Genomic DNA, 288,358 nt, shown 5'->3' with positions numbered 1-288,358 from the left:
TCTCTGCATATTGACACAGTCACTGTATTTCACTTCTGTGTCATTGCTATTCTGCAGCTGCCAAAAATATCAAAGTTAATTTAGCTATTTTACATGAGAAAGTGAAAGTAAAATTGAAGACAAACAGAGTTGCATTATGAGGGAAATAATTTTATTCAGTGAGTGAATGAAGGGAAAGAGTGACAACAGCTTCATTGCTTTAATTTATGCTTTTTGAGCTATATCCATCTGGGAACTTTGCCCTCAATAGAGGCAGCTTCAAGGTGGTAAAAAGGGGGATGTTACTGCTCTCCATAGTTGAGAAATCATATATCTGTTTCCTTTGAAGGGGTGTCGAGATCTATTTTTAGAAATCATGGTAGAAATATTATCTTTTATATATACTTCAGAATTGCAAAAGTTAAACTTTATATAGACTGTTGTCGTGATACTTGCTGTTCACTTGTTTAATTCTACCTTAGGTATTCCTGTAGTTTCTAACCAGAGCAGAATAGTTAAGGAAAACTTGAGAGAAAAACATTCAAGTTTTATTTACTTTTGGAGTTGCTGCACTAAAAAAAGATCTGTGTTTATTTTCAAAGTTAAAAAAAATTAATGCGTAAGTTGCTTACAGCAGTATTTTACTCACAGTTTTTAGCTGGGTTGATCTGTCAGGGAGGTGACTGTCAAATGGAAAAATAAAGTCAGGAATGAAACCATCTTATTTGCAGCGTGAGGGCATTTGAAATGTTTTTGCTAAAACATGATTCTAACTAGAAATGGCATTTATTAATAGCCAAAAGGATTTTGGCCAATATCTAGTTGTATTTCATAGACATCTGGAGTGATCACAGCAATGAAAGAGCCTCAACTGAGGAACCCCGAGGTTGTTAACTTGCAGCACTGGCAGAACATTGGTCAGAAATTTAATTCTTCATATGGGCATCTCTATTAGAAAAATGTTCAATGTTTTGCTGCAGATGTATAAGCTAATGGCTTGAGTGGGCAGAAGGAATCATTGTGATTATCTGTTCTGAACCTCTTGGGATTATTTCTGTTTTATGCTGAGTGAGTGTGCCTCATAAGATACACAAACAGTCTTGGGAGAATAAGGTAAAAATACTAATCACTAGGCTATGGAGAATGCATCTGCATGATATTTAGCACAAATACAAGCTCTTTCTACCTGTTTGACAAAGCAGTCACATAATTGCAATTAGTGCAGTTCTGAGGTTAAGCTGGTAGTAGTGGTAACAGTGAAAGACAAAAAAGGTACTTCTAGGTGACTGAAGCAGGTTGATTAGAAATTGTATGATGAATGTAGAATTAAACAGTACCTCAGCTCCCTTGAGGGAATTCAGGGTTCCAGACAACATCCTGGCACTATGAGTGCTGCAAAGTTGCATTCTTTTTACCGATACATAGATGAGTGATTAACTTAAAAAAACCACCAAAACCTATTATTTAAAAACAAGTATTTTAAATTTTACCTGCTTGTCTTGTCTTGGTTTTTTACATTTCTGTCTCAGGTGGTCTTCTTTTTGGGGTCCAGTCTATTAATTACTCATTCTAATCCATGTTGGGTTTTTTGCTTTGGATAAAAATGTTTTTTCCCCACAGGCTAAGATTGATTGACAGCTCTCTCATCTTTAAATATTTCAAGTGTTACAGCCACTTTTGCTTTGTACAGTCACATGCTGTGCTGTAAATACATCATATACATAATACTAATATATGTGACTGCTTTACCAGATAATTCTTTGCTTTGCCTAAGTGACTTAAGCAAAATTCATCGTATTAAGTATTAAATCTATATTATTTTTTGGCAGTGCATTTTGGAGTTTACTGCATCTGTAGAGATATCTGTCTTAAAAAAATTTAATATTCTACCTCTCTATTAACACACTCAGTGTTTGAAGACTGCCTCAAAAGTCATGAATTATGTATCACATCTGACTGCTGCTTGCCTGTGCCAGATTAGAAAAGAATGTTTTTCATCTTATTTGAGCACTTATAACTGGAGAACTAAATGAATGCAAAATTTGACACTTAATTTTGTTTCAAAAATGCAACCACTTATTTCTAAGACCAAAAGAAGTATATAGGGATATTTCTCCCAGTGTACTGTTCCAAACTCGAACAGTTATGACTTACAGGATTTCCTGAGCCTTTTAACTACATGTCAGAGTTTTTCTTCCATGAATTTGTCCAACTGATCTTTAAGCATTTATGTTTTTGATGTCCTTAACATTCTGTAGTAACAAATTCTACAGTTTAACCTTTGTAGTATGAAAAATTACTTCCTAGTGTTTTTTTTTAAATGCTTTGAGTGGTGATACAGTTTGATACTCCCTTAAATTACAATTAAAGTAAGATTTTGTAGGAAAAAAACTGTCACAGAAACGTTAAAGGACAAATAATGTGGCATATATCTTACTTAGCTGTTATTGGGGGTGAATTGTCAAGGAGACAGCTTTCATCAGAGCACTGTCCAAACTTTTTACTATTGTGAGCTGCTTGGATATTAGATTTAAGACCACTTTGATCATATTATAGTAAGGGTATTTCCTGTATATATGACGTTTCACAATCATTCCCCAGTCTCTGCTTTTTCTTCTTTTAAGAAAATTAAATAGAAAGCTTCTTTTTACATGACTTACTTATATTTGTCTTGTGAGAGAAAATGTGGTCAGATGTGGGAGTTGAAATTTCACCAGTGAATCATTGCTTTAGGGTGATCTTCATCAAGGCTTGTTGATTTCAATTACTTACACTTTTAAAACATTTTTAAATTTACATCTAAATATCCTTTAGTTTGTTCATTTCTTCTTCTGAAAGATGTGTTCCTACTACCTTGTTATTAAACTTTATATGTATGAAAAATTGGGTCAGAATACTTTTTATTCACCCTTTTAAATGAAAGGGTGAAAACAGCCTTTGAAAACTTCCAATTTCTAATTTATCCCTACATACTTCAGCTATTATCTTGTACTGTCCCCTAGCAATGTGTCATTGCTTTCAGTTTTGTGTGACTCTTTTTTGATTTTCAGAGCATTAACAAGCTTCTGAAATAACCATTTTAGTCTTATAGTATACTTCCTGTTTTTATTGGTTCGTTGATTAATTCACTATTATTTTTAATGTTATCTCTTTTAACTGCAAATTTGATGGACCCTTTTCTCCCCTTTAGATTTCATTCTCATAAAAACATATTCCTTGAATTTGTTGAAGACTTTTTTGAGTGTGGTCTGAATGGTAAACCAGGAATTTTTAAAAATTTTTAATAATGTATGTTAAAGCCAGTGTTATGGTTTTGGGGGACTGGCTTTTGGGTTTTGAATTCTGAGAATTGGTAGTACCATGGTATACTACTATCTAATAACACAAAACTCTCTGATATGAGGTGCTGTTATAGTTTGCTTTCTTCAGCAGTTTTGTTCTACTTGTATACATTCATTCTGCTATGAGTGTTCCAGTTTGAAACAAACCGTTTACTAAACAGATTGCCTGCCATAGATCTCTGGAAAAAGTTGCTGATAGAGTAATGGAAACAACTTGTTTTATAATTCTTTTATCATTATATCACATAATTTACTAAAATGGTAGCACTTACTTTGCCAAGGCAGAAATAAAGAAAAGATGTTAAATGACCTACCAAATATTACAGAGAGAATATAGGTCACATATGTCACAACAACTACTTGTTTGCATGTCCCCACTTACACCTGAATGTAGATCTGCAAAGGAGGGAAAGCATATTGTCTACTCTGAAAACACTGATGTAAAAATCAAAAGGAGAATAGACAGAGACCAATGTTTTTCAACTTTTCCAGAATTAGTTTGACCCATGGAGATCACACTGTCAGCAACAGAATTTGTATTTGGAACAGCTGTGCGTGAAGCACCAGATGTCATGTGCCAGATGTGTCTCTGAAAATTGCAGCCCATCATAGATACTCTTTTAATTAGGGAAACAATAAAACTGTCATGAATATGTTAATAGTTTTACAGAAAAAAAATGGGGGATGCCTTCAGCTTGTAAATCCATATGCATTTCACCACCCATTTCCTGAGGGTCTTTCAATATTCCTACAGACCCATCTAGTACTAAATCTAGATAATGTCTGCTGACTGGTACTCCTTATTTACAAAACAAATACAAATGCTCTTGAAATATCCTCCAGAGAAGCTGCTTATACATGAGATATAGTGTGCAATTTTTTTTCTAAAAACATCTATAGTCAGTAAAATGTTCATATAATTATCTTTCTGAATAAGTAGACTAATAAATTCCTAGTTAATGTACAGATCAAATGTCTAACTGATCATTTTGTAGCCATGAGAATTTTAAGAAAGACAGCCTTCAGCTCTCTTTTTCCGATAGGAAAATAAAATTGAAGGAATTACACATTTGCATGCATGTCTATGTCCTGCTCTAACAGCAGTCCACCCAGCTAACTGTTGAGAAACAAACATTGCTTTGTCACAATGGTTTGAAAATAGTAACTGGCGATAATGATCCTGGCTGGAAAAGTATTATATATTAAGCGGTTAGTGATCCACCTAACAGTGAACCCGAGTGAGCCCAGGCCTGTGCTGTGCTGTGCTGCACGGACGCCCTGGCTGCAGGATGAAGGCAGCCGGCTCACTGGAACGGAGGAGCCTGCAGGCAGCACCTAAAACAGTGTGGCAAGAAATTCTCATGTGAATGTCCTTCCAGTTTGGATAGGTAATCCATGTCCCACCTCAGTCTACCCCAAGTATTAACTTACCTCTGGAAATATAAAGTTGGGAAAGGAAAATTTGTGCTATGTTTGGCTGTTAATAATGTGCTTGAAATGGACACAGGGATGTATAGAGCTGAAGTGAGGAGCCCCACATGAGCGGAGGGCACAGCAGTGCCTGGCAGCCCTTGGGCAGCAAACGCTGGGTCAGTTATGGTATAATATAGACGGGGTGAAAGGTACCAGTACCGTGAGCAAACTATTTACAGTAAATTGCAAGGGCAGATAAATTTGAAACAGTAAATACTGGTTTTGCACAGCGCTGAATGATTTAGAGATAAATTTTCAGTCTAGAAAGAGATGAGGGAAATACAATCACAATTTTGCAATGTGATCCTGTCTGGAAATCCCATACAAATGATGTACTTTAGATTTATTGAGTTATGTGTGGATGACAACCATGTGGTGAAACTGTTCTAAGATGATGTGCATGTGATTATTCCAAATGAGGCTAAAATGAGACTATATTCAATATCATAGAATCATTTAGATTGGAAAATACCTTTAAGATCATCTAGTCCAACTGTTATATAAAAAAGTAACAGTCTTATGAAAAGAATGGCTGTTTAACAGTTAATGTAATGTACTGTAATATGGTTTCAGTAAGGTTACCCACTTTTTAGGCGTAATTCCATGTTAATATTCTTCAGAGGACAAAAATCTTTCTTCATTTTCATGTGACGCTGTCATCAGCCTTTGACTTCCAAGCAGTTCTGAAGATATGAAGGAAGAACAAAGTAAGTAGCTTAACATTTACCTTATGATAATTATGACATTTATTTCCAAAATGAAGTTACTTAACATAGAGGGGCAAAGGGGATTACAGTTCTACTGGAGTGTAAGCACTCAGCATAAATCCCAAACTGTGATAACTAACTGCATTTACATTTCTAGTTGTTATCTTTATAAATGCTGTTGAGATCAAGACATAGAGACAATTAAAACAGTGAACCCTCTGGGCTAACGAGTCAGACTGAAAGCTGGGATATTCATCCTTGAATAAATAACACCCAGTTAAGTGTATGCCATGCCAGGTAGGGACAGTAAATACCTAAACACCAGTCAGTCAATCACTAACAGAGAAGACATGTCCAAGGAAAATTTTTACTTGTATGCAGAGGAGCTTGGTACTATTTTTTACCTTAGCATATATCAATATTATGAAGAGGCAGTTACAAGATATCGTTCCGCTCCCATTAAACTTGGTGTGACAGAACGTATGGTTTTCAGGACTTTCCAGCTCTCTCAAGGGAAAATATTTTTTTCTTCACTGTTAATGTAGATGAACCCTTAATGCTTTTGTAAAACTTATCTGATCCAAAAATATTTCATGCATGAAAAGTCAAGCTTAAAACGGAACTGTTTAACTATAGAAGGATTTGGCATCTCTGAAATAGATCTCTGTACTTATGATCAGAAAATGTATAGTGTTCAGATAAAATAGGCTCCATCTTAAAAGGTCTGCTCCAAGTGCATAGTCTGAGTTTTGATGAGTTCGAAGCCTGCTGGGCTAGCTTTCTGAATTATACAGAGATTAAAAGTTTCAACACAGGCTGCTGATTCTGCTTCTCTACTTCCACAGAGTTCAGCAAATCAGCAGAGCCGAACATGAGCTCCAGTCCTGCAGAGCTCCTGATCACTCAATCTGCAGTGTTCAGCTGCTCAGCAAGACTCTTCTCACTGCAATGTTGCTGCATTCCCAGATTTTGCAGGTCTGGATTGCTATAGAATTAGATCATTGCAGTGTGATTAGCTCTTTCATCAGTCTCAGAGATGACACATGACTTTTTGCGCAAGAATTTCTAGGTAAAGGAAGCATGGATATTCTTGTTTTGATTGGATTGTAGCAAAAATGTAGCCTATCTGCATTTCCTGCACAATAAGCCCAATTCTAGCTTTAAAATGAGACACGTAAAGGTAAGCAATTATCTACATAACAATGATGGATCAATACCATCAGTAAATGGAGTTCATTAGGTGTTTTTGAGATTTAGAAATGAGAAATTATATTGGCACAGCTAGCAGCTGTAATTTTTATTTACATGTATTGAGTTTTGTTTATTGGTAAAAGAAAGTTTATTTTGAGAAAAATTTATAAAAGGAAAATTACTTGGGTTTAATTAAATAAAAACTCATAGATATAGGGAGTCTAAATGCTTCCAAATACTCTTAAAATCTTTGCATTTCTAACCATAAGTTTGAAACAAAGATTGCAGGGTCAGATCGACAAGCAATGAAAGTCTGACTTGGAATGGCCAATGAGGTGCTCCATTCCTCCCTGCTATGTAGGCAGCTCAGTTTCTCAACAGCCAGATCCTGAAACAGCAATGTTCATAGCACAAGATTTTAAAGTAACCATAATCACTCCCATAGTTTAGGAGATGCAGCTGTAAGATGATCTGTGCAACTGGTAAAGGATGGGCAGATGACAGTACTACCCTTGTAAGCAGTCTTAACCCGGGACACCCCTGGTTACAAGTCAGCATCCAAAGTGACAGGTTTATACAGTGGTTGTTCAGTAGCATAAATAAATTAACTGAACGGTATTATATATTTCTTGTAAATGGGAACTGTCACACCTGGTGTGCTAACAGGAGCCCTAAACTAATGGAAACCTGTAGGGAGGGAAGACAAGTTTAGAGAAAGAACACCCTAAATGCATGCCACCTTTATTATTGGTACACCATGTATGGTCTCTTGGGAAAACTAAAATGCAAGCTAGGAGTTAATAAAATGTGTGTATAGTGAATACTTCCAATACTATATTATTTATAAAGTTTTTGGTAGACTTGAAGATATTAGTGAATTGTAGGAAGGGACCTTAAGCTGGGAAGACACAGTAATGAAGGAATACAAGCAGGCAGGGCTGCTGCCTGGAATTGAGACACCTGCATTTGCACTACCTGTGTCAGTGCTCAGAGTCAAGCACAGGCACCTTTGTTTCAGTATTGGTGTAAGTCAGGAACTTTGGTTCCCAAAGCTAACATTTATCAGAAAAAAAACCCAAACAAGAACCACAAGGACAGTAGCAACCACTCACCTGTTCTAAGGAGAACCAGTTATTTCCTTCATTTATCGTGTGAATAAAGAGGAAGATGAAACAGTCAAGTTTTGCGGGTTGAGCAAGATGACATAAATGATTAAGTCTTGTTTTAGACTAGATAAGTGTTTTCTTGGTAGGAAATATGATAGTTCAGAAAAATGACTGCTGTGGAATCATAACATTGTATCTGCATCTCTCTAATGCTAGTTAGATGGTGTAAACTTTTGAGGACTTTTAATTTGCCATTGAGTATAACAGCAACAATCATAATAAAAACTGATACCCTTTTCAAAGATGATCTGGTAGGATCAGTTAGGTATATGCCTACAGACAAAAAGTGTGAAGGCATGCCAATCTTCACACAGGCCCAGGCAACACAGCAAGAAACATCCTGTGTCACCTGTACTCCCAAACTTACCTTGGGTGGAAGAAGCTCAGTGATTTTTTTTTTTACACCATTTTGTTTGTATTCATTTTGTCTATAAAAGCAAAGGACACAAGTTTCTGTTAGTGAAGTAAAGGCTTGAGTTCTCAATTGCAAAGCTAGAAACTCAGTTACAGGTAAAAATGTTTTTAAATGAAATCATAAAAAGACTCCCTGCTATCAAGACTATGTTCTACCTGCAACTAATTTAACAAGAGAAGTGAAATCCACTAGGCCAGCTACATGGTATTCTACCATGTAGTGACCTTTTCTCAGGACAGTTCTGCCAGGCTTAGATGCTAACTCTACGTGTCTGCTATAATGCTTCTCACTAAGGCTTACTGTTTCCTAAAAGGTCAACTTCCTCTTATAACAAAGAAGAGTTAAAGCTCATTGTAGTAATTTTGTTCATTGAAATATAGAGAGAAACAAAAATGTAAGGTTAGTTATTTGGGAGATGGTGTATTTCACTGGATGAAAACACTTGCTATTTTTAATGCTGTGGTGGGTTGACCCAGGCTGGGGGCCAGGTGCCCCCCAAAGCTGCTCTATCACTGCCCTCCTCAGCTGGGCAGGGGAAAGAAAATATAACGAAAGGCTCCTGGGTCGACATCAGGACAGGGAGAGATCACTCACCAATTACTGTCACAGGCAAAACGGCTTAACTTGGGGAAATTAATTTAACTTATAACCAATCAAATCAGAGTAGAGTAATGAGAAATAAAACCAAATGTTAAAACATATTCCCCCCACCCCTCCCTTCTTCCCAGGCTTAGCTTTACTCCCAGTTTTCTTTACCTCCTCCCCTGCAGCAGCACAGGGGGACGGGGAATGGGGGTTGTGGTCAGTTCATCACACGTTGTCTCTGCCGCTCTTTACTTCTTAGGGGGAGGACTCCTCACACTCTGCCCCTGCTCCAGCATGGGGACCCTCCCACAGGGTGCAGTGCTCCACCAACTTCTCCAACGTGAGTCCTTCCCACGGGCTGCAGTTCTTCACCAACTGCTCCAGCATGGGCTGCCCACAGGGTCACAGCCTCCTTTGGACATCCACCTGCTCTGGCATGGGGTCCTCTACGGGCTGCAGAGGAATCTCTGCTCGCTCATCATCCTCCATGGGCTGCAGGGGGACAACCTGCTTCACCATGGTCTTCTCCAGGGGCTGCAGGGGGATCTCTGCTGCAGCGCCTGGAGCACCTCCTCCCCCTCCTTCTGCACTGACCTGGGTGTCTGCAGGGCTGTTTCTCTCACATCTTCTCACTCCTCTCTCTGGCTGCAAAATGCTGTTGGGTTGGGTTTTTCCCCCTTCTTAAATATGTTACCCCAGAGGCGCTACCACTGTCTCTGATTGGCTCAGCCTTGGCCAGCAGCGGGTCCGTCTTGGAGCCGGCTGGCATTGGCTCTATGGGACATAGGGAAGACTTCTAGAAACTTCTCGCAGAAGCCACCCCTGTAGCACCCCCCCATCCTCCCCCTCCCCCCCCCCCTCCGCAAATCCTTGCCACGCAAACCCAGTGCAAATGCTTTGCTAAAATGTGTTTTGGAAATTCATGACCAAGGAATTTGCCGATAGCTTTCTAGCTTATTTTTTCAGTTAGCACGCTATGTCAGAAAATTTAACACCTATAAAATCACATTTTTAACACTATCACAAAATCGGTTTAGCAATTTGTAAAAGAAATATAACTTGTCTTTCTAACATTCGTCTTACAAAAATTAAAAAACTGCAAATGGGCGATCTAATCATTGAATACTTTCAAAAATCTGCAGCACATATTAAGATCTTTCTAACTAGAATATATACAAATAACTGATCTGTGAGATATCCTTAACCAGATGTATGTGCCAAGGCTTACAAATTTAAATATACTCAAGATTCTCAAATTCTTTTGGTAAGTGAGGAAAAATGTTACACAACCCTCAAAATCAGGTTACACTTACCTGTACTATACTTTAACGTATTTTTCAGTTTGTGAGCTGGGCAACTAAATGGAAGCAAAAGTTTGTATTCATTTTACCGTACTTTGTAACAGAGCAATTGACAAAGTTAATGTAAGTACTATCATCTGCAAATGATACTTACTGTCAACAATCAAACACTTGATTGCAGTCCTCTTTTTTATTCTTAGTTTTGCCAAAGCATTTTCATTTCTGTCTTGAAAATAACAGAGCAGGCATTGGGATATTTCTTTTTCAACCACACAAGTAACAAATTACTATTCAAATCAATTTGTTGTTTTGATAGCTCAAATCGTCAGTGATCACATGTAAATACCTGTTTTTTCTGCCCAAGTCGCTAATTGTTTCAGCTGTTTTATCAGCTGAAAAAGGAACTAATGTATTAATGTCAATACTTAAATGTATAGCAGATTGGAAAACACCACTACTTTATCTGTGGTTACAATTGAGTGATATTCATGATGACTGTTAGACATTTGATGGCAGTTCCTGCAGAAGGGAAGATGAAACCAAACATTATACTTGACTGATGTAGTTTGAGAGTTTTGTCACTGGAATTCACAGGTCTGGCTTACACCTTAATTTTATGCTGGTGTAAAATTTCGCTAGGAGTGTATTTTCCTACCGGTAATAGGGAGCAGGCACACATTGTGTCTGCAAAGAGCAATGTTAGTGAAGAAGATCGCTGCCCATCAGCCTCTCCCAGTGTAGTTCCATCTGTCAGAACTGCTGGGTGAACTACTCGTGTTTCCCAACCTGTTCCTAGTAACCACCACTTAGGCAAACCTGCAGGCAGAGCAGAGGCAGGGAGGTGACACATTGGTGGGGGCAAGGCAGTATGCAAGTTCTGGGAAAAACAGTCCGACTGCAACCTTAGTGTTACAAGTGCTGATAGGGACACCATTATGCCAGCACCCGCAAGCGTCCGCTGCTAAAGCCCGGATTAACATGAGCATGTAACAGTAAATTAAGAAGACTAAGGCACAAATTGAATTTCAGTGTGTTGCAGGGGCTGAAAAAATCTGGAAAGTAAAGTAAACTCATGTAGAGAGGGGCTACAAATGAAAATACAGTTCGGCAATATAATGAAGGGGAAAGGAAATAATGAAGCAGAGAAGGCTGAAGCGTTCAGCTATCTCTTTTGCTTCTCTTTTCACAGAAAGGCAGTTAGAGTTTATTTATGATCACTGCCTCAGCAAAACCTAGTTTTAACTAAGGGCTCAAGAACTGCCAAGAAAATTGAAGAAAAGCCTTGAAATAATACAGATGTAAGTTATCTTTATTCCAGTCAGCACTCTGTAAACCTCAGCAATTATTTTCAAGATCTCTTCAAAGAAAAAGGAAGGGTAGGAGAAAGGCAACTGTGATACTTATCTATAAAAAAGGCAAGTGGAAGGGACAACGTGAAGAGTTGCAGAGCAGACCCACTTGATACTGATTCTTGGGAAGATACGGGAACGAATTATATGTGACTATTTCAAAGCATTTGGATAATAAAACAATAAGACAGAGCCTGCATGGATATATCAAGAACAAATCATGTCAAATCAACTGAATTTCATTCTTGACAGAGTGATAATTATAGCAGACAAAGTGGGAAACAGCGGTTATATCTATTACCTTTTATGAAAATCAGTGCTGCTGTTGCCTTTGACATTTTGTAAAGCAAACTTGTAAAACATGTTCAAGATTAAATTACTAGTGCATTTATATATATATACCACTGGTTGAAAGGCTGCTCTCAGAAATTAGTGGTCAATGAGCTGCTGTTAGAGAGAAAGAGAATTTCAGGCTGGGTCGACAGGTTACTGTCCCAAATCCTTTGCTTAACAGTATTTCCATTCATAGCTGAATACATACTGTATTTGTGCAGTTTCCAGATAACACCATGATAGGTAAGGTTGCCATCACTCTGAGGGGCAATATCAGAATTCAGACTTGAAAAAATTTTTTGCATAGAAAAACTGAATGCCATTTTTTCTTATTTAGTTCAAGCATTAGGCTGAAAACCACCAAACCTCTCTGCCAGTAGTAGGGCAGCTGTTCAGAAAGTTGCAGTTTAAATAAATTAACAACTGTTATTATCATTTGCATGAATCCTTATTTTATAAGCACAGACAGTAAATTGCTTTCTGACCCCGGGACACATCTATGCTGATCCTTTCCTTTTACAATATAAAACGCTGGGGACATGGGTGCAGATGAGGTTTTACTATGTTTCAGAGAAGGCCCAAATGATAATGAAATTAAAAGGCTGTCAGTTGCATGCAGCTGGTATTTTTTAGTATTTCCCATTGTTGATATCACCTATAACATTGTAAGTGAAAGCAAGAGCAGAAAACTAAGGAAAAATTGTAAGTTTAAAAGCAGACCTAGAGAATGTAGTTCATAGTAAGGTCATTCCTTCTGTCTCGAGGGAGCAAGTCCCTTTGCTTTTATCTCACCTTTTTGTTGTTTTGTTTTGGTTTAGTTTTTTTCCTCAAAATAAGCCCTGTAAAATGGATTTAAATGTTGCATCCAGCATTCATGAACAAAAAGGTATGAAAAAATTGCTTGATATTTTTTCACAATTATTTGTTTTCTGAGATGTCAAAAGAGCCCACAAACTAAAGCAGGACCTCTTTTAATATGAAAGTTAACACATTAGGTGCTTTTCCCCTCAGTACTTTACATGTGTGCTGAATTTACTTTAAAAAACAAAACTAAAACAGAAGTAGTAATATATATTGGATTTTTTGACAAGGACAAACTCAGTCAAAAGCTCAAAGGTTAGCCATACCTTTCCAAAATCACCCTGGTTTAATATATGAACCCAATGGGATATAGAGGAAACTGTTGGATAATGATTCAAGTGGCTTAAGAAATGTGATTTCTTTTTATTTTTACCTGTAGGGAATAGATGGAAGAGAATGGCAGCACACTGGGGAGAAAAATTACCATCTTCACAAGGTGGCATCAGTAGCAGCAGAGTCAGGACCTCGTTTTCTTCATTTGCTGCTGTTAAAATATCTAGGGATTTTGCAAGGGTTGATTTGCTTTTCCGAAAGAAAGTTTTATGGTCAGTCACGCATTTTGTTCTCTAAGCTACTACTGCTTTTGTACAGAAATATATTGAAGTTGTAGATAGTCCACGCACATGACAGAAAAATAGAATATCTGGTAGTAAGTTCTCTGTTGGGTTTTTTTTTTTCTTCTTTTTTTCGATTTTTAACTTCTGTTCAGCTTTCTTGGTGGTACTGTCGGCATATTAACATGCCTTTAAGCTCACATCTTGCCTTCTCAGTGTATTGCTTTGTTGGTGTATTTTGTTTTTTCCAAACTTCTCCACCTTTTCTTTTCCTTTGGGACTTTTTTTTTTTTATTATTTAAGGATAAACTACCTTATAACTGAGTTGGAACAAAGCACTCCAGAAAACCAAAAAGGTGACTGAACCATTCTATCTATCCTAAGCTGAGGATTGTGGGGACACAGGTCCCAATTATTCTGAGAAAGGGCATTTTGATTGTGTATTTGCTACCTGTAGTCTCAAGACTCAAAGAACCACTCCTGCCATGTGAGCAGAGCTGAAAATTTTAGCAGCCTTGGGGGAAGGTGAATAGGAGGCTATGCAATACACGGAAATCAAACTAAGCCCAGGCCTGCATGAGGATCTTTTTTTTCAGTATGACCAAAGAGAAAGCACTCCTCTCTGGAGCCAGACATCACAGCTCTTCCTCCTGTGACTGACATCAAATAAACTCAGTTTATTTGTGCCTCTTAATGAGGCTTGTTTGGATGGGTCAAAGAAGAAACCGCATAGCCTGAATTAGATGCAAAGGGAAAGTGGAGCTGTGTGCAATCGTATATGCTGACTGAGCCACAAAAGGCAGTCCCATGTGGGATGCACATCTATACTGAACAGAATCGCAGTCCTATAGTAACACAGGAATCTAGATCAGAGCACGCCTCCCGAGTCAAACTTCCTTTCTGGCTCTTCTCTGTTTCACTCTCTGCCCCAAAAATGCCATTCAAAAGAAAAGAAAAGAGCTGTTGCCAGGCAACCTCTTGCCATATCTTGAAGTTAATTTTTCATATGGGTGCTAGATGCTGATGTCTGGATGGACGTATTCGGCACAAGATACTTCTTGAATTGTTCATGAAAAAAGAATAATCATACCTTTCCTAATTATATAGGCACTAGATAGGGATCAGACTTATTAATTATTGACTGCCTTTCCAATCAACTTTTTCATTAATCTTCATAGAATGTGAGTTTAAAGTGTAACAAATGAAATAAACTTTGTACTAATATGAGATCAGGTAACCATCCTGCTGAATAATTAGAGAAGGAGAACAGCATTATAACTGAGATTCTTCACTGCAATCTTCAGTCCTCCTGCTGTTTGACTGTTGACTCATCCATACTTAAGTAAGCTTACAAGTATTTCCCTTGAAATGCACATTTTAAACCAAATAGTTATTATAGTGCTATGGCTTTATTTCTTAACCTAAATTTTGCATTTTAGCTCAATAATTTGTTGTAGCAGAGCTCCCTGCTTCCAGATGGAAATAGCAACTAATCCGTGTAATTTCATTTTAATCTTAATAATGAGGAGTGGAGGGAAAAAAAAAATAGGGAAGTCTAATTGATCACCCAGGGAGAAGGAGACTTCATTTCCTTTTTCCTAATTAAGTAAAGTAATAATGGATGAGTTAAACATGTCTATAGTGGAGATGGTCCTATCATCAGTGCAATGTCAGTATAAAATGAATGTTTTTCTTCAGTTTAATTGCAAAATTGTGATGAGCACAGGAAGCATTTATTAAAAACCATATTAGATTGATCAGATTTAAAATGGCATGTTTATAAGTAGTCTTTCATTTCACATTTATATTTTGGTTTTGAAGGTGAAAACTGATAATGACTATTATGATCTTTTAACCAAATCTTCAGATTATAGGTAAAATATACTGGAAAAGTATTCCTCTGAGAATGCCACAGCAGTTAGATGCATGGATATTCCATTCTATTAATATTTCTATTCTGGAAGCTGAAATGGGGAAAAAAGATCAGAAATATCACTGCATTGCCATAAACCACCTACTTTTGTCATTGGTAATCTATTATGCTTTTGTTACTGGTTAAGACCCTGTGTGAGGAATGAAATGGATATTTAACAAGTCAGGAAGGAAAAAAATTGCAAAGTTTTGTGAATTTAAGGAAGAACACTTAAACTTCTCTTTTTTTTTCCTCATATAGGCAGCAATGAGGTGGCAAAAATAAATAACGACCTGTTTTGAACAGCATTAAATTGTAAGCCAATTCTCTTTGTCACTTGCTCATTCTCCTGTGATTACCTAGACTTGTATTCCTGGATATAGTGGCACATTTTCAGCAAGGAAAGTGGAAGGTAAGTTCTTCAGGCACCTACGTAGGACAGTGTAGCCTTTAGCCTGGTGACCAGCCACCAGTTTAAAATACAGCAGCATGAGACGGGTTTAGCTAATATTAGCTAATATTATAGAAGAACAGATTCTGCTCCCGGGTGCTACTCCTTTAACACTTGCCCCAACACTAATTAGATCTCCATAAGCTGATTTAATTCATCGACATGGTAGAAATTACTATAGGAAAAGGAGGATGTGTGTGTTTTGGTTTTATGGTGTTGCTGTGTCACTCAGCTAAGGCATTTGTGTGAAGGGTCTGGCAAGAGCCAGAGCAGATAAAAAAGCATGGACAAGACCATGTGGCAGGCAGAGAGAAAAGAAAGGGAGATGGGTGTCAGAGGAAATTTCACCTGCAAGTGGCATCTGGACTTTTATAAAACCACAGGCAAAAAACCAGGATGGTTTTGATTTGCCTTGCGCTCTGGGGGGCCGCAAAGCCAGACCTCCTGCTTTCTGCGTAGCTCCTTTACTAGTTAACCTATTGCACAATAGGTGACAGACGTCCTCTACCTCTTCTCTGTCTGTACACAGATGGTGCTGTGATCTAGGCATGCCAGCCCGCTCAGGCTCTGCAGGGCACCCAGCTGTGGTGATACCTTCCCATGGGGCAAGGCTTGGGCTCAGTTAGAGAACAGGTGCCTAGATGATTGGGTGAGGCAGTGGTACCTGTGGAGCTGTATTTGAGAATTTTAAATGCATATAGGGGTGGGGATATCTTTTGCCAGGAAAATTAAATTTAGGGAGGATACTGAAGAGACTGAGCCATCTCCCAGTGATTGCAGGAGTCTTAGGAATGCATTCTTATCAAATGGATCACTGTACATTTATCAAGTAGATTATTAAGCAGTACTGTTTAGTCATAAATAAATTCTAAATTAAGCATTTCAGCTAATTTCTTATCTCAGTAATTCCTGTGTTCAATCAAATATGAATAAAAACTTCAGAGCACTGAAATATTTATGCACTGTTCTGTTTCATACACTGTATTTAACAGTTTAGGAAAAAGAATAGTAAAACAAATATATGCTGCATGATAAAATAGTAATTAAATTTAGATACAATTAGAGAATATTTAACACTTTTAAATCCCTATTACCATGTATTGCCAATACTTGGAGTGACACCATGTTCCAGTGTGTCCAGTAACATGATCTTAAAATATGAACTTCATCTTCAGCAGGTATTAAGCAACTTGAAAATAGCTTAAGCAGCTGCTTGTGTTGCACATCCATGTTGCTAGCACCAGTGAAACTGAACAGGAAATATTTGTAATGGTTTCTTTTGTTGCCTCTGTCTCTCTTCACGTCTTTTTCCATCTGGTATAGAAAGCCCAGCCATCTTTTAAATTCTGTATATTTGCAAGCATTTTTATTCACCTTTAATCTTCACCTATATTGTGATCTGATCTTCAGTTATCCCAGTATCCAATGAACTGGTACACACGCAAACATACTTTGCACACTTTCTAGAGGCACGTGTATTTCCCTTATCTGCAGGACACGCAGCCTCCAATTGTCGCAGCAGAGAAATTGGAGTGGTATCTAGCTTTGGCTGGCATTAGTAATGAATTTCTGCTTCTTTCTGCAACTGACATTGCAATCCACTGATCCAAAGAACACATGCTTTTTTAGCTCTTTAGGGGTAACACTGGTGAAGTATACAACTAGAAAGGATTGAAAAATATATAGCAAACTGCTTTAATTCTAAAGCTCAATACCTCTGAAAATCAGGTCTCAGTCACCACATTCTGATATATCTTAATGTGTTTTGTTATAGGCACTCCCAACTGCAGCACCCAACCTATTTCTCCTAAGGCTATCATTAGAGCCATAACAAGGGTAGGATATGTGGAAGCCTAACATAGGTGCAGCTATATTTGATGAGGATCTGCACCTCATTTGTTTTGTGAAGAGGGCTATGTTCAGATAACCTCAATCCCACCAAAGTGGCGGGACTTACTGTTTCTTAGTGGCCAGCTGCCTTGCAAGCTGGTCAATAAGAATCAATGGAAAACAACAGAGGAGCATAAGTGAAATTGTTACCCACAATATGATGTTAGTAATGCAAAGATCATGGTTGTATAATATTTTGCTTCAAATATTGTAGGGGTGGATATCTGGATCAAACCAGAAGATCTTATAATCATTTGGTGTAGATATACCAATCTCCATAATAAAGCACCTTTTTTTTTTTTTCCAAGTTAACCTCTGGAGTTTAGCAGTTTTCCATGTGATTGTTTGCAAATTCACTTGTATTACAATACTCTAGTTTTATTTGATGTAAACTGTATTCTTGGCAGCTCCTCCACAGAAGTTCCACTTTGAAAAAAGCAGATGTGCAAAACATAAAATGAACACATCTGTGTGTGCTTAATAGTTTTCTTTAATCTTGTAACAACTAGCACAGAAAGATACAGGGAGGAATTAAAAAATGTTATACATATCTTTTTTTGTGTGTAAATCTGTCGAAACTTCCAATTCAAAGGTTTTATTTTAAGCAATGGGAGTTGGAGAAGAAAGATTTGCAGCTTAAAGGAAAAGAACAAAGTCTCTTCAAGGGGACTGGCACTAGAAAACACGGTATATTGAAATGCTATCACAGCCATGCATAACTTCACAGATGAGATGCGCACAAACATCTGCTGCTGGATTTATTAATGTGTCAGTAATGGGAGATGTTTTAAAACAGAAATATGATAGCCTTACAATGAACTTGGAAACTCCAGATGTTAGTGACACAAGCAACGGAAACTCAGCAGAAGCAGCGCATTTTCAGGAGCTGCCCTGTCTTTTCAGCTGTATCCCTGCAGTGGTGGTGACAGATGCGGAGTCTTTGCAGGAACTCTATCAGGCTACTACAGAAATCTTCATGATGAGAAGGAATCATCCTTCCTCTTCCACTAAAAGGACAGAGATATCCTGTCCTGCACCTCTCCAGTTGGTCCCTTTTTCTCTGGCGATATACATCTAGAGTCCATCAGCTAGGTGTATTGGCAGTGCTGTGTACCCCAAAAAAGTAGTATTTCCCAGGACACAACAGTATTTACCAGGACTGAACAGGCAGTGTTGCAAAGGAATCACACTCTCTTTTTAGCATTGATATGAACACGATTGTCCAAGAAAGAACTGGAGCTTTCAGTGTTTAGTTACTGTGTTAAAAATACTAAAAATGAAATATGTAGACAAGTACAAATGAAGAAATGGAATATTTAAGAGAGTCCTCCCTTGGTCAGCAAGATATATTGTGTATTTCCCCTTTAAGGAATGAAAATGCAGGTTCCATTTTGTGCCTGCCTTTTTCTTGTTCAAAGCGCTTTAACTTCTTCCCTCTTACCATTCAATTTAATTCACCATCTGTTCACCCAGGACTTAGTATTTTCAGCTGAGATATCAAAAGGAAGACCACATTAATCAAACATTAGTACTTTTGAAGCAAGTAAGATATAGAAGAAACAGATATATAAATCATGAAACGTAATTGCTTATCACATTTTTCTTCAGTGCTGCCTGTACGAATGCATGTGCTTCACAGGTTGCTACATTATCCTGAGGTTTAAGGACTCAGGCTGCAGAGACCGGTGAATTAGATTTTCTGCATGACATTAAGAGGACTCAGGTGTAACTCCTGTTTACAGCTAGTAAGCTGAAACCAGAATTAGTGCTGTGTCAGCACCTTTGCAACAAATCAAAGTAAGGTTACTAAATACACACAGGGAATAGCAAAATAAGATCAGAAAAGGCATCATTAAAAGTCAAGCTGTCAAACAAAAAAATGGCTATCTGTGAAAGTGTTGAGACAACAGAGCCAATTATTGTCAAAAAAGGGCATTGTAAAATAAATCAATAGATCAGAATAGGTAAAGAACGAGAAATACTAAACTGCAGTTAAAAGAGACAGATCATCGCTTCATGAGCAATTAACACAAGGATAATTTATCCGACTTCTTTGTTTTCTTGTCACCAAGCAATTCGGAATATTTTTCTGTAAAATGTCCAGCCTCAGTATTTTTATCATATAGGTTTTTCTTTTAATGGATTTCTGTAACCAGTTTTCTAAAGTTTTATCTAGTTTTAACTTAAATTTAATATAATTTCTTTTGCCAGCATATTTTCTCTTTATACAAGACGTTCCTCCTTTTTTCTGGGACACTGCCAACCTTTCTTGCTGAAGGTGGTGTTCTCTCTAATATTGCAGATAGATGCGTATTCATACTGCAGAGCAAAAGTCACCTGTCTGAAGGACTTTGTCCAAGGATCACAAAACCAGCAAATAAAGTCCTGGCGAGCAATCAGAGTTAGGTGGTATATTCAAGATCTTTCCTCAGATATTTTAAAAGCCCCATAATATGTCAGGATTGTGGTGTGAAAAGAGGCTATGTTGTATAGAAGAGTTTTTGTTGTGTACAGAGGATGTATAGAGAAAATATCGTCTGCAGTCCAACCTGCCTGTATTTACACTGAAATAGATTTGAAATTTCTGAAGAATTGCAGTTTCACTTATCTTTATACAGCTTTCAACATCTGCCAGACTTGGCCATGTGAGAAGCTGCTTTTCCCGTTCATGTCATCCTGAGCGCCCTTCATGCCCTGAACCTGATTCTATTTCTTTTGAGTTTTGCTGCTGCATCCATTAAGCTTTGTATGAATTTATGTGCCACGCTCAGCTCTCACCGGCTCAGGTGGAGAGGTCGGGACAGAAAAAGGTTGTTTGACTCTAGGCAGTGGTGCTTCTATATTTACCCACTAAAAACTTCTAAGTACTGTCCTTGAAAAGAGCAGGCTTTCCTGTCTTTTGTCAAAAGCTTATGATCTCTAGGATCTCAGTCTGATTTCATGTGTACCACAGCTCAGTTAATTATAGTGGACTTGCTCAAGATTTATGTTGCTGTAGGAGAATGATCAGTTTTGATGTCTGTTATCAGGACTGATCTTAGGTATTCCACCCATTGCAAACACAGTTCTAGGAAACAAATTTAATGCGTTGGGCTTGCTGTTAGGTCGTTACAGTCTCCTGGCATTTAGGAAATAGATGGAATTTGAGAGTTTATTTCAACATATTGTTGTTTCCACAATAAACCCTTTAGTTTCTAGGGTCTAACTGGAGTTCATGGCTCACTGGATGTGCTGGCTGCCCAAATATTTGCCATTTATTCACATCCTGCCTTATCAGAAAATTATAGCTCTTTCTCAACTCATACCTGCCAACCAACAACTTCAAACTGTGCATTTTTTAGAACAAATTGAAAGGTGTGTCATGCGCACAGGATCTTCAAGGATCCCTTATGGCAGCATTACTTTGACACCACATTTAAATTTTGCACTGGTTAATGCAGAAAGAAGCGTAAAAGATATGCAGTAGTTTCCTTGCATGAGAACCCAGGGCTCCTCAACCAAAGCTGGGCTGTGTAGAAACCTCAGTCACGCAGAGGTCTCTTCTGGGCTGAGGCTCTTTGCAACATGACAAAATGTAATGTGACAGATTCATGTCTATGGGATATGTTGGTTATGAAGGGAGATGTGTAATAATTTTATGTCTTCAGAGACAAAGTGTAAGCCATTTGAAATTGCAAAAAAATTGGTTTTGTTCTGGCGCAGTCAAAACCAGTCTTACTCAGACCAGAAGAAGCTGCGAATCCCGCAGACCACTTATTCATTTGGCACTCATCAAGAGGTTAATTTATTAAAAAAAGGCTACTCTCACTAGTTGCTAGGTAACAGCATAGTTACTTCAGGCTTCAGTTACTTCAGGCAAATTAATTTTTCTGATGATATATGCCGGTAACTGTTTATCTTGCTGCTAGAGCCAGCTTATAGGAGGAGTTTTTATGAAACTCCTAATAATGGAATTAGTTTTATTTGCCTAGTTTACTCATATAATTTTGACACTAATGTAATTTGCAGTGTTAATAAAAAGCTCATTTTCATAACTTACCCTGCATGCAAATATAGTTTTCCACTATTACACCTTAGAATAAACACCTGCAGTTTTAAATTATAATTGCTGTGAAAGCTGAAGCTTTAAATTTCTTGCCTCTTCCTCATGTTAAATTTATATGTAAAATTGGGTCAATGTGTTCTCCAATTGGCTTTCTAGCCAGGGGAAGTAAAGAAAATAAGGAAGAAAGTTACGAGGAAAATTGAGTGGCAAAGAGAGAAAGCATAGCTGTCGTCTATAGATTTCATTTACTTTGCAGTAGAAATCGCACCAGGGCACAGGATTGAACGCTTCATGCTAGGGTCCTTTTTCCTAACAAGTTGTGCAGAATGGATTTTCACTAAGGTCAAAGGACCGCTAAGGAAGATGTGCAGGCCCATCCTCACGGACCTCATAAAAACAAAATTCTGTCATGCCGCATTTTCTAACTGTATGGAATTTGGCATATTTCATCCTATCTGTATTTATAATGTCCTTTGAATCTTCTCATGCTCATAATATCTATAATTGTGCATTATAGGAGTGAGAGGAAATAATGTCCAATTTGTGGGCTCAGCCATAAATTTTCGTATCTCTGAAGAGATAAAACTACTGCCCTGCTTATATTGAGACAATCTTCCTGCCCTGCAAGCTCATGTTTTGTTGTGCCGTGTAATGTAAATTAGTGAGTTCCTACTGTGTCACCGGATTAATTCTTCCTGGAAAAGAAAAATAACTGGCATAAAATACTAAAAACAGTTTCACTGAAATTTGGTGCTGTGTAGATTCCTTAATATTTTGTATATTATTGGTACGAACTAGTGCTTTGTGGGGAAAAAAAAGCCTGTCAGTTTTGCTTGTGTGCAAATTATTGCCTCTCTTGCAATAGAAATCTCATTCTCTAAGAAGAGCTGCTGTCAACTCAAACAAAACATTTTTCTATGAACAGACACTGTTTGCGAAACAGTAGGTTACCGTATTACCATCAATGACAGCGAGGAGCAGTTCTAGAAGGGGTCTGAGGCTCTGGCGCTGCTAATAGAAGGTTATTTCTGCCTCATGCAGGCTGTGATGGCTCTTCAGATGTGTTCCTGTGCAGCTGGTATCCGACTAGGGGATGAATCGAGGTAACATATATGTTATGTGTTGAGGCTGCAAATAAGATTGTGCTGAGATTAGAGATTCAATAAAAGGGTAGTCTGCAACAAGGTTATCATATGATGTGCATCAGTCTGGGGTATGATTGTAATGGAGTAATTAATCTTTAAGAATTTGCATCGAACGAAGGAGAAAAATTACTGTAACTAGGAAGAGGGTATATTCAAATATCTTTTGTCAGTTTGGATAGAGACAAACATTTCACTCAAAGAGAAGACACCTGAATTAATTTTATCCCACAAGTGTGTACAGGAAAGAAGGAAAAAACAACCCCCAAGCTATTGAATAGTAATAGCAGTAAAAGGGCTTTTAAATGAAACGTTGTATTAGATTAATCTTACCGTAGCTAGCAACTAGGTCATGTTGAAAGAATTATTCTACCGGCAAAAGCTGTTTCCTGATTTAAGATTAAACTGGCAGGAAAGCTCAGTAGGTCAGTAGGATACCCTGAGGGGGAATGTTGACCGTCCAAAATGTTAATGGTCAACCTGATTTCCTAGAATCTGTGAAGAATAAATTTCAAGGGGTAGTACTTGAGAAAAATCTGAAAACTACAAGTGACCAGAAGAATGACTTCTAAGTACATTTTAACTTATGGAAAATACTAATTTATTGTTAGAGTTTAATGGCAGTGCACTTCATTTCTCCACCCCTAGACAAACAAGCTGGAAAACTTTTAAATGGAAATAAAGGTGCCTTATTTAAAAGCTGATTGTAAACTGTAGTTTTTGTTCTGTGGGAATTCCATGGTTTGAAAATTCAGTTTCGTCTCAACTGAACAAAGTCCAAGCTTTTAATTTTCAGTTAAGATCTCATTTTTATACAAATTCTTAAAAAAAAAAAATAATCAGAATGTTCTGGGTTGATGTAAGACCAACATTTCATTCTGCATTTGATTTTTTTGTTTTATAACAATCTGCATATTTGGCGATGTTGGTAGACTAGTGTTTTCTGAGGAGAAACATGAATCATTGTAAATACACTGACTTTACAAGTAATTGTTTGTCTAATAAACACTATATTTGCATAACCTGCAAAATACAGTTGGACAAGTTCCTTTCGTTTTTCTATCAGCTGCTGCACTGGCGGTTTTATTCAAAGTACAAAAGACTGGGTCATGAGGTAAAAGGCAAGAAACTGGCAGATGTTCAATGTATCACCTTTTCTTTATGAAATTCCTTATCATCATTCCTCATCACAGCAGATTACATAAGGGACTCAGTTATTCTACTTAAAAAACCTCTGCCATTATCAAGAACTGTTATTAAAGGCACTTATTTATGTGCTCTTTCTATATTACTTGTTCATCTTTCCCTGATCACCTCTTTATCTTCCTGTTCCTCATGTTGATTACCATATGTTTTAATTTTTTAACATTAAAAAATTTAATTAAAAAAAATTAAAAATTAAAACATATTGTGAGAAACGTGAGCTGAAGTTGACAGGAGACCAGAGTATAACATGATTCATGAACTGTAGCCTTTTAATATTGCTGATCTCTGTGCGCCAGAGATTACTGCTGTGAGCAGCATGAGAAGTAATACATTAGTAAGAAGCGTGGCGACCTTTTTCTGCAGAGCTCTGTAACCTGTCATAGCCCGTCAGATCAATCTCAAGAGACACGTGTATTTCTTCCTAAAAATAAGTCTCCTCCAGTGCTATCTTACTTTAAACACCTAAGAGTTCTCCTCCCATTTTCCCAATAGTATTTTAATTGGAATCTTTGCCTTTGACACTTTGTCCTTTATTTTCTTACCTGATCAGTGGCATATGTTTCCTAATGCTAAGAATGGCACTCCTTGCATCCAAAATTAGAGTAAGGCTTACCATTATCGTAAAAATAAGAAAAGGCATTGGTTGAGTCAGGGAATTTGCTAATGGATACGAAAGCATTGACCACAGGAGCTTTGCTTAGAGTTTGATCCTGGCTGGTTAATAGCCACATGTCTTTGGCATCTGTCAACTGCACATTGCCTGTGGGAAATTAATTGGAAATCTCATTCCCATTCACACTGAAGTTCAGCTTCTGGCTTTCTACATTAATGAATGATTCTTAAAACTGGCACTGTTGTGGGCCATAAAGCCATAGAAATGCAGGGATAGACTCCTTGCTGCTCCCAAACATCTCCCCATGCCTGAAATTGCTTATATCTCATTGATACTGTGGCTGGTTCTGTGTCAGTTCCAGCCCTACACCCAGCATACTCTTGATTCTACTGCACAAAAATACAGGGTCATATCCAGAACTGGGTCAAAACAAAGACCATCCAGTAACCCATCTCAGACAGTGCCCATTTGCAGGTAATTTAGGAAATTGTATAGTAATATTGAAAGTATGTAGTATTGAAATAAGGAGTATCTGGCAATCAGTGATTGAGGAACTTGCTGAACTAGAGGTTGAATCCTATCCGTTGTGTTTAATACCCACTCTTGATTTGCCTGCTGTTGATTTTTCCAATCCCATTCCTAGTCTGACTGCTTGGTATTTGAGGATGATTAATTCCTAGTCTTAGCTGTGTGTTATGTTCCTTTTACTTGTTTTAAGCTTGCTGCCTGATAACTTCATTACATGCCCGCTGTGCTTAAACTACGGCAAACAGTAAGCAACTATCTCCTGTTCAGCTTCCACTTGCTGCCTTTTCCACTTTTCCAAGACTAAAGGGTCTTGGTCTACTTGGATTAACCTCATATAGAAACATCAAGCTGTTCCTCTCCTCTAATTATCCCTGTTACCAAATACTCTATCTTTTGTACTTCCTCTACATGCTTTAGATCTGCATGTAATGCTCAAAATGTGTGAACAGCAGAGTTTATACAGTGATATAATGATATTTTCCAATTTAGCCTCTACTCCTTTCTTAACATTCCCTAGTTACTTGTCCTTTAGCATCCTACGTGTCTTTATAAGCACAACTGAACATGGTGCTGACATTTTCAGAGAACAATGATTCCAAATTCTCTTTACCCAGATGTTGTGATTTGGAGCCCATTACTGGGTATTTGTAATTATATTTGGCTTTCCCAGGAGATTGGCACTGAATTTCACTTAACAATTTATTACCTAGTCACCCAGCTTTAGATTAGACTATCCTGAATAGTTTAGTATTATCAGCAAATTTCCTTGCGTTTGTATTTAACCTCTTTTTCTAATAATTTCGGGGATTTTTTTTGACAACTTAGTCACCTGTGCTCGATGCTGAGGATCCTGTTCATAATTTGCTTTCATTATGAAACTTTTACACTTATAACTGAGGTAATAATCATAGAAAATGCAGGAAAACAATCAGATTGTTTTTATGCTGTTTGAATGATTTCTGCTTGAGCCACTCCCTTTCTACTTAAAAGAAGGAATCTAGCTCTCTAGAGTTGCTAGCTTAGTGTTTTTACAGCATACTAAATTCATACATGTAGAAACAAAAATAGCTTTGAAAATTTTCTTTATGCTTATTATCTGGAATAAAAATACTGAAGGAAGGAGCAGGTACAAAGGAGATGCCTGCAGCATTTTTATAATGAATGACATTGCAGCAATGCCACTACAGCATATCAGACTTATTTATGGATTTGCAGCTATCTTTTCATGTTAGATAGAAGAGAATCATCTAAGTATGGGGAGTTTGTTCTTCACTTCCTGAGTCAGATGCAAATGAAATGCATGCAACTCACCCCAAATAGACTTTTTTAAAAAGTCCTTTTGATGTTCTCTTGTTATGAATGAAAAAGTATATTATTATGACCACGATGTACTTATAGCAACACTGATGTTTAAGGTACTGTCTGTTTTTCTGAATGGATTTTTAAAAAGTTTTAAATGAGAAACCTCAGGCAAAATAAAACAGGGTTAACTTGGTAAGATCCTTCACACTTCAAAGACAGAAACAGCAATCTTTCAAATTAATTTCTTAACCAAGCTGAAGAAGGTATTCTAGATGACTGGCAATAATTGAGCTTCATTCTACGCAAGTAAAGGTAAGAACACAGGGCTGAATTAGGCTTTTTGTTTGTTTGCTTGCTTGTTTGTTTGTTTGTTTGTTTTTTAAAACACCCCCCACCCCCCATCTTTCTGAATGTGATGATTCTATTGATGGAAACAGTAAAGGGAGAGACTTCTATAATGAAAATTGTTTTGGATTTTCAAAATCCAGTGAACAGTAATGCAACTCAACAGCATTTTACAAGAGAATGGATAAATGAAAAGTAATGTCAGTTTGAGAAAATCAAATGTTATATTTTTAGGAGGAAACTTTTCTGAGGAAATTGAACAGAGATGATGCAAATTGCTTTTGCCTGTGGACTTAAAATTCTCGTTGCTTGGGTCTGACCAATAGGAAGTATTTCTCTACTTCTGTTTAGAACTTTATCACACTCTAATATAGAGCTATTAAAGAAGATGCCCTTTAGTATGTCCTAATCATTAAAGGTGCTGAGATCTTGTAACTCTCTGTGAATCAGCAGATTACAGATGCTGTTTGCCACATTTGTCTTTATACGCAGTCAGTGCAAGACAACCACGCATATACTGTGCCTATTAGAAATTTTTACCTGTATCTATACATGGCATTTTCTAAAAAGGTATGGAGATGAGTTGTCCAGCTGGTCTAGAGAAGGCTAGAGAGTTTTTATTGTTCTAGAAGTGCAGCTACGTAAAGTAAGGTAATAAGATCAGCTATTTTTTATTGTAACAGGTGTTGAACACCACAAATTGCTGTACAAGGGAACTGCCAAGTTCCAAAAGAGTATTAAGTTTGTAGGATGCTTTCTTTTTTTTTTTTTTTAACACTCACTTCAAATACTACTGTTTCTTTTACAGTGTAGGATGTATCCCAATGTCATAGTTAATTAGGAACGTACAAGATAGGCCCCCAAAAATGGAGGTAAACAAACTTATTGCTGGCTTTCTCTTCACATTCCTTACAGTTGAGTTGTTCTTAAACAGCAACACTTCAAAAAGTATCTGCGTTATTTGGGACCTGAACTCCTTTTATAAATAGATGTATAAACAGAGATACGAAGGAGGCTGACTCTCACTAGATTTAAACTTCTAGACCTACTGCGCTCTTGAAATGGAGACATCTGTTTTATGTAACATGGATACTTAGGAAAATTCCACTTGTGATCTTTCAGAGAATGCCTTTTTCTCTTTGGCTCACAGTAATCTCCATGTAGAATAAGACTTGAGAAATTGTCCACGAGGAATGTCACAAAAAATTAAATTGTATACTTGCTGTGTGTTTGATAAGCTAGAGAGAGGCTGTAGATGAATATGGTCTGTATCAAACAGGAGTTAGTGATTAGGAAAGTGCTTGTAACCCATTGTGTGTGGTTATTGAATAATTTGGTTTGGCTTTAAAACTGGAGACTACTTTGACAATCTATTTGAGAGTGCCCTGCTAGCTCTTTATTTCTTGAAGTATTGGCTTAAAACATCTAGAATAGTAATTAATGCCAGTGTTGGTGAAGCAATTTGAGCTGCAGATCTTTGCAAACATGCTATTTCACTTGACAGCGCTGTATTACTATGGTAACTACCAGTTGCACACGTTTTACAGAAATGTTTGCTCACTGTGGCCAATGCTGCTCTGATGTGGTCTAGAAAGCACTGAACATGGCACTGACACAGTGGAAAGACAGTAGCTGCAGAGTGAGGTTTCTTAGCTCTCCCAGGATCATCAGCTTTGGAAAGCGGACCTTCATTTCACCTTTAGACTACGTTTTATAGCAAATACTAAGAGGAATCTTTAAAACTGTACACATCAAATAAGCTGTGGAAATCAGTACTTTGGGAGAAATTTGGGGAGAATAAAGATGTTTTAGCAACAGTTGGGCTGGTCGCTTTGATAGCAGAAATAGTTGGTGGTTGCCAGACCAGATGGACACCTTCAGATCCATAGAGAAAAGGGAAACTTACAAGATCAATTTGTTACATCCCACCATGGCAAATGCTGATGCCTGTGCTTATGCTGAAGCAAGTGACCCAACACAAATTATGTGTATGTGCTGCATCCACAGCATTGAGGCTGCAGATAGTGTATTTTATTCAGAGAGGGAGGATTGAAAAGTGAGTTTTCTAGAACTGTTTAAGAAGAAGCAATATTGTTGTTTTGTACTATATGTGAGTATGGGAAAAAAACTGATTGCAAAGTAAATAATTTTGATTTAACCCTAGTAAATATATTTGTAAGATTTAATTTTAATATTTTTAATGAAATTCTTACTTAAATATAGATTTATTATTAGAGGGAGGCATGAAAAACAGTTTACATATGGATCTTACTTTTTTTCTTAAAGAAAAAGATTTGAAATAGTATCTCAAATGACTAACAAATCCTGAAAGGGTTGAGAAACAGGCACATATTCAGTAGCTATGCCATTTGATATGACTAACAAGATCTAGTCATTTCAAATAGAATTATTAAAAGTTGTTTAAAAATTTAATTTATAATAAAAATTGGGCAGGGGCAAAACTTTATGTGTTGTTGCTGAAAGGGTGCCTTTCTCAACCTTAGCTGCTAGAAAAAGCAAAATAAGGCCTAAACAAACAACTAATAGTATTGGTCCTAAACACTGTCTTGAAGTCTACCAGTTCCACGCTCTGACGCTGAAGAAAGAATACAAATGAGCTGCATAAATAAGGTATAAGCTTGTTTAATTTACAATGAAATGAAAGTGGGAAGGACACTGGAGGATGGGTTTAGAAATCAAAATGATTTTGACAAATAAAATAATTAGGATGGCATTCAGAAGGAACAAGGGCAAGGTAGATAAGTGTTATCACTGCTAAAAAATGAGGAAAGGCAGCAGTCCTTCAAAAAGGAAATTGGAGAAAACTGGACTAAAAGATAAACTTTGGTTAAAAAAAAAAAAGAAAAAAGAAAAAAAGCAATGCTGTTGTGAGAAAGCAAAACAAAATGTGTGTATGTGAGAATAGTAATGGGTGATAAATACGGCAGGTCAAGCAGTTTGCCACTGAGGCAGTCTGCCCCTGCACACACAGAAATTATGAACACAGACTCAAGTGTGCATCACAAAGTTGTTGGCCACACAGCCTGGAGCCCTGGGAACCCAGAGAACGCACACGCTAGAGATCTAGGCACAACCAGAACCATCTCCTTTAAGTTAACAAGTCTATAAAGTGTTCACAGTTTCATTGTTCAGTCAATTTGCAATTTTCCAGTTCTTCATTTGCATGTGGTATTGCCTTCACATGGCTCCCTAGAGCCTTCTCTTCTCCAGACTGAACAACCCCAACTCTCTCAGCCTGTCCTCATAGGAGAGGTGCTCCAGCCCTCTGATCATCTTTGTGGCCCTCCTATGGACCCGCTCCAACCGCTCCCTCTCCCTCTTATGTTGGGGGCCCCAAAGCTGGATGCAGTACTCCAGGTGGGATCTCACAAGAGCAGAGTGGAGAGGGAGAATCACCTCCTTTGACCTGCTGGTCACACTTCTTTTGAACCCTTGACATGGTTGGCTTTCTGGGCTGTGAGTGCACACTGCTGGCTCATGTTGAGCTTCTAATCAATCAACACCCCCAAGTCCTTCTCCTCAGGGCTGTTCTCAATCCATTCTCTGCCCAGCCTGTAGTTGTGTTTGTGATTGCCCTGACCTTGCCTGATTAACCTTGCACTTGTCTTTGTTGAATTTCATGCAGTTCACATGGGACCACCTCTCAAGCCGTCAAGGTCCCTCTGGATGGCAGCACCAGTCCCAATATTGACCCTTGAGGAATGCCACTCATTATTGATCTCCACTTGGACATCGAGCTGATGACTGCAGTTCTTTGAATGCAACCATCCAACCAATTGCTTATCCACCAAGTGGACTATCTGTCAAATCCATATGTCTCCCATTTAGAGAAAAGGATGTCATGCTGGAGAGCGTCAAATGCTTTGCACAACTCCAGGTAGATGACATCAGTTGCTCTTCCCTTCTCTACCAATGCTGTAACCATGTTGCAGAACAACCGAATTTGTCAAGCATGATTTGCCCTTAGTGAAGCTATGTTGGCTGTCACCAATCACCTCCTTATCTTCCATGTGCCTGAGAATAGTCTCCAGGAGGGTCTGCTCCATAATCTTGCCGGGCACGGAGGTGAGACTCATCGGCCTGTAGTTCCCTGGGTCTTCCTTTTTTCCCTTCTTAAAAATGGGGGTTATGTTTCCCCTTTTCCGGCCAGTGGGAACTTCACTGGACTGCCACCACTTGTCAAATGTGATGGCGAGTGGCTTAGACACTTCATCTGACATTTCCCTCAGGACCCATGGATGCATCTCATCATGTCCCATGGACTTGTGCATCTTCAGGTTCCTTAGGTGGTCTTGAACGTGACCTTCTGCAGTGGGAGGTTCTGCATTCTCCCAGTCCCTGCCTTTGCCTTCTGTGACCTGGGCCATGTGGCTCGAGCCGTTGCTGGTGAAGACTGAGGCAAAAAAATCATTGAATACCTCAGCCTTCTCGATAGTTAGCTCCAGAGGCAGAGGTTTGTGCAATGGACTAAGAGCTTCCATAAGTGCTACTGAGCTCTGTGGATTATCAGCAGGATACCACTGAGTTTATTAGTATTTGTGAAGTGGCTGGATACTGTTGCAAGGGACCTCATAGAAAAGCCCGTAACAATTGCTTTGAAGGAAGGGCTTTACAATTAGCAGAAAACCACCCTAAGGTCTATAACTTAATCTTCTGACAGGGAGTAGAGAAAATAGCAATTTATTGAATGTTGCCCTTTCTATATGTTGACTCAGGCATGGGCTCTGCAGAAACAAAGCAGATGTAACTAAAGGCTGTCGCAGACTGCATATACGAACTAACCTTAATTCCGGCATCTTCTGACATTAAAAAATTTCCGGCCTGAATAATACAGAGACAGGGCTAACTCAAGGCAGACATCAGGGACAACAGACTGCTGGGAGAAACAAGGTTGCCTTACCTTTTTGGCCTATGCTGCACACCAGGAAAGCTAAACTGTCTCTGTGTTGCTGCTGCTGAGGAAGCAGCAGTGTGTGGCAATAGCTACCCCTGGGTCACAGCTGGCTGCTCCAGCTGGCGCAGCACCCATCAGCCCATTTCCTTGGCAGCCAGAGAGGAGCAAGCCTGGCTGCCTGCTGTCCTGCCGAACAGCTCCCTCCTGCTTCCCATAGCAGGCACATCAAAGATCTCACTGGTCTCTTGCCCCAGATCTTCTGTTTTGCCCACAGTGTGGGCAAATGGAGGAGCACTGGGTTTCAGCTTTGATGTCCAGCTCCTCCTAATCTTTTCTGGTACTGACAAATAGCCAAAGCCCAGTCATGTGGAAGTATCAGAGCACAGCCATGTTTGAAACATGTTGAGGTTGAGTAGAATGAACTCCTTCGCCTTCACTGCACCCAAGCTGCAGAAGCACCAGTACAACCACCTGCAACTGCTACCATAGCTCAAGGGTTATCTGTGCAGCTGCTTGTGCTGCCGTTCCCCCCACCCCCACCAATTAATCAGAGGATTTGCAAGTTCAGGCTTGTTTGACCCTGGTGAAAGTCTTATAGAAGAGCCAGGTTATGTGGGAATGTGGAGAAAGAGTACTTAAGAGAGAAAGGACAAATGGTAGAGCAAAGGAAACTCTCAGAGAAAAGAGATAAGGCTGTAGGAAGAGAGGTTAAGCTTGGTGGGAGGCAAGGGAACAGAGAAAGAAAAACACAGCTATTGAGTTATGAAGTAAAAAATAACCTCATATACAGACATATTCAGCAGCCTCCTCTGAATCAGTTAACTCATTAACTCAGTCAGAAGAACAACTCTGGGCTTCTTTACACCATACATACATGCCTGGATGATAACACCTCTGCAGCTTGGGTGCCATGCACAGTGAGCCTCAGAACCTGCTCTGCAGATTACGCCTGACACACCTGTTCGTAAACAGAGCAAGATGTGGTGAGGATTGTGGGGTGTCAAGGTATTATTTTACATCATGCAAAAGGCATGAAAGCTGTTTCTGTTCCCTCAGCCTTGGGATGCCTTTATGGGATGACATAATAATTAAAAAAATAATAACCTGGATTAAGTGGCTATAAACTTCTTTTATTCAGTTCATTTTTCAATCTGTAATAAGATTCCTCATGAATGGCTGGAAATAAGTTAGGCAGATCCTACCAGATCTATTCCAGGTAGAAGATCTGCTCTTGCACTTGAAATCTACGTGTAAGGAAACATTTTTGATTTAGATTAAAAGAAAAAAAAAGTAGGATCAGGTTTCTGTGCATTCTATGGTACTTCTTATATAAAATAGCCGAATGTCTTTTCCTTTACAGACACTGTAGTTTGCTATGTGAGCTCTACTCCTGCTAATCCATTTGAAGTGAAAACACATCACAACCTACTGTTTGTGTTCATTTTATTGAAGTAAATGCAGCAGTCCAATATAATTTCATGTGCCCCTGCAGCTAATGAGGAAAGGTGATATAAATGGTGTATTACAAAGACCACTGTGTTACACTCTACTGTATTGAATGCTTCATCTTTGCTTTTTCAACACTTATTTTCAAAGGTGTCTGAATGTTTCCTTGCTGAGGAATAGTCAAGGTAGTTCAAAGGGGAATCCATGTAACAAAAATATGCCTCTAGCATTTGTAAAATTATTAGCATAATGAATTTCCTGTTATGCTTTGCTCAAAGAATTAGCAGCACATGAAATACCAGAATATTTTGGCCATTATGTGTCATAATGTAACAAACTTTTTGCAGTCTTTTGTATAGGTCATAAAATATAAATTATGAATGTTGATTTTTGTGCCAGAGGTTACATATAACACAGTGAAGCCAGACTTATATGGGAAACCCAGACAACTCACTGTCATTGCAAGCTTTTGCTTGCTCATGTTGAGCTTCTAATGTGAAGTCCTTCATGTGGCAGAGGACTTTAAACCTTTGAAAAATCAAAAGAGAGATTAAGGCTTCCTTACTGATGTGTTCCTTACTTACATTGGTCCCTGTCTGATTTTTCTACAAACTCCAAAGGGTGATATGGTGATATATTCCTACCAACCTAGAAGTCCATCCTTTTCAGCTCCTAAGAATCTGCCTTTTACTCCATGATGAGCCAAGACTGCTCTGAATAAACTAAAAACTGGCCTTAAAGACCACCGCCATGTCTGCATTCTGCTTCAGAAACAAGCAAATGCAGTGCCCTTATTTGTGTCCTATATTGTTTGGGCTTCTGGGATATTGGCATTATTTTATACATGTTCTCTGATTACTCCATTGGGCACAGCTTTAAGTATATGACAACCCTTCCCATATAACATTGTCGTTGTCATCCTGCCATCTTTTATCTGCTGAGTCTCTGGATGTCTTTGATCATTCTCTGTGATTGCCAATTTTTATTTTCATAATGATTGCCCTGTGGATGAGCCAAGGAGCTCCTGGGCAAAGTCAAACAAAAAAAGGAAGCCTACAGAGGGTGCAAGCAAGGGTAGGTAGCCTGGGAGGAATACAGAGAAACTGTCCAAGCAGCCAGGGAGCAGGTTAGGAAAGCCAAAGCCCTGGTAGAAATTAGTCTGGCCAGGGATAAGGACAACAAGAAAAGCTTCTGTAGGTATGTTAGTGAGAAAAGGAGGATGAGGGAAAATGGGGGGCCCCTCCGGAATGAAACAGGTGACCTGGTTACCCAGGATATGGAGAAGGCTGAGGTACTCAATGGCTTCTTTGCCTCAGTCTTCACTGGCAAATGCTTGAGCCGCACTGCCCAGGTTGCAGAAGGCAGGGACTGGGAGAATGAAGAACCACCCACTGTAGGAGAAGATCAGGTTCAAGAATATCTAAGGAACCTGAAGGTGCACAAGTCCATGGGACCTGAGGAGTTGCATCCATGGGTCTTGAGGGAACTGGCAGATGAAGTGGCCAGGCCACTCGCCATCATATTTGAGAAGTCCTGGCAGTCTGGCGAAGTTCCCGCTGACTGGAAGAGGGGGAACATAACCCCCATTTTTAAGAAGGGAAAAAAGGAAGACCCAGGAAACCACAGGCTGGTCAGTCTCACCTCTGTGCCTGGCAAGATCATGGAGCAGACCCTCCTGGAGACTATGCTCAGGCACATGGAAGATAAGGAGGTGATTGGTGACAGCCAACATAGCTTCACTAAGGGCAAATCGTGCCTGACAAACTTGGTGGCCTTCTATGATGAGGTTACAGCGTCGGTGGATAAGGGAAGGGCAACTGATGTCATCTACCTGGACTTGTGCAAGGCATTTGACACTGTCCCACATGACATCCTTGTCTCTCAATTGGAGAGACATGGATTTGATGGGTGGACCACTTGGTGGATAAGGAATTGGCTGGATGGTCGCAAAGAGTTGTGGTCAACAGCTCAATGTCCAAGCAGAGATCAGTGATGAGTGGCATTCCCCAGGGGTCGGTACTGGGACTGGCACTGTTTAACATCTTTGTCAGCGCCATGGACAGTGGGATCGAGTGCACCCTCAGCAAGGCTGCTGACGACACCAAGCTGTGTGGTGGGGTCAACATGCTGGAGGGAAGGGATGCCATCCAGAGGGACCTTGACAGGCTTGAGAGGTGGGCCCGTGTGAACCACATGAAGTTCAACAAGGCCAAGTGCAAGGTTCTGTATGTGGGTCGGCGCAATCCCAAGCACAACTACAGGCTGGGCGAGGAATGGATTGAAAGCAGCCCCAAGGAGAAGGACTTGGGGGTGTTGATTGATGAGAAGCTCAACATGAGCCTGCAGTGTGCGCTTGCAGCCCAGAAAGCCAACCGTGTCCTGGGCTGCAACAAAAACAGCGTGGCCAGCAGGTCGAGGGAGGTGATCCTGCCCCTCTACTCCGCTCTTGTGAGACCCCACCTGGAGTACTGTGTCCGGCTCTGGGGGCCCCAGTACAGGAGAGACATGGAGCTGTTGGAGCGAGTCCAGAGGAGGGCCACGAAGCTGATCAGAGGGCTGGAGCACCTCTCCTATGAGGACAGGCTGAGAGAGTTGGGTTGTTCAGCCTGGAGAAAAGAAGGCTCCGGGGAGACCTTGTTGGGGCCTTCCAGTACCTGAAGGGGCCTACAGGAAAGCTGGAGAGGGACTGTTTATCAGGGAGTGTAGTGACAGGACAAGGGGTAATGGGTTTAAGCTGAAGGAGGGGAGATTTAGATGAGATGTTAGGAAGAAATTCTTTACTGTGAGGGTGGTGAGACACTGGAACAGGTTGCCCAGAGACGTTGTGGATGCCCCATGCCTGGAAGTGTTCAAGGCCAGGTTGGATGGGGCTTTGGGCAATGTGGTCTAGTGGAGGGTGTCCCTGCCTGTGGCAGGGGGGTTGGAACTAGATGATCTTTGAGGTCCCTTCCAACCCAAAGCATTCTATGATTGTATGATTCTATGATTTTTTTTTGGAGTAGCACAAATGTGACAATTTGCACAAACCAAAGAGAAAGTCTCTGTCCTCAGGAGTTCATAGTACAAGCTATTTGTTACTTGCTCCCTGAAAAACGGAGAAAAACATACATCACAGTCTTAGTCTTCAATGTATCAATATTTTTTCCTGTAAAAGGAAATCCTTGTATTTGTTAATTGTCAAAAACCATTATCAACTGAAGATCCACAATGGTCCTGGATAACAGACTAGTTTCTATTTTGATTACAGGTGATTCCAATATATTATTGGTCTGTGGTTCCTTTACATTAACACTATTACAACATAAGAGCTGTAGAGTTTCTGTAATTGATCACATATCAGATCTGCTATCTGATCTTCCCCAGGCACTATAAGAGTTGGCACAAAGACCCTGTCTGTTTTCCATGTTCTCTTGGCACAAGCTGAATTGAGGATACCCTTGGGAATGGGAATATGGAGAGATGTCCCCCCATGTTTTTGCCAGGATGCTGCTAGGTCTTTTTAAAAATGCACAAAGGTAGCATAAAACTACCTCTGAACACCTACCTCTGACCACCTCTTGCATGCATATTCTCTTAAACTTTGAAACTAGTAGTGGGTGTGTATTTATGTTTGTGGGAGCCTGAAGAAGAGAAACAGAAGGAAGATGTGACAAGAGAGAGAAAACGGAAACTTTCAGGCATTCTTCTGTATTGCACTGTAATTAAGACCTTATTCTTTCTACTTTTAAACTGTGGTACCTGTATTTTAAAATAAACTTTCCTTTCTGTATGAATTGATAAAGTAGTCTCAGATAGATGAAGAAGATTGAGCTGAGGATGTCTGGCCTGGATTGGTTTTCTTTGGAGGCTAGGCTATCGGTTCTTGGCCATTTCAAGAGGTGTAAGTGTAGGGATAAGATATGTATATATGTTTTGCATATGTATGGACATAGTGGTTTGCTTTCATCTCCACAGACTTCCTCTTTTCTTGCCATTTTTATGATTTATCTCATTGGAACAATTCTGGGATATTTCATTTCAGAAGTCATACTGTCCTCTCCTTCAAAATTCCTGCTTTCCACAGTACTGCAGAGAGAGAAATGCCCTTTAGCTAGGTAACTTTGGTGCTTCTCTGTTTCAAGATTCCTTTGAGGCATCAATGTCATTATTTAAGAATTCATTGAATAAAATATCATGGCCTTCTGGGCACATAATGTCCTCTCAATTTATTACTAACGAGGTCAAGGAAATCTTGACAAGACTGCCGTGAACTTCATGGCGCATGCTTTGAATGCCATCTAGTGGTGTTACGATTTATGCAGCTCCAGCAGTGCTAAAGGAGAAGTGAGCGATTTCTCACGCTACAATCTGTCCTTGTGATCCATAGCCGCAAGGCAGGAATACCTGTGATGAACTGAAACAAATACAGTGTGATGGGTTGTTAGTATTAGAGGAAGAAGATTAAATGGCCCTGGGACCACTAGGAATGAAACTTGTCCTGACGGTTGTTTATTCAGTTCTTACAAGTATTCAAGTGTCTCTTGCAGAAATATTAATGGTTATTAAATTTGCCACAATGGTTTGCAGAAATCATTACACAGCCTATTTTCTCTTCTCCCTGTACTTTACAGTGCACATACAATATCCATCTTTCTTACTAATCTGCAAAATGTAATAGTTCACAGAAATTGGAATGAATCACCATCATCTGTGTGGTTTTATTTACGATGGGCAAACCTATACATTTGATTTGCACAGCTGCAAAAGACAGATTATTCTCCCCTTAATCTTTGCACTGGCTATCAAGATTTGGTATCAGGACAAAGCAGAGTATGACATCTTTGGGATTGCTAGTTTTTGCTGCCTTGATCCTTCTCTCCTATAAATGAGTGAAACTCAATCTGCAGAAAGCGAGTGCAGCCCTAACCCCTCTTCAGCCGTTCCAGTCTGCACTGGCTGAGAACAGTTGCCCACCTGTAAAGAGTGATTGCCTGACTGTTCATCAAAGGCTACCAAACCTGTGTGGCACAGACTCCATGCCATGCAGAGCATTCTAACTAGCAAGCAGGACAGAGAGTTCTGGCCTCTCTTGGAGCTCTGCTCTGACCTGTCTTCCCACCCTGATCCTTACCTCAGCTCTAAGCTCTTGTTCCTGCTCTTGTGTCTTGTCCCTGTTGTCCCATATATGATTAGGCTACCGACTAGGCTGCTTAACCTTGCTCAGATCTTGGCCCAGGTACCAAAATGTGCTACACTGGATCCTGGGCTGGCATGCTTTTGACTGTTTCTGGCGTCAGTCTGCCCTGAACATGATGTTTCTTTTCTACATCTGTTGGCTTGTTCACTGATGTAGTGATGTGAGGAAGGAAGTGCAGATGGTGACAAATGATGGCATCATTACGCAGCTACTGTGAAACAGGTCATCACTTTTACCCTAGTGCTTCTCTGAGCTTTTGTCCTTTAATACTGAATTATCCTCTCCTCCTATCTGCTATATTTAACAAAGGATGGGGATTGCCTTCTCTACCACCATTTACTATGTATTTCTATGAAGCAATTTACAAGATCTTAAAATAGATTGGGAATTCTGTATTATGTTCTTGAGCTTCTGAAAGAGAATTACAACAAAGACTAGTATGCACCTAAACTTCAATGTGAAAGGCATGATTTTACTTTGAACATCTCAACCAGGTTTAGTTTGACTAGATCAAATATAAACGATGAGTTTATAGTCCACGGATATTTAGGCTTTGTCTTCATGAGAGAAGTCTTTCGATGACGTATTCAAATAGAATAGAACAGAATAGAATAGACTATTTCGGTTGGAAGAGATCTATAATGACCATCTAGTCCAATTGCCTGACCACTTCAGGGCTGACCCAAAGTTAAAGCATGTTGTTAAGGGCATTGTCCAAATGCCACCTAAACACTGTCAGACTTGTGGCATCGACCACCTCTCTAGGAAGCCTGTTCCAGCATTTGACCACCCCCTCAGTTAAAGAAACACTTCCTAATGTCCAGTTTGAACCTCCTCCAGCACAGCTTTGAACCATTGCCACATGTCCTATCACTGGATCCCAGGGAGAAGAGCTCAGCACCTCCCTCTCCACTTCCCTCCTCAGGAAGCTGTAGAGAGCAATGAGGTCACCCCTCAGCCTCCTCTCTTCCAAACTAGACAAACCCAAAGTCCTCAGCTGCTCCTCACAGGACATGCCCTCCAGCCCTTCCACCATCTGTGTTGCTGTCTGGATGCACTGAAGGACCTTCACATCCTTCTTAAATGGTGGGACCCAGAACTGCACACAACACTCAAGGTCAGGCCTCACCATCACTAAATATAGCGGGACAATCCCCTCCTTTGACCGGCTGGCTAGGCCATGTTTCCTGCCCCCCAGGATGGGGTTTGCCCTCTTGGCTGGCAGGGCACACTGCTGGCTCATAGTCAGCTGCTGTCGACCTGCACCCCCAGATCCCTTTCTGCAGGGCTGCTCTCCAGCCACTCCTCTCCCCATTTATACTTGTGCCCGGTGTTACTCTGTCCTAGGTGCAGAGTCTGGCATTTGGACTCGTTAAATTTCATTCCATTAATCACTGCCCAATGCTCCAATCTATCTAGATCCCTCTGCAAGGCCTCTTGTCCCTTCAGAGAGTCAAAAGCACCTTCCCAAAAATTATTCTGTGAATTGCTTTGTCAGTACTTCTTTTTTCCCAAAATGAAACATCGTTTTCTGTCTGTGATTTATCCACTAAAATCTTATCAGACCAAAATAAGACATTGCAGTAAGGATGGACAATATTGCAGATTCTAATTGATCCAAACCTTATATCCTTATTCAAAAACACTACCTTATTTCAAGTATACCATACAAATCCATATGTACCACATAAACTCATGTGTAACACATAAATCGACTGGACAAATTAGATCTATTCTAAATATTTCAAGGTTGCTCATCTACATTTATGGAGCTACTGGAGACAGTCCTGTGAAGTGCCACCAAGATGGTGAAGGGACTGGAGCATGTCTCACATGAGGACAGGCTGAGAGAGCTGGGACTGTTCAGCCTGGAGAACAGAAGGCTCAGGGGGATCTGATATGAGCAACTGTAAGGGCAGAGTAGTGAGAAGGGGAAAATTATTGAACAAAAGAAAATGCCTGCCAGCCTGTGATCTGTGATCCTGAGAATGAGGCCTTGGAACCAAAAATACCCTTGAAAAGTGCAGCTGGCCTCTTTGAAGTACAGCTTCCAGAGAACAGAAACCAGAGACATCCTGAGATACCATCAATAAGTGCAACAAGCCAAAGAAAATGTAACAGCAACTTATGATCTGAAAAGTAGAAACAGTCTAGAAAAATAAAATTGGTCTGAAAGAACAGAAAACAGCATACTCTATTGGTTGTTTAAGGTGAAAAATTGAAATTAACAGCATCTATCGCCTACTTGAATTGGTGGTGTCCTACACCCTTTTACGTATCTATGATATAAAAAGGATTTAATTTTTATTTAGAATGGAGCCTCTTCTTCAGAGAACTTCTTGTGCTGCATGTACTTTTCCTTTGCTAAAAAAGTTGAATTCCTCATGAACTTTCTATGAGATCTTGGACTCTCACTGGGGCGCCTGGCTGACTCCAGATTCTGTGATACAAATCATCTTTGAAGTGGGACTCTGCCTGTTTATCTTATTCATCCTCCTTTTGGCCTAGTTTTGGGCTTGATTTGATTTGTCCTTCCATCTCTGGGATGACTGGTTCCCCCTCTGGGATCAGTTTTTCCTTTCATTTGGGATGGCTTAGACCCTTCCAAAATCTGTCATATTCACTTGATATCGTTACATGTAAGTCATTTGTCATAATTGTATCTGCTGCTATACTTTTGATAAGTTCCTTCACTAATGATAATTTTGTAGTAACCTGTAATAGTATATACCTACTTGGCTGTTGCTGTTATTGGTTGTTGTATACAATTGGTTTGCTGCTATTGTTAACTGCTGCCATACTATTAATGGATACTATATTATTGATTGCTGGTAGTAATTTGTAATAGCTTGATACATTTTTTTCCCTTGTTAATCATAGTGGTGATTTTTTTTAATTTGTGGTAACCTGTAGTAAAGCAGAGAAATTTAGATGCTAAAAGCCTCTGCGTCCTTGTGTATCATGGAATCCTATGAATCCATGGTTGTGATTTCTACATAGCCGCAGGCTGTGCAACCCTTCAGGTTATTGTGACAGGATCTTACTAATGTATATAAGGGAGGATGCAAAGAGGACAGAGCCAGGCTCTTTTCACTGGCGCCCAGAGACAGGACCAGAGGCACTCTTAGAATCATAGAACAGTTTGGGTTGGAAGGTACTCAAAGATCATCTAGTTCCAACCCCCTGCCACAGGCAGGGACACCCTCCACTAGACCACGTTGCCCAAAGCCTCATCCAACCTGGCCTTGAACACTGCCAGGCATGGGGCATCCACAACCTCTCTGGGCAACCTCTTCCAGTACCTCACCACCCTCACAGTAAAGAATTTCTTCCTAACATCTCATCTAAATCGACCCTCCTTCAGCTTAAACCCATTACCCCTTGTCCTGTCACTACACTCCCTGATAAACAGTCCCTCTCCAGCTTTCCTGTAGGCCCCTTCAGGTACTGGAAGGCCGCAATTAGGTCTCCCCGGAGCCTTCTTTTCTCCAGGCTGAACAACCCAACTCTCTCAGCCTGTCCTCATAGGAGAGGTGCTCCAGCCCTCTGATCAGCTCCGTGGCCCTCCTCTGGACTCGCTCCAACAGCTCCATGTCTCTCCTGTACTGGGGCCCCCAGAGCTGGACGCGGTACTCCAGGTGGGGTCTCACAAGAGCGGAGTAGAGGGGCAGGATCACCTCCCTCGACCTGCTGGTCATGCCTCTTTTGATGCAGCCCAGGACACGGTTGGCTTTCTGGGCTGCAAGCGCACATTGCCGGCTCATGCTGAGCTTCTCATCAATCAACACCCCCAAGTCCTTCTCCTCAGGGCTGCTTTCAATCCATTCTCTGCCCAACCTATAGTTGTGCTTAGGATTGTGCCAACCCATGTGCAGGACCTTTCAAGCTGTTCAAGGTCCCTCTGGATGGCATCCCTTCCCTCCAGCATGTCGACTGCACCACACAGCTTGGTATCATTGGCAAACTTGCTGAGGGTGCACTTGATCCTGCTGTCCATGTCGCCAACAAAGATGTTAAACAGCGCTGGTCCCAGTACTGACCCCTAAGGAGTGTCACATGTCACTGACCTCCACTTGGACATTGCGTTGTTGACCACAACTCTTTGAGTGCGACCATCCAGCCAATTCCTTATCCACTGAGCGGTCCATCCGTCAAATCCATGTCTCTCCAATGAGCAATGGGCACAGACTGAAACACAAGAGGTTCCCTCTCAAAATCAGGAAATGCTTTTTCTCTGTGAGGGTGATGGAGCACTGGCACAGGTTGCCCAGGGAGCTGGTGGGTCTCCATCCTTGGAGACAGGCAAATGTCATGTAGAAATGGTCCTGGGCAGCTGTCTCTATGTTGCTCTGCTGGAGCAGGGAGGATCCTGCCGACCTCAACTCTTCTGGCTCTCTGTAATTGTGTGATATTTTGAAAAAATGGTCTTTTCCCCAAATAGTTATTTTTCTTCAGTATTGAAAGCTGAAGACAGCAGACTTGTTTGTGGTAACAGAACAGAATGAGTGAAATGATATGAAACTCACCAACTTTCTTTAGTGATTGAGCTTAATCAGGAGCACATACAAAACCAGAACAAATTTAATGGAAACTTAATCTAGAAAAAATCATATTTTCAGTGACACACTGTGGGGTTAACATGACAAGCAAAGGAAAAAATCTCTTTAAATCAGATTTTTGTCTTGGTAATGTCCCTTTAGTTGGACACAACGGTGGGGGAAAACATTGGCTCCTTGTCAGTTTGGCAAGTAACTCAGCTGTGACAGATCATCTTGACTTCAACCTGATGTTTGGCTGCAATGACCAATATTAATCAACTTCCAATTAATGCCTCTTTGTCTACCACAAAACAAATAGCACCAGTAGTTGGAGCTAACACTCGTCTGACTAGTTTTGCTTGTAAGGATTGTCAGCAAGCACTGAATAAAATTCATTGAGCTGGCAGTACATGGAAAACTGAATAGACTTGGTCTCATAATTTAACAGGTGACACCAACCCCCCCAACTCCACCCCCCCCCGTGCCCAAGCTGTCTGATAACTCTAGGCATTAAATATTAGCTCGTGTATTTATTTGGAGACATATTCCAGCTTTTGTGGAAAAGGAGAAAAATACATAATTCCTTGTTGTTTTCTAATGGCATGAAGTGTGGTGGCATACTCCTCATTTTTATTATAGTGGTATAGTTGGGTGCTATATAAGAACTGAGAACAAGATGTGGAGTGTCAGAACGTTTCATTAGACATGCTATAAATGCCATCAGAAAGCTATTGTCATGAAATCTGCTTCCAGAATTACTAACATATTTTACTGACATTTACCATTCAGTCGTCTTCTTCTGCACTTCTGACTTTGGTGATGTCTTTGGATATCTTTCAAGATGCTTAAAAGCTTTTTGCAAGAAATTTTATTACCATGAATCGCCATGAATATTTGTATGATAAGTTTTTGGTGGCACAAAGTACCTGATAATCCAGTAGTGTTTGCATCCTTTCTGGTTTTGTTAATTTTATGCACCCATATTTTGGTGTATCTAGAAACAAAAGCATAGGAAAACATTGGCATCATCATACCCAAAACTGAGACTTTGGTTTTCATTGTAGATGTACAGCTTAACCATTATGGAATATAAAAATGGACTGTTCTTCTGCAAAGAGAAGTAGCAGTATAATAAATTAGGACTGTGGGTCACACTCCTGATACTCTAGTACAAAGTAGTTATCTGACAGCTGTCTTTAAATGATTCACTTGGAAGTGATTAGACCAGAGCCACAGCTGTCTGACTGTTCTTCTGTCATCAGGAAGCTTTACTCTTCTCATGTTCTCATCAAACCAATGTCATTGCCAGGAGCAAATGAAAAAAAATGCCCAGTTCTTAAGCAAAGAGATATAATTGACAATGTGGGTCCTATGACACAGCAAAATAGATGGGTATGAGTTGTATTTGCTGAAGGCTGAGGTCCCTGAGAAGAACAGTCATGTCCTTACTCCCAAGTGGTTTCTCTCAACAGCATTGGCAAAGCTCTTAAATACGCTGCTTTGTCGTTGGCTAGGCTGACTCAATTCACATGTCCGACCCTCGCTCTGTAGTCTAATTAATCTCCTAGAAGATAATTTCTAGACAGTTAGGGCACAAGTTATATAATGTATATGAATTACATACATCTTGTGCTCTTCCCCAAGACCCTAGATTATACACAACAAAACAGGAACGTATTATTCTGTCTTTGAGTAAGATGATAAATTAAGATGTTTGGTTTCTCATTTTTATTGTACAGACAGAGATTGGTTCACACACAATCTCCCTACCACTTCTTCCATGTTGAAGGAAACAAAATTCAAGGCTGAATTCCAGATCTATAAACATGCTCTCCTCAGGTAAAAATCCCACTGATGTTATCCCTGTGGGCCTGTGGGCCTAGGAATCTAAATATTATCATCGGACATGCATAGGATTTTTTTGCTACATGAAAACAACAGTAAAACTAAAAATAATGGAACAACAAATATCAGGAATGAATTTCAGCACACTGAGTTTTAACTATTTCTGGGTTTGATAATTTCAGATTTGAAATCTGCCTTTTAAAAAACATGGTTTAATATATGTATCCTTCTAAAGTTCTGGGCCAAATATGTTCACTAGTATTTTAATCACAGGCAGTTTTTATGGAGGAGATGAGGAGGAATGGCATGTCAAAAGGCAATAACCAACTTGTTTACACATAAGAGACTGGCATTTGAGATGCAATTCCTACTCTTCCACTGACTCAGCATAGCTCCCTGGTGAAATTACTGTCTATACCTCAGTTTTCTCAGCTATAGAAAAAGCATAGTGACCTTTGTCCATCTCACTTGCTCCTCTTTGTGAGGATCAGTCATTTTTATGTTTTCACAGTGCTTTGAAATACTGAAATACTAAATTTTAATGTTTTATATTCCTTTAATGATTGTTTTAACAATGTTTGTTATTGTTATAAGTAGATGTTAAAGATTCTTATCACAGAGGATCAGAAATTGCTCTCCTTCGATTTGCTATTATAATGGGAAATAATGGATATTTAAGGAAAAAAACTTGAAGGCAAATTAGTACACAGCAGATGCTGGTTTTGGAGGTAGTGGTAACCGATGCTGGATGTGGGAAACAAATGGTCCAGTGGGAAACTCATCCTCTGAAGAAGACAACTGTTTTTATGGGCCATGGCTCAAGGACTTTGCCATGTAAATTAATCAGTTAATCACTCTTTCAGCTCTTAATTTACACAAGTTGCTGGAGAGGGAAGAAGAACAATAGTTACCTTGCTGCTCCTAGGATCTTTTCTATCAGCTGATTAACAACACAGGAAAAAGGAGAGCCTCTTTTTCAAATGGCATATGAAAAACCAAACCTAGTGATTCTTTTTCTAGGCTGCTGATGAAAGAACAGTCCCAGGAGACTGCTGAAAAAGGACATCCTTTGTTTAGAAATTATATTTGTTTGCAAGTAATTTTAATGTGCCCAGTTCAGATAAAGCAATGTGTGGGAGAGTGACCTGGAACAATAAGTCCCGCCCCAAGGTGACATAGCAAAACACACTTTCACTGAATCTGCCTTAAGAGGAGGAAGAAGCATAGGAATAGAAATGGCCATTGTTCCTAACTCACTGTTCTGCTACTGACACTGTATCATAACATAACCCTCTGCAAAGTGAATAACTACTGTCCTAACTGTTGTAAGGTATGGAGCCCATACTGCCTTTCAGAAGACTGAGTAATGAAATACCAAGAGCAGGAGTTCATGCAAGATCAGCCGTGGGCATTAGAAATGGCTTTATATGTTACAAACCAGTTCCACAGATAAAGAGCCATCAGCTTCTCTGGCCATGAGTTTAAACCCTGAACTCATTATGCTGGGACCTGATAAGCAGTCATCAGCTTATTTAAAACCAACCTTCACAGGATGGATTGTGGCATTAGGCTGTCTTCAAGGATCGTGTCTTCTGGCTGGCTCTCATCTTGATTGTAGTGGTCCTGCCAATGCATCCAGCCCTTGATGAAGGGAAAACCAAAATGATTCTTCATTCAAGTGAGCTGTTATGAGCAAGCTGATACCATGGAGGAACATCCTGGAAAACAACTTGCATGGAGGAACTTTTCTAAGCATTGTTCCCAATAAGCTGGAGATCCTGACTAACCAGTAATCAAACTCTTGACAAGGTTAATAATTCAATTACAACTGAATAACTTCTCAGTATTCTTTTACCGAGTATGCATGCCTCTGCCTATGAAGGAATATATAGGATAATCCCACAAATGCTGTGGCTAACTCTGTAGGTGTTTGAATAATCTCAAAACCCTGCAACTGTTCAGTTGCTCAGCTTTCCTCTAAGAACTTAAAGCTCACGCTGTCATAGAAGGTAAAATGAAAGCTCACACTTTTAGTGAGGTTTCTTCGTGAATACAGAAAAATTATTAATGTTGTAGGAGGCTTGTCGAAAAGGCATCAGGCATACCTGTGTTGAAGAAGCTCTTGAAGTGAATGCTCTGTGGTTGGAGAACCCTGGTATGTTCAAACACTCATGCAAACTAACATGGTGCCTGATTTGGTGGCTGTCTTGTGCATGATGCAAACAATATTCTGCCTTGATGGCTGTCATTTACTTGTGTGGGAGTATAAAGCTAGGTAGTCTCCATCCTTTGAGGATTTAAAAAACAGGCTGAATAATGCCCTGAGGCAACCATGTCTAGCCTCATAGCTGATTGTTCTTTGAGCATGAGTTTGACCTAGAAACCTCCTGAGACGCCTTCCAAGCTTATCCTTTAATATCATGATCCTAAGGTTTCACTTTGACATCAGCTGAATTATCATCAGTTCTGTGGTGGGTCAACCTTGACTGAGTGCCAGATGCCCACCCAGCTGCTCTTTCACTTCCCCCCCCCCCCCCAACTGGACAGGTGCAGAAAATAAGATGAAAAGCTCGTAGGTCAAGATAAGGACCCAATTACTGTCATGGGCAAAACAGACTTGCCTTGGGGAAAATTGATTTAATTCATTGTCAATTTAAAATAGAGTAGGATGGTGAGAAACAAAGACAAAACCTAAAAGACCTCCTCCACCTTCTTCCCAGGCTCAACTCCTCTCCTGCACTACCAGCTCTTCTACCTCCTTCTCCCCACAGCCCCCAGCAGTGCAGGGGGATAAGGAATGGGGGCTGGGGTGAGCCCATAACAGTTCCTCTCTGCTGCTCCTTCCTCCTCACACTCTTCCCTTGCTCCAGTGCGGGGTTCCTCCCACGGGGTACAGTCCCTCTGGAACAGACTGCTCCAGCGTGGGTCCCCCACGGGGTCACAAGTTCTGCCAGCAAACCTGCTCCTGCGTTGGCTCCTCTCCATGGGCCACACCTCCTCAATAGGCTGCAGCTTCCTTCAGGGCATCTCCACCTCCTGCAGCTTAAGGTCCTCCATGGGCTACTACAGTGTTGATGTCTGTCCTGCTGTGGTCCTCCATGGGCTGCAGGGGAATCTCTGCTCCTGTGTTTGGAGCACCTCCTCCTCCTCCTTCTTCACTGACTTTGGTGTCTGCAGGGCTGTTTCTCAGATTTTTCCTAGTCCTCCCTCACAGCTGCTGTGCAGCATTTTTTCCCTTTCTTAAAAATTTTATTATGGAGTCACCACCATCCTGGCTGAGGGGCTCAGCTGTGCCCTGCAGTGGGTCTGTTGGAGCTGGCTGGAACTGCCTGTGTGTGGGTCAGACCCATCTTCTTCCCACACAGGCCACCCCCGCAGTCCCCTCCCGCCAGCACCTGGTCACCTGCACCCAGTAAAAGTTCTGCTCCACAGTATTCTAAACTTGGGTTCTCCAAGGCCAGAAGGATTACAGAGGAAGGAAGAAGAGGCAGGCGAGTTTCTTAAATTTGTTCCTAAAATGGGATTCTGTTCCTGAAACTTCATGCTGATACCAAGCTGAATTGTGTCATACTTTCTTTCAAATCTTTGACGCAGTAGACGAAAAAATCACTTTAGAAGACCTAATTATTATTCTGAAAAGGTCAAAATTGTTTCAACCAGATCTCTGCCACTCCTTACACCTTTACAAAAAAACATGAAGAACTGGTAATTATTGGTATGCAGTCAATATTGTCGTCTTGGTTTTCTGTACACCTTGTTGTGGTTTAACCCCAGCCAGCAACTAAGCCCCACACAGCCACTTGCTCACTCCCCCCCTCCCTCCCATCCCCCAATGGGATGGAGGAGAGAATTGGAATGGTAGAAGTGAGAAAATGCATGGCTTGAGATAAAGACAGTTTAATAGGTAAAGCAAAAGCCATGTGCACAAGCAAAACAAAGCAAGGAATTCATTCCCCACTTCCCACCGGCAGGCAGGTGTTCAGCCATCTCCAGGAAAGCAGGGCTCCAGCACGCATAACGGTGACTTAGGAAGACAAATGCCATCACTCCGAACGCCGCTGCTCCCCCTCCTTCCTCTTCCCTCAGCTCCTTATATGCTAAGCATGACGTCATATGGTATAGAATATTCCTTTGGTCAGCTGGGGTCAGCTGTCCTGGCTGTGTCCCGTCCCAACTCCTTGTGCAGCCCCAGCCTCCTCACTGGTGGGGTGGTGTGAGGAGCAGAAAAGGCCTTGGCTCTGTGTGAGCACTGCTCAGCAGTAACAAAAACATCTCTGTGTTACCAACACCGTTTTCAGCACAAATCCAAAACACAGCCCCATACCAGCTGCTATGAAGAAAATTAACTCTATCCCAGCCAAATCCAGCACATACATCTATAAAGACAGCAGTATAAATAAAAGACTTTTACTTAGTTGTTAATGATCTGTTAATCAATTTTGATGGTATAGGCAGAAGGAAACAGAAGTACAACATACTTAGGCTTGAGTTTTAGTTGGTAAACTTAGTAACTTTACAGTCTGTGCAAACACATGTCTATAAACATGCAAGGAATGATGTGGAACTGGGCTATAAGCATCAGTTGGGCTAACAGACTTTAAGATTTAAATAAGCAACCATTCAAAATGGTATTTCCGGTATGCTTTTCTGGCAATGAAGTAAGATGCTAGGATTCCAGACCCTATCGAAACAGCATGAAAATGACATACAATGGATGCTGTGTTGGGTTTGTGTGGCAAGGTTTTGGTAGCGGGGGGGCTACAGGGGTGGCTTCTGTGAGAAGCTGCTAGAAGCTTCCCCTGTGTCTGACAGAGCCAATGCCAGCCGGCTCTAAGACAGACCCGCTGATGGCCAAGGCCAAGCCAATCAGCGCCTCTGTGATAACATATTTAAGAAGGAAAAAAAAAAAACCAGTTAGAGAGAGCTTTTGCAGCCGGAGAGAGGAGTGAGAAGATGTAAGAAACTCTGCAGACACCAAGGTCAGTGCAGATGGAGGGGGAGGAGGTGCTCCAGGCGCCGGAGCAGAGATCCCCCTGCAGCCCGTGGTGAAGACCATGGTGAAGCAGGCTGTTCCCCTGCAGCCCATGGAGGAAGGATGAGGGGGTGTAGAGATTCCACCTGCAGCCCGTGGAGGACCCCACGCTGGAGCAGGTGGAGGCACCTGAAGGAGGCTGCGGCCCATGGGAAGCCCACACTGGAGCAAGCTCCTGGCAGGACTTGTGGCCCCATGGAGAGGGGAGCCCAGGCCAGAGCAGGTTTGCTGGCAGGACTTGTGACCCTGTGGGGGACCCCATGCTGGAGCAGTTTGCTCCTGAAGGTCTGCACCCCGTGAGAGGGACTCCATGCTGGAGCAGGGGAACGATGAGAGGAGTCCTCCCCCTGAGGATGAAGAAGCGGCAGAAACAACATGTGATGAACTGACCGTAACCCCCACTCCTTGTCCCCCCGTGCCGCTGAGGGGGGGAAGGTTGAAGTCAGGAGCGAAGTTGAGCCCGGGAAGATGGGAGGGGTGGGGGGAGGTGTTTAAGACTTGATTTTATTTCTCATTCCTCTACTCTGTTTTGCCTAGTAATAAATCAGATGAATTCCCTCTCTAAGTTCGGTCTGTTTCGCTCGTGACAACAATTAGTGAGTGATCTCTCCCTGTCCTTATCTCGACCTACAAGCGTTTCGTTATACCTTTTCTCCCCTGTTTAGTGAATGAGAGGAGTGATAGAGTGGCTCTGGTGGGCACCTGGCCTCCAGCCAGGGTCAACCCACCACAACACACAAGCAAATTAAGAATTCATTGTGATCATTCAGCAAGGGAAATGTTATTGGTGAACTTGGTATTATTGAATATGGAAGACTATCAGGTAGTAAAGAGTAAGCTTTTTTGTAGAAGTATTAGTAGGGAAGGAATGGTTTAATCTCATTAATCTTCTCTTCACAGATGTTGTGTACAGAGCTCTTACAACCTTGGAGCACTACTCTATCAATCCCTGGCAATCTGTGCTATTCTGTAATGTGGTGGGTTTGAAAACATGCATATATTAGAATAGTAATACATTTTACATGTTGCGTTACCCAACAAACATTCCTACTTTTGTGTCCTAGAAAATATATGAATGTCTATGCTGCAGTCAATTTGTATATAATATATATAGTGTTCTGTGCATAGAGGTGTACACTTTAACGTTGAGATATTCAAGGTCATCTACCAACATGTAATGTAGGATGCATTGTTCTCCAAGACTGACAAAATCCATTTTTATTTTCAAGGTATAGAAACATATTTTGCTTTATCAGCAATTGCTTCATTTTGTACATTCAGCTGTGGAAGAAAAAGCCTTGCAAATGCCAAAAAGGCTTTATGTGATCAATTAGTATACACTGTGCTGTTTAACCCATGCGGTTAGAAGGAGTTACAGTGAGACACATCACTAGCTCCCTGCTTGAAACACAAAAAGCACATGTTTAAAAATTGTGTTATGTCATGTAGCAAAGTAAGGAGCCAGGCGAAGAGAGCAGACTGTGAGGAGCACAGGAGGGCTGTGGAAGCAGATAATGGAGAGGAACACCCATCATGCATAGACCGCACTCCAGTTGCCTTCAAGGCAAAATGTTGCATTGGAGAATAAGACCTGTGCAAGCAGCATTTGCACTTCAATTCCATCAAAGTTGTTTACATTTTCATGTCCTAGCCTGATCTTGTTTTTCTGTCCTTGTTTGGCTGGCCCAGCTCCTACAGAAGCATCTCCCACTTAGAGCATTTTTACTACACTTTCATCCCCTTTCTGTTTCTCTGTTTATATGCTTTTTTCCTCCACTCTTCTTCCTTTTGTTTCTCTCTTCTCTGAGATCCTTCTCATTGTTTCTTTTATTTTCCTAGCTTTCACCTCTGTATTGTATACTTACTTTGCAGTGCCTGTCATCCCAAAAATGAACAGATTAGTTTGATTGTCGTCCTCCCCTTTCTCTTGCACTTTCCTTGTATTTTCCTCTCTCCTCCCCTATACTGGAAATCAAGCTTCTTTTTCAGCCAGCTGAATGTTAGCATGGCCAAGTAATTCCAACTCAAAAGTGGGGTGGCAAGAAGTTAGACTGTTAGCTATACAGTGTGATGAAGAAGAGTAAGTATTACTGTACTCTTAAAAGCCATGTCAGACTTACACTATGATAATATGAAATGCAGCAGTACCAGGACTTTAAAAATGCTGTGAATATCTTATTTACCTCATCCAGTTTCTTAAATAACTTTAGAGGCTGAGAAATTTGTTTCTGAAGGCAAGCTGAGTTCTTTAATTTCTTGTTTATTAAGGGACTTCCTGTCCCATGCAGTTCTCATTTACTTTTTTTATGTTTTAAGGAAAAAACCAAAGGCTATCAAATGATGCACACACGGACATGTCAGTCAGGCATAACTACACTTACAAACAAACTGCCAGAAGAAGGACAAACTTTCCAGATCTTCCTGTTGTTCAGCCTGACTTGATAATTCCAGAAAATACACTTTATCAGAGTGTGTTTCTGAGCTCTGCAGCAAGAAATGTTCCCCATGTTCAAGGGGATGTGATAAACAGGAAATCAGCTAGGCAGTTTAGTGGTCCAGTCTGACTTTGAACTGGAGCAATCCCTCCGCAGGCTCAGCATCACTCAGATTCAGTGACTGGTGTAGAAGGTCGAGGTAACCCTTCCCATCCTCTGACTGCAGGAAGGAAACTTAAAAGGAACTCACAGCAGGCTACACGTGACATGCTTCAGTCTGTATTTTCACTTAGCAAGTATCTGAGTCTACAAGATACATGACCAGCTGGTTATTTCCTTGATCAGTTGCAGGGAGCTGCTGAAATCCTTTTCCTTATGAAATCAACATAGATAAGCATAGTCACTGAAGAAAAGACTTATTTCTTGCAATTACCTACAGCATCCCATCACCATCCCATCTCATCATAGCTGATGATAGATTATGTTCTCCAGAGAATGACTGCATTTTCTGCATTCAAGCTACAGCTAAAAAGGACTGCTTTTCCAAGAAGGACAATCCTTTGTACAAACTGTGTTAGAAAATATATAGGTTTTCAGATGATCCAAAACTTGAAATCTCACTGCATACTACAGCTGATATTATTTTAGTATAGATCTCACAATATTGGAAATCAGGTTAGCTATATGAGAATGGCAGCTTTAATTTGGAAACTGTATTTAAGGTTAGCATTGAATATCTCAGTCGTGAATGTGGCTGTAATATCCAGACATCAGAAGACAAACCAAATAAAGATCTAATACCTGTAAAAAAATTAGGACCTGACTTTTTTAAAATTAAGGTTCACAGTGATGAGTTTAATAAACTTTGTAACAGTAGTCACTAGCTTTCTCTATCAGAGCTTACTACACATCTTGTCTACATAAACACATTTTATGGGGGGAGACACTCCCTGTTAAAATGTTCATCTTAATTGGCATCTGTGTCACTTTAACTAGGTCTTGACTGGTTGCCTCCCTGAACTAGCTTGGAGTTCTGGCTGGGGGAATCCTCTCAGTCTGTTTGGCTTGCCTAAGCCATTGCTTAGGTTTAGTGTGTCTCTGGGTTTATTTCCATGGTGTGTGGAGGTCTAATGACCCTCTGGGAAACAGAACTGGGGATCTCTTGGCAATGATGCCCCCCAAAACTTGCATTCATAAAGTGGGGGAGAGGAAAAGAAGAGATGATAGTTACAGACAAGCATGGTTTCTGTTGTGTTTGGACAGCGTGGGGCTCAAACAACAGCAGATGGACTGCTTACCTGAGTTCCTTGTAATTTGCCAGTCAGCATGGCCAGCCTGTCTTTGGGATAAAAGATACTTCACCAATTCTATTCAGAACAACTGCCTTTTACAAGAATATGAGATTATATCTAGTGCCTTGGAACAGGCATAGCACCAGCTCCCTGGGCATGAAGGCTTTGGTACATCATTGCTCATTGTCTTACCCCAAAGATAGACTTCTGAAGCTCCTCTAATGTGGTAGGAAAGAGTGCAGTAGTTTCAAGACAATAATCTTCTCATTTCTGTGCTTGAGTAAGGATCTACTCAGCCCTGTTTTACTAAGAAAGGTGAGTTTATCCATTAGGTAGTATTCTTTGAAAAAGATATGCTTTTCTCCACAGGAAGCTCACCTCCTAAATGTCCACAGATCATCATACTCTCTATTTTTCTGCCAGTTGGGGCCACAAGACACCAATACAAATTGTCAGAACATGACTTAAAGTCCTGATGAGAATGTATTTTTTTTGCTCTTGGTAAGTTTAGTTGTTACATCTTGCCACCCAATTATCTTTACTATTAAAACATATTTAAGTTTGCCAAGGGAGCTGAGCATAAGCAAAATAAAACAGGATCATCTGGTTCTTCTTTGCATAGGGGTAACTTGTCAAAATCTTGACAGAGACTCTAAAACCACATCACACACAAAATTAGGTTCAATAAACAGTAGCTAAAGACAGATTTTTTTCTTGCTTTCATGGAATTATATAGATTTTACAGTTTCTTGTTTTAGCTCTATAGTTTACAATAAATATTCTGAAAGCTTTATTTTATATTTTTGGGTGGAGGAAGTATATTTAATTTCATGTTTTCTTTATTAAAAAGTCTGAAAGTGAGAGATGCTTATGATTTCTTTAATTATTAAGTATGTGTTTGCAGTGCTGCAATCTTCTAGGGTCTTGTTAAACAAGCAAACAAAAAGAACAACGGATTTTTACTCATTGACATGTCAATCCAGAGGTCTTCAAGGTGTTTATTGCTGTAGAAGTACCAATAAATTTAATTAGCTGTTCAAGTGTACTTTGGGGGCTTTTAAGTTTTTTTTCTCCCCTGATTATCACTGAGTTATAGATCTGAATATTGGTCTTAATTTAACATTTCTCATATTTAAATGGTCTTGACTGGCATGTCTTACTTTAAGGGCTCTCTAAGTGTATTGCAGAGAGTATAATGTCAAGTCACTACATTTTTTGGAGGAAATACAAAACTGATTGTTACTGTGCAGTGGATGCATATGTGTGCGATGTGTAATAGTAACACAGGGTCTGGAGAAATCATTAGATGATAGCATCCATGAGTGTGTTTTAAGTAAAACCTTTATTAGTGAAGTAAGAAATGTGAATTCATGCACATTTGTAACTCACTCAAACTTCAGCCTCCGAATGCTGTAAAATGCTACGTGGAAATGATTCTTGTTCCATTGCCTGCTTTGGTCCTCTTTTTGGGTGGAAAAGGCACAACTAAGTATAGGTCTCAATAGCATGTTGAACATCTGGAGAACCTCACTGCAGACATCCGAGGGCAGTGATGTATGGGCAGGTGGGAACATGGGCAGTGCCGTGCTGCTGCAGGAGTTGTACTTCATTTTTCCTGTAAACACCCCAGACTCTACCAGATTAAACCTGTTGAACAGTATTTTTGGTAGGATTTTTTTTCTTTAACGTAAGATGCATTCAGGGTTGTACATACAGTCCAGAGGGTATGTGTTGTTGCTTTCTGTTTTCATTTTAAACCTCTTGCATTAGGTCTCAGCGCTGTTCTCTGCTCACTGTGTGAGTGGGGAGCTGAGTCCAGGAGATTTGTCTTTATATAAGGAGGAAGATGAAGAGGTTGCTCTGCGGCTTGCTTTAACTTTTCACTTGTCCTCTGGAAGCACTGGATAAGATATAGAAATTGCATCTCTACAGATCAGTAAGTAACAGTGATAGGTAAGTGATAGTCATAATGGCTAAAGCAGGTCATCACACCTCTTACTACATGTTCAACTACCATCAGCAAACATTTGCCGGCAAAACTGTGTAAAAATTAGTGAGAAACCAGATATGCTAACCTCTTCCCTTTGGGCAGTTAGTCTCATTGCTGATATGTTAGTATATAGATGTAGGTCACTTCATATATAGAAATCCTTGTGCTTAGTGTCTTGTTTATACGACCACATTAAATATACTTGATTACAGCTAAAATGGAACATTTTAATGAAGGTGTACTGAATCGTCGTGGCTGCAGTGAATTGCACTGGGTACCTCATCACACAGGCAATGGACAAAAATGCCTTTATGCCCCATTCCTGTACTTACATGCTTGAATTAAACATGTCCATAAGTGTTTGTGTGATGAGAGCTTATGTCAGCAAATTTTCCTTTGCGGTGCTTGACCTGTGTTTTTTCTTGTAGGGAGAAGTAAAAAGGAGCTCAGTTTCCTAATGGATTAGGAAAACAGATGACTATCTTATGTTTCTCACAAGTTGTGAGCTGGCGAGATACTTGAAATACTGAGGCAGGGCTGATCTTATGTAGTATGGACCTCCAAGCAAAGCTTGGGCCCTACATTTTTGCACCTATAAATAATAGTTGTTTTGCTTTCCTGAGCTCCTCGGGGCTCATACTGGTTCATAGCATAGATGCCATCCCCTCTTCCCCTGCCTTCCTGGCTAATTTCTCATTTTTTCAGTCCAGGACCCCCTCCCAGGTTTTTACCTCAATAGTAGGTTCTGGTACTGCTGCTGAATCAGCAGCTAGCTGTTGGCAGTAGCTGGTTAGGAAATAAGTTCATATGTTAATGGCCCTGTGCTTCAAACACTGGGATCAGCTGAACATGAGTGCATATTTTATATATTCCCCGTGGACCAATCAGCTAATGTGCAGTAGCATGAAATGGATCTTCAGAAACAGAAGATATGAAATAATTCACTTGGACTGCTTATAACCCAGACTAGTCTTGATTTAAACTGCTCAGCTGTGGGATTGTGATGTAGCTATATAAGCCATTTTAAAATGATAATTAAAGGTTTTAAAACAGGTTTTGAGTTCACTGAGCCCTCCCTCTCACTTGATTAATCAGTGATTTATACATATATAATGACTTTAACTGACTTAGGGGGTAATTTATGTCATGATGTGCATGATATATGGATTTAAACAGACTAAAGAGAGGGAAAAAAGAACCATCTGTTGTCTAGAAAACCGTCCGCTGTCAGAAGGATTCAAGAACCGTGTTTGAAAAATGTGTTTAGAAAACCAGGAATAAATTTATCTAAATTTTTTGTACTGTCTGGATGACATTCTCATCAGGTATATGTTGCCCAACAACAAAGGTTAGGAACTTGAATTTTTAAGCTTTTACAAGACTTCATATTCCGTAAGTTGTTCAAAGCCTGTATTTTTTATGAAAATATATAACATCTTTTGTCCTGATTTTCACAGTGATCATGGAACACTGTTTTTCCAGCTACTGGATGGATACAGAAATCCTAACACCCCACTGCCCAAGCTTACACACTACCTGGACCAAACAAGAAAATGGAAGTGACATTTCCTGGGAGTAGCAGGGTTTTATTTAGGGCAGGCGGTTAAAAGCAGAGGTATCAATCTCCATGCCTACGCACCTAGTAGAGTTTGTCAAGTGAGAAATCTCCTTGTGCCCCTCTCTTATGCAATATGAGCAAGTTAGCTATCATAAGAAAAACATTTATGCATATTCTTAAATTTGCACATGCAAACTTTGTATGATCTTCAATAGAACGACTCATGCATGCAAAATCAAGCAAATGCACAGGCACTTGTGGGATCAGGGCTTAACTTTCTGCCTGAGGGGGAAAACTCATAGAATATAGATATGTGCAGCAATTAAAATACAAAGGTGGACTGGTGTGTGCTCCAGAAACGACAGCAACTGGAAAGGCAGTTGCAAGTTCTTTTATGTTCTTTCTTTTTTTTTTTTTTTTTGGTACTACAGGGTTGTTGGTTTTTAAACTAAATATATCTGTAGCAAGCTCAGTATTTAACAGCATGCTGGAAGAGACATTTCATGCCAAGGCTACTTTTAAAGTCACCCTCTCCTGGACCCTCAGCGGTGTCTCCTGAAGCCCTTCCCCGCGAAGTACGGAGACAAAACTCGGTCCCCGACCTGACACCCTTCGGGGAGCACCGCCGACCCAGCCCGCCGCCGGTCCACGGGGCAGCGCGGCCCCGGCGCCCCCTACGGCCGGCAGCCCAGCAGGGGTCAGTGCTGCCGCGGCGTGCGGGGCCGTGGCCGCCGGGGGGGGGGCGGGGAGCAGCGGTGGCAGGAGCCGGAGAGCCCGAGGGGGCAGACCGGGGACCAAGACCGGGACCTGGACCTGGACCGGGACCATCGCCCCCGCCCCACCGCCGGCAACCGCAACCGGCACAGCTGAGCCGCCGGAGGGGGCAGCGAGGGTCCGGCTTCCGGACCTGGGATGCCGGTGGTGTACTGTGACATGGGGAGCGGTGCCGCGGGCCGGTTCGCGTGCTGCGCTGGTACTGGTGCCGGCGGGCGGGGCGGGCGGGAGCGGAGGAGCCAGCCCATGGGCGGCGGCGGCTCCTCGGCCGGGCAGGTGCCGTTTGCCGGCCTCCGTCTCAAAGCCGCCCCGGTCCGCCGCCCGCCCGCCCCGCGGAAGCCCTGCGCAGCTGACAGCAGGAGGCGGCCGGCGGCTGCCCGGCGGCTGGGTCGCTCCCGGCGCCGCTCCCCCCGATCCCTCCGCCCCCGCCGGGGGAGGAGGTGAGCGGCTGCCGGCGCCCTCCCTACATGGCCGCGGGCAGCCGAAGGACGCCAGCCCCGCGCCCGCCGGGCACCGCAGCCGCCCCGCTCCACTAACAGGGTCCGCGGCTGGAGGTAACGTGCTCGTCGGGCGGAGACCCCCCACCCGACCGCGGCGGCGGAGAGGGCTCCCCCGCCGCCCGGTCCTCCACACAAAGAGGAGGCGCGGAAACGTGCGCGGACGGGGCGGGGGACAGGGCGGGTGGGGTGGGCGGCTCGGTACCTCCCCGGGGCGGCAGCAGCGGGGGAGCCGTCGTGACAGCCAGCCGCGGGCGAGGGCTGCGCCCTGGGCTCCTTCCTAAAAAGCCGCCGGTCTCTTTCCTCTCCCTTTCCCACAGGGAGCGCACGACGCCCCCGGTAGAGGCTCTTCCGCGGGATGGCGGCGGCGGCGGAGGGCCGTCCCGTGGGGCTGGGCGCTGCGCCCTAGCAGCTGCCGGCCTCCAGCCGCTGCGGCGGGGCGCGGACCCGGGCGCGGACCCGGGCGCGGCCCAGCCCCGGCTGCGCCTTAGCCCCTCTCCGCCGCCGCTCGGGGCTCTGCCCGCCTCCCCGGCCCGTCCCCGGCCATCGCAGCAGGCATGGGCTGTTTCTGCGCGGTCCCAGAGGAATTTTACTGCGAAGTTCTGCTCCTGGACGAGTCCAAGCTGACCCTGACCACCCAGCAGCAAGGCATCAAGGTAAGGGCGGCCGGCGGGGTTGCGGGATGCGCTGGAGGAGAACCCCCGGGCCGGGCTCCGCGCCGTGCGGTGCGGCTGCCCGGCGGCGTCCGTCTCCTCACCGCGTGTCGGTAGCCGGGAACGGAGCGGCGGTAGGAAAAAGGGTTTTTGGGGTCCCGCGGGAGGAGAAGAAAATAATTTCGTAACTTTCGTTGCGGTCGCGCAAGGGACAGATGAATGAGGAAGACGCGTGCCGGTGGGGTAGACGTGGCTTTGGGGACTTGACTTTGAGATACTCGTTTAAATGAGCAGGTGCCGATCACTCGGGACAGTCGGCACAAGTATTTTTTTGTACATGCTACCAGAAAAAAAAAAAGGAAAAGGCTGCTGTGTACACGGGCTGTTGAGCACCAGTGTTGAGTCACTCCCCTCTGCTTCTGCCTTTGGCCGCTGCTCCCTGCCGTGCCCTTCCCTGGAGCTGCTCGCCTCTCCGGGGAAAAGGCCGCTGGCATCGGGGCAGAGCCGGGCGCCGCCCCCCGGCCACCGGGGGCGGCAGACCAGCAGCTCCCCCGCGGAGGGGTGAAGGTCTAGCCTCCGCTCCAGCCCTGTGGCCAGTAGCCTGGTCGGTGGGAAAAGCGCTTGCCCTGCTGCAGCACGCTCGGCGCGGATGAGGTCTTCAAAGTAGTCATCTGCCAAACGTTAATGAGCCCTGACAGAGTATATGAAAACTGAGATTTTTTTCTGAAGGCCCTTAACTTGGTCCTGTTTGGTTAAGCCTGATGACAGCAAGTGGCATGTTTCAGACGCTTGAAGCTGCCGTTCAGAAAGCCGGGGACTTGAATTTATTAGCAACATAAGAACATGGTTTCAGTGTTGGATCAGAAAAAAAGAAAAAGAAAGAAATCAGTTCTTCTAAAACTTATTCTTGGAAAGGGCTAATCTATTTTACCTAAAAGTCTGCATGCCTGTATGTTTCAGCTTGAATAATTAAAGTTTGGTGAAGCAACTGGGAAAAGGAAAACCCAAAGCAAGGGAGAGGGAGTCTGAATTTAACAATATAATTTTAACTATAATCTGTGGCACTACCAGCTCTACATGTATTGAGAACTATCAAGCTTTGCTGAATCAACTGCCTGCAAATAGGCTCATAAATCCATGCTTAGCACAGAGGAGTAAGCAAATCAGTGTGACGCTGGAATTCAGTACCTATGTAGGGTCTTTGAAGTCTAACTTTAGACACTTCTGAAAAACTTACCTTTATCTGTGCACATGTGGGTACGTATGCTATGCATGCATATTGCCTTGTAAATGTGCAGTCGCAGAAGAACTATATTAAAAGAATAATCCACAGAGATAGTCCTACTTCATGGTTAGCTTCATGAATCCAGACCCTGAAAGGTGACAGGTTTGTGCAGCATCTAATAAAAATTAATGTCCCATGGGAAAGAAAGGGTCTGAAGATGTAACTTCTTTATAAGAATGTGTGACTTACAGTGTTGGGAACCATCTAATTTAGGATGAGGGTGTGGTTTCCTGCCATTCTTAGCGTGATCTGAATGTGGCATGACGCTAAAGATTTCACCCCTTCCACCTGCTCCTTCTCTATCTTGAATCTAGCCATGGAGCAGTCACAGGGTCAGTTGGAACAGTGTGTGGATCTGAGAGAAAAGTAGTGGTTTGTTAACATTTTGGGGTAGGCACTGACACTTCACAGCAGGGAACTTTAGGGAGAGGAGAATCTCTCTCTCTTTTTGCAGCAGTCTGTTTGTTTTGGGTTTTTTTTAAGATTAAATTTGTATAATGTGAAACCACACCCCAGCACTGTAGCTCCATGAACCTTTGAAAACCTACAGAGAGGAACTGCAATAGCTCTGCCCTAGTCAATGGTTTCCACCATTGTTTTTTCCCTTGCCTTTGTACTTGCACAAGTGTTTGTGCAGCTGCATCTGAAGAGCAGCGCATGTCCAACTACTGGTTTTCCTTTTGCTAGGTTAGTCTTCAAATGGGTCAGTGCCCTGATATGCTTCGCAGCTGGAGGAGGGCAGAGCTGGGTCTTTCAGCTGAGTGCTGGCTTATGTCATTTTAAACTGCTCAGAGGGCATTTGTGTTGTTTTTATTCTCCAGGTTTCAACTGAAGTTATATCATTATTTCTTAGTGAAACAGAACTTAAAATATGTCATGTTCTGTCATTCAGCACTTTAACCTTGGAATATGAATGTTTTGCTTTAATTCTTTTGTTAGCATGTACACATCTAAAAATGCAGAGTCTCATATTTGTTTTTATAGAATTTCATCTTTGGCACTGAGGTATAGATTATAAATGTTCTTATCTATTTTATTTTAAAACAAAGATTTCCTTAGAACTTCGGATTCTGTATGTGATCTTTTGTCTTCACACTTTTATTGGGTTCACAGCTACACACGAAACATGTTTTTAGGTACTCTTTCACAAATCTTGAACAAGGTATTACAAAAGCAGAGATTTTAGGTGGTTATACAAGCAACTTTGTTCCCTTCTTTTTCCACAAGTAGATGCATATCTGCTAGAAATAAAACCCACAACTTAATAGCTATTTACTGTCTATCTACTTGATATTAGTGGATTTAGTCTTATTTGCTTTGGAAGGTGGAAGACTGAGCTCTGTGACTGTAGGAGTTCTAGGCAAATTTGTTTCTTCAGTGAATCTGGAATAAAGCCATGAAGTAAATACTTGTTTCTGAACTGATGCAGAGTTTTGAAGATGCATTGCTTAGTTTGCATGGTAGTTATTTCTGGCTTGCTATGCTATATGCAGCAAAATATGTAATTTTTGAATTACTGTTTTTATTAACACATTCTTGGTACTACAGTGGGCTTTAAGTTGTACTTCAGATTAAAACAGTGAGCAGAGGTGGCAGAAGACTAAGACTTTGAGTGCAATTTAGAGATATGTGTCTCTCTGGATTTCAGAGAGCTTGTTAGAGAAAGGAAAGGATTGTTTTTTTCTGGCTCCTAGTGGGGAAGCTGAGGTGCAAAGATGTCAAGTGACTTTTCCAAGCTTGTGCAACAGGTCAACATCAGAGCCAGGAATAAAGTTCCCAGTGCTCTAGGCTGGTAGCAGCTGACCAGTCCGCCGTGGGCCATGCTGTCTGGAGGGGTTTATGATGATCTCTTCCTTGTAGTTGCTCAAACTGACTTTTGCTTCTCATAGTTTGTTTCTGTTTTCCCACTGTTACCAGTGCTGTTCTTCCTTTCTATCTTCATGGTTTAAGGTCAGAACACTGTTGTGTGAAAATGTGGAAGCTGGCTCTCCAGCCTTCAGGTTTACAGCAGGCTGGTTAAAGGTAGGTAATCAGGAAAGGCCATCAAATGCATCATAATCTCAATTTTTATGTTTCATTATTAACTGTGAGAAATATTTTGGAGAGTACATGTTTTGAGATAATAAAGCAATGGCAGTTGTTAGTCCAAACAATTTTGGATTAAAAAAGACTATTCACTGGGTCTGGTACAGTTTGCCTAATCAAGGTATATGGTCTCAGATTGGGGCAGCTTTTCCTCTAAAAAGGATGTTCAAGATGCCAATTAAGAAATAGGCTTTTAGCAGACTTTTGCCACAAATGTGATAAGAATCAGCTGTTAACTGTAAAACAATCGCTTTTCCAGGATTGTTACTTTGACTCATCTTCACATAGATTAAACAATAACTTAGGCATTGTCGTGGTACGGTACTACCTTCTAATTAGGTATAGCTTATTTGCTGATGTCACAAGACATGCCAATAGTGTTTTGACATGATACCTGACTGATGGGTTATGGGCATTACATATTTTGACTCTGTTAAGAACTGGAGTAATTGTCCTCGCGGAAAGAGATTGGTGTGCCTTGTTGCACAGACTTGTTATTGGAGATCACCTCTGTGTGCTCTTAGAAATGACTGCTATGAAGTCTATTTGTGATTAGCTGTTTCAGAAAGAACAGTCATCCTGTAATGTGTATGTAACAGGAATTTAACAACCTTTTTACTTACCTTTCTTGAAAATATAATTTGAGGTAAATGTTTGTTTCCTTTTTCCTGAAGAACTTAAAAATATTATGAAACATCTCTGGTTTATGTTTGTATCTCTTTGATTGGAATAAAGTTCTTCAAAAAAAATCAGCTACTGCTCCAGTGAACAAGCTTGCTAATTAGTCTTAAGGCATCTGGTCATTGCACTTTTGAAGTATTCCTTGAAATTCCTCTCTGAGTGCTATTTTTGTGCTAAGTCCTATTTATTTTGACATGCGTGATGGGCCAACAGCAAAGTTTCATTATAATAGAAGTGATGCATAGGATAGATATGCTAATTCTTCCTGGAAGACTCCGTTTACAGTGTGTGTTCTGTAGCATTATTTTATTAGGTAGTACCATCTAATAGTGATACTCTAGCCACCATACCAGTTACCTGCTATGTTAAGGTGTTGGTACTTCTGTGACACAGAAAGCTGTCTGGCCCTCCATACAGAGATGCATTTCATGGTTGGTAAGCTACCCTTACAGGTCAAATCTCTGTCTCCAAAGAAACTGTGTGTTTTTTATCTGGCAAATAAGCAGACAGATCTTTCTTCGTGATGATTTACTGAGAATTTAACAAAATGAGATCCAACAATCTAAATGCAGGCTTGTGTATCTCAACATGATTTAAAAAATAAACAAAAAGCCACACACACAAAAATATCTGAAGTAGTGAGTGACTGAGGTTAGGAACTGTGTTAAATGACTTGATACATAAAAAATATGAGTGGGTTCATCAGAATATGACATATGTTGTTAAGAAACTTACAGAATAATTGACAATATGGTTTAGTGTGATACATAGAAATAGAAATAGCTAAATACACAATTTCTTAGAAAGTTTTCTGGGGGTTATTCTGACATTATTCTTTTTTCACTCCCCAGTAAAGGTGGTGGGTGGTTTTGGTTTTTTTTGGGGGGGGTGATGGTGTTTGGGTTTTTTGTGGGTTTTTGTTTTTTTTTTAATCTGAGCAGTTCAAAATGTGCCAGGCTTCATGCCTTCAAAATTTACTATATACAGAAAATGTGGGGTGCACTTTCAGATTAACCTAATTTAGCTCTAGGGACTCCAAGGAGTCAATATGGGAATGGTATGCTCCTGTTTTTTTCCCTGGTGAAAATGCTTAATGAATGCACATGTCAGCAGGAAATACAGCTCTATGAATAGAAAGATCTTACATTTTGTTAATTATTCTAATTGAGAGTTGACATTAAAAGTCAAATTGGTAGTAATTTGCTGAGTGAATATGGAATGTGTTTTTTTAATAGTGACTTCCGTTGTTTTATACTTCTACATTTTTAAAAAAGGAAAGCATCTTACTGTGGGAAATTTTCTCAATTATGCAGGTATACTATTTCAGAAATCCTAAAAATCTTTTTAATGGTAGATTGCAGTTGCTTTCTACCTACGGTGATTTGCTTACCACCTACAGTAATTACTAATATGTAATATCAAAATTCAAGCATATTAAAGCATGTTCTTTACTTTTCCCTGTTTGGTATTGATTAATAGATACTTTCAAGGCCGATTCTTCTAGATATTCAGAATATTGTTTTGAAAAGAATAGTTGATAAAAAGTGAATTGGCTAAAAGGACAGAATCTTGAAATACAGCTTTTTTTTTTTTTAAACACTGAAAACAGTATTTAGAAAAAAAGATACCATTCTAAGTCTTGTTGGCAACCTCATAATTTATTTTCTTTACAAAGCTACAGTTTTCTGTTATGCGTACATATTTTGCACAGCAGCAGGGAAACTAAGTAGATAATATTGTCAAGCTCCAAGTGTAAATAAGTATGTTTTCTTTAATGTTGTAGATGCAAGACATCTAAGGATTGTTTGTAACAAAAGGAACAAAAAAAATTTAACAAAAATGTGAATTAATGATACTCCATAGCATTTCCATATTAGAAAGATGCTGTTCTTTCTTAAATTTCTATTATGGGTATAAAATAGTCATCTGATGGCACACTGAGTACAAGATGGTGCATGTGGAATTGTTCACTCTTTCGGTCCTCTAGAAATGGACTGAAATAGTGCACAATTCTAGTTAAAAAAGAATGAAAGTAACAAAAGGGCTCATGAACCTTGCTGTTAGCTACTTCTCAAAATTACTGTCACATATTTGAAATAGATTACTAATTTCACCAGTACCTTTACAGATGAGACCAGCAATTTTGAATACCCCAGGGGATAACCATAAAATAAATGAACATTGAGACACTTTATTTTCCCTAGGTACACTTAACTAAATTAATGAAACCAGCATGACAGCAAGAAGGAAATCCATTAACTTTTAAATGAACTTACCTCTTAGTCGACCTGAGGTTTGAGCAATAATATTGTCAGAGGGGTCTGTTTTGCTGGTTTCAATGAGCAATAATTTCTTAATATAACCAGGGCAAACGTAAGCTGTGTGAGGTGGCCTTTTTATTAAGCGCTTTTGGATTTCTGTAACTTGGACTGAGCATTTCTTACATTAGAGTATTTAGTATAGTTAAATACCATCTGGTGATACTTTATTCATTTTAGTTTATTAAAGTTCTTAGTTTATTAAAATTTAACTGCAGAATCGCAACCCTTCCCCTTAGGAAAGAAAACTGACAAAAATTTCCATGTAATGTGAGGGGAACTCTTGAAGAGACTGAATAATTTGAATGGTGCTTCAGAAAGAGAATTTCATTAAGAAGCTATAATTTTATGTCACTTCACACTACAAAATATCTGTTGCCAAGATGGTGTTGAACATGTATGAGAAAAGGAGAATGGTCATGTTGCATCATTACTAATATCCATATTTGTGGTAGAAAGACGAGAGATTACGGATGCATTCTCCTTTCTTCATTCTTGTCAATTTTTTTTTTTATTTTATCTAAATTCTTATTTTCCTCAAGAGGATTTCATTTTTGTAATGATAGAGCAGTTTTATTAGCTGCATTTTACTCAGAAGTGAGATCTTTGCAAGTGAATATTCATGTTTCAGTATCTGGGTAGAATTTTGCAGTCTGCATTTTTAGGTACACATTTTAGATACTCTCTTTTTGACCAGATCTTGTGCTTGCTACATACCAGTTTAATTTCATAGTTTAAAATGAAGACTGTAATTTCAGTATTGATGGTGCTTTTGTTCCCACTTCTTTCTTTGCATCCTCTGTTGGGGGTGGTTGAACACTGTAGGCACTAATGTCAAAGGGACGTGCTTGGGGTCAAGCCATGGTATTATTTAGAAGTGGAAAGCCAACAGAAACATTGCAAAATGAGAACTCTGCTGCTTTTGTTTTGCTGCAGCATTAAGAGGGGAACCTGCCTGTTTTGCCAAGTGGGAAATGTGCTTTTTTAATCTCTGATAGAAGGCTGTATTGCTTGGTTTGTGACCATAAATACTGGGGTTTTTTAAAGCTAAAATTTCAATATCACCTTAAACATACCATACCTTGTTTTGCTTGTTACCCCACTGGTCAGAAGTAGACTGTGCTTAGTGACTCTGGGAGGCAGGTGCTTACCTATAAGAAAATGGGTTCGGTGTGAGGTATATAAGGGAACACAGGCAGCAGTAATCACACAGCCAGTGGATTTGCACTCTTTATTTGAGGAAAGGAAAAGAAAAACAGTAGTACTGGGGAGGTTAGAAATTGAGAGAGAGAGAAAAACATTTGGGAATATGAGTGAGAGAGGAAAATAAATGCAGTGGTGAACTTTCCAGAGCTGGAAAAAAGACACCTCAGTAGTTGCTTTGAATTGACAGTACAAATCATCATTATTGAAAATAACAACTAGAATTTAAAATACTCACAAAGGGATTTTTTTATCATTCTTCATGCTAATCTTTAGTAAGTTGAATGCATCATTAACCTATAGTACCAGGAGTGTTATATTAAAGCTTGGTTGTTAGAAGTCTCAGAGGCTTGTATGGATTCATTTTAAACAAACCCTTCTTTCTCACTGAATGTTTTTATTCTGTCTTGGTGTTATGTGAGGGAAGAGCATACAAGTGGCAAACCCTCCCTCCTACAGGTATTTGTACCAGTTATGTTTAGTAAGGGGAATCCTTTACAATCTGTGAAATCCAACTGCTGCTTCCACCTACACTTAAAATATATAATGAAGTCATTATAGTCATGGATAAGTTACTAATGTGGAGGAAAAAGTGGACTATATTTTGTATGGTTCATGTACTTATTTATTTGTCAGTTTTTACCTTTTAAACTTTGCAGGGTTACAGATGGCTTTCTATAAGCCAGACAAGAAGACACTCTGTCTTCCCGTAGTTCTTGAAGTTTTGGGTATGTGGGTAAAATCTGTATGTGGTTGAGTGAGCCAGTTTGATAATAAGTGGCTCAGCACTTTACTGTCTTTCCTGTGTTCTCAGGAAAATGAGAACTGAATGCACTGAGGGATAAATTCTTTGGCTGTGTGAGACAGAATGCCTTTTAGCAATGGAAAAGGAGGATCTTTTATATCTCAATTGCATGAAAAGTATTTGGAAGGCAGAAAATGGCAGTTTCCCTATGTAATTAGTGGTAAAATTTGGCATGGCTACTAATGTATGTAAGCACATGCTTTAACACTTTGCAGAACCAAGGGCAGTTGAGCATCTTGCAGGACTGAGCCAGAAGAAAGATCATCCAGATAAAAAACATGGGACCTAGTTCTTGTTTTCCACATACTATAATGCACTGTAAGTTCTCATTTGTCTTAGAATAGGCTATTTGTAGTGTCACCAAAAATATTTTCTATCTACAGTAATATCCACTTCTTATTTGTTAAATATCAAAGATCTAGTTTATTATTAATCTTTTAAATAAATTAAATATGGAAAAATTACAGTTCTGGTTTTGGTTCATCAGTTTTATTCAGATTCACAGTGTCACAGTGTAAAAAATTGCAACAAACTTCTTTTGTATTTGGTGGATGAATGGTGGCTAGAAGGAATGTAATGGGGTTTAGTTCTTTTTCCCCTCAGAATACGAGAACAAGAGTTGCCTTTATAAGGGGCTACATTCACAACCATAAGGGAAAATACACTTTTTTTTTTAATGCCATGCATGAGTACCACAGGAAACTCATGAAACTAGCTACTCAGAATTAAAAAAAAATGAGGAAGAACACTTAGGTGAGTAATGAGGAGTGAGTTCAGCACTGACTTAAAGCAAATGGTTAGATAATGGTTAGATATTCCTTCTGAAAAGAAGTAACCTCTGAATATTGGTATGACTCGTAATATGAAAGCAGACTCTCCACATCTTCCTACCAAGGGCATCTTAAACTGTCCTCAAAAGTAGCTGGTGTTGGCCTATACCAGAGACAGAAGAACACCGTGTTAGGCCTTGCCTCTGCTCTAATTCTGTTTAAATGGTGTTATCTATTTGCCTAAGGTATAAAAGATGGCTGTTGTTTATAAAGTAGTGTAATCTTCTCATCAAGGCTGTTGAAGGGAAAGGAAGTCACGTGTCAGAACCAAATGGGACTGGAAAGCCATGACTGCTACTACTTTTTCAGTTTTTGTTCATGCTGAGGAACCGTCAGATTCTCGTTTCTTGTGGTTTTCTGTGGCCATGTCTGTACTACCTGGGAAGACAATATAAGGGAGTTCAAGGAGCCCACTGCATCCTGGGCTGTGTGGTGCAGCTGGCCACATCTGCGCTGTGTTGCGCACAGCCTAGACCTCCCCCTTTGGGAGTCCTTTGAAGTCTGTTTGATGCTGACAGACAATCTTTTGTCTGTATGGTTGGCTTGTTTATTCAATATGCCAGAATAAAGGAAGGTGAGTCTCAGACTATCATAATTCTGATTGTCATAGCATGACTGTAAGGGGTGAGTGATATATATTGGGGTGCTTTGAAGGCACATGCATTGCTGGGTAATGTTGAAGGCTGGCTTGAATGACTGAAGCCAAACTGTTTATATTGGGGACCATGCAGCAAATTATCCTGACAACTATGTCTGGATCTCCATTCACAGGAAATTAGGACACTTTATAAGGGGTCATGGGAGAACGGTAGCCTGAATTCAGTAGTGGTGATCAGGAGAAAAAGGCCCTGGGCAAATGAAGGAGAGATGCAAATTGACAGCATGGTTACGCTTGCAAAAAACTTTGCTCGTATCGCTGTTTCCTCTGCGAAAGAAAGGAAGAAAGCCACAAGACCTTGTAGTGGAACCTTTTGAAGAGGTGTGTGAATGTCCTGACTTGCCCTCAGCTTTTTAGGTTTAAATTTCATTGGCTGCTTTGGGTAGGGGAAAAGAGAGTGGGCTTGAAGGTGTTTTAATATTTTCAGGAGGGAATAAAGCTCTTAAGTTCAAAAGATCAAATGTTTTGCCTCTGTTTTGAAGTGGTCAGATTCTTCAGCCATATTCTTCCCCTTATTTTTTTTTTCTCTCTAAATGTCCCTAAGCAGGACCTAGATGTTCCAAAACACGTGACCATATGCCTTTTTTTCCTATATATAATATTTAAGTTGTCTGAACAGTTTTCTTTTCAGTGTGTACATTCTTCACCTGAAACATAGCAAGCTCTAAAGCTGTGGGATCATACTTGGAAACAAAAGCTTTTGGTGTCCTTCAAAGGTATCACATTCACATTTGTTCTGGATTATTTTGAGTAGTCTTTTGTTCTTCTGTGTTAAGGCTTGACAAACTATAGTGCCTTTAAAATCAAAAGGCATTTTTAAAACTAAAACCAAACTTACTCCAAAAAATGGAGTGTATTCTCTGCTCTCCCAATGCTCCAAATAGGTATGGATGAGATTTACTATTAAGAAAATGCTCTTGGCCTTGTGATTCCTTCAGCTGTTTCTCCAGTGTCCCTGGGCTGTTCCCACAAAAGCCAGTTCTCTTCCTCAGGCAGTGATTTGGTAATAATATTTCTTTTTCTTGTGAAAGCAACAGTGAGTTACCAAAGCCTTTCCCTGATTTGGTAATACTTGAAATTGTGGACCTGGTTTCAATTCCAATGAAGACAGTAGCTGTTTTGGTGTACTTTCACACCAACTTCAAGAGGAGCCAAATTGGACCCTTTTTTTTTTGTTTGTTTTTTGTGAGCAGGCTCAATTAGTTAATGATGACGCTGAAAATGAAATATGTTGGATCTTGTATGAAGATGTTAGATGTTTTTCACATCTTTCTACCTTTTAAATAAAAGTTAAACTTTTTCTTAGTCATCCTTGGCCTTTCACCAGCATTGAAATCTTGAGTCTGTTTAGAGCATGAAAGCTGTGTTTGTTGCTTTCATGACTGAATCTTTATTCCATGATCTTAGATCTGTTTTTTTCTCTTCTCCCACTTTCCTGAAAGAAATCTGCTGTAGAAGCATGTTTCACAAACTGTGTCCTGAAGCCTTTGTTCAAAGACAAACTGCCATGGTTGTTTACGATGTCTGCTGCCTTGTGAACAGATGAACAAAACTCAGCATGGATGTTCAGAAAAATAATAGGTTTATTTTTGATATTGCATGCGTTTCTGTACAGAAATTGGAGGGATCTTGTCATGATGAAGTTAAGTTTGGGGAGAAGAATCTATAAAATGTCAAAAGGAAAGAAATTCCTCACTACTTCCTTTCTTTTGTTGTAAATCTTTCTTTGTAGTGATTTGTCCCATTTGTGTTTTTGTAAGAGCTCAAAATTTTTACTGTGGCATGGAGAAACTCCAGAAGGCAGAAGTCCTGCGGGAAAGCATGCTTCTGACTAGCATACTTTGTTGAGAGAAGGTTGGATTGGGAGGGAATTAAACCACCTGTGTTGAGTTCACTGCAAATGAATGAAACTCAGCTTTTTGTTATAGATGTGATTTTTTTTTCCTGTTACATAGTCTGTATCTGAGCCCATGACGTTTGCTATTTTCTTGATTTTTTTTTTTAAATTTAAATTTTTTTTTTGTCCATGAGTATTATGTAGGTCAGGGTCAAAGCTTTGCAATAGGGCAGCATACAGAAATGCTTTTCTTGCTGTGTGTGACATACACGTAGTGTGCTTATGGAACCCTCCCTTCAAGAATATTAATCCAGAACTTTTGATAAGCAAATAACGCACCCACAGAAACTTCAAAATTAAAAGGGTGAGTGAAATTTTCTTCAGTATTATTTAATCCTACCATGTGTCTTCTCTTGATGATGATTCAAAACAACTAGATTTTTATACTCCTGCTCGACTGAAATTTAAGCATGCACTTGAAAAGTTACAAAAGTACAAGTCACTATTCATTACTGCATTCACCTGTCTTTCAAAGTTATATAAAGCTATGCCCATCTCCATGCTCAACTTGAGGTGATTTTACTGTGTGTGTTTGTATCTAATCCACCGGTGGATTGATGTAGTTCTATTGAAATTGGTGGAGTTCCTTCTGCCTTTGCCTACAGTGGATTAAGGTTCTTCATCTTAGTATGCATTTTTTTCCTACATAAATCTCACCACATAGAGCAGATGGACTTAGTATTATTATCTGTAGGATGAAGGACATCTAACAGGCTGCTCCTTATTATCTAGTTTCTCAATCTTGCTCTGATTCATATTCCTTTTCTTGCATACAGAAGGAATATGGGATAAGAAAAATCACTTGAACTGTAGAAAAGTAGTGTAATTGAATTTCGAGCATGGGTTTCTGAGTGTACAAAAAATGAAGCGAAAGAATGTACTCAAGCAGTAAATTATGGGAGCCAGCAAAGCGTATAGTGCCTTTAAAAAGCAGGTGTTTGCTACGAAGTTCACCCTGCATACAAATGTGCTTGCATTTTGAGTCAGTTAGGAACAGTTACAGGGGAACAGGAAACCTGACTGGCCTGATACAGCCTTTTTCTATTCAGTACAGGCTTGTGAAAAGGAAAAAAAATCATAATGCAGGGAAAAGCATGATTCTTCTTAGCTCTTTTAAGTCTGAAGCAGGAGGGGGAGACCAGAAGAACGATTTAAAGGAAATTGCAGTAGTGATTGTTTTAAGTATACACAAAGGAAGCCTTGCGCTCTGTCAGGAGCACTAGCCATTTTCAATGTGGAAGAAGGGACCGAACATTTAATTAAACGATGCCTTTGACTCTATTAGTTTATGCTCCAGCATTCATGATACATGTAGATTTGGGTTATTTTTCAAGTGTGCAGCTGTTTCCTCCTGCACAAAGTTGGGGCTGGAATTTTTGTAGAGGGGTCCATTGTTTTAGCCGTGCTAGCACTTGAGCACACCGATAAAACATGAAAGTACTCTGCAAACAGCCCAGGCAGAGGCAGGCCCTGCCCCAGAGAGATCTCCGTCTAGGGCTGCAGCAGCACACGAATGAGCAAATAGACAGTGTGGGAGGGGAGCTGGTTAGGGTGGAGAAGGAAAGAGGCCAAGCTGTCAGTTCAGGGAATATTGTCTCTAGGCGGTAGAATAGCTGTTTAGTCTGGGGTTGTTGCTCTGGTAGTATAAATTTGCAGCATTCTGCTGTGAGTAAATTGCACCAGGCGTCTGCCCCAGATTGTAACTGCATACTGTGGGTAGCTCTGGACTGATGCGTATCCAGTTTTTGCATAGCTGTCACGATTTTAGTTAAGGGTGTTCTGTTTTCATCACAAAAAAAAAATTCTAAAGGTAAACCAGCACAGAAACAGTTTATACCAATACAAATAGTTGTTCTAGTTCCCTAGCTTAAACTTTCCTTAAGTGAGAAAGATAATAGGTTAGCATTAGCAGCTCAACACCCTTGCCTGGGGCACGCTGGGACGGAGGTACACTGTGGTTCCAGGAGCAGCGTGAATGGAAGAAAGTTTCTAGGCAAGCCTGAAGGTTTTAAGCATCTCTAACGCAAAGCTGCAAAGGTAGCTCATCTGCCAAAGGTCTAGCAGGTAATTCCACAGTAAGTGCTGACCTTTTCAAAGCACAGAACCTGCAATCTATCAAACCCATTTGATCAACCCATCTGCCCTGCCAGCCATCAAACCCCCAAATATTAAGATTTTCTCTGCATGCAAAATTTGCTTTTCTGATTAACTAGATGTGCTTTCAAGGGGAAAAAAAATCCCATAGTCTTTTTGGCTACACATCACGATAGTGCTCACGTTATATAGGCTACTCAGTTGTGGGAAACGGGATATGTTGGAGAAGGTTAAAACACCTTGAAACATATATATATATATATCTCCTTCTATGCTAAGGATTAGAGCAGAAGAAATATTTTGGTGAAATAACAGGCTTGTTTGAACCCTGGTGGAACAGATCATTTTTGTGATTGTTTTTCTTAATCTATTTCATTTAGATAGAAGACTGGATCTGCTTAAAAGAATTTTTTTTGTATTTTGAACAAAGGTTTGTTCTGGTTTTGGGCTCTTCCTTCAACTGGGGATTATATCCTCCAGCGACACTCGATTAAGCCAATGTAAGTCAAGCCAGTGGTTAGGCTTTAGTCAGCTCACACACATTCTGCTACAGGAGAAAAAAATTATACTACCCTCTGTTTGGATTATCTCAAATGTGTCAGCTATAATGTATCAAAGCAAACAAAATTCAAATCAAACCAGAAAAAATTATGCATACGAAAAAGAAGAAATTGGAAGGATCTGATCTTAGTGAGGAAGATCCTGTTGGTGTCAATGGGGACTACCCTGTATCACATAATCATAGGCAGGATTGGAATTGTACAGAGAACACGGGCGTGATACTTATTTTCAAAAACATTCAGGTGCTTGCATAAGAGTCTTTCAAAAGTCTTTTCTAAAGATTGTGCTTGGCACTCAGGTAATTCTGAAAAACTGTCTCAAGGCCTGAATTACCCGTTACAGAGTAAATATCAGTACAACAGTATCACTTAAATCGAGGTGCCTTTATGATGCTTGGTGTATGAGAGCTGGACCCCTGAGCTGAAACTGGGAAGCAGCATCTTAGTGTTAGGAGTTGACATTTTTTTACTTAACAAGAGAAAAGGAAGATAGAGGATTTTATGCTGCTGTGTCTGTATTTTTAATAAACAAACAATCCCAGATAATTAAATGTGGATTTAACAGTTTTAAGGAACAGCTGCTGCTGACACAAAGAAATGTTTGCCTCTAAGCACTACTGTAATTCTTCACATAGGGACATATTAAAACTGTATTTCAAAAGGAAGATTTGACTGTCACGGAGTCATTTATGTGGTGACATAGAGCTGAAAGTTCTGTGATTCAGGTAAGTGTGTTACCCTATCTAAAATTAAGTTCTCCAGTGGGACTACAGTATCGAAATCTTTTACTTGCATGCAGTATTTGTGGAGTCTGCTGATTCTTACCAGTTTCTGTTCAAAAGTTTCGGTACATGATCAGGGTGGTAAGTGTTCAGCTCTGGTAGCTATCCACATGCATGAGTAGCAAATATTTAGTAATTTGGTTTAGTTTAGATTGCAATAAGAGGATTTAGTTGCATTACCTTTCATTTGCTGTTGGCTAAAAGCCTGCACAGATTGTGGTAGTGGTAGTTCAGCTTACATAGATATCGTCAAGGGTCTCTGATTTCTCTGGAAGGCTTCAAATCTGCAGTGATAGTCTGATTCTTATGGTGGATTTCACTTAGGTGTTTTCATCAGTGCAATGTGTTGGAATTTCTTTCTTGCTCTCATTTAAAATAATTTAAACTTTCTGTTGTCATGGTTGCAGAGAGGAACTCAAAAGCATGAACCCTGCTGAGTCCTAAAACCAGTAAGCCTGCATATTTCTGTGAGGAAGCGCAGAATTAAAGCAAGTGTTAGGAATCCTCTTTTTTTTTTTTTTTTTTCCATGAAGGTAAAGTCATCATTTCTCAATGGCTAGGATTGCTTCTGTAGAGCAATAGGAGTAGAAGGGAATTAGATGAATAGGATATATAGTCAATTTATAGTGAATTGCATTATATGAGGGCATGGTCACAAATACGTGGTTCATTCTTTACGGGTTCTTTTCGCCTGATCTGTTTTTGAAAACCTCAACTAAAGGGGCCTCCCAGGAGCTCAGCTGCAGTCCTTTGTTACTCTTCTAGTTAGAAAGCTTTCCCTGACATCTACCCAGGGACACTTTTGTTTTCAGTTAAGCTACTTTCATTTTTCCTAACTTTAGTGGGTCTGTGCATAGACTACATTTGATCCTTAACCTTTTTTAACATGCTTTTTTATAGTATTTTAGGAGGCTCGATGCTAGGAAATGCTGGAAGCTTTGACTTTGGGCAGGGACAGGCACTCAGGCAATTGCCTGGCACCCAAGATGAGGGAGGTTATGAATATATGGGGCATTAGGTTGTACACAAATGTCTTCCACTATCATCTCTTATTCATGTACTTAGGGAAAACATCCGGACTGGTTTGCTTTAGCTGCTTCTCTCCTGCCCAATGTTTTTGTGTACCCCTATGAAACTTCATCATTGTTTCTGCAGTGGGTCCTCACTGAAATCCTGCTTTGAAGTTCGCTTTTGATTTCAGTTTTTCTTGAATGGTCCTTCTTGTTCTATTATTTCCTTCCTGGATGATAAGCAGAGAGAACTAATTAGTCTAAACAAACTTCTTAGTCTCCCCACACCTTCTTTCATTTGTTTTTTTCCTAGTCTGGTGAGAGGGAGACAGAGGCCTCCCAGCAAGTAGATGACAGCATGTATCTTGCACTGTCAATGATACAAAAGCAAAAAACTTTAAGCAGTAATTTCATCCATGGGTAGAAGGTTGTGCATGGATTCCCTTTCTCACTGTGTGCAGCAAATCAACTAATGTTGTTAGCATGTTTTAAGCAGCATGTACTGCTATGCTTCTGTATGGATACTCTTATTTGAGAGGTTGAGCAGCAGTGGTCCTTAGGCTGCTGCCTCTAAGGGTTACTGTTCTTCTGTGTTTTTCTGAGAGTCTCCATGCAGAGAGGACTTAACCTTGTGACTCTGCAAAAGCTTTCGCAGCTTCTCCCTCCCTTGCTCCAAACCACAACACACTTTATGATTGCGCATCGTTATCTCTGTGCTTTCACGTGTGCTGTCCCTGGAGCTATTAGCTTGGCAGAATGTTGCCCGTTCCAAGGCAGCTTTAAACTGAGCTAGGCTGGGCTCCAGCAGAAATCCAGAAGATGTGATATGAAACAATCTTCTGAAGAAGATGATGAGGAGATTGAAAGCTGCTAAGATTGGTCTGCTGGCCAAAGCCTTGAGATGCTATGTAAATGCTTCTGCCAGTCTAACGCCCTTAGGAGGATCTGGACTTCAAGTCTTTGCACTTAAGAAAGGGGGAAATTATATTTCCTCTCCCTCCCCTCCCCCCATCTTGTTTCATTATTTTGACTTTAAGTTTTGGGAGTAAGGACTAGTAGATGTATTTTTTACAATCCCTACCACAGGGATCTACCATATTTGGCTGTCTCTTTGTGTCTTATCTCTGTAAATGATGATGCTAGTAATAGAGCAGAAGGGGCAAGTGATGTGAGGGGAAATAAGCACTGTGGTGCAAAACAGCTCCTTTTTATTTTAATTAAAATTGATCTTATCAGATGTAAGTCCTTCTACCAGATACAAATTCTCATACAGTTCATTCTTAGAAGATCTGAGAGGACCTTGAAGACTGGAAATGTGTTCAGGCAAAAATCTGGGGTTTTACTTAACCTCAAAGAACAGGGGTTGACTTAAAACAAACCCACAAAACAGAAGCAGAGCAAAAAAATATGCAAACAAACCTCAGCACCAGCTCTGCCAACTTCCTGACCCCTCTCCCCTTAAAAAAATGCCTGCAGCCATAGACAGATTTATTTCTCTCTGCAGACTTAATTTTTAAGTTTGTTGGCTTGGTTTCATGCATCTGATTTTTGACATCTCCATCATACTGTTGCATCCAGTGCCCCTTCCTGTTTCTAAAAGGTTGCATGAATTCACTTTCCAAAGGTAAAACTCGTGATTTTAGAAAGATTTTGGAAAACTCATGATTTCTAGAAGAGCGCTCTGCTTTCAGGAAGTTCCTCAAAGTGAACTCATGGCTTCCACAGGCAGAGCTACTTGAAATTCTGAATAGCAGGCTTTTGCAATTCCGAATTCTCAGGCTTTGAAGGACCTGAATGTGTCATGGCTTCTTATTAGGCAGGTCTCATCTTTTGTATTTGAAAAGTTCTCCAGTGTCTTTGTGGTCATGTTGTTCTTCTGACAGTGTAACATTAGGCTGAATCTGTAAATAGTATTAACCATCTTTCTTGCCAACTGCATTTCTCTCTCTCCAGGCGAGAAAATTACAGAAGCAGAAAAAGGGCATTGAACCAATATTTTCTAGTGTTGTTTCAGTTTGGGTTCAGTTTTACTGAAGTTCTGTAGAACTTAAGAATAACAGTTTGTGTTTGTCTCTTACTTGATTCTTGGCTTGCTGAGATGCTTGTCTTCAGGGACAGCCTGTTTTGAGTTACCTACTTGATGGATCTTCTGGGGATGAGGAGTACCTACCTTCATTCTCAGCACTCGCATTGCAGTTGAATTTTTATCATCTGGCCCCTTCTTTTATGATCCAAAAATCCTGAGTGCAGCGAAAATAGAAATGACATGGCAAAGGTAATATTCCCTTCCATTCATGCTTCTTCCCACCTAGACTTGCTAGTATTTGTATCTGCGGCAGCAGAGGTGGGAAGGACAGGAGGTATGCTACAAAGACCTTTGTAAAACTATTAATGCTCGACCAAATTGAGAGGAAAAATGTTTTTGATTAAGAGACTAAGTGTTCCTTGAACTCTATCCTAATTACAGCTGCGTGTTTCTCCTCTCCTGGCTTGGCCCAGCCCTATCTAAGGTAGCCTGAGGTCTACTTTAATTTACTCCAGTTGGCTGTGATTCCCGAGGAGTTGCATGCCACCTGGCTACGGCTAGAACAGGGCTTATCCCAGCCACTCCCTTTCCCCACCCTGCAAAGGCGCTGTGGGCAGGAGTGTGTGGGTGCTGGATCTCCTGGATCACAGCCCGCCAGGTCGCCCCGAAGCAGGGAGCCCCCACTGGGGAACTTGCCAAGAGTTTCCACTTGGAGATGTTTGAGGTGCAGAGGACCAAATGCTGGCTGACCTCCTTCAGATACTCCCATGTCCCCATGATGAAAAGTTTGAATGCTACTATCCAAAGCACTGTAATTTTAAAGATCAGCATGACGACCTCTGCACTGGAGTCAGTGTGTCTTGTCAGGGACTTTCTCTGCTTAAAACTTCTTTGAACAACACTGTGGTGTTTAAGTCAAAGGTGCTAATATTTTGTCTCTGAAGCCTTTGCAAAAATGTTACCTGCACAAGCAAAATAGGAATATTCCAGAGAGAAGTTAGTTACCTTAGTTAATTTACAAAATATGAGTTTATTGTTCATCTTGCTGAAAAGAGTTTTATCATGCTGTTTCACTTAACTGAGTGCATATGAATAGTAAATGCAATAAATAATTACAGAATACAGTATTACACAATAAAGTCAAATCATACTTCATTCAACCTGTGAACTGGGTTTTTTCCCCACTTCTCTCAATCAGAAATACTTTAGTAAATGCTGTTAAATCTATTCTTCTGCCTTCACCACCTTATATAAGGCCATGTTTTGGGAGTCATTATTAAAAATGTTTATGCTGAAGTGTAGGAATTGATTTCTTGTCTATGGTTTTTTAGAGCTACTGTTTCTTTAAAGAAAAAAAAGGCACCTCCACTGATGATATGCTATCACCAGTACTGCTTCCAGTGTTACCTTCCTGCTTTATGTATTTATTAAACTTCATAATTCATATCTAGGCCCAGTATTGACTTATGTCTTTGTTGATAGCAGAATTAATGCAACCACACTTATAATATATTAGGAATTGGGATGCCATTACAAGAGTTTACAAAAATAAAGTGCCGTGCCAGTGCATTGTACCAGTTCTAAGAAAAATGTTTTTTGATACATGGGGAAATGTTCTCTGCAGCTTACTTAATAGGCTCATCATTCTAGAAGATAAATCTTAAAATGTGTTTTGCTATAATGTTATCACAAAAGCAGAACAAAGGATGGTTTCTTCTTTTGCGCATCTTAACCTTTTCCTTTTATTCCAACTTCATGTTGCAGTAGCCTGCTGTCAGCAAGAGAAAGTTTCAGTTTACCATTCAGCAGATTAATTAATGGTGAAAAAAATTCATGATCTTTCTGGTTTACAGAACATGGGCTGGTTTAAGATTATAGTGAACTACAATATTTTAAGCTGTGTAACTGGAAATATGAAACTTTGAGTAAATATTGATTGTGAAATTGAATTTTCTGGATTTTTGAGCATCTGGGTGTGTTCTGTGCAGCTTACCTGTAGAGTTTTTTAACTGATTTGGTCTTACTGAGTAGCTATTGAAAATATTACCCTGAAATTGAATAAAAAAATACACAGTATAAAAATGCCTTTCAAAACCATTTCTTGCCTTTTGTGTGATAGGAGATGTGATGAAAACATGGGGGGAAAAGATCCATAATCTCAAAAAGTTTAATAATTATGGTCATCAAACAAATCCATTACATAACAGTTTTGACTGTATCTTTATTTTATACTATAGTGTCAGTTTTTTCATAAAGTTATTTTTCATTATTTACCCAGAACTTTACTTTTCATCAGTAAATTTGCCATGGATTAATAGTATAGTGTCAAAATGGAGAAATTATGCTGATGTTCTTTTGGTAAAGTGAAATAATTGTTTTAATTGGTAATATATCAAAGTTCCGTGCTTGACTCTGCAGTATTTGGCAAAAAAAGGTATAATATACACATTTTCTGAGTTTATGAAAGCATTGAGCTTTCATACAAAACAGACTCAAACATTTTACCATCATGCATAAAATTATTGAATTGTGTGTCCCTGTTTCTTTAATATTGCTTCCTTTGATCTGGCATGTTCAGTACTTTGCTTGTTGGGCAGTTTAGAGTGGAGTTACCATAAAGTGTTGGCAGTTTGTAATTAAGTTTAGGATTCATGTTGGAAGTTCAGTTATGTTAGATAATTTTTTTCTTATTTTACATTTTGAGGAATTAGTATCCTGCAAGTCCAGCTCTAGCTTTGGTAGTGTTATTCCCAAGTCAAATGTGTTAGTGGTACCAATTCTTGGTAGATGAACAAGTGGAGGACTAATATATATATGTGTGTGTGTGTGTATTATACATATATGTGTGTATATATATAAAAAACATATATAAAAGAGTATATAACATACATAAAAGTATAAATGTACTTTATACTCTATCTATCTATCTATCTATCTATCTATCTATCTAAAAAGTAATTGAAAGGCCAGAGCTCTTTTCCAGGAGACTAGTGGCTGAAGAGAGCAGTGTGCTGAAAAACTCCTGATCTGCTGTAGCTCATGTGCCATTCCTAAAAGTCTGGGAATGGTTTTTGAACCCTTTGTGAAGTAAGAAAGGTGCTCAGTATTTTCATGTGAGTTAGTTGGTGGTGGGATGAAAGTTACAGATCTGTTGTCCGTGTAAAATGTGATATTAGTCATCTTCACTGACTAGGCTGTTGTAAATTTGAAGAATTGGAATTGTATCTTTATATACGTAGCTTAGTTAAATGTGGCACTCAGCACTGTGACAACCAAGTGAGTTACCAAAAAAACCCCACCCCCCGCAACTTCTGGCTTTATTCCCCACCACTGTATTGTGTGCATGAGAGCATGTTTGTGAATATCGCTTTGCATTTTTTTTTTCCTCGTATATTTAGCGATCTAGGTTAGATGCACAATTGTTTTGTCAATGGAAATTTTCCCACTGATTTCAAAAGGCTTAAAAGTCAGACTGTTGTCACTTTCTCCTTTGTTGAAAAAGACCTTTGATAACCTTGATGGGGGTCAGGAAAAAATGTGTGCGTGTGTGTGTGTGTGTGTTTATGTGTAATTTTCTCAAAAGAAATCCGAAGAACTCTGTATTACATAAATGTTGTTCTAACAGAACTAGAATTGGTGGAAAAAGCTTCAGAGCATCAGTATTCACTGGGATCTTTTGATTTTAGATGCAGTTGTGCACATATGCGTTGCATAAAGATTGCTTCATGTGTTAATCATCTTTGTCAAGAGACAAATTTAACATGTAAAACCAATATTTACATAAAAAAGCATGATTTAATATAATATTATGTGACTGCATGATCTCAAATTTTGAGCCATTTAAATCCTAAAAGTAGTGTTTCTTCACATTTTCCAGTATCTTCTTCAAAAAAACATAAGGCCAGGATTTTCAGGTACAGTTTTCAAATGTTAGTGGCATATTTGGTATCTTATATAGCTTTGTAGATTTTCCCTGACTGTGCATTAAACTTGTAAGCTATGGAATTTGTAAATGTTCCAGAATAGTTTTTTTGTATGGTTTATGTTATTTGTATATGTTTTATCTAGGATTTTTTTTATCAGTTTCTTCTCCAATTTTTTTTCTTTGCAGCTTTTCTTTTCCAGTTCAGCTACTGACTGTTTTAAAGTATTGTTAATCAGACTCTTCCGATTGCTTGCATTGGATACTAGAGATTATTCTAGTTGTATAGTATTAACATTGAGATGCATTTCTGGGTATTTCTGCCTATGACATGGAAAAACAAGGTATCAGGGAAATCAGGTCAGTGGAGACAGAATTGCTTGCGCCAGTGGCAAAACCTTCACAATAGCAGGGAGCATGAAATCTCCCTGGAAGCAAAGAGCTCATTTGTTTTTGGTTTTCTGAACGATGTTTACAATGCTTTGCCTGAGCAGGCCAGGTATGTTTTTGTACTTGCTTTGTGTGCAGCGGTGTGTTCTGAGTAGAAGTGGGGCCAGACTGGGAAGCCTTTGGATATGATCTGAATCTTCCCAAAGTTTCTGTTAGTATAATGTTTAGAAGTGGGTTTATAGCTGTTGTCTGGATTTTAAATAGTTTGGAGGTTTGTGAAGAAAATAGCAGTATTACAGTTCCTCGTTCATGACAGGTTTTGTGGAGCATCACTGTGGAAGTAATCTGTCTTGACATGACTGCAGGGTGCCAGTCTTGGCTTGATAAAGTCAGGTATGCTTCTGATGGTGTCACAAACAAATACAGCCTTGGCCAGTTTTAAAAGTGAGTAAACAACAAATCTGAACAGCACATCTGGGTCTGTTTCAGAGAATTTTGTAGGTTATGCATGTGGTTACCAACACGTTTAGTAACTTTCTGGCAGAGCAATTACATTTTTTTCTTCATCCTTACATGGGTAAGCAGGGGCTGCCAAAAAGCCTCTGTTTCTAGATCACTTCTCACAAATTATCCTGTCCTGTATTCTATTTGTGAAACACTAAACCAGCTTATCCTTTCACCTGTGTAATAGCAGCAAGCCATGGAGAAGGTGGAGACTGGAGAAGTCATGGGATTTTTGCCTCGTAGGTGGTAAATAGTATGATGGGAATATAAATGCAATGCAGGCAGTGTGCTTTATATTTCATCTGAATGGGAGTGTTCTGTAATTAGACTTAGATGCAGTACCCAAGGGGAAGTAAAAATTATGCTTTTAAAACCTGTTATGGATAAACTGCACAATAATGAGATGCCTGACAGGCTTTTTTCTGTGCTTTTCCTTGTGCAGTGCACCTTGGTTGCTGCTTGGTTTCTATTTCATCCCCGCTCTCTTCTCACCTTTCTTCCTTCATTCTGTTTTTATTAAGTGTTGTGAGTGTATGCGTTTTTCTTTCTGTTTCCTTGGTTGCTTGCATACGCTCATTACGTATGGTCCTTCTCACCGTGTTGTGTATGTTATGTGATGGTTCTGCAGAGCCCACAATTCCACAACTGGAATCTCACAACAGTGTGAGAGAAAGAGCACGGGGCACCGGGGTCGTGCAAAGCTCATGTGCTGCTGCTTCCTGAAGGCACACGTTTGCACTGCTGCCTCTGTTAGGCAGGGTAAGGCAGAGCCGAACAAGGTGCTTGGTATTTCACATACGGCACGGTGTTTGCAGTGGGAAGAAAGAAGGAGCCGTGCTACTTCTCCCTCTGCCTCTTTCTGCTCTTCTGCTCTGCCTCTGTTCAATGCATCTGTGGGTTTCTCCTTCCTGATTGCAGCTCCAGGGACACCCATCCTTCCAGTTCTTTCAGGTTTGTAGCAGGAATAAAAAAGACTTGCTTTAAGAAATCAGACTGCGGGGTTGAAATCTTTACTTTGTTGCCCAACTGCGTTGAAAGTAGACCTCAGCTGCTATGTGTGGTGTTGCTTATCAGTATATGAGGCCTAATGCATGACTGCGTTTGGTACAGCTTGAGACCTTTTGGTCTCAGGCACGTGGCTTTCAAGCAAGAGGCAAATTTTGTAAGGTCTTTTTCTCATTCACTCAGCCAGAGAGATCCCACAAAAGGGAACCCTTCATTTTAATCTTTTCAAAATGCATCCATGTCTGTTATTAAACTTCACATAAAAAGAGTCATCAGTAAGACAGGGTTGGTTGAAAACAGGCTCATACTGGGTGCATTGCTGCCATTGCTAGGGCTTCCCAGCTGAGCGTGGCTTCCCTGCCAGGCGTGTGCATGTGAGTTGTGTAGCCATGCCTGTATCTGCAGGGTGAAGGAGGGAGGGTTGTTTTGTTGCTTAGCTGTCTTCAGAATTGTTTGGAAGGAGCTTAAAGTTGGTTGCAATTAACAAAGCCATCCCTTTTATTATATCCAATTAGCATTTGTACAATCAGTTTCCACCATTTTTAAAAACAAAACCCATTTTCCTCCTAGTTCACTTCTTTTTGAGGAGGGGAACTGAAGGGTGTTTTTTAAGTATCAATTATCTATTTTTGGTGTAGATCAAATCAGTTACGGAAAGTTAAGTTGCATATGTGTCTTGCATATGTAAGTCAGTGTGACACTTTAAATGCTCAGAGTACTTTGTGTCCAACTTACAAAGATAACTGTGAATATGGGATTTGTGGGGTCTAGTATTACATAGTTGGATAAATGTGAGTGAAATACAGAAACCTGACAAAAGAGGGTGAAGTCCGAAGAGACCTGCTCAGAAATAGCTTCTGTTTATTTCATCTAAAGAATTTAGTAATTCTTTATGTTCTTAAAAAAGCATCATCCATAAGAAGAAAATATAATGTGGGGGTTTTATGGCAGATTGTGTTAAATTGAAGTGAAAAACCTCCATTACTGGAGGAAAAGGATTCTGTTTCTGCTTTAAGTGCTAATTTCAATGCAGCTTCAAATCTGGAGCAATCATTATATAAAACTATCCATACTTTAGCTCATTGTTGCTGGCTTATGTAGATCCAAACCAGCAGAGCCAGATCTGACAGAACAGCCTGTCTGCTGAAAGAACCCCAAGAAAGCTAAGTGCCTAAAGATTGGCACTCATCTTTTTTCAGACAAAATGCATTAGAATTTACCTTTATACCTGAAATGAATTGATTGTTTTCCTGAGCTGCTGTCACATTTGTTCGATTATTTTACCTTTCATATAATGAAACCTAGACCCTCAGGATATCTACTGACATAGCAATTGCAATGGAATATAGAAGTAATTTTCCCAGCCCTTTCACATTGTTCCTGCTTGTTTGGGAGCACATTTTATCCATCAGCATTTGAATGCAGTATTGCTTTCTAGCTATAAACAAAATGTGAAGAAATCCTAAAGACTAGTGAAGGGATGTAGTCTGCTGGAAGTAGAGAATGATATCTGGTATTGAGGTGGGAGAGAGGGATGAAGTGACCTAGTGTATTTATTGAGTAATCATCCATATTCTTTGTATGATATTATGTAATACAGCTATGACATAAAGCACAATGAGTAGTCTATGTTTCATGTAAAGTTTAGCTTAACCTTTGTCCTGGTTTCAGCTGGGATAGAGTTACTTTTCTTCCTAGCAGCTGGTTAGTGCTGTGATTTGGATTTAGGATGAGAATAATGTTGATAACACACTGATGTTTTAGTTGTTGCCAAGCAGTGAAGGACTCTTCAGCTTCTCATACTGCCCTGCCAACGAAAATGTGGGGAAGAACCAAGAAGCTGGCAGGAGACACAGCCAGGACAGCTGACCCCAACTGGCCACAGGGATATTCCATACCATATGGCGTCATGCTTAGTATATAACTGGGTGTGAGCTAGGAGGTGACATGGCTCAGGAACTAAGTGGGCATCAGCTCCAGGTGGTGAGCAATTGTGTTGTGCATCACTTGTTTTGTATGTTGTTACTATTATTATTGATATTAATTTTCTGTCCTATTAAACTGTCTTTATCTCAACCCACGAGTTTTACCTTTTTCTTTTTGATGTTCTCCCCAATCCCATTGGGGGAGGGGAGTGAGCTAACAGCTGTGTGGTTGTTTTAGCTGCCGCCGAGTTAAACCATGACAGCCTCTCTCAGGAGGAGACTCAAAGAAGTTTTTGTAGGCTCTGCTGCTACCTGATGCAGTGTGAAAATCTGAGCCTCAGCAAAGCCAATGCTTTGATCTAGGGGAAGTAGAGTTTTCCCAGCCAGTAGTGCCTTTTCACCCCTTCTGGACAGGAAAAAGAAATGAACTTGTCCACCACAGAAGTCTTTAGCTTGAGGATTGCACCCCTCCCCCCTTCATGGTACATAATTTGTTGATTCACTTTCATGGTAATGTGCCTCTGCATCCTTAGCATTGCTATTGAGGAGGATTATGGAGGGTTTGACTGGCAATGAGCCCTTCTGCTCCCCCCCAGGAAAGGGGCATTAGGAATGAGTAGTGATGTAAGATGTCCATAGCGAGTGAAATAGGGCTTAATCTAGAAGAAAGAGAACTGTTGAGGTTTGCTTTGCTTAATGATGTGTTTGACAGAGCATGTGTATATCCATTATTTCTCCCCTTCCCTCTGTCCTTTTCCAGTTCTACTCTTGTTCTTCAATGCACCTTCACCCACATAAACTCATTTGATACCCATGTCTTCCCCTACTATGAGCAAATAAAGCTTCACGTAAACATGTGTAAGCTGAGTGTAGCAGGGGAGAAGCCGGCGTGGGTTGCAGCATGGCACTGGGTAGGAGCGGAGGGTTCAGGAGTGTCTGCTGGGTTCTGCTGTCAGTGGAGAGGTGGGAGAAGATGCAGGGATGTGGGCAAGGGTAAATGTGTGCAAGGGGAGTGGTAAGAAAGAGGTGAAGGGAATTAATACCGAGTGCATGGTGAAAGCCACTTATCTTGGTATGTGTGGAGTGTGATACCTGCTGATAGAAAACGTACCCTGGGAAATACCCTCAAACAAAGAATGTTTTGCAGCTCGGTGTAGTTGTTGTCCATTAGCAGAACAAGAAGTCAGGAGGTTTATTGTTACTGGTGCTGGCAACTGGTTAGGCGGATGAATGCAGCTGGCAGTGCTCTAAGGAAATTGGAAAGATGAACGTGTGAGTCGAGTATCCGGGCTTTGGAATACGCATGCTTCTGATGTAATTGTAGACAGCCACATGTCCTTCACCGGAGCTGTGATTAGTAACTACAGTAAGTACATTCTTCATTTTAGGGTGACATCCTGTTAGCAGTCCTGACCCAGAAACGGTTCTGTCTTCATTAGTTAGTGATAATTTAAATATATGCAGTACTGCCTCTCGAGTAATTTGTGCTCAATTTTTAAAAAGGCAGTGATGAGAATTTAAGGTTTCAAATTAAGAATTACCATATCACCTGTTCGGTTGTTCAACATGTTTATCATCATCACTGTTAATTTTTTTTTTTTTTAATACTTAAGGTAAATTTGTGTAGATATCTTTTACCCATTTCACCTTACTCTGTTTCTTGTTAAAAAGCCATCTGTCAGCTGTCTTCCTTGCACTGATACTGGGAGGCCCTGACCAAGTCACCCCTTTAATCTCTTTCTGATAGACCGAATATTTAAAGTTTCTTTCACCCCTTTCTAAATGACAAGCTTTTCAGAGCTTCTCTCTTTTTTCAAACCCTGGTCTGAGCCATTGTTAGTTTCTTGAAGTATGGATGCAAAGAATTAGCTATATTTCTTCAGTTATATGAAAGTGTTGCCACCTTTATACCCAGATGCTTTTCTGTTCATAGGGCTGTTGTATTCTCCTCTGCCCCCACTTAATAACTGCATCACTGTGATCTCGCATTCACTTGCTTATTCGTGGTGATGCCCAAGTCCCATTCAGAGCGGCAGCTTTTCAGAACACAAACCTTACTTCATAAAATTGGCATAATTGTTATAGATGATCTTGCCCTCTGCAGTTGTTTAGAATGCATGCTTTCAGAAGAGCCTGTCTGATCAAGTTTGGTTTTTTTTTTGTTTTTTTTTTTTAAATAACTGGCTTGTCTCATTATTCATCACTTTAGTAGTTTTTGGAATGTCTACAAATTTTACTAGGGTAGTTTTGTATTATCTTACAGGTTGTAGATAAACTGTTGCAAAACTGTGCCTGAAACTGGCAGACAATTCTCTACTAAGAACTGTATTTTGGGATTTATAATTAGAGCCATTTTTATTCAATTTAATTACTAGTTTGTGTTGGTTTTTTTTTATTTTTTATTTTATCATACTACTTTTTAACAGTGACTAGGGTAGATTTGCTTCTTAAAATTGCTAGAGGTCTCCACTACAGTCTTGCAGTTATAACAGGCTCCTAATTTTGAGTGCATGTGGGAAAAAAACAGATCCCTATCATAATGCCCATTTATTTTATGCAAAGGAAATTGCCGATTTTTATTATTTTTTCTCCCTGACTGTGGTTAATTATATTGGGGAAGGAAATGTTCTATATGAAATTTCTGGTGCTAGAGCTGAAATGTTATGAAACCTCTAAACAAAGCTCTTCCCCGCCTGTCATCCTCCAGAATCACATCATTATTGATCCGTATTATCAGACTCCCAAGGTCTTATTCTGTCATCTACTTACACAATTGTATTGGGTTTACAGGGCAAGGTTTTTGTAGCAGGGGTCTGCAGGGGTGGCCTCTGTGAGGGGAGGAGGGGAAAACTGGAAAGGAAGGAGCAGGAGAGAGGAGCTATTGTGGACTGATCAAAACCCCTATTCCCCATCCCTCTGCACTGCTTGGGGAGGGGAGGAGGTAGAGGAGGAAATAGAAATGAAGTGAATTTGAGCCTGAGAAGAAGAGGAGGAAGGTGTTTTAAGTTTTGTCTTTATTTCTCATCATCCTACTCTTATTTTTAATTAGCAATAAATTAAATCACTGTTCCCCAAGTTGAGTCTGTTTTGCCCATGACAGTACCTGATGATCTCTGTTCATACCTTGACGCATGAGCTTGTGATCTTGTATTCTGCCTCAGTCCAGCTGAGGAGGGGGAGTGAGAGAGCAGCTGGGTGGGCATTTAGCAGCCAGCCAAGCCAACCCACCATAATAATGAAGATTTTTAACAAAAAATGTTAGAAGTCTTGTTTCCTTGAATTAGAACAATAATATATTATAAAGGGTTATGATAATGCTGGTCATATCCATGAATAACATTATTGGATAAATGGAAATATATAAAAAAAATTAAGTCAGACATGTCCTTGGCAATAGTCATGGTGGACGACTGCTCTTCCTCCCCAGTTCTGGCACTAAGTTGATGCATTTTGTTTTATTTTACCACTGTATGTAGTTCAAAAATCCTTTATTGTCTTTCAAAAATGAACAAATTATAAGAACTATTTATGCCTATTTTAATAATCTTTAATTTTATTTTGTTGCTTTTAATGCATTTTCAAATACAAATGACCTTAGTCTGGGTGCAGAAGGAATAGCTTTTTTGACGCTTTTGATAATTTAATTTTTTAGGGTTTTATATGGCATTATATAGTTGGTGTAAAATAACTACTTTTTTATGTTTTTTAGTATTGGTGCATTATAATATTATTCTTCCCTTAATGGAAATTAAAAAGATAATTGAAGAAAGGAGGAAAACATGCCAACGTTTATTATTCATGGAAGGTCTTTGTAATCGTTTCTTACTGCAAGCTCCAGTCAGTGGGTTTTGGAACAGCATGTGAGAAATTAACGCTGATAATGAATTACTGATAGTTTATTTTAGAATGTGACCAACATAAAATTTTTAAAGCTCTGAAGAGAGAGCATGGTGAATTAATATATGGATTCAGTGCCTTGTAAGGTATATTTTGTATTTATCTACTAACATCTTGAACATTGACATACCTGCTTTATTAAGGGGGACTTTCTTTTTGAGTTTTTGCTTTCTTCTTTAATTCTGTGCCCCACATAGGCTTACTTCTTCACTATAACTATTTATAGTATTTAAATTAACAGGCACAGATGAGTCATGGTGGGCTGTAAAGAGTACATCCCCTGTCTGCTTCATTAGTCTGTCCATAGAAGCATGTAGGATTTTTTTCCAGTTATTAAATGTCATAGTAGTTGTGGGAACATGCAAGTCGCCCATTCAGCGGTGTACCCTTGTCTTCTATTGAAGCTTTTCCTAGTACAATCAAATTTTTCAGTGGGCTTAAGAGTAAAGTGTGTATGTTGAGATCTGTTCTGTCACCAAAGTGTTACTAATAACCTACAGTGAAAAAGACTACTTTTATTATTACTGTATGGATAGAGAATAGTAAGCATAAAGCATCTTTCCACCAGGTTTGTGACACACGCACTTGTGAAACTCATTTGTTTTGTGCTCCACAGAGCAATATGTTTTCTTTTTGTGTTGTCTTTAACTAATGCCGTGTGTATCATGTCTCAGAGCAGAGATTCTATTTTCAAATGCACTTCTAGAGACCGAGTTAGCAGAATGAGACCTGGTATTGTGGCTTTGGTTTCATACAGAGTCAAGATTTTGTTTCTGTTTAAAGTATTGTCCTAAAGCCAGCAAATTAGGAATGAAATTCGATTGGTGTTTACAGAATGCTTATCTTTTTCTCAAAGAAACTGAAAATCTAATTGAAATACATGTTAACTGGATCCTGGAACCTGCTGTTGTGTCTTTTTCATTTCAGAGACATAAAATGGCCTAAGATTGATTCAGTTGTCCTTCTGGATGGATGATGTGAACACTGGCTGAAGTCTAACTTGCCAAATTTTACATGCTAATCATGAGAATTGCTCTTTCTGTGCTTGTAACAAACTCCTCTACTGGGATGCTGGCATCCCACATGTTAGCAGCTCTATGACTTCCCATGCCAGAGGGAACTGGCAGACACACTGGTGCCTGGCCGCGGCCTTCTCAAGCTTGCAACAGGTTTGCTGCATATTCCTCAGCTTCAAGGTGGCTCTGTGGCCTGCCAGTAGCTGATTTGGATGGAGGACTGTGCATCCTGACATGCCACCGAGATGTGTCTGTCTCATAGACGTTGTGGGCTGAATTTCAAAGAATTCAGGAGCTCTGAATGAGACAATAGCGTCTGAATAGTTAGGTGTGTTATCATACAGGTGAATGAGCCAACAATGTTAATAGTCCTTGTTAACGCCAGTTTTCTGTATTCTTAAACTGGATCATTTAAAACATTTGGAACTAAGTTCTCATGTTTAAAAAGTATTCCTTTTGTGGAACCTGCCCATGGAAAATGGTGTGATTTGAGCTAACAGACAACCTTCTGCTCCACAGCTTAATTTGTGGATTGAGACCTGATTCAGCTCTCCTGTTTTATAGAGGAATTGGACTGATGCCTAATGCAACAGCTTTAAATCAAGATTTGCTGGCATATCTGTGTGGGGTCCAATTATCTCAATATTCCTTTACAAAACAGTGCCTGGGGCTGCAGTACCACAGATTTGGGCTGAAATTTTGACTTAATTTATTTTCCTTCTAACAGCTTTATAAAGATAAGAAAATGAAGGACCAGTAAGATAAATATCTTCTCTTCTGCATTATTAACATAAATGTCTTACACGCTAGTTGATTGCACCTATTTAAACCCATGTACAGGTGTAACCTGATGAAGGCATCAGTTAGATAGCTGCCTATATAGCAGAGATTATGAAATAGCATTTAATTTGGATCATGAAATTACACAAGCTTAGAATGTTTTCTTACATTTTTCTGTATAAAATAGTAAATGAAGAAATATTAGAAATGTTGCCTGAAAGACGTATAAGTATAAAGTTTTAAGGAGAACACTGGCTTGAAAGAAACTTTTCTTTTAAATGTTAAACTTACACAGTTGTGATGGTACCTAGCACATTATTAGCTGAGGCAGGACTTTAAAATTACCTTGCTTGTTACAACTAAGAAACATATCCTGCCTTTAGAACAATCATCATTTAACAAATTTGAGCTCAAAAAATTTTAAAATAATTAAATGACACACAAGTCTTGTTTTGAAGATTACTTCTGAAGTGTGAGGATTCTCTACGGTCTGCCTGAGTTTTGCAGGCAGATAGCACATGTTTCTCCCTTATGGAAAAAAAAAAAAAGAGGAAAAGGAAAAATTCAGATGAAGATAATTGGAATTTGGTATTCCACTTAGTATTTTTCACGTATTGTCTTTCTCATTTCTATGTATAAATGAGGAATGAAGTATAATCTTAGCCTTAAGAAGAAAAATTGATGTATCCACAGATCTAGCTGTGAAATGCTTTAGCTATAAAGTAAGAAAACTGTCTATGTCTTTTAATAAAAGGTACATGTAAGAGAGATGTTTTTCTTTATCAATAGAATGTTTCCAAAACATAGCAAATTTGGATCTATGACGTAGATGGCAGAAATTACAGCATTAACAGCTACAGTTCAGTGCTAAGTTCTGACATATCTAGTGTCTACAGTGGCATGGATCTTTTTTAATTTTTGCCAGTTCATGAGCAGTAATTACTGAAGAGTGAAAGATTGATTTCCAGTTTCTGTTGGGACTGGTTTGCTTTCCTCATTTAGTCAGTGTAAGCAAATTCAGTGTTGCATTGCCTTTCCCAGAGGAAAGTCAAAGCATTGTTCTGTTACAATAGAGGTGATTATAGCTAGCCCTGTTTAAGCTGTCCAAACAGTTTTCTCTTTTCAACAGTAATAGTTCACAGTAGTATGTAAAGCTAAGTCGGTTGCATAAAAAACATGAAAGACAAAAGTAAATGTAAGAATTGCAAAGTTAGTCATCTATGTTATAATTAATGCTAAGCTATCAGATCATACTGTGCTTGAAATGGCTTCTGTGTGGGTCACTGAGATGCTTGTGCCATTGTTTCAAAGTGGACTTGCTGGCAGTACAGTAATTTATTGAAAGCAGGCTGCTTGAACTAAGAGACTTCTGTTAATAATTATTTAAAGGAACTCATGACAATTATTGCTGGCCTAGAGTTTTCTAACTATTCTCTTTAGAAACTCCTCAGAGGTAACATTTCTGGAAATTGTGCTAAAGGTAAATAGAGATTAATGGTATGATTGACTTTATGTATAACCTATCTTTGGTTTGTTTGCTTTTAAAGTTAAGCAGACTTGCTGGTTAACACTAGAATATTTCACTGTAGTTAAGAGTTGTAGTTAATGTCTAGAGCTTTGGATAACTTTTTTGAACTCCTGCTTTCTTTTTATATAAATATAAGCAATATAAAAATGAACATAAAATATTTTTGAGGTGGTAGTCTTTATGAGTGTGTGCACTGTGAATTAATCATATGCTATCACAGTTTAATAAAAATATTTTTCAGTTTGTGTATTTATACCCTCAAAATATGTTTTCAAAGTTAAAGTGACTAGCATTTGGCTAAACAATATTTTATTGTCTTGAAACAGTAAGTGTACTGGTTTTAAACTTTTCAGTAAAAAAGTACTGATAATGCCAGTTGACCAGACCACTTTCCAGTGGTGGTTTTTTTTTTTTCAGTGTTTACAGTGACATCCATTATATACATTTCTTGTAATATTTTGTGGCTGAAGAAGAGGTTTCTTACAACATCCCTTAAAGTCAGGGATAGGGGCATCCTTACCCCAAACTACTATTTCCATTAATTCATGTTCAAGTCTAATTTCAGCCAAATGCAAGTAAAGTGATGCAGCATTACTCTCTTCTGTAGATTGTGTCATGTATGGCTGTTAAGTTATGCGATAGGCTCATTTAAATGGGAACGAACCTCTGCAGGTCATGTAGTCTAGCTGCCTTCCACGTTAGACCAGATTGCTCAGGACCTTTCCCAGATAAGCTTTGACTATCTCTAATGGCAGAGGCTCCATAACTTGTGGGCAGCCTGTTCCTGCAGTTGCTCACTCTCCAGTAAGGAATTTCCCTTACTGCATCTTGTGATCATTTCCTCTTCTTACTGTGCATCTTTGATGAGAGTCTGGCTCTGTTGTTTCTTACTGCAACTACATCCTCCCTTGACTTCTTCTCTGCAATGTAGACAAACACGTTCTCCTAGACACTTGTTGTATGTTCACGTGCTGCAGCTCCCTAGCCACCTTTGTGGCCCTCTGCAGAACTTCATTCCATTTTATCTTTGTACAGGACTTGGGTGACTTGCTGCCATTTCCTTTTGTTTCTAACCTACCAGGGATCTTTGTTTAATTTATAACTGTAAGACTGCAAACATTTCTTTCTTTTACATTAACACTAGTGTAGTATGAGAGAAGCTTCAAGTTGAGTGGAAAACTCAAAAGGCGTGCTGGGTTCCCATTGGTGTGGTAATCTGTGTGGCGGGAGTACCAGAACACTTCAGCTGAATATCAAAAAGGTGGTGAGTTGTACCTTTGCTGAAGCTGCGTTGGACCATCTGGTAAACCGCAACTTGGGGTGTTCATGACAAGTGCTAGTGGTGCTGTGTTTAATTAATACGTCTTTGTCCTCTGTACCCCATTTATTTCTGCTTAGTGATGTTCCAGCTGTAACAGAAAGGTACTGTTTTGGTCTGTAAGAGCATATCCTTGCAATTTTGTCTGGTTGAATTTAATCTCATTTCTATTGATCCTGTTCTCCAGGTAGTTTTCTTTCTGTAAGGTGCGTCTATCGTCTTCCTTTGTACCTCTTAATTTTAGACTGGCATTTATATTAACTGCAGAAATGCAAAAAATGGTAAGTAATCTATGTTCTACCTTCAGCCTTAGAGGAACTTGTTTTGGTAATGTTCCTTTAAAAAATGAAAAATCTCGTGTCATTTTTCTTTAGCCACCCTGTGTGTTTTACAGTTCTTCTACTAAACTGTACTTTATCCAATTTAATTAATAACGTCTCATGTGATACTAAACCAGATATTTTACTGAGCTCAGACTGGTGAGACGTACTGTGTTTTCTGTTCTTGAGAATCACTTGTCAGCAATGAAGGGTGGTTCCTTAGCATATCAGAACAGCCTACAACCAGTGAAAACGTGTTTTGTTGCATCCTGTTTGCCTATGTGGGTTTCATAATTGTTTTCTTCAAAATTATTCTAAGTTTTGTATGGTAGAGAGGCCAGACTTGCAACCCATTTTTACAGAAGAGGAGGCTTAATCAGTGTGATATAACTCAGGCAGACAGTACAGAGCGAGGAATAGACATGAATTTTCTCATGCCTGCCCATACATAATATGCAAAAAAGGTATCTTTTATCTCTGTCTGGCTTATGATGATAATAAATTATCAAGACTGATCCTAATGAGCCTAGAACTCTCCCAGAATAGTAGACATGTAAATATGCCAAATTGACTGCAACCAATTTTAGCTATTTCAGGTCTGGCTGATGAAGGCAGGCAAAAATAGGTATTATAATATTATAAAATGACTTGGAGGGAAGTGTTTGTGCTCTTCATACTTCTATGGCAATCTACTCTGCTGGTTATTTTTAATGAGGCATCTGTTTCTCAAGTAAATTACCTGAAGAATTTGGCAGCAAAATATCCTTTTCCATAAAACAGAAATCTTAGACTTTCTAGACTAAGTTATTTAGGTCTTAAATTAGTGCTTAATTTGGTAAATGTTATCTGTTTAAGTGCTTCTGTGAAAGACAGGTTTTTTTGAGTAGTATCTTGTTTGTGCAGTGAATGCAGCATTAGGACACAATGAGTTGAGTGTCTGCTGTCAAAACGGCTATATCACCAGTTGGCTTGTCAAACAGTGAAACATTTTGAAGCTAGTTATGCCACTTGGTTTTGGCAGTGACTTCCACAAGGCTTTTGACACTGTCTCTCATAACATCCTCTTAAGGAAGCGTGGGTTGGATGAGAGGACAGTGAGGTGGGTAGGGAACTGGCTGAATGGCAAAGCTCAGAGGGTTGTGATAAGCCGCACAGAGTCCATTTGGAGGCCTGTAGCTAGTGGTGTGCCCCAAGGGTCAGTGCTTGGTCTGGTCTTGTTCAGCATATTCATCAATGACTGGTATGAGGGGACGGAGTGTACCCTCAGCAAATCTGCTGATGATACAAAACTGGGAGGAGTGGCTGACAGACCAGAAGGCTGCACTGCCATTCAGCGAGATGTGGAGAACTGGGTGAAGAAGAACCATGTGGAATTCAATAAGGGCAAGTGTAGGGTCCTGCACCTAGGGAAAAATGACCCCAAGCACCAGTACAGGTTAGGGGTTGACCTGCTGGGAAGCAGCTCTGCGGAGAAGGACCTGGGAGTCCTGGTGGACAAGCAGCTCTCCATAAGCCAGCAGTGTGCCCTCGTGGCCAGGAAGGCCAATGGTATCCTGGGGTGCGTTAAGAAAAGCATGGCCAGCAGGTCGAGGGAGGTTATCCTTCCCCTGGTGAGGCCACATCTGGGGTGCTGTGTCCAGTTCTGGGCTCCCCAGTTCAAGAAAGACAGGGAACTACTGGAGAGAATCCAGCAGAGGGCTGTGAGGATGACTAGGGGACTGGAGCATCTCTCGTATGAGGAAAGGCTGAGAGAGCTGGGTCTGTTTAGCCTAGAGAAGAAAAGACTGAGAGGGGACCTCATCAACACTTACGAATACCTAAAGGGTGGATGTCTAGAGGAGGGGGCCAGACTCTTCTCAATGGTTCCCAGTGACAGGACGGGGGCAACGGGTACAAACTGGAACACAGGAGGTTCCATCTGAACATGAGGAAAAACTTCTTTACTGTGAGTGTGCCAGAGCACTGGAACAGGCTGCCCAGAGAGGCTGTGGAGTCTCCTTCTCTGGAGATATTCAAAACCCACCTAGATGCAGTCCTGGGCAACCTGCTCTAGGTGATCATGCTCTAGGAGGGGGATTGGACTAGATGATCTCCAGAGGTCCCTTCCAACCCCTACAATCTGTGAATCCGTGACAGTGGAGTAATACTACCTTTTCTTCTTCGTGGCAGATCTGAGAGCAAACATTTTATAGAACAAAACAGTAAGGCTTACAATATTCTGCTGTTTGCTATATCAACAATGTTTTTGACTTTTCAACAGCTGTGCATTTGAACTATTCAAACATTTCCTTTAGATTTGTCACCTGGAACAATACAGCCAACTGCTTTGTAATAGTTGTTTGAACATAGGGTGTTTTTGTGTGTTGTGAATTGCCCTGTGGACTTAACTGAAGCTATTCTAATCTGTATTAGCTGAAGACACTGGAAAGTCTTGACTCTCTAAGGACTTGTTGCACTAATAAAATTAAACAGATGGGAATTTTTCTTTTGCCATTGTTCAGTTAATCTGTGCCAATGCATTTATGATTCTTAAGGAATTAACTTGAAATTGGGTTTCATAACCAGGAGTGTAATTTTTTTTTTCTTCTAACCTGAAAGAAGCAGTTGCATAATGAACGTAAGGTTCACTGGTGTATATTTGAAGTGTAGACTTCCTTAGTATAGTTTGGACAATTAATCTGTTTTAGCTACTTGGATCTTGGTATTGTGTGATGGTATTATGTCTAGGAAGAAAAGGCTGAATTCTCCTCTGACATAGCTCAGCTCTATTGATATAAGTGGATTTATGCCAAAAATAAGAAGGGGCCAGTGAATACACAAATAAGCATTTTAGTGGTCAGTATTTTGTTTCTTATTATAGAAAGGATGAATGATCATGCTTGTAAATGTGGAGATGAAAAATGGAAAAATGTTGATTCTTACTGAGGTACCAAGGGAAGAAGTCCAGAGAAGGCTTTCCTGTCCCATCAGGAAGAGCTTTAATAATTGTACTAAAAATAAAATGGACAAAAGGAAGTCAATACAAACATGCAAACATCCCAGTCTTTGAATATTAACATACTCTTGCCTTCTTACCTTTAGTGTTAGGTGTATTCTAGTTTCAGTAAGAACGTGCAATGTTTTTGTTCTTGCTAATTGTTAGGGTTTTTTAAACCAAGATTTAGTCCTGTAATGACAGACTAAAGCAGAGTGATCTAAAAAGCATATGCTAAAGTATTACCTCAGGTATATAGTGATGAGAAACCGCCCCTCTCACCTCCAAACAGTGTTGTTAATCAAATAATTTTGCCTAAGTGTAGTTATTGTCCTACCTAAGCTGAAAGCTGTAGTGTTTTTTGGGTTATTGCAACTCTGAACAGGGCAACAGATGAATTCCCTTTGTTTAGCAAGACAAATGTTATTTTTGCTTCAAAAATGTTGTCAACACCAGCAACTCTGAATTGAGCAAAATGCATGTCTTGGTTTCTGAGCAGCCTGGATGGACCGTTCTCAATGCAGCTGTGCAAGTGGAGGTGATGCTTCCTCTTATTTTACTTGCTTTCCATTGTCTGCACCTGATTACCATACTGTGCTGCTTCTATGCCAAAATGTGACATCCCCAAACCCATCAATTCCTTTTCTTGAGGAAATATCACCAGCTTATTTCAGGCTTTGATAATGTCTTCAAAGCATGGTGTCAGTGCTGCCTTTCTTCAGTGTTCCCAAGAGAAGTTTCTGCTCTCATGGCAGGGAGTGACAGCCAGGTAATAGCTGAGTTCATAAAAGCCTTCAGACAACTCTAAAGTGCATAGATGTGAACAGTTTGCATGTAAAAATGTGAGAACTTCTTCATTCTGGGAGAATGTCTGAGTCTGCCTAGGACAAGGCAAACCTTCAGTGTCCAACTTGTCTATTTTCCGTATTTTGTTAGTTAGCCCGGATGATCTTAGATCATCCTTCTGTCAATGAGGGCTTTGTTTTGGTTGGGTTTTGTTGTTATTGGGGTTTTTTGTTTTGTTTTGGTTTTAATATTAGATTAGAATATGGGAAAATACTGGGATTGTGTTGTCCACTCATCCATGACAGAGAACAACCACTGCCTTTTGTGGGGTGTTGCATGGCAGCAGGTCCAGGCTTGAAGTGTCAAAGCCACTGACATGAGGTAATGAACTCGTGAATAGCTGGATGAATGACATGTGCATCACTGGCATAGCATTGTATTCCTCCCAGGCCCAAGCTAGAATTAAGTCTTGTTTTTTAACAGTGTAACTATTTCTGTTAAAATCTCATGCATTTTACATAACTGGAGGTGCCAAGCGTCTTGGAGGCCTGTGCTGTGGCTGGGATAACTGATCACTACCCCAGTGTAACCAGTACGGTTTGGGGAACTTTTTCATCTTAGTACTGATTAGCTACTTATATCCTAAAATTCCTAGCAGGTTTCTGACAGAGACATCAGCAGGCTGTGGTAAGTCAAAATCTGTTAGATTTGTACAGTTTAACTGAGAGATCTGTGCTAGCCTGGTTTATTTTCAGTGAAACCAGGGGAGTTATGCCCCCAAGAGTAGCTCAGCAGAGTGGGGGCAGCTGCGTAGACTGGCATCCATCATCTCTTCAGCACAGGGAAGGGGATGTGTGGCACTTTTGACGTCTGGGTGAGCAGCAGCTAGATTTGTTACAACTGGCAAGTTGGGTGAGACTGTCCTCGAGGAGATTTGTTTTGTGGGTATTTGTATTACGTGAAATTGTAAGGTAGGGTTTACAGGGCAGATAAATGAGTGCCTTCGTCCTTTTTTGTGGCTGAGGCATTGTGGTACATGATGGTGGCTTGGGAGCAGAGCCTGGGAGAAATAGTGCTGGGATGAATCTTTACTGTGGTGTAGGTGAATACTGGGCTAACACCTCTTAGGAAATAAAATGTTTGGTTTAGAGCTTTATGGTGGAAAAATGTTACTGAAACCTACCTGGGAGGTTTTTGACTCATGTAGAACTGCACCTTTCAGTGGGAAGACAGTCTGCTTGCGGTCTTACCATCTGTCCTCCTTTTATTAGCTACATGGGATGAAGTTTCAGATCTCACCCTGATTGGAAAGCATCAGTATTTTGGGGGCTGCTTTAAATAATAAAACAGCCTCCTCAACTTTTAAACAAATACAGTTATTTAAAAATAATTCTAGGTATACTTGTAACTGCGTACATTGATACATGTATATATATTTTCTAAAGTTCTGACTTTGGGTATTGTCTCATGTAATAGTCCTGATGTAGTTATTGTCAGCAGAGAAGTTGCATAAGAGTCTATATCACCAGAAAAAAAAATGCAAAAATTTTTAAAAATCTTTATTTTACAAGGAAGAGTGCTTAGTAATATTTCACTCTGGAATATGAGTGTTCCTGACTTTGTAATAGCAATTCAAGAAGCACTACCTGGGCATATCTCATTTACTAGCCTATGGCCAAAGGGATGAGTATAGGCATAGTTGAGGTCCACATGAAGTGGCATGCCTTAAAAACTTTCAGAAATGGTGCCTCTTAACTTAAATGCAAGGGGGAACCTAGGGGCTATTACTTTATTCAGTCCTGCTGAATATGCTGCTAGTTTTACTCTAAGTAAACCATATTATTTTACCCTCAACCAATCAGATCAAAACTGAAGGATGTGAGCCTCCTGTCCTCAAACAAAAGGGGTTTTTTGCCTTTGGATTTCAGTGTGAATAGGATCATGTCCAAATTGCACACTAAGCTATATTTAATGTAAACAAAAGTAATGCTGCCAAAAGTCTTGTATTCAACACAGATCAGAGATGAATAATTTTGGCTTCAAAAATAGATATAACCAAGTACATTTCAAGCAAGCTAAAAATGAAAGTAGTGATTTTCTACTAGAAATTTAATGGTCTAGTCCACAGAACAGGTTATGATTTGCCTGCAGTGAAAGAAGTGCACTGAGCATATCCAGTATTTTAAATTAATTCACTTTAAAGCATGATCATTTGAGATTTATCTAGTGCTTTGTGGCAGCGTACAGCTGTCTCTGATGCAGACAATACACTAGTGGCTTACCTGCAAGCATGTGATTTAAACAGAAAAGTTTTTACAATCAGTTTTCAGTTTCATAGTTTATTTTGCTTTGATTACAATCACCAGTTTTTCACTCTGTTAGATTACTGGGAGGGAGCTGGGAGCTGTTTACTGCCTGGGTCCAAACAAAGGTGATTGATTAAGCTCATGACTCCATTGGCTCCACTGTGAGCAATTGTTGGCCTTACACAGAGTTTAGGCTGAAGGCTTGAAATCCTATTTCTAACATTAATCTAAAATCCTCTGCCTCAAAAGTCAGTAATAAAATTCATACTGATTTAAACAGGATCAGATTTTCACTCTAACTATCAAAATTCCCTCTGAGTGAAAAAGCTGAATGAGGTATTTTCACATCACTAGTGGGTTATAAACAGACTTTTTTTGTCTTCTGGTATTAATCGACATTTTTTTTTCTAATGTGAAATGTGTTTGTGATTTCATGTCTGTATTCAGAAAGCTGTTTTAAAATCTGTTTTCCTTCTTGCATGAGATGTGTGAGCAGGCTCATGGCGTACAGCAGATAGCCACCCCCATTACCAAAGGATAGCACGCCTGAGGCATTTTATTAATTAACCTCTTGAGTCTGATACTGAAGATGCTGCAAGGATGCATTTTTCACTAGAGTCACAATATGTAGCCTATGAGCATTCAGGGGTTAGCTGCTCACATCTCTGTTAACACTTTTGTTAATAAGCAGACATATTTGTTAGTTTTCTACTAAATGTAGAGAAGGAAGGGTCTAGTTCTGCAAAATTCTGTGTGCCATATTTGTGTATAGAGCTTTATGCTATGCTTATCACTAATTTGCCTATCAGCTGGGAGTGAAGAAATTAATCCAATGTTGCACATGTATGTAATGTCTTTATATTCTCCTTCACGGAGATGTACTACAGAAGTGCTGATTAAGTCAGTTTTTTTGTTTTCTTTTTTGTTGCTTCAATATGTGGAATATTTTTGTTAGCACAGGTAGGCAGCCACCATATATATCAATATATTTCATATATATATATCATACATATGATATTATACCATGTATAAGATACTCAATTTCTTGTAGGTTCCATATCAAAGAACAATAATGTTCTGTAGGAATAGATTTCAAAGCCAAGGTACAGCAGTTCTTTGGTTTGTATCCTCATGTTAAAAATTGTTGGCCTTACCTTTCCCCAACAATCTCGATATGTTAAATATTTATTAAAAATAAAGAGATTATTGTAATTTTATTTTTATCAATGAGTTTACAAATTAATCATGACAGGTTGTACATACGGTTTTAGAAAAATCATTCTGGATGATCTTTAAAGTTATACAGTGCACATGAAATCTTATTTTCTATACATAATCAAAACTGTGGTATATCTGAAATTTTTACAGGTCCATAAAAAGATTTTTCAGAAGGCTGTCTACAATGTTATATGCTATAAAGTTTCAACATAGATTTAGTATTGATGGTCAAGGAGCTACTGAATGTTGGCTGGTTGGACAGTGACCTACTGTTCCTTATATGTGAACATGCAAAATTGTGTTCTAAGGTATATGCAGTTTTCCCATAGCATATAAAGGCACTTCAAAATATACTAACCATTTCAGGGAACAAATGAAGACTAAGCAGTGAGAAAGTAGTGTTCTTGTCTGAATCACTGGGATTAACATCAAGTTACCACTTGAAAGGTTTAATTACTAAAAGGGGAAAGGAATGGAGGTCACAAGGAAAAAATGAACTGGCTAAAATATGCCAGGGTTTCCCTTAAAACCCCACAGAATATTTTGTGCATTACTTTTTCAGAAGAGGAAAGCTGGGTTATCACTACAGCTCCATGCCCAAGAACTAGTTCAGAATAATACTGACTTTTTAATAAAATCTCTGAGGAAGTAGCTGTAAATTCAGTCTGAAAAGCTGGTGGGGTCTTCCTGAATAGAATATGCTAGGGAGAGGGTTGTTACCATTACTGAAGTTACTTAGTCTGTTTGTAGGTTTGCCAAGTCATCAAGTTTTGAACTCAGTCATGAATTACATTATTTCACAAAGTTTCATTCAAAACAGTTTATTTCCAGTTATTTCCAAGAGTGAAGCAAGGAAAAAAAAATGGCTGCCAAAGAAAAGGAAACCCAGACAACTTTTATCTGAGAAACTCTTGAAGCAAAGACTTGATAACTGCTGTCAGTATGGTCACGATGCCAGAGAGGTGTTCTTTTAAGGATACATGCACAATAAGCCTGTTTGTGATGCTGAAATATCTCAGGAGAGATTTCCTCAAACTTTATCAGTTCAGTCCTGTCAGGATGCTATCTCTTACCTTCCCTGTCAGGTCCTGGTGGCCACCGCATCATTTGTGTAACTGGTGTTTCTGGTGCTTGAGTTTGGGCAGCAGAACTGAAAAGAATTTTCCTGTGTCTGGAGCTGTCAGATGTGTTTCTGCATTACCTGTCCCACAATACAACACTGTGGAGAAATTTCCTGGCCTGATTTATGTAGGGACAAGGGCCAAACTGGTGGGAGGGAGTGAAGAAGTAGATTGGAGAAGAGTCAAAGTAGAGGAGGGAGGAAAGGCCTGTGATTCAGTGCACAGGGGGTTCAAGGAATATGCAAGAACCAGTGGGGATGACAGGCTGAGGGAAGCAGCAATGTATGTGACAAGGGAGTATGAGCATGGGGGGTGCTTTCTGCAAAGACAGGTGGTAGGAAAGGACAAGGAACTGGGAAGTGGTTAGGGAAAACACAGGGAAAAAACCTGACATGGTAGGTAGATCTAATTAAGGAGCTCAGGACTGGCAACCAGGTATTAGGAATGATGCCAAGGAGAAGACGATGATAGTCCTGTGTGACACAGTTACATACGTGCAAGAGGCTGAATTAGCAGTTTGCGGTTGCTTTAATGCTTTAAAATTTTATTTGTGTGTTGTTATTTGAACTTAACACTTGCCTTGTGTGTTTGTTTATGTGCAGGGGTATCATTCTTCAAAAAAAAACCTGGCTCGGATTCCAGTTTATCTGAATATGCAGTGCTGAAATCTGCAGTGATTCAGGAATTGATTGACAGCTGAATGATTCAGGAGTGGATTGACAGCTGAATGAGGCACCCTTGCTGCGAGCATGGGGGTGAGGGGACAGGCAGCACTAGTCACAGTATGAAGAGCAGCGAGGAGCTGTGATGGATAAGTCCTTTTCATCCTCCTCTGCTGCCACGTCTGTTAGAGTCCTTCCATTCCCATGCAGGGGCTTTTTTGTTCTTTTTCAGTCAAGGTTGTTAAAGTTGAATGCAGCCCAGTACCAGTAAAATGGTAATTTGATCCCGTGCAGTGTGTGGCACTGGATAGCAGCTCTTGGGGACAGCCAGAAACTCTAGAAGGGGCAGGAGAGAATGCAGGTGTATAGAATTCCCCATTAGCAGCCATTACAGGCTGCTAATTGATAACGTATTCCTGTCCTGGGGCAAACATGTTGACTGTTTTTTTTGTGTGTGGGGTTTGCTAAAGAGAATATCTAGAAAACTACTTCTAGAACAAAAATACTTGCAGTGTATCTTGCATTGCTGTCATGAGGAACGTCTATTAAAAAAAAAAAGGGCATTTTTAAAAATTTCAATCTTTTTTGGTACAAAATGCCAGAAGATTACTATGAGAAATTTTAATGAGAATTAAGTTTCCAGTAGAATCAAATCAGTTTTATGGGAAGCACTGTAGCAATCAAGTTATCAAAGCTGTACAGAAAAAATAAGTACATTTTTTAGGATAACAAATGTATCCTTTTGCCTTCTATCAGCATTGCAGGAGAAAGTAATTTTCTAGTGTCAATCAAAATGAGAAGTTAAACTCCATCAAACTGGAAATAAAACTTTATAATAATTGAAATGCTATAAAGTTTTGGAAAAGCTTTTTGGGAAGGTGGTAAACCATGATTACATAGACTGTAAAAGGACAGTATGTGTTTCAATGAAAATATGTTCAAACACAGGTGACTCAAACTGAAAATAAGCACTCTAATATATGAACTACAAGTTTATATATAAAAAAGATGGTGTTGGTTGTTTGCAGTGTAGATTCTATTGAATTCATCACCAAAATATCCAGTTTGCAATTGACAGGTGGAAAGAAGTAATTTGACTAGCCTGTAGGAGACCAGCAAATGAAAATACCTTGATGTTTTCTTGGCAAGACAGGGGCTCTGCGTGTCCTGATTAGGGATGCTCCAGAAATAGGCCACAAGCACCTGGCAAGGCAGAAGACAAGTACATGTTTATTCATAATGCATGCACTTGTCGTGCACTCTCATGGATTTATTTTAAATAATTCTCCATGAATATGGAAGACGCATCCCCTTGGACCCACCAAAGGCAGCGAAGCTGAGAGACGGGACAAGGCCCTTTTCTCTCCAAAGCGGTGAGCAGCTCCACAGTCGAGCAGGGCTCTCATGGGTGCATGGCGGAAGACGAGAGCTCACACCCCAGCCCTGGGCTGCTTGGCCGCAGGCAGCGGCGCCCGGCAGGGTGGAAGGGGGAGCCCAACACGCCAGATGCTCTGCAGGAGCCCCTTTGCGGGCAGGCTGCCTGCAGAAGCACGCTGCCCCGGACTAGGGGGAGCAGGGGTCATGCTGCCCACCTGGGAACAGCACCCACCCGGGGAACCCGCGGAGGCTGCTTCACCCAAACCTCACCCTCCTGCACTGTGCCACAGCCCCCTGTGGGCAAATCCCACCAGCAGTAAGAGCAGCGTGGCTCTGCGACGCTTCCCCAAAAGACGGTGCATAAAACCACTCTTGCTCCAAACCCAGGGAGCACGTGAATCCCTGCAAGCGTAGAGGCGGCGGGCTTTCGCTGTTTCCGCAGAGCAAAGCTCAGTGCATCCCGAGCCTCTGTATTCTGGCTTGCACCACCTCCAGAGGACTGCTCTGGTTCACACCCAGCCTGAGCCGCCTTCACAAGTGCCTCAGCAGAGTTTTCTCCTGGCAGAAAAGAGATGATGTACCTAGTTTTTGGCACATTCATTCCATGTAAATGAAGCATCCTATGTTTTCTAGTTAATTTTCTCTACATCGTTTCTGCAAAACCTTTTTCCAGTCATTGAAGCCTCCCTTGAAATCTTTCTCATATAAATTTGCTGCAATTTTAAAAATCTGGTTTTTATGTTGCTTATGTTGTCTTCTATTGAAATAAATCTGTTCTGAAGCCTTTTCAGTTTTGATTTTGTCATCTTTTCAGTTGTTGTGCCTCATTTCTTACTTCTTTTGCCCTATTTCCTTTATTTCTTATGTTTTACTGGAGCAATATATCTCTAGGTTGGTTCTATCAATGTACATTCAAAATACAAACTGCAGAATAAATACAAAGGCACAGTCTTTTCATTTTAATCATCTAGTTCTGGTATGTTTGGTTCCATTCCACCTCTTTGGTAGACTTTGTGATTTCTGCCTATGTGCAAATGGAGGCACTTTAAGTACCAAAGCTTCACTTCTAACACTCTGGTCATGGTCAAGTTTTCCTCTGGTCATGGTCAAGTGGTCCAAAAACTTCTTTTAAATTAGGTGTTGTATGCATTTTTATAGAGCATATTAAGCATGGCAGTTTGGGAGCACAAGAACCTACAATTTAAATATGTCATGTGATTTGATTAACTGCAACACTGTCAGGGGAGAATGTCAGTAAAGAGCTAAATACTAAAAGGCTTTCAGAAAGAGAAAATTTTAAAAATTAAAGAGGAGACACTCATTCTGTCATAGTGTTTCAGGATTTTACTACTACTTCAGCTGTTAAGCAGAGCAGTAATAGAGTATTAGGGTTACAGTCTTGTTATAAGAAGTTGGCTCAAAGTATTAGTAGAATTGTGAGGGGGGTTATGTTGAATTGTTTGGGGATTTTTTAGGAGCAAGAAGAATGGGAAGGAGAAAAGATAAATATACATCTTGTTAATCCTTTATTTTGCCATTTCTTTCATTCAGAATGAATAGCTGTACTGTTGGAGTTGAGCATACCTGCAAAAGCTTGTTTGTACAGAGCACCACAAGACTCTGACCAAAGAGCAAACCACCTTCTCACACTCCCTCTCTCCAAGCAAAACCTGAACTTGGTGTCCTGATTAGCACTTGCTATCAGCCCCGTTGACACTGTTACCCTCTTGATGACATTTTCCTTCAATACGACTCCTAAGTGTAAACAGCCTCATCTTCTGTTTCTTAGGATACTTATTTCTGCTATTCCCTGACTTCTACCTGTGTCATCCCACTTTTTTTTTTTTTTATTTCCCTCTAGCTTCTACTTTGTTTCTCTAAGTTTTTACAAAGCTCTGATTATGGCATTAGGAACTTATGATGGTAATTTCCAAATAAATTATCAATTTGTTCTTTAACTTTTTTTCAACTCCCTTTGGGCTATGATGGAATAACACAGAGGTTTAAATCTATGTCTTCAAGTCAATTCACATCTTGGACCCCTCTATGAAACTAAGTTCAAAAAACATTTTTGAAAATTTTCACATATCTTCCTTCTTCAAAAGCAAAGGTGGTAGTGTCAGACTTGGTTTTGTTCATCATTTGATTCAGTTAACTGAACTGTCTCAGTATCATTCAGTCAAGAGAAAAAGTTACCAGAAAAAACAGTGGAGTCCTTCTCAGATGCAAAATTAATGGAAGATCACAAAGAGAGAATTCATTAATTGAAAGGACAGAGGCTCCTTTTTTTCTGGCTCTGACATGGGTGACACAGGGAAAGAAGAAAGGGGAAAATATAAGAAAAAAGAGTAGCCCACTCCATTAAATGAGCCTTTCAAAGCACAGCTATCTTTGGCTGTTTTGCTTCTTTCCCTCTGCGAGATGCATGCTCCAGTGATGCAGAGCTGACCTTTCTATGGAGTGAGCTCTGCTGAGGCACTTGTGAAGGCGGCTCAGGCTGGGTGTGAACCAGAGCAGTCCTCTGGAGGTGGTGCAAGCCAGAATACAGAGGCTCGGGATGCACTGAGCCTTGCTCTGCGGAAACAGCGAAAGCCCGCCGCCTCTACGCTTGCAGGGATTCACGTGCTCCCTGGGTTTGGAGCAAGAGTGGTTTTATGCACCGTCTTTTGGGGAAGCGTCGCAGAGCCACGCTGCTCTTACTGCTGGTGGGATTTGCCCACAGGGGGCTGTGGCACAGTGCAGGAGGGTGAGGTTTGGGTGAAGCAGCCTCCGCGGGTTCCCCGGGTGGGTGCTGTTCCCAGGTGGGCAGCATGACCCCTGCTCCCCCTAGTCCGGGGCAGCGTGCTTCTGCAGGCAGCCTGCCCGCAAAGGGGCTCCTGCAGAGCATCTGGCGTGTTGGGCTCCCCCTTCCACCCTGCCGGGCGCCGCTGCCTGCGGCCAAGCAGCCCAGGGCTGGGGTGTGAGCTCTCGTCTTCCGCCATGCACCCATGAGAGCCCTGCTCGACTGTGGAGCTGCTCACCGCTTTGGAGAGAAAAGGGCCTTGTCCCGTCTCTCAGCTTCGCAGCCTTTGGTGGGTCCAAGGGGATGCGTCTTCCATATTCATGGAGAATTATTTAAAATAAATCCATGAGAGTGCACGACAAGTGCATGCATTATGAATTCACATGTACTTGTCTTCTGCCTTGCCAGGTGCTTGTGGCCTATTTCTGGAGCATCCCTAATCAGGACACGCAGAGCCCCTGCCTGCCATGAAGATACACCGGGTCACAAAGCTATGCGTGAAGAGTGTTTTCTAAAAAGTAGAAAAATCGTTGTAACCAACATCTTAACCATTCTAAACGAGAGGTTGTGTGCTGCATTTTTGAATTTCATTATTGTTATAATGGTTTCTTTCTTTCATGGCAAAATTATTCAGTGTGCATGGGAATGATGGAAATGATCATTGGTATTCAGTTCTGCAGAAGAGCTCTTTTCAGTGAAAAGTTGACATGCATTATTATTGGTACCTTAACTCATCTGTCATACAGTAAATGTAGATGTTAATGAACTGGATAATGTTAATAATAGGGAATAGATAGTGAAGAGATTTTTAAATAAAATTGATACGGCCAGAATCCCTCTACACAGAACCGGTTGCTGCCATTTTGTGAAATATCGTTCATATCTCATGAGAGAATAATTTTAAAGCATTAGTAAGTATTTAATTAGGTTTTCAAAATCTGGTTGTCTTTCCATTATTTATTTGCTTTCTCTAAGTGTCCTTTGCTGTCTTACCTGGACTTCGATTCCTGCTTGGAGCATTTCTTGTAATGTTTGTGCATGTACAAATTGCATTACTTACCAAGTAAATGCAGTTGCTTGTATCTACCCCAAAGAAGGAGCCCACTGAGCTGAAGCAGTTTCCCGTAAGCCCAGTATTTTGTTAAATATTTCTTGTTAACCTTTTTCTTCTATGTATCTTTTCTCAAAGTGCACTCTAGCCAATAGTTACAAGGGGAGAGTTTTAACTAGCTGGAGACCCTGCTCCCAGGAATCTGCCCTTCTCTTAAGGAGTTGGCCGCTAAGTGGATTTTTAAAGGTATTTATAAATTCAGGACAGATACACTAGTTGCAAAATCAGACAAATAAGATGCACCTTTGGATATTTTTCTAGAATAGCATTTTCTAACTGGAAGACATTAGATTGACCATTAGTAAAAACGAAACGAGTCTACAGGCATCTTAACATACAGCACTTAAAAGTCAATGCCGTAGGATACATCCAGCAGACAGATCCGGTGCTGTGTCGAGTTCCTGGGAACAGAGGTGGGGAGGTCCATGCATGTGTCTGTACATTTGTGAGGACTTCTCAGAAAAAAAACTCTGGAAAGACGCTGGCATGCATGCTGTCAGTGAAAGCTGAGGAAAGAGGGAAGGATGGATTAGTACAGTTTGGATGGTGTATGTGTATGATGTATACTTAGGGCAGACTGTGGTATTACATTTGCATGTGTTAAATCCCCAGTTTATGAAAGTATTTACTTCTGTTACGTGATTGTGTTGGGGAATGTCTGCACATATAAAGTAATGCTAATGTAAATTCTTCTCTGTTTGGACATGCATTCTGCAAATTAAGGTCAAGCTGTTTTACCTAGATGAATATTTGTAAATATTTAGCATTGTTAATTTAAAGATTTTTCTCTGCTTGAACATGCAGTGTGCAAATTGAGGTCTGGCTGGTTGACTGCCTTGGGGAAAAGGGGTGCCTACTCTTTTTTAGTAAAGACCACCAAGAAATTTGATTTTAGAGCCTTGTGCCTTGCTGCTTTTATAGATGGAAGGTTATGGAAATAAAACTGCAGTGGTGTCTGGTCTTTTCTGAGCTTGAGGTATGGGGGAAAAATGGACAAAGAACAGTGAGAAAGTGTTCAGAGACACCTGTTCCTGTTACATATCTACCAGGAATGGGATGAACTGGTGGGTTTGTTCAACCTTATTTGCATGACTGTATGCTGCTTTTGTACATACTTTTCATCTCTCCTTAGTACCCTTTACTTAGGGCAAAATACTGCAGTTTGGTCTCTGAAAATGATGCATGAAGTTTACTGTCTGGAGTACGTCTGCCGCAGTACACTGATGCTGTCTGGTTGGTCAATGCACGTGGGGTGGTGCTGACACACACATCAAGAGCTGTGCTTGCTCTCTGCCCTTCCCTGCATGCTGGCAGGGAAAGTGCTGGTGCCCACACTCCATCACCAGCACGTACAGAGCACCTCGTGTACTGCATGGGCACGAGCTGCTATCTAGCGCAGGTAGCAGATCAAATGCGCTTCCCACTTGGAGGGCTTGTTAGCAGCATAACCCACCCAGCCCTGTACTTGACAGGGAAATGTGGGGATGTTATTACACAGGTGTTTCTGAATGTCTCAGCATGATTGTGTGTTGTCCCCCGTAGTATCCTCCTTGTTTTTCCAGACTCTAATACTCCCTTGTTCAGCATTAGAAACCTTCTGCTCTTGTTCTGTATTGTCATCTCTTGCCAGTGTACGGGCAGAATAACTAACTCAGCATCAGGTGTGACTTTCCAACTGACTCTACGAATGGTCATGGTGGGGGGAGGCATCTCAAAAGACACAGTAAAGTTTTAAGCCCTTTTTTGAGTGAAGCCTCATGATTTCATCTGCATATTCCTTAGCATTTATGAGGTTGTAAGAGGTAGAGTCTGTGGATTGAATTACTTGCAGGAGAAAGGCATGATGGGTGCTTGAACTAAAAGAGATGGTATGTTTTTTATTTTGTTTTTAATAAAAAAGAGGCTTCACTACCTACACCACTTTTCTTTCAAGAGAGGGAATAGCACCCTACTGAGGCAGACATTGCTGCATGTCTTGCTTTGTCTTTAAATTCAGTTGACATCGATCAGGGATCTGATTTGGCCTGCACTGCTGTATACAATACAAAAGAGAAAATATAAAAAAAAAATCCAACTAGAGAAACTTCACTGGACCTAAAAAGCAATGAGCTGTGTGGAAGATAAGAATTCCTGATGACTAAATATACAGTAATGTGAATATGTTAAAATATAGTATTGTATGTACCATTTTTAAAAGAATGATTTCTTTTTGATTTAAAAAGTACAATTAAAACAGATTTCTCCTGAATGTTCTGTCATTTTCTTCAGCCAGTAAAAACCTGCCTTTCTGGTTTATGAAGCCACAGTGCTAACATGTAAAGCAAGATGTTATGACTCATTCGAACAATTCTTTGTTCTCTCTTGAAAGGATCGCTGATGATATTTTCAAATATACTTGAGTTTACCCCTAAGAATGCAAGCCTCTAGCAAGTCTGAGCTTAATGCAAGGCAAATTATGTAATTTTTTGCAATGCCATATGATGTGAACATAATCCTGTTAACATCTTTGATAGTTTTTTTAGTTTGCAGTTTTGCTGAATTTTGCTGTAATTTTATTAGGGGAAATAAGATGGCTTTTCTTAGTTTGCAGAACTTTCTTCAAATGCAGTAAAAATGTATTTCAGGACTGAGAAGTAGCCACTTAGGTTGTCAGCAAAACTGCTTTCTTAACTCCACTTGAAGAGGCAATTTACTTGCATGAAACCCTGAAATCATGTGGCTTGAAATGAGAACTTTAATTGAAAATGAGGTTGCAGTGATTTCAGCAAGGGTCAGTGTTTTACCTGAAGAGTGCTCCTCAGTGCTGGGAAAATAGGAGGTTAAGGAAGGTGAGGTTAGAGTAGTACGGGGATGCCTGCTGGCTCTCATCTTGGCAGTTCCCTTGTGAAGCACTGCCTTGTGTACATGCAGGCATTGCTGAAGGATGTGGAAGAGATTGGCGAGGAGGGCTACAGAGACTCCTGCATACAGTCTGTTTTGGCAGAGGATAACCAAAGTGTTGAGCATCTTGCTGCTGTAGAGGGGGGAGAACCCCCAGCCCACTGTAAGTTGGATGGTTTTGCTCAGCATTTCCTCACAGCTGGACCACCTGCTCCTGCAGGACCTGCAATGATGGAAGTGTTAACTGAGCTGTGTCAAGAGAATAAATTAACAGGCATTTATGTTTTCTCTCAGCCTAACAATGTAAGTAAAAAGCAGTTAAAAAGCTTTTTATGCATTGCTACCCTTTATCTCTGAAAGGAAATAAGTGAGTCTTTCATTTCAGCCAAACCAGGTGTGAAATGTGCGTGTTTCTTGGGGATAAAGCACTAACTTTAGCCTCCATGGGAGAAAAGCTGTCCCAAGGACTTTTTATGTAGAGCCCACTGCAGTCCTCAGCTGACTGAAGATTTCCAGCCAAGAAGGCTAGCTGAATCCTAAACTGGTGCACTTATGTAAAATAAACCCCTCTAACACTTAAGCTTCTTTGTTATGTTAGTATCTTTGATTACTCCCAGTAGTGTGTTGCTTGGAGTCAGGGCTTCTTGTTTTCCTGTGTCTGTTTCTAGAGATGCCTGTCCCATCCTAAGTTCCCAAGGCATTGTGGTACTGTTTAAATGATAATGGAAACAGTTCCAATGGTGAAGGTAATTTGCCATACATGACATAAGAATGATAACTATGTGCTTTTTAGTGGGACATCTCTCTTGCTTCTTTGAATAACAACTGATTTAAAGATAAAATGAGACAGGACAGGCTTCAGTCTTAAATCCTTGCTGTCTAATAATTTAACCTGTATTTAAAAAAAAAAAATTAAGGTGTGTTTTGTTCTGTTTCTGTCTTTTTGCTGTAGTGCTCCTGGTAGTCACTCTATAGCTAAGAAGGGCTGATTTTTGTCTTGCATTGTTTTTAAAACCCAAGCTCAGTTTCTTGTTGAGGAATCTGATGATAAATTCCTTGTATTGCTCTGCGTTATCCAAAATGCTAAGATGAAATTTAGTGAACTTCTGCTTACCTTAATCATGTTTTCCCTCAGATTGTTTTCTGTTTTGTGGTTGATCATTAAGTCTCACTGTACATGCTGAGGGAATATGTAATTACAGTTGCTTAAACAACCTGTATGATGGCTTTAGACTGTTACACACTGAGAACCTTCTCCTGGTTTAAGCAAATATATAGTAAATCTGGTGAATATCATGGATACACACTTCCCCAGCCTACCAGAAATATTTACCTTGTAACGGCTTGCTGAGAGTGTGAGTGGCCATCTGAAATGGTTGTATTGGCCCTGCCCATTTGACTAGGTACAAATCCTGACCAAATGCACCTGCTGAAAAAAACCGGATGCATCTTTCCTGTCGTTATGTGAAGCTAAATTAAATGATTTTAAAATAAATATTACTTGCCATTTTAATTTTGATATTATTTGTTCATAGGCTAAAAAATGAAATAGCACAGAAAATATCCCACAGCTTCCTCTTCCTGTTTCTTTTCTCTCTGGTGACTTTACTACAATCTAGCAGTTTATACAATATGAAGCAGTTAACCAAAACCTAATTTTGAGTTACGTCCATATTTTCTTGTGGAATTTAGGACTGTAATAGTCAAAGGCTCTAACTGATTCTGAGGGAGGATCATTCTGTGTAATTATTCTCAGTCTTCCTAGTCTGTTTGTTGTAGGCTGCCAGGCGAACCGACAAATAAGAGGCATTCAGGTGGAAGTGAGCTTTTTGTAAGGCATTCTCAACAGTACAGTGTTGTTTGCAACATCGTCCCCAGCATTGTTTGCAAATACTGGCGTAGACCCTTGATGAAGTACTATACAAGAAAATAACAGGATTGTTTCAATTCAGGGTGTTGGATTGCTCCCTCTTCTACTATCAAAAATATTTTAAAAGAAAACAAATAAAACTTAACCTTCTTTACAAAGTGTAGTAACAGAGCACCTAACAATGTATAATTGCGATCTTAAGAGCAAAGTTTGGCCTCCTGATCTTTGTTGTCAGAGTTTGAGTAACAGCCCCATACTGGAAGGAAGAGTATGATTTTAGAATTAAATGTGTCATGGGGATTAGAGTTTTGACTAGAGAACAGAAATTTCATAGAAGAATGCAAGGTTCACCAGCATCGTGCTTATGCAAGTACACTTGAATGTTTTTGGGTTTTGGTTTTTTGTTTTGTTTTGTATTTTGTAACTACTGACCTGCCAGATACCTAACAGTATTTACAGAATGATTCATTAAACCTGTATGAGGACAAAATATTTTCTTCTGTACAGCTGAATTTTTTGTTAAACGCACTGGGAGCTGCCTCCTTTTTTTTTTTTCAGACAAAGCTAACTGAATGCATGAATGCCACTGCACATAGCTGACAAAGGCAGAGCATCTTTGTAAAACGGCTCTGTAAATTCTTTCCCACAGAAGTCAACGAAAGGGTCGGTTGTCCTGGGCTACGTATTTCGTCACTTAAACCTAGCGGAGATAGATTACTTTGGACTGCGCTACTGTGACCGAAGTCATCAAACGGTGAGTAAAAGGCACAGCAGATTGGATTTTCCATGTGTAAAATTTACCCTGTTTATGCTGTTTGCCTGTAGAGCATTAGATTGCCATACTTTCACTAACGTTCACTATTTTCCTGCTTTGGGTTTTCAGTAATAATTTCTGTGTGTTTGTCTGCATTAAAGTCTCGGAATAGCCATTAATATCTCAGATAGGAACAGAATCAAATGCTAAATTTTGTTGAAAACTAAATGAAAAAGTATAAATAGTACAAAATTATGATATGAAAGTAAGATTAATATTTTTCCCTTTTAATACCATGCCCTGAAGCCAGTGCTTGGTGCACTATGCTATCCAGCTTTGCTTGGCCCTGCGATGTCTGGGAGGCAACAGCCTTGAGCACGTCACGGGCTGTTTCACTTGGACCACTGGCTGAACCCCTGTTTCAGAGTGTCTCGTGTGGTTGGTGTGGTGGCTACCTGTTCACTGACAGAGACCCAGGAGTCAGGGTGTTGGCAATGACATTTTCATTCTGCCAGAACCATCTCTGGGTCCTTGAGCCTGTGTTCTCTTGAGCCTTCTTGACAGGGACTCACCAGACATCTGAGAGCTTTTTCCATCAGGAGATTACAGTCCTAAATATAGGCAAGAAAATCAAAACCAGGCTAAGATGTTTCAGCCAAAGCAGGCAGTGGCTTGGGGCAGCGCTGTCTGGAGTGCTGCCTTTCCCCCCAACATGGCCTGTGCAGGCTTACTGCAGTCAGAGGTGAGGAGTGGGGGATGCTCAGCAGGTTGGACCAGTGCCGTATTCACAGGGTGGTCTTCATATTACCATAATTGTATAAAGGGAATAATGCCTGTGGTTAAATTAAGTCAAACAGTTACACTTTTAAAGTCACTGTTCTGTGCTGAGGGTACTGCACAAGACCCTGACCTCAAGAGATGTCATGTTTCATCTAAAAATAATAGTAAGTTATTGAATTGGCTAAATATTTGCCAATTTCTTCTGTTTAGCTGAAGTTGAACATTCAGAGACTGAAGTCAGAACAATATTAGCAGAAGATTATTGGTTGCTGCTGAGAGCTACAGCCTACCCTACTCAGCATATCTTTGTTTCTGTGCCATAGTCTAGACATTTATGAATTCAGTTCCTTGATAAGCTTCTAACCAAGTTTCATTCTGTGGAGAATTCAGATGTAGGTGTGAGCTAAAGGTAGAGTGTTAAAACCAGTATTTTTGATTTCCGGAATGATATTGAGGTGTGAATGAAGAGCAGGTAGGTATTTTTTGCTCTTAAAAGTGTTTCCCTTGTTCCTGTAGAGGCAAATAAAATAGAAATGGCTATTATTTGGAACATTTCCAGAGACATACACACTGTATATTTAATGGTGTATATGGCATTATGAACATCAGAGAAGATTACGTCTCTTCTGTGGAAGGCTTAACGCATAAAGGTACATTTTAGGATGCATCTAGATGATTTGATTGTATGATACCAGTGCATTTTGTATTATGGTAGTGTGCATGAGCTGTAGGCTATAACCCCATTAACTTCTTGTCTCCAAACACAAATACAGCCTTTTTGCCTTTTTGTCTCACATGATGCTGTAGTGGTGTAAATTTAATGTTAGCCTTTGTCTTTTTTCTCTGGCTAGCCCAAGGTTGGGAAGCCACAGTGCTTCTTGATTTTCCCATGGATTAGAAGGCGTTCATCCCACTTCCCTTGTTTGCTTGCTCTTGCACCAACACCGGTCATGTCATGGGGATACAAGTTGTACTAGCACAGCTATGGAGCTCCATCCTCTCTCTGTGTGGAGGTCTACCACCCCGTGTTTTGCCTGGCTTCTGCACCAGTGGGCAGGCATCTCTGCCGCGTGCTTGTATTCCTGGTCCCCTGACAGGAGTGCTGTGTGTCTCCCCCCACCTGTGGGTTTTTTTGCAGGGAAATACCAGGTGTGTGGGAGAGCGGTGCACACATCAGCTGTGTCATGACACGCTGCTGGGAAGCAGCCAGGAGGTATAACCAGAGACCACAATGGTGGGCCATGTTACGGGGTGCACCTCCCCTATCATGTAGATACTGCCACAGTGACCAACTGAGTTTCTGCTGCAGGCTTTGCACCTGGGCTGTGTTGTAGCAATATATTATGAAAATGCCTGTAATTAAAAGTTGATTGTTGTATCTAGAAAGTTCATAAATGAGTAAACCTGTGCTACTGTGTTTAGTTTTAAGTGTTTTATGACAATTGTTGCTAGCTTGCTGTTTTTAGTGAAATCTTGTAAGCTCTTAAGAATGGCCAGAATAAGGGAGAGCTTCCATGCAACAAACACCACCTTGTGCTTTAGCTGTAAACATGCATTCAGTTGTGCACTGAATTTGGCTAAAACTGTCTGGGTTGTTGTGGGAATTAATCCTGTAATGGCTGGCAAGAAACCTAGATTTGGATTTTGGATTGGATATGTTTTGTATTGGCCACAATAGATTCCCTAAGGGAAGGGGAAAAAGGTTACCTTGCTAATTAGTTTTAAAACCATGCTCCTGAGTTAGTCTCAGATGGAAAAATGTGTTTGGAGGTTTGGCTACCTATTAATACATTGCTTGTGGTGGGGAATATTTTACTATTTGCTCTGTCAGGTTTTTTTTGTCATACTATATATTTAACTGAATGATGAATAAAGCAGGGTGGACAAAACTATGTATTTTAAAGACTGCAACCCAGTCACTAAAGAAACACTTTTTTTATTAAGGGTTTGAAAGAACTTGTTTAGTTATTTTCCCCATTACTTTTGCATACCTCAGCACTTCCAGGTGGTCTTTCAAATGCTGTATTGGTGTGGTACCTCTTATGTGGGTGGTATCATAATTATTTTAGTAGTACCAGTAGGGCTCTAGTCAGTGAACAGGATTTCACTGTGCTATGTAGCGTATGAATGCATAACATTAAAATGGTCTCTTCCTGGACAGCTAACAAACTAATTAGCAAGTGAGAGAGAATAGCTGGATGCAGCAAACAGAACTGGATGGCACTGGGAAGACCATCAACAGTAAGATAAAGTATAAATTGGATGACACTGTGTCAAGGGTAGTAATTTGGTCATATTACACAAATTTCATTTTAATGACACTCCCCAGAATTCTAATGTTAAAAGGACAGTATTTAATTTTCAAACTCAAGTTCTTGAAAGGTTAGGGGTTGCCAGAACACTTTCTTCTTGCAGTGGGTAAGCTTTATCTATCTTGTGCTCTGAACAACATAGAACTTATAAGGAAAAACAAAAAGCATCTTGTAGTAATGTGGTGGGTTGACCCTGGCTGGAGGCCAGGTGCCCCCCAAAGCTACTTGTCACTCCCATCCTCAGCAGGACAGGGGAGAGAAAATATAGTGAAAGGCTCCTGGGTTGAGATAAGGACAGGGAGAGATCACTCACCAGTTACTGTCACGGGCAAAATAGACTCAGGTTGGGAAAATCAGTTTATTTCCAATAAAAATCAGAGTAGGGTAATGAGAAAATTAAAAAATAAATAAATCTTAAACCCCCCTTCCCCCCACCCCTCCCTTCTGCCCAGGCCCAACTTCACTCCCCATTTCTCTCCCTCCTCCCCGCAGCAGCACAGGGGGACAGGGAATGGGGGTTGTGGTCAGTTCATCACACGTTGTCTCTGCCGCTCCTTCCTCCTCAGGGGGAGGACTCCTCACACTCTGCCCCTGCTCCAGCCTGGGGTCCCTCTCACGGGAGACAGTCCTCCACCAACTTCTCCAATGTGAGTCCTTCCCACGGGCTGCAGTTCTTCACGGCTGGCATTGGCTCTACCAGACATGGGGGCAAGAAGCCACCCCTGTAGCTCCCCCCCGCTAGCAAAACCTTGCCATGGAAACCCAATACAAATAATTATTTAAAATCCAACATAGAATATTTAAAGAAAAATCTGTGATATAAACCTATGCCAGAATAAACAGATGGGTTGAACTAAAGCTATAGGTTGTCAGTAGTGTTTCCTAACCTCTGAGTGCTTGGGTTGACAGACTGCATGGTGCTTTTTAATGTAATACATGAGTACCTTTTTTTGTGCAAATACTTTAAAAGGAAGACCAGTTTTGAGTGCCACTCAATCTCTCAGTGTGCCTCATCATTAGCCCTTCACCTGAGCCTTTTGCATTGCTGTGGAAACTGCTGACACTCAAGTTCGGCTAAGCTGAGAACAGATACAATCTTTATGCTTCTTTATGTGGATAGCCAGCTGGGTCCTGATTGACAGGGCATTTTTGTCTTTTGTCTCGTCTGCCAGAAATACGGGACATTGTGCCCCATCTGGTATTTTCAGGTGAGACATGATCACCAGAATCTTTGTTGCAGAAGCTGAAAGTGGCTTAGGAAACTGTCCTGCCTTTTACTCTCTCTCACTGTTTTAGTATTTGGGGAAAACTGGCCCAGTGATGTACCTCTTCTTTAGTGAAGGAGGGGCCAAATGCTGGGTAGGTTGGTGTTAGGAGGGCCGTGTTAGGTCCCCTCCCCCTCTCACTTCTGGTTCCCACCATCCTGCAGCTCCCAGATGCTCCCCACATAGTTCCTTTGCTACTGCCTTTGTGGCATCTCCAGTGTGCCTTAGGATAGTCGTGCTAATTACTGTTCTGGCAGGAGGCCAGTATTTTCTTGAGGCTCACAAAAGAGAGAATGGAAGTGGCAATTTTAACGCATAATATATCAGGAGAAGGTGAGCACAATTTGATGAGGGAAAGGGTACTTTTGAAGCCCAAAGGCTTTCCCTTGTCAAATCACAAAAGCGTGCTGAAAAGAGTCATGCTATTAGAGCTTCTCTTACAAAAAAGATTTTGAAACTCTCTTATTGCAGAAAGCTAGACAACCAAAAGCATTTTAAAGGTCTGTTGATAACAAAAACTTTTTTTTACTTCCAGAAACCTGGTTGCACTTCTCAATCTCACACTGGCCAGGTTGCCTCCTCACCATCCCTAACTGGATTCTCGCATTAAACCTGCTTAACCTAAAGCTGCATCACAGGCAGTGATGCAAATATGCTTTTCTTAACCTATATAATGCTAATCTGACCTGTTATATTCACAATGTACAGCGTATTGATATTCTCTTAGGGCTCTGAGGGGAGAAATGCAAATACAGAAAGCTGTATAACCAGCATTGCAGCCAAGCTAATGTCCCCAGCCCCGGTTAGTTCTTGTGCAGCGCTGTGTGAACACGTGTGTACTGCTCCAAGATCTGGAGCTAACGTGAGGTGGGGAGCATGCTCGCTCTGTACCATGCATCCACTGTGAAGTGTAGATAAGTTTTTTGTCCCCTGCTATGGGGAAGCTTTGTTTTGAGCATACAGACCTAGGAGCACAGCAGGCAGGAGGTAGCCCATGGCAATGTATTTCACAGCTGCATAACCCAGCACGCAGTTTCATGTGAAGCTGAACTTTCTACTGTGAGTCGCTGGGCTGCAATGGTAGATCAGGTCAGCTGTGGCAAAGCTGAGCCATGAAGTTGCATATCCCTGCTGTACAAACTCCTGTATCTGAAAGATGTTGCTTGATCCATCCAGCATGATTACTAAAGTAACTGCAATGTGCTCAGATTGCCAGGTTACTAACCAAATTGGATAGGGTAACAGACTGAACAGACTGTATATAACTTAACTGTAGAAAGAAGGGCATGATTTTAACAAAAGGTTTGTTTACAGTCAAAAATGTCTGTTCTGTAGGGAATTACTGGCACATAATGTGGTGTATGTTTTGATCTCAAGATCTTAGAAAAATGGATGAGCTGTACTTAGTTTGTATTTTGTTTCTGTATGGATTTTTATTTTTCTATGGATTTGACATTTGCCCATAAGCATGGTATACTAAATTGTCTAGAAAGAATAAGACTTGTTATATTTGTTAAAATAGATGACATATCCAGTGAAAAGAAAAAGGAGACTGATAATAGTTATTCGAAGTTAGAAATTTTAGAAGATTGTTAATGGATTGAAACAACTTAGACAAAGCTGATGGTCAGGTGAGTTAAAGGCAGTAAGAGTAAGCTTTTAGAATATAGAAGGATGAACAGGAAACTCACACTGGCAATCTAATACTAAATATAATAAATATATCTTCAGATTCTAATGAAGAAAAGACAGAAGTATTAAACATATATTTGTATTTTGTATGTAGGAATTGCCTGATGATTTATATATTTCTTATATAATAAGGATGTCTTGAGCTTAGCAGATTTTAGATTCTTTGCACTGAACATTTGCAGAGAAAAATGACAAAATAATTCTAATTGTTAGTGTTGTCTTAGATTGTGGAAAAATCTTGATAGTTTCAGATTATAATTGAAAAATACTGGATTTTCTCTTGAAAGCTGTGGTTTTTTCTGCTGTAAATGTGAAAAAAACCTGGCACGTGTGGCATGATGGGTACAGCTTCGTAAGAATCTGATAAAGACAGCCCAGAATTTAGTTTGAGGTTGACAGATTTTTCTCCACCAGACACTTCATTGATTGATACCACAGCAAACATTTCAACCTAGTTAATATTTTCTTTCAGACAGGTTCGTGGAATTTGACCCAGGTTTAACCCTATCCAGATTCAAGCAATGGAAGATTCCAGATTTGTGGAAAAATGTTTGCAGTCATTTAAAATGGCTAAATATGAAATGCTGCATGGCACTTTGATGCATACTGCTTACACATCTAGCTTGTATGGGAGCCAGATTTATAAAAGTACAAAGGACAATAGAGTCCGTTTATTCTTAGATATGCTATACTTGAAAACATAATCTTTTTATAATTTCTATCTAAAAATTAAAAAGTAATTATTTTCTTTAGTAACATTGTGCATTTATAATCAGTTTTAGTAAATAAAATAAATACTAAATTAAGCTTATACTATGTAATCTTTGTAAATAACAACTAGTAAACCAGTGACCATTACTTTAGTAATTGGATCGTTCCATTGATTAGGACTACTTAAAAATCATGATTTCCCCCCCCATTTCTTCCGTAAATATTAAATTCCACTTTCAGATTCACAAAATTTATCACCTGCAGTTGCATGGGTATGTGCTGGGCCCTCCACCTCTTTGCAGCAGCGGTGAGCTGTTCATAAGTCAGATAACCCTGGCTGTCTGTACAGGAGAGATACAGGTGGGAAATCACTGAGAAATGTCAAGCTGGCTGCCAAACAGGTAAAAAAAATGAGGCTGAGTGTTGGAGCTACTTTGGCATTCACGAATGCAGAGTTTGTTGTCAGCACCTGCTGTGCAAGTGTATTGGATTAATAAGGCACTCTGCTTTTTTATTCTCTTGGCACTTTAACATGCGACCTCAAAACTGTAACTATACCCAACAATATTTATATGTATATGCAAGCATTTAACATGCATCTAATAAACATCATTATACATGCGTATGTATCTTAGAGGGCTCTGTTGGAGGGGTTCTTTGTTTTATAAATGTTCTCATCTTTATTATCTAATGTTGTCTTGAAAAATGCCTTTTCATTATCCATGAAATTCCATTCATCTTTGACACATAAATAAAATGTTAGAAATTTCCATGTCCTCCCCCAACCCCTTGCATTCTTCAGGAAAATTTTGGCAGCCTTTGAAATAGTAGCTACACAGTGATTCTAAGTGTGGGTTTGTGGCATTGCCAAAATGCTGAATACTTATTGGAGAAATGAGAAGGCAGACCAGACTTGCCTCTTCCCCAGTACTCTCTGTTGCAGCAGTAAATTGTCCTAAGCCGAACTGTTGAACTTCACCTACGCAGCACACCAATCTAGATGCCCACAGTACCCTCAGACGAGCATATTATTTCATGCCAGATGATGCTGCTTTTCACTAATAGGAGTAGCAGCCCTCCGATGAGGGCTCAGAGTGCAGTTCCTCCTGCTGCCTCGAAGGAAAGGATAATAACCTACAAATAATCAGGTTTGTTCCCTCTCCTCTCTTCAGATTCCCTCTGAATCTGAACTTGCAGTTTTCCCACTGAATTTTGCCGCCCTGCCCCAAGCTTGGAAATTGCCTTCAGAAGATCGTACAAAGCACTGATTTGACTTGCAAGTCAAGTACAGCCTAGTGACAATTAAGACTTCTAATGCAGCTCTGTTTTGATTGTAGTGTCTACAAGTGCCCATACAGCCTTTAATGACCTAGCCCAATTCTGGTTTGTCTCATGGCAGCCAGTGAATCACATGGATACAAGAGGCAGTGGAATTCAGCTTGCAGAGACAACCAGAAATCTGTAACTGTTGTATGCTTGACTTGAAAACTTGAATGATGATCCATTAATATACTTTTTTTTTTTTTTTTTTTTACAAATAGCCTATCTACCTATGCATATGAAGCTAAACTGCAAAGAGGGCTATAAGGCAATATATCTTGAAGCCGATTTCATTTCAGAACTTAATGAAGGAGTTATTCTGTGATAGATTTAGATCTGATTTTGAATCTCTTGCAGTGTAACACAGAGCTGCCAATGAAAAGCAAGCTAGCTTGATGATGTGCTGTTCATACTGTGATGCCAGTTTTGGGAAGAGGTCAGGCCACATTCTGATCGCGTTGCATAGCCAGAATGCGCACTGCAGAGTCACTTAGCCTTTTTTCTGCCTGTGGACTGTAAAATCTATTTATCAGCCTATTGTATTTGCTCAGATTATTGTTGATATGGAGTTCTAGTGGAGTATTTAAACAAATGTGACAAGTTTTTTCTTTCGAACCTTCTGTTGAGGTTAAGAGGGTTTATACTTGAATAGTTATTGGATGTATTCAATACAAGCATGTACCAAATATTTTTTTTCCTTCAAAATTTAGGAAATTTTCTTAACAGATATTCCTGGATTTGAAATAGCAATGGCCAAGAACAAGCCATACAGCTGTTTCTATTACAGGTGGACCAGCAGCTAGTGGAAGTAGTTTGTTTTCAAGTTTTGTCAAAATAAAGACAGTTGTTGCAACCACTTATGAAATTAATTTCTTGAAATTTTCTACTAAAAAGCTTTGTAGTTTTTATCCCTCCCATCTTTATGCTACTCCTTGCAATAATGAAATTTTCTAGTCCAGAGAAGTTCTCTTGATAGAGGAGGGAGATTTTTTGATTAATCATTTTATTCTTATTCTCTGTAGAGTTAGTTCAGGGGTATAGGTAAGGAGGTTCTTCATTCATTGATCTATGTAGTTCCTCAGTTAAAAAAGGTATGGATACTAAGGGAGTAGATTCAATCCACCTCAATTTGCTCTTTATAGCAGCTGTGTTCCACAGCGTTTTTATTTTCAGTGTTTTAAGAAGGGGTGCCAGTCTCAGTTGGTCCAGAAAGTTTATATATGAGGCAAAAGGACTGAAAAAAAGGAAGACAAGAATGATCTTGGCAGGTGCCTCTGCACTTTCTTCCAAAACTGAATCATAGATATGTCAAGCTAAGGAAGAAATAAGTTGCTGGAGGGATTAAAAGAACAGGATGCTGGTGACCTGAATAGCCATAACAAGAAGTACACAGCTGGTCTGTGGTCAGTAATATCAGAATAACTTTTATTAGAAGTTCGATAAAGGCAGGGCAGACTAATCAGTGAGAAATTACACTGCAGATTGTCTCTTGATCAAATGTTATGGGAACAGTTCATCCTTCTGTGGTCTGACACATTTGTCCAACTAGTCCTGTAAAACATCTGGTGAAAGAGTCTGTGCACTCCTTACCTTGGTGCCAATTTCTAGTCATCCACTTCCCCTACTGCTAGAAACTGTTTCTGAAAATGAAAACTAATTTTTCTTTGCTTCTGGTTAAGCCAATTTCTTCATACTTAATGGACATGAAAAAAAATTGATCGCTATATTCTTACAGCAATTTCTCAGGTGTTGGAAGAGTAGTTATTCTGTTTCCCCCTACAGTCTTTGTTTTTCAGAAAACAAGTGAAACCTCTTCATTCTTTCCTTGTAGGTCCTGTCTTACATGCTTTGTTGTTGCTGTTATTTAGACTTATCCTGCTTAGGTTAATCTCCCAGGAAGAAAAGAGCAAGGTTGCACATCCATATACTAGCTATAGCAGATCAGGTAGACAGCAACAGGTACTTAGTATAATACTTCTGTACAGCCAGATTCTTATGAGCCTGAGATGTGGTGGCTCTTACTAAACAGATTTCTTTTTAGGAAGACCCCTACACCCAGAGAAGATACACAATGTTAGACTTGTACAGACAGTGTTTCTCTGATCAGAAGCTGGCACAAGATTGTCATTAGCAGACTGAAGTGTGTCAGTCTGCTAATAAATATCAATATATGAATAAACACAGATTTGCAATTGTTTGGTATTAATTCTCCATGTTAACTGACTAATTTCCTAATTATCTGTCTCACAGTACTGGCTGGATCCTGCAAAGACCCTTGCTGAACATAAAGAATTGATAAACAGTATGTATTTAATTTGAACTTAACATATCTGAAGATTAAGTAACAGAGGCAAAGTTCCATACATACAGCCTGTACAACATTTATTTTCTAGTCACAACAGATTGATAGTTCTTGAACTGTTATTACTACAGTTCATAGCTGTATCAAAATTTCACACATAGATTGAACATACCATCATTTTCCAATAATTTGTGTGATTATTGTCCAAAGATTTCTCTGTGCTTAAATTTTATTTTAGAATAATAAATTGTGCTGTTCTTAACTTGTATAATATATTTATTTTTATAGTAGCTGTGATACCTCTGTTGTACTGTACCATACCATAGCCAACTTAGATTCCTGTTTGCTTCTAAAAGTAAAAGTACTGCTTCTTACTGATAATAGAGTGTCTACTGTTACTGTCACTCTTCACATATCAGAGATGCAAGATCTGTTATTTTTATTATGATTAAAGAACATGATGCAATTATTTTATGTAAGAATTTGAAGACCTTCTATAAAAAGATGTAGAAGTGGAGCATGTGTGGAATAAATGTAGCTGTAAGAATTTTGGTACTTTGTTAACTGAAGCTTTCAGGAGAATAACATTTTTTAAAGGTGAATTAGAAAAATTCTTCCAAATATTTCTTAATTAAAGTGGTACATAATTGAAATTGCTCCATAAGATACTTGAAAGTGTGGGAGGTATTAGTTTCAGTGGAAAAAGTATCTAAAGGTCAAAATCAAGCAGTAAAAAAAACCCCAAACTTGGACAAATAGTAAGTTAGCAATGAAATCTAAAGTTAAATCCTCAAAATAAGCAAAAATGCCAAGTAGACAGACAAGCTGTGAATACATTAACACAAGACAAGAAAAATAATAATTAAAATCCTTTTCTTTTTTTTTTTCTCCTCATGCATAGTCAGTGTAGATGTATGGATTTACTATGTGGGTGTAAGATTTTTTTCTGAAACTTTCAAGTTTCATAAAATAATAAGATAGGCTTCTTAGTAGCCGTTGTGTAATCAACTAGTAACAATTCATAACAATTAATTGTTCATAACAACTAACTTTGGCACCAAATATTTTTTTTCCTTCAGCTGGACCACCATACACTCTCTATTTTGGCATTAAATTCTATGCAGAGGATCCATGTAAACTTAAAGAAGAAATAACAAGGTACAGTATTTAATAAGACTGTAGTTTGTTGATTCCAGGGTAGTAATCTCTTCCAGCCAGGTGCATATTGTTGTGATGTGGCTGGGTTGGGGTTTCTTTTGCTTAAAAATCTGAGTGTTTTTGCTTGAATATGTATGTGTAGGAAGAGAATTGTGACTAGCTTCACACTGGTTGGTATGGACAACTGTTTGGAAGCCCAAGGTGCTGTCTGGTACATCAAAAGCCAAAGAGACTTGATGTGCATTTGTGGTTTTTTGGTTTTTTTTTTAAGGAATGTGTTGTCACATCTGCATTTATATTGTGTTATAATCAAGTTTAGAGTTTACTTGGATGTCAAATATAAATACAGGGAATTATCTTCTTTATTTGCCATAGCTTAAATTCCAGAACTGTTTTTCAAAAGGATTCATTTTGGTCTTTCTAAAAATATGCAAAGGAAATTGAAAAGTTGCATGCTTTTGAATCTTTTAACTAAGCTTAGCCTCTACAAAATATGAGGATGCACACACTAACACATGCACACACATGCACACAGGCACATACACATGCTTGCCTGAACTTTCACACACAGGGTTTTCTGGTTACTTTATTAATGAAAGGTCTCATACAATTAGTTTTAGGTTCAAAAGGACATTTGAGAGTTTGGATAGGTAGGTGAACAAAATTAGTGCGCTGACTTGCATTAATAAATGCCAAAATATTTCTTTTGATGTCCTAGGAATATGACACATGAGAATTCATTAGAATGCATGTAGGGTTTTTAATTTTCCTTAATCAAAGGTGGCAGTTGTTGCAGCACAGCCAGGATATTTTTCTTGTACTAGAGAAGAAAATTCTTTTGTTTCCATACTGGCACAGCAGGAACAGAAGTCTCCAGTATAACAAGATTGAGGGTGGTGTGGTAAAAATAATAAACACTGTGACTTTGCTGGTCAAAGAGAGTAAGCTGGCCACAATGTGATGCCCCTGTGCTGTGAAAGTTTGATGCAGCTTTCCTGCGCTTTTCCAGAAGCACTTCCAGCCCTGCTCACTGGGGAAGACAGATGGCCCTGGGAAGGGAGCTTTGGCCACTGAACCTGTTGTGATTGCTACCTGGGAGGCAGGGCGGATTTCTGTCTGGGAAATGACAGGGGCTAAATTTTCAAAATTTTTGTTTGTCTTGTGATAAGGTCAATCAGTGATTTGCACTGCTAATTAGGTGCGCAAATCTAGTCGAGAAGCATTTTAGAATAATTAGCAAGCCTGCGTTCATGTCTACGCAGTGTTTGGTCATGCAGAATTTGCACCTTAGAAGGTAAGAGGGAGGGCATAAGAAAGCGATATGCTTGTATTGACACTCTTCAACAAAACACATTGAATAGTCAAATGCCCTCAACATTTCTGAGCATTTAGTCCTGTAAGCTCTTAAACCTTGGAACAATGGTATACCTTTTCAGAAAAAAAATATAATAATAATAATAATAAAACCCCCTTCTGCTTAGCAGGGATTAAAGGCCAAATTTTCTTTAAAATAATAATTTTTTGCCTAAGTGTGTAATTCCAGTGATGTGTTAACTGTTTTGTGCTAACCGATGTGTTTCTTTGGAGCCTGTGCTTGTTATTTTAACGGTATGAGAGCAGAGTCAGTTGTTATTAGGTGTTGATGATCTGTGGCAGTACATGATTACTATTTGCAAATAATGAAAACCTGTCAAATTTGTAATTGCTTCACAGTAAAATCTATCTGGCTTGTAGGCAAAAGGTAACACTAAGGTGAATCCTATTAACATTTTCTGGATGTGTTTGCTAGAGCAAACTAGCACCATTATATATGCATGACAAACTTGACAGTGCACAAGATGAGAGTGCTTTAGCTACAAGTTTGGACAAAAGGCCTGGTTTTGTTAGGAGCTTAGTGGCTCATGGGAATTGAGATCATTCACTTTGTAGGAGTCACTTATGCACTTTACAGTTGGCTCTGACTGGTTTTTGCAAGTAGGTGGTGGTTATTGCAGTTTCCTATCCTGCTTTATTTTGAGACTACACTATGAGAATGTGAAAATAGATTACCTGGTACATAGAAAAGACATTTGTAGCATCATCTGGTACGAAGCTCTGCACTGTAGAGCTGCAGAAGTGCTAACAGAAAGATAGGTGCATATCAGAAATGCATTTCATGTTAAAAAGAAGATGCTCTGTACTCCAGAGTAGATGTAAAATCATCTTCGTAATTATCATCATTCATACAGAGAAGATTTGTCTAGGTAGGTCTGGCAAGTCTAAGCCAGAAGCAGTACTGAGATATTGCTTAGAGGGAAGAAACACTGAGTGTATGTTGCCTTTATGTTGTGGTGTGGTTGACACGCTGGAGGGAAGGGATGCCATCCAGAGGGACCTTGACAGGCTTGAGAGGTGGGCCAGTGCGAACCGCATGAAGTTCAACAAGGCCAAGTGCAAGGTCCTACACGTGGGTCGGCACAATCCCAAGCAAAACTGCAGGCTGGGCAGAGAATGGATTGAGAGCAGCCCTGAGAAGGACTTGGGGGTATTGATTGATGAGAAGCTCAACATGAGCCGGCAGTGTGTGCTTGCAGCCCAGAAAGCCAACCGTGTCCTGGGCTGCAACAAAAACAGCGTGACCAGCAGGTCAAGGGAGGTGATCCTGCCCCTCTACTCCGCTCTTGTGAGACCCCACCTGGAGTACTGCGTCCAGCTCTGGGGGCCCCAGTGCAGGAGGGACATGGAGCTGCTGGAGCGAGTCCAGAGGAGGGCCACGAAGCTGTTCAGAGGGCTGGAGCACCTCTCCTATGAGGACAGGCTGAGAGAGTTGGGATTGTTCAGCCTGGAGAAGAGAAGGCTCCGGGGAGATCTGATTGCGGCCTTCCAGTACCTGAAGGGGCCTACAGGAAAGCTGGAGAGGGACTGTTTATCAGGGAGTGTAGTGACAGGACAAGGGGTAATGGGTTTAAGCTGAAGGAGGGTCGATTTAGATGAGATGTTAGAAAGAAATTCTTTACTGTGAGGGTGGTGAGGCACTGGAACAGGTTGCCCAGAGAGGTTGTGGATGCCCCCTGCCTGGAAGTGTTCAAGGCCAGGTTGGATGGGGCTTTGGGCAATGTGGTCTAGTGGAGGGTGTCCCTGCCTGTGGCAGGGGGGTTGGAACTAGATGATCTTTGAGGTCCCTTCCAATCCAAACCATTCCATGATTCTATGATTCTAGTGACATTTCCAGAAAATTCTTATGCAGTGCCCTGGTCCTTTAAGGTGGAGAATATTAGCCATTTTTTTAAGGACAAACATTCCTACTACAATATTTTTCACAGCACACGTTCTGGTGGATCATTAACCAGAAGACACTGGTATCCTTATTCAGAGGCTCATCTGTGCTGGTAAAGTCTAGTAAGTTTAATTGGATCTTAAATGATTTGTAGATAAGCTGGAGTTACACTTTTTTTTTTTTTTTTTGGTGACCTTCCCTGAAATTGCACTGAAATTGCAGTGCAGCTGAATGGCTCTATGTAAATAAAGTTGAATTAGTGAATAATGAAGAAGCTGTATACTTGTATAGATGACCATTTTTTTTTTAAAAAAGTTACCTTCTCAGTATTGTTACCTTTTGTATGAACTTGGTGCAAGACATTCGCTTAGGATGGTGTGAAACATTGCTTAAATCTGTTGCAATAAAACTAGACAAAACCCATATAGATTTTAAAAGATTTCCTATAAATGAATATGGGGAGTTGCAAAACCAAGCAGATCCTTTGTTTGATGGATTGTTTTCTTGACTTGACTTTTCCGTTTTGTGCATGTTTCACTGTAAATGGTCTCAGTATGTGCTTCAAGTGTAAAAGCAGGTTATGACTTTGAAAATCAGTTTTACCCCTGCTATCTGTGTACCAAGAAGGAGTGTTCCCTATGCCGTGACAGATACAATTAGCTGCTGATGGTATGCCCATCCATTTTTTCTCATGGGAGCATGGACTCCATCAAATCTGCTTGACTGCTCTAGAGTGTGTGGAGAGGAAAACGTTCAGTCAAGAAGTACTCAATACCCAGTTCTCCCTTACTGATTAGGTAAAACTTTGGCCCTTTGATAGGTTTCTTGTTCAATTTTTCTGATTCCTAGCCCTCTTCCCCACTTCCTGACTGCTCAAAAGAGAGAAATTACATTTTTAGGAGGGAAATTAATTATATCATCTGCACAATTTAAGCAGGTGGGAAACCTGCAGAGTGCTCCACCACTTATGTTCTTTCACTAGATTAATCTTAGTTGTTACTTCAAGGTCAATAGGGGAAAGGTTGTTCAGAGAAGAATACAGGTTTTGACTGTCACATAGTTATGGTACCTCGTATGTCTTCAGTAAACTGGAAGATGATGAAACATTAGTTGGTGCATCAGACTCTTGAAATAATCACTTTGTTTTCTCTCTGTGTTTTAGGTATCAGTTTTTCTTGCAGGTCAAGCAAGATGTTTTACAGGGCCGTTTGCCTTGTCCAATGAACACTGCAGCACAGCTTGGAGCATATATAATTCAGTGTAAGTTCTGGTCAACTGAGAGCGTATTTCTTTTAATTCTGTATTGTGATTAATTTTAAGTGGTGACTGAAGACTTCCCTAACACTTCATGCATTCATTTCGAAACAGAACAAAACTAATATGAATTATTTCATCTAAAGAACTGTAAATAGATAACCATTCTTAACAAATAATATAGAAGCAATATAGAAGTTAATGTAAAGAAGAAACTGAAAAGTCAGTCTGAAGACCCTGCCAAACACTCTTCAACTTGCTGAGGAATACCTTATCATGTATTTATGACTTTGTGACTTACTCTGGATTATGTTTAGAGTATGACAGAACCTTCATAAGGAAGTTTACAGATTTGATGAACTATTGGCAGTCTCCAGCCAACAAAGTCTGTCAAATAAAAGATTCTTTCAAAAATTACATTATGTTAGTATGAATGTGCCTATGCTTGAAGGGAGGATGTGCTTTGACCTGAAGCAAAGAATTTTAATTCTATCTGTCATTTATCTGCATTCACCCATCAGAAGTTAGCTTTTCAGAAGTAGATGTTATATCCTGCATACTTGATAGAACTAGCAATCAATTAGAAAAGAGCTGTCTACCAGTTAGTTATTCCTTTCACATTACAGCTCAAGTTCTGTAGTTAAGCACAATTTGAAACCAAAAATCGTATGATGAGCCATGCTGGGACCTATATCTGTGATTTATTTTATGTTAAATTTAGCTTTCTCATGAGTTATATTTATTAAGCAAAGATTAGTTGCATTATTGGTATTCCAAGTGTGACTCAACAACACTTAATACAACATAAAAAATAGTCCTCATTTCATTTCCATTTTAGAATTACAAGGCAGAATAACTTGTGTATGAAATGGGAACGGGCATTATACAGAATTTCATGGTATGTTATATGTGTTTCCAAAAAGCTAAAATTTCAGGCAGTTTTTTATTTTTGTACAGTTATTTCTAAGTTCATTTTGCCATCTAAGAAATGTGACTTGTCATACTCTGAAAAACTGTTTGCAATGCACATTTCACTTTACTGGCATAGGTGCCTTCCCTGAAAAAATACTGCAAGTATGAAACAGGAAAATATGTAATGATGGTAACATCTTAATCATATTATGAGAAATGAGTAAAAAGAATAAATTCTTGTCCTTTAGTAATTTTGTAAGGTGGTTAGAGTACGAGGAGCTGTTGTTTTGGTGTAAAATGCTGTTCCTGTGATTCTAATCTCAGATATTCTGTTGGAAAACAATGAGGAAGCTCACGTGAGAGAGGAGAATTAAGACATGGCAAAGATTACATACAGTAGGTTAAAGTTAGTCCTGGCACCAGTAAGCATACATTCCCATTAACTCTATAAAAAGCTTTGTCATTTTATTTAGGGCTTGCAGTTGTTCAAAGTATATAAAGACACTTGAGAAATGTCTGTGTCAGATACCCAAAATATGAACCCAAAGCATCAGCACCAGGGTCAACAGCCTTTGCAAGGTGATGTGCCAGACCATGCTTTATTCTTTTCCAAACTGAGATGAAGTGCATTTGTGGGAATTCAGTAATAGCTGAGAAGCTCTGCTTCTGCAGTGATGGTGGTGGTATCTTTCCCAGTGGAGCTAGCAGCTGCAGAGATCTGGAGGAGGGTCCAAGGCCATGTAGTCTCCCAGAGTCCTCTACCCATGTCCTGCTCCAGCCACGGGCCCTGCTTTCACCATGCAGGTTGTGCCTGTGTGCCATCTTTGGTCTCTGGGCAGGTCCTGTCCTCAGCACATGAATTGTTTCATCCTTTCATGGCCAAAGACTGCACACTATTATAGTGGTGGTGGAAAAAAATCAGTACCCATGGCACAGTTTGCAGAATATACCAATTTTCCTATTGGGAATGCTGGAGTTGTTGCTGTTATAGTCATTTCTGTTCTTGTTCCTGCTATGGTCAAGGACCACATCAGTTTTACAGAGGTTTTCTAGAGAAACTTCTCAACATCTCTACTGAGCAGATTGCTATCTTGTTCTAGAAGCATCATTAAATTCTGGAAAGAAAGATGAGTTATTAGATAAGTCTTTTTCTTCTCGGCTCTTGATGCCTCCTTTTGGCTATGTTTTTGGCTTAGTGGGCATTGGATAGAAACTTTCCATTAAACTTTTCTCAGAGAAGCCCAGTCTAGACAGATTTTACTCATGGTTATTAAAAAATGGAAATACTAACTTTCACAGAGTTTCTCAGATAGATGCAATTAGAATTAAGATCTGTAGGAATGAATTCTGACCAAGGTGCATACTTATGTTGTAATTGCATGGTAACATGTAAACTGATGTGACTTACGTATTGAAATTCAAAGTTGTTTCAAAGAAAATTGTATCAGCTATTCTTTAGGTTATTTTCTTTAAGAAAATTCTTTTAAAAATTATTTTGATTTTGCAAGTGAATTTAATGTTCAGGAAATATATTGATTTTTTATTGGAAAATGAAGTCTTGTATTTCCTCACAAGAAATTACACCCTTAGAAGCGCATACCTCTAGGTGTCTCAGGATATTTGTCTCCATTCCCATTCCTACACTGACATTTATGTCAGGAGTTCCAGCAAGAATATGGATCAGTTCTGTCTGTCATATTACAGCTTATCATGAGGGTATTCCAAAAACTAGACTTTGTTTCTACACTTGTTTTACATCTGCTGCTAAATGATATGTGTCATCAAATTTCAACTTTGCTGGCTCAGACAAAATGATACCTAGTCCTGTAGAAGTGGTAGATTACCTATCAAAACCTCTAGCTCTTTGAATGTTCTGTTACTCTTTTAAAAAGATTGAAGACACTTTTTCTTGGATTTATGTGCACTATGTCTTTGAGTTTTTTCACTGACTGCATGGTAAATTGACAGCTGGAAAGAGGTGCATTGGCAAAAAATACGTGGATTATATAACATATTTTTTGGTTAACATAAAGCATTGAAAATAGGTGACCATTCTTTTCTTCTTGTGTTCTCTAGCTGAGCTGGGGGACTATGACCCGTATAAGCACACTGCAGGCTATGTCTCGGAGTACCGCTTTGTTCCAGACCAGAAGGAAGAGCTGGAGGATGCCATAGAGCGGATACACAAAACTCTGATGTAAGAATTCAGTTGGGAACTTGGCAGGCCACATCAGATTCAGAGATGCTTGGTAGATGGGGAAGGGAACAGTTTGTGGTGCAGAGTGGAGGTCTCTAGGCCTGAGGAAAGAGCACAGGGCATCCAGTTATGTCCCTCAGAGCAGAAAACTTTTTACGTATTTGGAGCTGTTCTTTTGGGAGCTGAGTAGGACAATAACTGGAAATACGATGTCTGTCAGGCCTAGGTATGGGTGTTTCAGAATCAGCAGTTTTAATAGAGCTCTTGTTTCCTCTTAGTTTTGTAGTGGAAAAGAATGAAATAAAAATCTGTGAGGTCAGTTGCCTGTTCCAGGACAGACTTCCTGCATAATTTTGGACAAATTGATTATTATGGCCATGCCTCAGTCTACTGTCTGTAAAATGGGGATAATATTTCTTTTCTTTGTACTGCCCTGTGCATTCAAGGGAACTGTTAGGACAAAACCACTTTTAATCTAATAATGTACAGCACTTGATACAACGAAGCCTCTATTTTCTTGCCAGATCCTTAGCTGGGGTAATGAAGGAGTGCTTGTAGCAACCTGCATGAATCTTTGTGGGAGCAGCTCATATTGCAGGAGGTACCAGGAAAGCAGTTAGTATGCCCATGGTTTAAGCGATAATCTCAGTTGCAACATCTCCATGAATTAAAGAGACAGTTTGGTTTTATAAGCATAAAGTCCTTTAATTTTATTAACCAACATATCTTGCATAAAACATATTGGCAGTGATCTATATAATGGATTCCACTCTAAGGAAGAATTTATGATTTGTAAGTAAAAAAGCAAGCACCTAGAAACAGTCTCATCAGGCAGCACTGAATAACACAGGGCATTCAAAGTCCTAGTTTCTGGACAAAAATCAAACAAATTCCAAAACTTTGCATGAGACCTTTAAGCAGTGGGAACACAGGGTATCTGGTGGGCCTCAAAATAATTTTGGTTTAAACTGAACAAGGCACTACAGAAGTTCAAAGGCATTGAAACTCTACCTGGTAACATTTCTTATGTACGAGAAGGCAGAAGGAAGCTAGAGTTATGGTACTTGGAAGGGGCAACTGTTGAAGAGATTGCAGGAGGAGAATATTAGACACACTGCAGACAGGACAAAGGAGAACTGCAGAGATCTGAAACATGTATGTCAACAGACGTGGGAGATTCATGCAATCTCAACCTTCACAAATTTGGAAGAGTCAGATTCATTTTTATAATAGAGACTGCCAAACTTTAATTCTCCATCTTCCAGTTACTGGAATAAAACATGTGAGTTGTACTATCGTTGACATTCTGGATAATCTCTGCCTGATGGTGGATCTCAAGATACTGCTTTCGGAGTCAGCTCATTTTCTGTCAGACTGCAGTTTGTACATACAATGCCTTCCCTTGATTACTTGTCAACAGACTGGGAAGCAAAACTGCAATAAGGACAACCAGGAGTTGGAGTGCCCAACAGATAAGCAAAGCAAGATAAGAACTAATAACCTCTGGCCCCGTTGGTTCTGTCAGTGCTTGAGAGAGGAAAACCAGCACCAACATAGAGAGAAAAACATAGCAATCTGATAGGGAAGTTGGAGCAAAGAACATAGTTTCCAGTAAAGACAGTAAAGCTAGAAAGTGATCTTGTGTGAATATGTCTTAAATACTAGATGCATTTGCAGCAGGTGCGTAGTCTTATTAAAGAGGAGATTTAACTGTCTCTAGGCATACAAAAAATGTAAAAAAATCCCCTGCAATTCACAGCCATTTTTTGTCCCATTTACTCATTTTTAGAAATGGCCTTCTATGTATGAAGTACTTTCAGTGAGATTAGTTTTAGACTGAAGTACTCCTGGTGCATGATTAACACAAGTGGAACCACCAGTCACTTTGTGAAAGCACTGGGAGTCAGAAAGATTTAGCTTCCCAACCTGCTGTTCCAAATATTAGACCACAGGGCCTTCAAAAATGCACAACGTGAAATTGGTTTTGAAAATAAAGCATATGCCAGAAGTTCAACCTACATAAAGCCAAAATAAACATTTACTTGCTTGTCTCCAAGTTCATTTTCCTGGTAAGTATAAAGAAGCTTGTTCTAACAAATCCAAATTAGGTTCAATTGTGATATAACAATTTATTAAGATCAGAGCAGTAAGAAATATTTTATGAGTATGTTCATCATACCCCTTGTCAAAGTAATGTAAAGATAATCAGAGCTAGCCATCTTGTATGTAGGTCTAGATTTCTTGATTCTCTTGCTATAATGAAGCCACAGTCTGGATAAAGGCTAAGTAATTTCTTGCCTGTAGTTTTGCATGTTAGTGTTATTTGTGCCTTGTTGAATGAGAATAGGTATTGACTCAGAGACACAGCTGTTCTCTTTGAAAATTTCTGTAATTGGAGTCTCTGCCAGTTGCCACACTGACCTGAGTGTTCTCTTTCAGGGAAGAGAGTCTCTTGTTCAATAATTATTTCTATGTGGTTGCCTGACTGCTCTGTAGTAATTGATGCATTACAGAGAACCTTACTAGAGGTCCTTTTGTGAAGTAAAAAAAGTACTGTTTTTCCTGTTCCAGAGATTGGAAGCTGAGGCACAGAGAGTTTGTTTGGTTCAACATCACAGAGGTTGTGTTTGAGAAATGAAACTTGAGATGAATTGCTATGTACCAGGCCACTGATACTAAGCAACCTTCATTCCTCTCACAAGCTTCTGTAGTCATTAGTGTAGTAAATCAGATTAAGATCCATTTGCCTCAAAAAGTTTATAACCTTGAAGATGAAATTCAGAAGCCTGGGGAACAGAGGTTGCAAAGAGGAGTCATAACTGTCCTAACACTCTTTCTAGTGTTTTTATATGCTTACTGATACAGACCTCTGATACTCTTTTACTGCTTGGCTGCAGTTAGGTGTCAGGGATTTAGCAGCATCAGAAAAGAGAGTGAAACTAAGATGTGCTCATTGCTAGTGCAGCCTGACTGTCATTATCACCACTGCCAGCATTGACTTCTGCACAGGTGACAGTGTTCTCTTTAGTTAAGATGTTGGAAGCTAGAATGGCTGAGGGCATATCTCAAATTGTTTCACCTACCAGTTACGTTTTAGGGACAGGTTTGTAATATGGTTTAGAAGATGTTTATCCTTTCTGAAGCTCAGCATGGAAGCACAGGGGTTTTTTGCAAGACAGCTGTGGCACTGCATTTACCTTGCTTCTGCTAGTTATGTCCAGATAAATGATTTTTGGTTGCAGGTTATCTCTCAGGTTTTTACATGGCACGATAGCTATTCAGGGATTCATTCAGGCTGCAGTTTTTTGAGCAAGTTTCAAAATCAAGTAAGGGGAGGGAAGTCAGCTGGGGGTGCGTGTGTGTGTGTTTCTGTCTGCATCAAGTCTCTGCAGCCTGTCTACTGTGATTGTTGTCCCATCGATAAACCAGCATGACAATCCCAAGGTCAGATAGCCGGGTGAGGTGACCTTATGTTGTCATGCACATCTGGAGGAGCAAGCAGTGGCTTCAGGGCTTGGATGTGAGGAAGCAGACACTCATGCTGCTGGAGGAGGGATAAGATCCCTCAGTGCAAATGGGAGACCTTGTATTGGCCCTCCGACATTGCCTGTCCAACACTGCAGCAGATCTGGGACTAACTGATACTCGGCAAGTCAGCTCTTGGTGTATTTTGAATCGACATCAGATGCTGTCAGTGGTGCATAAGGAAAGATAGAATGCCCTCATAGTTAGCTTTGAGAGTAGCTTTCAATATTGCTTAGGGCACTCAAGTGTTCTTTGTCCATCTAAACAAGTAGTGCATGTCAGCTGCACGGCTCTTACGTTGCCTGCTCTGTCATTGCCAACTGCAAACACTGTTTTAGTTTGGGGGTTTATTGTCAGGTTGTATGATGCTGGTGAGAGTTTGTGTTTTCATACATGATAAAACTGGAACAGTTACCCTTTGTAATGGGGGGAATTATTTCAGTCCTGATATTCCTGTCTCCCCTTCACGTTCTCTTTTCCATCTGCATTTGGGAGGACTTCCTCCTCCTGCTTCCATCTGTTTCCTTCAGAAGCTCCAGCTCACATCTTTACTTCCTTTAATATTTTTGCAAATGCATTTTCTTATAAATTATATGTTATTGTGAAAATATTTGTACATGCACACACACTTACTTGACACTTGAGCCTTTTGGTACTTTCAGAGACAGGTGAGAATAGTAGGGTAAGCACATCAGCATTTTTCTAAGTATGATCAGTAAGGAAACACTAACAGCAGTATTTAAATTGGTATTGGATTTTAGCACTAATTCAGTAATGAGGTAATCCACTTTGCTCAGGACAGATATTTAGCCTGCCTGCGAACTCAGGAAGACAATACTGCTTCAGTGAGCATTTTGCTTACATTTCTGAGAGCTGCCAACAAGATTTAAAAAGAAAAAAATCAAGCTGTGGAGTAAATTTTTATAGCAGAAGTGGATAAAAGACATGTCAGATGTGACAATGCTGATGTGCTGAATACCCAGTGTTCTGCATATTCTGAATACAGAGATGAATCTCAGATCTACTGGGAAGTCATGCTCTTGAAGAAAGGGATTTGTCTTGCAAGCTTCAGGTCTGCTGCTTTTCTAGGAGTCCTTGGTAAGAAGGGCTAACACCTGAAACAGTATCTGTGCTGCTATGTGGATAAGATGGGCTGCTTCAGCCCATCTCCCAGATACAAAGGTGGCATTTTAAGTACCTGTGCTATTGCGTTCATCTTGGCACTGCTGTTTCATGTCTTTCGTGTTTGATGTGGTTTTTACCTCGTCAGGCGTAACACAAAGTTGGGAAAAGCTGGAAAGTAGCTGCTAGGCTGGAGAGAATGGGGAGACAAGAAGCGAGAATGTGCATATTGCAGGACTTTTCCAGGTCTTGAGTCAAAATGTTGAGCTCTGCTTCACACCTTGAATTTGAAAGGTAGCAAACGCAATGTATTTCCCCAAGAGAACAATCACAGGGTGAAGCAGGAGATGCATCTTTTTGAGTTGATGTTTTCACAAGATGTGCTGTACTTTCCTAATAACAATCCAGTAGGTTTCACAGAAGTATTAAAAAAGAGTGAAGATGAAAATGCAGCTTGTTACTCAGGCTTGAAAAAGGGTGTCTTGCTCTTGTATCAACAGCAGTTATTAAGGGAAGAACAAATTAGATTCTGAGGATAAGTCTGCTGAAGGCTTTGAATTTATTTAGTCATTTTGTTCTTTAAAAAAAAAAAATCCTTCATCAGTGATATCAAATATGTGCCTAGTAGCCAGTTTTCCCCCCTCCCCCAGTTTTCCCCTATTTTTTCCTACCAACGTGCAGCCTATGGTAGTTTTTAACTGATGAACTGGTATTTGCAGATAGTAAGGGAAGCTGGATCTTTTGAACTGGTAATCTCTTGAGACAGACTCCAGACTTTGTTTTCACAGTAGCAGACTTGGGTATTACCAGTTGGTGTGACTTCCTGTAGGCGAGTTTTCATGAAGACAGAAGTATTTTATCTGAAGTCATGAACCCTATTTTTAGACATCCCTTGTAACTTCTGCTATGGGGAAATAGTACCCCAGTCAGTCATTCCATTCCTGCTTTATTAATAATCAGGTAGTTGTTGGAAAAAAAGTTATTTTGCATATTCAAGCCTAAAAATGGAATGTCTGAAGTGTGTTTGTGACAGCAGGGAAAAGACTAGCCACTGTAGTAGGCATAGATTGTATATATGATAGCATCTATCTGTGGCAGGATCTGAGAGCAGAGAGGTCAGTAGAAGTTTGTGCTACTGTCCAATCTGACTTGGAGCAAGCAGTAGTACAGTGCTGAAAGGGTAATGGTGGTCTAAACAAAGGGTAGGAAGGGTTGTATACCTGTCCAGCAAACTGTATTTATTAATATGATCTATTTTAATATGTTGACTGGAAGTGCAAAATTGTTACACAGAAATTTGTTTACAGGGGTCAACTTCCTGCTGAGGCAGAAGTGAACTACTTAGGGGTAGCCAAATCCCTGGAAATGTATGGAGTGGACCTCCATCCTGTTTATGTAAGTATTGTTTAAATATTTTGACCTTGATAACAATAAAGAAAAATGTTCATGTACTGCTGTGGGAGAGAGTATTTATATAGTTTAGTTGCCACAGAATAACTTGAAAGGAAACACTGTACTTAAGAAATGCAAAGGAAGACATATTTACAGGCTGAGGGGATTTAGTCATTCATATATACAGAAGCCTAATGGTTTTTAGATGAAAGGCTGTGATTGTATTACACCTATAAAAGACAATCAATTATACTCTGGAAAAAACAATTCGGATAAATAAGTAGTAGTTAGTGCAAGTATCAGGAGAGATGAGAGAGGGTTATAACCTTTTTCTTTGACACAAGAATTTGCACATTATTCTTGTGTAAATAACAGCAAGTGTGTCCTAAAACCTTTTCAATACCATTGCAAAAACAAGGATGGGGTAGCAGCATGTCTGGCTTTTTTTAATATTCGTTGTGAAGGTTTTGCTAAAGATCCGGAGTGCTTTTCCAGCTTTTCCTCTGCTATATTATGCAGCATTGCAAGTTGTATTGCCTCAGCAAAAGCCTCCACTTCTTTTGTAAAACAGCATGTATGTTGGGATTGGATCCAAGTCATCACCTGGAGGCTATGTGCTCCTGGTGGAAACATCATTCTATCTTGTTTAATAATTGCGCTTGTGGCAGGTTTTTCTGAATAAAAGAAAATCAGCAGTTCAAATGGGGAGTTGTAATGTAGATAGTTCACTGAGTTAGATGTCAGTACTTTGTAAAATTACTTGAAAGAAAATAAAGAAATCAAGATATTACCAGAAGATTAAGTATGTATTTCCTGCTGAAAATTGTGTAGCCTGCAATACAAAGTATTTTTTAATGCACCCTGTGGCTTAATTGTATTCATATCCCATGCTCCGTGCCCCTCCCACCCATGGAAAGCTGGGGGAGTTACTAGAACAAGATTCAACATGATCCAACAAAATCATGTTAAATTAGCAGAGCCTGGAATTTTTTTTTTTCTCTTAGCTTGCTTTTGCTGTGCAATGAGATCCCTGCCTGGGTAATGAGGGGTGAGTTGTAATATGCCCAAGTTTAACCCATGGATATCATAATTTCTATTTATATTACAACAGCAACAGAAGCCCTCATTTGAGACTGAAGATGCACGTATTAAGAGATGTAGTTCTTTTCCTCACTTGGTCATATTAAAAGTAGAGCTGTCTTTAGCAGTTTGTTCACTGGGGAGCACAGGCAGAGCTTGCAGAGGTGTGCTTGGGCTTTCTCACATCAGTAGTCACACAGAAGGATACTTTCTGTGGTCAGTCCGTTTCACAGTTGCTATTTTTTGCGGTTCATGCTGTGCTGGTTTAGAGCTTGCAGGGCTCTTCCTCGTTGCCTCAAGTAGGCCAATGAACAAGCTTTTGCATCTTTCTTTTAACCTCACGCACTAAGGTTTGCGCTCTTCCAAGTGTAGGGCACATCTGATTTTGGTTACTGACCATAAATTGGGGAGTCAGTGGCCTTCTGCCACTTGCACCAAGGTTTTCACCCTGTTCTCTCTCAATGCAGTTTGCGATTTGGATACTGACCTCAGGAACGGTTTCCTTTGGAGGAGATGATGCATGCGACTGTTCCTTGCGTGTCGCTACCCCTTCTGAACAAAAAAATACTCTGAATCTCTCAAAGGGGCTACTTCACTTGGTAGCAGTACGCAGGTGATGATAGTACTTCAGGAGGCAGAAGGCAGCTGTGAGGTTATATTATAGTAGAATGGGTCAGAAAATCACTATTTACCTACAGCTGAAAGTTACTTGTCTGTTGCATTCATGTTTGAATAAAGAGTTTAGTTTCTGAGTTTTGGCCATTTGCCAGATAGCTGAAAGTAATTCCTTAGGGAAAAAAGTTATTTTTGCTTTTCACCATGGCATGTGGAATATCCCATTCTTTCCCTCACTGCCATTCTTTCTCACCTCTTTGCTTCTATGCTTAAAACTTTTCATATAGGAGTTTTTGTTAATAGATCAAGTACTATTTTTCCATTTGCAGGGAGAGTGAAACAGTATGCTCAAGTCAGTCATCAGGCTGATTTCCTCACTAGATCTTACTGCTACAGTGATACAACTTGCAACTGAATGAATGACGTACATTTTTATTTTCTAGGGTGAAAACAAATCTGAATATTTTTTAGGATTAACACCTATAGGAGTTGTTGTCTACAAGAATAAAAAACAAGTAGGAAAATATTTCTGGTATGTATAATTTAAATGTGCAGTCTGTGCTAAAACAATAACAATGTTGCATGGAAATGTATGGTTTGTGATATATATTTGAAAGGTTAATTGTATCAATAAAAAAAAAGTATACTTGGAATTCCTAATCTTTGTCTGAATTATACAGATTTTAAATTCTTGGATAATCCAGGTATTGAAAGAATTAGTTCACCTTTACCATACTCATGCTGAAATGTTTCAATACTGTTAATTTTCTGTTGATATATGGTACGTACCTGAAAAAATATTCTGCCTGTGAATTCCTTTTTCTCTTTGTATGTAAATATATACAACTTTATATTTTATTATGTGTGAAATTAAAATCTTACGAGATTCTGTCTATCCTTTTTTCCAATATTACAGGCCTAGGATTACAAAAGTTCACTTCAAGGAAACACAGTTTGAACTTAGAGTCCTGGGAAAAGACGTAAGTTTTTATTTAAGCCTGAAAGAAAAAAAAAAAGGTAATCTCAGGTCTAATGAAATGGGAAATTTTGTGTGACTATCAAAGTCTAATTTAATTTATTGAAATTTACTGCAAGAAGCCATCAAAGTAAAATTAATTTTATTGATAGTTACTGCAAGAAAATTACCTTATCCTCAAGTGTAGTATGTTCCTGATGGTGCTTGTAGTTTTATTAAAGAAAGAGGAGGGAGAAAGATTATCTGTCCACGTTTTGCAGACAAGGGGAGAGAACTTCAGCAAACCAGTACCGAAGTATGAATTTTATAACAAACCTTTATAATTTTACATTGTGTTCTGTAAATTAGAGTAGACTACTTCTGCAGTGCCTTGTTTATGAGCTTACACAGTGCTTTTAAACTAGGCTAAGTATTCAGGGAAAGCTAATACTAACCGAAATGTGGATGGAGAAAAACTCACAAAGGTGTTAGGCACAAGTAATTTTTTAGCTTGGAAACAAGCAGCCGCATAATATAGCTCGAAACCCATTTCTTTAACTTCATTATGCTGTTAGACCATTTGAGAGATAGTTGGTTCCAGTGGAGCGATGATAGCAGGTTGATAGCAAGACAAGAGGTTTTCAGATAGAGTCAGTGGGAAAAAACAATATTTATCACCTATGAAGCATGTGGGGCAGGGGGAGGAAGAGGACAGTGTTGAGGATGTAGAGAAAATTATGAAGTGTAATAAAATGAATAGTTGCACTGAGTCTGTGATTTTTGGTATCTGGTTGAGTTATACATTTAGTTTGCTGAGTTATTTTTTGAAAATACTTTGTATGTCTCTTTGGAATACCAGGACTGAAGGCTTATAGTTTTGAAGATGTATTAACCTCCTGGCAGTATTCTCCTTTACTGAATATCTTCATTCATCTATGTAGTCGTTAGACTCATCCATGATTTTTCCATGAGGCCATTTGGTATGTTTGGTACATTCTGGGAAATGTAAATGTACCAGGGAATGGTTGTCTTGGTTCTGTCATGGACAGCATTTCTTTTGCCTCTGCAGATGTATTGGCAAGTTCTGCTTTTGTTACTCCCCAGTAGTTTGTTTCTGTTTTGTGTGGTGATCTATGGGAAGTTTATTTCGGATGGTGTGTTTGTTGAAATCAGAGAGCTGTTTGAAGGCTGGGGAAGGGTTGGAAAAACTTTCCTCAATGTTTCATGTGAAGGGTGAATGCCTGTTCATGTATAAACAAGTCCGAGTTTGAGTTAGCGTGAATTGCATTGAAGTGATGCTGTAGTTTCTGTTGGATGCCACATATGTATAGTTTTTGTCTGATCCATGTGGAATTGCAGAGGTTTAAAATGCTGAGCAGAAAACCTGGAAGCTTTGGAAAACATGCTTAAGTTGAGACTGTGAATGTTGATGGCTGGTGAGTACTTACTGCTGTGATCATAAGGCAAACACTTTGACAGCACTTGGTAATTTCAAGTCTCAACAGGTACTTTTAGGAAATTGTTCAAGAGAACAGTAAGTATAAGGGTGTGTACCATCATTAAAATCTCCTTTGCAACTAATACTCATTTGAAGTGTTTCTGCAGCGCCTCATATCCTAACAAGATCAGGAAAGGCCAAAATGCCCCAGAAAAATCTTCTTCTCCCTTCTTTTTAAACATTCTGGTGGTGTTACTTTGAAGAAAATTATGTGTTGGAATAAGTAAACAGTATCCTTACTCTCTGGATTAAAGCTGCCACAACAATTTATGCTGTTCTGTACCCAGAGGTGGAAAAGCTCGTCAGTGTATTTATACAACTGTTCCAATATTCATCAAAAAATTCACCAATTTCTTTTATTCCTCTGGTTTTTGGAATAAACGCTATCACTTTATCCTTCCATGGGACATGAGTTTGCAGTATGTGATAGGAGAGTAAATCCATTTTTACTTTATTCTGCCTCCCGGGTTATCACTTTGTGGCCCAGGGAATTAATACCTGCCTTGTTTCAGATGTAGTATAACATGCCTGGAATCTGTTACGTGTTTCCAGTTAGTTGAATGCCAGAAAAGATTCAAGAAGAGAAGAAATAATGGAGACTTTCCCAAGTATTAGAGCTTTCTGGCATATAGTGAAGGAGTTTAACATCACATATTAAGAAGAGCAGATTATTTCTGAGTAGATTGGTGCTTCGTGTGAATCACATTTTCCATATTGTAGTGAAGACTCTGTGCAGACTGGATTTTGGTTCATGTTTCCACACATTAGCTAGCTACCTTTATTCACACTGATGGGGACCTTTCATGGGTACACCTGCTCATCCAGAGGAAGCTGTTAGTGCTTTTAGTATTGATGAATACTGCACAGTGTTACTTGTGGTAACTTCTTTGTTCTCCTTTTCAATAAATTTGTCTGAGCTTTTTTTAAACCTACCTAAAGAATTTGAATATGTATTTCCCACTAAAGGGGTGGAAGTGGACATCTGATCTCCTTGACAGATGGCAGACATGGCAGTCTAAATGTACAGGTCCATGTTCTTAGGCTACCTAAAACCTACGCTGTGGGGTGCCTGTGTCAGACCTATTTATGGCCGCTGAGTTTGTTGTTTACATTGTTTCACTTTTCATAAACTTGATGATTTACTGAGCAGAAGATATTTATGCTTACTTTCTTATAATAAAGTGCCTCGTCTTTCCTTTTTTGTAGTATAATCTCTTGTACTTCTTCATATCTCTTCCATGAGACCATTTTCTGTATATTTAATTTCTGTATATTTTTTCTGCATACCTATTGCTATTGTATGCAAGCATGACCGTCAGTATTTTGGGTTTATCTTTCAGTACTTTGCTTGTATTATATATTTTCTCCCTAAGGGTATTGTCTCTTTATGAACAAAATACTACCCTTAATATTTGGCCATCTGTGACTTATCCTGACATGTGAGACTAATGACCTGGACCAGCTAACAGAAACTCTTTTTCAGTGGTGTTATTCATTGAATCAGTATCTCATTGTACCTCCGAGCGGACCCATGCTGTCAATTCTGAGCTAGAAACATGTTGGGCTTTCTGTGAAACCTCTAAGTATCAGCATGAAATTAGGAACCCTTCCCCTGAGAGGACTGCATAGAAGGATTCCCTGAACACAACAAACAATCACAAAGAATTTTTGAAGATGAGAAAAGTTTATTTTTGCACAGTTTCTTTTAAGAAAACTGAGAGATCCGTCTGATGCCTGTGCACAATTCGTGGTAGCATAGATATCTGTTGAGCAAGCTTTCTGGAAATGATCCAGCAATACAGGTGGCTGCCAAAGGCCCCCCTGATGGAGCAAAATGGAGCCTAATCACATTGGATGCACTGTGTGGAAGTGAATAATCAAAGGGGTACACAGCACACCTCCTGTGCTTTCCCCGTGTGAGGAACACAGCTTGCTTCCTCGATTTCTCTCTCAACTAAAGACATGAAACAAAACAGAGAAAAACATGCTTTGTAGATTGTGTAGGCTGGGAATGTAAATGTAATAATATACAGGAGTGAGAGATGTGGAGCTTTTTTGCCTGTAGGTACCAACTACTTTAGTGCTGTTCCCCACAACCCCATACTGTTTTCTGCAACAGCGCCTTTTACTTTGGTTGCACTGTGTCTGAACATGCAAGTGAGTGATTTCACTCCTTCTCAGAGTTTATGCAAAGCTTCTGTAGTTCTTACTTTTCATGTTTCTCTTTCACCAAACCAGAAACTGTCGAATGTGCAAAACTCTTGTTTTCATTATTTTTTTTGTAAGAGAAGGGTCTTTTGGAAGTCTGAAATTTTTGTTTCAAGGGATTTTGAAATTTGGGTTGTTTCAAGTCAGAACAAACCCCCAAACTGTGCAATTAAAAATGATTTACACATTTTCAAGACATGCCTTCCTCTGCAGTCTTGCTTAGTCAAATGAAGAGACCCAGCTTAGCTGAATTCATAAGATGAAGTTGGTAAAGACTTTTTTCAGGAGCAATACCAACCACTGACACAAGCTAGAGGAACTTCAGGGCAGTTCTGAAGCACATAATGCTCCTCATTCTGGTGGCTGAAACTTGTCTAAATACAAGATTTTTGTGTTCTTTTAAATAGTCTCAGAAAACCCTGGAAATATGCTTTATTTTTTTAATCTACTTTTTATAAATGTCAGAAGTCTGAAAAACAGTTACATTAATAAGGTAGTCCAGCTATACCCTTTCTTGCCCTGTCACACGCTATATTCTTTCTTGAGTTACAAGTTCTAGGCAGGAACTTTTAATTTGATTTATTCCTTTTGCAGTTTCGTGGGAAGATTGATCAGGGTTTGGAGAGATGTTCCTCCTATTGTAAAGTCCACTTTAGCTTAGATTTCAATTACAGACAAAAGTAGCATTTTGATCTTTATTGTGGTTTACGAATTACAAATGACTTGTATCATTTGCATTTGCCCCACTTAAGCCAGAGTGGTAGTGGAGGGTGGAGGTGAGCAAGCACAGCAGTGTTATATGTCATATATGGGGTCTTTTTGCCTTTTCTTAACCACTTTCTGAGCCATTGCAAAGGCTTGATAGCAAAATCTTCAGTAATGAACATTTTTGAAGGAGAACTAGGATTAAAATTCCCGAATAAACTCAAATTAATTGCCACTAAGGTGCTACTGTCAGCGGTTTTTTTTTTTTTGGTAAGTTCTTCTTTGGTCTTTTTTTTTAATTGGTATAAGACGAGGCTGAGATACGTTTGTTTCAATCTCGACATGCTTTATACAAATTGGCACAGCATTATTAGTTCCTGACTTGTATAATGTTCTTAAAGATTGACCTTGTGTAACCAGTAATAATACATTGTCTGTTACATAAGCTATGATTGGTATGCATTATGTAAATATATAAAACCAGAATATTTCCTACTGGAGTTAACGATTGTATCCAGGTATGTGCCTAACCTGGCAAAGAATAATGTTGGGGAGCAGTAGCTTCAGAGGTAGTGTTAATATTTCTGTTACATGTATATACAGGTGTATTACATGTACATGCAGCATGCTCTGTAATGGGGCAAGATCCCTCCTTATGCTGTATTCATATTCAGTGCAGCTAAGCAGAGTGGTGTGTGTGCTGGCAGGGTTCCTTACTTTGGTTTGGGTTTTCCTTCATTGTTGGAGCCTGGATTGGTGGGAACCAATGTGTCTTGTCATAAATTGTAGCAGCTAAAGCCTGATCTGAGTCAATGGGTTTTCAAAATGTTTTTGATCTGTGGATGGGTGCAGTGCTCCATGGAATGGGTGTAAGTCTACTGACAGTGGCCCTCTTATCTTTGGAGTAATCCATGAACTTCACAAATGAGGGATCTTCTGGACCCCAGAGGGAAGAACTGTCATTTTAAGTGTGTGTCTTCTCTTCCAGGCGGACTTGAGCTTGCCCTGCCTGGGCACTGAGCTAGCTGGCCGCAAAGCAGCTCTGAGCTTGAAAGCTGTGTAATCACGCCAGTGTGGCAGAGCAAGCCAGGAGCTGCTTGCAAAGGGCAGTGTGGGCACTCCTGAACTAGCATGTCAATTCTAGCAGTTCCAGAGGCATTTTGTGGTTAAGAAGAGTAATGACCCCTCTGACTTGTCTGCACTGAAGGCATTAGTAACATCCTTTCAGTCTTTCAGTTAAGTGTGTCTGTGGGTATGGTGGAGGGCTGTACTGATTACCAGCTGTTTACTGGAAATCTCAAAGGCCCTGCCAGACCAGTCTCCTGGCTGATTTGAGAGGCAGCATAAAACAGATAAGGGCTTTGGCTACATGTTTCAGTGCCTGTTTGTTTATAAGCTCATAGTGTAGTCAAGAGGTAGTCAAAGAGCTCAACAAGTAGATACTGCTGCCAGGGGTATGCCTGTCCTTTTGCAGCCTCTGGCCATGCAGCCTTGCCTCCTCCCTTGCCAGTGCAAGTCACAGATGTGATCAAAAGTCACCGTACAAAAATAAGTGGTTTTCTGCTTGTTTGGTGAGCAGAAATGGCTTCCTGAAAGAATAGACAAGCACGAAAGCTGGTTCAAAGGAGAGAGGAGATGTTCAGAGTATGCAGACAACCAGGACCACTCTGGAAGCAGTGAGCCATCATGGTTTATGATACCTCACCTTTAGTACACTGGGCACTCCAAAAGCAACAGGATGAGTAGGGAGTAACTTCTGAGGCACACTGAGTGAGTTTGGAATTGTCATTTCCTATAAGCCATTAATAAAAACACAATAGGTCTTTGTTTCTTTTGGTTCAGATAGACAAGAAAAATAAGAAAAACCCAGCTAATTCTCACGACCTGTAGGAAATTGCAGTTGTTCAAGATGCTAAAAATGTTGCCTTTTATTGGTAACAAAAAGTTCATGATGTTAACAGGTAAGGTCATCCTTGCTTTACCTGTACAAATCAATTTATTCTGTTAGGGGAGGATTAAACCTGGAAGATATTACTGCCTTCAGTACTACTTAATTTTACATATGCATTTATAAATTGTGAGGGTAATCACAGTACTCTTGCAAACCTTAAAAAATCTTAAAAAGTATATGGAGGAAGCCCTAAATCTAGATAAGCTGTATGCAGTGTCATATTGGACTTAGTTGCAATGTTACTGAATCCTTTGCAGAAAAAATGAAAAATGGTGAAAGAATTATGACTTGTCTCCTCTGTGTTGGTGAAAAACCTTGGAGATGAACATTTTAGGCTTTCTTTCTCTCTAGAAAATTTAACTGTGCTATTTGACTTATTACAAGCACCCATTCTGAGGCAATAGTTTTCAGACATGCGCTTTTCCTTCACATTCAAATAAATAAACCTCAGTGTGTCATTAGAAAGTTTGTTGGTCTGTCCCCTGATTTTCAGGCAGTTGTTTCATTTTCCAGATCTGAATTCCGTAACTTGTTGATAAGTTAGATCTATAGGGCTATGCTGTTTTTCTCCTGAGTGCCTTTGATTGCTGCATACGAAGTATAGATGTCTCAGCACATAGTTAACAATCAAAATTTTTTCCTTACCAGCTGAGATGAGCTTTCTTCCACCTTAGAAAATAATGCCTTCAAATGCTGGAATCAGTAATGTTTGCTGGTCGAATCTTTAAATCATATGGCAATATAGCTATACCGTCCCTCTTTTTAGTCATGTACTGATTTTCATGTGTTATGTACCTTTTGTTCTACATATGGGAAAGTTCAAAAACTTTAACTTAGAAGAAAAAATGGACAAGTAGAACCTTTTCCCTGATGGGAATCTTTCCCTGAATTCCAGTGGCATTTGAACAGGGCTAACAGTAAGATATGGCAGAAATACCTTATTTTAAAAAGTCTCTCTAAAAAAATCCAAAACACCCCTGGTTTCTCTCTGCCTCTCCCTTCCCCCGACCCTCTGAGGTTATGTAATTAAATAAATTTAAGTGCCACAGACGATTCTTTGCCAAAAAGTACAATTTAGGAGTGGACAAAGAAGGAGCAAGATCCTGCATATTTAAAAGTGAGTCACTGAGTTCTTTCCTAACAGAAGTTAAATTGACTCATCATGTTGCATAAAGTTTGCAATACCACAGGCCTGATCTGATATCATTCTTTAAAAGAGTGCTGGTGACCATAGTTGTGTGGGTTTGTATGAAATCACATCAGATGACAGTCTGATCTAGAAATCGTAATGTATATTAAATCATAAAATATGAAGCTATGTTTCTATTATGTGTAAAATAAGCAAATGAAAAGAACCCATTGACATGTCTTCTTTAAAACTTTAAAAATGTAAAAATGCAATATGATCTTCCAGTTGGTAGACTCTTGTTTCTGTTTGCCAGAGGAGCAATATAGTTACTCTTGAAAATTCTAGTATAAATAGATTTTTCTCCTTGACAATCTTCAAGACTCTCCAGGTAGCTTTTTTTTCCTCTTTTTCCCCAGTTACTTAGACTTTTCAGTTTTAGAAGAGCTTCAGTTTTTAAGTTTCTGTTTTCACTTTTTATAAATTAAACTTTTTTTTCCTCCAAGTTAAACCCCTTGTGAATCCTGCAGTGAGATGAAGATCCCTATCAAGCCTGAAATTGTATTTTAAAGAACTGTGGGAATGTATTTATGCGACTTATCTGCTATATAATCATTTTATGCTATGCATAGTAATCTCAGATAAATCCTAGTTTTCAGCATTCTCAGTGGCTGTATGTCTTACTGTACTACTCTTTCTTGCCATGATGCTCTAGAGAGGAAAATGTGCTTTTGAGAGAAGACTAAAGGATGATTTTCATTCCTTGGATATTCCATGGGACTGTTCCAGCCAGACATTAAACTAAAATAATCCATGGGAGAAAATAAGCTCATGTCTATGTCTCCAATTTGTTTTGGTTTTGGTTTCTTGTGGCGTTTTTTGTTTGTTTTTTTTTTTTGGGGGGGGGTGTTTTGTCAGGGAATGAAATCTCAATTATTCTAACCACAGGTGCAAAGTTCTGTAATTTTTAGTTATTTGTTTCAAAGTAGAGGAAAGGCTGCTTTAGCAGGTATTTTGTGATTTTATGAGGCTGTCTGACAGCCATTAATAGACATATAATTGGCTTTGTTAGAGGTGAAATTTTGAATTCTAGAGAACATACTGAATTAATTCACAGTTTGCAAGGTGCTTGCAGGTCATTAAATGAAGAGAGGGAGAAACTTGCCAGAACTCTTTACCTATGTATGCATGGCACTGCAGAAGTAAAACTAATACAAGGGCATCCATATTCTCAAATCAGCTGCCAACAGTAGTGTGACTCATACAGCCTTTGTAATTCACATCTTGGGGAAATGGTTTTAGGACTCAGTTTTGTTACAGACGGTGTTGTACCACGCTGAAGATCAACTCTGAAGTCAGTAGGACTACTCATTCTTTGTGCAAATCACAGATACAAAACTGAACACTTAAGTTTACTGAGTGACAGATATATGGAAGTGTATTTTATGTAAACATATTTGTATCTTTAGCTTGTTGGAAACAAGCAGTGTGATGTGTCTGTTGCTTCTTCTTGTCTGTTGGAACTATTTTATAGTTTGTGTATGGCTGACTTCTCTTTCATCTCTCCCTGCCTTTTCTCATGTCTACTGTACTGGCTGCCAATTTCCAGTGAATAAGTTTTAAGCTTGGAATATTTTTTTTTTGTTGTGTTCCTTAAGAGATTTTAAGGTGGATTTTATGGCTTTTAGTTTTGACCTTTTTCCTAGAATTTTGAATTATTCAGAAGTTAGCTTTTTTTTAAAAAAAATATTAAATCTTACCTTCCCCTCATCTTTTTTATTTCCAGTTTTACCTTGATTCTTCTCTACACGTATGTTTTGTTCATGTTCTGTCTGTGTTGTTGCTTCATATTATTTTATCACAAATCTTTGTTTCTTTCCTTCACTTACACTTGCCTTTTTGTATACTGTTAAAGGGAGCCTTGAGAATGTATTTTTCCCTGACATCTGAGGTGCACTTTCAGAAAACATCAAAAACATACAGCAACATACTGTTTGAAAAAAAACTTTGCACTTTTTAACTAGGAAAAAAGCTGACAGCTATGAACAAGAATGAAGGAACAAAAGTGTTTCAATAATCTCCTTTCTCTTCTGTTTTTCTGTATCTAAGGAATTGATTCTTTAAATAAGTATTTTCAGGCAGTGAGAAACCAAAAAACCCACCCACTTTTAAATGAAGAATTCTACAGAATTATAGAACCTGCTTTTCTTCATATTTATGTCTTCTCTTATGTGCATTGATAAGAGATGGACGGTTCTTGTGTTCAGTGAATGAAGATTGACTTACTGGCAGAATCCCTCATAACAATATGGATTTGTTTTCTTTTGTTTTCAGTGCAATGAAACTTCCTTCTTTTTTGAAGCACGTAACAAGATCACATGCAAATATCTCTGGAAATGCTGTGTAGAACATCACACGTTTTTCAGGTGAGTGATGCAGAAGTTGTGGTTTCATTACCAAAAGTAGGGAGACTGTAATAAGAACCTTGTTATACCTACAGAGTGGTGGAACACAGGCTTGGAAACACATTTTTCCTCTTGATTATAGAATGGTCTTAAAGGCTGCCTTCTCTTTTCTTACAATGATGTTAAATAATAATTTTAAAATTGGGTAGTTTGGTGGTTTCTTTTGTTTTAGAATTCTTTTCAAAACAGTATCTCGGATTGCATAAAGTAGGCTTACACAGAAGTGTAAGGATTTGAGCTGCTCTATACATTTTTATGTATTTAACCATCAAATTTTCTGTAGCAGCATTGGCTTTGGATTTCTGACATTACTGTTTCCTATAATGTACAGAAATTTTGTTTTTGATAGACTCATTGAATTTCCATAATGTTTTCATAGAATCATAGAATACCAGGTTGGAAGAGACCTCAATGATCATCTGGTCCAACCTTTCTTGGCAAAAGCTCCATCTAGACAAAAGCACCATCTAGACAAGATGGCCCATCACCCCGTCCAGCTAAATCTTAAAAGTGTCCAGTGTTGGGGAATCCACCACTTTCCTGGGGAGATTATTCCAATAGCTGATTGTTCTCATTGTGAAAAATTTTCCACCTGTGTCCAGTTGGAGTCTCCCCAGGAATAACTTGCACCCATTAGCCCTCATCTTTTCCATGTGACTCCTTGTAAACAGGGAGTCTAGATCTTCTTTGTAGCCACCTTTTAAGTACTGGAACATGGTGACGATGTCACCAGAGTAAGAAAAGAAGGTAAGCCTTCTTTTCTCAACGCTGAACAAACCCAATTCTGTCAGCCTTTCCTCATATGGCAAGCTTCACAGTCCTTTGATCATCCTGGTTGCCCTCCTCTGGACCCTCTCCAGCCTGTTCACATCTTTTTTGTATAGTGAGGACTAAAACTGAACGCAGTATTCCAGGTGTGGCTTGACAAACATTGAATAGAGTGTGATATTGACTTTATCTCTGCTGGTGATACCCTTGTTAATACAACCCAGCATCCTGTTGGCTTCCTTTGCTGCTGTGGTTCACTGTTCACTCATATTGAGCTTATTGTCCACCAGGACCCCTAGGTCCCTTTCCACAGAGGTGCTGTCCAGCCACATGGACCGCAGTCTTTGCTGCATTCCTGGATTATGTTTTCCTGGGTGCAAGGCCTTATGCTTGTCCTTGTTGAACTTTGTAAGGTTCTTGTTAGTCCACTCTTCCAGCCTATTTAGGTCTTCCTGCAAGGTGTCTTTGCTTTCCAAAGTGTCTAGTTCCCCTCTGCAAACTTCATCAGGGTGCACTTGATCCCACCATCCATATCGCTTATGCAGAAATTAAACAGCATTGTGCCCAGTATCGATCCCTGGGGGACCCCACTTTTGACAGATTGCCAGATTGAGTAAGAGCTATTTAGCACCACCCTCTGGGTGTGGCCTGTTAGCCAGTTCCCCACCCACCACACGGACCACTTGTCTAGGCTGTAATGCATGAGTTTCTCTAGGAGGAGGCTGTGGGTAACCATATTGAAAGCCTTGGAGAAATCCAGGTAGACAATGTCCACTGCTCACCCCACATCAACCTAGCAGGTTACTTTGTTGTAGAAGGTGATCAAGTTTGTCAAGCACGATTTGCCCTTGGTGAATCCATGCTGGCTTTTCCCAATCACATGCTTCATTTGACTTGTGATAGCCTCCAGGAGGATTCATTCCATGACTTTCCCAGGAATTGAAGACTGATGGGCCTGTAATTTCCTGGATGGTCCTTTAAGCCTTTCTTGTAGATGGGGGAGACATTAGCCTTCCTCCAGTCTTCTGGGATGTCCCTCAGTCTCCACGACTTCTCAAAGATGATGGAGAGAGGCCTCACAGCAACGTCAGCCAGCTCTCTTAACACCCTCAGGTGGATATTGTCAGGGCCCATCTATTTGTAAGGGTCAAGCTCCTGTAATAGTTCGCATACCAACTCTTCCTTCACAGATGGCAGGTCTGTGTCTGCATTGACCTGGATTTTTGTTCCTAAGGCCTGGGGCCCAGCAGTGCTGGTGATAAAGTATTGAGAACCTCTGCCTTTTCAGCATTGTTGGTGACTAATTCACCTCTGCTGTTTAAGAGTGGGCCAGTATTATCCTTCTGCTTCTGCTTGGTCTTTATGTACCTGAAGAACCCTTTCTTGTAGTTTTTGACATCTTTGGCCAATTTCAATTTGAGCTGAATTTTTGCTTTTCTAACTGCATCTCTGCATGCCCTGGCAATGCCCTTATAGTTCTCAACGGGTACCATCTCTGGTACATTTCTCTTGGTTTTGAGCAGACTCAGAAGCTCTTAGTTAAGCCAAGGGTTTCTCTTGCTCCACCTACTTCCCTTACCTTTAAAGGGGATGAACAGTTTTTGTGCTTCCAGGAGAGTGTTCCTGAAAAACTCCCAGCACTTGCTAGCTCATTTATCCTCCAAGGAAGCTTCCCATGGAATCCCTCTCCACTGAGCTCAGAGAGACCTGAAGTTTGCTTTTCTAAAATCTAAACCCTTTGTGTTAGTACTAACATTGAACATGCTCAGCAGGATCCCAAACTTCACAATATTGTGATCACTGCAGCCAAGGCTGTTACTAACCAAGATATTACAAAGCAGGTTTTCTTAGTTTGTGAGTAGCAAGTCCAGCAGTGCCTCATTCCTTGCGGGCACATCTAACATTTGTATGAGGAAGCAGTCTCTATGCATTCCAGAAACTTGATGGATGACATGTGAGCTGCTGTATCGTTCCTCCAACAAATGTCTGGGTAGTTGAAGTCACCCGTAAGAACCAGGTTCTGTTGACCCGAAGCTTGCTTAAGTGACCCAGATATTGCTTCATCGGCCTTACTGTCTTGGTTTGGAGGTTGGCTGCACATGCTTACTGTAGGATCCTCCTTGGAGACAACACCTCTGATCTTGACCCAGAGGCATTCCATAGGGCTTCCACAATCACTGTAGTTGACTCCTATACATTTAAGGTTTTCCTTAGCATAGAGCACAACTCCTCCACCTCTTCTTCCCTGCCTGTCTTTACGAAATAGCCTATAGCCATCCATCATGATCCTCCAGTCATGTGAGTTGTCCCACCATGTTTCAGTTATTCCTATGTTATCATAATTTTCTGATTGGGTGCAGAGCTCCAAATCCTCCTGTTTGTTCCCCGGGCTGCATGCATTGGTATACATACACTTGAGGTGGTTGGCCTTCTGGTTCTCGTGTTGGGAGGCAGCTGAGGAACATTTGTCGCTGCTCTGATTGGCCTGGCTTATTCCTCAGTTGGATGTGATGGCATGAGCATTGCTGCTTGGGACCCCACCTGCCCCCCCAGTCCTTCAGTTTAAAGCCTGCCTTTTGCTTACTTATCAAAGTGTATAAAATGCTTCCAAGATTACACATCTCAAAACACTTTATTTTACTGTTGCAAAAACACTAACAGAAATGTGCAAGGGTGTCTAGCTAGGAACTGGTCAATGGGATGCTTAGGGTTGGCTTTAGCAGTGGTGTAAATGTGTAAGCTCATAATCCCTCCTGCAGTCTCATTACTGTGGCATGCTGATTTTGCCTGCTCCTCTGAAATAATAAGTGAAAGGCTGCTATTGCCAGCAGTTTACAGTAGACCCTGAAATAAAGAGGTGTGTAATCAAAAGAGGAGGGCATAAACATGTAGCTTTGTGGAGGTCTCAACCCTGTAAGAGTCTGCCTGGAGACAGATGAAGAGGAACTAGCAGAAAATTATTTTTTTGGAACCTAAAGTTTGTATTTCTCTTTTCTTGGGAAGGGGACTGTAATTGAGACCTATTTATGTAACTTACTCTTGTTTTATTTTTCAAACTATATAGAGTGCCAGAGAATGAATCAAACTCCCTGTCCAGAAAATTCAGCAAGTTTGGATCCATAGGTTATAAACATCGGTACAGGTGAATTTATTTCATTGTTTAAACTTCAATTAATTCCTTCTTCATTCCTTCGTTTCTCCTCTTTTCTTCCAATGAAAGAAAAACCCCACCCAGACTATGATTCAGAGCAGTTCTGCTGACAAGGCATGAATCAGGGCCATTTTTACAGACTCCTTTTGGGAGCGTGGCAGTTTTGGGATAAACGTGAGTTACTTCTCATTCTCCAGATACCCAGAGCTGTCTAAGGCCTGCCGTAGCCTGTAGCGAAAATAAGAGCAACCTTGACTATGCTTTAAGTCAAAATCTCCTTATAAGTCCTGAAATTATGTTCATGTCCTGAAGGTTTTTACCTGACAACTGGGGAATACCAAAGCAAGGAGGCAAGTTGGCTGCTGCCTTTCTTCTAGGAATCAGCAAAGGGTTGGTGCAAAGAAGTGTATAAAGTCTGTAACTGTGATGCCCTTCTTTACAGCTGCAGGCTTGGCTATGGCAAGGGCTCTCAATCCAGATGTCTAATACTGTAGCAGTATTACATCTGATATACTTATGTCTAATACTGTAGCAGTACTACTGGTGCAGTGCTGTTAAGAATAAAAATTAAGGCAGATCTGAAGGGAGATGGGTGTATCTTTTCTAACAGGAATACCTGGCAAAATTGGATAAGCATTCAAGGCTGGAAGCCTTGAAAGGTGCAGTAAACTTCAGACTAAGGATGTATACAGAGCACGTAGTCTCAATTTTAGCCTGAATTAACCAGGCAGACAGTGTGACATAAAGGACAGTTAATACTGTGATACAGAGGAAGATGTGGTAGAGAGACTGGGTTTAAGATCCTCTAGCTGCTGTGCCACAAATGACTAGCAGAATATAAGATGTAGTTAAAATTGTAAGATATCAGAAACCCAATAGTTTTTACTGAGTTTTATTGAAACTTTATGCTTTTTTGAAATGACAGGGTCTTTGTCTAGTGAGTAAGGCACTTGATTTGGCAGTTGGCAACTACTGTTTTAAATCCAGTTCTGTCGCATCAGCTGAGCATTTTTGAGCCAAATAATTTATGGTCTGATTTTTAGAATTACTTTGTCATTGCATATTCAGTGAACCTGAAAGGGAGAGTGGGAAGCAGCAAATCAAACCACATCTGAAAGCCAAACCCCTTTCTTTTTCCATTTTCATTTTCCCTGTTAGTCAAGTGAGGATAAAGATAGTTTGTCATCTTTTGTAGTTATCTTGAAGCTGCTGGGTGAAAAGGCCCTATTTACTATAATGGCAAATTCTAGAGTTTTTTTTCCATGGCCTGCAAATATACCAGGTTTGTTTAGGTTTATTTTTGGCTTGTCTGTCTGTCTGTCCTTCCTGTCTGTATTTCCATCATCACTCAAGAAATACATGGAACATAATGGGTAAAGCTTACATTCATTAGTTAGGCAGTTCTTTGTCACTGCCTCTTAAGCAGTAACAGCATTTTCCTGTGCTTTGAGAATCTTCTTTGCTTATCCATCAGCTTTGATTGTCTTCCCTCTTCGCCTTTGGTCCCTGTTGTAGCACCAAAAGCAGTGACAGTGTTTTCTATCTATATACATCATTAGCTCAAAGCAGAAACCGTAATCCCACCCTTTGACTGTGTATGTAAGGGCACCAAAATATTATCTTTTGGTGCTTTTTTTTTTTATAAATCTTCTAGATACTGCTCATTAGGTGGCAGACGGTTTTCAGGAAAGCAATTTACTCATCTTAAAATCAGATGCTTTGTTTAATATGTGGAGATGTTAGTGTGAGTAGGTCTTATCCCCAGATGTTGTGTTAAAACCACTTCTGGAATTTGCAAGACTGGCGTGGTTGCGAAACTTAAAAGTTGAGTAGAAGTGTTTTCTGACTAACTTGGGAGAAAAAAACCCCATTAAATGGGATATCAAACCCCATCATTACTGTGATGTGATGTTAGAATTTGGCTTTTTTGTGGTCCTTTAATTCTTTTACAGATTTTGAGAAGATAAAAATTCCACAGTGCTGACTACCCCTGTGAGGCTATTGGTGAAAATACAATCATCCTAGTGGAGTCTATTCACATAACTCAGAAAATCTACATATATAATGCCTCTTGCTATAGTTGTTTGGCACTTGCTAGTATGATACTTGCTTACTTCTAAGTCATCAAACTACGAGTGTTTAAGCAACTTGTTACTTCTCTTGTGTAGTAAGTTTCCAGAAACAGACATGGGAGTTTTGGGGAGGAATATGACGCCTGCTTTACATTTTTGTTATGAACACTTTATTCTGCTTAGTCACATGGAAAGGAATATTAAAATGAGCATAAAAGAATTTATTTAAACTTAATAAATTATTTATATTGTGCAATGAAGAAGAGCCTTACTCCAAATGGGAATCAGGGCTTCTACTCAATTTGTTATCACTTGGGTCTGTGCTAGTGAAAGTACTTTATTACAGTTTGCGTTGCACAGGGTTTTCCGTGCCTTTTAGGTTGTCATTCCACATGGCAGAGAAGTAGCCCCTTACTGACTAGAACTGAACAATGTTAAATATGTGTTTTCCTGAGATAAAAACTTACAAAAAGAATTGAGGAAGTAATCTAATTTTTAAAGAAAGTCTTATGTTAGAATATTTGAGGTTACAAAAGCTCACACTGTCTTAGCATCTTCCTAATATGCCAGCATTTTGTTTTAGTTGCTTGGCTCCTCCTGAAAATACCTAATATAGAAGAGGTTGGCACAATCGGTTGATGATTCTCTGAATAACTGATTCAAAACAAAAGTCAGGGTAGTGCTACGCTACTGGAGAACCAGAGCTGGGCTGAGAAGTGAATAGCTAACGAAACATGCTGTCCAAACCCCATGCATTTTTTCAATCTAAAGATCCTCTGTTTCTTTGATCATATTTCCAAGTGTTTTCTCATGATTTTGTTGTGTTTTCAAGTGGCAGAACATCTTTGCAAATGACCAGAGACCCTTCTGTGCAGCTCCCACGGCCTGACCAGCGTATTGAAAGAAGTCGCAGCAAGACTTACCCTAAAAGAACACAACAGACCGGTAAGTCCTTCTCTGATGGGCCTGTGGAGAGATGTCCTCCTCGGTCTGTGGTTCATTTCATTTTCAAGAGGTGACTCAGAACTGCTGCAGTGTCCTCAAGGATCTCTCAGAATGGATTCTCTCTTTTGCCTTAGGTCAGTATTTATACATAACCTTAACTGGATCTAACAACTCCAGCTTTGTGGATAAAAGTAAAAGAGATGGTGTGGATCAAATATGATAAAAACCCATGTTAGTAGATCTAATGTAAAGTATGAAAGCGAAGTTTGAAAACAGGCAGTGAGAATGTGGGTTTTTTTTCAGGAGTCCTGTCTCTCGCTAAAGAATTTTATACCCATGTGTCTTGATTGGTATCCATTGTTCCAGCTGTTTGACCCAAGGTGTTTCTCTTGTACATCCTCTTCCCAGTTCGAGGGCAGTACCCCTTTATTTTGATATTAAGTGGAACAGAAGTTAGTGCCACACCCTCTGCAGTTTTAACATGCTTCAGATGTGTGAGCTGGAAATCTGTCCCGCATGCTGAAGATGTCAGGGGAAGCTGTAAGTTTTTACAGGTGTTAGAGGAAACGTGTAAGATTAAACATGGATCACAAGAGTCATGCCCAGAATAATGGATGTTTCCTGAAATTTAGTAATAGAGGCAAAAAGCTTTCCTAATGTCAAGCTCCGGTTCTACATGTGATTACACGTGTATGCTTAGCTTCATCTATGACAGCAGTGACGCAGGTTTCAGTTGAATTTGTGCATGAAGTATATATGTATGTGTGTTAGCAGTTTGAGAAAAAACGTGTCTGGACTTTACAATGTAAGTAAGATTTCTCTTTATCATGGGTTAGTATGGCATTATAAACTTTTGAGAGTCCCCATTTTTGAAAAGAGAGCAGGTATATACATCTGGAAGCGTCCCATGTTTATTCTGGATGCCATCTGTTGACCCAGAAACAGGTGGTGTGTTCTGCCTTTTAGCTGCAGTGGGTCTTGAAGTGGACTGTAATTAAAAGTACTGCCCTTGGAAAACACAAGCAGTTTACAAAAGATTTTCTTAAAATTTTATTTTATTTAGTTACGTGTAAGAGAAGATCGCTTTGCTTTTTGATTGTGATATCTTTTTGTTGTGTCTGCAGTTGTCAATGGGTGCCTAAGAGGACAGGAAGCTGTTCACCCGTGAACCTAGTGACTTAGACTTATGTTCAGCTGGACTGTCCCATTCTTAGGGTGGTAGGTCAAGTTGAACAGCATTTCCCACCTGATTAGTCCCCAGTTCAGTTGTGCAGAAAATTGTTTGGCTATTTAGAGGTAAACTTGCCAGCTGAAACTTGGCCCTTAGCTGAAAAGAATGTTTGCTTTAGTGCAGGCAGTGAAAGTCAGTCTATATTGCTGTAAGGATGTGCGTGTTCTGCTTGTTGATTTTTTTAGGTTTCTTTGGCTGGAATTGTGAGGAAAACTGAAACCTTCCTATGGCCTATTCTGCTGGTGTAATGTGATGCAGAATTCTCTGGGCAAGACGTTTGTTGTTTTGGTAGATTTAAATACTTTGTTTTGCTTTAAAATAAAAAGGCTGCTTTTCACCATCTTACTCATATGTATTTGTGTAATCTGTATCACCCATGTAGGTTGTTTTGCTTTTAATTCAACTTAATTGCTTACCCATGTGTTCTAAGTGTGCAGTCATTTTCCATTGGCACAGGTGTATTACCTCAAAGGATTTTTAAATTAAAGGAATTTGTTTTGTTTCCCACTTAAAATATGGGCTAGAGGAAGAGAGCTGTATCATTCAAATTCCATCTTTCCCTAGAAATGAGCATATTTTTTACACTTTATTTTTTCATTTGTATTTGGGTATTCACAATGATAAACATCTAGTATTCTTTCTCCACTTAAATGGGCTTTCAGGTGCTGAAAGCAGACTAATGCTACTTCTCCATGTGTCAGACACCATGTGACAGTCCGTTGCATGTCACTAGGATAAGTCCACCCCTTTTCACCTAAACTGGTTCTTGGATATAGCAAAGTCCATTTCACACAATAAATCAAGTCTGTCTGATATATTTTAAGCATCACTTGTTTAAAAATACTAACCCAATGTAGATTTTAGTTTTACAGAATAATTTTTATCTCGGAAATGAGCCTGATGGTGTAAACAGTTTTATGAGTTACTTAAAACTTGCCTTGACTGAAATGTTTGAGAGACTAGTATGACATTTCTTCTTAAAATAAATGTTGCTTTTGCATAATGAGATTATGCCAATGATTATCATTGATGGCTAGTCCTTTGTTCTTTGTGTTTCTAGTATGATGTAATAAGATTAAATATGCCTTGTTCAACATTTTAAACAGGGTGATTTTAGTTTGCCTGTATTACATATTTCTTAAAGTGTTTTCTGCCAAATGCCACTTAAATTAGGATCCAGCTGGACATGGCTTATAATTTAGCTTTTTGGAGTGAAAATCAGAGTTCCATTTATTCCCCAAAACCTGATAACAACTTACAAATAGTTCTTGTGCAGTAACTTCCTTCTGCCTTCTCAGAGTTCAGCATCTTTCCTCACTCGCTTCTTTACTTTTTTTTCTTTTCTTAAGATTGCAAAGTTAAGTGCACAAAAAGCTTCTTTTCTGCAGCCAGTTCAATTAGCCATTCTGGTTTGTTTTTTGTCCCAGTAATGGGACCAGCCCCAGCTGTGGTTCTGAGGGCAATTAGAGGAACCAGTAGTTACAAATGCATGGCTGTAGCATGTGCAGTCTGCATTGCCTTCATCATAGAGGTGCGTGTGAAGTGCTAAAGCCTCTAACCTCTGGCATCTCATTAAGATGTTTTCCCTTGTTTCTTCTTTTTGTATACATGTTGTGGTGTTATAAGCGGTTACATAGTATGTGTTTTTTATATTTTTTTCTGTGACCTGAAGGTAAAGGTTAGCTATCTTTTGCAGAGCCGAGCCACTAATAATGTTTCTTGTGGTCCACTGAAGTATGCTAAAGTCAGTAGGACTGCAGCCGCTTTGTGAACTTTGGGTTAAGAGCTGGATTAGGTGCCAAGACAATGATAGGAAATATTTACTTTCATGTTTTCAATAAAAATATTTGTGCTTTAAGAGAGAGATTGGAGGAGACAATACTGTGAACAAACTAGCTTTCCTGTATAAAAGCCACTGCCATTGACTGATTCCCCTGATAGGATAGACAGTGTAGACAGTTTGGCTTTAGCATGACTGATTATTTCCTAGAATCCAGGTTACAGTGGTTTAAAAGGCAGTAACCTCCGTTTTATCATTTAATACATTTCATATCTCAGTTGTTCTAGGCTGAGTGGAAAAATCAGACCAGGAAACTTCAATGGCTATGCAATCAATGTTTTTATATTAGGGCTTTTTTTGTGCGTGTGTATGTTTAGGATGGCATTCAAGTTGGTATTGGTTGGAGAAGGGGTTTTTTTTGTTTTGTTCCATAAAGTCTTATATGTGAGATTTAGAATCATTGAATCATAGAATGGTTTGGGTTGGAAGGTACCTCAAAAATCATCTAGTTCTAACCCCCCCTGCCACAGGCAGGGACACCCTCCACTAGACCACATTGCCCAAAGCCTCATCCAACCTGGCCTTGAACACTGCCAGGCATGGGGCATCCACAACCTCTCTGGGCAACCTGTTCTAGTGCCTCACTGCTCAAACAGTAAAGAATTTCTTTCTAACATCTCATCTAAATTGACCCTCCTTCAGCTTAAACCCATTACCCCTTGTCCTGTCACTACACTCCCTGATAAACAGTCCCTCTCCAGCTTTCCTGTAGGCCCCTTCAGGTACTGGAAGGCCGCAATTAGATCTCCCCAGAGCCTTCTCTTCTCCAGGCTGAACAATCCCAACTCTCTCAGCCTGTCCTCACAGCAGAGGTGCTCCAGCCCTCTGATCAGCTTCGTGGCCCTCCTCTGGACTCGCTCCAGCAGCTCCATGTCCCTCCTGTACTGGGGCCCCCAGAGCTGGACGCAGTACTCCAGGTGGGGTCTCACAAGAGCGGAGTAGAGGGGCAGGATCACCTCCCTTGACCTGCTGGTCACGCTGTTTTTGTTGCAGCCCAGGACACGGTTGGCTTTCTGGGCTGCAAGCGCACACTGCAGGCTCATGTTGAGCTTCTCATCAATCAACACCCCCAAGTCCTCCTCCTCGGGGCTGCTCTCAATCCATTCTCTGCCCAGCCTGTAGTTTTGCCTGGGATTGTGCCAACCCACGTGCAGGACCTCGCACTTGGCCTTGTTGAACTTCATGCGGTTTGCACGGGCCCACCTCTCCAGCCTGTCAAGGTCCCTCTGGATGGCATCCCTTCCCTCCAGCACGTTGACCCCACCACACAGCTTGGTGTTGTCGGCAGCCTTGCTGAGGGTGCACTCAATCCCACTGTTCACGTCGCTGACAAAGATGTTAAACAGTGCCAGTCCCAGTACCGACCCCTGAGGAACACTGCTCATCACTGATCTCTGCTTGGACATTGAGCCGTTGATCACAACTCTTTGATTGCGACAGTCCAGTCAATTCCTTATCCACTGAGTGGTCCATCCATCAAATCCATGTCTCTCCAATTTAGACACAAGGATATCATGCAGGACAGTGTCAAATGCCTTGCACAAGTCCAGGCAGATGATGTCAGTTGCTCTTCCCTTGTCTATCAATGCTGTAACGCCATCATAGAAGGCCACCAAATTTGTCAGGCACAATTTGCCATTAGTGAAGCCATGTTGGCTGTCACCAGTTACCTCCTTATTTTCCATGTGCCTGAGCGTAGTCTCCAGGAGAGTCTGCTCCATAATCTTGCCAGGCCTGGAGGTGAGACTGACCGGCCTGTGGTTCCCTGGGTCTTCCTTTTTTCCCTTCTTAAAAATGGGGGTTATGTTTCCCCTTTTCCAATCAGTGGGAACTTCACTGGACTGCCAGGACTTCTCAAATATGATGGCAAGTGGCCTGGCCACTTCATCTGCCGGTTCCCTCAAGACCCGTGGATACAACTCATCAGGTCCCATGGACTTGCGCACCTTCAGGTTCCTTAGATATTCTAAAATCTGATCTTCTCCTATGGTGGGCATTCTGCCAGTCCCTGCCTTTGCCTTCTGTGACCTGGGCAGTGTGGCTTGAGCACTTGCCAGTGAAGACTGAGGCAAAACAGTTGTTGAGTAACTCAGCCTTCTCCATATCCTGGGTAACCAGGTCACCTGTTTCCTTACAGAGAGGGCCAACATTTTCCCTCGTCTTCCTTTTATCACTGACATACCTATAGAAGCTTTTCTTGTTGTCCTTAACATCCCTGGCCAGATTTAATTCTATCAGGGATTTAGCTTTCCTAACCTGATCCATGGCTGCTTGGACAATTTCTCTGTATTCCTCCCAGGCTACCTGCCCTTGCTTCCACCCTCTGTAGGCTTCCTTTTTTTGTTTGACTTTGCCCAGGAGCTCCTTGTTCATCCACGCAGGCCTCCTGGCATTTTTGCCTGACTTCCTCTTTGTTGGGATGCGTCACTCCCAACCTTGGAGGAGGTGACCCTTGCATATTAGCCAGCTGTCTTGGGCCCCTCTTCCTTCCAGGGCTTTGTCCCATGGTATTCTACCAAGCAGATCCCTGAAGAGGCCAAAGTCTGCTCTGCTGAAGTCCAGGGTAGTGAGCTTGCTGTGTGGCCTCCTCGCTGGCCTGAGGATCTTGAACTCCACCATGTTGTGGTCACTACAGCCAAGGCTGCCCTTGAGCTTCACATCCCCTACCAGCCCCTCCTTGTTGGTGAGAAGAAGGTCCAGCATGGCACCTCTCCTTGTTGGCTCCTGTATCACTTGGAGAAGGAATTTATCATCAACACATTCCAGGAACTTCCTGGATTGCTTGTGTTGTGCTGCATTGTCCCTCCAACAGATGTCGGGGTCATTGAAGTCCCCCATATGGACCAGGGCTTGTGAATGTGAGGCTGCTCCTATCTGCCTACAGAGGGCTTCATCTGCTTGGTCCCCCTGGTCAGGTGGCCTGTAGCAGACCCCCGCTATGATGTCCCCTGCTCCAGTGCTCCCTTTAATCCTGACCCATAGGCTCTCAGTTGGCTCCTTGTCCATTCCCAGGTGGAGCTCCATGCACTCCAGCTGATCATTGATGTAGAGGGCAACGCCCTCTCCTCATCTGCCCTGCCTGTCCTTCCTGAAGAGCCTGTATCCTTCCATCCCAACACTCCAGTCATAGGAGCTATCCCACCATGTCTCTGTAACGCCAGTAAGGTCATAGCCTTGCAGGTGTACACACGTCTCCAGCTCCTCTTGTTTATTCCCCATGCTCCATGCGTTCACGTAGAGGCATTTCAGTTGTGCGCCCGATGAAGCTGACTTACTGGTTGGGGTGGATGGAATTCTTTTGATGTATTCTCCCAGAGTTTCCCCGTTGGTTCCCATTGTGTCTGCAGCCCCTGGCTTATCTCCTCTAGGCTTCTAGCATGCTGCAGTGTGTCCAGCACGTGTCTCAGTAATAGCCTGAGGGCCCTCCCCAGCACCTGGTCCATCCAACCTGGGCACATCGTCCCACATGTCGCTGGCAAGCCTGATGTTATCCCCCTCCCCCTTCGAACCTAGTTTAAAGCTCTGTCGATGAACCCCACTAGTTCCTGGGCAAAGATCCTCTTCCCCCTTTGAGAGAGATGAATCCCATCAGGGTTCATCAGGCCTGGTGCCGTGTAGGCCGTCCCATTGTCAGAGAACCCAAAGTTGTGGTGTTGACACCAGCCACGGAGCCATGCATTTATGGACTGTGTCCGCCTATTCCTCCCAACGTTGCTGCCCTCAGCTGGAAGGAGGGAGGAGAATATTACCTGTGCTCCCAAATCCTTCAGTGACTGCCCTAAGAGCCTGAAGTCCCTTTTGATCGCTTTCATGGTATGTGTCTCTGCTTCATCCCCACCCACATGGAGGAGCAGCAGTGGGTAATAGTCAGAGGGCTGTACCAGGCTGGGGAGTTTCCTAGTGATGTCCTTGACACGGGCCCCGGGGAGGCAGCAGAGCCTCTGAGAGGAGGGTCTGCCCTGCATATCGGGCCCTCTGTACCCTTCAGAAGGGAGTTCCCTACAACTAGAACCCGCCTTTTTTTCTTTGTGGGGCTGGTCACAACATGAGGCATGGGGCTTTTGGGCCTAGGTGCTACCTCTGGAGTAGCTTGACTGTCATCCATATCCTAGCTCAAGTGGCCTTCCACAGCCAGAGCCTCGTACCTGTGACACAGGGGTACGTGGGAAGGCAAGGTTGGCGAGGAGGAGAAGGTTTGCCTACCACGCTGGGCGTGGACTTGTTTCCATTCACTCCTGTGTTTGAGGCTGCTGCCTTCTGCCTGGCAAGGGGAGGATACAGGGTCCCCTTCACCTTGGTTTTGGTCTGTTAGTTGTCCCTGTTTCTGTCTCAGGGAGGGCAGAGCTTGGCTGCACCAGTCTATCTCAGCCTCTCTGATGCTCTTATTTGTGTAGCTTGTTTTGTTTGCTTATTGTCCCCATTTCATTTCAGCTGAGAGATAGTTACAGTTGCATTTTGTTCTGGTTGCAAATCATAACCTCAAACATGGAACAGGATCTCTCATTATTCTGTCTTACTCTCTTAAGGCAAGACTGATAATGTTCAGCTTTTGCAACAGTGCATAGGGTGAAAGTGTTTATTGTTCCTTTGGCTGAATGGTACATGCGAGAAGCTCCTTGGGAACGTCCTCTCTGGACAAACATCGATGTGACCAGACCTGTTGCTGTGAGTCTGAGTTTATTCAGCGCTGGAAAACACATTGAGTAGGGTTTGTTGTTGTTTGGTAGCTGAGGACTTGATTTGTCCCTGCCTTGCGCACTGGGTAGTTGTATAAACTAGTGTAAAGTAAATCTTGCCATTCTAATTTAAAAGCCAGTTGAAGAATCAGGAGTGGGTATTATGGTAGCTGGAACTGTTTGGCACAAAGTCACAAATCTTTTCCCAGAAAGTTGTGAGATTGGGTTTGAAAGTTAAATTTTAGAAAATGAATCTTGGGGTAATTTTATCTATTTACTCATTTATTTACTTTAGGCTTTGCACTTTAAAGTTTCTTTGGTTTTGTAAAAGGATGGATGTGACTACTTCATTTCATGCATGTGGTGTGAGATGCACAAATCCTTGAGGCTACAGGTTTGGTAACTAGTTTGGAAAATAATCATTATCACAGAGTAGGCTACACTAGTGTGGACATATGCAAGTCCATTCATTTTTATAGGTTCTTAGTGCAAAGCATGAGCTCTTACTGCATGTTTTCCTTTTGATCACACTATTTTCTGCTCTCATTAATAGATTTAAATATAAACACTGCTTTCAGATAACGTCAGTGAAATGCCTTTAGTTGATAAGAAACAGGCACGACAAACTAATTAGCTTGCCAGGCTCCTGAGGATTTGGACATCTTGAGTTTTTAAAAATGTAATAGTCTATTTAAATTGAATGTACAAATCAGCATCAAGATGGTTGTAAAAGGGAGTGCAAGTCTGTGCATTCACCTTATTGGAAATGTTCAGTGCAGTGAATGCTGACAGTAATTTATCTGACAAAAGGCAAACAACCAGGAAAACCTGCTACAAGTGAGATATTCGAGATTTCTGGTTATCTAAGGCATTTTTGAGAGGGCTATTACCTTGCCATGTAAGAAACAGTGGTATAGATAAGTTACTCCAATGGGGTTAGTGTTTGGGCAGTTTTTCTGGAGCCAATTCTTTTATATTAGGAATACTGTATCATACAGAGGTGTATGCTGGTAGAACAGAACTGTAGTTAGTAAAACAAACAGGAGGTGGAATATACTTAAAGACAATTATTACAGTTTTTGTTAGTGTGGACAGAAAGCTCCTAATTAAGCTAGTTATTTGTACAAAAAAAAATGTACAGCAAGAGTGTGTTTTTTTAAAAAAGCAAAGCAAAAGTCTTTGTTGTAGGTAGTGGTGGAGTCAAATGTGGCTAATATGAAGTCTTGTCTCAGTAGAAACCTATTTTATATTTCTGGGTGGATTCTGCCTCTGTGTGATAGTCACTGGTTTGTTGTCTTTTCTTTTGTTTTCCCTCAATGAAGTGCTTGTTAAAATAGCAGAGTGGCAACCAAGGTACTGAACAGTGGGAAGGAGCTGCTGCTTTTTTAAGGATTTACTACTACTGGCTGCTCCAAAATCTGAGGTGCCCCATGTAGGCTCTGCAGCAGCAGCCTTCATGCAGGGTGCTGAAGGAGTTGTAAAGGCATCACAAACTTTCTGCATTCGGGTGGACTTACTCTGCATCACATAACCCCCTATTGCCTGACACCCAGAGATGACTGAGTGTCAGCAGAATGGTATGGCTATTGCCAAACATAGCGAAAGATCGGTTCTGGAGGTGGCTATTACCTTTGTAGCACTTGACCCTTGGCTTTTTTTCTGGCAGTTGTTTCATAGCTATGATATGTTTTAGAGCATGAGTTCTTGTTGCTCCATCAAGTTGTGAGCACTGAGGGGCTAAATGGGAAGCTACCTCGCTTACACAGTAATATGCAAAGTGCTGAAATTATTTCCATTGTTTGAAAAAGTCTTATCTTTTCTGATTTCAATACTTCTGTGTGCCAAACTATTATAGTGGGTTATTTTATCTTAGGTATTTGATGGCCTAGGAAAGGCAAGCTAAATGTATCTGCATGCAAAAAAATATGGTCAGAAACCCTGAGATATCCTTGTAGTTTAATACTTTGACTTACTCCATTTTCATTTCACTACCAGTACCTTCCTTAAAGGTGGGAAATTTCTGCTTCCTGTTCTTACGTACTGTCATTTTTATTTATTAGTGATTTTTGACTGTAGGCATCCTTCTCGGTTTAAAGGTCAAAGGAACAATTTATGTAGCATCTTTTATGGCCTCAGTGAAGATTGGTGATTCTTTTTCTGATTGTTTTCTCATCCACATTAATTCAAGAAAGTCTTTCATTCAGTAATTATGTCTTTTTACTAAGCAGGTCATAGTGGCAGTGGAGCTATTGCTTCATTCTTGAAAACAGAAACTAACTGTATGGACAGACACGCAGTTCTTCAGAGTGTCTGGAGAGTTGGTTGTCTCTTATTGTATAAAATAGAGGATTCATTCAGAATGCCAAAACTTTCCTTTCTGTCTGTGAATCTGTGCCCATTCTGCATTTCTTTCTTCAGAATATTCCAAATTCTTCCTAGTGCTTATGCCTGCATAAACAATAAGTGCCTTGAAGGAGCAAATATTGTACAAGACAGTGCCCAGGCTGCTCCCTTCCCCTGTCAGGCATTAGTCTGAAAAACTAATTAGGGAAAGGAGTAAACTACATCATTAAAAGTGGTAAAGTCAAACATGTAAAGGGCTTGGCTGAATTGCTTAAGCAAAGGCGACTAAGGCCACTTGAGACCCTCTGCAGCATATGACACATCTGCAGAAGACTAGCAGATTTAACCTGTAGGAACGTCAATTGATGGCCAGACAAGGTGCCTTAGGGTATCTTGTTATCCTATGGCAGGGGGGTTGGAACTAGATGATCTTTGAGGTCCCTTCTAACCCAAGCCATTCTGTGATTCTATGATTCTATCTCAAGTATTTGTGTTGAAGGTGAGGAGATTCCAGAGACTTTATATGTCAAAGAGTTGGCATGGAAAGTCGAGGAAGATTGTGGAGAAATTCTTTCCCTGAGATTGTGGAGAAAGTATGTAATGCAAATCTCGCCACAGCTTAATTTAAGACATTACATTTTAGTTTTAGCCAAACAAAAAGGCTTTGAGTTTGTACGACTATTTTAGCAATGCTGTGATGCTGTTGCTTGTGCCCACAAGACATAGTATTTCCTTGTTAGGAGTCTTATAGGCTTCAGTCAATCTGTTTCATTATCTTCAGTGAACAGGCTCAGAATCCTGTCCAGAGTTGATGTACATCATCAGTGATGTTGCTTTGTTATTTTACTTAATATCTGTTTCTGGAGGTGGTAATAGTTTTTTCAGAAATGTCTGAAATTGCCAGTTAGATGGAAAGAGAATGTGTGAACTGAAGAAGAATTACAGATTAATATTAATAACACAGCATGGAAACTAGAATTATAGCACCAGTAGGAACAAACCTGTAATGATGATTAATATAGTACTACATACCAAGCTGAACAGAACAGTTCTTGTTCATGATATTGAGCTGTATACATCTGTAGAGCATAGTCTTATGCCACTTTGACACTATCCTAGTATGAAATACGCAGATTCACTTGGCCCTCAGTGCTCCTAAATCATGAATGTACAAATCTGTTTCTTTGAAGCATGTTATATAGGGACTCAAAGCGGAAAGTGCATGTTCCTCCTGCTTCTTCAGGTTCCCTTCCATGGCTCAGGTGGGGACTTACGTGCCAACAGTGCAAAAAGTGCAGGATCAAAATGGAAAGAGTATTTGGCATAAAATTGGAAACTAGGCAGGTAACTTTCAGATATCAGCCAAAAGTTTCTGACTCATTGAAACTGATTGTCATGGTTTAGCCCCAGCCGAACCTAGGACACTGATCCTTAACGGTCACTGTCGGAGTATTATTCTATTATCTCTCTCTAGTTACATTATGAGTTTTCTAATCCATTGATTTACAGTTATTTTCCTGATCATAACTTATGGTATATTACTGTTGTTTTGCACTGTGTTGCTACATCAATTTGAAACAGTTTCTTAGCCCAAACATATTCATCTTCCTTTACCATCTAATCTAACTATTGTTTTAGAAACCATAGTTATTACATTGGAGATTCCCAAGCTTTTTCATAGTTTGCATTCTCCTCACACCTTTCTTCTCATTGGTGATTGAGCAGGAAACTCCCTTCTTGTGGCATTGGCAAAGTATCCCTTTGAGAAGAACAGCTTCAAACTCCTCTGTCTCGTGGAAGAGTAATGAATGCCCCCGCCACATTAAACTTTCTTGTGATGTCGTATAACTAGAAATAAGGATAAGACACAAAACGTGTCATCCTTATATACCCTTAGCAAGCAGAGCATGCACCAGATGTCTTGTGTATCATTTTATCTCTCATGCTGCACTGTGTTCAGTAGATGATTATGCTGAATAGGTGTGCAAGTGTATATGCTACAGGATTGTTCTGTTTGTGGTTTGGTTTTTTTTGGTTTTTTTTTTAGGTTCTAAGAACATGAGCCAGATTACAACAAATGGGGAAAATGAAGGAACTACCAAAATTATTGCACCTTCCCCTGTGAAAAGGTACGTAGACCAGCAGGTCCCTTCCAGCTTTTAAGATATTGTGTATTGCATTGGATAGAGGAACACATTTTGTAATCATTAGTATCAGTTTATCCTGCCCTTAAGTTTACAGCTGTCTGGTATTTTGCTGACAAAAGTCACAGAGTGTTGCCCAGTAATTCATTTTAACAAACCCTGATCTTCTGATGAACCTGGAACAGGGGTTCCAGGTGACAAAGTGTTTGGAAACCCACGAATCAGAACAAGTTAATGGGAAGGCAAACCCATATTTTTAAATATGAAAAGAACAGGGAATGACCCAAGGGGCACTGGTCAGGATAGCCCTGTGAAGTCTTATACGTCTCTCCCCTGGGAGCTGTGGGCTGGCTGGAAGGGCCCTGAGGGCATGGGTCTTTTGCCTTTGCACAGGGCAAGCTCTGCTTGGCATATGTGGGCAGGGAAGAACTGCACATGTCCTCTGTTCCAGCAGGGCTGTTAATCTTGCAGTCCATTACCCGTTACACTGGTAAATCCAGATGAAAATTCATGAGTGTTTGTGCCTGATCCTTAAGAGTAGTGAAGTGCCAGGGCTTCTCTGGACTTGCATGGTCTGCTGCATTTAATTATCAGTTCTGAAGTGTGCATCTCTGATTATTAGGCATATTTGAGAGAAAGAGGTGAGGCTCAGTTTCAGAAAGGGATTTATATCTCCACCCTTAATTTTAGGTGGAATTTGGGTGCCTGAATCAAAAAAGAGTGAACTGACAAAACAATGAGTCAAAAACTCAGCACCTAACTTTTTTGCTTAGTTGCCTGAATGTCTGTCTCTGCATGCCCAGTAACACTGACAAGTTTTTTTGAGCTGAGCAACTCTGACTTTATCTCTCCATTGAAGCTGTTGGCTTCATATACTGGGTATCTGGACTGATCTCTGAAGAAGGGTCTAAAAGATTTACTGCAAATACTTGGTGGATAGTGTTTTCTATTGCCTAATATTTAGAACAGTTGCCCCCAAAAAAGAGAGCTGAGTGTAATTGCTTCCTCAATTTGAGGGAAATTAAATCCAGTATTCTAGCCCTTAAAAAATAATGGGTTAAAAGACAGTTTATGACTTTTCCACTTAGTCATGCTGAAGGTAGGCCATTGAGCAGAAAATCCAGACGTATATAGAAATTGATTTGTTTTTCTCTGTCTCTCTGTCTGCACATGTAAAACACCTTTCAGGTCTGCCAGGCTTCGTATGCATGACAGACAGCACACATAATTTGTGAAGCATTTACAGTTTGGTAGTTTACTCCATCCTGTGTAATTCTCACATTAACTGTTAGTTATGCTTACAAAACATCTTCCAGCAGCTCTTACAAGCTGAGTTTCCATAGTTTAACATCTCATTCACTGTTGAGATACATAGTTGGTCACTTCTGCATAAGTGTTATTAATTGAAGGTAAACTGTAAAAAACCTCAATAATAGCAATGTCCTGTGAAATTCAGGTCCTAACCTTTTCAAATACTTTGAATGAATTCAGTCCCTTTTACAACTGCATTCCTGGAGATAATACTAGTATCTGAAGAGCTGCCATGCTCTAGCTCTCTAGCTGTAAAGTGTGTGTCTGCTCTGAATGAATAATGACTTAGGAATCTAATGCAGTGAATTCACCTCCCAGGATAATTTCTCTCTCTCTCTTTTTCAAGATTTGAGAACACTATTCAAATTTCTTTAAGCCCAACTTCAATCCAGGTATTGTTCAGTAGTTTATGCTGTGCAAAACCAATTGCTTTTTGCAGTACAGGACTGAAACATATTTACCTGAGTTACTTGCTTAGTCTTAGTAAGCACATATTTTTAAGCCTGGGAATAGATTGTATGCACATATGAGTCAATAATTAATGGGTGCAGTATTAAGAAAATTGTTTACCTGATAAAAATGTAATTTGATTTCTTTTCTTGCTGACTTACTGTAGCTTTGCATTTTGTTCACTATGTGAGAATTAAATGATTAACTCAGTGACCTGTAGTAACCAAAGGCTGAGGTTAAAAGTGGATTAGTGAGTTAAGTAGCCACAATTCCTTCATAAAGCTGTGTCTGTCCCCTCCTACTCTGGGCAAAGAGCTCTGGCTTATATCCTCTTCTCTGTAAGCATCTGCAAAGCTTCCCCCCCCCCCCCCCGCCCCCTGCTTAAATTGCACTTTGAAAAGATATGTTGTATTAATGCTTGTAGTGGGTTGCTGTCAGTAATACTTCTTGAAGAGCTTAGTGAAAATCAATGTGGCTATTTAGTTCTGTATCAGGTGAACTGCTTGTTCATGTAGAAAGTGAGCTCTAGACATGATGATGCAGGAAAAACAATGACTAGCCATTGGCAAGAATATGGGTGCAAAAGCATGCTTCATCTCGAAGCCACCGTCCAGCACTTGGAGTGACAGTGATCAGGCTACCTGGGTGCATTAATGGGTCAGAAGCTGTAAAACCTGACACTGAGAATGGTAGGAATAACGGAAGAATTGGAGCATCCTGCTGTATTTCCCAACCCCCCCCCCCCGCCCGCCGTCTCCTGTAGGTAGGATGGGAGACTGGATACAAACACTGATACATCTCTTGAGCCTGGGGACTGTCTTGACTATTTTGTTACTTTACCTTGCAGCAGTCGGTGAAGACAGCTCTTTCATATTGTCAGATCTATGCTCAGTGTCTAGCAAAAAGAAAACATAAGGAGTTACTGGGGAAGGAATGAGAAGAATATGCTACTCTATGAATCTGTGGTCTGTCATGTTTTGAATAGTTGTCAGTTCTGCCTTTGTTGCTCCCATCTTGAAGAAGGTACTGTAGACCTGGAAAAATGGTAGAGAAATATGATAAGGATAATCAGAGCTACATGGTGATTCCTATACTGGGAGAGATTAAATAGTCTGTAATTCTTTCACTTGGAAAAGAGATGAGACAGTTGTTAAAAATGTATTAAAAAAAAAATTACAAGGTGGAGTTTGTGATTAGGGAACCATCATTCATAGGGCTTTTTTTCTTTCTATAAGCACAGAACTAGCGAGGAACACAGGATAGAAGTTTTGAACCAGGTGGAAGTTTTGAAACAAAATGAAGTATTTGTTTATGCCATAGTTAAATACTGGAGCATGCTGCCACCAGGCACTATTTATGCTAAAAACTCATATATGTTTGACTTGTTTAAGTAAATCCATGGAAGAAAGTTCCATCAAGAGCTATGTAGAATAAAAAGCAGATAAAGCCTCTGGTTTGCTAATCTGTTAAATGCATATTGTGGAAGACTGTGAGACCATAGTGTATATTTGCCCTATTGTTAGCCTTTTTGCCTAAGCATCTGTTCTTGTTTATTCTGAGACAAGATTGACCTTTTTTTCTGACTCAGTGCAGCCATAATTATGAGCTTGTAGAGCTGATTTTCAGGTCTTTTTTTTTTTCCTAATCTGTCTTTCTAGCAGAGATTCTTCAACATAGCAGCTGTTTGCCTCTTTCACATAGCAGGCAAACGGCTATATGCCAGGATGGGACTCTGTAATGACTGTATGCCTTTAAGATTAATTTTTAAGACAGGGGAGAGAATACTTGATCTGTACACTATGGGTTTAAAAAAAAAATATCTGTACTTTTATTTAGCTTTAAAAAGATGAAAAGTGAAAACAGTCCAGAAACCCAAAGAAGTAAAACAAGCGCACCGTGGGAGGAAAATGGCCCACAGAGGTAAGGCGAGGCATGATGTCTTAGGTATTGTGCAATGGTAAATATCATGCAATGGTAATAGGTTGAAGGATATTGATATAATATATTAATGTATTAACAGGGTCACAATAAATCTATGTTGCATATAAGAAGATAGGCTCTGTAATGGATAAATAATCAGTTAAATATTAGGAACGTAGGTGTAGGAGAAAGTGGTCAGTGGATGAGAGTCACCAGTGGCTTTCCACAGAGATCTGTTCATAGACCTCCGCTATTGAGTGTATTTGTCAAAGACCTGGAAAAGGGGTGGTAAGGTTTGGTGATGGGACAGAATTGTTTAGGATAGTGAAAGTTGTCTGTGAAGAGTGGCAGAAAGACCCCTAAGTATGAGTGATGAGTTGTTAGATGGTGGATGACGTTGAGTCAGTAAGTATATAGAGAGACACATGGGGCAAAAAAATAACCTTAGAGTTCTGAGTAAAATGAGGCGCTGGGGAGTTATGATGGGTAACTTCATGAAAGCGTCAGCTGTGTAGCAGACAGAAAAACAATTAGCAATTATTAGGAAAGCAAGAGAACAGCATTATGCCATTACATAAATTTGTGGATCACATATTTGGTCCATGAATTGTGAGTGCAGTTCTGATGTCCTTATCTCAGGAAAAGGAAAAGGCTTTGAGAGGGGCAGCAAGGGTAATCAAAGGTGTAAATGGCTCTGCAGGAAATCTGTAGAAGGAGCAGCGGAATAGGCCATGCAAGACTTTCTTCAGTCTGGGAAAGAGATCATTTCAGGAGATGTGTTCTAGAATATCATGAGTAGTACAGAGAAAGGAGAAAGAGATCAGGATTGTATTTTGCCACTGGAAGAACTTGGGATCTTCAGATGAAGCTATTGAAGATGGTTTAAAAGTGCTGAGAAAGGCAATGAGTAGTGACTCGTTGTGAGTAGGAGACCTCTGGTCCTCCTTTACAAGGGATGCTGGAAGTTGGTGGATTGCTGGGAGAAGCTGGGTGAGTCATGGAAGAAAAATTCCCAAGGGCTTCTGAAGACAAAGGTATAGCAGATGGCTCAGTAAGTCCCCTGGACTGGGAATAGTGGGGGACTGAGAGAGCACTGGGGAGCACTGTCACACATGCTCAACATCTTGCCTCCTGTAGGTGGTTGCTTACAGCCACTGTTGGAAACAGGCCATTGAACCAGATGGCATATTAAGTGTAATCCAGTACGGTCCTGCTTTTATGTGATGATTCAGATCTATACATGGTGTGTCTTTTGGGACACCATGATGTTTTACCCTGTGTGCTCCTTCTGTAAACATCAAGAGTTTTCAGAGTAAGGACAAGGCAGTGTGCAAATACTCTCTGGCTAGGATAGATGTTTATTTATGATTTTTAAAAAAGAAATGGTGTCAGCTTGTCACATTATGGCTCCGATGTTAAAATTCCTTTCTGGATAGCAGGAAGTTTGATCCCCCAGGAGCCAAAGAATGGTAGGATTGAGTTTTTGCAAGTCCATCTATTCTAAAGGACTACACATAAGCAGAGGGTGTGCTGCACAGAATTTTTCACAGCTTCTAATAATAATTCTTACTGAGATGAACTGTGGCAGCTTTTCAATGATGCAGACCAGTGCTGTAATCAGCAGTCTGCAGAAGCAGGTGAAGAAGAATGTATCCAATTTGAAGGCCAGAGGGTTTTAGGAAAGCAGAAAGAAATACCTGAACTGGAATGTCATATTTACCACATAGCTGTTGTGAAAAGGGCTAAGTAATGTTAGATAAAGACGTGAGGTTAAGTTTAGCATCCTTCCTCCAAGAAGTTGTGGAACATCAATAGACCAACTCAGTGATATGTACTGCATCTCAGGGTCTGTTACACTGTGGAAGAGATCCTTACACTTCTGTAGGAAGGTATCACAGGACAATCGCTACAGGCATTTGACAGTCTACATCTAATTCTGTAACAACCCAACCCATTGGGTCCCACTCAGGCTTAAGACATAACGTGAAGCTTGAAACACCTCCGCATCATTGGCAGAGGGTTGCGTGGATGAACAGCAGAGAGCTGGACCTAAAATTGTTTTATGGTCCCAAGCATTAGATCTGTGATGAAGGCATATGTCATGACAGGAACATTGCTTTCATACTTATATCCATGGAAAACATAAAGAATAGAGGTGCATTTGAATGCCTAGCTGTGGGTTGGATAACTCATATTAAAGCACAGAAATTTTACTATGCTAAAAGAATATGTATATACTTGGTTCTACATTTTGTAAGCCTTGAGCTTTTGGCTTGGCAGTGCTAAGAGGTCTCTCTCACATTTTCAAGGTTCAGTGTAAAGTATTTATTGCTGGAAAGCAGTACCGTCTGCATTTACATAGCACGCACACACATACATGTATAGCTGAATATGTATATATGTGTGTGTGTGAGCCTTCTCATTTTTGTAGGCTGAATCTCAATTCACTGGCCTAACTCTCCTGGAAGTTTTAAAGCTGACTGTTTGCTCTTCCTTTTTAACCCTAGTGGGCTGTATAATTCTCCCAGCGACCGCAATAAATCACCAAAGTTTCCTTACTCTCGGCGACGGAACCCATCAGGTGGCAGTGAGAATGAGTCTGGACAGCCAGTCCGGAGGAGGTAAGAGCCCTGGCGTTAATTACTGTTAGCTTCTTACAGTAGAAAGCTTGAAGTCCTGCATGCTCTGTGTTCACTAAAGGCTCTTGGAGACACAGCTTGGTCCTGGGAAAAGGGGTACTCTAGGGGTCAGTTGTTAGTCAAAAAACACCTGAGCAAGAATACCAGATCTGCTTTTGGAAAGGAAGCTTCGGTCAGGCTTTTTACTTGTGCACTGTTCTGGTTACTAGGAAAATTATGTTAAAATAACAGAAATTGCATTATTGGCACATGCAAGATCCTTTCAGATGCTGCAGTCATTTTTCCCTTGTGAAGGAAAGGATTGATGGATGTTGCTTGCTTGACAATGAGCTTCTACTACAGAGTAGTATTTTAAGGATATTGCTTTGCTTTAAGTGCAATAAAGATTAAACAAATGAGCCATAAAGCTGTCTTCAACAGTCCCATGTGTGAATTACTTTACATTAGAGAGGATGCCAGCAAAAATACAATTATGAGATACTAAATGTGTTTTTAATGGTTACCTGCTGAATTGAGTAACTGAGAGAAGTAAAATTCAATGGATGGAGATTCTGTGCTGTGCGTCCTGGAGTATGTCTAAAATGTGAATTACAGGGACAGTTCTGAAGTGATACGATTTTGAGAGACTACATGTTACCTGGGATGATTTGTCTTGCTGAGAACCTGCTTCCATTGCTAAAGAACCCTGGTGCTGTGATCTGCTGTGAAGTATAGACAAGCATAGCTACTGTGCCATATTCACTGCAGTCTTCTAGGACTGCCTTATGAGCACATCTCCTTCTGACATCTCTGAAGGGATTACCTGTTTGGCCAGGGTTTGCAAAGGAATCTCTGAAGATGCAGTTATATCTACGAGGAAATGTCGTTAGATGTGGAGATTTAATATTTGTCAGGTTTCTGAGCTGCTCCAGACCTTTTATCTGCCATTAGCTGTCTAGAACAGGAGTGAAGAAACTCGCCCATGGTGTACGCTTAATGACCTTGTGCCTGAGATAAAGTAAATCAGTGTAGCGCTAAGTCAGTAGAGTTATGTTGATTTCCCCTGTTGGATAGAGCCCTTGTAAGTGTTAATAGCAATGTGTTTCCTGAATGGGTTTTCTGATCCATTGCTAGCTTATTTGTCAAAAGGACTTGTTGGGCTCTGTAAAAACAACGGAATGGAGATGTGCACTGCAAAACTGTCTTGTACCAAGAAAATAAGAGTGTTTGTGTGCTATGCAGTAGGAAATTTTTTGAGGTGCAAAGTGATTATCATCTAGGATTTGCATTTGGTTGATCTGCTTGGTGGACAGGTGGTCATGCCAATAGCAAGTTTTCTCTTGGGCCAGCACAAAATGTTTTTAAAAGTCTTATCTCGTATGTGAGACTGTGAAGACTGACAATAGTGGGTAGATTCTAACCTAATTATGTCTTCCTGAATCTTGGTTTTATTCATGCACTTTCCTTTTTCAACTGTTTAATAACAATAGCCGTCTTGTTTATGTACTCTTTACTGGAATTAAGAGGAAAACATCAGGCTTTGCCATGCTGGAAACAGTGGGAAACTCTAAAGGCCAGCATACCATACTTAACCTTGCAAGTCAAGGGTTTGCAATGAGAACTTGAATGGGATCATGCCTTCGCAACTTAATGTAGAGGTGTCCTGAAAAGTTTAAAACAAGCACATACCCTTTTTTCTCTGCCTTAAATCATACCGAAAAAACCCCACCTTTGTGAAGTTTGTTTGGTTTTTTTTTAAAGATGGGAGTTTTTGTGTATTTGTATTAAGTAACCCTATGGTATTTCATTAAAACTTCCTTAATGTCACAGGAAAAATCAAAACAGTGGAGAAGATTCAGATTTAAAGCAAAGGAGAAGGTAAATATATAATCTATAGCAGCCATGAAATGATGGCGAAGGTACTGATCATATTTTAGTTCCCTGCATCCCCTCCTTTCCTTCCTTCCTTTTCCCCCATCTTCTTGAATGTTTAAAATGCACATTGTGTTGCACCCATTTAATTTTTTCTTTCCTATCTTACTTTTGCTAAAATGCTCTTGAGTATAACCTCATCCCAGTATAGATTCCTACAAGCTGCCTTGCACATTGTTACCACACCATGCTAGAAGCAGTTTGTGGAAATTTACTGAAGGCTTGTCTGCAACTTGAAAGTCAATTCCAGAAGATTTAGCTTTTGGATTTTGCATCTGCTGATTTTGTTTTGAGTTCTCCAGCCTTCCAGTGCACTTTAATTAATCTGTTTTGAAAGCAAGTGTGCTATCATTTGAGATGAATTGTCCTGCAAAACGTAGGTGCAGAGGCATATGTGACTTCTCACTGTCTTGCACATTTTTTGCTGAATTTAAGCTTCTTTTTTTTTTTTTCCTGTGCAGTCTTGACTAGCTGTCACATTTCCAAATAAACTACTGGTGTGAATTCAGGTGTGCCCTTCAACAACTTCAGCTTTTGACAGATTTTTGCATCTGGAGTTCTCTAGTGCCACATCTGCCTGCCATTACTCTGTGCTGTGCTTCTCCTCACTCCTGTGCTCCTGGCTGCTGGAAAAAGGAGACAGTGCGGTGCATTTAGAGTCTCTTGAAGCTTGCGAAGGAGAGGAAGCAATCCCAGGATCTGATTCACTGCTGCAGCACTGGAAGGGAGCTCTGGCAGAGATACAAACATCTCAGGGATGGACAATCACGGGAAGTCAGGCAAAGTGCTCGCATACTTTGCACCTATTATGAGATAACAGATTTTTTTTTTTTTTTAAGGATGTTACTGTTACAAGCTGCCAGTGATAGTCCTGTGGTACATGTCCAGCATACAAAACTGAGAGGATTCAGCTAGGTGCCTCAGGTGGAAAACCCCAGTGATCGGAAGGGACCGCTTCCCAAAGGCTGTCTCTGCTGTATTACCTTACAAATGTACAGGCTTGTTATTGTATATTGGAATAGACCACCTCCACTTCCTCACAATTTGGCTACTCTCATTTTAATCAGAAAAGGACTGCACCAGAATATGAGCCTTCTCTGTCAACTGTTTCTCTGAAATACAAAATCCTGCAACCCACTCCACCCCCAAGGCCCCTCCTGGACTGTATTTGTTTCATGTCTCTTGACAAACTGACTATGCCTTCTTTCTTGCTCCTTGTGTCAGACCTTACAGATACACCACCTGCAAAATATCAAATATATTGCATGACGAAGAAAACATGAGAAAAAAGGATGAAAGGTGCTTTGTAGTCGTCAGAGATCAGGATGATCGCATGTGTTCTTGTACCTGGTTTAGGAAACCACCTTTGTTTCCATTTTTGGTATTTTAATCAGTTCAGTAAAAGCTGATGTTTAATATTCAGTGAAAGATAATATTCTGACAGCCAGCATGAGTAGCTGCCACTCAGCTGACTGCTCAGCACCCCTTCTGTCTCCTCGCAAGTGCTTTCCTGACAGGGAACACAAGGCAATTTGATGTGCAGTATCCAAAAGGTGGATCAGATTTCCATTCCTCAAAAGCTAGTGAAAGGCTTATCTTGAATTTGAGCAAATAGGATGTTTTATCTTGCACTCTCCTGCCATGGTGTGATTTTTGGTACCTTATGCTTAAATCAGAGTAAGAAAATACTTGAAGTGCTGAGAAATGCAAAAGAACAGAGTCATTCTGATGACCTGGAAGTCTGAAAGTGTTGCTTGGATGACCTAGTAATGTTAAGATTCAAGATTACTGGAATATTTATTAAACGTCTGATAAGATTTTTGGGGAAAAAAGGTATACTTTTGGGCATGTAAGGTCTGCTGCAGTTCTGGGGCTTTTATTGCTCTGAACTCTCTAAATGTGCTTGAGCCATTATCTTTTGGACATTGTCTTTTAATCTTCCTTCTTCCTTTGGGGTTTCATTTTTCTGTAGTAACATCCATCTTTCTTATCCTCATTTTCAGCTTCATCTAGAAATGTGTATTTTTACCTGGGAAACTGGCTATCCTGAGCATCTCAATGGCTTTAAATTATGAGCTTTAATTTTGGGGATGGGGAGAGGTTTCTGCTTCTCCTCTGGGGAAATTTCACTTTGCCAAGTCTATTCCCTGCAGACAAGCTGGGTTGAACTGGTTTTCCTAGGCTTTAGTTGTCCTGTTATTCTAAAACATTTCTGTTTGAATGGGAGCTATTTAAGTTAGTAATTTCCTAGTATGGGAGAGGGGGGACACCAGACTCCATAGACTCTGAGGCATTTAATGATACAGCAATTTGAGAAAATGAGCTGTAATTCACTGTCATTATGGACACATTCATGAGACTGTCACCTGTGTCAGAACGACATCTATAACAGTGTCCTAGTTTCTGAGACAGGGTAGAGCGGTGTGTCCCTGGCCGGATAAGACTGACATGCAGGGGAGGTCCATGCTGCAGCTGTTCTGTTCCCTAGGAAGTCTCTCATCTTCTGTTACCCTGTTTGGGCTCTTCTCCCTAAACTGTTAGAACATACTGTGAGCAGGTGCTTGTCAACAGCATCCAACCTTGTTATGAAATGCTTCCCCTTAACTTGTTACCTACACCTAATGAACTGCCTTCACTCCTCAGCTTGTTTGAGGTATAGTTTAACAAATCGGATCCCTTAGGAAAATGGCTCATCAAAGAGCAAACAAAAAGCCAGGAGGCACAAGAAAGTATGTGTCTCTGCCAGCAGCATCAGTAGTTCTATTTTCCTTTGCAGCAAAACCGTCACTGGTTCCAACTCTGGATATCCTAAGTCCTTCTAGGCCAGCTCATGTTAATATTGGTAAACTTTCCCCATTAATCAATCAAGCTGTCAGGCCACAGAGAAACGTGTCTTTCAAGGCATTCACAGATCATCATTACACTAAAGAATGGTCCAAACCGAATTTTGATGAGTGCTGTTTTTTAGGACCTAGCCCAGCGGTACAGTAACAGAGTCCTGGTTTCTAGGACTGGAGCCCTGACAGCTGGTCTATCTGCTCCAAAATGTTGATTGGTGGCAATCAAGGATTTAAGGATCTTAGATAGTAGCGGCCAAGTACTTTCCTCTATTGAGAGGAGTTTGCCTGTAGGTAGGTGTATGCCCATTTTCTTCTTGAAGTTCAGCATCACCATATTCCACCAGTCTTTTTCAGGAATAAATAATCAGAGCCATAAATGTAATTTTACCATTCAAAGCTTTGCAGTCAGAGGTGATACTGAAGTAACTGCTTTATTTCTTTTTCCTCATGTGATGCACCATCTTTGTAGCTGTGCATCAGGTCATCCCAAATCTCTGCTGATAGACACACCTGCCAATCTGTGCCCTCCAGCCATTCTGTACTTACAAAGATCAGCAGAATCACAGTTGTAGTGGTGTTTTTTCCTTACTGCCTGACACCTGAAAAATGATATGAACTTGCTAGAAGCCATGTGGAAGTGGAGGTGAAGAGAAAAAGCCAGATCTGGCGAGCATTCTGTTTTGCCTGCAAAACCAGAATTACTGTGTCATTTCTGTTGGGTGTCTCACAGTATGCAGTGAAAGAGCCAGAATGCATACAGCTTAAAGACAAAACATTTCACACCTCAAAGAACATTTCACTGTTGGGTATGCACAAAGAACACTGAGAGATAAAATAAAACAAAAAAACCAAACAAAAATGCAATGCAGTGATTCAAAAGAAAAATAGCACTCACCTGAGACAGCATTCTGGGTGCACTATCTTCGAAGCAGTTATTCTCAATCAGTTAAGACAATACAACTTTCAGGTGTAGACAAGCCCTCTAGAGTATTTTGATTCTCATTTTTCTAGTTATGTCTTTGCAGTGTTTTTGATTCCTTGTTTAGAACTTCAGTACTTCTTACAAGATGTTAGTAGATAAATTCATCTTGAGATGATGTTTTTCTCCTCTCCAGATCGCGGTCTCGCTGTAACACCAGCAGTGGCAGTGAATCAGAAAATTCCAACAGAGAGCATCGGAAGAAGAGAAACAGGTGACCATTATGTATTTTAAACATAGAGACATGAAACACAAACAAGTAGAGAATGGACTTTTCTCAGATAAACCTAATAAGAAAGAATCTAACATGTTTTATATGTATACAGTCCTCCTGAGGACGCTTAAGGTCCTTTTTTTAATAAGAAGAGAGATAACTGCCAAAACAAATATACATTATAGGTGTATGCCATGAATGCATACCCTCCTGTTGCTTGGGAAGAACTCATTAATGAACTGCAAAATCAAATACGGGGCACATTTATGAAAGACTTGCAATATTAGTGCAAATAAAGTGCGTAACGGTGCTGACAAGATATACACAGCATATACTTCAATACCTCAAAAATTTCAAGTGCAGAATTTTGATAGAAAATAAGCTTTTGAGGAGAATAGTAAAAATATTTTAATGGATCTGAAAGTCAGTGTTTTTTTTAAATGCATGCATTTAATTGTATGAATATTTTTATTTTATAAGATGTAAAGTGTGAGCCTAAACCCAAAATGTGTACAGTGTCAGCTTTTAATAGGACAACAGCCATTTATATCAAGTGATGCTAGCAAGTTTTGGGGTTTTATTTTTTATTTTTCTTGTCACTGATAAGAAAAAGTTGGCATAACAACTGATTTATTGTAGCAAAAAATTCCTTTAAAACTGCAACTTTTATGTTGCACTTGAGATAACAGCATTTGAGAGTTATTTATGAAAATGTATTTTTAAAAAGTACATAGAATTTCTTCATGTTGCGTAAACAGAGCATGAGAGTACTGTCACTGGACAAAATAAGAGTTGTTTAAGCAAATTTTCTAATAAGCTGTCTGCACAAGCTGCCATAGTATCCTGTTGTCTCACATGCAGTACTATGAGTGATAAATGATTTTCGGATACTTTGAAGCTCTTGGAAGTAGTTATATGCTAGATAGTGCTGCAGAAGTATGCTGTATAATAATACTTAAAGCATGATTTGCAACAGTTAGAGAGATACTAAAAAAATCATTGTGACATTCAAATGGGCTGGTATAAAGCATAGTCTAGCCATGAGATTTCTTTGGAGTTTACTAAAATCAGAGCACAGTCTTGTGAGATACTCGGCTAACAATAACCTAGTGTGCATGGAAGATTTGTTTTCCAGGTGAGCTCTGAAGTTTGAATGAAACGCTGAGTGTAGTTTCAGAGATCAGTAGGTAAATGGTATTTTGTATCCCTTTCTATTAGAAGACTCTTGCCAGGTTTTTTCTCCAGTGAAACTTCTTGTTCAGGGAGCTCCACAAGCAAGTGAAGGAAATTAGAGACTGACCACAAGAATGTTTTTAAGAGCTTCTTGCAATATAGAGATTGGATTGTAAGAGGGATTAAGTACTGCTTATCATTTTCTGAAGAATAAAAGGGCCTTTACCTACCCTTTCTCACCTCGTGGAAAACTGCTTAAAATTAAAAAGAAAAAATCAATTTGTGTGGATTGTTTTTCACATTTTCAGAAATGTAAGACAAATCAAAAATGTTAATGTCGCAGCACTAAATGAGCTGGAGGTCTGAGACTTGTTCCTTGTTATCAGGTGCAGGAAAACAACCAGTCATGATGAATTTCTGCATTTTGTTAGCAGCCACAGCAGGAATATAATAAGCTGAAAGGGCATAGGCACTGAATAGCTTTCCCATTAGCAGTGGTGAGCCAGCCCTAAAAGGGTTAAATGGAACAATATAATGAGGGTTGCAACTGCAGTTACTCAAGTTTTACCTGTTGCATAGATTAATACTAATTTATTTCCCAGTACAATAATCAGACCCCTGGCACAAGCAAACACAAAGTTGTATTGTTTCATTGGAATAAAATGACTGAATACTCCCATTGCCCAAAAGAGTCTGCTTCTGGTCATAGAAGAGTAGAATATATTGTTCACATTAGAAGGTATCACTGTGAACGATTTATCAGATGAAAACAAATCATCAGAGAAAAACAGAAATGCAAGTGAGAACTTGTGAAGGTAAAACACTGGAAAAAGGTTAGGGAGAAACTTTACCTGACCTCAGTCAGTCTTTGAGGTTTCACTCCATCATGTGAATGCTCATATAAATTGAGGAAGAACCTATGATGAGCATATTTCAGTCACAGAAGAAATGTATTTGCTTTTTTAAATGCTGTGGTCAGAATGTATTGTGTGGATAAAAATATATTAAACTAGTTGACAACGTGTACTGGAGCATAGTCTTCTACTTGACTATACTTAGAAGATCTATCAGATTAGAATCACAGAATGACTGAATGGTTGAAGTTGGTAGGGACCTCTAGAGGTCATCTGGTCCAACCCCCTGCTCAAGAGCCAGTTGCCCAGGGCCATTCCCAGATGGCTGTTGAATTGTCTCCAAGGATGGAGACTCTACCACCTCCCTGGGCAACCTGTGCCAGTGCTCAGTCAACCTCACAGGGAAAAAAGCATTTCTTGATGTTCAGAGGGAACCTCCTGTGTTTCAGTGTGTGCCCATTGCCTCCGGTCCTGTCTCCGGTCACCACTGAACAGAGCCTGGCTACGTCCTCTTTGCACCCTCCCTGCAGGGATTTGTATACATTGATGGGATCCACCTCAGATCGTTCTTTTGTTCGGGCTGAACAGTCCCAGCTCTCTCTGCCTTTCCTCATGTGAGACATGCTCCAGTCCCTTCATCATCTTGGTGGCCTTTGCTGGACTCTCTCCAGTATATCCACGTCTTTCTTGTACTGGGAAGCCCAGCACTGGATGCAGTACTCCAGGAGCAGTGTCATCAGTGCTGAGTAGAGGGAAAGGATCACCTCCCCTGACCTGTTGGCAGTACTTTGTTTAATGCAGCCCAGGATACTGTTGGCCACCTTTGCTGCAATGGCACATTGTCGGCTCATGTTCAGCTTGGTGTCTACCAGGTCCCCCAGGTCTCTTTCTGCCAAGCTGCTTTGCAGCTGGGCGGCCCCCAGCCTGTGCTGGTGCCTGGGGCTGTTCCTCCCCAGGGGCAGGACTTTGCACTTCCCCTTGTTGAACTGCCTGAGGTTCCTGTCAGCCCGTGTCTCCAGCCTGTCCAGGTGCCTCTGGATGGCAGCACCACCCTCTGGTGTATCAGCCCCTCTTCCCAGTTTGGTGTCATCAGGAAAGTTGCTGCGGGTGCACTCTGCCCCATCATCCAGATTATTAGTGAAGATGTCAAACAGGACTTGAGCCAGTATTGACCCCTGGGGTAACCACTAGTTACTGGCCTCCAACTAGACTTTGTGCCACTCATCACCATCCTCTGGATCAGGCTGTTCAGCCAGTTTTCAATGCACCTGACTGTCTGCTCATCCAAGCCATACTTAACAGTTTTTCTGTAACGATCTTGTGGGAGACAGCATCGAAAGCCTTCCTGAAGTCCAGGTAGACAATATCCACAGATCTCCCCTCATCTACCAGCACAGAAGTCAGTCAGTGTAGAACTTTCTCAAGTTGGTAAAGTATGACTTCCCTTTGGTGAATCCGTGCTGACTGCTCCTGGTTACTTTCTTGTCCTTCAGATGCCTGGAAATGGTTTCCAGGGTTAGCAGCATTATCACCTTTCTGGAGATCAAGGTGAAGCTGAACCAGGAGTTCCCCAGGTGTTCCTTCTTGCCCCTTTTGAAGAGATGACGTTTGCTTTCCTCCAGTCTTTGGGCACTTCTGTCAATTGCCACGATCATTCAAAGATCATTGAGAGAGGCCTTGCAACGGCATCAACCAGCTCTTTCAGCACTCATGGGTGTATCACATCAGGGCCCATGGACTTCTGTATGCCCGGTTTACTTAAGTATTCCCTGACCAGATCCTCTTTCACCAAGTGTATGTCTTTCTTGCACCAGACTTTCTCGCTGTTCTCTGAGGCCTGACTTTCCTGAAGGCTAGTCTTGCTACTCAAGACTGCATTAAGAAGGCATTCAATACCTCAGTATTTCCATGTTGTATGTCACCAGGCCCCCTGCCTCATTCAGCAGTGGGCACTATCCTTCCTTTGTCACCTGTCTACTTATAGAAGCCCTTCTGGTTGCCTTTGACATCCCTGGCCAGATTCAATTTCATTTGAGCTTTGGCTTTCTTAACCTCATCCCTGCATGCTTAGGTAACATCTCTGTATTTCTCTCGTTACATGTCCCTGCTTCCACCTTCTGCATGCTTTCTTTTCTACCTTTCATGTTTGAGTTTTGCCAGGAGCTTCTTGTTCATCCATGCAGACCTCCTGGCGGCTTTGCCTGACTTCCTACTCACTGGGATGGACTGCTCTTAAGCTTGGAAGAGATGATCCTTGAATATTAACCAGCTTTCTTGGGCCTCTTTCTCTCTGGGACCTTATCCCATGGGACTTTTTCAGAGAGGTCTTTGCAGAGGCCAGAATCTTCTCTCCTGAAGTCCAGGGTTGTGATCTTGTTTTTCTCCCTTGTCTCTCCTCTCAGGGTCCTGAATTCCACTGTCTCATTCCACTGCAGCCAAGGCTGCCTTCAGCCTTCACATCCCCAACAAGCCCCTCATTGTTGTACATTGTACCTAAATGATAACTATCTGCTCACATATTTTGAATGAGATTTCAGAATCAAGTCTTCAGAGTTGCTTGTTTTAAGAGAATTTATCATTGCATAAACATAGCTTGCTATCATATCACCCGCAATGGGGAAGAAACATCTCTAGATCAACAGATGAGTGATGATAGTCTTACAACTTTCCATTTTACCATGAAGTCTTCCTGCAAACAATGTCCAATTTGTCATCGTGATAGCTATTAATCTCAACTGGATTTATTTCACATGCCAGTAACGAGGATTTTTTTTTTCTATAAGACATAAATCAACTTGTTCCCTTGTGGGAGCAAAAAGTGAAAAGAATGAAAGGAAAGTTGTAATGGAGTACAAGGGCAACACTTTTTTGTCAAAAGTATCTTAAAATAGAAACTTAGATTTTGAGTTAAATTTCTTTCTACTTTTTTGGTTTTGTTGTTGTTGTTGCCATCTCTGTTGTCGCAGAGCTAAAGATTTTGCCCCCAAAGTGTTATGGTTTGATCATTGCATCTAAATAATGTATTTTATGGAGAGATCGTGTTACGTTGGTCATCCTTTACATTGTTAAATGTGAGCATAGTACCTTTCTTTGCAGCTGCAAAATGAATGCTTTATTGCTTCATATCTCCATCTAGTAGAGTTCTGCTGTAGTATAACAGTACTTTGAGTGTGCTGACACTGCTTTTTAATAGCTGCCATGCTACTTTATATATTTAGATTTTCAGTAGTTTGCTCTAATTAAAGAAATAAATAACAGTGATGAACACCTGTGTTTTACAACAAGTAGAAGAAAGGAGGCAGAATAGAAATATGACGCACCTGGCAATGAATGCATTGCTAAGGACTGGGCTTGCCATGCAGCAGTAGATATATAAAAAAGTCAATATTGTTATTAACAATGACAAGCAAATAATAATTGAGTTTAGCAGAAGGGCATATAAAGAAGAAAGCATAAGTGATAGAGGATGGCTGAGCATGTGACCAAATGAGAGTAGGAATGTGGGGAAAAAAAAAGTAAAGATGGAAAATAAATAAATTGGATAAGTATGTAAGAAGGTAAGACAGACATCTTTCAGTGAGATAAGTGGCACAAGTTGTTCTAGGGGACAGAGAAGACTGAAAGAAAAAAATCTGGAAACTAAATGATTTTTTCCACATCAGTTCTTTCAAATTAAAAAAAATGAACTTATGTATAAGACTGAATTTATTTAGGAGGAAAAAGAAATGCTGAAGTAGAATGGGATTACAGTGTGGGCATGTGATGAAAACCGAAGCATGTGTAGAGGACTGATGGAGGAACAGAATCAATACCAGCAAGGCCGATTTCAAAAGAGTGAGATGATACACAATTCCTGACTCAGACTTCTGCTTTCTTTGGACTACAGTTAGGACATTATGCTCTTTTAATAAATAATATCGAAACTTTCCAGTGGCCTTTTACAAGGAGCAAAAGCTGTAGTATTCCAAGTTTCAGACACTAAGCTTTAGTTTCATGTTTTTTCTTCAGGTTGTGTAAAAGGTAGTGCAAGGGAAATATATTGCAGTATAACAGAATGGAGAAAACTTCAGGGAAATAAATCTCATCCTACAATGGTCCCAGATTTTGCAGAAGAGTTGCTTTCTTCTCTGTTCCTATCAAAGAGCAGTGCTGTGCTGTAGCATTGTTCTTCATCATCAATCTTCTGTATCTGCAGGAGGAAATACCTACAGGTACCCCTGTATGACATCTGTGTGCTGAAGTCACTCTTGGAGATGACTGAACCCAAGCATCCAAAATGCAGTAGAGTCCTGCACTTTGGTGTCAAAGTATAAACATCATCTAAGATTGTGGCCACACCATAGAAAAACAGGGACTCATGTATTTATGCTGTTTGGCAAAAGAGTCAGTAAAGCACATTTTAAGAAGGAACCTAAGGAAGACTTAAAACCTCTGCATGATGGGAATAGTGTGCCATAACCAGAGGCATGTCTGCTAATGCACTTGTTCCAGCACCAACACACTAGTATTTCTTTGTTGTGACCATCTCATATTAATGCTACTGAGGAGCAGCGTAATGCTACTGCTTAGTTTGGATTTTTTCTTTCTTATTTTATTGCTATGTTTTGTTTAAAAAATCATCTTTAAGTGATGCTGAACAGTGTTTGAAGTTTTCTTTGAAACCATATATTGTTGAAAGCTATTATGTTCTCCAAAGTCTTGAAATCTTTCCTTCTTTTATTTTGTCCTTCTTTACCTTTAAAGCAGAGAGGCTTTTATTTGTGTAGAAGAAGACTTTTCTGTTGCCACTGCAGTTTTATTCCCTGTTAGGCCCAAGGGTTTCCATTAGTAGAATGGACTGGAGCAGAAATGATGTGTTTATACCCTTAATGAGAGGTCATTTGTAGTCATTGTGGAAGTGTGGTTTCAAACAAGGTGCAGGATCTCACGTGTTCTGTGCTGGTGTATGGACCTTGTGCTCTGCTGCGTTGTGTGGATTTCCTGAGCAGAATGAGTAGCTCTTGGTTATTTTATGGCAGGCATTTCAATGCCTCCCTCAGAGCACAGCTGTCTACTTGACCTGTTAGGAGTTGTTTGGGAGAGGTGGAACGAGGCACTGACAAGCGGGCAGACCCACCACCCACAGCACCCGCGCTGGTCTGGCAGCCGTGTGTCATCTTTTTGTGCAACTGCCATGTGTGCGAGGCAGTTGGTAGTGTTTATACCATGTGGGATGATTGCTGTCTCCACAAATTGGATTATTCGGGATGAAAATCACACTTTATTACTTACTGCTGTGTGAGTTCTTCTAAATCCTTAGATAGAAGTCTGTGTAAATCGCTGTCACCAGATTACAGGTTTAAAATGACTTGCTTAGAAATCAAAACCTGATCTTGCTGTCTTCTCCAGATGCTCAGTGCCATTTGGTAGAGTTGTGGCCGTTTACAGTAGCTGGGAATCCAGCTCAAAATTAATTGTGCATGTGAGAGAAGATTTGATTAAAGGAAAAGCAGCAGCCTGCATAGCCAGTTTAGCCTGATACAATTTAAAACTCAAGGAGAAAGGTACATATGTAGTAAAGAGCAATAACAATAGCATGTTTTGCATTTCCTAGGCAGTCACGTCTCCAGCATAATCCCTTTATCTCTGTTGGTTTGTTTGTTTGTTTGTTTTACCTGTCAGTCTTCCTGTTTTTTGTTAAGCTCCTCTGGTTTCCTCAGTATGCCAGTCATACTGTCCTATCAGAGAACCCACTCTTGGAGTGGTATTTCCCAGGGTTGTTTCTAAATCCCTACTGAATTTTAAATTCACTGCTGTGACAAAGCACATGCATTTGTTCCATCTTAGCATTTCATCACACCACTCATATTTGCGACCCCAAAACTGTGAAGCATCTGTAGAACTTTGAAGGGCCAAGTGCTGGCATGTCGGTTGGCCTGTCATCGTAGAGTTTCTTCAGCCTGCTAACACATGTGCTGAATTTATAGGATTTTGACATTTGGTTTAATCTGTACTACATTCCAATAATGGATTCATGGATTTAAAAAAAACCAAACGGTGGCATATCATGTCATTTAGAAGCACACAAGCAGAGACAGGGGCTGAAGCCACACGGAACAGTGCAGAAGGGGTGCAGTGGTGGGATTATATGTGTCTGGGGCAGCCAGGGAGAGCTGGCCTGCATCCTGGGCTTTGTTGCAGGTCAGGGTGAAGGGATCGCTTTGTCTAAGCAGAAACTCATGAAGGGCATCCCTGGGGGATATTCCCTGGCTCCTAAGAAGGTGCATGCTGCAACAAAGTAAAGTTGTAGTAGTAGAGCCCCGTATCATGATGTGGGGCTTACACTTGCTGTAGATGAGGTAGGTTTGAATATGTAAATAGGAAAAAAATTCTAAATATTTGGTTTGGCCTGGGAAGAAGAATTCAACTTGTGAGCCTGTGTTTAAAGGCCCAGGTCATTTCATTTTGGTTTATGCTGTTTCTAAATAATAAATCGGTGAGTTTTCTTTGATACAGGTTCTTACATTTTAATGTAGTTTGGGAACATTAATTAATATTTAGTAACATTAAAAGTTCAAGTATTGTGTGCAGCCTTCCAGTACCTAAATGGGCCTACAGGAAAGCTGGAGAGGGACTGTTTATCAGGGAGTGTAGTGACAGGACAAGGGGTAATGGGTTTAAGCTGAAGGTGGGTAGATTTAGATGAGATGTTAGAAAGAAATTCTTTACTGTGAGGGTGGTGAGGCACTGGAACAGGTTGCCCAGAGAAGCTGTGGAGGCCCCATCCCTGGAAGTGTTCAAGGCCAGGTTGGATGGGGCTTTGGGCAATGTGGTCTAGTGGAGGGTGTCCCTGCCTGTGGCAGGGGGGTTGGAACTAGATGGTCTTTAAGGTATCTTCCAACCTAAACCTTTCTGTGATTCTATGTTTCTATGATTGCAGAAGTGGATTTTTGTGTGGAAAAAAATACCACATTGCTTCTCTGAGCATCCTGCATCAGAGACCTCAAACTAAACTCCTGGTATAACTTTTGCAGATTACGGCAAGAGAATGACATGGTTGACTCGGCTCCTCAGTGGGAAGCTGTGCTTCGGCGACAAAAGGAGAAAAACCAGGCGGATCCAAACTACCGGCGATCCAGGCACAGATCTCGATCGTATGTAACCCTTGCCCTCTTTGATGTGAAAATTAAGGCTGCAGTAAGAGCTAGTCAGGAACTCTCTCCAACACCTTGGATGGAGTCCTGGATGGTTTTGTGGCACATTGAACATTAGTTCTGTAATGATGACAGCAGTTCCCCTCTTCTGGGCAGCAAGTCTGTGAAAACATTCAGATTTTGTGTGATAGGTGCGGGCATTTTTATAAAATGTGTGCACATTTGTTTAATCATATAATGGCTGCAGTGTTGTTCCAGATGAGTCCAGCTACTGATGCGTCTGTGTCAAATTACCATTGGCAAGCAGCAGCCAGTGATTTATTGCATCCTGATGTCAGGATTTCCATGATGGAGCTGTGCTGCCAGGTGGTGCCAGTCCTGTTGACAGCCGGTTTTGACATGGTGAAGTCGTCAGCTTCTAAAATTAATTTTCTCAAACTTAAATGAAAATGAAAAAACTAAAATGAAAAAGCTGGTTTCTTTTAATTTGTATTTTTCTTCTAATGGCATGTTTTTGGGGTATAGACACACTGTTTTGTATCATGTTTGTGTCCAGCCTAATCTGCCATCCAAGCAACCAGCCAAAGCAGCGCCAGCATCAGCGTGTGGGGTAGGCAGGGCAGGCAGGGCAGGCAGGGCAGGGCAGGGCAGGGCAGGGCAGGGCACGGGGTGTTGAAGAGTGCCAGGAGGCACTATGAGGCACTGGGAGGGAAGGCAAGAGAGCGCTGTCTTTGAAACTGTATCCCCACCCTCATTGCCTGGCTAACATGGATGAGTTGCTAGCCCTCATGGTGATGGTGTAATGTGTGACCTCTGTAACACGGTTACATAGGTAATTCCCGTTAATGTCTTTTCTTAAATTTACCTTTCATGTTAAGACTTACCGAGAGAAACTGTGTAATGCCTTAAATGATTATTTCATTCATACTGATTGAAACTATAAACCTCATTGAAGTTTCCAGTATTAAAGTCCTCTTGAGCTCTGTTTTCAGTTGTCTGCATTGCTAGAACTCATTTCTGTCTCCAGTTTTGTACTGTACAGTTTTCATTCTTGTATGAGAAATAGAATTTGCTATTAAAATTCCAAATGTTGGAATTTCTACTTTAACTGGCTTTGTACAGACTTGTTCACTTTCAGCTGCACAAAAGTCAAATGTTATTAGGTGTAATTATACAATGATATATTACTAAAAATCAGGAATATTAAAGCTCACTTGTATGGAATCCACAAAACATAGCTGATTAAGTTTGATTTACATTTTTTTACTATATACAGAAAGTGCTGTAAACTAGGAAATGTACTCAGTGAATAATGGTTAGATTAAATTTATAGCCTACTTTTCTTTTTCCCATAGGCCAAGTAAATTTCATTGCTTGGACAGCACGGGCTCCCTCTTGTGGCTAACTTAACTTGTGAAATGACTTATTTTCCAGCACAGTGACATTCTGAGTTATATTTTATTTAAACTACTATTAGCAAAAAATGCAAATGTGTAGCATCTTCCTTAACAAGGAAAAGTCCTAGAGGAAGCAAAGAAATGAAGAAATTCTGAAGATTTTGGATGGGTTCTCATTTCTTTTCCCTATTGTGTTAGCGATGAATATATTCCTCCTTTTTGTCTCACTCTTCAGTTTTTCAGTTTAAAAAAACACAAAACCAAAACAATGAAATAACCCCAAACCTCCCAAGTATGGCAGAGATCCTTAATATATGCAAGTAGGAACTAAAAAAAGTAAAACAGGAATTCCTTTCAAAGTGCTTTAAAAAGAGTTTAGTAAAAGGCATTTAACCACTCACCTGTAGTAGGTTAAAAGAGCATTTATTTAATTTAGTTTGGCCCAGGTGTTTGATTACATGATTGCATGCAGGTCGGAGGGAAGGGAAACACGATTCCTTAGGGTGTAGGGTATGGTTGGTTTTGGTTTTAAATCTGGTCATATGGTCATTTCAATTTGCTCATTTAACAATTGATACAAACCCTTCATTTTAGTAGTACAGATAAGTCTTTCACATTAAGTTCCTTATTGCAGTCAGCTTAATGAGAGGTTCACTTTGGTAGCACAAAGTAATGGCAGCAATAGTTGTTACTGTGCCTGGCAGAGTGCATTTCATTTGTTTGATAATGAGTAATATTTATCATTGGTGGTGGTGAGGTGGTGTCTCCTTGGTCTCAGGAATAAAAATATTTGACAAGAATTTGACCTTTCTGTCTCCTAAAGGAATCAGCAAATAGAGAGAGCTCCCAATTCTAGTTCTACAGGGTTTATTTTCAAGAGTTCATGTAAAACATCTGTGTAGCCAAAGGGCTTTTTTTAATTAAGAAGAATGGCCATTAAAATTCCATGGCTATTTAAATTTACCATTTCTGACTCAAACTGAAATATTAATAAGGGTGCAGATGCAGACACAAAAAATAATGTAGACCTTATTAATCTGTAGAGTTGTTCGAGCTTGTGAAAATGAAATAAAAATAAACAAAAAACCCCCTGGGGACTCATCACTTACTGAGAATTCCCATGAGGTTTCTTGTGCATTAGAGAATCTGATTAGCATACAAATTGTCCAGAAGCTATCGATTCAGATACTGCAATAGGACAATCTGAGTATACATTATATGTCAAGACTGTGCATTCCAAAACAATTCATAGTAAAAAGATGAAAACAAAGTGAAAGAGGGATTGTGATCTGGCTTTAAAGATTTATTAGAAGTATTGCTTTGTTATGGGCTGTTAAGAGCTATACAAACATGAATGTCCTATGCAGTATATGCAATACCTACATTTCACCTTAACAAGACCTTTCTTTTTGTAAGCTTTTCTTCATTTTGCCTTCAAAGGAAGCAGGAACTGGGCCTCTGGAAGGAAAATGCTTTTATTAAGATCCTTTATCATATTTCTGGATATTCTTTTGTGGGGAGTTAATTTGAATAAATTGTGTGAGGTTACTCCAGTATGGTAGAACTTCTTAAACAGATGGAAAATAAATAGTGTCAAGATAGGAATTCATAAAAGCAGCTTGCTCTGAGGATTCATTGTGTTTAACCTTTTTTTTTTTTTTCATGGGATGCCATACTGTTAACCTGATAGTTCACAGCAGTGGCTTCCTTTTAGTGTACTTGCAGGGGTGGAAGGAGGGAGAATGGGAGAGATTGCAGAATTAAATGCCTGGTGTTGGCTGCAGAAAGCAGGAGGCGCAGGTTCTAGAAAATGGAGAAACAAAGATGACTTTTTATTCAGCCACTCTCTTTCTACACTGCCCCACAAATTAATATTTCTTAATGTAGGTTTGGCTTCACATTATGTCTGGTGATATGCAAGACTTAAGGCCACATCCTGAACTGTTGTATTTCCATGAATAAGTAAAAGCCATAAGCTGATGAGATGGATCAGTCGTGTGCACAATACCCTGCTTTGTGGTGATCCTGGGTTTGAGAGCGACCCTGAGGCTTTGCTTCCTCAGGCAAACTAAGGCTTGTAAGCATTACAAAGCCTCCCTGGAGAAGCTGCCGTTTTTCAGGGAGCTTTCACATTCCCCACTGCCTGATTATGCAGCCTCAGAAGAGGATGCCTATCTTCCCAGCCCCAGGGTGAATGCAAGGTTTGCAGCTGCTATTTTGTGAGCAGGAGTTGCATGGAAGGAGAAATCAATTAAAAACTGATGGGTGAAAAGGGCTATTAAATGCCACTGCATACCAAGCTATTGCATCAGGGAGTTAAAACCAGCATGGACAGATGCAAGGAGAGAAGCAGTAAATACAAGAAGGGAGAAGGAGAGATAGGAGAAGTGAAAGTCAGAGAAAATTAAATGCATTGTAATAAACACAAACACACAAAGCCACAAAAAGCTCTGAATGCTGAGAAGAATGGGAGTGCAAGCTACTCGTGGCTATAGCTGTTGCTGTCACGTGGACCTGAGCACTTGGAATGGACCGCAGAGCAGTCCATCAAAGACGGGAATCATCTACGGCAGCTCTGTCATGCTGCCTGGAAAGCCATTGCCACCTTAAAGCCTGAGAAGGTTATGCATTAGTTCACATTAGTCCCACTAAGGAATAACAAATGTAAGGTGGTTTATCACCCTTTTGTCTCTCTGTGGTATTTATAAAGCAGTAAACTAATATTTCCCAGTACTTCTGCATCTGTAAAATCTAAAAAAAAAAAAAAACCCAAACATTTACTGCAATATAGATGTCTCTGAACGTTGTACCTAGGCTGAAGTCTGGAAATGAGCCAAATACAGTAATGGTGAATTAAGAAAAGAGTGAAACTGTTAGTGCTAGAGAACAGTTTGGAATTATTTCTGATACAGCTCTGTTGCTGGGCAGGGGAGAGACGATTTAACAGATGCTAAAACACAGAAGTCTGCTGTCCTCTTCTTCATTTAAATTTGGATTATATCGCTCCAAAAGCATATTTGAACATTATAGGCACTTTTGTTTAAGGAAAAAAAAGCAAGCTGTATGATCTGATGATGTAAGACTTGATCTTTGAGAAACTGTGACTTCAGTGGGAGCATTTATACATGCTGAATCTGTCTAAAAGTTGCATCCCCTCACATCTCAGATGGTGTGGAACAGTCTAGCTGTTGGATCTGAGTTTATATAATCCCAGTGAAAAGAATTATAAAGAATTATCTGATCTCTCCATGCAAACGTAGTCCCTGCCACTGTGTAAAATGCTTATTTAATCTATTACTCTGCGTGGGTTTTGGTGAATTATAGGTGCAACTTCAGCAACAGCAGTGGTTTTGCACTAACCCTGCAATAAAATAGGATAAGAAAAGTAAAAATAAAGGAGATCTAGTTTGGAAACAGTATCTTCTGTAATTCAGTGGAAAATGTGAGGCATGCCATTGAGGCTTGCTTTACTACCTCTCTATATCTGCAATGGGGAAGTTACAATTTTGGCCAAGTACTTTCCCTGTGAATGAAATATTTGTACATGTGAGTATGAATGGTTGCTGGTTTGGTTTGTTCATTGTTGCTTTTTTTTTTTTTTTTTGTCCTGGACATCACAAAGGTAAATGAAGTGAGCAGAAAGCCTTCCTGGAAGTGACCAGAAAGTGAGAGATTGTACTGTGATCGCAGCTGAGCAATGGGTCCTCTTCACTGCTGCGCACCGGGAATGGCCGGGGTTACTGGTGTGTCAGCCTGGTGTGGACTGTCCCCCTTCCTGCCCACAAAGGGCCAGAGGAGACATGGGACATTGCTGAGGGCCTTTTACAAAAGTGTTCCAAAACACGTTGTCCTCAGCTGGATACGGGGTGGCAGTAGCTGGGAACTAAACTGTTTCGAAAAGTTCTGCTGGCATTTATATTTTATGCATACTCTTGCTGAAGGCTAGTGGAACATGAATTGTGATTGAGAGCCTGTCATTCAAGAAATGACTTTTCAGTTGAAATAAAGCAATTAAGTTAATGCATTTCCTGATACCACAAACCTTAACATTGAAGTCATTGGTGGATTATATTTACCGTGATTTCTTTGCAGGGTCTGTACTGTTAAGATTTATTTGAACAGCAACATGTAAGATGATGGTTTTCACAGTTCTGCCTTTGTTGTCTTTATTGGTAATTATAGGAGAAGCCCAGATGTACAAGCTAAAGAAGAACTGTGGAAACATATTCAGTAAGTATGGTCCTTGTAAGGTCCAAGTGACTGCTTGGTTTGCCTGTAATGTAGTTACTCACTGTAGTTATAGCTCTGCACTGTGGCTATAAAGCATTACATTCTGATTTAGTTATGTGCCACAGTAAACTATGCGGGTGTTAATGACCTACTATTTGTAGAAGATAGTGCAGATCACTGAATGCATTAAATACCGATGACCATTGTATGTAGATGAATTATTAAAGAAGAATACAGCATCTTAGAGATTTATTCCTCTGTGGCTTCCAAAATGTCCTTGTTTGTAATACTGACATTTTTAGGATAAGGCCCAATATGCTATACAACTACCAGTTAGGAAGATAGTTAGCTATTCCGAAGCATGTTCAGTATACACAACATTCATATATATTGTGAAGCAAAAGACCAGATTAGCAGGGAGGTGAGAGGAAGGTGGAACAGGATGCGACATGCAGTTGAAGTAATCATGGTGAAGTTAGACACATTTCTTAATAGGTTTCCTATTTTGATGTCAAGATAGCTTCAGGGCTGACAACAGCTTGTTTCAGTAAATCTTTTCAGCCTAATATAATAAAAATAAGAATGGTTTTGCAGTTGGTAGCTACTGTTACATTTTTTACTTTGCCTAATCCTTTCTAGGAAGGAGCTTGTGGATCCATCTGGCCTGTCTGAGGAGCAATTGAAAGAAATTCCATACACTAAAATAGAGTGAGTTTATGTCAGAATTTTTCTTTGCAAATATAAAGGCCCACTTTTCTTGTTTTATTGTGAACTCTGTCATACTGAAATAGGAGTGGGTTTACACATAATCTCTAGGCTTTTATCTACTCCAAATGCCCATCTAGGATGGGTTGGGTGAGGCTACTTAATAATTTTAAAACCCAGTATTTTTCCAAAACATGAAAAAAATCATATCTCTCTCCTACACACTCATAAACCTGCTAAATGTCTGTATGTCCTGCATGTCTCCCTGTGCCATTCATCAATCTGTTTTATGGTGTATACTACAGAATCAGAGAGAACTGAATGCAAACAAGCAAATCCATTTATTTCCTAAACATATGCTTCCTTCTGAATTTTTATTCTGATCATCTAAGGCACTGTTTGACCTTTTCAACCCCTTTCCTTGCTTGTCACAGGCAGCTGCCAGGGCATAACTATTTCCTTAAGATCCAACATTTATTTCACTGTGATAATTGCCCAGGTGGGATGCCATGTGTCAGTGTTAGCAGCTGCATGTGGCAGAAATGGGATCTCGGTTTGCATTATAATGTACTTCCACAACACCACTAAACAGAAAAGGCTGATGTTAAAGCTGTATTTATTAATGCATTGTTTAGTAAATAGTTTAATTCTCAAATATGGGCATGCCAGTTTGTGACCTTTGCACTTTTAAAGCACTGAATTCCAAGTACAGACTCATAAGAAAAGCATCAGCCTTTTAAATTCAGCCAATGCAAGAAGCCGTCTGTTATACTTTAATAAGAAATGGGAGGATTTCTCAGTCTGCAGTTGAATTTATGTTTTTGCCAAAGATCTGGCTTACTAACCTACTGTTATGAATTCTGTGTCTCTCTTAGGACTCAAGGCGACCCAATCCGCATTAGGCATTCACATTCCCCTCGAAGCTACCGTCAGTATAGGCGGTCCCAGTGCTCTGATGGTGAAAGATCTGTCCTGTCTGAAGTGAAGTACGTGAATATGGTTATTAGCAATGGGCTGGTTTAGTGTGGCCCAAAAGTTATGCAGAGATTATGGTTAGATTCGTTGTGGCATAAATGTGGTTGGTTGCTGGCCTAGGATTCAGGCAGCCCTCTAAATAGTAGGTCTTCAGAGCTAAATGACTCAAACAAGTACAAAAACATTTCTGCTCTATTCTGGGCCACAGAGGCTTGCTTGATCCACTCAGAAGGGGGAAAAACTGAAAAAGCCAAAATAAACCTGTATTGCTCTTCAGTGGTAGGTCATGAAGTTGTCTAAGGGCTGAGAACTCATGAGTTGCTATCCAGATACCTTCATTCTTAATAGAGTTAAGATGTCATCTGTATTAACTCTGTAACTGGTTTCGCAGGAACTCTAGTACAACCTTTTTCAGTAATGGGTGTACTTATGAATGGAAAAGTGACAGCCCTGTTCTCAGTTTTATTAAGGCCTTAATTATCAAAAGCAGTCCCCTGATGATATCACCCACTTGGGAGGCCAGTTTTAGCTGGATGGCACCCTGAAGGAGGTGTGGTGCAACCATGATTTCAGGTGAGATTCATCTTGCATGAAGTTGGGCTGCCTCTGTAGATCAGGAGGAGACAGGCCCCTTAAGAAGGGATGGGATGACCTATGTACAGGTGCCCACTGACAGCTTTTGGATGTCTAAAGTCAGGTGATAAGCCTTTTGGATTTTGCCTTTCAGATGTAGCTGTCTGGGTCAGTTTCATTATTCTTCCTCTGCACAGCTATAGTTTACTTCATTATAGCAATATCCACTTTATAATACTGTAATTTCAGTGCAAAAACTGATCTGGTGCCTCCACTGCCTGTTACACGATCTTCAGATGTGAAAGGTCCCACCATCCAGTTGACTCAACAGGTTAGTAATTGTGCATCCTTTACAATTTTCCTTTTTTGGAGGGAGAAAGGTGGGGTCTAGTGCTTTAATTAAATTAGACCTTTGTTTTTCAGTGAAAATTAGAGCTGGCTGAGATTTGTTTCAGAAGCCATGTGACTTGAAATTTTACATTTTTCTTATATTTACACTTTGTTTGTATTTCCAAATATATGTAGTTCTGTAGCATATGCCCTTGTGAACATCTGCTTCTGCTACTGGAGGACTCAGATTTCCCAGTTTGATGCTTCCTTAAGATGATACCCTGTTTTCCACAGAAGGAGAACCAACTTTCACAATTTCTTAAAATATGCAGGTGTGCTTGGGACACAGTTGTAATCACAACCTGCTATCATGTATTTGCCTCTTCTTAGAGGTTGTCTTAAGAGTTTTGTTGCTTGGGCTTGAAGCATTGCTTTTTTTTTTTTTCCCCCGAATGCTGATTTTTTTTTTTTTTACATTATTGAAAGCTAAAAAGGATAGAACTTGTCTTTTTAAATGTATTCACTGGCTTTCATCATACATTATGGTACCGTATCTTTCAGCTTTGATACGTTTATTAAGGTCAAAATGTGAGAAGTAAATTATATTCAAAAAGCACTTGCAGGTCTGTTGTACAAGCACACAAAAGGAAAGCCAAAACATGTAAGGGAGAATTCTAGATACCTAACTTCCCACACCAGTCATCATGTCTGTTAATCTGGCATGTGGATATACCAAAACTGCATGCTGATCCTGTATGTAGTGTGGAAACTGCACAGAATACAACCAGCAAAATATGTCATATTTTATCTTATAAGCAGCTAGAGCAACTTAAGCTTGAACAGTTCTAAAACAATAAAGAGATACTTTTCACTTTAAGGCTAGCTGACACACTACCTGTTCTTTGATAGGAATTAAATTCAAGGATATTTGTTTTCCTGCATGTGATGGAAACTGAAAAAGATGAGCTGTCCTTGATGTTTCTGTAAGGACTTGCTCCACCAGTGAAGGGGAAGTTGGTATACTTGAAGCTAAGCACATGTACATGCTTTGTAGAAATAGCTAACTTGTGTGATTGAGTCCTGTTCAAAATTCACATTGTCTTATTTCCATTCGTATCCAATACAACATGGCTTAGATTCATGCCCTGGAAGGAATTAATGCTACAGTGGTCAGTGTACACAAACACCTTTCAGAAGTTCCCTCTGCCCCCTTACAACAGTGGCCATGAATTCCTTGTGAGAGCTTGCTTGCAGTGTTTTGCTAAATATCAAATAATTAGTCGTGGCATTTTCTGAATAGGGAATATAAATCCAAATAGCACAGAGAGGCAGCAGCTGGCAGGGGAGAGAGGAGGCGAGAAGGGGGGGAAAAGTTCTGTTTGATCAAATAAATGTACAGACTTTAATATTCCTGGTGTATGTTTGTGTGTGTATATATATATATACACACATATAATTTGCTATATCCTTTGCCTAAGGCTGTCATAGCAGCAGTTATCAAAATACAGTATTTACATTCTGCTATATCTTTTCAACAATATGTTTTAATTTGTTCCCTTCAGAGACAGAATGGATCTAAAGACAGTCTAATAGAAGAAACATCGCAGCTATCCACTAATGTCGATGGAAAACCCACCACTAAGATCATAAAAACTGTACAGGCGTCACGCTTCAAGGTGGAGACTTGACTGCTGTAACTGAAGATGGTGAATGGATTTTATTCTTTGGAAACTGAGAATTTGAGTGTAGGTAAAAGGGAAGGAACTGAAGTCGACGTGGTAGCAATTTCTTCAGGACACTCAGAAGCGCAGCCTGCTTGCTGGGAAGGCCAAGCAATGCTTTTATCACCTACACCATCCTAGTGGTGTGACTGATTGAGAAGCTGCCTGATTAGACAACCAAAAAGAAGTCTTAGTAAAACTGAATGATCAGCAGTTACATTTCCAAAAAATGAACACAAAAAAATTGCTGCAACAAAACAGGCTTTATGGTCTGCTCTGTAACTGAATAGCCTTTTTCCAAAAAATGACTGTTAACTGACATGATCAGGACCAGATGCTTCAAGAGAAGCAAAATAGTCATATTTTTGGCCAATTGTGCAATACAGTGTGATATGGGGAAAATTATCTTCACAATTTTATATGGGGATCAACTTATGTCCTGAGACATAAGGACTGATAGCTCTTACAAGGTTTATTTTAGCCTAGCAGAAGAACAGATGTTTGTGTTGTTAATACAAATGTTGACTCAACCCGTTTTAGCTCAAAAATAATAGACTTGGTAACACCCTGTAGCATAGAGTTCCAGAGGTGATACAGACTTAACTTCCCTTGGCAGTTTTAAGTGTTCTCAATTTTGAATGCCCTTTTATCTAGAGGGACTATTTAATTGAACATTCCATGCCATAGAAATACATCTATCACCTTATAGTAAACCACACTGGAAAAAAAAAAAAAGTATGTACTGACCCACCGTATTAAGACTGCTTAGCAAGGCACTTAAGTACTGGTTAAATGAAACTTGTAGAGTAGGATTTAAGCAAATAGCCTTTTTCTTTTTCACTAGATTAGCGAAGTCTGCCTTAATCTCTTTTCATATGAAATAATCAATGCTAGTACCTTCTGATACTTTTCTCTGAGCCATTTCTATGATGATAAAATGACAAAGGCAGTATTTCAGGTATGATAATTGCAATTTTTTTTCTATTTTCACAGTAGAAGTAGTAAGTTTTAATGATGCTGCACATTGAGTGGGTTATCTTCTAGTACGTATCTGAAGTGATGCCTAGCTCTTCTCCTGTCCTATCACTTTGTATAAATAGCTGAAAGTCGTTCCTCTGCCTCCCATTTGTCCACAGTCGGCACACACATGAGCCTTCTGGTGTTGATAACTTAGTACTAAGAAGCTTAGCAAAATCTTTGTGTTGTGAAAGTAACTCTTGCTAAGTGTAATCCCCAAATTAAATATTGAATTTGTCAAACTGCCTTGGAAATAGCTGTAGTAGCTCATGTGCCTTTTTACATCTGTCCTCCTTAAACCTGACCCCCCCACTGCCTTCAGTGATTTGCAGTGATCCTGTGTATTCTACCCCTAGCAATGCCATACCAGGGGACTGCAGCCCTGTCAGGAAAACTGTATTGTTTGAGAAGTGGAGTGAGCATAAGGCATCTAAGTTATGCTTTACAAGAGGCATGGGACTACTAATACATGGAGAATTGAAACCTTGTATGATGTGTTTTACTTTCCACTTCACTTTTTGATTCTTTGTTTCATGATCTGAGGTGGTCAGGTGGATTCTACTAGACAGGGTAGTAGCCATACAGTTTGTATGTTCCCATCACAGTATGGATTGGTCTGCAGATTGGGAGTTGGATGCTGCATCGTGCCAGGGAAGGCAGATTCACTTCATCAATATTTGTCTTTGATCACTTAAGTTGGACAGTTCTGCTTCTTCAATCTCAGAGAACAAATCTAAGGGAAGGAAAGAGCTTAGAACACCTCTGTGGTAAAAATTCTTGTTCATGGAGGTTCTTCAGCATTTTCTGAATTTACTATAGATTTCATCCTAGGACATTGTTGAGCTTGGCTTAAAGTATTTGCTCAAACTATTTTCTAAGTATGTTAAATGGTTGCATGGTAATTGCTCCAATTTAAAGTGTTCTTTAGGATATGTTTATGGCCTTGTGTAGTATTCTCAGAAGCACCAGTTAAAAAATCAAACCAAATAAAACAAAAAGAAAAAAACACCACAAAACCAACAAAAAACCACTAAAACCAAAACAATAAAAAACTCAACACTATGGCAAAGATTGTGGGGATACAGATTAATCTAGAGCATCACAATCTTTTGGAAGACTACTGAAATACAGCAAACCACACAAGAACTGCTTACAGTATCTTAAGGAAAGCCACTTATTTCTTCAAGATGATGTTCCAACCTGGAGCATTATACACTTGCTTGTAGTTTGTTGCTTCTAAATCCTTACTATTATCCTGCATTCCTTACTCAGGCACAGGCAAGTAGAACATATGTACTACTTTAGGAGGATTTGTGGTGTTATTATTTGAGAATTATCTGTACGTAGTGTCCATATCTTGCCAATCCTCAAATATTGATCAAGAAGAAAATTACTTGTAAGGTTTATATCCAACCTCATGTTTCCCTGTATGTTGTCATCTGCCTGGGGGCTTTTGTGTATTATTGCTGGATACCATCAGCCAAGTATGTGGTATTTTACTTATTGCACCACATCAGAAAATAGGCTTCTATCTAGTCTAGTAGTGACAGGTTTCAATTCTCAAGTCACAGGAGAGTTGTTTCATAATCAAGCCAACTTTTTTGCATTTAAATGAGAAATTTACATAGTCCCAGATTTGAGTTAGTGCTCTTCTCTCCAATGAGACTATGTGGGAAGCAGGTTTTAGCAAGTCTAATGCTCAGTCTGGGGCACTACAATACAGTTTTGTATCCACAACAGACAGACTAAGCTTAACACCTGTATTACATGTTAACTGTCATGCCAGAGCAAGGCAAAACTTGGGACATGACTGTCAGCTAGTAGTACAGAAAAAGAAACTTCTTCCAGATATGTGAGCCTCCTTTCCCTCAAGCTTCTTTCCTCAGTCATTTGAGGAAAGGCACCTTTTCTTGTGATCTTCGTTCTTCTGCGAGAGGTACCTACAAGTGATCAATCACTGAAAGCACTTAAGTGTGTCACAGCTATGCTCTGTAGCCCTAAACCAACCCTACGTCACTTGTGGCTGGCCTCTTACAGCTCTGAGGTACACCTTGTGCTTTCCACTGTTGGTACTCTTCCTCAGCTTTCTTGGGGCTTTTACTGCCTAGAGGCAGTTATGTTTTCAGACCTGGAGTTTGGATGTGAGTCCAAAATGCCTGATGAGTCAGGCAGAAGACAGGAGATGTTTAACAGTGTCAGGCAAAGTTTACCCTGGGGTGGCATGACATACAGAACTGACCTCACATGGACAAAGGACTGATATTTGAGACATTCTCATCCTTATTCTGCCTCTAGTCTGCTGAACAGATCTCAGAGCAACAATTCTAACTTTGTGCCTCAGACTTCTATAAGGGCTAAGAATATCTAAGTCCTGGAACTCTCTCGCTTATTAATTAACAACACCTACAACATAGATACACCTCTTCACAAAACATGTATTTTATACAATAGAGGGCTTGCTAACCACAAAAACATTTTTGTATATCCCATATTGGTCCCCTTGCTTGCTGTTTTCTTTCATTAGGAGTTAACCCTGACCTGCTGTTTTTTACACTGCACTTCTTACCAATATCCCATAACCTTGCAACTTGTATTCTAATTGAGCTCATTATATTGAAGATGTTGGGGGGGGGGGGGAATCACTACCATTTAAGTTGCCAAATAATCATCTTTATACAGGTGAATATTGAACTGAATAGACAGCACATTTTCTTTTGGGAAAGCCTGTTTAATTCAAAGCTCCCTAGGAAGATGGTTGAAAACAACATACATAAATATATCAGTGTGATGTGTATGTTCTATGTACATTAAGTAATCATGACGCAACTGTGTGCTTTATTTTCAAATGAGTTTGATAGATGGCTGTGTCAATACTTGTCTCCAGGATATTTAAAAGTCAAGTAAAACTTGAATTTTTAGGGCATTCCATGGTTGCCTGTGTGTCTTATTTATGTGACACAAAGCAGCAAAGCCTTCAGAAACACAGATTCATTTGACAACACCATCTGGTAAAAACAGGTGTAGTACCAATTAAAATCCACTTGAGGATACAGCTTCTCTAGATTAAGTATTTTTCCTGGTAGCAGAAAGTTGTCAGCATAAAGTTTTATACTTCCAGTACATACCTGTACTAGTTTCCTTTCTTATGTAAAAAAATCACCAAAAGCAACAGCAAACTACATAAGCTGTCAAACCAAACATACAGATGCAGAGCCAGTGTGTCTCTCTCTAATTTCTCTCCTGTATTTGCTTCCTTGATAAGAATTGTTTGATAAGAGTTGTGGTGGGTTGACCCTGGATGGCTGCCAGGTGCCCACCAAGCCGCTCTATCACAGAGGGGAGAAAATAAGATGGAAAAAAAAACCTCGTGGGTCAAGATAAAGGCAGTTTAATAAAGCAATGGCTGTATGCAGAAGCAAAGGAAAACAAGAGATTTATTCTCTACTTCCCATCAGCAGATGATGTCCAGCCACTTCCTGGGAAGCAGGGCTTCAGTACATGTAGCAGTTACTCCAGAAGACAATCATTGTAATAACAGCACAGCACTATGAGGGCTGCTATGGGGAAAATTACCTCCATCTCGGCCAGACCCAGTACAAGAGTGAAGAAAACCACTGCCCTCCCAGCTGGTCACAAGTTAACTGATACACCTTACTCACCACGTAAAGTTAAGATCTAAAAAATAGCTAGGACTATGCTGTTATTTCTTCAATAAGGATATCAGAATGTACTTGTCATTCTTCATAAAATACTACCATTACATTTACTACAAATAAGCCCCTTTGCTAGGCAAAAGCAGTAACAGTTTTACACTAAAGAATGCCCCCACAGGTCACCCACTGATACAGACTGTTTCATTTCAAAGAGCTAGCATTAGTCAACTCAGATGCAGTGTGCTAAAAGGTTAAAGAGCAGTTTGGAACAAGCCAGTTTTCTTTCTTTGTGCACCTCTTGAGTTCTGCTTTGCAGCCTTTAATACCAAAAGCCCTCTTCCACAGAGCGCTGGAGGCAAGTAATAGAAAGGAGGGCTTGTGGAACACCGACCTAGTGCACAGACCTTTGTTCTCTTGCTCCCCTAGACCACCTCAGAATCTGTCCTCCTTTCCAATTTTTCATACTATCAACTTCAACAGTCAGACATTGTGTTCATGTAAAGCAGAGGAAGGGAAAAAAAAAAAAAGCATGAAGGAGTCGAAGTTTTTTTCAAGGGTACAGTCCAGTTAGCCATTCAAAAATTAAAAGGCAGTCCTAATGTTTAGCACTAAATGTTTACATTATTTTAGTAATCAGTGCCCCTTATACCCACCTATTCCTCCCTCTACCTCACTTTTTCTTTGTTCCACCACACCATGAAACAGGTACTACACACTGAAGCTTAAGATTCTATAGTTTTTCTTGTTGAAAGGGAATTAACATTTTAGATGGCCATCATTAAAACTTGGCATTAGCTGTTGCTCTCAAGAGTTGAAGAAGAAAAAAGTCTTAAAAGCTGCTACTGCCAGCCTTGCACTTCAGGAACAAAGACGCACGAGCAAAACTCGTAAACAGATGGTATCTTCAGGGAATATAATCCCTAACAGAAGCCCTAAGCTTTCAAGTGCATCCAATAATTACATGTTGGATCACTAAAAATTAATTACTCTTGTCTAAACCTCCTTCCCTCTTGACAAACCAAAAACTAACTTATGCTTAGACTTTGCATTAATAATTTGCTTACACGCAGTACTGAAAAATCAGACATTGCAAAATACATAATTTCAGCATTTGTTCTTCTGATAAAATGAATTTATGATAAGTCTTCCTGAAAAAACAAGCAGGAATTCCAGTTGTTATCCCTACAGTATTTCACTCCAAATTTAGTTGAAATACTGTATTGTGCAGCTGATCAAGGTAATAAACCAAGCTTGCCATTTTCCATGTTGGAGAAATACCCTTGCTGCTATTTTTAAACCCAGGTTTGCTGAATTTTAATTTCTACTTTTCCTCACCACAATAACAAATCTCAGCTAACTCAATCTCTGAGTACTATGGAAGACCATTGTTTCAGTGATCACCTCCCATCCACTTAATGCTCCTAGGTTTCACTTAGTCCAAAGGAATGAATTGGTATGCTAAAAAACACGTAGAGGAAGTCAGAACTGTCAAACAGAAGCAACTGCTATTACAGCTTGAGAAAGATAGACACTCTGACAACAGAAACATCTATCTTTATTTTATTGTCTACATAAACATTACCAGACACTGCCCCAATAGTTACAAGCACCTTGTGTTACTACATGCAGGCTTAATATTCCACCTTTTTAAGTTTTTTGTTTCTTATGGAGTAGTCTTGCATAGACTGCAACTGGTCTCAGGCTGGTTCTAATAGCTCCTATGGAAAAAAGTAAACACAATGTGAGATTGGACACACGTAGCACACAGGTGTTTTCAATAACATGCTCAAGATACCTGAGACTGGTACAAAGTTAAAAAGATCAGCTCCCCCCTCATCCCTTTGGAAAAAAGACAAAAGCTAAAATCTGCAAATGTAATTTTTAAAGAGCCTACATGCAAAAGAGGCTCTTCGCCCATCTAAGCAAGATTTCAGATCCTACAAGTTGGTGGCAGTACTAACACCTTCTAGCTGTTGGGAATCAATAGAAAGTTTTGTAGTAGTCACTCATGCACACACGTCTCTGCATTACACGACAGTTTAAGAAAGTAATTACCCAATAATAGAAAGACAAAGTTTAGTAATTGTATGTTGAAAAACAAGTAGCCCTGTTATTAGATAAATTATTCAGTGGATTACATATGCATTTCTGTTCCCAGTGTCTGACAGGTTCATACAAAAACAGTGCCCATCTTATCCTTCAGCCTTGCAAAAAACCCCAGTGCCTATGGTACTAAAGGTCTGGGATGGATTTCACTAGTTCATTTTCTATCAATAGCACTGGTAAAGCATTAAGCGTGTCTGTGTTTTTCATGTTGTTCAAGTAGATTGTCACATTTCAATGCATGAAACTTTCTGATTCTAGTATTTTCAAGGGCATTGTGACAAACTTGAAGGAATTTTATCACTTCACTGAAGCCTTCTTTCCCACAAGGAAACCAACAGTGATGTAGTGGATCTTATATCACTCAAGTTCACTTTTGTATGAACATGTGCACGCTCATGCAAAATACTGACCCATCTTCAGTTTAATTTTTCCCCAAAAGTTACTTGAGTAATTTCTCATCAGATCAACCAGACTGGTAGCTGCTGGGAAATCACTTTCTGAATATCTGCCTTCAGCATGGACAACTATTGGAAAACAAACTTCCTTTAGAAGTTCACTCAGCTCAGTTCACACAGCCGGGCTTAAGAGCTTGTCATGTTGTCTTTGTGAGCAGCTGCCAAATAATCAGTCTGCTTTCCCAGAATTCCATTCACATTTTGAAAGCTGCTACTGCAAACACAATTATACAATCTATATTTCTCTTCTGTAGTAGTTTGTACAGTACTATTGATTTCTACCTCAGTGAAAAATGAATAAAAAAAAGGCACGAAAATTGTTTATCACTCAAAAGCCTGAATAATCCAAAAGACTCATTAATGGGTGCCCAATGCCACCCTGATTCTTCCCAAAACTTCTCCATAACTTTTATCCCTTCCAAGTTTTCTTGACCAGTATTTATAGTTCTTCCCTGGAAATATCACTGAGCAGGACTGTGTATCAGCACCCTTGTATTCACTACGTCTCCAGGAGGGCTGGATGCATCAATGAAACAATACAAACAAGAACACAAACAAATATGCAAAGATACTTTTGGTTCTTTTTGTGTCCTAGAACATAGCTCCAGCATAAAGAGGTTTTAATGAGGCATAATTGCACAAGATGTGTGAGCAGGACATCTTTTAATGGTTTTCTACTCCATTCAATATACCCTTCATCACTGTTGTACTTTCCTATGTTTGTGTCCCAGTTACAGCTGGGATAGTTACTTTTCTTCCTAGCAGCTGGTTAGTGCTGTGTTGTGGATTTAGGATGAGAATAATGTTGATAACACACTGATGTTTAGTTGTTGCCAAGCAGTCAAGGACTCTTCAGCTTCTCATACTGCCCTGCCAACGAGGTGGTGGGCACCCAAGAAGCTGGGAGGGGACACAGCCAGAACAGCTGACCCCAACTGGCCACAGCAGTATTTCCATACCATATGATGTTGTATTGGGTTTGCGTGGCAAGGTTTTGGTAGCAGGGGGGCTACAGGGGTGGCTTCTGTGAGAAGCCGCTAGAAGCTTTCCCCATGTCCAACAGAGCTAATGCCAGCCGGCTCCAAGAAGGGCCTGCCACTGGCCAAGGCTGAGCCCATCAGCAACTGTGGTAGTGCCTCTGGGATAACAGAGTTAAGAAAGGGGAAAAAACTGCTGTGAAAACAGCAGCAAAGAGAAGAGTGAGAAGATGTGAGAGGAACAACTCTGCAGACACCAAGGTCAGTGAAGAAGGAGGGGGAGGAGATGCTCCAGGCACCGGAGCAGACATTTCCCTACAGCCCCTGGAGAAGACCATGGTGAGACAGGCTGTCCCCCTGCAGCCCATGGAGGTCCATGGTGGAGCAGATATCCACCTGCAGCCCATGGAGGACCCCACACCAGAGCAGGCGGAAGCACCTGAGGGAGGCAGCCCATGCTGGGGCAGGCTCCTGGCAGAACTTGTGGCCCTATGGAGAGAGAAGCCCACGCTGGAACAAGTTTTCTGGCAGGACTTGTGACCCTGTGGAGGACCCAAGCTGGAGCAGTTGGTGAAAAACTGCAGCCTGTGGGAGGGACCCCACACTGGAGCAGGCGAAGGCTGTGAGGAGTCCTCCCCCTGAGAAGGAAGGAGCAGCAGAGACAACGTGTGATAAACTGACCACAACTCCTATTCCCTGTCCCCCTGTGCTGACGGGGAGGGAGGAAAGAGGGAGCGAAATAGGGAGTGAGTTGAGCCCAAGAAGAAGGGAGGGATGAGGGGAGGTGTTTTTTAAGATTTGTTTTTATTTCTCATTACTCTAATTTATTGCCAAGCAAAACAGAGTAATTTTTTCTAAGTTGAGTCTGTTTTGCCTGTGATGGTAACTGATGAGTGATCTCTCCCTGTCCTGATCTCAACCCACAAGCCTTTCATTGTATTTTCTCTCCCCATCCAGTTGCAGGCAGGGGGAGCGAGAGCAGTGATAGAGCAGCTTTGGTGGGCACCTGCCCTACAGCCAGGGTCAACCCACCACAGATGTCATGCTCAGTATATAACTCAGTGGGGTGGGCCAGGAGGTGGTTCAGCTTGAGAACTAGCTGAGCATCAGCTTCGGGTGGTCAGCAACTGTGCTGTTCATCACGTTTTGTCATTATTCTCTTCCTTTTCCGTCCTATTAAACTGTCTTTATCTCAACCCATGAGTTTTACATTTATTTTTTTTTCTTTTCAATTCTCTCCCTCATCCCACTGGGGATGGGGGGAGCAGGGGAAGTGAGTGAAGAGATGTGTGGTGGTTTAATCTGCCTGTTAGGTCAAACTACAACAGTTTGAGCAACCAGTCTGTTCACAGTCATAAAAGTCAGCTGCTGCTGCTAAAAAAACCTCCAGTATTTTTTTTCTTTCACTGAGTACTGCGCAAAGTATTAAACAGCACTCCCTAGCATGTGGTGCAATATTGTGACTCTTTCTAACTTAGAAGACAATCGCGTATTTCTTCAGTTTGACTTGAAACTTAACTTTGCACTATGAATTTCACCTTTGATTTAGTCTCTATAAATTTAGAGTAGGCTAATAGTTTATTCTGTATAATTTACGTCCTCTGAAATGCAGGTAAGTTAGCATAATGATTTCTTGGTACTTGATCATTCTTGCATCATGTTTCCAATATTGACCAAGAAGTTCCTGACTTCAAAGACCTGGACTACTTGTCATGTCCTTGCGTATGTAGGTTACTTAACCCACAGTCTCAAGAAATCTTTGATAATACATGCAATTTTTATTAATGCCTTGTTTGTACCACTTAATTTCATGCTGGCTTGCACTACTTAACTTTTCAATAGTGTTGGCTTTTCCAAGACTTTACAGGGAAACACCATTTTGCATACAAGATTCTGATCTTTTATATTTACCAGTCTTTGAACATTTTCAGTCCTTCTATTCTGAACTGCTCCACAGCGTCACTCCCAAAAACCAAACATGGAAAAGCACAGCCTCCTCTTGGACACACTGGCAGCCATACACTGCTTTTAATAAGCCACTCACACCAAACTTTTACTTTAGGGTTTTCAGTTTGCTTTTGTTAATGAGAACAGAGTCATCAGGCTGAACTCACTCTCAATGTTTCAATTCTAATTTCTGCTGTAAAGTCATTCTGTCAAACTGCTTTTTCAACAGAAAGTCGCTTCATCATAAGAAAAGGCTGAAGTACGCAGCTGCATGAGAAATTATTGTCACTCACCTTATGAAGGAAGTTGCAGGACTGCTGGGCAATTGGTACTTTCTAAGTTTTTCCTACACACCCTTCTCGTGCTCAGAGGCTTTCACCACATACAGCTATTTCTGTGAGTGTCTGAACTTCCAGCAAAACACACTAGAATTCTGTAAGAAGCATTCATACCGTTAAGCATTCTGGTAGGAACAGACCCTGCAATCCCCAAGGTTAGAGCCACCGCTGCTAGCAATACTGAAATACACTTTACACTTTAAAAAAGTGCATCAAGGAAAGACCGTTCTATGTATAGCAAGAGTAGAATACATTATTATCCAATACCACGTAGTCCTACAGAAGGATTCTCTTTATACCCTTCTGACACCAGCCATAAATAAAGGCAAATGCACAAAGGCAAAACACGTCCGTGTCCCGTCCCCACCCCACCCCCCCCCCCCCCCCCCCCCGTTAAAAAAGATTTTCATATTTTTGTAGGTAACTATTCTGAAGCTGTAGATATCTTTTTGCATTAGAAAAACTAGAGGCCACTGCAGGAGTCTGAAATGTTATGTACTAGTTACTTGCAGGACAAATATAAGAAGTTACCATGATAGACAGGACAGCTAAACAATGCTAAAAGTGGCCATTATTATTTTATTTTTTCCTCTTTTAATAATTGTCAGGGTCTTCATTTAAAACTACTGAAGCATAAAATCTACTGTGTAACTGCTCAACCATACAATTTCTACAGATTCTTTTTGTCCTTGCAGAAACAGGGAGGAGAAAGGTAAATAACCAGCTCCTTAAACAGTTTGAGCAAGAATTCCTGTTTGCCTTTTTTGACACCACATTCATTCTGGACAGGAATGAATGGGCAACACAAAGGCAAAAGTTTAAATGTTAGAACTGATCATCTCTGCAAAATTAAATTAACAGCATATGAAAAGGATCAATAGGCAAATACTAATAATTCATAAGAAAATGTTTTATACAGACTAAGCATTTTACTAGGAAAGCCAAGCACACCATGCTCTTGGGACATCTTCTTGTCATGTTAGTGCTTGCTTAGGCCATCAACAGACTTCCATTGCTTTCATCTGAAAGAAAAGGGAGAACACACTTTCACTTGGAAGAGTAACTGAGATACACGAACAATACAAAGAGCCTAACAAGAAATACTTGATATAATTGCCCAATTTCAAAGAACAGACAGCACATTCTATACCCCCCAGGCCCCCCCTCAAAAGTTCATATCATCCCTATCAGTGTGCTTTAAGACTAAGGGCTATTCTTGTTACACAAGTTCCAATAGCCTGCTACAGCAACCAGGAATTATGCAGAAACCCATCAACACTTCAGAAAACCAGGCACAGGTGGCTGTATGACAGCCCCACTCATCTTTTCCACATTACTGAAAAAAGATTCCTTTAAAATGGGTGGTCCTTCTATCGAGGGTTATGATGCATTTAAGACTACGCGGTGCTGGCCACATGGCAAAAGCCTGCCAAAAAGAGTTCAACATAAACCAACGATATGAAGAAACTATAAAACTCACTCTTCCAAAACGTAAGCTTTTGGCGAGTTCTCCAAAGCAGCAGTGAGAAGCCTACATAGAAACCTTCAAAACCAGAAACCCCAGAGGATGAAGGCCCACCGATTCATTCAATGCCTTGTTCCATGGAGGCATGATAACGAGGGAGGGAGGAAGGGGAGAAGTCGTTCGTGTGCTAAACCTGTTCCCCTCATAAACCGGCACTCCAGACCCGGCCATGCCCTCCCAGCTCCCGTGCCCGCCGCACCTCCCACAGCAGAGAGGGCAACGCCAGGCTTTCGGGGAGAGCGTCTCAAGGCCCGCCACCACCTCCCGTTACCGGCTCAGCCTGCCTCGGAGCCGAGCCCCGCCCCGCCCCGCCCGCTGCAGCCTGGCCTACCTCTTCAGCCAGCACCCTGACCCAGTGGGCCACCGCCAGCAGAGACCCGTCAGGCTCAGGACCGTTAAGGCGCCTCAGTTCTTTCCCCACGGCCCGCCGGGCGGGCGGGCGGGTTGGCTAGCTGGCCAGCAGGATCCCCCCGTCCCCTCCAGCCCCATCACAACTCAAACTCCAACCACCGCCCAACAGCCTCCACGCGCGCCGAGGAAAAGACCTACGCCCCCTGCTGCTCCCAGCGTGCCTCAGGAGGGGTGAACCAATATTCCCGCAAGGGATGGGGGGACACGCCGTACGCCAGCTCCTCTCGCAGCGCAGAGGCTGCGCATCGGATCTTCCACAGACGCAAGGCTACAGATTGCTCGTGTCTTCAGCAGCCGGAGTCCCGATCAGGCGAGTATGCTGGGAACAAGACGGCGACGTCTGGAGCAACATCGCCCCTGGCCACCTGCGCGAATACGGCGATGGAAACATCCACGCCGCCACCTGCGCATGCGCAGTGCCGCCGCCCGCCCGTTGAGCGCCGGCGGGGTGGGAGAGGGCTGGTCTCCCTTCGGCACCGCCGACCGAAGCCTGAGGGCAGTGCCGCGGCAGTGGATGCTCACTGCCCGGGGGCGGGCGGCTGCTCCCACCCCGCCCCCCCCGCCGCGCCGCTGCTGGGGGCTTTGCTGCTGAGGTGGCCGCGGTGGGAAATTTACTGGTGTGATTGTTCTCCGGTGGCGAGGGGGTTGCTGTGTGTGTGGCGTATTTACACCAGCGAACTGGACGTGCTGCGGGGCCTTCATCCGTATGGCTTGCCCAGGTTGGGTCCCTAACGGTACAATTATACTGCTACAGAACACGTCTGTCGTGCCTGAAGCTCTCACTCCGTTAAACTTCTCTGCTGCAGCACGGATTCCTGCAGGGCAGCACTGCCTGGAGAACTCGTGTGGTGGGGGATGATCCTCATGCTCACAGGCCACGTTAGGTTTCCTTTCTGAGTGCGCTGGGGCTGCGTTTTTGTGGTAGCTCTCATGAAAGGTGATGAGGTTCCTCGTGAGGCAACTGCACACATAAACATCCTCATGTTGTGTATTACTGATTTGTGATCACAGCGGTAGCACCCTGCTGTTTGCTCCCCAGCGGGAGGAACATGTGCAAAGTAAAGATTTGCAGCTCAGGGACAGCTGCCTGGACACAAGTTTAAGTCAAATGGAACTAGTCCAGATTTTGATTACATAAGTGAGTAGTATAGTGAAGAAAAAACATTTAATGTTTGTGACATTTATTATTTGTGCCTGGGAATACAGGAGAGCTGGAATAGCTACATGAGAAAACATTCGATCTATAAAACACTAACTGATTATATGAAAAAAACAGTCATTTCAGGTGTCCCCAGGAGTTACTACTGAATCACAAAATCACAGAATGGTTTGGATTGGAAGGGACCTTCTAGTCTCACCCTCCTGTCATGGGAGGGACACCCCCCACTAGACCAGGTTGCCCAAAGCCCCATCCAGCCTGGCCTTGAACACTTCCAGGGATGGGGCATCCACAACCTCTCTGGGCAACCTGTTGCAGGGTCTCACCACCCTCATAGTGAAGAATTTCCTCTTTATGTCCAATCTAAATCTCCCCTCTTTAAAACCATCAGCACTTGTCCTGTCACTACAGGCCCTGGAGAAAAGCCTCTCTACATATTTCTTATAAGCTCCCTTTAAGTACTCAAAGGCCACAACAAGATCTTCCCAGAGCCTTCTCTTCTCCAGGCTGAACAACCCCAAGTCTCAGCCTCTCTTCATTGGAGAGGTGCTCCAGCCCTCTGATCATCTTCATGGCCCTGTGGACCCATTCCAACATGTCCAGGTCTTTCTGGAACTGGGGACCCCAGAGCTGGACGCAGTACTCCAGGTGGGGTTTCCCAAGAGTGAAGTAGACTGAGAGAATCACCTCCCTTGGCCTGCTGGCCACACTTCTTTTTACGTAGCCTGGGATACGATTGGCTTTCTGGGCTGCAAGCGCACGTTGCTGGCTCATGTCCAATTTTTCAGCCACCAGGACCTCTATCGTAGTTTAACCTGGCTGGCAGCTAAAACAACCACACAGCTGTTCGCTCACTCCCCCTTCCTCAGTGGGATTGGGGAGACAACCAGAAAGAAGAAAAAGTAAGACTTGTGGATTGAGATAAAGACTTTAATAGGACAGAAAAGGCAGATTGAAATCCTACTACTACTACTACTACTACTAATATAAAAATAATAATAATAATATAATAACAACAATAATAATATACAAAAGAAGTGATGAACAGCACAATTTCCTACCACCGAAAGCCAATGGCCAACTAGTTCCTAAGCTGCCCTGCCTCCCGGCCAACCGCCCCTGTTTTATACGGAGCATGATGTCATATGGTATGGAATATCCCTTTGGCCAGTATGGGTCAGCTGTCCTGGCTGTGTCCCCTCCCAGCTTCTTGGGTGCCCACCGCCTTTGCATTAGCAGGGCAGTATGAGAAGCTGAAGAGTCTTTAACTGCTTGGCAAGAACTAAAACATCAGTGTGTTATCACAACATTATTCTCATCTTAAATCCACAACACAGCACTAACCAGTTGCTAGGAAGAAAACTACCTCTATCCTAGCCAAAACCAGGACAATAGTCAAGTCCTCTGCAGGGCTGCTCTCAATGCCTTCATCTTCTAGTCTCTGTTGATACTGGGGATTGTTCTGACCCAGGCGCAGGACTTTGCACATGACCTTGTTGAATTTCAGGAGGTTCACATGGGCCCGTCCCTCAAGCCTATTAGTTTGGTGTCATCCACCAACTTGCTGAAACAGTGAGATACCATAAGAAAACACTGACCATAGTGATTTTCATATAATAGACATGGGTTAGGGACATTGGTCACAAATCCTGTCGTTCCTCTCCTTACTGAACAACTTGCAAGACAGTAAAAATAATCAGTGGAACAATTTACAAAGGACAGGAAGTGAATCTGTATTGGTGGATTTTTTTTTTTTAAATCTGACTTAGTCCAATCAGGGATAGGGTTTTTCTGAAAGTGGCAATATAATTAAAAAAGGAATGACATCATGTCAGGCATTTCTGTGGCCTCTATTCTAGATGATCACAGTGAATCTGAATTCCTTACCGCTGAATCCGTGAATGTTTTATTTGTTATAACTGTCCTCATGAAACCAGGACATGCTAAATTGAGGGTGTAATTAACAACATTAATTCTTAGTTATCTAGTGGATCAAATATCCTCTTGAGGTGGAAATCGGTATCTTGCTGCCACATTAAGTATCTATGAGCTTTAACAGAAGGTGCTCGTGAATTGTGCTTTGACAGGTTAAGACATTGCTGTCCCAGCAGTCTGCCTTGTTTTGCCACAGATTACTGTACATGTTGCATGGTTAGCAGAAATGAGTTAGCTGCTCTGATACAAAGCCCTGTTGTAGCTTTCATGATCTCTTATGGGGAATCTGAGCTAAGCCACTGACTGGTGGCATGCAGTGGCTGAGGTATTCTAGTCTGTAAGTTTGGCCACAGGACACAAGGGGAGAACTTGACCCTGCAGTGATTAAGATAGAAAAGCTTACCTTCCTAGTGAAAGATTTGAGGCTTGAGACACTCAGCATTTTTTGACTTTGAGGTTAATAGTGAGATATTATTTTCTGTTTGGTTTCCTAAAGATGTGATTAATGATTTAATCACTGAAATTATTTTGCTTTGTGTCATTTGGTGATATTTTTTAAGCTGGTTTCTTTCAGCCAAATTTGTCAAAGGGCTAGAGAAATACTAAGTTCTTGAAGGCTTTGTGAAAAACCATCATCTGGCTAGCCTAAAGACCCACTAAATGTTGCATGCACTACTTATAATCCCACCAAATGGAGAAAGCATGGGAGAGAGTGGTGGCAATGTCTACACTCACTGATGTATACTTCACAATTTTCTTTTAAATCCATGAAGCCAGCTTGTGAGTGGCACTGCAGTCTTCCAGTGGCGAGGTACCTGTGTCTCTAAGTAGATGTGGACAGTTGTGTTTCCCAGGTCCACTGAGCTGCTTACAACCCAACACTGAAGTGAGTCTTACCAGCTACCTAAAATGAGGTTTTCCCTGTCTGTTTAAAAATTGTTGAGCACTTCCTGAGCATGCACTAAATGCCTCTTCTTATCACTGAAATATCTTATCAGACCTGAGAATGTTTCTGACAAATTAGCACTGAAAAAGTCTATTTAGACTTTTGATGGCACTCACTTTAGCTCTAGAAAGTACTTCTCAGTAGCAATGATCTCTTCATTCTTATTTCCTATTTTCAGAGCATAATTCAACAGCTGGCAACTGACATCCTCAGATGAGGGCTCCCTCCCCCCCTCCCCCAAAATATCATGTCAAATTACATTAGTTTCTTATAAATTTACCACTACATGCAAGGGAGAGTGAAGTTAATAATCTGTCCCAATTCAATATTCAGTCTCACTCTGCAAACACAGTGCAGTAAGAAGCAGTTCTGTCTCCTTATCCCTTTCAGTAGTCACTGATTTCCTGGAACACTAATAAGCAGTCAAAATCTGAATCTGTAATAAATGCCTTTTTTTGTTCCACTCTGGACGTGTCCTTAGTTTTCCTGAGTGAATTCCAACAGTACCCTGTAAGGGTATATTTCCCCATTGTGCTTTCTTCAGCAAGAAAACTAGTTCCTGCCCTTCCTGGCTTGTGGCCTCTTGTTCCTGTTCTCAGCATCAATTAACTGCTCCATGAGTTTTATCAGTGCCAGTATTTGTGGCAGCATGCCACAAAGCAGGTCACTGAAACTATCAGGACTCCTAAACCCAAGTGATTTGGCTTTGGGCACAATTAAAATGTGCAGTAGAACAAAATAAAACAAAAATAGTTAAATATAACCTTAGTAGAGCCAAGAAAGGTTAGAGTTTAACATACACACTTTAGTTTGGGATATGTGTTGCATAGAAAACTTGCAGATCCAACTATTCTTTTCTTTCTGTTCCTTCTGTAGAATAAGGGACTGCTGTGTACACAATATTCTAGCAATGTTACAGGAAATCCTAACACAAGCTGATAGAGTATCTCAAGGGAGCATAGTGAATAGAAGCTGAAATATATCTAAAGTGCTTTGTGAGCAGTGAGTCATTAGTGTGATATTGCTCCTGCCCTGTTGTCTTGAATGGTATGGAACACTTTCTTTCAACGCCAGACTTTCTGTGTGCTCTCGCTGAATTCCCACCAAAGTTGCAGGATGTAATTTCCTTGGCTTTTTGTTTGCTTCATTTCTCTACAATTTTTTTCCTGCAACCCACCAGAGGTCAGTGTAATGCCAAGAATTGCCGAGGAACAGGGACGGGACAATAATGCCAAGTTTCTGCTAGTTGCTAGGATCATAGGAATTACTGGAGTGCAGCAGTGATTTGTCTAGCAGCATACCTTGTCTTTTTTCAGGACCAGATGAATTAGAGGAAGGGTGCGAAGCTGGCAATAGGTCAGTGCAAAGTCACTGGTAGATGGTGAGACTATTAGAAGTTGTCTAAACTCCAGAAGCATGAAGCTTGCTGTATTTTTCAAAGGTTGTTGACATCAATTAGCAATATTCCAGATAATCTGGAGAGCCAAAGAAATGGCCAAGTCTTGTTAAGCGCTTGTCTCAGTGCTTCCTTGTGCTAGCACAGGTCACTGTATTTGCAGTCTGAATGAGAAAACAGTTTGATATTCAGTTTCTCACCTTTTATTCAGTTCTATGTTCTTGTATTATGAAGCAGGATGAACGAGTTCTCAGGATTTGTGCCTTCATTATTTTACATATTATTACCAGTTTTACCATTTTTCTACAGAAGAGAGGCACTCCTGCCTTTCAGGCTCTCTTTTTCATTATTCTTATTATGTTTTCCTGAGTTCATTAGGAAATAATCCCACCTGTTTGAGGTAGAATGCCTGGTAATGGCATACAAAATTCTGGCTGAGTCTGCACTACTGGTTTCTGCAGAAGCACAGTATTATTTTTATTATTGTCCCATCTCCCATTCATTAATGGACTTCAATGTTTCCCTTTCTTTTCCTAACAGCACCTGTTCAGCACCTGTTCATTGAATAAAGGTCTTCCCTGGGCTACAGTGATGTGTCAGTTTCCTTCAGAACCGATAATATTAATTGGAAACATTTTAGGACTCCTAGCCCTAAAGTTTTTTCTCCATTGTACTTTACTTTTTATTTGTTGTCACTGAATTTGTTTGCCATTGTATTTGCCTGTTCAGCTGACTTGTGCAGGCCCTTCTGAAGTTCCTCTCAGCTTCTATTGGTAGCCTGAATAACTAACTAAGTTTAATTATAAAACCCAGTAAAATACTGGTGCTTTAAGAATTCTGTTAAATGTGTGATACTTTTTCTTTCATAAATTTCTGTAGCCACTCTGTATTGCAAGTCTTCATCTGGTGGATTGCATTTGGAGCTTGTTTCCTCGGGGTGAAGGGTTCTTCCTTCCTGTTCTATGATTTCTTTCACTATGAACAAGGCAACAGATGAGGTTTTCCTGGAGGAAAAAAAGATTTTGAGCAAGTGTCTTTTGTGATACCTCTAGGACTGGAAGTTTGGTAGAAACAAGTACAAGAACTACCTAACCCAGACTCAGGCAAATCAGTTAGTAAACCAGATTTTCAGACACTCTTGAGCATCCCCGGAGGAGGACTTATTTACTAATGTATGAATCTGGGTGCCAGTGCCAAATCACAGACTGCTCCCTTAAATATACTTTTAGGCTAACATGTTTCCACAGGTAGATAGAAATAATTCTTAAACTTATTGAAAAAGACATAGAAAGTCAGTATGGGAATTGCTTGATGCAGTGATCTCCACAGCAGCATATATCTATTTACTCTTGAGTTCAGAAGAAAACTTGAAACTGGTGCAGGAAAATGACATGTTAATTCCTGGTGTGGAGTGTCCACAGTTCTGCTTAGCAGGCTGGTGTGATCTGCTCAGCTGCTCTGTGGACCTGGTAGATGACCATGCCCCAGCTTCCGCTTGTGAGAATGGGGCCTTTGTGAAGCCAAAGGATTGTTAATTTTTGTGTAGGAGAACTGATTTGTTTCCGAGCAAGATATTTTTTGTGTATATTGGCACTCTCTTGCTCTGTATATGGTATATACACTACACTTGTTTTGGAAAAGTTAAGTCTAATTCTTGATACATTCACGCATTCTAGAAATAGCTTTTGTTTTCAAAACATTAGTTAAGGTAAACACATACGCCCACTCATCCTTGCCAGCATTGTTACGGCTTTGAACTGTTTATTTGTTGTTGAGAATCTCAGTCAAGGTGGGCACTGAGTAAACATAATAACTATTTGTTTCTCTAAATTACCACTGTGCAGTAGTGGTAGTGCTGGTAGCTTTTCAGGGTGGTTTGTGAAAGTACTTTTCTTCTTCCCACAGAAGTTCAGCCTATCATGATACTTTGCATGCTAGCCAGGAGTATTCAGTTCATTTGGCACTGGACACATTTGAAGTATGGCTTCTAGATTTTGCTTGACTCTTTCTCTTTCGTTGGAATAAGGTTCTTCTTCTTGCCTGGTGGAAATAGGCATGACATCAGTGAGAAAGATTACAATATCTTGACTTTTCTCTCAGGGTGTGTTCTGTTTGCAGAGTCCCTTGAACAGGTCCAAGGCTACCTACTTGTTATTCCCTGTTCTTCACTTTCTAGTGAAAAGGGGTGGAAGAGATCTGAGGTTTGTTGTACAGAAAAGGGCTTGTTTATTCTTGTCTGGATAATCAGGAGAGGGCATCTGGGTACTCAGATTACCAGTAGGTTTTCTTGGCAAATGTGTTCCATAATCATGGCTCCTCTGGCTTTATCAGAATGGAGCCCACAGTTGTGTTGTAGAGCGATGCATCAGTGTTCTGCCTTTTGGTTCTGTATAGGTTTAAGAGGTTGTCACAATTCCCTTTGCACTCATTGTACTGCCAGCATTTCTCACCCTGAAAAGGGTGCTGGCATATCACTACTATAAGAGCTGCTGTCTATATACAAGTGACTTATCTTGTAAGTCACTGTGTCTCTGCGTCAATGGTAATCAGGGGAAACAGAAGCATTGAGATGTGTGGAAGAGACACACAAAGTTTCTGGTGAGAGGAGTATTTAAAAATGGCCACTTCAAAAAGTTAACAAATGACACTTTTAAGTTGCATCTTGCCTTTTCTGTAGAGTTCTGACATTGCCATTTGTGGTCCTCATGTGTTCCTGCTAGATGTTGCAGATGTGCATAGGAATTGCCTAATTTGGACAAAGAAATGGTGCCCTTTTAAATTCAGAAAATTTTGACACATGCCTATGTTTGCCTAATGGCCAATTTTTCTAGTCAGTGAGTGGTGTTGTTTTTCCTAATGGTAGCAGTGAGCTCTGCTTTTCAGCCCCTGACCAGAAAAAGCAGTTAACCATGTAGTACAATTCTCTTCTGCTTATATGGTAGATCTGATGCTTCCTAGAAATCTGGAATAAATCAGTGACAAGTCCTGAGGGATCCTTCAGAAGGAGGCAGCTAGGTGCAGGCTGCAGCTGCCATAACAATTTGTGCATCTTGTGACCTGTTTCCACTGAGCCCTCAGGAAAGGGGGCAGCTGGAAGGAAACTACAGGTCAGAGAAATTGCCTTGGGTTGCTGCAGATAGCCCACAGGACTGGATATCAGTTTAATCCATGCATTTTTCTTCTTTCTTTCTCCCTCCCCATCTTCTGCCATGCACCTCTATAATATTCTTTGATGACCATCGATTTTTGGATGTTTCAATCTATTTTAATAGATCTTTCTGAGTAGGATGTAAAATCCCAGGACATTTTTCTTTTTCAATGGCAGCACTGTGTGATTCAGAAAATGAAATATTCAGTTGTGAGACCATGCAATAGTTCAAAAATAATGTTGTCTGCTGGTGGTAAAATGCAGCATTAACATTAATTTACACCAACGCTGCTCATTAACCCTCACCATTGCAGTTTCACTGGAAAAATGTGTTGGCCTGTCATAGGCTAAGATAATCAGAGCTTTTCTTTCATTCTGTGATTGCACATCCTGTCTAATTAGGAAATTGCAGACTAGAAGATCCTTTCAGTCTGCAATAAGAAAAAATGTCAGTATTAATCTACAATATTTGTCCCATTCACTAAGAGCAATTATGAGTTATGAATTATAAATGATAAATTATACACTGTGGTATTCATCTGTACTGCAACACAAATAAGTTTTCAGTTCTTGTCCTGTGTATGAAAACCTCCATATCTTTATTCACCAGGAAAATGGGATACAAGTTTTCACTTGTCCTCGAGAGCTATTAACTTTAACTTAGTCTAGGGCAGCCAGTGTTCACAGGTATCCATTCTATAGAAGATGTTTGTGTTCAGGGACCATTGACATACCCAGCTGCACTGCCTGCATGCACATTGATGACATACCAGGCTGAGCCAACAGAAGGACTAGATCCCTCAAGTACCCACGCCTCCTTGCAGATATGCCTTCTCGCTGGGTTAAATACAATGCCAAAATGCTGGAAAGGGAAACATAAGACTTTTGTCATAGCCTTTCTGTTGACCATTATAGGTAGTACTTACTCAAAATACTAGGGTTTTTCTGGTGTCAGTCTGAAATATTTAACTCTTCCTTCGCAGGGTAGAGAGAGATAGGCTTCAAAGCCAAGGGCTACATGGTATCGCTGTAGTACACTCGGCATTGTGGAGCACATATTCCCTGTGGATCTGACCCCTGGTCAGCCAAGTCCTGATTCTGCACTGGGATGGACTGAGACCTGCTCATGTCAGCAGGGTGATATGGGTGTGAAGTTGGAAGCCTTTCAGAGCACCCTGATAGCCGTATGAAAACAGTTTCCAAACATAGATGTCACTATTTCACTGTGTTCATTGGCCTGTTTATCACTATTTAGTGCTGGCTTTGCTTACCAATGTGTACTTGCTGTTTCACTCGGACTTCTCAATGGAGGACTCTGCTGTTATCTGGTCAGATTGAAATTTGTCATTTAAATGTTTGGAATAAATGCAGGTTTCCAGACTTGATATGTGATTCCCTAGTATTGTATTAATCATCTCAACTGGTTAAAATCTAGAATCTATGCAGCTACTCTGCAAGTTTGCCTCTAAGCTGGCAACCAGATATGGCATTTTGAGATAGTACTTTGCCCAAATTACATTTAGTTCAAACTTTAAAACTCTGCTTTGTCCCAGGAAGTGACTACAGGAAAGGCTTTTGTTTCTCAGCAGATCTGCTCACTGGATTCAGGCAGGATAGGATAAACAAGCATTAACCAACTTTACCTCCTGTTAACTTTAAAGTCAGCTTGTCTAAAAGGAATGTATTGAACTCTCTTTTTGTACATTCTTCATGGAGTTGCTTACTGAATGCCACTTGTGTAAGTCCTTTGAAAACAATGGGTTTCCCTGTTCCTGCACAAAGGCAAAATCTCTCCTGTGAATGTTTGTTATCGTGATCATATGTAAACAGGAATTAACTGAGCTTGCCTTTCAAATCCCATGCTAAATTTGGGCTTGTCAGAAATTACTTCATTTTAATGTGGACATACTGATATGAAGGTTCCAGGAGAATAATGAATACAGAATGTCCTAAACACCCGCCTAAAAGAGACAAGTTAAAAAAAAAAAAATTACATTATTTTTTTAGTATGGAGTTAGAGGAGACAAATTGGAATATCTCAGTTACAACTGATACACTTCAGAGATGAATGCTTTTACCAGCCACAGATACCAGTTGTGCTTCTTTGTGACATGTTTGGACACCACATTTTGCCTTACTGTACTTCTCAGGTTTCCACTGCTATATACAGTCAGTCATCCTAGTAGTTATGAGCTCATGGTCTTCTTTTCTCCTACCACTGAAGTTTGGCACAAGTGTAACTAGGTGTTGTGTAAAAGAAGCATATGGTATTGCTGTGACTGAGGAGGGATTCCTTGTGGAAGTATGAGTGCTGGAAATATTACATCATCTGGAAGCTTTTTTTTTTTTTTTTTTCCCCTTTAATTGTTATTTTTGCTTTATTGAAACTGACACGTCAGTCTGCAAGCAGGCACCTTGCCACTCCAGCAGATGGGCAGGAGCATAAGTAGCCAAGAGAATAGATCTGTGTACATCTCAAATGTGTGATGGTCTGATTCCCAGAAAGATCTGTCACTGTAGTTCTTCATAGGGAACTTCCTTGGCATATGGCTATAAGTGAGATAGTATATTATCACTCAATTACTTCCAAAAAACAAGCTATCAAAAGTAGTGTGCAGTAAAGTTACTGGGGTTTTCACTCTAATGAATAGGAGGCAGAATGTCTGGAGTTATCAAAAAATCTTTTGAGTTCGTGTGTTTATGTGAAGGAAAGACTAACATGAAAAGCTAAAGATGGCTAGTGTGCCATGCCTGAATTGCAGCTGAGTAACTTAAAAGAATGATAGATTTATTCTATAAGCACTGCTTTTTCTTTTTTGTTTGATATTTAAAGCTAGTAGTACCTCTAAGGAACAAGTCTTAAAAGCTCTATGCAGTGTGCTAATATGTGGAAAATGATAGCTGATAGTCTCATACCCCATAGAGTGTTTACAACCCAGAAGCAGGCAATAGATAACTGGTGCTGGAGCAACCAAGCAGCTGGAACAGAGGCACAGTTAACACAGAGACTGGCTATCACAAATGTATATAATAATACGTTTTCTTTAAACATGGTAAGTATTAGACATTTTGCACATCAAATAATTTTTTTAGAACTCTTCCCTTGTCAGAAATTCTTTAAGCCTAACAGCTTTCAATGGAAGTAGAGCATAAAAAACCCATAGTCTATACCTTTGCTTAAGCGAAAGATCTAATCATTTCTTCAGTTTTTGTCCAGAAGAGTTTTTCGGAAGGAAGAACACATTATATGTTCATTTTTTACTATTATTACAACTATTTTTTTTGTTAGCCTGTTTTCCCAAGGAAACTATATCTTTGTGATCAGACTTTATGGCTGCCAGGCCTTCTCATAGTTATTAAACCCTTTTGCACATCAACTGATTTCAAGAGGGAGAAAAAAAAAATCTTAGAATGAAGTGTACTCCTACAAATCTAATGACAACTAGGGGCTTTGTAGAAGCAGAAGCCCTAACTGAGAAAAAAAGACAGTTCTGTTTGGCAGCCCATTAGGAAACCAACAGTCACACACACAGTTGCATGTTAGCAGCTGCACGTTCTATTTCTTGCCTTGTGAGAATGTTTTCTAAGGGTGCAGAGAATAAAGGACAGACCCCTATAAGAAGCCCTCTTGTTAGTTCTGCTACTCACAGAACACCCTGTAATACACTTTTAGATGATGAGAAAATCAATATTTTTGAGCCAGAAATTGATCCAATGCGAAATGTGTAAAGTAATATCTTTCTTCAAGACTGCTGATGTGTTGGGCTGGCCAGATCTACATGGGGAACATTAAAGAATATTAAACCAGAACAATTAATAATATTCAGTCAGAACAAACCAGAACATCCTTTAGTATTGTAGGGGGACAGGAGGCTGGGTCTAAGTCTTGACTTCCTGTCCTGCACATGTAGAAGGATGTATGACCTTCACTTACGCAGACACCTGCAAGGTTAAATTGGGCCATTCAGGCATTAACAATAATGTAGGCTTAGCAGTGTGCAGCATTACAGAAGCTAGATGCCCAAGTGTTTGTTAGGATAGATTGTTCAAAACCCCACACTGCTGCAATTGCAGTTACCTGTATAAAGCCTGCTGGATCATCTCCAGGAAAACCTCTGACTGCAGGGTAGATATGTCATTGCCCACTGCACACAGCCCTGAAGTTGAGTATCAGATCATGCACTTGCCCCTGAAATGAGGGAATTGGAGGGTGTGTGCAGTAGCCCCAGTAATTGATAAGCATTGATGCAGAAACCTAGCCAGGCGTGTACTCTAGCACTGCCTGATGCTCATTCTGGATGCTTCTCCAAATCCTAAGTTGCTCATGGACGTACTTTTCTATTTTTGGAGCTACTCTCCTTTTTCATTCTTTACAGATAAACCAAGAAACTTGCAGGGTTCAAATTGAAATCACTTGTTAAATCTAGGCTGATTTTTCAGATATCTCTGCCTCAGATACCGCTCCATTTTCAATAGTGTTCAGAGGATTCTAAGAATGGACCCTGCTGTCCTAGATGTGAATAAAATCCTTGAAAATACCATTTCCAGCCTCAAGAACTTGTTATCTGAAGGCCTGATCTGTAGTGAAGAGCTAGTGAAAACAGTTTCATTAGGCTACCTGCATGCCTGCAGGGTACAAGTGCTATTAGTTGTGTGCTTAAGGTTAAATGTGCATAAATATAAGATCTGGGCCTAAGAAGGTAAGTGATTTGAAAATAAAGAGAAGAGGGATACAATTAAATCTGAATGTTAAAGGTAATGTGAAAACATGTCCACCTACTTTTACATTCTTCACTTTGCTTTTGTATAGTTTTTTAAAAAAATTGAAAGTAAAAGCAGATACCAGTTAGCTTAAATATGAAATGCATTTAGTTAAAATACAAGTTTAGTTATTGAGGGAAAATTAAATTACTGATATGTGGATTTTTTAATTTTAAGTAAAGAGTACATCAGCTTCTAAAGAAGCAATTTAATGCATTTGCCTGCTACAGTGATTGCATAATGCACCACATAACCAAGCTGCTTTCTCACCATCTCTAGAAAAATGCACTTGAAAGCAGATTGAACCAAAACATAGTCTTGTTAGTGTTTGAGCATCTTCTCTCTTTTTTTTTTTTTTTAAGGCACTATACATGCCGTGTATCTGAGCTAGCATGGAAGCCATAACTTGGAGGATTTTAGAGGGATAGCTATATTTTAGGCCTAGGTTAAAAACATGTGAGAGAAAGCAGTGTTTCTAGTCAAGGGATACTCACAAACTTGTCACTTTGCCTGTGGAATAACTCCACTGAAATCAAATGCAAAGATGCAGATTTACACAAATGTAAGTGATCTCAGAAATGAGGCATCTGTCTATTTTCATTATCCGATCTTAGAAAGATAAACAGTTACATTGAAAAGAGGCCACAGCAGGTCAGGATTGCAGAAAGCTTAATTTATTCAACTCAAAAAGCAAGTACTAGCCACTTAAAACCCATGTGATTAAGATGACTCATTCTTGGCAGCAACATACTACACTAGAAAGGAAAATCATCTTGATTCCAATGCTGTATTACTAAACAGAAGCTCACATATACTATCAAGAAGATGAAGAGGACTTAGATGCATAGGTTCAAGTGAATTGAAAATTTGGCCATACCTTTACGCTTGCTTTGAAATGATGTGGGAGAAGTTTAGCTGTGTTGCATCATAAACAAAATTGTATTTTTGCATGACAAAAACATGTGTCCTTGCATGTGCTTTTTTATGCAAAGCCATTCCATCATAGCATATTGTGATTTAAGTGAAGCACTACACAACTTTATAAATGGAAACTTGTTCTAAAGAAGGAGACACAACTCCATGACCTTGATTTTACAGGACAAAGGCCTTCTTGGTCATATACACTTAACAGATGATGGAGATGCTGAAGATCATATGGAGGGCTTGATACAACTTCGGGCAGGTTAAGAATGTGGACGAGTAATGGAGTTTCTTCCATAAGTGGTAGAATCCTTAGTAATTACGATTCTACTCCTTTTTTGGTTTTATGTGTATGCAAAATACCAAGAGCTTTGAATTATTTTTAAAGTAGCTTGTGAAATTTTTTGTTCTGTTCTGTTTTGTCTTGTCTTGCTTTGTTTTCTAATATAAGTCTTACTGTGTCTAGAGTGGAAGAAAATAAAATTAGAGATGTGCAGAGCCGGATCTTTTCACTCTCATGCTGAAGATAGCCAATATTTGGGTGGAATTTCCAAGCAGTCATGATGCCAAGGCTTGTTGGCTATAATCTGGAGCCATATTAAGTCATCCATTTCTGACCAGTTTAAATGCCATATCTTCTTTTGAGGGTATGAGAAAGCTCTCACTGGTTTGACCACTGCAGAAGCAATCTTTATTTTTCTAAATTTTGGACTTGATGCTGGGAGTTGCTGAACACCTTCAGAGTTACTTCCCTCTGAGTCAGAGAGAGAGGTAGTACCTCAGCCTGAGAGAGCATGCTCTGCACAGACGGAGTCCTCCTCATCCCTAGATAGCTAACATAGTTACCTTCCAAAGATCAGGACCAGCTTGTGCAGCTTACTCAGCTCAGCACATAAAGCTGTACACGTGTGTAGCACAAAGCTCTGCGACAGCTGCTGCACATAGAGGGGCGTGCAGTGTGAATAGGGGCTGTGTGAAGGGGGTCCCTCTATGTCTTCACTGTGGCCCTGGCAGTCTGGAAGCAGATGGAGAGAACAGTGAGCAGATTTTTCCTCCTGGCAGAAGTAAGACTTTTAGTACGTGTGGTCTTGTAGAGAATGATAGTTCAACATGATTATGCAAGGCCCTTGATCTGTTCAGCAGTCTGCATTGTATTTCATATGGCTGCCAAGAAAACATAAACTTTGTTTCCATAAAGTTTTGCTAACCCCCTTTTCCAGACATATACACACAGAGAAATTCATCATGGAGTGAATATAGGAAATATTTTTTGATGCATTCTGTAAACTAACTTCCAAATCAAGGCACTCATTATGTGTTGCGCTGAAAACATTTGCTGCTTCATTACTATAATTCAGTATGGTTCACCAAACTCTTTGCACAAAATGGAGCTAATGGAGCACTTATGAATTTCTACTGAAGTTTAGTTGTTTGTGTGCTTTGCTGTACAGATAACCTAATACTCTGAAATCAAGTCTTTTTTTAAAGAAAGATAGTCACCATGTGTTTATCTTGTTATGGTCTTAATACAAAAGGTCAGTAGTAGGAAGTAGGTTTAGCTCAGAAGGATGGCACATACAGGTTGTTGGAATATTCTCTGGATTTGAAATATTTGTAAGCACATTTTTTTTTTAATAAAGACAGTAATGTCACAAAATATAAATTGGCCATTACATTGTCCAAAGACAATATCATTCTTTATCTTGGCCCTGTGATGTTTTGTATGGTGCTGCAATACTGAGGTAGTTTCCAGGTAAAACCTCAGTAGAGAGACTTACCCATGCTGCACTCCATCTGGCCTACCTATAAATTTATACGAATGTGGGATTATTCATCTGATAAATAGGCCAACCCCCTACAGTTTATCTGGTGACTTTGATCACGGTAATGCAGTTCCCATTAATTTATCATCTATGGGATTTATTCCAACTTTTGAAACCTCTAAACAACAGATGATTGGGGGGGGGGGGGCGGGGAAAGAGCATCACAAAGAAATGCTTCCTTCTCTTTTTCAAAATATATAGTTATTTAGGTTTTTTTCTCCAAAATAATCTCTATTCATGTAATAGAAGAACAGCTGAGTTTACCTTTAAAATACTAGGACTGCCTATTTGGGACTCAACTGTGCTCCATGTTTTCTTCCTATTGTTTTCACGTGTTGAGATACAATCAACGCAGTTCTGAATTGGGATATTATCTACCTCTTACTTGTGACCTTGACTCATGTTAGTAAATCAACCCTGCTAAACACCACCTGAGAAAGCCTGTGTACAGACTATTGGGGAAAGAGCTTATGCAGTAATGTGATGTGATAAACCTACTTTTTTATTTACAGAATTTGATTCTTAACATCTCTGGGAGAAGGACAAATGATAACAACAGAAGCTGGTTAGGAGTGCCTAAAAATGTGTTCTTTCACAAGTAAGTGAAAGGCATTGGTCAAATGAATGCCTCAGGCAAACACTGAAACGCTTGAAATCAGCATTTCTCTGCAACAGTTTGAAGTAATGCTTGGTGACAATCTTTTATAAGTAAATATTCATTAGCACAAGGCAATAGAAAACAGATGCCCTGTGCAGATACACAAAGCTAAGTAACAATGCCATGCACAGACTTTAATCACAGAGGAAAATGTTACTGACAAATAGAAGGCAGAAAACTTTTTGCACATGATCTGTGTTTTTGGTGACTCCGTGGGATAAGAAGCCTCAGTACAGTCAGTGGGAGATGGGGAATGATGCTCCACGGCAGGGAACAGAGTACCTTCCTGGGTAGAGCTGCCGGTGTTTCTCACCTTGCAGATTCTCTAAAAAGCACTCTGGTAGATGCTGTTGAGAATAGGTTTGGTTTTCATAGTTAGAAATACTGCATGAGTCTTCAGGTTGAAAACCACTGATCATGGCCAGTCTTTTCAGATGTGGCCAGTAAACTCAGGTGAACAGCTCTGTTCCTGGGGAACATAGCTGGTGCCTAAATGTGCACAGTGCTTAAGATCTCTAAAACTCCCGGTATGTCTCACGCTGAGCTTCTAAACACGGAGACAACCAGAATGAATACCTGAAGCTGAAATGTTGGCTGTGAGTACATTTTTATGGACAGATACAAAAAGTGTTTGCTCTGACTGCACTTAAAGTTGCCTGGAAGTGGGCCAGCTCTGGCCTGCAGATGATATAGCTTCATTACCATGGCTCTGAGCCTGAGTTAATAACCTGTGCTGAGCAAGCTCATGTGTCTCTGCACCTGTCTCCAGAGCTACGTTAAGGAGACAGAAAAAAAGATGTGTCCTTTGGGGAAAACTGAACACTTCCTTTGAGATAATTGCAAATGCTTTCTTTTAAATCTACCCTATTAATTCTGAGAGGTTTTCAAATTGATGAACTCGGGTAGACAATTGAGCTTGTGTAAGAAGAATTTATCCTGAAAAAGAAGTTCAGCTTGTTTATTTGTATTGCAAAGCTCCTTGGTTCATGCTGTATCAACTTCATCTCTTTTAATCCTATCATCCACAAAAGCTTCGATATTTTGGGGTACAAAGGTACTAAAGGCCCCCAAATCATAGATTTATTAAAAATATTTTCCATTTGATGACAACACAGTCTGTGGAAGGACAAAAAAGCTACTTTTACCATAAAAATTTTGCTTTTCATTTAACATTCAGCTCAAATAGTGAAAATGGAATAGCCTTTTACTTTCTATGGCTGATCATTCCTATACTGATACTTTGAAGGTAACAGGAGTTTTACTTTCTTCACAATTTTCAAGATTAGACCTACTACATATGGAAATATTTCAGTCGCAAGCAAAACTTGTTCAAATTTGAAATAAATTTGACTAGCTTTATTTATAGCAATTAAACATTTGGTAAACATAGGCTTGATTTGGACTGATGAACCTCAACTAATCTAAAATTTTGCTTTTTCAGTATTTGCCACTATTGCCAGCAGTCAGGAGTTTACATTGAAATAATTACTATCACATCACATCATGGTGTCTTTTGTAATGCATGCTGATGTACTTTGTAAAATGAACGTCATAATCATGTCTTTTCTATTCTCTTAACTAAGGCTCTTAATTTATAAAGTCAAATAAAATGTAGAGTACATCTGATTCACACTTTGGTACTACCTGCTATTCATGAGCAAAAAAAAAGTTGTCATGGAAACGTGAACTGGGAGATGCAAGACAATAATTTGATTCAAATAATTTATTCAATGAATATGTTCTTTCTGTTAATTAATTGTGAAGGATTTGTGGCCTCCTTGTATTTGTCTGTTATTTGAACTAAGTTGCTAAGTAATTTCTATTAATACAATATCTGAGTACTTCTTTGCATATATTTAATATATGACATTGAAAAGGCTTGTTAGCTTTGATTAAAAAGAACAGTCACATGATATGGTGTGTTGCTTATCCCTGTACATCAGGTATGTTTCTCTTCCCTTAAGAAATTTCCTTCTTTCTTAGGTTCATGTTTTTCATGTGAAAACTTTTAAATTTTTATATTCACTTAACAGGCCCTATTCTGGGGGACATTCTCATCTGTACACTCATTTATTATAATATTTTTTTAATATATGAAGACAAAAGGAATTAAATTTGTCATTTGAGCATACTATAATAGGATTTCTCAGAGGATTTTTTTTCCCAAGCTGGTTAATTAGGAAGCAATTTATTTGACAATATATGACCTTAGTATTTCAAAGAGGATCTATTCAGTGAAATGCATTTCTGTCATGAGTGGAATACTGAAAATTTGGGAAGACTCATTAAGTTAGGATTTGTTTTTCCATACTCTATTTAGGAATCATAAGCAATTTTTACTGCATATTTTATTTATCATTTTCTTGTCAGGTTGGTGCAAAAGTTGTTCTGGTAGATGAATTAGTATCTGTTTTTATAGAGGCTGAAACTGAAATACAGCTAGGTATTTTTCTGTGAATTAATCAAATGTGGATAATTCAGGGTGCTTGGCTTTGCATTCTAGTTTCTCTTAAATATCCATCTTCCTCATGATGACCATAATCTTTTGCTTAATATTCTATTTAAAAATTTTAGGTTTTTTTTCTAATGGTTAGTGAGCATTAAATACACTGGACTGACAGTCATGGAAGCTAAATTCCTCTGTGAATTCACAGTTTTAATCTAAACTGTGTTCATGAGTTTAGCTGAACCAACAGATTTTCCTAACAGAGCTGCAATTGATATGCAAATTTAGTAATGTATACCAACAAAAGCCTTCCCCCCCCCCCCGATGAAATATGTCTTTAACTTATTTTGAACTATGGCACTGACCAACATTTCTATATGTATGCCTGCAGTGTGCTAGCAGCGCAGGACTTGAAGAGTTAAACTTGCAGAGATGGAAATGGAGATGCTGATTAATAAACAAAAGTAGTAAACAGTGGAGACTGTTCTCCCTGATGTACCTTTCAGTGATACAAGTTTTATCTGCATAGGTGAACAGCTGTTTGTTCACTTTTTTCTACCCCAAGGTTGAGACAATTCTGTAGTTTCAGTTATATCAACATGAATAAAATTTGCCTTTTTGTGTAAAAATCTTGTCTATCCTTCATTTTGTGATTGTGCTTTCTCACAACAGCAAGATCAGTTTTGGCTTCATATAAGGCAACTGCTTATTGATTCTCTCTAATCTTTTGGCAAGTGACCTGAAAAACTATTAGTTCAATCCCTACATTATTGTAAGCTTTATCAAAATCACTGCTTGTGCCTAGATAGGCTTTGAAAAAACGATGCATGAAAAAGATCTCATTCAGACAGCATTTCAGATCCTTTCTGAAAACTGTTACAGCAAGCAAAATAAATCAGCTTCCTTTTTTACACCTTATGTTTTACAGACCTTGCTTAGCAGACAAGTAGTTTATGCTTAGGAAGAGACAGAGTAAAGCAAGATAAAAAAAATTATGTTACCTAAGGCCATCACTTATTTAGAAGACTAGTAATTACATAACTACATAGTATCTATGTGTTTAAATACAGTGCACGTGAAACATTCTGGGAAGCTCTGTTTAGTAAGAAGGATGCAGTGCACATATAAGAGGAAATGAAGACATTTCTTCACTGCTTCTCAGTTACTTGTAGAACTTATTTGTGCAAACAAGTGAATAACTTAAGGAAATATCTTGGAATAAATGCTTCAAGTCTGTGTACACAGGAGTACTCAACATGTCACCAGCGCTTACTATAAAGAAAAGAAATTACCATACTGACCAATGTGTACAATTACCTGAGCAGAACAGAGAAATGTTTCATGATGCATTACAGCTTTCAAATTGCTAGCAAAAATCAGTTTCCAACTACTAGCAGTTGTTCAGAATAAATGAACATTTTTGAATAACAGTAGTGACAACTTTATCATCATACCAGTTGAGTCCAACGCTTCATTTATTTTCTAACATTTGACTATTTTGGAACTGTACTAAACATCGCTTTCTGCATACTGTGTTAGTGGCTGGAGACTTGAGGTTAGAAGAGCTTTTGAAATAACAGGACTTACATGTTATGTGGTTTAAGGGTTTATGATCTTAGATTCAGACATCTAGATTTATTCCCCTCAGCAGATACTCCCTGAAGAGATATTACATTAAACACTTGTTTAATAATTCCTTAAAGAAGTGATATCATAGATTTTATTTCAACTAAGCTTTACACAAATATAATTTTTTGGCCTGTTTGGATCCTGAGTGCCTATAGAGACAAATATTAAATATTAGCAGCACTGTGAGTAAGATGGACACTGTACATGAAAGATGGGCTGCATTAGAAAGAATACAGCCACCAGTGATTATGCCTTTCTGTTTATGCACTTGTGAGGCCACATCTGGAGTATTGTATCCAGTTTTTGGACCCCAGTACAGGAAAGATACTGCCAAGCTCGAGAGAGGTCAGCAGAAGGTCACGAAGATGCCTGTAGCACACAAGGTATTCCGTGACTGATGGAGGTGGGTTTGTTTGGCTTAGTTTTCAGAAGACTAAGGGGGGATCTTATTGCAGTCTTCAGCTGCAAACTGAGGGCTATTGAGAAGATGAAACCATATTCTTCTCAGGGGTGTATGCTTGAAGGACAAAAGACACCAGTTCCAACTTGCAGCAAAAGTGATTCTAACTGGATTTTTAAGGGAAAAAAGCTGTCCACTGTGGGAGCAATTAAACACTGGCACAGGTGCCCCGAGAAGATGTGCAATGTTCATCCCTAGAAATTCTGTGTCCTGGGCCAGGCCCTGAGCAACCTAATCCAGCTTGGAGGCTAGCCCTGCTTTGCATAAAGTTAGGACCAGATAACATTCAGGGACAACTAAAAGTGATTTGACTTGCATAAAAAGTAAATGTGAACAAGATGAGGAGACAGACAAATGTAAAAATTTCCAGTGAAATTTCCCCTACCACTACTCACTTTCTATTGGTTTTGTATTTTCAAAATATTTTCTTGCATTTATTAAGCGGTAAAAATCAAGCAATTTAAGTGGTAATTTGAATGAAGCTTAATTCCAGCTGTAATATATCTCTCTGAAGAAAAGCTTTACATTTTGAGATTCTTAAGTCTTTTTTCTTCCTTTTTTTTTTTTTTTTTTTTAAGACTAGATGTTAGGATATATTGAAGTAGAACCTTAAGTAAATTGGTGTAACATTTTCACGTCTTGTCATTTATCGCATCTTTTTATTGCACTTTGGACCATCCATGCAATGAGCACAACAGCCGAGTCTTGGAACATTAATGATAAACAATTAAACTTCTTATTAGCTAGTTAGCTCTAAAAATAGACTTTATTCTTTATCAGTCAACAACACCTGTGATGAATCTCAAGTTCTGTTTCCCCCTTTAAATGCACAAACAATGAAATTATCCAGAAGAATAAGATAAAGGAAGTCTATCACGAAAAATAGAAACTGTGAAGGGTAAGAGTAGTATGCTCCATGCACCATCCATAGCAATTATATCCTTGGCTCTCCCCTTCTGTAAGAAAGGAAGAGGCTCTTTAACATGTGATTTTGCTGACACTTACTTGGTAGAAAAGCTCCCTTCTCTTCTGTAAGCATCCCACTTCCGTGAGTTCTAAACAGGCAGCCAGCCCACTGTGGGTGGAGAAAAGAATGATGGATAGAGAGGAATCAAAGGATCATTTTGATAATGAGAATTATATTTAGTTTTAAACAAAGATGTTTAGTTTGACACAGGTCATATACAAGTCAGTAATGTAGAAAGCTAAGATAACTTTCAAGCTTTAGAAAGCTAAGATAACTTTCAAGGTTTTTTTCTGTAAAGCTCTCTTAATTATGCTTGATTTATTTTTTCTTCAAATATGGACCCTGGCTTTATTTACAAAACCGGCTCATGGGAAGTTGTAATGAAAAGGGAAAGCTTTTGGTCTTCTGGGTGGGCTATAAAGCAGCCTCTCTTGCTCATTTTTTGCCTGCTTTTCTTTTAGGAAACGCTTCCAGCTGTCTCCAAGTAATGGTCACATGTTGGTTATAGTAAGAGAGAGGGAAAAGTCAGATAACGAGACCAAAGGTATAATTGGGGTCAAGTTATGGAATACCTCCCATCCTCCTGAGAGATTGGGAAAAAAGAGGGAGAGAATGGGAAAAAATAAAATACCTGACTGAAAATGTTCCGTGGGCAACTATGCTATTTCTTTTTTCCGCCTGTTTCCAGATCTAGACCCTATAATTACTTAACAATTAAATAATTTAGAAATTATTTAAATAACAAATTATATAAAGCTTAATTAACCAGCATACACCCATCAGAAACACGAACAAATGTAGAACAGCAGGGAATAGATCTACCCACACAAATTCTCCTTCTTTCTGAAAAACATAACACAGATAATTGCCTGCCTTTTGGTCCAAGTACCTAGAAAACATTTGGGGCTTTTTAGGATATTCCAGTGAGGAGGAGAGAGTGTGTGTAGAGCCGGGTTAGTTTGTGCTGTTTTGTTTATTTGCAATGACGCAGAAAATTTGGATTTTTTGAGTAGAGAAGGAATCCAATCATTTCATCCTCACAGTCTTTTAGTTTGGGACCAAGCTTGTCTTTGTACCTCTTTCAGGGCCCCAAGCAAATCTAATTTTTTTTTGTCTTCTGTTAGCATCTCACTGATTTTCTACATGAACTTCCCAGCATCACTTCATGCTTTGAATAAAAACATACCAAATAGCTTTTACCTATAGCAACAGCATACCTTTGCCTTTGTTTTCAGCGGGAAAATATACTTAACATTCAATACATCTATCTTCAGTGAAGGGTAATGGCTGAACTTCCCAGGTTCAACAAAATTTAATTTGGTGTCAAACAATACCCATTGCAGTTTTAGTCGAAAGATGATGTCCTGGAGATTAGACCCTAGAAGAAAACATCTGTCATCATTCCCATTCTTTTATTTTTCAGGGCGCCAGGTGCAGGAGCACCTTTGGCAGAAGCAGTAACAATATCCCATGAGAAAAGAGTAAGTTTTCCAAATAGGCAGCTCTCACACTGTTCAGGTCAGAGATTATGCTGTTAAGTGTCATCTAGAATCCAACAAATGACTAATTAAAATCAAAGAATGCCAGTCCCATGCACTCTCAGGAAGTGGTAGTGATTAAAAAGCAAATCCATTGTCACTTTTTCAAGTTTGGAAGAGGAAACATCATTAAGGCCACACTGCAGCACAACAAGATAAGTAAGAGTAAGGTGTGGATAACATTGGAGAGGTCTAAACTCAAAATCTTTGTTCTAGGCCCCGGATCAGACATCGATGGGAAGAAGCTGCTTTGGCCACTGAAGTAAAAAGATTATCTTAACCAAAGTGGAATCTAGCAAAGGCCTTGAAAACAAGCTAAAGAAACATAAAAATAATTTATTAATGTGTGATAAGATGTTTATTATTACTAAGTGGGAGTAGAGGAAAAATGAACAGTTGACTTTTTTGGACAATCTTAGTTTTTCATAGGGGGCTGAAGCAGTGGGTTTAAGTCCCAGTGCTGAAGGTGTACTGCCCCGAGCTGTTTTTCAGCCCCCTCCTGGAGATCACTGCCTTTATGGCAAAGAACATCTGGATGATGACCAGTGAAGCCACTGAGGTCACTGCTGTTTCCAGCCCATGACAGCGGCAATATAAAACTTGGTCCAGGTTCAACTAGTATTCCAATTGGTGAACTGAAGTGATCTAGGAGCTGTTTCACCTAGAGTTCAAATGTCACTGTTCCATGCTGATGACCTCCAGGAGAGTAAACTGCAAACCAAAACTGCTGTAGCCACCTAACAGCATCATCTACTCTTTCAAGAGTCAACACCATAAAGTTGTTGTGCCAAAACTGCTCATTCTGTGGGCTGAAAGGAATGGTATCAGATTTGGAGACAGTGCAGAATTCCTGTTGAAGCAGCTGCATTTGGTCTTAAAATCCTTACCCACATCAGACAGAGGATGGCTGAGCAGATAGCAGCAGATGAAGCAAAGCTGCAGTGGAATAATAGCTCCCAGCAACACTGACTTTAGCTGTCAAAAAGCCATGCAAATTCTATCAAATATTTGGAACGATGAAATAGATGCCTGCCAAGACATAACCTGTCAAGAAGCCTAAGGTCTGGAGAACTCAAATGATTTGTTTTTACAAACCTGCATAGTCATTAGGCAGGTTTCTGTGAATTGCCCCAAAGCTGAAAATAAATGACTTTTTCATTACCTTCACCCATAGGAAACCACCTATATCATGAGAACTGTTTTTTGAGAATGTTGCACTGATGGGACCAGGATTAAAAATGTATTTTACATCAAATGGAAGGGAGAGCAAAAAGAGTGAAATACAGACTGTAAAGAAAGCAGATGGCTTCTGATATGATCTAGTTCAAACTTGTAGTTGCTTCACCTCTGTTCACAGTTTTAGCAAAGGCCTTCAGGACTAATACCAACCCAAAGGCTGACATATTTTTATTGTCTTCATAAGCTTTCTAAGTGACGGTTGAGACCCTCAGCATATATAAACAAAAACTTTTACACTGTGTTCATGCCTGTGGGTGTAAATACAGGTATCCAATTACTATTTTTGCACAGCTTTGGTAACTGTGAGTGAAAATTGGCTAAAACCACTGCTGTTTTATTGACATCGTGTTTTTGTTTGGTTTGGTTTGTTGTTTTTAAGATGCTTTCTGTTTCAATGGTCAGATTTCAGTCTATGTACAGTAATGATCCCATAGCAAATCCACACTGTAGGTTTGTGTTCAGTGTACTGGAAACAGAAGACAGGAGCATACACATTGGAAAGATGTGATTAATTATGTGTACATTTCTTCCAGATATTTTAAGGGCATACTTGCATGTTTGCCTGCAAACCAGATGCTGCAATGCTCTAAGATGGGGCAAACAACAGGAATATGTCTATGTGAGCTCTTATTCAGGTTCTCTTTCAGTCTTAGCTGGGCTAGATGCAATGTCTTCCACCAGAAGTCTTGTAAGAGACTGTTCTGTACCCCAGCTGCTGACTCCCTCTTATTCACGGCAGGTCAAGTCAATAGTCTGGCTGTGAATTGCTGCTGCTGAAAGGGAACACACTGCCTTTCTTACCACTGCTGCTTCGTAGGTAGCAGATAAACTGGGAGTGATCACTCTTTAATCTGTGACATATGTCATCTAACTTTGACAATAACCATGAGTCAGAGTATTCAGCAGGGCACAGGCACAGCACAGTGTCAGTGTGTTCCTATGGCTTCTACAGAAGACCTGCATTACGGCTTGCCAAGTCATGGTTGTGGGCAGAGAAAGTGCTGTAATACCGTCACTGAACAGTGCACATAAGTCCTACACCTTCTATATATATTGCAGATGTTTATAATTTTATTTCTGGAGTTAGATCTAATGCATAAGGAAATCAGTATGCTTAGCTCACCTCAGAGCAAGCACAACAGCATGGCATTGCTTAGAGCGACTGATGTCTTGCATATAAACAGTGAACAAAGAAGGCCAAATACATGATTGTATGTGTGAAAATGCCCCAGGAAACACAAAGAGTTCAGGCAACCCAGGCTTGATAATTTATCTATTGCAGCGGTTTTGTTAGTAGCACAGCTCTGTGTCTGTCTGCTAGAGGTGTGTTGTCATCAACACCTTTGTCCACATCATCATTACTATTAACATTATAAGCTTTGCAGTTCTCAGCACTCTAACAATGGCACTCTACGGTCAAGAGTGCTGTCCTGAAGAGTGGTCCAGGCTGTGGGGTACAATCCTTCCCTTGTCTAGCTTCAACAGCACAGCAGAACCAAAGAGATTCACATGTGTCTGTGCGTGAGAGGAGAAGACTTGGGCTGGTCACAGCCAGTCTGCTATGCTTTTTGATCCTCTTTTTTTTGCCTGCTCTGTTTTAACTTGTTTTATAGGTGCAGCTAAGTTCTGAAGTAGGATTGAAGTTTCATGCCTGAAATGATTTGTTATACATTCATACTGAAATAATGCATCTACAAACTGATGTTGTAAACAGCATTTTTTGTATCTTACAGAAATGTGTGAACTTACTTACTTTATTGGCACTCATTTTCCCTACAATAAAATCCATCTGTACTTGGAGCAAAGAGATAAGTCTTGGCTGAACACAGAAATATTACTCTTTGTAAATTCTTATTCTCTTTCCAGGAATTAAGAGTTGCTATTTGCCTATTATCCTGTCTCTATGGCCTGGATAAGTTGTTGGAATGTAAGAATTCAGTGAACACTAACTTTATACTTCTGCTTTGCTCAGTTTAAGACTGTTTCTATGGCAGCAGGAAATGAATTTTTGAAGAAAAGTATTTGCCTCTGGAGGTTTTCTTGTAGAACTAATATTGTTATCTTCAATAAGAGGAAAACAAATAGAGTAAACTACTTCGTTGAACCTTTCAGTACTGTAAGCCTGTTCATTGCCAACTGTGTCCTGGGCTGCATCAAAAACAGCGTGGCCAGCAGGTCGAGGGAGGTGATCCTGCCCCTCTACTCCACTCTTGTGAGACCCCACCTGGAGTACTGCGTCCAGCTTTGGGGGCCCCAGTACATAGAGACATGGAGCTGTGGGAGCGAGTCCAGAGGAGGGCCATGAAGCTGATCAGAGGGCTGGAGCACCTCTGCTATGAGGACAGGCTGAGAGAGTTGGGATTGTGCAGCCTGGGGAAGAGAAGGCTCTGGGGAGACCTAATTGTGGCTTACCAGTACCTGAAGGGGCCTACAGGAAAGCTGGAGAGGGACTGTTTATCAGGGAGTGTAGTGACAGGACAAGGGGTAATGGGTTTAAGCTGAAGGAGGGTCGATTTAGATGAGATGTTAGGAAGAAATTCTTTACTGTGAGGGTGGTGAGGCACTGGAACAGGTTGCCCAGAGAGGTTGTGGGTGCCCCATGCCTGGAAGTGTTCAAGGCCAGGTTGGATGGGGCTTTGGGCAACGTGGTCTAGTGGAGGGTGTCCCTGCCCATGGCAGGGGGGTTGGAACTAGATGATCTTTGAGGTCCCTTCCAGCCCAAACCATTCTATGATTCTGTGATTCTATGATTCTATGATACACATTACAGTGAACTTCTTTGTGACTGCAGTCCATCCTGCTCTAGATGAGGCAATGTTGATCCCAGAACAGAAAATGGACCCATAGTCTGTTTCTTGAGTACCGGTCCACAGTGAATAAAATAGGATTTTCTGTCCATGGCTTATATAGGTGTTTGAGTAGCTGAGGTACTCGGAGCACTATCTATAATTCAGTGATAAAAACTGTAACACTATACACATGAATGGCTGCTGTTCAAGTATCAGGGCATCCTCAGACTGGGCCAGTGATATATCAACAAATATTTTTATCCTTATCTGACAGATTCTGAAACTGAAGGAGGGAGTGAATAGCTCACCTCAAATCACACAGCAAGTTAGAAACTATGCATAAGTGTTTAAGGTATATGTTAAATGCATATGTTAAATTATACAGAGTATTACATAATATATATTCAACACTCATGGGTCGTTTCTAACTTGGTGTGTGATTCACAGTCATGTGAATCCCTCCTTCGGTTTCTGAATATATAAATAATAAACACATCAGTGTTTACATTTTAATATTTTGTCCTGTTATTTTTTCTCATGCTACCCTTTTGCTGTTCCTTCCTCATTGGCAGTAGACATGCACCTGGTAGCTGCCATGTTTTGAGAGGTGCTTTCTTTAGCTCTGTCAACTAATCCATTGTGGGTGCTCAAAAACCAGCAGTCTACTGGAAGCATTTCTGAAAATCTTCTCTGAGCTGTACTCAAAACTGCCAGTAACTTTAGATTTGATCTATGAATTGAGTAAAACTTTTTAATCTGTAATTTAATCAAAAGCCAATGGTCTCTGACAATTTTGTGTGCCTAATATTTTATTTTGGGATACATAACGGTATAACAAGAAAGCCACTAAAATCAAACAGCTAGTAAAATGATCTGGTACTAATTCTTCCTGCAAGAATTATACCATAAATGTAAGTAGATCAGAGGATATTTAATTATTTAGGTTTAGATGTCAGGTGGGACATATCCAAAGTAAAATATGAATGCAAGAATAAATTGCTTGCTTCTCTGAAAACAAATGCTGCGGAGTCAGGCACATACATTTATTTACCATGCAGAGAAAACACTTCTAACTCATTTATAGACTTCTTCCCTCCCAGCGATATGGAAGCAGTTTTGTGGTCAGTGGGATCTGCTGGATGTCCTTCCCTAGTTCAAGTATTAGATATTGTACGTGAGGCATGCAGTCCTGTGTGTAATGTACTCCATCTGTTACAAGACTGAAAAGAACATTTGGTGCACACGCCTGCCAAGTGAACTGCTGTGAGCTGCCAAAGTGTAACATGTGAAAAGGGAGAGAAGGTTGAATTTCCCGATTCTCTGATGCCTGAGACTGTGGCAACTGGAAAATAATTTCTAGCGTGGCATACAGTGGAAGAATACAAAACTATTTATATTCCCCTCTCTCTGGTATTTCCAGTCATTTCCCCACCTTCTACCCATGTCCACAGTTGTCCCTCTCAGCAGTGAGCGGAGGTTTACTGTCACCGGGCATTACTCAGTCTCTCCCTGAGGCGCGCAATCAGGCATCCTGTTTTTCCCTTGGAATCTCCTTGCCTTCTATTTCAAAAATATCACTTCTCTGCTAGAAGTCATGGCTACCAGCAGAGCTGGGGTTTTTTTAAGCCTAGGAACCAGACCAATAAGGAGATTCTGGGTGCATGATGCATCCAGCTTGTGCTTTGTTAAAGCAATGGAGACCTGAAATAGTTCCCAAAGGGGAGCTTGAGACCCCATTAAGGTCGGAAGTGTGCCCACAGTCACAGAAGAATTCCCTCCATTTCCTTCTTCTTGGTGCAAGGGTGGCTTGGGGTAGACTGGAGGACACGGCACGCGGACAATTGCAGGCTGCAGGTGCATTGCCAAGGCATGTTCCTCCCGCTCAGCTTAGAGCCCTGTGCTTGCTGCTCCTCAGATTTGCTCTGTGGAGGAGTTAGTCCTTGGTCAGTGGAGGAGTAAGGGGGAGGACAGGAGGATTTGGGGAGATGGCTTGGCCTTGACTTGGTCCTGTGGCAGAAAAAGGAAGGTTGTTTGCAGGGACCAGGGCAGTGGAAGGTTTTTAGCTTCTGAATTGCTCAGACTGGGCACTGCCTGTGTCAGCACTGTGTGGGACTGACAGCATAAGCTCACATTAAACACAGACTGACCCAAAAGCCCTGTGTCACCACGGTTTGTGGAAAAGAGGTCTAAACATTGAGTGAAAACCCGCATCCATTCTGTTGTGGGGACATGCACCTAATGAGTGAGTGTATGACGCAAGGGACAGACCGTTTGGAAATCTGAATATCTGATATTTGGAATACTTTGCTATTAGATTCCCTGAGGATCATATGTGTGAACAGAGGACATATGGTGATGGATATAGATGCAAAAGGACAAAACACACTGGTGTCAGCAAAATAGAAACAAGAAGAAGTGAGTGGGTGTACAATGAGATCTGCAACAGCCGGATCATCTCTCTTTCTTGCTCGCCCCTCGTCTTCCATGAATAAAATATAAGCCTGTCAAGGCTACCGTCTAGACTGTGTATTGAAGAAATTTCTGCAGAAACAATGGGACCACAAAACAGATTGCATTGAAACTTGAAGGGTTTAACAGGTTTTAAATTCTGGTTTCCCTTTTGGGAATGTTTGCTTTCAGGACATTCTACTTGAATAGGTAGGTAGTTCTCGGTTGTGTTCATAGGGTTGAGGTTTCCCTTTGCCTGTGCAAACAAAGCTGAAAGCTCTGATTTAGACATAACTATTGTGTGCCTTAATTTAATTGAACAAACACAGTCAGCTATAATGAAAACAAAGTATTTCTGTGCTGTACTGCAGGCAGGTGTTGCACTTCTCAAGGATGGATTACCGAGGTTGACAGGATCTAACATAGCACAGTTTGGTATTGTCTTTCCCTTTACTGCTTCTCATGGGGATTCATGTTGAAAAACAAAATATATTTCAAAAACCAGAGAAAGTAATGATGCATAAAGTATAATAACAGCACAGAACTGCAGCTGATGTGAAACTCTTTCTAAATGGTCAGTGAGGTCATTTGTGGGTAATGGTAGCAAAGCACAGGGAATGATATAGCTTAATAGATCAGAAATTTTTTGTAAGTGGTCCAGTGCAAGTTAAATTTTAGATACCTGTTCTGTCCATGACTACTCAGTTTTCTGCTTGGCTGGTAGCACATAGTTTCCCCCGGGTCCTGTCTCCTGACTGCTTCAGGATGGAAGGCACACTGTGGGAAACGCGCAGGGCTGCAGCATTATGGCTGTTCCCTGCTGCTTGGAAAGCTGTGCAGTGCCATTGAAGCTAGGTATAATTTAAGGTCAGCAGTAACGCTGATATGTCTTGGGCAGAGAACTAGTATGGCTCCAAGGGTTAGGTGGTCTCCCTCTAACTCAAGTCCTGTGACATACAGAGCATGAGTAAAGCCAATGATCCAGAGGTAACAGTAGCCGCTTGAGAATGTAGATACGTATTTCCAGTACGTAGTGATCAGCCCAACTTTTATGCCCTAGCCAAGAAATTTAAGGCCATGGTGTTATTAGCTCCTCTTCTTATCATAGGTCTGTGCATCTGTGGGAGAAGCAGGATGACACATGCACGTATCTCGCGTAAGGGCCCAACAGCAAAAATGGCAGATAAAGCAAAGGAGGAATTTTACTCATTGATAAAACAAGGTGTTATTCACATAAGTTCAGACAGTAGCTAAAGGCATGGTTAGTTTCATAAAAGCAGGCAAAGTAATATCTTGCCTAAAGCCAAAGTTTTAGTGAAAGCCACAAAATGCAACCCACAGGAACAGTGTGAGAGTATGCTTATGTTTCAGATTGCACAAGTACTTTCAGCTCAAGCACAAGGTATCACCTCATTTATACCATAGTCTCAACTTTTAAAAGTTTTACTGAGGACTCCTGGGGGATTCAGTGGGAGCTAATCCTTTGGATAGGCTCCGGGACCTAGATGCCAAACTTAGCACATTGAAATAACTGCATTTGCCTCAGCAACCATGTGGCGTGAGACAGATCTTTCAGGGTATGCTGCTTGGGACAAGAATGATTAATACTGCAGTAAGCAGTGGTGCAATATTCTGCAGCACATCACAAAATAAAAAAAAAAAAAGACTTTGAAGTGGATTGCACTTTAACTTGAAAGAAATTAGTTATGTTTTATATTACCTACCTACATAGACGGTGACAGAAGATTTGACCAAGAAAAGAGGAGACAACTGTACAAATGGAAAGACTTCCTCAGTTGCAGCTCCCTGACACAGATGCCTTTGCAGCTGACTGGTACAGATCTCTCATTTGTCTCCGTGGAAGTGCTGAAGCGTACATTTCTTGAGTTTAGAAGGCACTGAGAAGGATGGGAAGAGAAAAGCCTTGGGCAATTAAGAATTAGGTCCCCCAGATGCACTTCTAGATATTCTGAGATTAATAAAAAACCCACGATCATGGCCACTGCAAGACAGTAGTGTGAAGGACAATTAAAGCACTGAGTAGTTAATTGTCCTGAAGGACAATTAAAGCACTGAGTTAATTCCAGAAAGAAAAACAGAGACAAGTGAAAGCAAGCTAGAGGCAGAATATGGTTGCAAATACTTTCATGAACACCTTTACGTAGAAATCACTGGAGGTGGTGGCAGATCTTCAACCACGGGGAGCCACTGGCTGAGTGCGAAGGCGGCTCACCTGGTCAGCACTGGCTGTTGAATACAGCTTGCTTCTGCAGCCCACTCCCTTTCCCCCCGGATGATGAGCTCACAGCAGATACTCTTCCACTTGGCTGTGTGCCACATGCTGAAGTGGATTTGGAATGTGAGCTGTATTAGCAACAGACTCATGCTACACTGAGGCAGTTCTGAGCATATTGCTTTTGCTGTAATGCCCCTCATATAATGATGATTTAATTGTGATACAGTCATTCAGGCTAACCTATGGCTGCATTACCTCATGCTTTCCTGTGGGCAGACTTTACTCAGCCTGTTTGGCAACTGTCTCAGCAACAGGCCATGGTAGGACTCTTCTTCTGTCTGTTTATAAACGTATTCCTGCCTGATAGCATAAGATTACACATGGCTCTCAAAAGGTCACGCTAGCCTTTTTGACTGGTAGTTTCTGTAATTCTACCTGCTTCCATCTCAAGAAGCAATGAAGCATGCATATCTCCCTTGCAGCTAACCACGTATTTCTATGCCCCAAACCTGTAATTATTTCCTTCCCTGATGGTAAATACCTTTTCTCTTTCAAAATGGTGTTGCAGGTACTGCAGATAAAATGCAGACTGAAAGAACAACTGAGATGCAATGAAGAGGGAGAAAAATGCAAAACTAATTCACTCATTATTCTTTAGGAAAATTCTTTACGTGTTATAGAAAGCTGCAGGTGCAATCATCCTGAGGCCAGGGTGTGGGCTGTTCTGATACTGCAGTGGCCCACGAACATGAACATGGTCTCACTCCTGTTCCCACACTGGGAATGCAGCAAAGATTGTAGAGGGTCTCAAGCCAACCGGTGCACATTAGAAAAGAAATAAATCTTAAGAGCAGCAATATTTCCAAGCCTCACCAATTTGAGCTAAGCAGTAATCACCACTGGCTACATTTGTAAGAGGGGCAGAGACAGATCCTATCCGTGCCTGTGGTTACAGTTGTATAGGTACACAAATATGCCTGCAGATGTTTTCTCTCCACTTGGAAAGCTGTTGGCAAGAGTAGGATTGTTGGAAGTAGGCTGTGAGATGCACTTTGTGCACAGATTGCTGCTGCCAACTTAGTGGAGTACATGCTGAGTGGTGCTCAAAATGCCTTCTGATCAATATTACAGTGGTAATGCAGGAGCACATTTTGCCACATCTTTAAGAGTGTATGAAATAAATTTCTGTACAGGCAGTGAGAACAAATGAATAATGCAGGTGTAGATTAGAGACTTTCTTGAAGCAATAACCTGTGACAATCTAGGCTGCATCAGCAAGACCACAAATGGCAGGGTGGAAATTACTGACTTTATATTGGCTGCGGTGGTAAGTAATAGCAGAAATCTTCCTGTATTCTCTCCACAACATTAATTTCCATCCTAGATTAAATTTTGTCCTCTGCTGTTCTGATTATCTAAATGATGATCCCCGAGCAAGGTCATCTTGCATAGCTAAGAATTTACTACATGCAGTAAGGTTCAAGGACAGCCACTGTACGTCGTAACAGCATCTCATGCTCTGGTCCTAGTACAATGGTGAATTGCAAATCAGAAAAAGGTGGACCAGGAGGAGATGTATTGTCATTTGCTATGGCCCAGTAAAGGGGTAAGGAAATCACAACTTTTAGGAAATCCTGCCAAAGAAAAGTTCCAGATACTTAATTAATTTTCTAGAGCATTTTTTTCAAATATGTTACTTCCCTTCATACCAAATAAAATGTCTTTGGAGAGAAGATACTGTTTCTCCTATATCAGTTATCACGTAATGGGGAAAAATAAGATATTTTTTCTATAATTCATGAAGAGCTAGGCAGAAATGGTCCTTAAATTTTGTTTCATTTGTCTCAAATCCTCAGGAGATGGACAGGAAGTATATTGCCATCAGGGGGACTTAAACTTTTGTGAGTTTTTATGTTGTTTAGCTAGAAAAGAGACTTCCATCAGTCTCATTGAGTCAAATATTATCTTTTCAACAGTGAGGACAAATTTTCAGAAATCAGTTAATGTTTCAACACCTCAGCTTAAGTCACTGTAATGGGCCCAGGGCTTTGCTTTGAGCTTCAGGAATATGCAAGACACTTTTTCAATGAATGCAATAAGCATGTGTCTTTGATCATAGAAGATCTTGGATATGGCTACCAACTGATAAGTGTACCAGATGATTTCCCTCCTGCATTTGCTTTTTTTTAAATTTACTGATTTCTTGCTGTTTGGGATTCCCCAGCTCTGTCTTTGTATTCTCCCAGTCATTCTGCTTTTCTCATATCTCAAACTTGCTACTGGAAAAGATAGTTGTAGCAAGAGAAAGAGTAGAAGAGGGCTATTCACAGTTAAGCTTGTCTTTTAATTTCTAATCAGCATTAGATAAACTAGCTATATACTTGCAGACTGCAGTGGAACTGAATCTTTTTACTTGTATTTATTCTTTGTCATTTAGAAGTACATCTAAGTCCCAAGCAGTACTGAAAACTAAGTATACAAGACAGTAAATAAAACCAGAGTATGTCAAGAACATCCCTCAGGACTTTACAATGAAATTACATCTCACACAGAATATATCCAACTGAAAGTAAAAAGAGCAGAGGAGGGAGTGGGGGAAAGTTTTTAATAGAAAGAATGTTTTAATAACTGAGAGATGCACAGCACAAGGTTTTTGACACAGAAGAGCCAGATTTGAGGAGGTCATGACTTGCATATGACATGTAACAGCACATAGGGACAGCTAGAAATCATGTCACAGGAAAAGAGAAACCTGATGCTGCAGCTATTTTTTGTTAGGAATGTCAGTGAGCAGAGTGAAGGGGAAGAGGAAAGGCCGTCATAAAAATGTGGTTGTATTAATTGCAGGGATCTAGGGCCAAGGGAGACATCTAGACACTGTAGGTCGTTGAAGGTGACTTCTGAAAATGGGTGAAATGTTACATGGAGCAGGAGGGAGACAAGCAGGAATATAGAAGTGAGGCTTCAGATGATGATGAGGTAGGAAACAGTGGCAAGGTTGAGCAAGACAAAAGGCAAGGAGGAAGCAATAAAAGCTTGCTTTGGATAGATAGGGAGAGCAGGACTGATGGTGGAAACACAATGCTGTGAGAAAGAGAACAAGGGATTAGAACAGGCATGAGGTAAGAAGGAGGAAGGGAGAAGGTAGAAGGCAAAAGGGCAAGCCATTATAGGGAGGAAGCAGAAGGCAAAGTGGCACAAGTATGGTGAGACAGTGGAGAAGTGACACCAAACAAGCACTGAAGCACTGGGGGAAGAATCAATAGCACAGGGGAGTAATCACTGAAAAAAACAATCTGCCAGTAGGAAGCCTGGGAACGTAGCTCCTGAGTGAGCCACCGAGGTGCAGAGAATCAGGTTCATGAGCAAGGTAGAGCAGAAGGACACCCAGGCTGCCTTGTCTGTGGTTGTCCCTGTGAGTGACAGCTGTCAGCCAAAAAGTGGGGTATCGGCAAGCCTCTCAGCAGTGCTTCTATGAACAAGACAGAGTGTGGCTGTGTGCAAATACTTTTGAAGATGTGGGCTATCCTGATCTGATTTTGATGTTAGGAATGAGCAATGTATGGACCAGAATCCTGGCCTGTCTGTGGGGAAAATCAAGGAGGAAGAAGGGAGAACTGTCTTTTCAACTGTTTCTGAGTCCCTACTGCTGGAAGCGCCTGGTGTGCACGGTGGGTAGGCTGGTAGCAGAGTCTGCTTGAGGACTATTCTGGTATCCTATACTACACTGCTATACTATACAGCAGTATTCAGCTGTGCTCTCTTGTTCCCCTTTGCCAGGTCCCTCTGTTGGAAATGAAGAGCCAAAAAAAGGTACCTGTTTGATTCTCTAAGGAATGACAGTCTTTATCTCCTTGCTTAGGGCAGCTTTCTTAGTATTTTGCTTGTGTAGAGATCTCACATTTCTAGTCTCAAAAATGGTTTAGCTTTCAGTAGCAGTGAGATGTGAGCAACTGATTCAAAAGAAGATTTGACTGAAGCAGTGGTTATTTAGACATAACCCCAACGTTAAATTAGCCTGCAAACTAGTTGCACTTATTTATCAGCACAAAACATTGAATTAGGGATTCATTTACCTTCATCAAGATGTTTATGGATACTTGATCAGAAAGGGTGGCTGAAAAATGCAAATATTAATTTTGAAATCTCATAACATGAACCTAATATCCTTCTGAATAATTTAGTGGGACACTGCAGTATTGGTAGATGATAGTTAAATTATTAACAACATAGCCTTCCATTTCATAGGCAACACAGTTTTTACGGGAACCTTCCTATTTAATCTGATCAGACTGATTGCATTTGTTAAGAATTCCAATCAGTACACTATAGTACAGTGTGTACTGCTAACAACAACAAAAAAAGTAATATACAGAGGTGTTATTCCACAATTTATACAGAATGTTCTATTTTGTAGTATTTGGGGCTTTTCTTTTAAGAAACAGTACTTGTGTCATAATTTTTGTGTGATTTTTCTTTGTTTCAGCAGTTAGTGGTTATTGCCTGAAGTGTATTACTTACACGGTACCATAAATGCACATGGCGCTTTACAGATAAGCGTGCCAGATCCTGTGCTGAAGGATGTGTCATTGAACCAAAACAGATAGGTGTTATGTTTTGCATTTAAAAATCCATGTATCTGTCTGCCTGCCTCTGTTTAGTTACTTGATTTACCATACACATTTTTAATTCTTGTATGACTGTAGTATCTGGCCACCCTACAAACTGATGAAATTCTACATTTCTTTATAATTTCAGACCCAAAATAGATCAGGTCCTGTAACTGTAGTGATGATCAGTGTTGGACAACATGCTAGCTTGATTACAGCATGCAGAGATGAATACTTCATCCTGCTTTTCACAGCAAATGCTAGTTCCAGCAGAAAACATCCTGCTTCACCTTCCAGGCTCTTCTCCCAAGAGTCCTCAGAAGCAGAGTCAGTATTTGCCATCAGGATGGGCTGCAAAGTTATGTTATTCACTGGGTAATTTTTTTTTCTGATACAGACCCTAAGTTCCAAACAGCTGACTGGTGTGAAGTACAGGCTGGTATCGTAATGTCCTCCATCAGGCACTGTTGGGGTGCCCCACTCATGTGGTATCAACAAGAGGCTTTACGCAGTTCCCCGTCGCTGACCGCTGAACAAGACAACATCTGCCCCAATGCGTGCTGTGGGATGACTTCACTGGGTTGAAATTACAGCTTCAAATACAGTTGAAGTCACCAGTGACAGAAAGGCCCACAGAATCTGCCAGCTACTGGGTAATCTGAAGAAAGCTGAGTTTCAGCCCCTTCCCAGTGAGAAGTGTTTTGTGCTGTAAGATCCACCCTTAGCACTTTGTCAGCTGCCTGTTGGAAATGATAGATGTAAGATCAAAAGTGAAGGCTCTGGTTCTGAAAATGCTTCCTCATCCAAATATTCCCACTGAGGTAATTTCTGTGAGGTTTTTCTGGTCAGGCACGTATTGGGCCAGAGCCCCAGATGCTAATGATGGTCCTTCCAGCTAAAGGGCCAAGTTACATTTGAGAGAAGAAGGCTGAGCAACCTCTGTGGCTTTTACCCTTCTGGGTCTGAGCAATGGCTTTCAGATACTAACATTAACAGTTGATAGTAACAAATTAATTTAAAAATCCTGATTTGAGCCCATTTACTGTGCCTTTAACAAAATCAAACCCATTGTGCCAAGTAGGATGGTGCATAAATTAATAAATAAATAAAGAACTCATAGCAGCTGCGAAGCCAACGCTTGCCAGAACCGTATATAGCAGTTCCCAGAGACTACTGGGAAGCTGTAGAGGAAAAACAGTTTTAAAATAACATTTTTAAGTACAATTTTTCAGCCAACTAATAATTTAGAATGTAGCTGCATCTGTGGATTTGTTTAAGTAGAATAAATCTGGAATAAATGGAATATTGATATCAAGCAAATATTTAAAAGGATTGATCAGAAATATACTCTTCCTCCACACTATCCATCTTCTAAGCACTACAGATTTAGGGAAGTGATTCAGACATCATCTTGCATCTTGAAATTTGATACAAATTCATTTCCACCCCATTCCTGGTTTATAACCTGAAGGATCGTGAGTCAAAGGATCATGAGCCCTGCTAAAGCAAGAGAAGATGTTGACTCCTGAGTATCGTGTGCCCGATCTTTTGAAGAAAGTGAAAAGTATGTAATGCTGAGTGCATTCAAGACCTATTGTAATAACCAGTTTAGGACCATCTGGGGTTTTTTTGTTTTGTTTTGTTTTAAAATGCTCATTGCTTAGCACTTCCCGTTGTGACACCAATGAATGGACTCCCAAGGACTCTGTGCTTGATATACATGGCTTTTCTGAAAATCTGGCCTCAGTTATGGGAGTGAAGACGTTTTCAAAATCTGTCCCATATTTTAATTCTTAAACTTGGCTCATAATTGAACATGAAATTATAAGCGGGTTACAGATATCATTAACAACACAATGCAAAATTGAAGAACTCTTGCCCTGTCCTCCCAATCACGCCTCATGCACATGGAAAAACCTTCAGCTGGAACTGTAAGCTTTGGAAAGGTTTCCTAATAAGTCACATGGCACAGTTCAGATGTGGGATGACTTCTACTTTTGAGCACTGGAAGAGTTATGAGATGTACTGCCTTGTTCTCTGCCTGCTATGGTGCTTTGCACCCAAATGCTTGGTTTAAATCAACCTCAGTCAGGCTTTTATACATCTGTTTTGCACTGCTACATCAGAAATACCCATATAAACAATTCATAGCTGTGGACGTGCCTACTCCTGTATGCTAGTTTAAACTGAGTTTAATAGACTTTTTTCATTAAAAGTATACATTTCTTTGTTGCAAGGAAGAGCAGTAATATTCTGTTGAAAAAGGTGATCTGACTTCTTTTTTGGGGGCTGATCAGCTTCAACATTCTGGTGGAACCTTCACTGGAACAGGGCTTAGAAGCTGAAAGCTCCAACTTTAATGGCTGGCAGGAAAGCAAAAACTTGTGGTGGGTATCGCTGGTTATTGGAAATACAGAACTGGATAGATAACCCTAGCAGATCATCTAGTTTTCATCCAGTGGAAACTGGTGAAAGAGAAATTGATTTTGAATTATATTCAACATCAAATAAAATAGCAGACATGATTTTTTTTTTTTTTTTAAAAAGAGAGAATTTTATTCTCAAAAGCTGGTGAGTCTGAGTTGTGGATTCAAACTTTGGGTGTCCAAACTTGGATACTGTTAAAGAGATTTTTTTTTTTAGAGATTGAGGTCTTCTTAACGCATCTAAACTTGATGCACTAAAATTGTAATCAAATTTGAAAATCTGTACTACTTCACTTAGTCGAGCAGTGCACAACATGCTCATGACATGACAAAGCATCAAAATAATATGGACAAATTTCATTAAAGTGAAAAGTAATTCTAAATTATACTGCTAATTTACCTATATAAAATTTACAATCCACAGGATACATAGCCATTAAAATGTAAATGTGATACAGGATGCTTCTGAAGTTAAGAAAGAAAATCCTGTTGCAAATAGACATATCTTGTAGTATAAGAAGTCAGTGTCTAAGTAGGGGACCTCAGGTTGCTACATAAAGATACAAGAGTTCATGGAAAGGACTAATAGTAACAGGTAAATGATCTCATATTTTCTGCTTTTCTTGGGAGAATACAAATTAATTTAATACAAAAAATATTTTGATTCATTGGATCAAATTATACTATGGGTTATAATTATGCAGTTTCTGGTTATAATTATACAATTCCTCAGATTAGCTGATGTGACGGAGAATAGAACTGACCTTCATTTCTGATTTAACAGTCCTGTTTTTAGTATGAGCGAAGGCTTGGGGTCTGAATTAATTGTTATATTAATAATGAGATAAGTTATAGATGTGCTTTTCATCAGCACTGTAGAATATTAATATTCAGTACATACTGTTATATGTACTAGTCATTAGTGACTAATTACATTGATGATTCCTGTGATATTTGAAATGCTGATTGCTTTATTCGTTGTTGCCATGAAATGTGGATAACTTCATGTGCATGTGTATGACAGCATTGCATGCTGTATGATATAAACCTGTATTAGCTTGCAAACATGTCTAGGATGGCTTCAAGACTAAGTTAATAAGATCACACTAAAAGTATGTCACTCCAGCCAGTAATATACACACCATCATTATTTATTTTGTATATGCCACATACTTAACTGAGAGACAATTTAAAATTTGTTGAAGATTTCTCAAAATAATATTTTAATTTATTTTTTGCATCAGTCAGCATTATTGCCATGTGCAAGAGATCTTTCTAGGTAGAAGAAAATTGTAAGTAATGGCAGCAAAATACCTATAAAATTATTTTCAAAAATCCTCTACATAATAACATTTCAGTCTCTACTAGCCTTGAAGAAGGTGTTGAGTTTATCACTACATACATAGGATTTTTTATGTCAATGTCTTTGAGATATTTGAGATCTGTAAATCTGTCCTTGATTATCAGTGAATAGTCCTCATCTCACTGTTAATTCACTAATTTATATGTGTAATTTGTACATGGGGTCGGGGGGAAGGCACCACTTTTCCATGAAAAGCTGTGATGGCTGACAGAAATTTGAGACACAGGAAGAAAGATTCAGCTGGTGAGAAGTTGTAATAGGCAGTGTATAGGTGAGAAAAACTAGTCTAACTTTTGGAGAACCAGATCTGTGATGTCTTTCAGAATTTAATTTTGAAAGACAAAACTTCTGGCCAGTCCTCAAGGCACCAGTGCACTTTTTACCCCTTCTGGCACTAACTAAAATAATTCAGTGTATTGTAAAACTCATTTTAGGAGCTGTGTATCCTACTCTTGGCAAGTGGCTTCAAAATACGCCAGTAGACACCTAGTGAGTATGCTGTTGTCAGATATACATACACATGCCGTCACTAGCTTTCTCTTGGCTGGCCATAGTTTTGAATATAGTCATAATTGCTTTTGTGCTTAGTGTGGAGCCTGTTGCTCTTGGGGTGTGTTGGGCATGATTTGAGCATGCCTGCTAAACTCAGCACCTTGGGACTGAGGTAGGGATCATCCATGGGCCTTGATGGACCTCACTGGAGGGGGCCAGGCACTGAATTCAGCAGTGATGTTTCTGAAGTCACATCTGCACACATGCTGAGCTGAGCCAGAAGCACCCCTTAAATTGCCTGCCTCAAATCTTAGGTGTCTCTAAGATTTACTTAGCAGATTGTTTAGAGGCTTGCATGTTTTGCCTGAAGCTCTGGGTATGCCTTACTTCAGAGATCAAAAACCTTTTATGGGTCTGAGTCATAGGCTTGGATCTGTAACATGAAGGCTGTGAGCAGACTGCTGCATCTTTATGGGGACAAGGGTCTGGGATGACAGCCATTGCCAGATTCGTGGCTTTAAACTAGTAGATGACTTGTCAGTCTCTGATGGGAAGGGTTAAATATCAGCTTCATGCTAGCTCCTGATAGCCTCTGTTCTGTGGACTAAAATGATGCATAGGTCTGGGGCAGATCCTCCTCCCCAGCCATGAAGATGAATTTCACCCACAGGGAGTGGGAACTCACAGGGACTGAGATACTGAGCAGTGGCATTACTCATTAAACAAGGAAAGAAGGCTACTTCTAGTGAATCTGAGGATGAATCAAATATCATGAGTACAAATCAAATAAATAATAATAAAAAAGGCAAGAATTTTATACATTTAAAACAAAGAATAAGGACAAATTAGTCAGAGATTTCTGATCCACTCCATATTCTGCTGTTTTTTTATTGTTGTTTAGGAGGTGACATTTACTCACAAGTTTACACAAATGGAAACATGGCATTCATGAGTCATTGATCTTAATGTAGTATTAGGAATGAAAATCTAATGCTTCTTGACACCTATTTTCAGGTAAGAAAACAGCCTAGCCAAGGAGATGGTTCAACTTGTCTTTGAACAAGTATTAATCGGGAATATGATAATGCAGAACTTAATTAAGCAAATATAGTAAAAGAGATACGTGGAGAAACACAGATCATAGAGCATTACTATTTTAGAATTGCTGTGCAACACCGAAGACCTAGCCAGTGGGCTGCAGATGAGGCTATAGCATGTGTCTTATTTTAGAAAAAAACATGTGATGGAATGACCCAGGAAAACCAGAAAAAACCTCTTATATACAAATCTTCCACACTCTGTACAAGACAGGATGTTCACAAGGCCTTTCTGGGCTGGTCAGAGAGAAAGAGACGCGTATATTCACTATCTTGTATGCCCATGGCAGTGTAGTGTGTCATGCCTGTGAGTACTAGCTAGTGCCTCACTTGTGAATTCATTTGCCAGACCCACTCTTTGTGTAGACCATTGGTCTGAACTAGTTTGTGCTTTGGGTGGAAGGAGCCAGAGCAGAAGGAAACAGGTGAAACTTTCTACATCTTGTTCTTCCTTGCTCAGTAGAATTGCAGTCACATGGATCTTGAATCCTATGGCTTTACCTATGCCATGCTTTGCAAGTGGTGTCAGAAAAAACTGTAAACACCACCACTAGGATTAACTTCTCTTCCTAATCCACACAACTGCTGCACTGGCTGCCTACAGGCAGTCAACGGAGAGCTTGTCTCCTCTAAGGTGCATATTAAGGTGCCAGTAGCTCACTAAGGTGGTGAACATGCCTGGGCATGTGGTATGCTTCATAAAGTGGCCCTTAGCTGCACCTGGGGTAGTACTTTCTATCTGTATGAACTGTGCATTTGGTCTTGAACCTTGCCTTGGGGCATCCTTTACAAGTGCAAGACAGATGTATCCTTTGTGCCTGTAGATGGAAGGACCTTTGCCACAGAGTTGCAGAGGTCTGCTTTTTGCACAGCTGTATTTTATATAAATGTATAAATATAGGCAGGATTTCATTTGAAACGAACATATTCTTCATAAAGGACAGTTAAAATCCTGTAGAGGTTTTTTCTATCCCATAAGTAATGTAGTAGAAGAAATCGCAATCTAATATGAAAAGCCCATGTGATCACAATTGCTTAAGATGATCTACAGCTCTTTTGTGGTATGGAAGTATATTATTTATACTTCCTTTTTGTTTTTCTTGGGTTTTTTTTATTAGAGTGTTCTTAACTGACTCTATCTTGGCCCAGGATCAGTGTTTCTAGTACATCCAGAATTACATATTTGTGGAACTTAAGTACTAAAGATGTACAATTTGTTCTTTAAAATTTGGCTTCTCTTGTAATCTTCACTTATAAACCCAGATAAATAAAAGAACACATGCCTGGCTGAAATGTACAACCCTTGCAGTTCTGCCTAATTGCTTCCTCATTGCAGTCCTCTTTCAACCCTTTCCCCTCCAGTTTTCTTTCAAGACTTTGAAGACACTTCTGCCTGGCTTCGTGTTTGGCAGATGATTGAAGGCAATTGCTAGATAAACTTGGTCACCATTCAGGGGCCCTATAAGACAATAGCTACCCAGCCTTCTGCATGATGCCAAGCCAAAAACTTGTCCAGCATAAATCTTTTTCCAGTTAAGCCTAATCTTTTATATGGAACATTTTCAATAAGTAAGGAGAAAAAAATATTTTTGCATTTTAAATAACATGCTGAAAGTACCCTGACCAAGAACGCAAAGAGTAATTTGTTTTAGCTCAAATGGCAGGCTTGTGCAGGTAGGCTAGCATACTTACCAGAGGAGGAAAATGCTGAAGCAGGAGTTACAGACACTGCCATCAGTGGGGCTATTTTTGTATGCAGATATATGGCAACTATCAAACTCTTCCAAGAGATGCTACTCAGTCTTGTTAACTATCAGAAAACATGGTCAACTGGTTTCTTTATCTTTGATTTACTAATTTTTACTTACTTGCATTTGAAGGAGAATGAAACAGATACGCTTATTCTATAATATCTCCTTCAAGAAGTCATGCCTTGGCCATGTCAAAAGAATTTTGCTTGGATGACAACTTCAGAAATGTGCACAGATTATCCAATTTTATCTGAAATGTGCTTTTTAAAATATAAAATTTTACAAGAGGATGTTAACCTTTAACCTATGTTTGCATAAGAAGTGCTTTACTAGAATGAAAATACATAGGTAGTATATGTTAGCACTAGGGCTATAAAGGGAAAGATTTGCAATTTATATATATAGCAAAGCCACTGTGGCCTCCCACTCATCTGCCCCCAGGGGGAATAAGTTATTCTTTAGAAAAGATGTTGTTTTTCCTGTAAGGTCTTTTGTCAGTATAGCTGTGTTGGGTAGGGCTTCATACTCTTCATACCTTCAAGCAAATTCCTTGTAGTGTAAACCTAGATGAGTATTGGATTTTTACTTGCAATATATGCACTTGGTGGTCATTTGCTCGTGTTATACCTCCCTCCTCCTTCTTTCCTAGCAAACAAAAGTTTTGATCCTCGGGTATGACCTTTTGGCTCAAACTGCCTTCTGAAGTGCTCTGTTCAAGCTGATTCATATTCTTAGTGCCTTCATCTAGATAATTCTAGATTTTCTAGAAGTTTCCTGCCACAGATTAGATCATATTGTGAAGGGGAGCTGCCTACAATATTTCATTAATATAATATGATTCATCATTTGTTTCCTATTGCATTGGTTGCTATACGATTGCCTGCTAGAATGAACCCCTGGCTGTTTCCAGTAGTCTATCTCATCACTTGAAATTTTACCTGTGTGCTGAGTTCTGCACCATGGCATGGTACAGGGAAGGAGAAATCCAGGCTGGGAGCTGAAACAAAGCTCTTTGGCAAACCTCTGAGGTATGGAAGAAGTGAGAGGTGGAGGTTTCTGCAGAATACGTCATACCCAAGGCTCTGGTAAATGATATAGCCAAGGCAAACTAGCTCTTTTTGTACTAGGAAACAGGCCCAAGGCACAGACCTGAGTGCTAGACTGCAGTTGCCTGTGCTGCCTAACTGTTAGGAGACTCCTTGATGCAACTTTTGCTTTGGTAAATATTAGCTTTCCTTGACAACTTCTGGGAGCAGTCCAGGAGTTGTTCCAAGTGTACAGTACTGGGACTGGCCTTTTCAAAGGGGAGGAGGAGGACAAAGGAAGAGGAAGAGCTCTGCAACAATTTATTTGTGGTATAGATGTAGTCAGTACTAGGTTTGTCTAGGGAAGGTAGGAGCAAAGACCTTGTATTGCCTAAAGGACTCTGATTACTGGTAATGCTTCATCTCTCCTGAGGAAATCAGACAATGCTTCGCCTGAGAAAGCTGTTTGCATTCATTGCTCTTCCTCACTTGCAGACTCATGGCATATCATCAGCATGGCTCTGCTAGCAGAATTGGGTAGAGTGGGCCTGGCCTAAGTGGCACTTTGACCTAGCACTTTTTGTTCAGTGAATGACATCTCGGATATATGTGCTGGCAGCATAAGCCAGTCGGCTTGCTGAGTAAATGTGACTGGTGCCTGGCTGAGCCATTTTTGGGGAAAGGCAGGGGCAGGGGTGGCAAAATCAGCTCCCTGCTCCTGGTTCTCCTGACCTGAACTACAAGCTCTGAAAAGTTGTTCTAATCCTCAAGGCAACAAAATTTGTTTTGTCTAATTGGCTGAAGAAATGTGAACTGGCACTGATCAGAAGAGAAGCTAGGAGTGGTAGATAGCGTAGTGTGCTTTGCACTTGATGAAGTTTATCTACAATTTCACGTGCTTTGCTTCCTGATTGGTAAAATAACAGCAAGGACAGATGTTAAAATCAATGTGACATAGACAAGTGAATTTAAACCTGGTTAGAGAGCCTTTGTGTAGAAATACTAACTTCATAAAAAAAAATCAGTTTAGGCAGGTCCTCTGGAGATCATCTAGTCCAACCTCGTACTCAGGTTGAATCAGGCGGCTTGGGGCCTGGCCCAGCTGAGGACAAGACACTTCCAAGGATGGAGATTCTATATCTTCTCAGAGCATCTACGCTGGTGCTTAACCACTCCCATGGTGAACACTTTCTCTTTATATCCAGTTAGAATTCCTTTTGCTGCAAGCTGTGACAGTTGCCTCTCATCTCCTCACTGTGCATCTGAGATGAGCCTGTCTTCATATTTTCTATAAACCCCCCTATTTTAAGGATGAAAATTCTCCGTACATGACTACACTGGTTCAGTCTAGTTGTTCCCAGGATGCAGGTTATCAGTTATGCAGCTCCAATGGCACATTTGCCCACTGTGGCTGTAGTTTTCCTACAGCTTTTGCAATTGAATGGATGGCAAAATCAAAGCCCAACAGAATGTAACTTAGCTTATGCTGTCCCCAGCTCATACAGCCTGATCTTAAGTCAGTCTAATGACATGTCATGAATATTTCTATAAGATAAATGCACTTTCATTGTTCCAGTGGTGAGGTCACCTATTTGAAGTGACTAATTCTTATTTTAAGCTGATTCTGCACTGTAGAGAAGTTACTAGTTCAGCATCCATTTATTATGTGCCTTTGTCCTCTTTCCAGTTCCATTCTCCATGCTGATGGGTCTCAGTAAGATCTCACATGTGTGTCTGGACAGCAGTGGGGCAGGTCTGAGAACTAGCTGCTTTGTTCAGCATTTTCCTTGCAAAACCTAGTGGAAGCCAATACAGTATGCAAGGCTTCTTATTAGATATTATGTTGTGTGGTTTTCCTATGGAAAATGTATGGCTGGAAAGGAGAAATTCACCAGGCTGCAGAATGTCTTGTGTCAGACTTCTAGAATGCAAGGAATTTGGGAGTCTGGTTTCCTCACATAGCTCCGTATTCACTCTTCAAAAGAAAAGCATCAGAAAGAGGAGGCTGTTTGTCATGTCCTGGGGCTATTATGTCCTTTATCGACTATTTACTATAGGAGGTTATGACACAGCCTTATGTTATTGTAAAGGTCATTTTAAAGGTTTAGTTTTCTCACTGGGAGAAAGATGGAAAGGGAGGGGAGGAACAGGAGGGAGAAAAAGGAAGTGAGTGCTCCTACCAAGTGAAATTACCATCCATTGGCAACACTGCTGCCTTTCCACTAAATTCTATTGAGAGCAAAGCAAAGGATGGCATCAATTCATCTTGTTTAATGGCATGGGATTTGTTAGCAATGTAACCATCCCACAGAAACCTTCAGTAGCGATAGGTAAATAGTGATGCTGAGAAGAAATTTTGACCATACGTGACACACTCCATTCTTTTGCACATTGTAGTTCCTAATGGTACTCCTAGCAGACTTCAGTGATCTCCAGTACCTGTTGCTTTTATTGGGGTTAGGAGACTATATCCCAACATCGCAGCCTTTTCTAATATTCTAGGAGTTTTCAGTACTTTTTCATGAGAAAGAAATTGCTGTGGAGTATGAATGTAATAACAAAAACTATCATGTAAATATCTTCTATTTTGTAAATAATAATTTTTTAAAAAATGTAAAATCATGAAATGCAGCTCAGAAAAGAAGGCATTTTCATTTATTGATATGTATTGCTGTACATGGAGATCACAAAGGATTGAAGGGTGAAACACATAAATATTTAATCTCCCAATTAAATTACATTTATGATTCTGATATGTTTGAAAGTTGAAATTAACATTTGGACTTGGTTTACACTCTGTGAATTCTTCTACAAAGCCTTAATTCTTTTCCCCAGGAAACTCAAATTGTCTAAGAGCATGATTGACATTTACAAACAGCAAATAATACGATTTCAAAATGCAGTCTCCAAGGAGAAGTACATACTTGGATTAGTAGAATATTATAATTATTTCCCAGCAGTTCTGTGCTTTGGCAAGATATCTCCTTGGTTATTGGTAACCAGCAACTGCAGATGGGCTGAAACAGCTGAAGAGGGAACATCTGAAGTGATTTTTACACGTAGATGTAAGTCACTCTTATGTTTTAAATTAGTAAGAACTAAACCATCATGGTAGCAGATGTCCGTCTCTGAGGCTAAACACTTCGGAATGGAAACCTCTCTGTCTGTGTTTCTCTCTCTGCATATAAAATCTTAACAACACACAAACATATTTTTGTCATTCTGAGAAATGTTTTCACCTATAGTGAATTGCTGGCTTATTTAGAGGAAGGTTGTTTGTATTAACAGTGTTAATAATCTTCTTGTGCCTGAGTGGAGTAAACACCAAGGGCTTATGAATATGTCAGATAGTCAAAAGAATAATTCTTTATATTTTTGTTTTCCTATCCATACTCATTACTTTTTAAAATTGAGGGCTATAGAGGATCATGAATTAACCTTTGGACAACAGCTTTTCATTTCTGCATGAAAACCTACGTTACCCAGAATGTGGGCCATGCTAACAGGTGCAGGAGAAGTGAATGCTGGAAGATATATACATTAAAAAAAATTAGGATTTCAACTTCAGGTCTATTGCAGAGAAAGGTCTTTTCCCAAAGAACTTTCAAAAGTTCAAAAGGTATTGATTGTTAGATTATTTGATGTTATTACTTATATTTCAACAACACACAATACATTTCTTTTATAAATGAGTTGTCTTTCTTCATTTATCATCAGCACTGAAAACAATCCCTTTCTCCCTCTGCGAAATCTAACATATTTTGTGTAGGATCAGATAAAAATACTCTGAGTTTCCAAAATGAGTTTCTAGTTCCCTCAGGTAAGGTATGTTTAAAGTGGATATTTTAATGCCAGTGCCTGGCACTGGCATTTAGTAGTGATTAAAAATGGCAAGTGATTAAACTTATCACAAGATGAAGTTTCTCATTTTCCAATTTAGAAATTAATCAGAAACATTAATCAGACCCATGTTCTTAATTTTCTCAATCTATTCCGGAACTTGAGAACAGATCTTGTGTTTTCTAAAGATGGAGAAAGAACCTGGAAAACATAACACAGAAGCATACATGGATTCCTTTTTTTTTGGCAAAATAAATATTTTAAATATGGCAGTTTTATTGTTTACTTTAAATGATACCAAAACTTATCATACTTGAGAAGAATGATTGTCTTAAAACTGAGGCTTAGGAGAGTTAACTTCAGACAGAGGCCTGAAAAACAGATGTAGACTGACAGACCTTTCTCTTACTAGCACTCATGGCAGCATTCATCAGCAAGAACTGCCTAAGTGGAGTAAGCTATTTTTGAGGAGTCCTCATAGCTGGTTTTAGCTTGCTGTTCCCTTTTCAAGGTGTTTAGTTGGTGGGTGGAATCCTGAGGTTTGCTGGAAGTGAGAGAGATGCCTTCAGTAAGTTACACACTTGTAGACTTTTTTTTTTATTAGAACAAGGTATTCAAGTTCTGTGTCGCTGAATACAGAAGAAACGGAAGTCAGAAAATTTCTTCCATGAAGTGGCATTCATTCTTAGGGGTTTGTGGGTTTTGGTTTTTTTTTTCCCCTCTCTCTGAATACCTTTTTATACCTTTTTTTTCCCCCCCCAACATTTTGTCCACCTTTTTGTCTCCTCTGGGACTGGAAGAATTGCAGTGGAGACTAAGTCCCCCTGTCTTTTTCCCAGTCCTCTCCAGTTGGGTATAAGTGTCTGAGTCATTCCAGTAGGAGTCTGGCAGTGTCATGCATCCCATTGCCTTCTCTTCCACTCTTGTGATGATCCCTTTCAGAAACACGCCCACATTTTTGATCCTGGCAGACAGCCCACTTTCCCATTCTCTGAATCTGCTCTGGGGACCGCCCATCAATTTCTCTTAAGAAGTCATGTAAACTTGCTTCTTCTGCTGTTCATATGAAATTCCTCCCCTGCATGTTCTTCCTTCTGTTTGCATATCATTCTGTATTTGGCCCTCTTTCTTGTGATTTTCTGTCTATCATCCTTATGCCACCTTCTGTTTCATCTCTTGCCTATTTCCATAATTTCTTTTTCTCCACTCTCTTTTAGGAAGAGCTGCTTCATCGTTCTCATTTTCTGTTTCTCCCTAGTGCAGGCAATCTCCTCCTTAGTGATGTCTTTCCTCTGGTAGCTTGCTTCCTCTCTTTCTTCTGTCCTTACAGTCTCCCAGAGATAATCCATCTAAGCCAGGGATTCTTCTGCTCCTCTTCTCTATCAGGTACTTCTCAGTCTTGGGTTACCTACCCATTTTCTGCTCCATCATGATGAAAAATCTCTGTTGAACTCTCTTATTCTCTCCAGCTGCAGTTAAGTCTTGGGTCTCACCATTTATTAGGTTAGTCAGGCCAAACTGCTCATCCCTGCAGAGACAGTGGATATCCCTCTGCCTCTGCACCCTCTCATTTTGTCATGCCAATCCTCAAGTCATCTCCACTTCTCTCTGTCTGTGTTTTGCCACTGCCAACTTCTTCCTTTTCATTGGTCTTAAAAAGAAAGGACAAACTGTCCCAACCTTTCTTTTACACTCTTTGCCTTATTCGTTACATTTCATAAAATGGAGAATGAATGTCATAATTTAGAAAGTTATGCTTCTTTCCTCATGCATAACAAAAATGGCTGAATTCCTGCTTTAAATGAAAAATTCAACTCTATATTAACTGTGGAAACTCAAGCTGTATAATTAGTTAGTGATTTTTGCAAAATCAAAAGCAAATGTATGGGATTGTATGCAAATGTTAGTTACTAGCATCGGATTCAGTATTATATTGTAGGGGAATAAAAGGAGAAGGATGGATTCAGGAGGATCCTCAGCTAGCTAGTACTGATCAATACAACTCCATTGCTAGGTAAATTTTTCTCTAGTCAGGACGTTGCCAATAGAATTGGACAGATATTTGGAGAAATAGCAGTTTTGCTCATCACCAATATCTGAATGTTGTCAAATGCAAACACCTGTATCCATTAAATCAATGAGACTTAGAAGTGTATGAACTCAATAGTCTACAATTTTCAAGAAGTTCCAGCTTCTGCCATTTAAGCACCAAATAAAGTTTAAATTTTGAGGAGGCACATCCATGCTTAGCATCTGACAGCCAGTCATAGCTCCCAGTCACAAGACCCTTCTGAGTCCCTGCTGAGTCTGAATGACAGAGGTTGCATATCAGACAGAAATTGGTGTTCCAGAAACCATACTTTCACCACAAGCTTATGTATCTATGTCTGATTTGGTGAAAACCAAAGGTCTAGATTTTCACAGTCTAGGTCTAGATTTGAAAGTAACCTCCAAATGGTAATTTCAAGAGTCAGTCCTCATAATGGTAGTTCTGAATTTTAAACCAGATTATCCAAAATGATCACTCTTAGAAGGTAACTGAAGTATCTATTTTTTCCTCTTAAGTACTGGAATTCACCTGGATGATTTGTTTCAAATAACCAGTTCTACGAGTGCTTAATAAAAGCAGCATTGGCAACAGATACATTTGTTAAACCTCATTCTGCCCACCAACCAACACAAATTTTTGCACTCCTTTTATTGAACCTTGTGCAGTTTATTTCTTTGAAAATTCTCTCATTTCAATTCTATTGCAGTGAGACATGCGGCCCTCTTCGCAGGAAGTATAGAACTTGCACTTTTATGATTGAATATGAAAATTCTTATCACCCTCTGTTTTGCCTTACTTTTGCCTTTTTTCTTACTGAGCAATCTGCTTTTGCTGCTGCAGGGAGCTCTCTCTGTGGCAGCTTTGTGTTTGACCTTTCTCATAGTGCAGGTTACTCATGCCAATTAGGACTGCTTCTGAGGATAGCACTTTGTGTGGCCATTTAAATTGTAAATTAATTCTGCTTTTTGAACCATCATTAAAGCATCTTACAAAGATTCCTCCACTGATGGGACAGGAAGTGTACATTTGCTAGTGAGTAAGCACCATGATAAGGCCAGCAGCACTGCTCATGGGAAGGAGACACGGTGTTGCAGGATGAGGTGCTGACCTGGATAACTAGCCATAATTTTCAGACCAGGTTTCTAGCAGATCATATGCTTGCTCCTTCCTTCCCTTTTCTATAATTTCCATCCCATTTGACCAGGGAAGAAATTCAGACATTTTCTGGATTGCTACACAAGGAGTTTTACATTTATTTTCTTCTCTTCCACGAGTTTCTCCCCTTCAAATACAGTTTTGAGGGGAATTCAGAGGAGAGAGGGCTGCTACGGACCAAGGTGCTAATCAGCACAAGCACTGATGACAGAACCAGGTCTTCCACTGAGGTTTCTGGTTTGTTCAACCACAGACTCTTCAACTCCATAGCAGAGTAATACAGAAATTCTGTTGGATTCATGGGTGTTACAGATGGAAAAGTCATATTTGGTCATTTGGTGCACCCTTCTTAAAGCACAGGGTTATTCAGCAGGACATATGTTTCTAATATTTTGTCTAACCTATTTTTATAGGCTATATGATGAGTCATGGGGCTTATACCATCCCCAAAGGAACAATATTCTACAGCTAATCAAATTTCAATGCCGGGAAGATTTTTTTTCCTGCTATAGATTTTCCATTTCTTAATTTTATTTCATTACACTTGCTTATCTCTTCTAAACACTTCCTCTCAGCTTTTGTATTTAAGCTCTTCAGCTGTATCTTTTCTCCTATCAGATCATGGTATTTTAAACAGGGCAAGTTGTTGAAGCCTGTCTTTGGTTTTGCCTGGCATGTTGCCTTATAAAACCCTGTGTTCATTAGTGTATCATTTAATTATTTTTATACATATATATATTCAGACTTAAACATTTTAGGAAAGTTCAGCCATATCTGAGGACTATATGAGGCAAAAATACTCATGTTCCCCTCCATGTTAATATAAGCAATACAGTCATTCAGTGGAAGCTCTGCACGCCCATGCTTTGAAGCTAGGCTGTGAAATTTGACAGGGAAGGTGGGTGCTTACAACCAAAATGTGCCTTTTGCCATCACTGCAAAATGTATTTTAGAGAAATGATAAATGCAAAATAGAAGTCAGTTCTCAGGAGCGCACTGGGGACTTGTCAGAGTTTGGCTGATGGTTTTCCATGGTGGAAGATGCTCTGTCCCGCCAGGGCAGCTGTGCGGCATGTGGAGCATGGCTGCTCCAGGGGAAGGTGATCAAAAGCAGAGAGAAGGAATACATTGACAGAAAGAATAATAGACCAGAAGAGTAAAAAGAAGGAGAAAGAGAGGTGTGAGCTGGAGAGGAGATAAAAGTTTATGGTCCCCTCCAGAACCTGGCATATGATAACCATTAGAAAGTCACATTCTTCTGTATCCTATGGAGACGGGCACCTGTATTTTGCAGTCCTAGTTTTGCAGACCTAGTTTTCAGTTTCAGACTTTATTTGCCTGTCCCCTGAGTAGCTCTGTTCCCATCTCTCACCTCCTGTCCCATGTTCTCCCAAACATCTTTCTACCCAAAGGCAGCTCCCCATTTCCCCCTTCTAGTTCCCTGTCTGTCTCTGTAACCTATATGTTTATGTTACTTCCACCTCAGCTTGTATTCCTCTTCCTTTCCACAGCAACAAATTGTGTATGTCAACAAATTTAGGGCTCTATTCTTTTATCAGGTACTGTGAAAGTTCCAGAATGACTGATTTGTGATAGGAATCATGACTACTATTATTTCAGTAACTATCAACATAGCATGAAGAGTCTCAACAAAAAATATTGTCTAACACTTCCTATTTCAATGGCTATTTCAGTTTGACATTTAATAGTACTTCTGGTTTTGATAAAATCAATATTTTATAAAAATATATAAAAAAATATTTCTCTTGACGTAGGTGAGATGAAGCAAAAATGAACATTGCTATTATGCTTTAAAGGAAAATACAATTTGCTTTGGTAGTGCCCTGTTTGTAAAGAAGGTAAGCAAGCTGGTGTTTTGTCTCTGGGGTTTTTCCTTCAGTAGAGGATAGAAGGCTGCCAGATATCAAGGCTAAAGTTCTGAATTACAATACTGGAGTATCTTTCACTGCCTGGAACTTTACAATGCCAGTCATAAACCAATATAAAGTTGTATTTATTAGTCTCCTTGCTGTCAGTTTTAAAGCAGCTTTTTAAGATCATGACTTGAGAACTGAGATCACTGTAAATTCAGCTGTTGTGTCATAAAGAAATCTTTTACTGTTGAACTGGGGATGTTTATGCTACTGCAGTAGGAATGGCTTGTAGGGAAATGCACTTGATGTTTTTGGATTTCTTAATGGTTTATCATCATAGTGTATGATTTCATTCTACTGTGTTTGATTTCTTTTGCAATACTTGTATTCTTTGATTCTTTTGCAAGCAGTCATTTCAAGGAACAAATATTGCTACATTGCCACTGAAAGAAAAGAAAAAACAGTTGCTACTGGTTACCCAATTCCCAAATCCAAGACATTATATTTCCCTGAGTATGACTTATCTTTGCTTTCTGAACATAATCCTGGATTTGGAATCTTTTTAGTGAATGAATAGAAGACCTCTCCTTTGCAGGAAGTATTGTATTTAACCAGCTGTGTTTCAGGATTTAATGTGCCAGGATTTATTATGACCTATCACTAAGCTAGTTGGGATTGTATCAAATACAAAGTTCGCATTTAAAAAAACCTGTGCATAGTGATCTGATGTTAAGGAATAACTTGAATCCTTTCAAGTAGCAGAGATCATTCTGTTCAAGATGTATTCATTAGTAAAAAAATATTAAGAAAACTACTATCACAGAAATGATAGTTTCTTTTCTGTGTCTGTTTGAAAGCAGTAGATCTTTTACATTAAATTCTCAAAAGCACATTTGTCAAAAACCTTACTATGCTCTCAGCTATCTTTGTGAGTTTCTTTTGCTATTGCAATGGATTATTTTGCTACCATTATATAAGTGTTGAAGAAGTAAATAAATAAAGGGATTAATTAATTGCATGGCATATATGAGAACTAAATAAACTTGTTCTTGCTGAAATTAGAAGCAGATAAATTCTTTTCACTTGTATTTACCCTTGACTGCATTGAAATATTGCAGTTAATTGTCATCTCTATCACATGCACACCAACACACATTGTACTCTTTCATTTACTGAAGCAATCCAATATTTGAGCGTATGTATAAATGAAAAGAGAGACTTCTACTTGGAGCTAGGTAATTCCTTCCTCCTCATGTAGCCCAGCAACCTCTAGGAGTGCCAGCCCTTCTTGCTTTGAGTCAGTACTGTGGGAAGGGTGCTGAATGCTCTGTCCTGAGGAATAAACTGGGCAGAGTGCATGAGTGAATTACTCATTCCTGTGGGCACAAAGATTCCCATGAAAGACTACAGCTTCTTGAAGAAAACTTTCCCTGGTGCTCCTCCTGTGCACTCTCCCTTACATAAAGTAATGACATGAAAGCCACCATCTAATCCTAATTACACAGGCTGAGTCACTGCAACCGCACAGTCCTACCCACGGCTTTCGTGTCTTCCCTCCCAGTTCTCCCTGCCTGTGACTTGCTTGAAGTACATGACAAACACCTTTGGATAAAGACTGCCTGCTGCTCTGCATTATTTCATTGTCTAGTGCAATATGGTCCAGTCTTGATTTGAGGTGCAGCTCAGCACTGGGAGGCTACTGGTAAACTAAAGAGAGAATGTTATTTATAAAGGAAGGAGTTTCCATGTAAGTCTAGCAAAAGAATATGCTGCTGCCAACATGACTGCATTAGATTGCAGGGTATGAGGTCCGAGAGCAGTCAAATTATAACCTGCTGTGTTGGAAAATATGATTTGGCTAACAAACTGACGAGGTATTAATATACAAATGCATACTTCTCTGATGATTTGTATATACCTTTATATTTTGTGAGTATTCCCTTGCCTCTAAAACATTAAGACTGTCCAGAATAAACTCTTTTTGTCACCACACCTTTCTTTTTGAACAGGAAGGAGAAACCATCAGGAAAATTACTCATTTCATCTAAGGATGAAGCAGGGGATAGCATCATGCCTTTTCAGCCCTGGTGATGTCTCAGTCCCATGGAAGGGCAGCAGAACCTTGAGATGGCTGCAATGCAAAGGAAGAAGTTTCCATATCTGGATTTCCAGAATGCAGTCTAAGAGAAGAGGACTTCTTTAGATATCACTTGTTAGAGGTGATAAGAAAGTCTAGAAGCCAAGACTGGAGAAAAGGAAACAGAAGATCCTGGAAGATCATAAAGAGACATTCACAGGAGAGGCAAGAGAAGTCAGGCAGGATCTGCTTAGATTCAGGAAGCTTGAAAGCTACTAGGGTCCCAAGACTTGGGACAGAAAAGCTACTCGATAGATGTTCTTGTTGGGAAGTCCAGATGGAACAGTAACAAGACTATTCAGTTAATTTATTTTGTTTTTTCCAGAACTTATAATGAATCTTTAATAATGATTCTTCAGTCCAAAAGTCCTGCAAAAGATAAAGTGACTGTAGGGCAGCTAGGGAAAAATGTAGGCACTCAAGTCCAAAACTGCACTTCTATAAGCCCTCCTCTGTGGGTATCCTACTGCTGTAGCTACTGTAGTCTGCCCCCTTCGAGTTCTCTGCTTCTAACAGTTTGCATCTCTACAGGTCCACAGGAACCTCAGATTTGTCAGGGCAGAGAAACTTGGTGCCCAGCTTGTATCTACAACTGGTTTGGATTTTTGAATGAACCCATCTGCCTAAGCCTCCTGAGATCCTGCTCCCAAGGATGCCTGAGAACATACTTCTCCTGCACAGACCAGTGCCAAAACATGATTACCTTAGATGGAGACAGCAACATACAGGAAAGCTGCCCAGCTGTAGTTTCTAACCACAGCGATCCAGAAATTTAATCTGAAGAGACAAAAATGGACACTTCTTGACTGGGATATTGCACTCACTGATGAGAAATTGTTTGGAATTGCCTAAAATTTGAGTGACTGCATAAGAACATTCATTTTGAGCCTGATATCTCTAACAGCAAAGGAAGAACAGATTGTGAAGGCATTTGGTGTCGTAAGTACTATGCCTCTGGACCCAGGAGGAACTGCATCCTAGCAGACTCAGGCTTTCTGTTAAAAGTGCTAAATTATTGGCACAATGCTAATCAGCTCCTTTTGGTGATCTGAAAAATGTGGCATTTAACACATCAGTTAACATGTAATCAAGATATGGATAAACCAAACCACCTAGTAACTGACTAATATGCAAACAAGTAGTATTTCTGAAGTCTCTGTTACCTCAGGTTTCCTGCCATATTCTCCAGCTGCTACTTAAAAAATTTTGCTTGTGTTATTACCAAATTGCATATTTTAAAAGTCATCATGCAAAAGCTGGCTGATTAAAAGCAAGTTACTCATCAAACTCATTACAGCTTTCATGAGTATCTGTCTCATAGCTGCCGGAAGAGTTATTTTGCTATAGTGGCATTTTCATTAAATCGTCTATTTTAGTTTCTGTTTATCAAGCCTCATTTCTCCAAGGATTAGTTGTATTACAAATGTATCCAGCATTCTTTTGATTTTGCCAACCAGCTTCCTTGAATGAGGAGGTCTGGCCTGAAAACTTTGCTCAAGACCATCAACTTGTCCCTTTAGAACTCGTATTTAATTTCTCAGTTCTTGCTGCACAGAGTTGCATTCTTTCTGATCAATGAAACCTCCCTTTTGTACCTGCTCTATCTACCCATTAATTCCTTAAGCAAAACTCAATTCAATGCATTGCTGCTTATATTTGTATCTTCTAATGTCTTCAGAGCAAGCTGCATTGGTGCTTCCTTAGTTGGGCTGTTACTGGTTTTTTTCAGCTTGTAAGTTACAGAACTTGTAAAGCTTGTACTGGAGTGCATTAATTTTCCTTCTGTTGAATTCAGGCTTTTCCTTGACTATAGTGCTGAAGCAGTGCCAGTGATATTACAGCAATGATACATTTAAGCTCCCAGTTCTGTTTTCAGCTTCTTTTCTTCACCATCTTCAGACAAATTCTCATGGGTTTCCTGCTTATTCAGTGGAGGAAAGGCATCATAATTTTTGGCTATGAGGGTTATTAAAAATATTCTAAACTGCATTTTTTTTGTTTGTTTCTTTGCTTCTGTGGCTACATTTTTAATTCAAAGCACAAAAAAAAAAAAGGCAAAAAAAAAGACAAAAAAATCTTTGGTGTAAGAATGTTTTTTGTTTCCAGGGAAATCCAGCTAAGTGGCTTGAAAAAGTGCCAAAGTTCACTTACTCACCTGACAAGAAGTATGAATTAGCTTGTTTTTTGTATTACAAGTGCTTAGCTGGAATACTCAGCCTTAGGTGAGTTCCTGGGCATGTCTTGGAGGCAACATCAGAATTTCAGAAGACACTGGTTTTATGTCATGATAAGAGCTTCACCATCAGTGTGGGCAACACTTGCATTGAGGACTACCCTCTTTCATATGCATTCACATAATATTTCTGAGGACTTCTGGCATAAACTGTGCTATTAGAGTTTAGAAGTAGTTATATTTATATAACTGCCACCATCTAGGGCACCAGTGCTGGCAGGACGATGAGAGTTTACAGGTGTTGAGTATAGATAAACTTATAGTTTGGTGTCAGCTAGAGGGGAATGTAACACTTAGTGCTGAAAATCTGATAGCTCTGAGCCAGAAAGCTGTAGCTGTGGCTTAAGCACAAAGGGAAAAGCAAGATAAGAGAAAGCATGGCTTAGAAGATCTGGATGCTGAAACTGCTTTTGCTGGAAGAACTAAAACTTTTAAACAAGATAGTGAAGGCAAACATATCTAAGGTTGCTCTGTGAAAGACAAGATCAATTTTCTCTCTGTTGCTTTCTTATAAGAGCCCTCTCTTTAACCAGCCATAGGTGAAACAAGCAGTTACTTCACACACAGAAAAAGGATTTTCCACAAAGTTTCAAGAAGTTTCATCATTCTACTACTGTCAGAGGAGGATAAAAGGGATGCTATGGTAACATCAAAGCAAAAAGCAAGGCTTGGCATGTGACAGGAAGCCAGAGCAATTCATTCTAACTGTGTTGCTATTTCATTTTTTTCCTTTCTGTTCCACTTATCTATGATCATGGAAAAGCCTTTAATGGTTCTGGAAGAAAGGATATTGCAGTGCTGGTTTGTGAAGCCAACGCTCAGAACTGCCATGCTGCTTCTTTGGGATGAAATACAGCACATAGATCTCTGCATCATCCCTGCCATGTGAACTGTGGAAGGTTCAATCCAGTTTGAGGACTTCAGAAGCCTTTTGAAACCTCAGGCACAAATGACACTTTCCTTTTTCCTGAGAATTTACCATCAATTAAGTGCGTCATCAGAAAACTGCCTTGCTACAGCTCCAGAAGGAGTTCTGCTTAGTATCAGTAACATGAGGTATTTTTAGATTTTTATAGCATCCATAAAATTAAACTCATATCAACTCAAATTGGCAGCCTTGTGTTTTGAATAAAAATGTGATCATCTTTCCAGAGAAGAATGGCTCAATGGTGTCAAAACTTTATCAAACATTGGAACATATAGTGTGTTCATTCTCAGTGTTATCAAGATTGGAGACCCTATAAGTGATCACAATAAATTAAAATATTACTTACCATTTAGTTTGTTATAAAAGTCTTTGAGCAACAGACAAGAGGCTTATCAATAAACAAGTCTAATCTCTATTTTAGCATCGTGCTCAGACAGGCTGTTTGAAGTGAGCTGTGGTTATAACCTCAGTAATGTTCCACCTTCCTTTTCAACTATTCTAAACATTTTTTTGTTTTTTTCTGTAAACCTAAACCCACCTTAAGAATCTGTGAGGGACTGCTTAAAACTGGAAAATGTGTACCTCTGGTAAAATCAGCTAACTGTGAGTCCAGAAGTAAAACAACTATCTTCCAAGAAGCAGGCCTAGACACAACCAAAGCCCTGAGAGCAACTGGGGAAATATTCTCACTCCCAAATACTTTTCTTTCCAGATTATTATAAAAAGCATTCGGTATCTAATATCCCTGTAGGAACTAGAAATCCATTGTCATGAAGGGAATCCACCTTTTCGCTTAAAAGAACACTATGGATAAAAGTGATGCAACAACATTTTGAGTTTTGTAAGCAAGCTAACAAGAAGTTAAGAAAAGCCGTCTGCCACTACTACATACCTGCTTACATCTGGGATCCCTGGCAGCCAGAGTTCAAATGAGACAGAGACACAGAAACAGCTCTTTTAGATTATTTTTGTCTTTCTATAGAAAAAAGAAAGTGCATTCATTCTTGCATGTTGGGTCTCCCTTATATATGGCAAACCTGTTCCTCAGTCCTTCTCCATTTCCAGCAGACTGTGGGATATAGTCAAAGTGTTAGAATAGCATAGGTCTTTGCACTCAAGTGAGGGCAAGAACAAATAGACATGCAAAACTGTGCTATTTCCTTTCAACTCTGAATGCTGAGTCTTCAGTCATGCAGTCTTCTCTATTGTGGCCACTACAGATATGTTGGGACAGCTACTATGGCAAGGTAAGAAAATAATAAGACAAATAATATGTAGCTCTAGAAAGGATAAAACATTCTCCCCATCCAGTCCAAACAAAGGTAGTGGTGTCAGGAACATCAAAAGTGCTTTTGAATTTCTGGCATCAATAATTTCTCACATTATTAGTCATATCTACCTTCTGATGACTTAACAAAAATAATACAAAATTAAAACAATGCCCAACTTCTATTCATTCGGTGGCAGACCTGGCTTCTGTTATCACAAGATATATTTACTATCTTTAGGGAACTGGTTATAGCTCCTCATTGACCCTGGCTGCCATCCCAGACCATGATATATTGGAAGTATATTCCGGTGAACGTAGTGTAACAAATGCAAAACTGGTGGAAGAGAGAAGACAGTTGACCCTTATATTCAGTAATAAAGTTATGGACTTTGATAAAGCTTCAGCAAGTATGAAATGCAACAGCTTGTTTTCTTTGCAGCAAAAATCACTGTGATTAATTCATGCTGGTGTTGTATTTTCTGTTTGCTATTTTCTATTCACTTCCTTTTGAAAATCATGGTTGTGTAGGGTAGTGTTTTCAGTTGTTTCATGGGATTAGTAATCAGAAATAGCCTTTGACAGAAATGTTTTGCAACAACTGCAGTATGCTTGATCAATAAAATAGGGGTAGGCTTAAAAGTAATGAAGGCAGAACTTCCATAGCAGCTCAATATGTACTAGATTACTCATTTCTGAAACAAAAATGGCTCAGATTTTCTCATAACAATAAATGAAAAAGTATTTTTTTAAACTTTCACCTAAAATGAATTTTCAGATTCAAAACCTCAACTCAGACAAACACAGACAATATGGTAAACATAGGGTAAAGTAATCAAGCTAGTCCTTACTCATTCTGAGATAAACAGGAGAGACTGTGAAAGAGACTCTTATGGTCATAAAACCAGGTATCTAATGAAATACATTATATTGTCTGAATGATAAAAAGAGCTATGTTATTTGGCAGAAGGTAGAAAAAATGGATACACTTAAAAGAGCTATTCTGCTCTTGAAATTGGTAATAGGAGACTTTTCACTGTCAATAAGTTCTTATGTAATGCCAAGAAAAAAATTAATACATTCTTAGTCATTAAAGTGAACTAAACCCATTCAGAACAAGTATGCCAGAGAATGCAGATACTTGTGTTAGACTCAATTAGGCAGAAGTTTGGAGAATTTCCGTGTAATTTCTGCAAGAACTTTTAAAGCTTCCTTCTGTTGCTTTTTTGTTTTGGTTTTTGTTTTTGGTTTTTGTTTTTTGTTGGGGGCGTGTGTGTGGGGAGGGTACGTGTGTGCATGCAGTCAACCCACATCTGTATAAAAGGTAATAATTGCTGCCCATAAAGGGAACAAAGAATCCCAGATTCAAATTTGGGGTTCCTCTTCTTCACTGGAACAAGGTTACCAAACATCAGACGAATTCCATCATACCTCAGTTTGCTCTTTCTTGCTGCTATGCTGCTTTTATGCCTTTACTATGATCGATCTCTTCAATCGAAGCATGCAACTCATGAAACATTTTTAGTCAATAGAGCTCCAGTGTGAAGAAAATGTGGATCCTTTTCTCTAGCTTGATCTTTCCAAATGAGCCCCCAAATGCAGGTAACCTGCTGCTCAGAAGGAAATGATACCCAATGTCCCAGAACAGTAAAATAAACAAAACTCTTCTTCTGTCTGACAAGCGTATCCCAAAATCTCTCCCATTCACAACTTCCTCTTTATCTTTTTACAGTGGCACTGGGACCATGTTATCTGGAATGAATTTTGTCTGTTACTTAGAACTGGTTCTGGATTTAAATCTATCTGGATCAATCCAACAAGCTGCTGTGCCTATGGGTTTACATAGGAAGTGCTGTTTCAGAGCCAGCCATAGGCATATACAAAAAAAGGAGATAATTTGCATGGGGAAGCTGAATGCCCAGGGCCCTGATGCATTATCTGTGTCAGGGCTCTGGAAGGGTCGGCCGCCCACTGCTGATGTGCAGGAGCGATGCTGTGGCCCCTGTGATGACCACCCACCCTGCTCTGGCAAGCCAAGGTGTTGTGCTTGGCAAGGGAAGAAAATAATAGTTTTCTTGTGCCTGGCTCTCCGACTCCAAACCTGTGTCCTGGACGGAGCCCTGCTCTGCCCTGCAGTCAGTTGGCAAAATTAGGTTTTATCTACATTGCTGAGAAGTTTTGTGATGGCTTTGCCTCAACTTAACCCAGAATTTGTGTACAGGAGCACAGGAGATTTAGGAGGATCTATCTGCTCTCCTTAGCTAAGGTGAGTTAGAATGAAGTAGTGTGAAACTAAGTGTCTTTAGCTGCATTTAGGTGGCATCACTTTCACCTGCAGAAACCCTTGGGGTCTCTCAGCTACAGAAAAAAAGCAGCAAGAAGTATATTTAGATATTAAATAATAGGTCTCAAGTAACATTGTAAGTAAAAAAAAAAAGTGAGACTGAAAAAGGAAAGGGAAGAAGGTTAAACGATTACAAAAAACACTGCTTGGAATAGTAGTATTCCAGAAAGAGAGTGTTTTTTCTTACTAACTCTTGTGATTATAAACATTAGTCTCACAATACTTTGTATTTTCCTTATAGTTCCAGTTGCTGGGTTCAATGGAACATATTTTACATAAGGAATCTTTAAAGGAAGTAGATACGGAGGGTGCATGGATGAAGTTGCCTGTTAATGTAATTGACAGCTTGAAAAAGATCACTCTGTGGAATAGAATTTTTTCTCAGGGAATCCAACTCTTCAGTTTACAAGTCAAAACAGAGATATAGCATTTCTTCTTTACTGTTTCAAAATGAAACTTTGCTACCTGTGTTTAGGGAGTCATTTAGAAAGCACCAACTAGAAAGACTAATGGAAAACTCTTTGAGTTCTCTTGACCAAACTAAACTTCAAAGACAGCTTATTTTCCTAGACATCCCGTGCCTATTTCATTTACCATTGAAAAATACAGAGAGAGCAATTTTATTTCAGTTTATATTTCCTTGTTCCTTCTAAGAGCTATTTAGCACATACTTCTGGGGTGCAAACTTTCTGGGGGTATTCCTAACTGAGGTCAGTACAATGAAAGTCTAAGTGTTATTATTTTTCTGATTAGGGGCATGTCTTCCTTTAACAGCAAAAATCACATCATAATTTATTATGGACTGTGTAACATTAGGGTTTTGCCTTGTAATCAAATCACAGTAACTGTGAGCTGAAGTGATGTGCCCTTGTTTATTAAAAAAAATGCTGGCAGATTGCTGTGGTCGTAAGTGAAGGCTAGAAAGGAATTACAGTATGTCTTGTTACAATGATATCAAAGACAGCAAAAAAAGGTGAACAGTTCTTCTAAAGGACACTCTTTAGTGCAGTGTTTGTACAGGGGTGGTACCTGCTGTTTTTCAGCAAGATGTCACTTTTTTGTCAAAGTACTGCCTGGACAACATGAGACAGTTTAAGAGATTAAATTAATTCATTTGCTACTTTATGCATTGTTTATCAGTGCCTTACTTTAAAGCATTCATGCATCAGTAAGCAATATGCTAGTATGATTTTCAGAAATGAACACTGCAGTGAGTACACTTCACGTGATTAAGTTTAGAGCCATGTTTCCTTTTCACATTAGCAGGTACTTAATAAATGAAAAGAATATTCTATTCTATTATTGAACCAATGTTATAACTCTCTATGGCTTCATGAGTAAGTATTCAGGATTTCACTAAAAAGGTTCTAATTAGTCCCTCTGCACTTACACTTATATACCCTTCATATGTAATTAAAATCTATTTTTGTCCTAATTGTGGACTTGATTTTCTTAACTGGTGATATCAATGCAAATGCTATTTTATGCACTCATAGCCACATGTTGTTAGAACTATACATGCATACATGACTAGGCACTCATAACCACAAATCAGCAGAAGTTAAGTTTGGTATGGTATTTTTCTTATAACTTCAAGTCAACCTCATGCAAATCTCTCTGTGAATCCATTTTCTATATTCTGATAGTATATTTGCAGTTGCTGGCTTTCAAGATTCATCAGACACCACCGGACAGATGCTGTGACGTAAATTCAGAAAAAAAAAAAAAAAAAAAATCATGGTGGGGAAAGAAAGTATACCTTGTATATTGAGCCATATTTTCTTTGTTCCTTCAAAAATTTAGAATATAATTTTGAAAACAACTGTTCAGAATGTAAATTAACCAGTTAACTACTCTCACCCAGAAGTTTAATCATTTCAGTTCATCCATCACTTGACAAGATTACATTTAGGATGGCTAACACCTGTACCACTTAGCCAGTGCATTTACATTTCCTTGGTGACAGTGTTGAATAAAAGGGGCTTAATGTCATGAAGTACCTTGATGGACTGAGTGAAGTGTCTGATGAGAATGCCAGTAATTAATGTGATGTAGATCTGGGACAAAAGTTATTTTGAAAGAATATAGGCTTGTCAAAACTTCCTGCTGTCATGCACATTTGCACAGCTATAGCTGGTTCTTCAACTTGCCCTTTGGACCATGGCAAAGCTTGACACACATTTGCTCTTCACCCTTTCGGTGAAGAAATTTTTCCTAATATCCAATTTAAACCTCCCCTGGCACAACTTGAGGCCATTTCCTCTTGTCCTATCACTTGTTACTTGGGAGAAGAGACCGACCCCCATCTGGTTACAACCTCCTTTCAGGTCCTTGTAGAGAGTGATACGGTCACTCAGCCTCCTTTTCTCCAGGCTAAACAACCCCAGTTCCCTCAGCCACTCCTCCTAAGACTTGTGCTCTAGACCCTTCACCAGCTTCATTGCCCTTCTCTGGACATGTTCCAGCACCTCAATGTCTTGTCTTTCTTGTAGTGAGAGGCTGTGTTAGGTTTGCATGGCAAGGTTTTGGTAGCGGGGGGTGGGGTGGGGGGGTGGTGGTGCTACAGGTGTGGCTTCTGTGAGAAGCTGCTAGAAGCTTCCCCTGTGTCTGACAGAGCCAATGCCAGCTCGCTCCAAGACGGACCTGCTGCTGGCCAAGGCCAAGCCAATCAGCGCCTCTGTGATAACATATTTAAGAAGGAAAAAAACAAGTTAGAGAGAGTTTTTGCAGTCGGAGAGAGGAGTGAGAAGATGTAAGAAACTCTGCAGACACCAAGGTCAGTGCAGAAGGAGGGGGAGGAGGTGCTCCAGGTGCCAGAGCAGAGATCCCCCTGCAGCCCGTGGTGAAGACCATGGTGAAGCAGGCTGTGCCCCTGCAGCCCATGGAGGAAGGATGAGCGGGTGTAGAGATTCCACCTGCAGCCCGTGGAGGACCCCACGCCGGAGCAGGTGGAGGCACCTGAAGGAGGCTGTGGCCCGTGGGAAGCCCACGCTGGAGCAAGCTCCTGGCAGGACCTGTGGCCCCATGGAGAGAGGAGCCCAGGCCAGAGCAGGTTTGCTGGCAGGACTTGTGACCCCATGGGGGACCCACGCTGGAGCAGTCTGTTCCTGAAGGTCTGCACCCTGTGGGAGGGACCCACGCTGGAGCAGTTTGTGAAGAACTGTAGCCCATGGGAAGGACTCACGTTGGAGAAGTTTGTGAAGGGCTGTCTCCCGATAAGAGGAGTCCTCCCCCTAAGAATGAAGAAGTGGCATAAAAAACATGTGATGAACTGACCACAACCCCCATTCCCTGTCCCCCTGTGCCGCTGAGGAGGGAGGAGGTTGAAGCTGGGAATGAAGTTGGGCCCGGGAAGATGGGAGGGGTGGTGGGAGGTGTTTTAAGAGTTGACTTTATTTCTCATTCCTCTACTCTGTTTTGCTTAGTAATAAATTAGATGAATTCCCTCTCTAAGTTCGGTCTGTTTTGCTCGTGATGATAATTAGTGAGTGATCTCTCCCTGTCCTTATCTCGACCCACAAGCTTTTCGTTATATCTTTTCTCCCCTGTCTGGTGAACGAGGGGAGTGATAGAGTGGCTATGGTGGGCACCTGGCCTCCAACCAGGGTCAGCCCACCACAGAGGCCCAAAACTGAGGACAGTACTCAAGGTGCAGCCTCACCAGTGCTGAGTACAGGGGGACAATCATGTCCCTGCTCCTGCTGGCCACACCATTTCTGATACAAGCCAGGATGCTGTTGGCCTTCTTAGGGTGACCTCGTGGTCCACAGCAGCTGAGAGAGTCCACTCTTTTGAGCCAATTTTCATCTCAACCATGTTACTAATGCTTACTACTGTTGAGTAAACCTCACAACTGACCACATGGTAAACCTGCGCCACTGCTAGCACTAGCTGTTGAGTTTCTAACTGTACCGTGATAGGCTGAGAGCATGTACTTACTTGGCTTGCCCAGCTTTGAAAAGCAGTAACAAACTGTGTCTGGAGGATTGTTACTCCTCTCATTTGCTTGTCTTGGCACTGAAGGACCAGGGCGAGCTTTTCATACATAAGTCTTTTAGCTATTGTTCATAGATTTTGATCTTTAAAGAGTATGATTTTCTACCCACCCTGCCTCCGAATAACTAGTTTTATTGGTTATATTAATCTATGTCATTCTGAAATGAGGGTGTGATTGTGCTGTACAAGTGGGGACCAGCCTTACAAACCAAAGAACAGCATGCAGCTGCCTTGTCATGTCAGCAGCCACTGTGTCTGAGTAGGCAGTGGGTGGCCAGGTCGTACGTGGGAGTCCAGAACAGGTCACCTCTGCACTATAATCATACGTTCAGACAAAGATGATAGGGTGCCCTTTTAAAGAAAAGGTTGACTGATGTAATCAATGACTAATGCAACTGGCTTTGGATTCCAAACTGAAATGAGTTGGGCGGCAGCTATAAAACAGTAAGTCATCCATGTTTCTTATGTCAGGGCTTAAGATTTAAAAAACAATTTCCTGCAAAATTTTCTTTACTGCCATTGATCATTGGAGGCATCTTGTGGTCATTGTTGAAGAGACTAATAGTTTCCCACAAAACAATGTCCCTTTGCTCAGGCTGCAGGAAAACCCATGACTTGTTAGTGCAAAACAGCTCTGAGCTGATAAAGGTGTCAGTCTACAGCTCTTGCAAGGAGTCACTGAATGTGCCAGTATTATGATTGTTGTGCTGGAAAGCACAGAAAGGAGTAATCCTGAAAGTTTTGCTACTCATGGAAGCTGTAGTGTGAGCATCTCTTCCAATCTGTCTTGCTGAAACATTTTCTTCTGTTGCAAAACTGTGTGCTGGTCTGTGGTTTTGGTCCTTGTTTAAATCAGAGCATGACCCATGACTCAGCTCTGGAACATCTATTTTTAGAGAAAAACTGAAAGAGATCTAGCAGCAAACTCTTCATAAATTAAAAAGTTTTCGTATCAAGTAGCTCAGTTCTGCACAGCCAAGAAAAAAGATATAATCTAGAAGATGCATGACATGAGCCACTGTCTTATCCATACTTACAGTGGCTTTCAGAGAAAACAAAAGTAAACAGCAGGTGTCTAATTCACAAATTAAAAAAAAAAGTTTGAAAAGCTTCCCCAGCTACTTTAGCACATTATTACAGATGCAGACATTAAGAAATATCTTTAAAAAATACAAATGCAGTGATAGCTTTGAACTGAACACCAGAAAAATGATGTAAATGCACAAAACTTCATTTAGAGCTTTAGAGCTCTCAGGAAAACAATGATTAGTTTCTAGTTTCTTTGGGTTTCTTTGGGTTTTTTTAGAGATCTGCACACTTTGATACTCTGACACACTGTGTCTTTCCTTCCTCACAGTTCTTTTTGTTTTTCAAACCGAACATATTTGTGAAAATACTGCAATATTGAATATAAATACTATTAAGACTTTACACCATTGCATTTGGAACGAGTACTTTTGAGAAAACAGGAAAAAAAAGAAAGAAAGAAACAAGACCAAACCTAGGTATTAATTTTCTGAGGGATCTTTGTCCTGAGGCTATGCTGTTTCCATACCCAGATATAAAGCAGACTGCCCAGAAACCAGAAGTACAATCTGAAATTTTTGGAAACACATGGAATTTTTCAGCTTCTCCTGCAAAAGTGTGCACTGCTTCTCAATTAATTAAAACATTTCAGAGGGGGGAAATAACCAGAGTTAAGAATAGAGTAAAAATCTCAGTGGGAAAAAAAGGATCATTTTATCACTTTCTTCAACAGTGCTCTGTAGTCCTTTCATCAAGTTCTTTGTAATATTAGCCAACATTTTACTTTTAGTCTGGACTTAGAAAAGCTATGCAGTCTAAGGCAAAAATAAATATGTAGCAAATGAGATTCAGTCTCCCATTCCCTCACCATTGCTGTGAGTGGTTATGTATGCACTTGAGTTCACATTTTTCCCTTCTGTGAATGCTTCCTCACAGCCACATCTCCGGTGGCAGCAAGTGGCGCAGCGCTAGGGCTTGGATGCGAATTAGATAATCTCCTGAGGTGCCTCATAGTCCTATTTTTCTGCATTTGTATGACTTTTATGGCTCTGCAGCACCTTGCCTCCTAGGATGGAGGCCAGGAAAGTAAGCTTGCTCCTTGTCCTGCTTGAAGCAGGCAGTAAAGTGATGAAGAGTCCCCCTGTCCTAGTCTACATTGCAGATGAATCAGAACACTGCCCCAGACCGCATGTGCTAAGTTCCCTGCTACAGCTTGGATGAGTCTTGCTTTTGGCAAAACAGAAGGTTTGTTGCTAAATCACAGGATACAGATGATGGCTTGTGCGACAGAGTCTTCTTGGTAAATCATTCCATCCAAGTGGGTCAAGATTTCAAATTGCTGCAGTGTGTCCAGAAAAAAAAGCAAGCCTTGGTTGTTTTCTGGGATGGGGCTGGGCAGTCATTGAGTACCTTTCTGTCCATTAGCTCCTATCGCTTTGTTTATCTCAGGGCCATGCTTTAAAATTCAAATTACTTCTTGTCAACCACATTGCCTATTTTTATTTAATCTCTTAACGTTTTTTCTTTTGAATATAAATGTTATACGTTAAGCCTGAATTACTATGTTTTCCTGGAAAAGGTTTAGGCTACTTCAGAAACACATCATTTTACTTTCCATGGCTTCCTGTACTATGAACTTTCACAGTTGTATCTTCTTCATCCAGCCCTATCATATCCTCTTCTCTTGAGTTTAAGTCTTATTAGAGGGTGCTAACAACCAAACAGTATAATTAAGCTGCAGATTATTAGAGGACAAACAAGTCAAACATGCATTTTTACTATTTTGTCTGCCACACCGAGTCAGCAAAACCAAAGCTTAGAATAACAAACTATTATCACAAAGCAGCTGCTTTACCTTATTTCAAGCTTAGGCATATTTGCTCATGTTAGACGTATCTCTGGGTGAGGCTTTTTTGTCAAAATAGCACACAAAGCCCAAGATGGTTCAATAACACCAAGAGGGAAGGATCATGCAGAGTCTCTTTTGTCCCATTCAATCTGTGCCTAAGGACTGAAGGTACCTTACCTTGTAAAGGGGAAATCAGTTTCACCCACACCAGGCCTGAGCGTTGGGGCTGTGGGTGAGCAGAATATGGAAGAACTGATGAGGTGACATTTCCAGCCCTCTATGTTAAAGCACAAGATTGTTTCGTGGCTGGTATTTCAGTCTATAGGAGGAATGTAGCCTCTCTGCAGGAGTTGTCGATGATATTTGAAACACTGCAATTGGATAAAAGTAGTTTAGCGGCTCCTCTCTTGGCTAACTCCTCCTGTGTTACTGTGTGAATATTGCTGGGATGAAGTGTTCACACCAGCATGCTGGCTGTCCATACAGGTGATTTCTGTTGTCCTTTTCCAGCATTAAAAGAGGTTTTAGGAGGCCCAGAAGAACTTAGAAGTTCTGTTCAGGCAGTAGAAATTTCAGCTTATCCTAAAATGTATACATTAATCTCCCTATTGTAATGAGCTTCTAATTTGTTAATATCTTCCACAGCTTCTCTTCCAGCCCTAGAGTGTCCCTCTAAATACTCTGGCCCAGGTAGCAGCTAACTTCTAATCAGGTATATTTTACTGGCAGTAAAGGCAGATGTGTGCACATCTGGTTCTGAGCCCATCACCCATCATAGGCAGTTGCTGGTGAAGGTTAGGTCTTTACAATTTCTTACCTAAATAATGCATGGCCACTTTCCCTCCCCCCGCTGCCCCAATCTATTTGCATACTTGTGGCATGCTTTAGAATAAGACCACACATGTGATATTATGGTATACATGTTTTTCTTTTACCTATCTTGTATGTTTGAGATAAACAGTCATATTACCCCCATCACCCCAGAGTTCCACCTCAGGAGCTTTATGAAGCTGAGACAAATGCCTTCATGCTGCTATCCGGCAGGATCCAATTTTGCAACATATCAGCAGAAAAACACCAACTGTGCCTCTTCAGCTGCACTACTCATTGTGTTGAGGAGGCAGAGCCAAGGTTTTACCCTAACCTTACACAACTGATTTTGTGGGGTAAACAAGTGATAAGCATACACTGTGCATTTCTCTTCCGATCCCTTAACTCAGATTGTAGTAATTCAGGGATTTAAATGTGGTTCCTGTTTTTGTTGGCAAATAGTCCAGTTGTATCTAATTACTTAATTATACATATTGGCTGGCTAGTGCTTAGGTGCATAAGATTGGTGGGGCAATAACTGCTAATGGCTGGGCTGCAGTAAAATAATAATTTGACTGGGAAGACCTGAAGTGAGAGGGCTGTGACATGACCTGACAGAGCCATGAAATGGTAAAACATCAGTTTTACTTATGGAAACTAAATGAACGGTGTTACAGTAATTCCTTTCCACTTTCAACCATAAAACAGATTTTAAATGGATGACCAAACTCAGTTCATTCAACCTGCTCAGGCTTGAACGTCCAACATTTCCAGTGTTGCACATGGCATAACCTCAAAGTAAGGGACATATTTCAAGCAGAAGTACACTTGAATTTCTTCAGTATGTGTAAGATTACTTTTTTTATGTCAGTTTCAGTGTTTCTATTGTCAACAGTACAGTCATCAACCTTGCTATGGACTAAATCAATTTGGGTCTAAAATAAATGCTGTCCCTAATGTTGTTTGAGACAAGCTGGCCTAGTGACTACTAACAGTGAGGAAAGAAAGTAATTTTCTTCTGTGTGATAATTCACTGACAACATGTTCCACACTGGCAGGAGAAGATAAATGCTAAGAATGGCCAGTCAAAAAATCATCATTCCTTCTCAGAAACTGACTTTCTGAAAAAGCCAATGACTAAAAGATTTGACTGAAAGATTTTACTGTTGGCAAGATATTTTCTGCTGATATTTTTCTGTTTTAAAACTCAAATACAAAAAGCCAAAAAAACCCCCACCAAATCCAGTTTTCAACACACATAATCTGAGCAAAATTTTTCATTTTCTTCGGTTTATTTGCAATAAAAAAACTCCAGGAAATGGTTACTAAATTAGAACATTTGCACAATCTATTTTCTCAACACCCCCTGCTCCCATCATTTGTTGGATGCTATTGACTAGCTCTGCTTTTGAGGAGATTTTTGAGCAAAGAGGAGGGAAAAAGAAAAAAAAAGTAAGAAATATAAGCATTCCTTCCAGATATATAGTAGTTATATACTGTAATTTGTAAATATTCTTTTATATTCATTTTATGTAAAAATTTAGCTCCTATTTTCTCCAGCTGCAGAGATAAAGCAAAATAAGCCTTAGGCACCAGGGACTCAGAACAAAGGTATTCCTAGGGCACACACTTGCTTTCAGTAGGACACTAAAGCCTGTCTGTGGGAGATACAAGTCTTCTCCACAAAATGTAAAAATTTGAAAGTTGTCTAAATGTTGGGGTTTGGAGTGAGAATAATAGTAATGGTAAAGAAGCTCTAATACTTAAGGTTTTCAGGAACTTTGCCGGCATGCCTCCTCTTTTAGAGATCACTCTGTGGGAAAAATCTACCATGCATACAGCTGTACAATCTGCCAAGAGCTAATTACCTCTTCTTACCTAACCTGAGTGTCTCTAAATATTAATTTTATATTTAGATTGATAGGATCTTTTTCCACCATCAGTAACGTAAATCCCAATGTGCAGAGCTCTCTGCTTCCCAATCTGCTACAGAGGGGAGAGATCTAGGCTTTGTCCAGATGGTGCCTCCATCAGGCAGAAAAAGCAATGCTTTTCTGTGCAGCTGCTGACTGGTGGTGAAGCAACGGAGGACAGACATCCTATGTTTCAGTCACGGTGTTACACACCAATGAAGGCACTGTTGAGCCTGGAATATGGTTCAGACAAATGATAACTGAGTACCCAGGAAAGGCTTATTTGCCAAAGTGAAGAATGGAGTAGCAATTGCTGTAAAAACCTCTTTAACGATGTCCTAGTGGATACCTGGCTTTAGTATTGCTGCCTGGACAGTTCCTTGGAGAGGCAAGAAAGTGCCAAAATGAGCTTTTTTTTTTTTGGCCAGCAACAATTACAGCATGAAAACTACTCAGTCTGTAGGATGCCTCAGTATCAGGACACTAATAGCTGATAAACTAACCTCTATAGTAACCATTGCTCAATGTACACAAGTTAAAGGTGCTTCTTGGTCATCTCACACCCGCTCCACATGGCTTGCTCATAGCCACAACAGCACACTCATCTTCAAAAAATGATTCACCACAGCAACAGAGAGGTTCCACCAGGATTTTCCATGACCATAGGGTCTCCTGACTACTTCCGTTCTTTATGCTTGATGTTCCCCCTGCTTGATTGCCAATATGAGGAGGGGAGACAATACGATGAAGCCCAGGATTCAAGTTAGCCAAGAGACAGACAAGAAATAACACAAGAGCTGAAGGTATAGGAGGCATGGTGCTTGGCTGTTTAATTAAGATTTATTTTCTTCATAAAGGTTATTACAACAGCGATACACAAGTACAGCATGTGGACTGACAGAGAGCAGCTCTCGAGCTTGTGACTTGAAGTTTGTTTCAGGCTTAGCCATTTGAAAATGGGACATTGAGTGAGAGTGCTGCAGATACAGGAACAGGGGAAGAAAATGGGTATGGTGAAGTCAGAGGAATGAAGAAACTTGTGTTAAGTCTTGGCCCTAAGCTGCACTAGTACAGCTGAAGCTGCTTCTTCCTTAAAACTCACCAAAGGCACTTTACAACACAGATCTGTTGATATTTAGATATCTTTCTGCAGAAGTAGTAGTGAGGCAGCACTTTGGAAGATACACACTGTTTTGCTTAAAATTAGAAAGTGGTTATTAGAGGCTTGAGATTAGGTGCTTGATCCTTTTGTAAATTTATTTCAAGGTGTTTACCCTGGGGCCAGGGGGTGGAGTAGGAAGGAAAGTACATACAAATTAGATGTTAGACAATCAGTGCAGTGAGCTGAGAGCCTACATCCCATTTTTTTAAATGTCTAGATGTTTGGAAACCTACATC

The 288,358-nt window shown here is 40.2% G+C and overlaps 1 protein-coding gene, 1 long non-coding RNA gene and 1 other non-coding gene across 5 annotated transcripts; 1 reads left to right on the top strand and 2 right to left on the bottom strand.

Moving 5' to 3' along the window:
* The first annotated feature begins 58,136 nt into the window (after nucleotides 1-58,136).
* EPB41L4A (erythrocyte membrane protein band 4.1 like 4A) lies at nucleotides 58,137-202,394 on the top strand. Of its 3 annotated transcripts, XM_054810158.1 has the most exons (24): nucleotides 58,137-58,244; nucleotides 58,508-58,843; nucleotides 113,416-113,520; nucleotides 123,851-123,902; nucleotides 124,982-125,060; nucleotides 129,479-129,576; nucleotides 132,559-132,679; nucleotides 138,634-138,721; nucleotides 140,857-140,945; nucleotides 141,330-141,393; nucleotides 151,191-151,282; nucleotides 155,154-155,231; nucleotides 158,145-158,257; nucleotides 170,395-170,476; nucleotides 174,089-174,172; nucleotides 176,680-176,793; nucleotides 178,621-178,668; nucleotides 182,678-182,755; nucleotides 191,796-191,915; nucleotides 197,495-197,542; nucleotides 198,182-198,250; nucleotides 199,123-199,233; nucleotides 200,045-200,126; nucleotides 201,688-202,394. In XM_054810158.1, the coding sequence occupies exons 2-24, from the start codon at nucleotides 58,745-58,747 to the stop codon at nucleotides 201,811-201,813; spliced, it is 2,040 nt and encodes a 679-aa protein (XP_054666133.1). In that variant the 5' UTR covers nucleotides 58,137-58,244; nucleotides 58,508-58,744; the 3' UTR covers nucleotides 201,814-202,394. The 3 variants fall into 3 exon arrangements, with proteins under 3 accessions (XP_054666133.1, XP_054666135.1, XP_054666134.1); XM_054810160.1 differs by lacking the exon at nucleotides 174,089-174,172; XM_054810159.1 differs by lacking the exon at nucleotides 178,621-178,668 and having other exon boundaries at nucleotides 58,147-58,244.
* A 3,176-nt stretch (nucleotides 202,395-205,570) lies between these two features.
* LOC129199531 (uncharacterized) lies at nucleotides 205,571-214,388 on the bottom strand. Its single transcript, XR_008574682.1, has 4 exons — nucleotides 214,196-214,388; nucleotides 213,291-213,361; nucleotides 212,295-212,434; nucleotides 205,571-208,234 (listed from the first exon to the last, which is right to left on the bottom strand). It is a non-coding gene; the product is annotated as an uncharacterized LOC129199531 (long non-coding RNA).
* On the bottom strand, nucleotides 213,021-213,152 carry LOC129199994 (small nucleolar RNA SNORA13). The gene has a single exon (XR_008574786.1). It is a non-coding gene; the product is annotated as a small nucleolar RNA SNORA13 (small nucleolar RNA).
* Nucleotides 214,389-288,358: the final 73,970 nt, after the last annotated feature.

The sequence above is a fragment of the Grus americana genome, chromosome Z (assembly GCF_028858705.1).
Source record: "Grus americana isolate bGruAme1 chromosome Z, bGruAme1.mat, whole genome shotgun sequence".
NCBI classification, from domain to species: Eukaryota; Metazoa; Chordata; class Aves; order Gruiformes; family Gruidae; genus Grus; species Grus americana.
This window is presented reverse-complemented; position numbering and strand designations above follow the sequence as displayed.

Coding starts and splice junctions, on each gene's coding strand:
- EPB41L4A (XM_054810158.1), top strand. CDS start 58,745: ATGGGCTGTTTCTGCGCGGTCCCAGAGGAATTTTACTGCGAAGTTCTG. Junction 129,577..132,558: donor TGGAGCATATATAATTCAGT/GTAAGTTCTGGT, acceptor TGTGTTCTCTAG/CTGAGCTGGGGGACTATGAC. Junction 200,127..201,687: donor CCATCCAGTTGACTCAACAG/GTTAGTAATTGT, acceptor TGTTCCCTTCAG/AGACAGAATGGATCTAAAGA.